Source organism: Bombyx mori, chromosome 16, assembly GCF_030269925.1.
Source record: "Bombyx mori chromosome 16, ASM3026992v2".
Lineage (NCBI taxonomy): Eukaryota > Metazoa > Arthropoda > Insecta > Lepidoptera > Bombycidae > Bombyx > Bombyx mori.
In genome coordinates this window covers 6,588,907-6,831,624 of record NC_085122.1, presented here as the reverse complement: position 1 = coordinate 6,831,624, position 242,718 = coordinate 6,588,907, and the positions used below count along the sequence as shown (strand labels likewise).

The following is a 242,718-nucleotide window of genomic DNA, read 5'->3' as shown; positions in this document are numbered from 1 at the left end:
AGAGACGTACTGGTCATTTCTTAACTGATAATTTAAAAGAGAATATGGCGGTAAAATCGAAAGAACTACTGAAGCGGTACGCAAAGGGAGGTCATAGAAAATTTTTGTTTACGGATGAGAAATTTTTTACAATTGAGCAACATTTTAACAAACAAAATGACCGTATTTATGCTCAAAGCTCTAAGGAAGCTTCCTAATTAGTCGACAGAGTGCAACGTGGGCACTATCCGACTTCAGTGATGGTTTGGTGGGTTATTAGCTATGAAGGAGTGACTGGCAATACCGGCACACGGGGCCTGTGTCCAGGGCCCCCATTCTCAGGGGGCCCCGAAGGACCGACAATTTCTCTCACACTTTTATTCTCAAAACATTTTTGTCGGGCACATTACACTTTTTTCACAAATCAGTAATCTTATCAGAAGGTATTTTCAAGGCATATACTACACCATTATATCGATAACTGCGCCTATTCCTACTGTACTATTAATAATATTTCCGAACGCATCCTACTTAATTTACTAAGTACACCATCTAGCGATCACCAAAAAACCAGCAGCATTCTTATATCATTAATAACATATTATATCATACTGTATTTGATTACCTATAATAAATGGGCATACTCAGTAAAAAAATATTTTTTTACTTTCCAAAAGGGCCTCAAATTCTTGTGTGCCCAAGGGCCCCAGCCTAATTTAAGACGTCCCTGGTGACTGGGCCATACTTTTGTGAAAAAGGTATCAAAACATCGGCACAAGTGTATCAAGATACCATTGTTGAGAAGGTAGTGAAGCCCCTTAACAACACCATGTTCAATAATCAAGAATGGTTCTTCCAGCAAGACTCGGCGCCAGGTCATAAAGCTCGATCTGCGCAGTCTTGGTTGGAAACGAACGTTTCGGACTTCATCAGAGCTGAAGACTGACCGTCGTCTAGTCCCGATCTTAATCAGCTGGATTATGATTTATGGTCAGTTTTAGAGAGTACGGCTTGTTCTAAACGTCATGATAATTTGGAGTCCCTAAAACAATCCGTACGATTAGCAGTGAAAATTTTTCCCATGAAAAGAGTGCGTGCTTCTATTGATAACTGGCCTCAACGTTTAAAGGACTGTATTACAGCCAATGGAGACCACTTCGAATAAGCTTTTTATACTTTAAATTGTTTTATATTTATGTATTAAACTAACACACTGTAAAAGTAATAAATGTTATTTGCCATAGATTTTTTTTTCTTTTCCTTTGTAACAGTATTTATCGCCAGACTAAGTACATTGATTGACCTATTATCATTTGCTTTTAGTTATACCATACCTTTAATCGATTCGGTATTTTCACATAACCGTTTTGGAAAGCGCCATATGGTTGCCAAAGTTCTTACGTAAAGATAAACTTAATCAAGGAAACAGTAATTAAATTTAAGTATGCATTCAATCACGTAGACTATTTAGCGCGAATCAATTAACCGGATGTCAATACCATTCCTCGCGTAGTACCGCCATATTAATATAAGTACGTATCTGATGTAACAACTTGGAAACATCAACTTGAAAATGTCTCTTAGTCGTTAATGTTTGAGAGTGTTAAGTATTTTATTTAATTACATATGAATTAACTACGTACGGAGAAAAAAAAGACGTGTGGCACTCGGGGACTGCCGCGGCAAAGCTATTGCAAAAGCATTTTTTATCAACTTATGCAATTACAATTAGACAATAATAATTTAATATTAAAACAATAATAAAAATAAGACCACGCCATATTTATAAACATTAACAAAAGCAAAACATTAACCTTCACACTCATAAGCTATACCGCGTGAGAGAGAGATGGGCAGACTTTTCGTGATGCTCATGCAGTGCGACGTCACGCCGCGCGCTTATTCACAAACACTACACCAGCGCAACGTGTGAACGTGTTGAACGCGAGCCACATGGTAGGTGTAGTGGGGGTGCCAGGTTATTTCCGTTACGGAATTTCTTGATTCAGTCGCCGCGCTCAAGGCCCGCGAAAGAAGCTATGCAATAGCTTATTAAAACACATAGTAAATATAGAACCTTCGTTTATTTACAAAACATATATTGCACAAGGCCGACTTATAAAAAAAAACAAAAACAAAAAATGTTATATTGCACTGAAATTGCACGAATTTCACAATGCGACGATTTTTTGGTAATTTAAAGAGAGAAATTTACCAAATTTACATTACAGATATTTAGCAAATTATTTCCGATGTTATAGTTTGAAAAAGAGATAAAAATTAGATAAAATTAAATAAATTTAGATTGCACCGAACAAATTATATTTAAATTTAAAAATATCAAACAAATAAATAAATTAAAGTAATATTGCGTTTTTATCTTGATGACTTCAATGACTTAGTTCAGTAAAGCGACATTTATACTAGAATATTCTATTGGTCATCATTTGAAATTATGTAAACATATTATTAGCTTTGAAATAGACATCTGAAAGAATCCGGATATCAGGAATAATTCGGATGACTGTATAGGTGCGATCCTTGTGAGCTGTACTGATGAAGAATCTCGAAGGTGGGTGTCTAAAAGTAGTTTACTATTTACTATAGTAGTTATATTTTTACTATTTAGTATAGTAGTTTACTATTGAACATAGTCCCGGTCTAGATTCTTTAAAAATCGAATCAAAAATATAGTTCCGTTTAAAAGTGTCTTTAGGGCGGTAGTTGTAATTCTTTAATTAATAAAGATATATTTTCCTTTTGACGTCTTCCAAATATACGTCGGACCTCCGTAAGCCGTTAAAATTTCATAATGGTGCATGGAACACTTCATTTCAAATTGCGTTCTATTTTTAAATAATAGCGCGTAAATTCAAAGAGTGAAAAGAAAAAACACGCACCAATTCGAAAAATCGCTTCTCCTTATTTACATTGTCGATCGAAATATATTTAAAATGTTTATGAATACGAATAAGTCTGAAAGACTTTATAATCGCCACGCGAAAAGCCCGTTAATAGCTATAGTCATTAGAAATCACAAAATTAAAATTATTAAATTCAAATAATTAATAATATGACTGAGTTATTGCACGCTATGTATAAAATGTTATTTCGGATAATAAATAACTAGATACATAGTTCCTTTTTGACTTAAACACGATCGATACACTGCGAACCCTTATTATTATGAATAAGGCGGTATACGTTTTTTTCTTTATAATAGATTTTTACATTAAAATCGTTATTTAGGAATCTCGTTTACTTCGTGTCCTGTGCGTTTTCATATAATAAAAGATCCCTTCGTAATTCTGAGTAGTGTTTTGATTTAGTTTATTTTCAACTAGAACTAAAAACCCTTTATCTCACATTTCGTAGAATTTTTATTACGTATTTTATGTCAAAATGCGCCGAGAGTTGTCTTAAATTTATTTATTCATTGAATTAGGATCGGTTAAAATTTTATTTAAATATAACGTAATAAAATTTTAATAATCATGGTAAATATCCCAAGGTGTCTTCGAGGCTCGCGTTTCGGCTCAAAGGTCTGTGATCGAACATCTTTGCGAGGGACGGTGCCGCTCTGGGCGGGGTCGGGGGCAGGGGCGGAGGCCTAGGCCTGCGCCCCCCGGCCAGAGACCTAACATCGGTGCGCTGAGAGAGACGGACATCTGCGAATAAGGCGGCCATTTCAGCGGATTTCTTAACGCTCAAAGCGTCGTGAGAACCAGCTCCCGTGCTTCGAACTGAAATTTAAAATATAACATTATAATTTTTTTTTTTTTATTTTTTTTTTATTGCTTACGTGAGTGAACGAGCTCACAGCCCACCTGGTGTGGCGTCTGGTAACTACCCTCCTCTCACTTAAAAAATAAAACTATGTGTTCAGCATTCATTCGCAGTCTTTCTTATTTCCTAACACGACATCTCCTATCTCTCTCACGCATTCACGCTCCATATCTGTCGTTCAGATTCCGTTCCTACATTAATAATATTAAGAAACAAATCAGGAATTAAATATGTATACCGGTAAGTCTCTGCATGTTCCTGGTCCTGGTGTCCCTGGGCTTGTTCTGGAGCAGCAGCTCATAGTCGAGCGCGAGGCTGTCAGAGCTCCGGGTCCTGCGCCCTTCGCGTCTTCTGTTACCAGCACTTGATCTAAAACGATTATTAGTTCTATGTTAAACTTTTTTTTGCTTAGGCTGGTTAAGCTCACCTGGTATTAATCGGTTACCGGAGCCCATAGATACCTACGACGTAAACGCCGCCACCTACTTCGAGACATAGGTTCTAATGTCTCAGTTTTTATAGTACAACGGCTGCCCCGCCCTTCAAGCCGTAACGCATTACTGCTTCACGGCAGAAATAGGCAGGGTGGTGGTAACTACCCGTGCGGATTCGCAAGACGTCATACCACCAGGAATTTTTTTATAAGATACTGTCTGTACCCGTCCTCTTCGCTGGGCATTTAAAATTAACATTATTATTTCTCACCCCCACAAAGATTCTCATCATTAACGTCCCCGCAACTGGCATAAGGAGTCCAACACTCATATAAATATTAGCCTATCCATTAAGTACATGTATTTTCTACATGGATAGCAAGTTTCAAGTCAATCGGATGCATGGTTCAGTAGTTATAATGGAACATCCGTAAAAACCTATAGATTTATATACCTAGTCAGGTCATAAATTCTGTCACATGTTTAATGTAAAATAATTGAAACAAGTTTATTTATTATGTAACCATTCATATACTAAAATGAACTTAACAAAACATAGATTCTTATGACACTAAAGTTTATTCAAAATGACCTCCGTGATTTTGAATACAGGCCTTCAATCTGCGCGGCCAGTCGTCTATCGCAGCACGAACGAGGTCCATGTCAATATCGACGGCTGCCTTAATCAAGGATATCTTGAGTGACTCCAAATTGGGATGAGGCTTTGAGCGCGCCTTTTCCTCCAAGTGTTGCCATATCTTGTAATCTAACGGATTCAAATCTGGACTGGAGGACGGCCAATCTTCGTGCCGGATGAAGTCGATTTCACGCGCCGCCAGCCAGTCTTGTGTGCTCTTCGCTCTATGAGCTGGCGCCGAATCTTGTTGGAATACCCAGTGCCTGTTATTGAACAAGGTATGAGAAACAGAGTCCATAAGGTTCGTCAGGACTGTATTTTGATACACAACTGCATTCGTTTTTACACCTTTCTCACAAAAATGTACCTCTGTTAAGCCCCAATAAGAAACTCCCAACCATACCATGAGCGAGGATGGAAAATGACCTCGTTGGACACGCGGAATACGGTTGTTCGCTTCATCACTACTGTGTGCGTACACCTTATCATTTTGTTTGTTGTAGCTCTCTTCTACGGTAAAAATTTTTTCATCCGAAAAAAGAATTTCCCGATATATTTTTCCCGCGTACCGCTTCAACAAAGCGCGGCATCTCTTCAGTCTCAGGTCCATTAGACGAGCATTCAAACGATGTCCTGTTTTTCTTCGATATGCCCGAAGCCCTAAGTCTTCATTTAACACCCTTTTCACCGTGGTTCTGCTTAACCCCATCTGAAGGGCCAACAGTTTCTGCTTACGTTTGGGATTTCTTTGAATTCGCGCCTTCACAGCTTTTATCACTGCTGGAGTCCTAACAGACCGAGGGCGACCACTTCTTGATCTTCTTGTCTTCTTCTTCACTAGAGTCTTCATTGTATAGTTTGATGGTACGATAAACGAATCTTTTGGTTATATTCAAATTTTTCAGTATGTTATAAATTTGAATTGGCGCGTAACCGCAACGATGCAACGCAATAACTGCAACACGGTCTTCTTTAAGCGTCCACTCCATATTTAAAAATGAGTAAAATTCTAAAAGTATACATTTTTATTTTCATGAACAATTCGAAATTCGAATTCAATAAACTTTTTTGTGGCCAGCATTCTAAAAGAAAAGTTTTTACTATGTGACAATACCTATGACCTGACTAGTTATTAGTATAGACTAGAACTTTCTACATAGAAACCGGCGGTATACGGCTATTTCGAATTCAATGACTACAAAATGGGCTTTGCTCGATTCAAAACACAGGCGCTTGTTGCGCAAAACTTTTAGATGTCAGATCTTCAAGAAACCAGACAGGTTTTAATCAAGAAAAAACTTCCCTAACATCCCACTAATATCTATGCTAAATTTTCTAATTAAAAGCTCACTGCGATAGAGAATATTAGACAAAAGCCAGTGTCTAGTTGTCGACAATTTTAAAGTGAGTTATTTTTTTTCGGACAACAATATTTGAACTGTAGGTCTAACAAAAAACATTCGCTCGATGGGTATTTTTCCCTATGCCGCTGCCCGCTACACTTATAGTCTGCAACGAAGCAACTGCAACCCTCACACCTAAACAATCAGCATGGTAACCCACCATGGCTAAGGAACAATTATTTTAGTCAGAAACCAGCTATTCAAATAAAAGGGCTGATTGCTTTTCAGATTTATCTGTACTATTTGTGAGCGATTTAGCTTAAAACCACTCTAAGAATAATCAAAAGGAGGATTATCTCACAACAACGCAAAGTAAAGAAATAACAGTGTTAATTATAAGATAATACCAATACTATTTCTAAAATACTACCAAAGATTCACGAATAAGTAAACAAATTTAGTGTCAACTATTTATCAGACATTGTGAGTCAATTGAGTCACGTAAATGTCCCAAGATGGGCAGCACGTCGCGATATCAATGGGTTAGCGGCTTAACAGTAAGTGAGCCGTTATGTCGTCAGCGCATACTATTTAATAATAATTCTAAATAGACATGCTTTAACAAAAACCGACTTCAAATAGACAAAAAAAGACATTCCAAAACAAATTAATATACACTAAAAACAATAATCATAGAAATCAGTTAGCATGATATTGAGTTACTGAGTTATTTATCTATTTGTCATCGGTTAGCGTGATACTGAGTTATTGAGTTATTCATATAGATGAATAACTCATAATAGTTGTCGCGCACGTACTTAATGCAAATTTAAGACTTATATGGTTTTCTCGTGGATACCATAATCAGAACTGGACTAAATTGAAAAGGGGCCCTTGGGAAAACATCAGCTTTCTAGTAAAAAAATAATTATTAAAATCGATTCACCCAGTCAAAAGTTGTGAGGTAACAAACATAAAAAATAAACATATAGTCATAGAATTGAGAACCTCCTCCTTTTTTGAAGTCAGTTAAAAATTACACTTACCTAGTCCTCGAGCCTCTGCCGTCATATTCATCGTATCTCTTCATCCTTTCTGAGTAAGTTCTTTGCGAAGGACTACGAAGGTACTCAAGGCTTTGGGAGCTCTGTATCGTGCCCTTTCTAGGTTCGGCACAATAGCACTTATTGCTATCGGCACAGCTCTCGGAATCGCACGAACAATAACTGTAATCGCCTTCATAACATTCCCTGGAAATTCATAAGTCATAAATGTATCAGTATTCGAACAATACCAAAAAAATACACATTAGTGAATGAAAGCACAAACTCGCGTGAAACCAAAACTTTTTTATACGAATTAAGTTATTGTTAATGTATTGGTTTTTTTTTTTTGCTCAGACCATTATTTATTATTTATTTAAACCACAATTTAAAAAAAATACAAGTAAGCTTATTCTGGAAATATCACTACATAGTATAAAACAAAGTCGCTTTCTCTGTCCCTATATCTGTCTGTCCCTATGTATGCTTAAATCTTTAAAACTACGCAACGGATTTTGATGCGGTTTTTAATAGATAGAGTGATTAAAGAGGAAGGTTTATATGTATAATAACATCGATTAAATAGGGGAGAAATTAATAATAAATTACAGTTTCCGAAGCGAAGCGAGGGCGGGTCGCTAGTATTATATAAATCCAATTACAATATGAGATGTTCAGTTAGAAAACTTACTATATTATAATGCCAACATTTATTTTCTTTCTAAAGATTAGTTTGCGATATGGATTTGTACTGTATAGGAAGAAAATTAAGCCATTATAAAAATTATAATCTAAATGTGTAAATAGTATTACAACTTTTGTAATAGCTTCGTTTTCTTTTATAAAGGGAAATAAAACATTAAGTGTTTTACTAAATGAGACTACCTAGGTGTGAGAAAATTGAGACTCAACATTTAAAAGTCATATATAAATTCTGTTACAAAATTATGTATAAATCAAAGTATTATTAACTTCAAAGTACCTACAACCAGATTAGTTCCATTAAGAAAACAATACAAATGTTTTTTTAATACATGTTAATAATAAAGATTCTGCGAATCACTGCTCTTACTAGGTCTAGTGTTAGCAACGTCCTCAGGTTAGAGCCCTGTGATTCTCACCTACTCGCCCGGCTACGCGGACAAGCATGTATAGAAAAAAATAAAATAAAAATAAAGATGGTGTTATTAATCCTAACTAACTGAAAAAATAAAATAAAATAGAAAACAAAAATGTAATTCATTAGAATCATTACAGTGACACAAATTATGCAAAGACAGCTCTGAAATTATTTTGGTAAATTACGATCGATATTGCGCACCTAAATTTAACGGTCATAAGATTGTTAGAAGAAACTGGATCTGCTAATAAGGAGCCACTCGAATACGCGTTTATCGTTCCGTTCGAATAATTAAGAATTTAACTGACGAAAATGTACACGCAAATTCGGTTACTGTGATTTTTTTTTATTTTTTTTTTATTGCTAAGATGGGTGGACGAGCTCACAGCCAACCTGGTGTTAAGTGGTTACTGGAGCCCATAGACATCCACAACGTAATGCGCCACCCGCCTGGAATGGAATCGCGGCAGTTGCTTAACCATATGGGCTCGTTCGCAGTAACATTAAGATTGCGGTATGCAGCGGTTTGGCTCTGCCCCTGGTATTGCTGAAGTCCATGGGCGTCGGTAGCCACTCACCATCAAGTGGGCCTACAAAGGCAATAAAAAACAAAAAACCTAGTTACAATTAAACGTTACATCTACCGTCGTAGTACGCTTGAAACAATTGATTTGTTGCATCAATGATTTTTGGAAAGTACCATCAACCCACACGCCAAAGCTATTTTAGTCCATCAACGATTTTGCGATTGCGTCATGTGGATCTCTCATGGAGTCTTTTCCATTCGTAATTGAAAACAATTGTTTATATTAACTTTTGTAGTCTAATGTCTAACATAAGCGAAATCTGCATCACCTTTTTGGTCAAGTACTTAGTGTTTATTTATTTATTGCTTAGCCGGGGGACGAGCTCACGGTCCACATGATGTTAATTGGTTACCGGAGCCCATAGACATCTACAACGTAAATACCCACCTCAAGGCATGAGTTCTAAGGTCTCCGTTTTTACAGTACAAAGCTGCCCCAGCCTTCAAGCCGACACACATTACGGCTTCAGGGCAGAAGTTGGCACGGTAATTGGATTGGAGTAATATATATAATAAAATTGGATTCGAACCGGATCCCCGATCGATGTATAATAATTAAATGCAAAAGCTTTTAAAATTATCTAAAAAAATTTAGTCTTTTGGATATTTTTTCTTTGTTTGTTTATTTTGATTTTATAATATTTAATATAATATGTATAATTAATATATAATATGGATTATATACAATTATCGCAAAATCAATGTAATAACAATGTACATTCGTGATGGAACGAACACCCTGTATTTTATTTAATCGTAGAATTCAATGGGTTATTCTCAGAAGTATCTTTCGCTGTCACAAATTGCAAAAAATGTGAAATATTTTCCACGGTGGATCTATTGTACTTTTTATTGTTTTTTAAGGTTTTAATATTATTCTACTTTATCATACGAGTACGTTTGCTTATGACAGGATTGCTTTACTTTCTAATTAAATCACGTTGGTCATTTTTGGTCAAAATTAGCAAAGTTCTTGTTCACTTATACTCAACAATTTGAATCACAAGAGCCACATATCTGCAGCTTGAAATCAGGGCATTATATATATTTTTTAATTGAAACATTAAACTGAATTTACTACCAAATTAAAACATAAAAAGAATCGATCGACCCGCATCGCAACCGCCCTAAAAACGCATCCAATTAAAAATTTCGATCGTCCACAACCTGATCAAAAGAAATATTAATTCGCATTGAACTGTTTTAAACTGTATTAATTTGGTTTAGTGAGTTCTCAATTCAGTTAGTGACGAGGCGTCGCGGGCCGCGGACGTGTCACGCTCTGATTGTAACCATTTCGTTTCTACTGCTAACACATCGTCCATAATGAACCATAAATAACAATAAACAAGATACGAATTCCTCTGCAGACGTCTGAAAATACAAATGTAATTAGCCGCACACTCACTTTGCGCGTTGAGCCTCTATATAAATGAAATGTTAAAGAGCAACGAAAGTTGAGAAATTGTACGTTTTTAATTAAAATTCGAGATCTTTACTATTCAATGTGAAGCGTATTTTTTACTTTTTGACCACGACAAGGAAAACAGTCTCAACGATGTTGAATTTAAAAGAAAAAACTCCTATTTTCACATCACCTATACTCCCAACACTATTATCTGTTTACTGACATATTCTGGACGATGAAGTTTTGGTAATCTGAGAAAATTTCTCTTGAATAAAAATTATCATTTCATCATTATCACATAAGTTATCAATGACAACATTTAAATATTAAAGATAAGATTTATAACACTTCTTCCTCCGCCAAAAAGATACTGATAAGGCGGAGATGCGATAAATAAATTTAGCACGATTACATTCCTATCTTTGTGGAATAGTATTGAGAAAATTGAATTTAATTTTTTTAAATCCATCTTTTTGACAAACTACCTCACTACTCAACAGATATAAACCATGTTAATTTATAAATTTGCTACTTCTCAATATGTAAATTTTTCTAAAGAGCAATTTTACCAAGAAAACAAAGTATCAATTTCACCAAGCAATGATGATGGAATGCAGTGTATGTAGTTGTTAGGGAGAATTTTGGCGTACCTGTATGTTCTAAATCACAGATTCCCAAAGCATTTTGGCCAAGAGACCCCTTTTTTAAAATTAACTAATACCCTACCTAAACCACTACCCCCTAACTAAATTACTTTAAACATCCTATCTCAATTTTATTACTAAACAAAAAATACTAACCTATTTAAAAACTTTTCACTTGATTAAGTCATGGTGTGTAAGTGATATCAAACCTCTTTACAGATCCCTGTTTTAAATAATAGCGAGACAGACCTTAATCACGGAATTTAAAATGAGATTTAACCTTTAGTTCTATATACATACATAACATACTACGTGATTTTATATAACGATCACGTAAACCACTTAAAGAACCAGTTCATGTAGATTTAACAAGTTTCCGGAAATTAAGAAGGCGCTGCACTGAACGATGTAATCATTGAAAACATTTCAAAGAATTCAAGTTCAAATAACGATTCTTTCGATTCTCTTCGATATTCGAGAATCCAAGAATTCAATACACATTATTATTACTTTTTATGATTTAAATTTCATATTTCGAGTCGTGTTCTTATCTTAAACAGCTGTATTACAAACACGACAATGCATTTTCAGCCCTCAGATGTGGTACATAAATGTAATAATGCTGTGTCTTTTGTCTTTTGATTCAGCATCCAAAACAATCAAAAGAGATAAAACGATTTAAAAACTAAAATGACGGTCGTAACCATATATGCATTTTATTGAGATTCCCTAAAAATCTTGTGTTCAATAAAATATAAATTTGTAATTTCTTTTTCTTTCTTAACCTGTGGCTTTGGCATGTCGAATCCGGAATTAGTGATACGATTGAGTTCAAAAAAACGTATAAAATATGCATACATATAAAAATATAATGTCCTGGCAAACTAAACATATATCCCGGTATAAGATCCAAATTCATCCCAAAATAAATACGCATTTATCTTATTATAGTTTAATTCACATTAGTAAGTTTAAAATAAATTTACATCGGAAGCAATTAGTGATCTAAAATTATGGACATAGAGTTTGAAAAAGCACATTTGAAAAGTACGGCCTAATGTTAATTTTCAAACCAAACTAAGCGCACATTAGAATATCAAACTTTCAAATGTTTATCTCGATCTAGACGATCAGTCTTGTAGTCTTAATGGCAGCCGATTTATTCAAACAGAAATCGCAAATGAAATCACTTCCGTATTTAGATGTCACATTACCGCATTTATTAAGAGTGAATTTAAAGAGTATTGGTGTATCCGAAATTCATATGTTAATGACTTTTATTAACCTTTACGCAATGAGGTTGTCGACTCTAGAAATCTCCAAACACTTGATTTACATAAACTCGGGTATGTGAAAACAACGTATGACGAAACGTTTATGGGTAGATTTTTAATGTGAGGTAATAATACATTTCATTTTAGATGTTTTATTTAAACTTCTCGAGAATAAATATGATTATGTTTGTCTGGTCCTGGTTCTCTAACATCAAACCAACCCAAAAATGCATATGTCAGACATTGGATAATTCGTAAGATTTGAACCCAAATAAATCCATAAAATGTTATGAAACTGTGATATCTAGCAATAAGCAGCGGCTTGGCCCTGCCATCGGTGACGGTAAAAACTCACCATCAGGTGGTTCATATGTAAGAACTCAATGATTTAGATAATGATTACTTGGAATTGCTAATATTGGCGAAAGTTTGCTAATATTGGCTCTAGCAAGAGCAGTGCTTCGCAGAATCTACCGCCGGATCGGAATTGCTGACTATCTACAATAGAATATCCATACGAGCACAGTATAAGTCTACATGTGAACTTGGCACTTTGAATGGCGAAATATCGAGAACTCATGAAGTTTGAAAATATTAGTAAGAACCCATAAAATAGTGTGTATGATCTACCGATCTAAAGATATACAAAGACCAAAACCAAAGTCAATTAATACTATAAATAACTTACTTTGTGCAATCTTTACAGCCCTTAATCTTGTTCAAGGCTCTGGATTTAGCTGCTTCCTTTTTAATTTCAACGGCAGAACAGTAGCATTTAGATTTGCAATCATCCTTCATTGAACAATAGCATCTATCAATACAGCTCTCTGATTCGCATTCAGAACAAGACACGTATCCGCTTGAGCTGTTTCGGTTTTGACAGCCAAGTCGATTACTTAAGGTAAGAAAGTCAGATTCTTCTGAAGAAGTTCTTTCTCCGGGCCTGAAAACTTTGCCGTTTCGTTTCGATACGTGAACTATTTTATCTGCACGCTTCGAATTCCTCGGTCTACTGACTTGTCGTTTTGGGGGCGGTAGCATCGGCTCTTTAGGTCGAAACTGTCTGATGTCATAGCTCGATGTTGACACTGAGCTTTCTGATATGGGCTCCTTGGGTTGGGCAGGGTTTTGGAATTCTAACGATGTAAGTGGGGCTTGCGGATCTGCTTTTTTCACATCTTTCCCGAACGGCAACCGAAACACCATCCGGAGACCGTTCGCACCTTTAAAAATTTTACGTCTCTTGTTCTGAAAAATACTGTTCCGTCTTAATACTTTCTTCTTTTGCTTCTTCATTATGGCTTTGCTGTGCTGAAATATTTCGTCTTTCGTTAGTGTTACTGCAAGCTTCAACAGAAACTCTTTATAGATCGGTTTCAGGTCGTTGAAAGACATTCCTTCCGCGTCGATAATAGCACTAAGGATCTCATCCATCGAATGTAAATTCTCTTGAACCTTGAATTCATTGAAAAGTTCGCTGAATCCCAGCGGTGAACCTCCGCCTTTCTTACCGTTGTTTCTGAAAACGAAATGAGTGTCGCTTAATACGCAAATAACAAAGGAGAAAATGGACATACGAGTATTGTTGGAGTATAGAAATGGATGAGTCGAAATTCCTAAGCATATTAGTCAATGTGTCGAAACACTTAACAGTTGCAAGATAATTGAAAAAGTATGTCGTCGTAAGCTGTCATCCTCAAATGAAACATCAGCAGCAAGTTATAAAAGGAAATGATGCTTATCAAGCGTGCAATTGAGTTTCCAAGAAATGAGCTAGATTTATTGACTTGCAATTATGAAACGGTTCGTGCACATACCGTTGTCCAATCGACTTGTACCTCGTTAGGCCGCCAGCGTTAAGAAAGCTGCCCGAACGAGGGATGGCTACTTTAGTGAGTATATCACCGGACTCGTTGAGAGACTTCCTCCCGCTCTGGCTCCTCCGCAGTGGCTCCTTAGGGGGGTCTGGTGGCGCTTCTGTAGGTTTCACAGGAATTGGTGGCGGGAGAGATGGTGGTCTTTGAAGATTTTTTCGGCGTTCCAACTCTCTAAAAAGTTCAATCTTCTCAGAAACTTTAGTTCGCGCAGATGATTCACTTCCGCTTTGGGTATTTGCAACATTTTGTAATTTACTAATAGCTGGATTAGGACAACTCTTTCCGGTCGATTTCCTAGAGTCATGCGTGTCACTACCACTAGTATCATTATTTTTTATGGAGTCTAATTTGGCTTTCACTTCTTCAACAGTAATTTTTCTGTATTCGGTGGGAGGTATTGACATTGGTGGGGCAAAGTTAGGAAGACTTTCAGTAGAGATCTTTTTTGTTCTTTCCAATGGTTGTTTTTCGTGATAGGACTCACTGGCCGAAAACCCATCAGCTCTATCACTATCACCACTCATGGATGACGTGCTTCTTTTCTTTCTTGGCGGTCTGACTGGAATAACTATTTCATGTGGTGAACGACTACTTCCGACACTCAAACAGCTAACGCCGTTTTTGTTCTTCAGCTTCTTTCGATCAGAGTGTCCTTGTCGACTCATGTGTGACATTAAAGATTTGTATAACGTAGCTGCTATAACTATAGCATCTTCGGTCGTTTGACATACAAAACCATGACACTCCAATTGTTTGGCAACTCCGATCTTCCTCATCACGACAGCGAAAAGTGGTGAATGCGAGTTTTCGTTGTGGGAGAGGAAATATTTATTGTCTGGAGGCTCTAATGTTTTAAACAATGCTTGTCTATCAATGTTATCAGGATCTGTTATCAAAGGCAGGAATGCGTAGCAGAGTTCATTGCTCTTGTTTTCAGAAGGTTGCACCACGAATTTTACTGCCGACCAAACTGCTATAGTCGGAAATGGATTTAATTGCTCCAAGTCGCCTTTTTCTCCTTTATATCTTACTTTAAGACCACTTTTGGAAATCTCTAATTTTCCTGTCAATCCAGTTTTGTGGCGCGTATTTCTTTTGTATGCAAAATACAAGTCTTTGAGTGGCGTTTGAAGACCAGAGAGACTTGTAACTTTACTTTCTAGAGGCGTTGAACCGAGGTAATGAACACTAAAGACATGAATGCCTATAGTATCTATCGATTGCCTAGATTCTCCAGCCATATCCGCGAACATCCTTTCTATACGATCTTGAACAGTATTACTGATTTTATCACTCTGACAATAGACATCTTCATCTTCGTATATCGTAGCCTTACGTTCGTGCGTTGAACTTGCCTGCAAAGAAACGTTAATTTTATTACACGTATAACATCTTCATGAAAGTAAATGCGACTACACACACACCTTACTCTCTCGTCTTTCTAAATCGAGTGCGAAGCCTGCGCCATATTGCGGTAGGCTGGTAACAGACCGGCTGTCGTCGAATAGTGCATCGATCTTCTGCTTGTAGAGCGATATGGAAGAAACGCTCGGCGCCCGTGAACGTCTGGGCTCATCTTCGCGCGCGCTCAAGTGGAACCCGCCCGGCGACGCGCTTTGATTGTCGCACGTTACCATCTGTAAATACAAAAAATTAAATGTGAACCATTAACGGTTTAATTAAATTTTTATTTTGCATCGTCATAAAATTGTTTAATTTAGTTTTTTATTTATTTATTGCTTAGATGGGTGGACGAGCTCACAGCCCACCTGGTGTTAAGTGGTTACCGGAGCCCATAGACATCTACAACGTAAATGCGCCACCCACCTTGAGTTATAAGTTCTAAGGTCTCAGTATTGTTACAACGGCTTTGGAATGAACTCCCCTCCATGGTGTTTTCCAAGCGCTATGACATGTCCTTCTTCAAACGAGGCTTGCAGAGAGTACTTTATGGTAGGTGGCGGCTTGGCTCTGCCCCTGGCATTGCTGACGTCCATGAGAGAGAGTGACCACTTACCAAAAAAAACAACGGCTGCTCCGCCTTTCAAACCGAAACGCCGAACTTCACGGCAGAAATAGGCGGGGTGGTGGTACCTACCCGTGCGGACTCACAAGAGGTTCTACCACCAGTAAGATACCAGTACACTAAAATACTTTTAAATTACATTTGTCAACTTTAACCTATTTATATTACAAAGATTTCTTTTGAAATGAAAAACCCTTTAAAACGTGTTATAGGGATTTAATATATTTTTACAAACAAACCAAAATTTATTTAAATTCATTACGTATTTTATAAGTAGTGGTAAGTGCTTATTTATTTTATTTGTCTAGTATTTAGAACGTTTTGCAAATCCCAGTTAACGATAAAAGAATGAGGAATATATCGACGAAATTCAATTTCATAAACTAAATACTTCGATGCATTATGCCGTAATCTGGAGCACCTATGTGTGCTTATTTACTTGTGCGCTCGACTGCACTTTTACGAACAAAAAATAATACTCTTTAACTCAATCGGCCGTACTTGTGGGAATATATAATACATAAAAATACATGTTAATGTGTTTGTGAATGTCTGTTTGTGGATCAACGCGCTCGTGATTCTTTTTTTCGATTGAGTTGAAACTTTATACAAGTTGTTGGCAATACAGAGAAGGAAGAAGAAATAACAAAAGTACATAATAATAACAAAAGTCGGCGCGCGAGTAATTTTAATTACTATTTTTGTTTACTATTTAAAGCTTCTCATAAATTAACGCTAGTCATATGGTGGCCGTGTTTCACTAGTAACATAAAATGTTCAGTTTTCCAAATTTCAAACGTTTTTTAAAGGTTAGCGTTTTTTATTATGGATCCATTAAAACAAAGGGAATCTCGAAACAGCCAGATTAGCTTATTTGCAGAATTAAAGAAATGGAATATAAGAAAAATACAAATATGTAGATCAAAAAATATTTAGGCTTGGAGTATCGACTATTCATTAATAGTTACAATATATTTAATTTACACTTACTTACACATTAAGTACATGACACATTCTTCCTTAAAGCAAATTTGATAAAAGATACAACTGAGTTTAATCTGTGACCCTGAAATGACCTCTCTAAATACGTTATAAACAAAACCTTTTTTAACAGTTTCCAGAAAACATAAAAACGAGTAAAATTCATGATTTAAGTAAATACAAAACATCATATAAATTACGGTACATATAATGTACTGGTTAAACAGGTTACCAATTTAGTTCACAATGTAGTGACGATAAATGATTATGAAACGTACTTATAATACAAGTAGCTGATACCTCAAACGTTCGCTGGGCTCTGTTCTGTGTGCTTAGTGCGAGTTTTTTAACGTTCTCGATAGCGTAAAAGTTAGCTAATATTTGTATGGAATGCGATCGCTTGCCTACGTTTGCCATTAGAGGTTTTTTTTTATGGTTGATAGATTACTGGTGGCCCGGAGGCCTTTCCAGTTTCACCGGGACATGTGGGCGAGCAAAGGCTCAGCCAGGAGGGGTGAGATTTGCTAACAACTGTCCGAGCGCCTCTGAAGGAGACCTAACAACTCAAGAGCAATTGCTTCGCGAGTGAATCTACTACCGTATCGGAATCGCGACCCACTGAGAAGATCCGGCGAGAAACTCAGCGGGCTGATGCATGGGTTAGTACCATTAGAGGCATTGTGCCAACTGCATACAAAATGGGGTTAACTTTTACGCTATCGAGAGCGTTAAAAACTCGCACTAAGCACACTGTACCCAAATCTTAAAAAATGAAACTCATATTTACGGATGCCGCAGATATGTTATACTCGAAGACTAATAATGATACTGGATCGATGAAATTGGAAAGTAGTTAGATGTATATTTGTACCTTTTTTTAACACGCGTTTATTAGCTTGACATGTATGTATGTTTGTTTGTACGTAACGGAATTTTTGAACATAATTTTAAATGTACGTATATCACACGAACATAGTTTTAAGAGATGTACTAACATAATGAGTCCTGGTTACTTTAATCAATAAATATTTATAATTATTTTTTATTATTATAACCAACTTCAGGTCTTCCAAAAATAATTTGAAGATTTTGCATTTTTGATTTTATAATTTGGCTCTAATATCTGATCTGATCGTGATCTGATCCTTATCAACAGGATAAAAAAGAGATGAATTTAATTGATACTTCGATTTGCTGCTTGCATTTGTTTTAGTTATTAAAATTACGTTAATATTTTTATTTTTAAAACGAAGACACCATAACCTCCACCCTCCACCCCCTTGCAAAATATTATCGGAGCAGAATAAATGGTAGTAGTACATATCCGTGCGGGCCTACAATACAGCCTACCACGACTATCGACGAATTCTCGAGGCTTGTAAAAACCATTAAAACAATTATTGCGCAGTAAAGATTTCACTACAACAATAACATAATATTTAGAAGCTCAAAACACTTTATTTTATTACAAACGAACACGCATTAATGCTTTGATGAACAATTTTATATTAATCGCAATTGCTACAGTAACATTATCAATAAAACATAAAAATAATTGATATTCGTTGGAATAGTTTGATTTTATAATCATAAGTGTGATTCATAAGTGTATTGAATGAGCCGTTTATAATGTACAATACATGTAAGTATATGATACTGCGATTCGTTAAATGAAATTTATAATTTGAACTTACTTCTCCGATTGTTGTCGGGCCCTGGGCCCAATACTTTTTACCATTTTACTACGCGTTCACTTGATGTCCGAAAAACCTGGAACAACCAACGGATAATTAAAGCAATCGATTTATATGTGGTAATTAAAAAAATAACAAAAATATAACGCTATATGTGAAAAAACAGGAAACCAGATTTAGTTGATTTATAAGATAAACGCCCTGTTTATCCCAGTCAAGCAATATGACTATGCCGTGTATTCTTTGTTAACACACCGTTGTATTTTTATGTTTATTTATACCTGGTGTAAAATGATCAGCGGAACACATACGTGGCGTGAACGCTGCCCGGCTTAGTAAATGAGGTCCAATTCTCTATCTAGTATGTACGACAGCTATCCTACCTTTCAAGATAAAAAAAAAACGGAATCGCTTCGTGGAAAATATAGCTTCAATTACAGTACGGACCTGTGCAGAGTAGTGTGAGTAATAGGTAGTCTGTCAATCTGTCAACCCAAATATAACAAAATTGATAGAATTGGACCAACGTTTCTTAGCGGGTAACATAATATGCAACAGTGATGCTTGATAATGCAAATGATGGTATAAAAACGAAAGCGACAGATTGAATTCACATAAATTAATTAATCGCGAAAAATATTTGTTAAAATTAAAATATTTAATTTTCGCTAGTATTGGTAATAGCACCGTATATATATACTTAATATAGTCCATAAAACTATAAATAATCTCGCGACAGATTATAAGCTTCTGTCAGGAAGGAGCTGTGAAGTAAGCTACCAATTTCTAGCTATATTTCGTAAATATGGAAAAACACCTATATATTTTAAGCAGTAATTGTGAAAATCTCTGTCGAATCACTGGTCAAGATATTAGTACAAATGACGCAATATCAATCTGCAAACGTCCACTGCTGTGTATCCTGCCCCTCAAAGCACATAGCCACAAAAAAAGAACGCCATTTTGGTTTAATTTTAGGTAACTATTTCTCGTGTTTTTATGTGTCCTACTCGTAAATTATAATACTTTTTTTATCGATTTAAAGTTACATTCCACTGTGTACTAATGCTGTCGCCCTTATATTCCAAACAAGGGGAAACACATACTCATTGAATAGGTAGCAGGACCGATAAGCACAAAAATATAAATGCTGATTCAACAGAGAGCATGGATAGAAAGAGAAGCAGACGAATAATTGACAAATAGTAAGATTAATTGACTGCAGCAGTTAGCGACCCTAGTTGCTGGACCGGGAGGCGTATGTTAAATTCTCGCCTCGAAAACATTCATGTAATGAGCACGAGCTTGTTTGCTCTTTGTATGGGCATTTAATTATTTTTTTCTACCTAAGCTGATGGTCTAGAGAGATCATATCAGCCTAACCGTAACTAGTAGGTGAGCTCGCGGGGCTCAAACCTGACGATGTTGCTAACACGAACCCTAGCAAGAGCCGTGCTTCACAGCATCTACCACCGGATCGGTAACGCGACCCACTGAGAAGATCCGGCGAGAAACTCTGTGGGCTGTGTCTGTCGGTTAATTTACTCGCCCAACCCTTCGTCGCAAGCGACGAGTTCGACGAGAACGATGACCGGTGCTTGAGGAACCTAAAAGCACCGTTAGCGGATCGGCAGTATCCGAAATGACGTGTATCTTTATATTAGTAGGTATATACTTAAACAAATAAAGGTAACTATAACAGTCGTTGTATAGAGTATACAGTCTGTCTCTGTACAATAGTACAGAGAATCCTAGTTTACGACCAGATGACTGTGTGTGCCTTGTTCCTGGTTATTATTATTATTGATTCTATAAAACCGAGGTCGCATGCCTGTATCTCCAAACTGGTGATAGAAGGTCAAAACGTAGAAGTTGTTCTTTAAGAAGCTATATGTACCTGACCGTAGGATTGGAACCCTGAAATAATGGTATTACTCTTTGCTAATACACTTTTGGCGGTTATATTGGTAGTGGTGACTAATGGTTCAGAGCGTTATCCGAAGTGAGATAAGTATAATAATTAAATAACACAACTGGTTAATCGGAGCGTTTATTCGCGACTGAACTTAAAAAGTAAAAAGCATTGGAGCTTGCGGGCGCAGCCGCATGTTATGACTACGCACAATTTTGTTTACATAACAACCTGTGTCCCTACACACTAGACGTCTGACTGGTATGAAAAATGTTTGTTTTAGGGTCGCCGTTTGGAAAAGAAAAAAAAACTTATGATGAAAATGCACACGCGTTTTCTATGGCCTTATGCTATTTACAATCCCACCTCATAAACATTCCAGAACATTAAAAATTCAATTCAAAAAGCTATGTCGATTTAAGATCGGTATTGCAAATACATCTCTAATGAATGGTGAATGTAATGGCATGTTTTTTTTTATTGCTTAGATGTGTGGACGAGCTCACAGCCCACCTGGTGTTAAGAGGTTACTGGAGGCCATAGACATCTACAACGTAAATGCGCCACACACCTTGAGATATGGTTCTAAGGTCTCAGAATAGTCACAACGGCTGCCCCACCCTTCAAACCGAAATTACAAAAACAAGTATTCAAGCGACATTTTAATGTCGTATTTCCAGTAGGTATAGGTTAATTATTACCAGAGTTATATATGTAGAAGATGCACTTTATTGTAAAGTAAAAGTTAAAAAGCATTTTTTTATTTTCACTATATGGGTGGAGGAGTTCACGGCCCATCTAGCGTTAAAAATTGCTTGAACCAAATAGACATCACAACGTGATTGTCGTCACCCATCAAAACAGATGAGGTCAAAATCTCAAAAGCGTTTTATTACGACTCTCGTACCCTTAAAACCGAAACAGAAACGGTTAGTAAGCTTAACGAATACTCCAAATTTTGTATTTATGAATTATTGTAGGTCTTCCAAAGATTTTGAATAATCTATTTAACAAATCCCAGCAAAATCCGGGTTCTAGCGTTGTTCTTAGACCTAGAACCAGAGCCGGAAAACGTTGTAAAGTACCCAAGGCAAAAAAATACGTAATATATATTAAACAAGCAAATAAGATTGTTTAAAAAAAAAAGATTTATTACTATTTCCATTCAGTATTCAACGGAGTAATATAAGAATTTGCGTCGCACATTAAAACCGTTGGTTTGTTAATAATATTTTAATATCAAGGTAAATCTGAGATATTTTCGACTGATAAATCAGTCTTATATGTCAAGGATGCGATGACTTCTTTCATAATACGGATAATAAATTTGCATTTTACGAATCGATAAACTAGCGTATCTCTAGATTGTTGGACAGTCAAATTTCTTAACAGTGCATGAAATCTTTTTTTTTTTTTTTTTTTTCCACAGGAGAAAATCGCCGGATCCCCACCCGCGCGGCAGGTGGGGTATGTGGGAGTTGAACCTCACTAAAAACTCCTGCCGCTCACAACCGGCGCCCTACCTCGGACCGGGCCGGAGCCCAGTCGGGGCTATTGAAACGGCGGGACAGGGTTGACGCAGAGCACATTACATCCATCCCACCGTCCCACGGACGCCGGACCGGTGGCCGCCAGCGAAACGACCACCGGTTCCCTCGTTCAGCGGGCCGAGAGCCCGCTTTGATGGCGCCGCGTTACACCTTCCCCCAGAGCGGTCGGGGGAACGCGGTCTGCCATCACCCGGCTTCCTATTGCGGGTGAGCGTGCAAGCACGCCACCCCACGTCTGGGTCTCTCCCCGCACAAAACGGGTGGGACCCCTAGCTCTTAGGGGGCCAGGTCACGGATACGACCCCGGTCCCGACCCCCTGCTCGGCGGCGGCGGGTTTCTGCGTAGTGAGGAGAGCTTTCCCTCACTCGCCCCGCCGCCTCCTTCTGCGAGATGGTGCACTCGCAGAAGTCGAGCATAGCCTTCCATGACTCATCGCTGCCAAGCATCGACGCCACGACGCCAGGCAGCGACAAGTCAGGTCCTATCTTTGCGACCAGGACACGGCGCTGCACCTCCCAAGCGGGGCAGACAGCGAGCGTATGCTCCGCCGTGTCCAGGTCGTGTCCACAATGGTGACACCTCGTCGTCGGCTCAGCCCCTATCCGGCGCAGGTACTTCCCGAAGCATCCGTGCCCGGTCAGCACCTGCACCAGACGAAAGGTGAGACGTCCTTCGCCACGATTCACCCAGTCATCAAAGACCGGGTAAACCGCCTCGACGGTCCGTAGCCCCCACGTGGGGTTGTTCAATCGCCTCGACCACGACTCGAGCACGGACCGCCGAGAATGGGCCTTCCGCGCCCTCAGCTCACTCTCGGGGACACGCGCCACGCCCCGAGCACGGAGCTCGCTGCGCCACCGATAGTCGGCAGCCTCCGCCTCCAGCTCCCATGGCGGCGTCCCCGCCAAAACACACGCCGCCTCGAAGGAGACGGTGCGATATCCGCGGATGACCCTGATGGCAACGGTGCGCTGCGGCCGGCGCAGAAACCGAGCCATAGTGGCCCGGTTGCGCGGCTCAGCCCACACAGGTGCACCGTACAGGGCCATCGATCGCACCACCCCCGCGTAGAGGCGGCGCACAACCTGATCCGGTCCCCCAATATTCGGGAGCAGCCGGCTCAAAGAACCGGCCGTCCCCATCAATCGGGGGACCAGCTCCGCAAAGTGAGCACGAAAAGCCCACCGGCTGTCCAACACGAGGCCGAGGTACTTCAACTGCACCCCGACCCCTATCCGGACGCCTCCAACCACGATGTGGGTGTCAACTGGTGGCGCCCTCCGCGGCCCGTGAAACCACAGAGCCTCGGATTTACTGAGCGCCACGTCGAGACCCAGCCTCCTTATCCTTCCGACGACGAGGGCCACTCCCGCTGTGGCGAGACGGGCAGACTCCCTAAAATCATCCCCCCGGGCCACGACCACCGTGTCGTCCGCGTAACAAATAACGCGGAGGCCCGGGAGGAGGGCGCCCCTCAGCACCCAGTCGTACCCGATATTCCACAAGAGGGGGCCGAGAACCGACCCCTGTGGAACACCACGCACGACCGGAAAACGATGAAGGGTCCCACCGTACCCGGTACATACGACCGACCTGGCCCCCAAATAGGACCCAACCAGCCGGCGGAGGTAGAAGGGCACTCCATGCCTCTCCAGTGCCCCCCCTATCACGGTCCAGGGCAGAGTGTTAAATGCGTTGCCGATGTCAAGAGACACCGCCAGCGCCACCCCACCCCGAGAAACGGCCTCGTCCGAGAGGGACCGCACGCGAAGAATTGCATCCCGGAACGGCCCTCCCGGAAGCCGTACTGCTCCGCCGACAGGTCAGGCCCCACCCCGACCAGGTGCCGAACGATGCGGGCAGCCAGAATACGTTCCAGCAATTTTCCCGCCTCGTCCAGCAGCACGATAGGACGATACCCGGCGGCTGTATCCACCGGGCGCCCCTCCTTCCTCAACAACACAAGTCTACCCGTCCGCCAGAGCGACGGAAACCGTCCCGACTCCAAGCAGCCATTATATAGCTCAAGGAGCCGGTCCCCCAGGGCACCGAGGGCCAAGGCCAATACCCGGCCGTAGACTCCGTCCGGGCCGGGGGCCGTGTCTTTCGCAGTCATCTTGACAACGGCCACCCGGAGCTCTGCCTCGGTAATACGGGGCACCTCAGCAGGAGCTTGGCCGTCGACGGTGTCAGACGGCCCGCCCATAGCGGGAGGGACAAAACCCTCCCGCTCCTGCGGGAACAACGCCGAAACGATGTCCCGCAGCTGCTGGGGCTGGAGACGCTCAGTCATAGAGGGGGCCCACGGGCGCAACTTGCCGCGTACCAATTTATATGGGCTCCCCCACGGATCCGCTTCGAGCGCCTCCAAGAGTCTCTCCATGTTCTGCTCCTTGGCCCGCCTGATGGCCAGCCGCAGGGCGTCCTTCGCAGCGCGATATTCGCGGTGCAGCCGAGCTTCCTCCTCCGCGAACGCGACGGGCTCGTCGCGCCGCAGGCGGCGGCGACGGCGGTGTCTAGTGCACCGGCGGCTCGCCCGAATGGAGACCGCACGCAGTCTTGCAATTTCGGGCGACCACCAGGGCGACTGTCGCCGTCCAGAGTGCCGAGAGCCGACCCGGGGCATCGAGGCATCACATATGCGGTGCATCGCGCCCTGGAACCATTCGGCCTCGGTTTCCACATCGACAGGTTGTGGGCGCTTGGGCGCCCACGCCGCCACCATAGAGGCCTCCACCAGGAGCTCCCTGTTCAGGAGTCAGTGCCCACCTAGGGAATGACCGGGATGCACTCTGCGGGGGGTCAACCCCGCGGGCACCTGCAGCCGGCGTCGGCGCAGGGGCAGAAAGATCGTACCGGATATACCGGTGATCGGACAACGATTCCGCCCCCACCACCACTCTCCAGCCGAGGATGCGCCGTGCGACGGGCAAGCTCGCGAACGTCAAGTCCACGATAGACTCGCCCGTCCACCGCACGCAAGTCGCGATCGAGCCCCTATTAACGATACAGAGACCGACCGCGACCGCCCACTCCTCCAGCAGCCTACCACGAGCGTCCGTGAATGGGGAACCCCAAGCGACAGACTTCGCATTGAAGTCCCCCGCCAGTATCACTGAACGGGGAGCGAGGTGACGAGCGATCACCTCTAGCCCGTCCAGGAACCGCTCGAACTCGACGGTAGGCCGATTCGGAGAAAAGTACACCCCGATCACGACGATATTTTCTAACTGTACCGCGACGATCCCGGGGCCCCTGGTCACCATCGCCAGGGGGGGACCATCGCGGTTCTTCTGATATGTATGGCCGCCAAGCCATCAACGTCCCCAAACCAACAGTCATCCGCTGGGGGAACGAAGTATGGCTCGGCGACCACAGCCACGTCAATTGACCACTCCGCCATGGTCTGGAGCAACATATCCTGAGCCCCAGCGGAGTGGTTCAAGTTTCCCTGCAGGAAGCGATAGGTGTGATCCATTAAGGCTGAACCACATCCATCGCTCCCTCCCCTACTCCATTGCCCCTGCTATCGGGCGCGAACGCCTCAGCGGGGGACAAAGTGCCGGCCGGTGCTCTCCCGGCCAACCGCTTCTTTTGACGCCGCTTAGCTTGGCGGCGCCGATTTCGTTCTGCATTCTTGCTGGCCGGAGGGTGGTCAGCCTTGCGCCCGGCCGCCGCACATAATAAGCAATGCGGCGCAGCCGAGCACACGGCCGCCTTGTGTCCCGGCTGACCACAGCGAAAGCACAATCCGCTGCGGTCAACCGCACTCGCGCATTTAGCGAGGCAGTGCCCAGTGCTGAAGCATCTGAGGCACCGCCAGGCGCGTGGTTCGAGAAGGCGCACGCGGGCCGCTATCCAGCCCACGCGCAACCTGCCCGGTTCCCCCGACGGTCTCCCGGGCGGAGGAGCAGCCAAGGAGGTGGCCGCCTCTACCGGGCAACGCACCCAAACAGAGCCAGCCCCGGTATAACCGAGGCGCAGCTCGCCTACAGTTATATTCTCCAGGGCGCAGTTGCCCCGGGCGGCAATAGCCGCCGCCACCTCATCCTTAGTGGTGCAGTCGTCCAGGCCGGTCACTCTCAATTCAGCCATTTTGACCGGCCTGTGCACTCGAACCTCCTCCTCAGGCAGAACCGTACGGAGCTTCGCCGCCAGACGCTCCGCGATGCCGGAACTATCGGCACCGGGACACTCTAGTAGCTTGGCCCCATTGGCCGTCAGCCCACAGCTACGTTTCGCTTCGAGAGCCGCCAGCCCGCCACCCAGCCTTTCCATTACAGCCTGGACGGTGCGATCGATAATCTCGTCCAGGCTGTAGCAATTCGGTTCCGACAGGCCCAAGATCCGTGGCCCCGCGGATCCCTGCTGCCGCTCGACGGCCGTCGCCTCCCTAGACCGCGGCGACGGGAGACGCGAACGCCGCTGTACCGCGCGCGATGGTGGCAGCACGGGCCACGGGTCGCCAGCCGCCGCTGAGGGACAGGGACCCCGAGGGACCCCGGAGACCAGCGGCGACACCGCCGGCACAGATGCCAGAGGAGTCCGCGACCCAGCGGCACGTGGCAACGCGGGCGACGACCTCGTCGCGGCTACCCGCTTGGTAGCAGCAACCTTGCCATCGGGCCGCTGCTGCGCCTGTAGCTGTGCTCGGAGCCTCGAATTCTCCGCCATCAGCTGCACCACCTGGTCATTGGCGGAAGCAACCGAAGGCAGAACCTTCGAGACTCGCGAGACGACTTCCCGCAGCCTGCGGCCAGCAGCCTTGGTTTTGGCACTGGTCGCCGCATACGACTTGACGGTCTTCATGGCCCTGCCTATGACCAAGGCAGGGTCCCGAAGACCGCCCTCCTCCTCTTCTGTCGTCCGCCCGTCCAGCGAGGCGACAGACATCGACGCCGATGACGGCGCCGGTGACGGTTCGCCCTTCCCCCGAGCGGGTCTCCCTTTAGAGGGCGGCATCTCCTCCGCGGCAGAGGCCGAATCGGAGACTACCACCACTTTCTCCGGTGGGGCATCCGTGTCAGAGGACGACGTTTGCCCCCCCTCCCCTTCGCGGGAAGAAACTCCCCTTGATTTTCTCTTCCGCCTAACTTTCCCTTTCGGGCCAGCCGCCTCGCAGTCGCTGACGAGCGCAGAGCGCGTCGAGCCAGCGCTGGCACACCTCGGTTCGACGGGTTTTCCGCTGCCCGTCGCACAGCCCCCTTCATCGTGGCATGCTTTGCCCCCCCCCAGAATACGTGGGGCAGCATGCTCCCACCGAAGTGGAAGCACGGAGGGATTCTCCACCTAGAGTGGTACCCTCCTGGGGTAATGTTTTTTGTAAGTTTGCCATCATTCATTTCGTTCCTTTGTTATTTAACCAGGGGTCGGTCCCCTGGGACGGCCCTCACGACTGGACACCCTCCAGCCACTCATCCCATCACCGGGCACGTCACAGGCTTAGGATTAGGGCATTTTTTATAGAGGTTTGCATCCTCGCGGCCCCTACTAGGCAGCGGCCCCCGCCCCCCACCAAGTGGGGATTACGGTATGGGACAACCCTTGGGACTAGACTCCCTCCAGCCATTCATCCCATCGTCAGGTGTCAAAAACTTGGGATTGGGGCATTTTTTATAGAGGTTCGCATCCTCACGGCTCCTGCTAGGCAGCAGCCCCCGTCCCCTACTCGGTAGGGATTGCGGTGTGCTTCTTCGAAGCCACGCCGGTAAACCGGTACCCCCCTTTGGGGGGCCTTCCCCTGTAGCCGCCAAGAGGCAGCCGGGGACATGGCAACCAGCGACCGGAAGGGAGTGCCCTCCGGTTCACTTCTCATCCACGTGGGGTCTACCATTACTGACAGACCCACACGTCTGACCACGGTGTGGCCACGCCGGCGTACCGGTACCCTCCTCTGGAGGGCCTTCCCCTTTAGCAGCCAAAAAGCTGCCGGGGACATGGCCTAGCATTCAATAGGGCTCCAGAAGGGAGCCATCTCCCGCTTCACGCACCCTTTGTCCAGCAAAGGTGGGAAAACGGGAACACGGTGTGCAGTCCTCTTTGTTCACGACACCCCTGTGCAGACAACGCTGCTCCACGGTATCGGGGTGCACGCTTAAGCCCCACCGCCGCGACAAGGCGAGACCACGTTCAGTGGGGAGTGCATGAAATCTAGTCGTATTTCAGTAGCGTTGCTAATAATTTTAATGAAATTTTAATAATAAAACTAGGTAAAAGCATATCTATGAGATTAGTTTCTGAAATAATATCGAATAACTTCATCGCTGGTTGTATTTTGTTTGTCCAATTATACATACTAGAGGTCCCGCAGTAGTCGAAATTCGACTATAATTAATTGGAATTGTAAGTTTGTACACTATTATGATTGTATTTTATACTTCTATAATCACAAATTTCGCCAAGACTACACTATAAAAAATATTAACAAAAACAAACAATATTTAATGTATTCTCAATTTGACAACAGACGTCAAGAACAAAAGTTTGACAATAAATAGTATGCATGCGTGTGTGCGTCAAATACATGGTATGTAGTGTGTGTAATGTTTTCTTAATTGATTTAATGTATCCTTTATGCATTATTTAAAAAAAAATATTAGCATTGTGCACTTCTTCTCTATATTCTCTATAAGTGTAGAAAATTTCACACTCCTCCGTCCGCGCAATTTTCGTAAAAAGGGATACAAAGCTTTTGCTTTACGTATTAATATATAGATATACATATATTCGTTTCTGTTCTTAGTCAGTGACGTTTTTAGTTTTTATTAAAATGTTCAATTGCGGGCTTATTACCGACACTTCACAGCTCTCAGGATCACGGACGACTGATGGTAAAAAAAACCAACAACTTAGGCCTTTAAATCCATAAGTATACAAGCAAAAGACATTCAACATCCGTCAAAGGAAATTACTTAGCTATTTGCTACTTTTTTGTATCTACAGGAGTTGGTGAATGAATACGCAGCCCACCTGGTGTTAAGTGGTAAAATTCACAAAACAACTCCAAATTTACAATACAACTCCATATTCTCTTGAATTATATTAGATTCTTCTCCCATAAATTTCTTGTTTCGTAACCTTGGGCTGTGAGCATAAATTTTAAATGAAACATCGCCATCTATAAAACAAGATTTGTGTCGTCAGTTAATTAGTGGAAGTTCAAAATGATCTGTATAATTTATAATCGATCTTTTATTAATTCAAATGTATAACCTTCAAATTATAATAACGTGAATGGTACCGGGTTCAGAGGTACCTGTGGAAATATTTGAAAAAAATGTTGTTTTGTTGTATATTAGTCTCATTTTTTTTAAATTACATTTAAATCTCAATTATTATTCTGATTATATTTGTATTTAATTTTTAATCAAATTAAACTTTGAATTCTGTCGGATCGTGTATTTTATATTGTTTGCTTTATTTATAATATTTTTTTTCTTTTCACAAACTCCTACTTTAACCTAGATATCACTTAAAGATTTTTGACTAACTAAATAACTAATCACAAGCCCAATCCACGAGTTTCCTTTGACTAAGGCTGTGAACTTGTAACACTAATCCTAAACAAACTAATCAGAAACCGAATCTACAAGTTTCCTTTGACTATGGCTATAAACTTGATGGTAAACTCAAGGATGCCACAGTCACGGGCTTTTAAGCTATTGAATACCTGCCACCAAGACATTTAAAAAGCTGTCGTTAAATTGTTTCAGTTAAAATACTCGGAGAAATCATAATCCCGGACACGATCTATTTCTCTTTATTTCTTCTTCAACCCATGCCCTCCATGCCTTTCGGTCCCTTGCCTATCGCATCCAGTCCCTACTAGTTACTTTGACCAGGTCGCCGGTCCTCTCATTGATCCATTTACTAATATCCTAAATACTGGTTCTAAGAGAAACCTTCTTTTTCCCACATTTATTTATTTATTGCTTAGATGACTTAGATGGATGGACGAGCCCACAGCCCACCTGGTGTTAAGTGGTTACTGGAGCCCAAAGGCATCTACAACGTAAATGCGCCACCCACCTTGAGATATAAGCTCTAAGGTCTCAAGTATAGTTACAACGGCTGCCCCATCCTTCAAACCGAAACGCATTATTGCTTCACGGCAGAAGTAGGCAGGGTGGTGGTACCGACCCGTGCGCACTCACACAAGGTCCTACCACCAGTAAAATACGCCGTGCGTAACCTCGACGCGAGCACGGAGTAGGGGTTTCGGACCCCGCCACAAAAAAACAGAATTTATTTAGTAAAATATGCACATGTATTAAGCGGTAGGCAGCGGCTTGGCTCTGCCCCTGGCATTGCTGAAGTCCATGGGCGACGGTAACCACTCACCATCAGATGGGCCGTATGCTCGTCTGCCTACAAGGGCAATAAAAAAAATGTAATGTCTGCGCATAAATTCCCGAAAATTTCTAAATTTGGCTCGCATATGTAGCTACAATCATTCCGAAACAAATGTGCATTCTGATTTAAAAAGGGAAGACGGCTGTCATAACACTCAATTGAGAATTCTTCATGCCTCAAGGACCTGAGGACGGCATTCTGTTGGCTTATATACCTATATAGGCAACGATAACCATTAAAAGCAGTTGAGACGATAGTCCACTCATCTAAAAAATATATTAACATAAATGAATGCCAATGAAAGGTACAAATAGCGTATCTACAAGCCTAAACCACAACTCAAGGACAATATCGGAGACAGAAAAGACAGATTTGAAAATTCGAATGTCAGTATGATTATGTATTGAGGTGGCAAAACGGATGTATTTGCATATAATAGATGATTTCTTAATGATGATCGTGTACTATCGAAGTGAACATGACACGAATGGAACGGTGCATGTAGTAATGCCATCTCTAATCATTTTATTGTCAACGTAATTTGGCCACAATGTCGGTGAAAGTTGCTTTTATTTTTACTTTAAAAATCTTATTCCTACACATAATTATTACATACAACACCAATACGAACTACAAGTTACAACAGTTCCAAACAATAAACTATTCCAATATTTAATCGTACGCATCTGAATGCGTACGTAATGAATAAATGGAAATGATTAAACAATACAAAAAATAATAATTTTAAAATGGGTATAGAATGTAATAAAAGATTTGCTAAATTCTAGTTTGGATCAAAGTTTTAGACTATAGTTTCTATAAAAATGTCCAATGATATTTCGCATGCAACATATTTTAGACTAAGGTCGTTATCATACTATGCCTATTAAATAGGTACATAGAGTCAGTAATAGTAAGATAGTACATTTTATACACTAACGGTACAGATTATTACAACTTTAATTTCTGATCCAATCCAAAAAGTCATTTCTAGTTACTTAGAAACAAAATATTTTGAGATTATAATAGATGGAAGGAAAACGATCATATTTCTGCCGAATGCCCAATTTGAGATCTTCTCAATGTAAAGTGCCGCAGAAGCTGTCTGTCATGCTGGTGAAAGTGAATAAACAGTGCGACGTAAAGTTGAGAAAACACGTAAATTATATTAAAGTTGCCCACATCAAACACTCGTCTAGCTCTATTTATTTTCAGTTGTTATTAAAGTAAGAATTCTGTTCAAGATTTCACTAAATTTTTAGCAAAAATTAATACTAAAATTAAACTTGTCGCAAAATGAAGGAAAACACACTAATTTAAAAAAAAAAAAAATGTGTGCGTGTACTAGTGTACACACGTAAGAAGTGAAACTTCTTTATGGCCTTATTTTTCGAAAAATGATCTACATGCAACTTTCTAGAAATTGGTTAAATAAAGTTAAATTAGATAAAGTTTAAACAAAAGGATTTTATTATCATAGACATGAATACAAAAAAGTTAAATTAGATAAAGTTTAAACAAAAGGATTTTATTATCATAGACATGAATACAAAAAAGATGGCGCGTAACGGAAAAATGTGACGCGTAACCGAAAAATGTGACGGTAAATTTTTTTCCAACGCCGATAAAGAAGTTTCACTTCAAAAAACGTTTTCTTAAAAATAAGCATCAGTCATTAAACTGAAGATAAAATTAAATCGGTAAAATAATAGACTTTTGATAAAATTAAAAACGTCTCCGACCACATTAAATGGGTACAACATCGATTTATATATGGCAACGAAAAAAATTAAAAAGTTAATATATACCTATGTAGCTATAAAAATCCTGCTTCATTTATAAATTTGCATAGTTGCAATAGTTAGCATAGTTAAATAAATAAATAGTTGCTGATGGTAGGGCGAACTAGGAGAGAGAGCGCTCAGGTAAGTACCACAATTCGAGCTGTTTCTAACTACCGAACAGACTTCTTCAGGCATACTTTCCGATTACAAAGGAGGGAAGATGCAGAGAGCTATTGAGACTTGGACCTTATGTTCGAAAATGGGGTGGCAGTAATCATAGCAGCAATGTGCTACATAAAATTCAGCAATTACTTTTTCGAACACTGGAATTTCCCAGAAGATCTCAATTAAACAGGTCTGTTTATATCAATAAATATATCAACGAATTATCCGACTAAATATTGAATCTAATAAGTTGTAAAGCTTAAGAGAAGGGTTGTTGTATCGAAAGATCGAATGCTAATTATCACTCTACTCATTACGCATATCCACCCAATTAGATACAAAATGATTGATCTTCCAATTGAACTTGCCTTGTTTCGGTACAGTTGTGATATAGTCACGCAACATTCTTGCCGGCCACCGATGAAATTTTCACACGTCATCGTCAAAGCGCGAACATTTACGAAACGATTTCTGTGCGAGAAAAGTGTTCTTTCTGAATTGTTGATTTAATCGCTTTTTTCATGTTCGACGGTCTAACGTGAGCAAAATGCCCGCTATCTATCATCTCTACACTACTCTAGCGCGATACAATGTTGACATCAAGAACAATAAGGGACCAGTCGGTAATGTATTGCGTTTCGATCCGCCGCCAGGCTGGTTCTGATCCAACGGGGTATTCAGAAACAAAACCGGCACCACTTTGGGTTGTGCTGCAATATTGGGCACGGTAATAGCCCCAACATTTGTCGGATTCGGCATCGGATGCTCGGGCATCCTCGGCGGAAAGCTAAAGGAAGCCATTCGGTAGGTGGCAGCTTCAATCTTGGCTGTCCCACTTAAATTACTTACAACCTCGGCGTGGATACGCCGTAAGAGTATCGGGTCTTAGACTATAAGAAAATGTAACAGCTTATTCCTTTTGAATTTTAGGAACACACCATAAATAACGCCACAAAAACGTTATGCTTATGGACTACGATAACCTTGAATATTAGATAGACCTTCATCGATCCTTAGAGAACAATAAGAAAGAATATTAATATAAGTTAAGTTGTATCGAAATAGGTTTTTTTTTTTTTTTTTTTTCCTACCTATGCTGATAGCCTTGAGAGGCTATTTCAGCTTCACCCTAACGTTTGTAGGTGAGCTCGCGGGGCTCAACCGGAGAGTTGCTAACACTGACCCTAGCAAGAGCAGTGCTTCGCAGAATCTACCACCGGATCGGAAACGCGACCCACTGAGAAGATCCGGCGAGAAACTCAGTGGGCTGTGTCTATGGGTTAGTTCGCTCGTCGAGCCCTTCGTCGCAAGCGACGGGTTCGACGAGGACGGTGACCGGTGCTTGTGGTGCCTAAGAGCACCGTTAATGGATCAGGAGGATCCGTAATGACGTGCTTTGGGCGACGTCGACGGTTTACCATTCGGTCTACTGGGTCGGGTATGTAATTTCCAGCGGCTACGATGAGAGGGTTCTCATGTCGTGCCGCCTTCTCAAAATGGCGCAGCGATGCCGACTGTAGATACTTACTGACAGAGTCAAGCTCCAGGCCATCGTGGAGATCCACGTTCCTCAGGAACCATGGTGCTCCGACGGCTATCCTGCAGAATCGGGATTGAATAACCTGAAGGGGCTTCAAGTTGGTGCGGGCTGCGTGAGCGAACACTACGCTTGCATACGTCATAACGGGGCGTATGCAAGTTTTGTAGAGAGTTACCTTATTACGGAGGGACAGTTTGCTTCGCTTGCAAAGCATAGAGTAGAGACGTCCTAATATGAAGGCGGCACGGTCGCGTACCGTTTTAATATGGGGACGGAATGTCATCCCTCTGTCGAGGGTGACGCCTAGGTATTTGACCTGCGAGGCCCACGGTATGGGCTGGCCAAAGAGAGTGACGGGGCTAACGGCGGAGGTGTTTGCGCGCCTATTAGGGAGTGGGATGCTCGAAGTGGTATTCGGAGGGCGACCCCTTTTGAAGAGCACCGCTGTGCTTTTCGTGGGGTTGATGTCGATGCGCCACTTCCGGAACCACTGTCCCATGGTGGCTACTGCGATCTGGAGTCGCCGATGAAGCAGCGACATCTTCCTACACGAGTAGTAGATAGCCGTGTCATCGGCGAAGAGCGCTAGATGGGTCTCCGGAGACCGGGGTATATCATTGATATACAAACTAAATAATAACGGGGAGAGCGCGGAGCCTTGCGGGACTCCGGCAGTCAGTTGACGGGGACGAGAACGAGTTCCCTCTACTCGATATCGAAACGAACGGTTCGACAAGAAGTCTCGTATGATGAGCACGAGTCTGTCTGGCACTCTCATGTTGTACAGTTTGTAAATTAAACCGTTGTGCCAGACTTTGTCGAACGCCTTCGCGATGTCGAAGAAGAGGGCGCCGGTCGGGATTTGTTTACGCCTATTTAGTCCTATCAGGATGTGCTCCGTGAGGCGGTGCACTTGTTGTACGCACGAGTGTTTAGAGCGGAATCCGAACTGTTCGTCTATGAGAATTTTGTTCGCGGTAACAAAATCCCAGAGGCGTTTCCTAAGGAGCCGTTCGTAAATTTTTCCTATCGTCGGGAGGAGACTAATCGGACGGTAACTAGAAGTTTCGTTTGTCGGTTTGCCCGGCTTATGTATACCGATAACGTCCGCTTCTTTCCACACCGCGGGAAAGATGCAGTGCGTCATAGCGGCATTTAAAATTGTAGCCAACATTTCTATCAGTTGGACTGGCAAGAGTTTTAGCGCGCGGTTGCGGATCCCGTCGGAGCCGGGTGCCTTCCTAGGTTGGAGGTTGTGGATCGCGTCTCTAACTTCGTCAGTGGTAATGGGGGGTCGAAATAGGACGGACTCCACTGCGCAGCTTCTGAAACGGCTTTTTTCACCCTCTATAGAAGAGAAATACATAATTACCCTAAAACGTGTTATTAATATTTATTTTTGTACTCAAAGGTCATTTCGGCAATTACCTAAAAGAGGAAACAGGCTTACTTAAAATGAAGTCGATATTTTTAATATCCTTGTCTTGTTTCAAAATAGATCATATAATATTTCGTTTATACAATCGTCAAGGCCACGATTGAAACTAGTATGATTAGTAATAATATTATCAAAGGTGTCTGTCTTCATTCTGTGGCTTCTTTTCCTTGGTTTTGTAAGTTTTGAATTAATTAGTCGTTTAAAAATATCTTAAGAAATTATTTCATGATGATTCCAGCACGTTTGCGGATTGAACTAAAATAGAGTTATAAGAATGGCCGAATCGAACAAATAAATGATTCTGTACTATTGAATACGCTATTGATTCTATTGGTCTATGCTATTGATTGCTATGAAATTTCAGAGAGACGAAATATGATTTGCGAATAGGTTTTTTGAAATATTCGACAATAGTACAGATGTTTCATTAGCATTGTCGTTCTAAATTGAATGTTGTTTGTGTCTGTGTTGCCAATTCAGAAATTATATCATATAGTCGTTAATTTAAGATCAGTTTTATTGCGTATATAAATTACAGGAAAGTGGAGTGACAGGAACCGTTATCGTCACGTCTGAGTTACGAGAATACAAAAAATTAAATCATTTTCCCCCACATGCATAATTTCATCATCACTCTGCATTTGAATATAACGGGTAAATTGAACGTGGAACTTACTGTTCGTTGCTATTTATGGGATTAATTTATAGGACTTTATAATTTATTAATAATAATAATTTAAAGTCTTATGAAAATTTCGCTATGCTACGAACGTCAAACTCCAGCATGACATTACCCAATGTTAAACTCTTTCCCAGGACTTATAATATTTCCTATCTGTATTTCGTCAATAGTCACTGGTTTAATTGTGAAAATGTAACCGAAAATGGATAGAGCTACTTTCGTATTGTTTGGTATATATCCACAGTGAATAAGTAAGTTATAGAAATCTTTTAAAATTAATAATTTTTGTTCAATAAAATCGTTCAGGGACAATATTTTATTTTAAATCGATGAAATTTCAATTCATGTTTTATTAAGTTGAATATAAAAATGCAGTAGCAGTATAATAACTTGTGGTTGACAGCGTAAATACTGACTTACACAGAGCCAACGTCATTTAGACAGCTTTCCAACGGCGGCATTATCAAGCGAAAACACAAAACCAAATCAAAACCAAATAGCCTTTTCTTCAAACTAGTGGTCCCGCGGTAGTCGAAATTCAACGATAATTAATTGATATTATAAGTTTGATTATTATTATCATGGTTCTATTGTTAAAGACTATTATTTTACTTCACGCTTATAATCACAGATTTCGCCAAGACTACATTAGAGACAAACAATATTAATCTACTCTCAATATGAGTACAGACTTAATAGCAATAACAAAAGTTTGACAATAAACGAAAAGTATGTATGCGAGTGTGTGTGCGTGTGTGTGTCAAATACATGGTAGTGTGTGTCATGTTTCTTTTACTGATTTAATGTATTTTTTTAGGAATAATTAAAAAAAATTATTAGCCTTCTGCACTTCCTCTCTATATTCTCTATAAGTGTGGGGAATTTCATACTCCTCGATCCGCGCAATTTTCGTAAAAAGAGGTACAAAGTTTTTGCTTCACGTATTAATATATAGATAAGGTATACTAGCGCTTTTATGTTGTCGTTACTTAACCACCAATCTGGAATGTGGTTTTACCATTGAGAATAATCGCCAAAAACTTCGACGTTATTTATTCTTTTTTTTTATTGTCGTATAAGCAGACGAGCATACGGCCCGGCCCACCTGATGGTGAGTGGTTACCGTCGCTCATGGACTTCAGCGATGCGAGGGGCAGAGGCCAAGCCGCTGCCTACCGTTTAATACTCTCCATAAGCCTCGTTTGAAGAAGGATATGTCATAGTGCTCGGGAAACACCGTGAAGGGGAGTTCATTCCATAGCCGGATGGTGCGTGATAAAAAAGATATCTGGAAAGGCACTGATAAAATAAACATATATTAACTAATTTAGTACATAACAGAGATGACTTCAGTTGAATTGTAAAGAGCCTTTGCCTTATGAACAACACATACAGTGTTTAATACAATACAACTTTCTTTTAAAAGATAGTTCAATATAAAGTAATTAATTTTACACACACAAAGCAGATAATAAATTAAACATCGCATAAAAAAGAAAACATAGAATGTATTTCGTCTAATCAAAGAAGACTTAATAGTCTTTTAACCGATTTAATATCAGAGTGGCTGATAATTAATGATTTCCCGAAACAAATAAAAAACAACAAGATCTAAACATTACTATGAATTTCATCTCAGCACCAAAGCCTTAATGTTAGGAAAAAGATTAAATTCAAAAAGTGAGCTCATCGTTTTAATTGAACGGTACACCGACTGTTATCATGATTGATGCTTGACACGCAAAGGTTTGGATGTCAATTGGAACAGTTCATGTTATAAATGATTCAAAGTAGGGTAAATGTAACTGTTGTTGACACGGCAGGGTTGTGGGCTAGCGGTGCACCGGCCGTTATGCACGACCACACAAGCTTTGATGCGATCGCATCAGATAAGCTAACGCAAACATACATGCTCGATTTAATATCGATATTTAATTAATGAAAAAGTATAGCACTAAGTCTATATCTATATTATATAGGTATATATAAATGAATTGCTGTTCGTTAGTCTCGCTAAAACTCGAGAACGGCTGGACCGATTTAGCTAATTTTGGTCTTAAATTATTTTTGGAAGTCCAGAGAAGGTTTAAAAGGTTTAAATAAATATGAAAATGCTTGGAATTAAATAAAAATAACAATTTTATTTTTCCTTTGATGTGTCCCCCGTCGGACGGATTCCTTTTGTTTGTTTTAAGTTTATTTTATACAAAAGTTTAGGTATTTTATTTCTCGACTGAGGCACTACGAAGTCTGCCGGGTCAGCAAGTTTTTAATAACACTCATGCTTTGCCACAATGTAGAAACACTAAATTAACAAAATAAAACAATTCACGTGAGTTTGCTTCTCGCGTTCCCGCCAGAAAGTCGTAAGCGTTCTTGTTACGATATCTGTGGGCTTTGTTAACCGTATAATTCTTAATAGAACGTAAACCCGTTGCCTATATACAAAAAAAAACCGTTTACTTACTCAGTGTTTATTAACAACTCATTACACAGAGAAAATTGAAGAAAAACTAAGAAAAAATAATTGAATTTAAATTATGTTCAAATTTTGAAACACGTAAGAGAAAATAACTATTTAGTGACGTTTCTCTCTCGCAATATTTTCTTTATAGCGTGAAGTGAACAGCCGCCATAACATAGCCGAATGGATCTGGGTTTATTTGCCGCTTACAATGTTTCAACGCATCTACAACTCATCATAGTTAGTACTCTGTGAACACTTTTAAATGGCATCTGTACAAAACAGTATTTATAGTGTCTTGCAATAATTGTTGTTAATTTCAAATTAGTTTGCAAAAGCATTAAAAAAAAAGGTAGAAAATGCTTGTTGCGAACATGAAATTGAGATTAAGTTCGACATTTATTTTAATTATTAAAATAATGTTAATTTTATTTATTTGAACTTATTTAACAATTTATTTAAACCAACGCAGAAGGTGACAGCAACAGGAAATAACGAAAACACAGTTCCACTAACATATATAAATGCTGTGAATGATAGCTTAGCTTAGGTTACGTTGAAATAAAATAAAAGATAGATATATCTACAAAACAGATTCTACCTATAGATATTGTAACTACGAAAGGTAAATAGTTTAATGAACTGGTGATTTATACTCTACACTGTTATTACTTTATGTTTATTCAGAACTTACATTTAAGTAAGCATTACCTTTAAAAAAGTCGTAAGTTGGATTTAAATTTTGTTGACAAATATCTTCGGTTCAATGCTTATTATTTATTATCAATTAATTAATAAAATTAAACAATAGTACAGTGTGTCTATATATTAAAGAAAAGTAATCTATATATTAATACGTGAAGCAAAAACTTTGTATCCCTTTTTAGGAAAATTGCGCGGACGGAGGAGTATGAAATTTTCCACACTGATAGAGAATATAGAGAAGAAGTGCACAATGCTAATATTTTTTTAAAATAATGCATAAAATATACATTAAATCAATAAAGAAAACATTACACACACTGCATACCATGTATTTGACGCACACACGCATGCATACTATTTATTGTCAAACTTTTGTTCTTGACGTCTGTTGTCAAATTGAGAATAAATTAAATATTGTTTGCCTTCGTTAATATTTTTATAGTGTAGTCTTGGCGAAATTTGTGATTATAGAAGTATAAAATACAATCATAATAGTGTACAAACTTACAATTCCAATTTCGACTACTGCGGGACCTCTAGTAAAAGTAGAAAGGTAACTCAGAAGAGTAAGACAACGGTTTTTAGAATTACCTATTTTCTGTCTGACTTGTTTGTTTGTTCGCGCACGTCACCGCGAATGCTCTACGGATATCTCTGGTAATTCACATGTACATAGAGATTAATTAGGAGCAGAATATATTATTTGTTTCATTAACATCAAAAATTATTAATTTTAAAAGATTTATACCAAACAATACGAAAGTAGCTCTATCCATTTTCGGTTACATTTTTACAATTAAACCAATGACTATTGACGAAATACAGATAGGAAATATTATAAGCCCTGGGAAAGAGTTTAAGTTGGACTTAATGCCATCTCCACGCACGAGAAGCCGCGGACCGAAGGCTAGCTAGTCACTAAATAAAACTGATTTAAGTATTGTTTGAAAACAGCTATTCGACGTGTGATGTAACGTAATAGTTATCCAAAATATTCCCTAATTTTAACTTTCACTAAATACAAGTTTAATATACTTACGTAGTTTGTGTTACTCCGTTAAATGGTACCCTATTGGAATGTTATATAACTCATTTTGCATAAACAAGTCGAATATTTTCCGCAGAACGGCTTTTTTGAAATCTCCAATAGAACGAATAGAGTCGGACATTGTATTGTTTAGTTATGTTTGAATATTTGAACTTCGAAGTTTTACATTTTACTTTCTCGTTTATTTCATTCTCTTTAATTAATACGTGAAGGAAAAACTTTGTATCCCTTTTTACGAAAATTGCGCAGACGGAGGAGTATGAAATTTCCCACACTTATAGAGAATATAGAGAAGGAGTGCGGAATGTTAATATTTTTTTTTAAATTATGCCTAAAAATACATTAAATCAATAAAAAAAACATTACACACACTACCATGTATGTGACGCACACACGCATGCATACTATTTATTTATTGTCAAACTTTTATTCTTGACGACTGTGGTCAAATTGAGAATAGATTAAATATTGTTTGTCTTTATTAATATTTTTCTATAGTGTAGTCTTGGCGAAATTTGTGATTATAGAAGTTTAATAGTCTTTGAAAATAGAATCATAATAGTGAACAAACTTCAATGTCAGTTAATTATAGTCGAATTTCGACTACTGCGGGACCACTAGTTATCTTTAATCTTTATGATTAGTACGAACGATATGAAAAATCCTTATTTATCTTCAAAGATACCAAAGTAAAATCTTAATCTAATTTTGTTACTTTAATTATTTCTTGAAAATCAGCTGTGTAAAATGCACTTTTTCACTATTTATCGCTCGCCGCAACCGATCACTCACATTAGCTATTTCGTTAGTAACTAACTGTTTTCGAAAATCGATTAATCGTTTCGAATAATATACCGTTATCGATATAACCGAACTATTACGCCTATTATAAAATATTATCGAAGACTAGCTACCATTTCAAATTATGTAAATTTTACATTCGATTATGCATTCGAATAATCTGTTCGGATAGGAAAAAGTGTTTTATGATTTTTACGGCCAATATCTCGACTGTGTTGTTAATTTTTGTTGAAGTGAATGCGAAAATCATATTTCTCTTCGCATACGGTCTTAGCGAGGTACGTTCATATGATTAGAAATTTTGTACAAGTTCAATGTACCGATTAGAATCAATAAGTATACTTTTTGTTAATTAGATATTCATAATTGATATTTCACTCAAATTATTATCATTATTTTACAATTGATTATTTTATTTAATATATATTATTTAAAACTTATAAAACTCCTTATGCTATAAATATTCTGTAAAAATTATTAAATTGTTATCTTTTTATAATTATCTTTTTAATATTTTTATATCTTTAATAATTCTTTAATAATTATCTTTTTCCTACATTCCCTCAACTATACTTGACAGTACGACTTTAATTTAATATGCAATTTCGAAAAGGGCACATCTGTGAAAATGTAAAATGTTCAGGAAATGAAAAAAAACTGATTAACTATTTTCTAAAGAAGTGTAAAATTTAAAATATTAACTTTTGAGATATATTTTAGTGTTAATTAGTAATTGAAAATTACTGGAATTATTATAAAATGGGTGTAGGTAAGCCTAAAAACTACATGTATTTGACAAAATATGCGACATGTGCCCTTATCGAAATTGCATATTCAATTGACTTAAAGTTACACCTCGCCGTAGATATTTCGAGAAAGAAGCGCATTTTACAACACAGCGTTGCGAAATATTCCACGTACCGATACGAATATTCAGGCATTCACATCGTATGTACATTGTATGTACATAATGTGAAGTATTCGCATGACTGAGCGTCTAGTGCGGTTAGCCGTTAGAATCGGGTAAGCTACGACTAATGTACAGGAATTCTTTTGGTATAAGCCGCCTCTGTATTGCATGTTTCTTGTTACGTTGCAAATTTTCTGCAATTCTTCATAAGACGAATAAATAAACTGTGCAAATGAATGTATGTGTATATTAACGATGTTGCATCAGGGACTGGACTTTTACTAATGGTAGGACCTCTTGTGAGTCCGCACGGGTAGGTACAACCACCCCGCCTATTTTTGAAGCAGTAATGCGTTTCGGTTTTAAGGATGGGGTAGTCGTTGTAACTAGACTATAGAACTTATATCTCAAGGTGGGTAGCGCATTTACGTTGTAGATATCTATGGGCTCCAGTAACCACTTAACATCAGGTGGGCTGTGAGCTCGTCCACCCATTTAAGCATGTTTTAAAAATAAATAGTTTCAAAAATAATCGTTTACTAGATGTGGTACGTAGTATTGATAAATTTATCAAATATATTGAAGTGAATAAATACTGTTATTATTACTGTAGACAGCAAACGAACTCACGGCACATCCAGTATTAGCAGCTACTAATATCTATAGATAACGTGAATACAGACCTCTTTCAAGCTTAGGGTCGAAGTCTCTATTGTATAACGTCTGTCCTGACCTTCAAATCGGAAAGCTATAATGCTTCATAGCTTCAGACGTCCTGCCCGTTCAATAATAAAAACATTTCTAGAGGCAATTTTATGCTAGGAATTCAAAATTGTACCTCATGTCTTAAAATGAATAGTGACTTTCACATTATTATGTCCACTTCTTTCAGTTACTGCTTAGCACTACGAGCTTGTTCAACCCCTTCTTATTAAGAAAACAAAAATTATTTGAAAAAAAAAAAAACAATCTCTAATATCAAACCGAACTAAGAAGTAAATTATACATTAATTTGATCCCGCTTGTTCTGGTTACTGGCCCAAAATAACAAAACCATTGTATTGCTGTCGATCATCGATAAAGAATTATTATATAAACCTTATATTCAAATTTTCGAGTTAATCGAACGTCTTGAAATAATTTAAAATTACGCTAATATCATTCGTTTCATCGATAAGCTAATGAAACCTTTTTTTTCTCCACCTAATCCCACCAGGTGGGGTTGGCCCAGCTAATTTTTCTCTTCCATTCTCTTCAATCAGCCGTCACCTCAACACTCACTCCTCTCTCTCTCATATCGTCATTCACACACTCCACCCATGTCTTTTTTGGTCGACCTCTTCCCCCTCTACCTTGCACTACCATTTTCATACATCTCCTAGTCACATGCATCTTCTCTCTACGCATCAAATGTCCATACCACGCTAACTTAGCTCTTTAAAAAATTATTTAAGCCTACTCACGCGATTTCACAATAATCTCTGCCACAACTAAAACATATGTAGGTAATCCCCCGTGCGCAACATGGGCTCTCGTTACGTCAAACCCAGAACTTCGTCTACAACAATTAGTTAGCAACAACAAATGAAGACAAACACTGAACTAATACCGAAACTAAGACACATAAATGAAATAAACACTTCACAACTGAATTCATTTAAATACCAAAACATTTGGATCACTCGTATTTATTAAACCCTTTTCGAGTGAGACTACCATTAATCGCATTGACCTACATAAAACAAATAACGGTTCGAACATGTATATCGTAATAAAATACTGGTACACCACACGCCAGCACTACAGTATCTGAGTAATAAAACTACACTCGGTACGTCTTAAAATTTACTGTCACTTTTTGTCGAAATTCTCTTCGATCTGTGGAACGTTTTATATCAGTTTTCCTTAATACTCCTTTATATATTTTGTAACTTAGGCCTTTTAACAGTTTATTATATCTCTTCACCAAGTTCCTTTTGTCTAGTCTGTGATAGTACTCATATAGGGAGAGGATGATGGTCCTACCTTTTTTTTTTTATTGCTTTGATGGATGGACGAGCTCACAGCCCACCTGGTGTTAAGTGGTTACTGGAGCCCATAGACATCTCACCTTAAACTGTACACCTTAATAATGCTTTATTACAGGGTACACCATAATACCTAATCAATTAACAATAAAGAGCTATCCACAAAACATTCGGATAACGGAAATGTTCAAATGTTAATTTTTATATACTTTTTTCGAAACAAATGTATTGAGCAAATAAATCATCTGAACGTATGTAAAATCTTTGCAAAACAAATTTTAACTAGTGGTCCCGCAGTAATCGAAATTCGACTATAATTAATTGAAATTATAAGTTTCAACATTATTACGGTCCTATTGTTACAAATTTCGCCAAGACTACATACACTATAGGCAAATATTCGTAATATTAAAGATAAATAATACTATCATATTTTCAATTTGACTACAGACTTTAAGCAATAACAAAAGTTTGATAATACTTCAGTGCAATAAACAAACAGTATAAGTGTGTGTGTCAAATACATGGTAGTGTGTGTAATGTTTTCTTTATTGATTTAATGTATCTTTTATGCATAATTTAAAAAAATATTAGCATTGTGCGCTTCTTCTCTATATTCTCTATAAGTGTGGAAATTTTCATACTCCTCCGTCCGCGCAAATTTTGGTAAAAAGGAATACAAAGTTTTTGCTTCACGTATTAATATATAGATGTCCTGGAATCGTTACAAACTAAAAGCTGCTTAAAAGTTTACATAGAAAGTTATTTTCATGTCAACCACAGTTTTTGACACCAATCCTTACGCAGAACTTATAATGTCGAGAAGTACTTTTGCATGTATAAAATAATAAATATAAGGACAATAAAAAAGGTGATTTAAACCGTAAAAGCTGTTTTAATTATATCTACGACTCGGAAAATCCATAAAAAATACTCAAGGATAGTAATAAATATTTTATATTTTAGATGATTGGGAAATAAACGACTATAAGGATTTTTGGGTAGACTACCTACGTCGTTCCCTTATTACACTACTAAACATCGATATTACAACAGTAGCTGTATTCACATTTGACCTTCTGTTTTATGCACGGGATAACCTGTTTGTTTCATTCCTAAATAGGATTCAAAAGCCATTAAAAGAAACAGACGCGTGGCTTTTTTTCGATATAACCTGTATCTTATTGCATTAGGTTTTATGACCTTTAACGCTATGCTATGCACTGATATGCACTTTTACTGGTGGTAGGACCCCTTGTGAGTCCGCACGGGTAGGTACCACCACCCTGCCTATTTCTGCCGTGAAGCAGTAATGCGTTTCGGTTTGAAGGGTGCGGCAGCCGTTGTAACTATATTGAGGCCTTAGAACTTATATCCCAAAGTGGGTGGCGGCATTTACGTTGTAGATATCTATGGGCTCCAGTAACCACTTAACACCAGGTACGCTGTGAGCTCGTCCACCGATCTATGCAATAAAAAAATAAAAAAAATATTCATATAAAAGATAAGATACGATTAGTTTCCGTAATCTGCACTTCGTTAAATCTTCACTTTTACTGTGACCATAAAACGAACATACCACACAACAAAATTTTCTAAACAATATTGTAGCCAAAAATAAAATGTTGATGTAAATTTCATTTCAAATTAAATCGGTTTCGTGGTAACAAGTTTTTTTTTGCGAATTTCTCTTCTAGTGGGTGTTAAAAGGTAACTGCGGATGAAGATTTATAACTAGTTGTGTATATCTACATTAATTAGTGGTTACTATTCTTACTCTTTTTTTTTCTTTTTTTTTTTATTGCCTAGATGGGTGGACGAGTTCACAGCCCACCTGATGTTAAGTGGTTACTGGAACCCATAGACATCTACAACGAAAATGCGCTACCCACCTTGAGATATAAGTTCTAAGGTCTCAGTATAGTTACAACGGCTGCCCCGCCCTTCAAACCGAAACGCATTACTGCTTCACGGCAGAAATAGGCGGGTCGGTGGTACCTACCCGCGCGAACTCACAAGAGGTCCTACCACCAGTTATTACGCAAATTATAATTTTGCGGGTTTCATTTTTATTACACGATGTTATTCCTTCACCGTGGAAGTCAATCGTGAACATTTGTTGAGTACGTAATTCATTAGAAAATTGGTACCCGCTTGAGATTCGAACACCGGTGCATCGCTCAACAAGTATGCACCGGACGTCTTATCCTTTAGGCTACGATGACTTCAGAGGGATACTCAATCGGAGAGTATTAACCCACGAACAAAAGTATGTCGTAACAATTAAATTTAAGTGTAGAATCGAATAATGTTCACTCATACTTCATATTTCATAGAATCTATAAGATCTTTAGCGATGACACTGCAAGCCATTATTACGTCAACTTTTTTACGTTGAAAAACTTATCAAACAATATTTAGGATGCAAAGAGAAATTCTATCTCATATATATTCAATGCATCTCATAATTCATAGTTCCAATACCGAATTCTGAATACATCACACGCATCAACTTTTACATCGTAACATCGACACGCATGTGTATCGTATCTATATATTAATACGTGAAGCAAAAACTTTGTATCCCTTTTTACGATAATTACGCGGACGAAATTTTCCACACTTTTAGAGAATATAGAGAAGAAGTGCACAATGCTAATATTTTTTAAAAATAATGCATTAAAGATACATTAAATGAATAAAGAAAACATTACACACACTACATACCATGTATTTGACGCACACCGCATGCATACTATTTATTGTCAAACTTTTGTTCTTGACGTCTGTTGTCAAATTGAGAATAGATTAAATATTGTTTGTCTTTGTTAATATTTTTTATAGTGTAGTCTTGGCGAAATTTGTGATGATAGAAGTATAAAATACAATCATAATAGTGTACAAATTTACAATTATTCCAATTAATTATAGTCGAATTTCGACTACTGCGGGACCTCTAGTATAATTAAATGAGTACGTTCAATCAAAACACCTTCGGTCCCTTGCGTGGCTTTTACTCTGGTTTTACATGAAGCCGTTCAAATCCCAATTCTCAAGGCAGGTGGCATTTATACAAAAGATGTTCAACTTTCGATACGGTTCTCGACCTTCGAAGTCAGTATCGAATTGATAATAACTACTGTTTGAATACAAAATAATGGATTTAAAACTAATTACATTACTTTCTGATTGCTGTAATCAAGATTACACAATCCTGTGAATAGTTAGTTGATCAAAATATGATCATCGATTCAACGAAGCAAAAACGCAAAAACTTTATCGAAAAATACGTCGGCATTATAAACATAATATACTTTAATTCGGTATTACACAATCACTAACATTCTTTTCGAAATAGAATTTAGAGATATCGCCATTCTTTTTCTTCGCATTAGTCAGCTAAGAATATTTATAGATTCATACTCACTTTTACGAAAGTATTCAACAGATCCTTGTCAAATTTTACAATGGATGAAAAAAGCTTTTGCAAGATAATACATTTCTAACTAGATATTTTTATTGGAATTTTATTTATAGTAGTTATTTGGATCGAAAAAAGGGGTAAGAATATTGTAAAATTAGTCGAAAATAAGATATCGTCAAATTCTACTGGACGCCATTTTTCCACTAGCCGCGAATGCCAAAGTTGAAATTCGCTAAGAGTACTTCCATATCTAATAAAATACTAATTTTCAAAATTCGCTGAATACTTTCCAGGTAAAATTAAAAAAAGGAACTGCCACAGCAACAAGCAAACAAAAAGCAGCAATGAAATTTAGGAAGGAGAGGTTAAAAATAAAAGAAAGCCAAGTCTACCTAAACCTAGTCAAGCTACACGATACCCTCCACGAGGCCAAGAGTCGCAGCAGATAGCAGAGAATAGAGATATAAGAGAGATTGATGCAGCGGGGGAGTCACGACCCTCAGTAAATAGGAGAACGACGTAAGGAAGGAGGAAGTCTACCTAATATATAAGCGGAAGTCATAAGCAAAAAAGTCACTAGAGAGTCGAGAGATGGAATGCAGACAATCAATAAGGCCGTTCTCAAAAATGTATACTTCAAATTAGCCAAGACAAAGAAAAGCTTGGAAAACCAGACGCCCTTAGACAGTACTGATTAACTTAATGTGTTTTCATTCTATGTTTGTGAAACTGCATCCCAGTACTATTTCAGTGAATATTTTTAGTATGAAAATCTCGTACACAATTATCCTACCAGGTACAGCTGGAAAGTATTAATTTCCCGTCATCTTAGAAAGTAACTTACATTACAGACCGCGCTATCGGACACTCGAGTTGTCTTGATTTATAATGCAATGACTAAGTCTTCTTATCTTAATCAGCAAATGATGAAACGAGCATAGAAAGTGCGACGTTGTTAAACAGAAGAACGAATGTCCGTTATTAAAACGGCGAATTCAATGAAGAGTTTCGTTACTAAGAGATATGTAACAAGCCACATTAATACTATTAAGAAAAAAAATGAACTATATTTCAAAATACAAACTTATGAGTGGAAAAATAAGTTTAGATATTAGACTAGCCTTAAAATAATAATAAAATATTCAAAACCGAACCCGACACCACAGACTGTTCTTTCTTAAATAAGAGTTTGTGAGCATTGTTTTGCAAATCTACCATGGTCGGCCATGCGAAAACACCCTTTATATAATACAACAATTGATAGCCGGAGTTCAAATGTGGCGAGAGGTATATGAGTCGTCTATTATCAAAGCCGGCAATCTGACTTTTGAACAATATTGGTAAATCAGAAAAACGAATTATTGACTTTGTATTCCATTGGCAGTCACAAAACTCTTCGGAACGACATCTTAGTTAAATAACAGGTTAACTATTAACCTTTATTTAATGCAGGTTTTGAACCGTATTCTTTGAAGGAGACGATTATATTCAAATCAATCTGTATTGACATATCAATAACATTTTTTTGTCCAAATGCACAGATTGCCACCTTTGATAATAGACGACTCATATAGCCTCCTATAGCGTACACTCTTGTAATATAGCGAGTAATGTGCAAAATTATTAAAAGTAAACCTAGAAACCGATTGTAGCATCGACGACTGGGTCTAATTGTAAATATAAACTACCCAGGCAACAGCTAAAACAAACACAAAAAAAATATTATAAGGAGAAGCTGTTTAGGAATTCAATGAAAAACACATGTATAGAATAAATATGTCTATAAATACCAGTGTCCTATATATTTATTTGATGAAACTATTGTTTGGTTGAAGGATTGGTCAGTAGTACAATATCATTGAGATCTTCCGTCCCAGCGTAGCTGGAATAACCCTCTAGGCTATCAGAGGAAGAAAAAAAGATCATTGTACTATCTCTTAGGATTAAAAACATAAGTCAGGTTGTGCTTTTCATTATTTACAATTGTCGATTGATAACGTCAAAGAGATTGTTCATTTTATTAATCAAAAACATAATATTGTAGTGGATTAGGCTTATCGGTAAATCGTAATTTTACATTTCTAAGATATTGAATCACACCGCAAACCGAAATCATTATATTTTCACTGCAATATCGAATTTTGTAGCAAAAGCCAATGAAGCTAGTTTATGACATCTCATAGGCGGCGAAAGCGAACCGTAGTCAACGCGATCTCGAATTCATCCTTGGTTCTTTCGTTTCCATTGTTTAGAAACTAAACGTGCAGGAGTTTTCAAAGCGACCCCTGACCTAACTTTCGCCATCGTTGAGAAATGACAACAATAACATTTCCGCAAAGTCATTTAAATCTGATGAACGCAACACAAATCTTGACCGAACTTCGATAAGTGCTGACTTAGGCTTTTAATGACTTCGAAGCATCGACTTTGTATAGCGTTCAATACACCTTTGTTTACATTTATTAATATTGTGCAAATAATTACCAAACTCAATGCGTCGTAACCTTCAATATGGAGGTTAAACTTTTTTTTTTACTTTTTGATTATTATTCGAGTTTTATTAATATTCATTAACCCATTAATACTTTCAAAGAGCACACAGTACGAATACGGAGCATCGGACAAGTGTCTAATTTGTAACAGAACTACAAGTCACCTTGAAAGTATGTTAAGACGAGTTCAAAAGTAACGTACCAAGTTTGTCCAAAGCACCGATGTACTTTTACTATACTAGTTAGTGTAAAAAATGAATAATAAAAGTGTGTTGAATTTCACATCACTGCCTTAAGCATAAAACGATTTGAGTAATATTTCATGAAATAATCACGATCTGTGCAGGAGTATTTCGATTACCGGTGTGAATACCGTTGGAGTAATTCCTGTGCCGATGCAGTTTCGTGTGTTATTGAGTTAAGCCTTTATTGAAGCTGTGTAATGTTCTGAATAATTCAAAACTTTATGACTGTTCATTCCGAACCTGAACTGTCATAAAATTTCATAATATTAATATGTTACTAATAAAAGAATTGATTATTCAACCCGTTAGAAATCGATTCTATGTATAGCTTTCCATCAAAAATAATTTGAATGTGTTTATGAATAAGCTGTGATTAACGCTTTTATTAATCTTTTTTCCGGCTTAATAGGTATTATTATCCCGCTGTTTTCTATTCGAAAATATGGATTTTTTTGTAGAAAACAAACGCTTGAAGATATTTTTCCTGAATTGGATTTATTTTAAATCCTTTTAATTCATAAGTTCCTTTAATTTTTACTGGTGGTAGGATCTCTTGTGAGTCCGTGCGGGTAGGTACCACCACCCTGCCTATTTCGGCCGTGAAGCAGTAATGCGTTTCGGTTTGAAGGCTGGGGCAGCCGTTGTAACTATAATTGAGACCTTAGAACTTATATCTCAAGGTGGGTGGCACATTTACGTCGTAAATATCTATGGGCTCCAGTAACCACTTAACACCAGGTGGGCTGTGAGCTCGTCCACCCATCTAAGCAATAAAAAAATAAAAAATAATAATTACACTAGCAAGATTCAATTATGAGATTGAATATCCAAAACTTTTCACTGTTACAATAATCCTCAACACTTTTAAGGCATTAGCGCAATATGCTTCTCTCTAAATATCAGTCACCATCTAAGAAGTATTTTAACGTGAGTGCGAGACCCTACTTAATCTTAATTTAACAGTGAGAGTAGTTCATTATATCCATAATAACTTTGTTAGCCGAAGCATATACGAAAGTGTGTCTAATTCTAAACTAGGGCGTTATTCACAGTAACACGTGATGCGTCTTTAAGCAATGTTTAATTTTGTCGTGTCACTTCAGGTGTATGGGAAGATTATTTTATTATTTATACGTGTCATGAACGTTTGGCAGGTGAGCTTAAGAACTGTCAGATTGATTAATTTGATCATTGTTGGTATATTTTCGTTACGATAATAGCAATTCATTAAAAGCCCGAAATTCTAAAGCGATTTTTTATGTAATTGATTGTTTTGGTACGGATTTCATTAATTACTTTAATAAGTTTTTACATTTCTAAAAAAGAATTTAGAAAAAAAATTTCAACAAAAAAAGAAATTATTTCCGGTTTATTCTGTACTGTTAGTTTAACTACGTTTATTCCTAAGTACTTTTATCCGACATTGCCGTGAAGCAGTAATGCGTTTCGGTTTGAAGGGTGGGGTAGCCGTTGTAACTATACTGAGACCTTAGAACTTATATCTCAAGGTGGGTGGCGCATTTATATTGTAGATGTCTATGGGCTCCAGTAACCACTTAACACCAGGTGGGCTGTGAGCTCGTCCACTCATCTAAGCAATAAAAAAAAATAAAAAACATTGTAGAAACGGCAACCTCAATCAGTCTTTAAAAAAAACATTTCATCAAACGGCCGAGAATAGAAGATTACGCAGAAATAGATAAGGTGTTGTTAATTAACAATATACATGAATGGGAGAACAAATCAAACCAAAATTAAATTTCACTTCACTCATAACTCGAAATTGCTTAAAGCCATCAAATATGATTATGTATTAAACAAAATGTCCAGATCTCTCCATCTAATAATCTTTTCAATGCGAACGAAAATACATTACGTCAAATCTAGTTTCAATTATACAAATCAAGTCCAGTCTTTTTTTTTTTATTAACATAAATTATTTTTGTGCTGAATTAATTAATATGAAATGAATTTAAATAAAATCAATCTATATTGCTAAACACTGAGCGTTGAGAAGCTTTAAGTTGCTCGATTACAAATCGTTTTTGGCCCGACTTCTCGCTCGACTTTCATTATGCTCGAACGCAAAAAAAAACTACCCATTTTTTTATACCAAATATATTCGTGTGTCACTCATAATATAATTCACCGTGTCACCATGCTTCAGTTGAAGATGGATAGGATAAGATCTGGCTGCGCTGTGAGCGAAACTCGTTTTTTTTCAACGGAAGTTTTATTCAACTTGTTCATAGTACAACCAGAAATTCGAACTAGTAACCTCGTAAACGGTGAATTTTCAGTACCTCGTACTCGAGGACGCAAAACGCAAGAAAAATCACAACATAAAACGGTTGTTAAGTAAAATTAACTGATATGTACGTATACGTCAGAGGGAAGATCTTCGACCGAGCGGCTGATATTGCTCGGTAGACCGACGCGGCGACGCGGCGACGGTCCGAATGTTGTTGTTCGGAACTTGTATATTATTATATGCAAGCATATCTTGAAAATTTCGTAAGCGAGGTTCCGGCATTTTGTCAAATGCTTGTGTTCTATGATGGTTACCGCCATATTCATAGTTAGTTTATTTTTTATACATAGCTTAGATGGATGGACGAGCTCACAACCCACCTGGTGTTAGGTGGTTACTGGAGCCCATAGATATCTACAACGTAAATACGCCACCCACCTCGAGATTTAAGTTCTAAGATCTCAGTATAGTTACAACGGCTACCCCACCCTTCGAACCGAAACGCATTACTGCTTCACGGCGGAAATAGGCGGAGTGGTGGTACCTACCCGTGCGGACTCCCAAGAGGTCCTACCACCAGTGAAAGAGGTTTTTTCTACCTTAACGCTAGCAGCCTAAGGGGCTATTCCAGCTACTCTCGGACTGGGAATAATAGCAATTTCGATAAGGCCTATTTACTTCAGATCCACGTGCATTGTATTACCAATACCAAGAAAGTTACTTTTACAAGAATTTCTATCATATAGATTCCACACCACCGCTCGAAATGAATACTCTTGTAAAGCTATCCTCACAATTTTCATTATGTGCTAGGAGTCAGTCTCCCTCCCCAATTGACTGTGAAGTCTTAAGCCCGGAGCCCACCGATCCTGTTCATTTTCAATAATTCAAATTTACTAATCATTAAGCGACAGGAAGCTACATACATAAGCATGGCCCCACAGAGCAAAATTCAAATTCAAATTCATTTATTTCAACTTAGATGTCAGTATAACACACTTGTTGAATGTTAAAATATAAATAACAATGTTAACTCTACCACCGGTTCCAAAAAGGAAGCCACAGTCCTGAGAAGAACCGGCGAAACAAACTCAGCGGGCTTTTTTTTTGTTTTTTCTCAAATATTCTCTTTTTTTTTTATATAAGTAGAAATATTTACAATAAAAGAAAAAACAAGTTCAAGAAAAAATAAAGGCTTTTTTTTGTTTTTTCTCAAATATTCTCTTTTTTTTTTAAAATAAGTAGAAATATTTACAATAAACGAAAAAACAAGTCAAAAAATACAATTACAACAGCAAATTGCAAATGATAATATGCATTTCTAAACAAGATACTAAAACATGACTGTAGACTAATATATTCTTCATAAAAATAATTTCTTTGAATGTTTAATTGGATTACGTAAATGTTTAATAAAATTGAAAACGTTATGTCTATCACAAAAATCGTTATTTTTAATTTATGTAAAAAAACTTATTAATTACGTGTAAACGTTCAATTTATGTGCTTCTGCGTTTTGAAGATATTTTTTTAGAAACAGTTTACCAGTCACTTAGCTCATTTAGCAGTACATCTAATGATATTTATTACTGATTCTTCTACAAGGACCCTTTATACATATATGTACGTATAATAATTTGATTTAGCACACATATAAGAACAGGCACTTGTCTGGTATAGGTGTCTCTGAGTATTGATGATGGAATGACACGTCAAGAATTAGTGGGGGTGAAGTAATAAAATGAATAAAATGCTTTAGAATAAATAAGGAAAGTTGTAGTAAATAATGATTGTCTCGTTGTCTCTAGGAATTATCAACTAATCTCTCTACTATTACAGTAAAAAACCAAAGCTAAGCCTTTAGTAATTAAGTGGAACAAGGTCATGCTCCGCTGTCACTATCACCAAATTTATAAAAAGACCATTTTGCTTTTTTGCACGTAATGTGACAAAAATCTTACCCCAATTTAGAATGGAAAATAAAAATTTATAATAAAAAAAAATTTATAATAAAAACGTTATCAACCTTCGAATGTATGTGTTAGACCACATACTATCAAATATATATAGGAAGAACATACAAAGAACTAATCATTTATATTTAAAAACGAAAAAATGAAAATTCGCATCCGCAACATGAGATGTCGCCAATACATCTGATACATTTATGTAGATGCAAAAAAAAAAGTAGTCGAGTGAGAGAGCTGCGACACTATCTTACGGCACATCTATGAATATTAATAAACAATAATCCACTATATCTTAAATTAAATATCGTACGTAAGAGTTGTTACGTCAGAATTGAAATTCGTCTAATTAAAGATAATTTCAGACGACTGAAAGTCCCAGATACCACAATGCTAATTAAAATTGCATCGTTAAAATAACATACAATTGTCGGAGCTCACGAAATTACATTCCAATCACACACTCCAAGATGTATTACTCGAAGATCTAAGAAGTTATCTTGCGTAGTCACGTACTAAGAAAATAGCTACTATACCATCGTCCCCTCAAAGCTTTGAAGGAATTCAAATTGCGGTGTGCTTGAACTAATTCGCATCTCACAGAAGACGATTTGAAAAAAAACGACTTAGTATTTCTGTTCTATCAATATTTTACGCACACGCACGCACACATACACACACAGATTTATTCATTACATACACACACATTTGTTTTTGTATCAAGGGTAAGACAGTCGTTATACAATGCAATAGAGATTTCCACCTCATGTCTCAAGGTGCTCGGCGACATTCACGCTGACATTACTATGAAAAAATAACTAATATTTTTTTTTTTAAATCATAATGTGTAGAAAAAATAATTACGAGATCATTCCTATGGGAATGTTATCGCCAATATTCCATTTGTTTTTGTCTTTTACGAAACTAACATGACCATCAGTTTACCGCAGTCTCTAAGTCTCATATTCTTAAACAGAGGTTTGAACCTATCAACTGCTCGTTGAAAACTAGTTGAAGCGAAGTATCCAAATATTGAACTATATTGGTCCTTAATATGTGTTAGTTAAATTGCTATTTTATTATATTATGTGCTTTATTACTGCTCAATCTTTAATCCAATTCGTGAATATGTGTTTGATACACATATATAATAAATAAGAAAAATTGTTTTTTATTTATTTATTAAATAATCGCTCTCGTATGTAACAAGCGGGGGCCGCGATATGTGGATTATCTTTTTTTGTCATACCTAAGCTGATAACCTTGAGAAGCTATTTCAGCGTAACCTTAACTAGTAGGTGAGCTCACGGGCTCAAACCTGACGACGTTGCTAACACGAACCCTAGCAGCAAGAGCCGTGCTTCGCAGAATCTACCACCGGATCGTAAACGCGACCCACTGAGAAGATCCGGCGAGAAATTCAGTGTGCTGTGTCTGAGGGTTAAACCGGAGTGATGCTAACACTGACCCTAGCAAGAGCAGTGCTTCGCAGAATCTACCACCGGATCGTAAACGCGACCCACTGAGAAGATCCGGCGAGAAACTCAGTGGGCTGGATTATCATGCCGTTCCAGGCGTACCATTGCTTCGAGCAGCTGGTAAATTGGCACTACTCGCTGAAAATATCGAACCCCTTTACCCATTAGACCACGGATGTTTTTTTTTATTACCCTTGTAGGTAGACGAGCATACGGCCCATCTGATGGTGAGTGGTTACCGTCGCCCATGGACTTCAGCAATGCCAGGGGCAGAGCCAAGCCGCTGTCTACCGTAAGTCGCTGCCTACTGTGGTATAAAATAAATTACGCCTTAAATATCGTTACTAATGAATAAGCGACGTTCAGAGATGTATTTTATTTATTTATTTACACACAGTATAGCTTCGTCTTTCACCGCTTTGACGCCGCGCCGTAGACCTTTCAGATCTCACAACACATTTATATAAGATAGTTTAAATAAGCATTTTATGGTAATACAAAAAATGCTATGTGGGTTACTGGATTGTAAGATGGCGCTTACTCATATCATTAACGCTGGGGGTTTTAATTAATCTTGTAAGTGTGAAGAAATTCAATTTTCCTGATTCGTAGACATAATTAAAACTACTTTTACGGTTTAGGTTCGATTTTTTTATTGGTTTTATATATTTAAAGTTTCGGAAGTTTCAAATACTTTACAGTTTTCTTGGTCAGTCTTTCGTAACCACGAAAAGTGTAAAGTATGTGAAACTTAAAAATAGTTTTAATCTCATAAAGTACAATATAATATATATGAACGTCTTCCGAAGAAGAAATGTATTGTAAATCTTATAAAGAGCATACCAGACAAAAACTTTCAATGCTGTTACTGTCAGTAATTATGTATAAGTACCATATTAAGATACATATAACATATGCATCAAGATTAATTATGTACGTGATGGAATTTTTAATTACTTACTATCCTTTAAACTATTATTGTTGTAATATTATTTAAGATTATTCTTTCTTTTAATTTTCATTCAGGAATAAATGGATAACAAGAGATTGTAACCGCATTTATTATCAACAAAATCAATTACAATAGATTGATGCTTAAGTAAGTTTAGATATTGTTAAAACATCCGTGTGGAAAAAAACTCTTTAAATTGAAGATGTCAGACAGATGTAAGACATAATAAATCTTAGTGAATTAAAAAAAAAAAGAACTCACCATAATACTATTTAAAAACAGCCGAAGTAAGTAAATCCAATTTTTCATATGTTCTTAAATGAAAATAAATTTGGAAAAAAAAAAAACATAAATAAGTCAGTTACATAAAATACACACTCATAACAAAAATCACTACACTGTCAAACTGTGTTCTTAATTCGAATTTCGCGCTCGTGTATTCACTTTTTTCGACATACAACGGCCAGTGACATCCGCGTACTGGCTTAATGGCGTGAACGCGTGCTGTGAACGCGCTGGACTTTGGTCAACTGTGCCAAAGTATTAAGTATCAATCCGCGGAATACGTTCGGTGTGCGCCGACCAGAAAAAAAAAGACAATCTCTAAGTCCAGCACATTTTTAAACAAGTGAAAATATGGATGTTCATCATTCTCATAAGACTGCTGCACATTATTTCACGGACGAATTAAAGGATGAGTATTAGTTATGATTTAGTATAGCCTGAATATTCGACTTTCGCATTTACCCGCTCAGAAAGCTGGAATCATTTGGTCTCTTCAATAAATAAATAAAAGGAATCCTTCCTACACATGCTTACAATACGCCTTACGATCGATAATAGTAGTACGCTGATATAATCCTAAGAGATCGTTGCTGTCTATTCTTAGCTGAATCGCCTTTTACGATACTGACGGGAAAATAAAAAGTGGCACTGTTCTAGGCAGAAGACACCATATACCATGGTCCAGATTTAAATCGATTTAAAAATCTAATATATAAAATTCTCGTGTCACAGTTTTCGTTGCCATACTCCTCCGAAACGGCTTGACCAATTTTGATGAAATTTTTTGTGCTTATCCGGTATCTATGAGAATCGGCCAACATCTATTTTTCATCCCCCTAAATGTTAGGGGTAGTCCACCCCTAAATTTGATTTTTTATTTTTTAGACGAAATTTTTAATTTCTATTTTTTTATGATACAACATACTAAAATACATACAATCCTCAATTTTCACCCTTCTACAATCAACCCTTATTTTTTAATAGCCATTTTAGTAATTTAATCATTTTTCCTCTCCGGTCGAAAACTGATCAATCGTCATTTAATTAGTTATCCCCGCCAGATGTCTACAGGTGTCACTTCTGACCCAGTAAACAGCACGGAGTAGGGATGAGAACGAAGCCGGTCTCCTTTCTTTCTCACTCCCTACACAGTTGTCGGCCATCATTATTGTTTATGCATCAAGTGTAGTAGTAACGTTGACAATTATTATTTTGCTATCTCAGTGTAACTCTCATATTAACTTTTAACCATTCCTATTTTATCAATAATAATTAAATTATCAATTTTGAGTGTATTTTGCACGATTAGTTAATCAAGTGATTTTATAACCTCAAAAGTACTCAAACCATCCAGTTTCTTTGTGTTAGCTAAAGATGGACTAACAAAAAATATTGTTCACGCTATAGCATTAAGAGATTGATATTGTTTAATTGTGTTACTGTCGTAATTGTTTAATTAATGATATATAATTTTAAGGAATAAATTATAATAACTTAAAAATAATGTTTGCCTTTTGTTATTTTTATATTCCCTCATCGTTCACAGCGCTCCATGCTTATTTCACGCATATACCACATTCTTACATACATACAATATACACATTCTAACATACAATACTTACAATAAGTAAGCTATTTTTTGTCTACACTAGAAATTACTAGGAAATTATTTATATGGCAAAACAACGTTTGCCGGGTCAGCTAAATATATTGATACCACGAATACCTATTATACCCACAGATGTACCAATTCAATTTAAGCGTATTCAATTTCCGATTAGATTGGCATTTGCAATGACTATTAATAAATCCCAAGGCCAAACAATGTCTGTTTGTGGCTTAGATTTGAGCACACCATGTTTTTCACACGGACAATTATACGTTGCATGCTCTGGAGTGGGTAAACCATCAAGTTTGTTTGTATTAGCTAAAGACGGGCTAACAAAAAATATTGTTCACGCTGCAGCATTAAGAGATTAATATTATGTAATGAATTAATTATATATATAATTATCACTTTTAATAAATGAAAACAATTAATGTTTGGTGTTTTGTTATTTTTAAACAACATTCCCTCATCGTTCCAGGCCTTTTTCACTCATATTCCAGATCCTTATACACTTCCAATAAGTTAGTAATTTTTTTTCTACACTAGAAATTCTCTAGAAATCTTATATATGGCAAGACAACGTTTGCCGGGTCAGCTAGTGATATATAATTTTTTCTTATCAATTTCTTTCTTCCAGTTTTCTCAGAGCTAAGGACTAAATAGACTAGAGGATAGTGCTCTCCGCTGTATCGGTAAATATAAAATGTCTGTTTATGCGACTGCTCATGCGCGACATTTGCCGCCAATGATCATGCAATGGAAACGATATCAATAATTTCAAATTAATGCCAGCATAACAGATCACTAATCTGTACTAAGATGCGATACGGTATATTTAAAAATCACTACTTACTAGCTTCGATCAGTTGTTGTTGACGATCAAGACGAAAATTTAATAATAACACGTTCAACGTAAAATAACTGATGTACAAATCATTTGTATAAATAGGAGTATAATTAATATTCTGGCATCAGACAAAAAAGGAAGGCCATGTGTGTCTTATATTAATAATTATTGAAATAAAACTCATAGATGTTTGGATATGATTTAATAAGCGCAGTATATCTGAGTGAGGTTACGATATACAGGAAAGAATTTACCACAATCTAACTAGCAGAGTCTAACAAATTCAAGTTGCATCATTCAGGAATAAAATGAATGGAAGACATTTTACCGACATGTACTTTTGAACGAATTCAAGAGGTTCTATTAACATGAATCTTTGGATTATTGTTTTGACCAAGATTGACATGATAAAAGATGTTTGTTTGTTTGTTTTGTTCGAAATTTTCGGACATTTGCCTACTTTTCTTTTAATTAACCAACAATGTCTATCTACTTATTGTTCTTCAAAATAGGCAGACGAGCTCACGGATCAAAAGAAAAAAAAGAATTTATCATCTTAAAGCATTAAAGTCTACATTGCATTGATAAAACGCTATTATCTCGCGTTCATTATGCTTTACATATCGACGCTTGAAAGGCAAACGTGACTAAGCGACAATGCGTGAACTTTACAGTGGACGAATTCAAAGTTGAAATACCTGAAAACAAAATTTATTTTAACGAATCTAGCTGTAGTAGAATATAGCTAGTAGCTGTAGGATTGAAATGATTTTAATAGACCTAGAAATATATATTTTTTGCGCATCGAATATGGTTATAGCCTATCATTTATGTATAAAGCAGTTATTGTCTCTTAGTCACGTTTGCCTTTCAAGCGTCGATATGTATGTATATGCCTCCCGTTGACAGAGGTAAGGTAACGAATGGAAATTGAAAAAAAAATTGTTTTATCAAAAAAATTGCAACAGCAAAGACAGCAATAGATTTTTGAAAGCGATATTATTTTAACCATTATAAAGCTTTTCGTAGGTATTAATAGGTAATTTATAGAACTGTGTGCTTAGTGCGTGCTATATAACGTTCTCGATAGCGTAAAAGTGAACTCAAATTTGTACAGTTGCCTACGTTTACCGCTAGGGGCGCTGTTCCAACTGCAAACAAATTTGAGCTAACTTTTACGCTATCGAAAACGTTAAAAAACTCACACTTAGCATACTGATTCGTGTAATAAATCATTACAATTTGCGTAATTATTGGTGTTAGGGCGTTTTATGAGCCCGTACGGGTGGATACCATAGCCGTGCCTATTTCTGCCGTGTAGCAGTAATGCGTTTCGGTTTCAAGGGTGGGGCAGCCGTTATACTGTAAAAACTCAGGCTTAGAACTTATGTTGTCTCAAGATGGTTGGCGGCATTGACGTGGTTGACGTCTATGGGCAATGGTGACAACTTAACATCATGTGGGCCGTGAGCTCGTCTACCTATATTAGCAATATAAAAAAAACTGATATAAATAATATTTTAACGTTATCATAACGGAGCATCAAACATTCCATTAAAATCTTTAGTTTTGATAACAGTGACATCTACAATCAGTTAGAGAAAACACAAATTAATCCAATACAACTAGCTAAATTGAAGACATAGTTCGTGTATTCACAAGATGGCGCTATTCTCGAAACAAACTAGATATAACCGCTTCGGCGGACAAACACGACATAGTTAATACACAAATTAGTTATAGATAAGCAACTCAAGCATTCAACATAAATGTTTACGTGCGTCGGCCACTAGATGGCTTCATTTCGATTAGTTTCTCATTGCTCCTGTAGATAGCAGTAACATTAACTTTACTATCCTATATTTTATTTTTAATGAAGGATTGTGTAAATTTTATTAATAAAATTTAATCAATCTGTTTATAACAAATGAGTCGACTATTATCAAAGCCGGCAATCTGACTTTTGGACAATGATTGGTAAATCATAAAAACGAATTATTGACTTTGTATTCCATTGGCAGTCACAAAACTCTTCGGAACGACATCTTAGATAAATAACAGGTTAACTATTAACCTTTATTTAATGCAGGTTTTGAACCGTATTCTTTGAAGGAGACGATTATATTCAAATCAATCTGTATTGACATATCAATAAAAAATTTTTGTCCAAATGCACAGATTGCCACCTTTGATAATAGACGACTCAAATAAAGAGTTGTATGATTTATTAGTTTTTTTATTTTATTTTCTGTGTTTAGTTATACAATAATGAAATGCCTTAACTTTAACTTAAGCTTAGGGGCATTCGCTACGAGATGTCGATAGTTTCTATACAATAAAAATATTTGTCTTAAAGTATCACAGTTTCAAGGCCCTGAAGCACCATTAGAAACATAGTTAATACATTTGATATTTATTAGAAACGCATAGCGTGTACTTCAACGTCTTCAACCCGCACAGGGAGGCACCACTATTCTGACCCGAAGCAGTCACGCCTGTTGGAAGAGTGAAGCAGTTGTTATAAAAAAAAATTAAAGTATAGGTATAGTATCTTATAGCATATAAAATCTTAAGTATTAAGTAGCTACGAATAAATTATACTTATTATTTATTCGTAGTTAAGTAGTAAGTAATATTAACTTTTGAAGTCGTCGTCGCCTAAAGGATAACACGCCCGGTGCATTCGTATCTAGCGATGCAACGGTGTTCGAATCCCGCAGGCGGTTACCAATTTTTCTAATGAAATACGTACTTGACAAATGTTCACGATTGACTTCCACGGTGAAGGAATAACATCGTGTAATAAAAATGAAACCCGCAAAATTATAATTTGCGTAATTACTGGTGGTAGGACCTCTTGTGAGTCCGCGCGGGTAGGTACCACTACCCCGCCTATTTCTGCCGTGAAGCATTAATGCGTTTCGGTTTGAAGGGTGGGGCAGCCGTTGTAACTATACTGAGACCTTAGAACTTATATCTCAAGGAAATGGCGCATTTACGTTGTAGATGTCTATGGGCTCCAGTAACCACTTAATATCAGGTGGGCTGTGAGCTCGTCCACCCATCTAAACAATAAAAAAAAAAAGAATTGCATTCGTGGCCTAATGTGTGAGTCATAGCATGGATTCGTGTACATATTGACTTCAAAATATAGGAATAACATATTGGGTATAGTAGAACGAAATCCCCAACAACAAAAAGCTTAGCGTAAGTTTTTAATTGCCAAATGTGAAAAGCTAGACTTTTCAGGGACGGGTGACATAATTCACGCATGTACTATGAGCATCGACTACCACTTAATAAGCAGCTCATGCGTAAGACAGAACATCAAATACATATATCCTACCCAGTATTTGGGAAGAGAAAAAAGTATTTTGTAGAATTAATTTGCATTTTACAGTAACTTTACTCTAATCGAACGAAGCGCCACAAGTGGTGCAGAGTGTCATCACCTTGTTATAAAGGGACAATTTACTTCCCTTAGATGGGGATGGATGGATGATGGGGTAGAATCGACCGAGTAGGAGTGCGGCTCGGTCTGACTTAATTTGGGGCCCAAACGTCATTCCCCTGTCGAGAGTGACGCCTAAATACTTAGTCCTTGAAGCCCACGGCATGGACTGGCCAAAGGTTTTAATGGCGGGAATGGAGTTACCGCGCCTAATTCGTGATACTAGCAGTATTTTCGGGAGGGCGACCCCTTTTGAAGAGCCCGGCTGTGCTTCTCATGTGTTTAATGTCAATGCGCCACTTCCAGAACCACTGTCCTAAATTGGTGGCCGCGATCTGGAGTAGGAATACTCACTCTCCAGAGAGAGTGAGGGCACGTTGCAATGAATGATTGTTGACATCAGCTACGCGGCTGAACGTAAAAAACCCAACGCAGATTGATAAGACATACTGTGCCTCCCATAAAATGTGAGACATGATCATGAAGAAATTAATTATTGCCACGATGACAGACAAGCGCTAACTTAACAGGCAGGCAATTTCGAGAGCACAAGTCCCTAATAAACAACTCTTAGTGTATGATTTGTTAATTTTTTTACTTTACATAAGCATAACTTGCTTAAGCACAATCTGTGAACGAACTGGCGATCAATTACGTTGTTGTCATCACTGGAGTTTATGGTATCACAATATAATGGCGGCTACCCACCTTTGAGACAAAGCTTGCAGCACATTGAGAACGCGGCACGATATGAAAACCCTCTTGTCGTGGACGCCGGTAATTACATACTCGAACCTGTGGACCGAATGGTAAACAGTCGGCGTCGCCCTAAGCACGTAATTACAGATCCTCCCAATCCATTAACAGTGCTTTTAGATACCTCAAGCACCGATCACCGTCGTGGCCGAACTCGTCGCTTGCGACGAAGGGCTCGACGAGTAAATTAACCTATAGACACAGCCCACTGAGTTTCTCACCGGATCTTCTCAGTGGGACGCATTTCCGATCCGGTGATAGATTCTTCGAAGCACTGCTCTTGCTAGGGTCAGTGTTAGCAGCACTCCGGTTTGAGCCCCGTAAGCTCATCTACACGTCAAGGAGTAACTGAAATAGCCTCTTATTTAAGGCTATCAGCATAGGTAGGAAAAAAAAGCGTTAAAGCTGTAATTTTATTGTATAGCAGAGTTGGGAATGGTGATAAATCTCACTCTTATGGATATCCAACTATTTATTTATCGAAACTTAATAAAAAAGGTTCTATTGCATCTAAAACGCAAAAGTCGATATAAAACATTTTATTTTGATTATTAAAGAATTGAATACATCGTTGTCTTCGCTTAGAAACCATTAATTTCATTACAATACTTTAAACTTGCTTTAATGATTGACTAAAAATTATTTTTATACATAAACACCTTAAAAAACTACACGTACCTACATACGCGTGGAAGTATACACATTGAGTTGTGAACTCTAACATTTTAATGGCACTCATAGCCTAGAATATTTGATGGAAATATTACTCTAAAACTTAGACCTATTATTTACATAAGTCTTAAAAGAACCCCGTTTTGATATTACACTATAAGACTTACCATTTTTTAATACACTTAAGAACTAATAAAATATTGGAATTTAATTAATTTTAATTTTATATTTATTAAAAAAAACATTGATATAAGTAAGTTAAAGTAGTGTTATAAATAACGAATGCATTTTTTTTAATTGCGTTTATTTATTAAAAATAGTTCGTTTATGTGTTAGCTACTTAATCAAATTTGTTTATAAGCTGACTAAGTTTTTAATTTTGTACGCTCTTTTACGATTGAGGTACACGCTTCGAATATACATTTTGCACTGGAATTTTAGTGCAAGAACAAAAAGAAATTAATTTTAAAACATGCGTATTAATTATTAATTCTAACGCATTACGAGTTTCGATAACAATGTGTCAGAAATTTTGTAAATTTTCTTATTAAATTCTATTAATATTTCTAAAATGATTTGACAGATTTATTGTTGCCATAATATTATTGTACGTTGGTGAATTAATACTGTTTATTGCGTGGGTTTGAATCCATTAAGGTATCGTCTGCAGGAAGTCAGAAAGTAAAGCGTGATGCAAAAATGGTGATCCGAATCCGATAAATCCGTATTTCCCGCGAAGAATTCATCATAAATATTAAATTTTGACAGTGCCGTTTGACATTAAATATAGAATTCAGAACTGGCTGATATTGGTAGGTCTATGATATTGGTCGAATTCGGTGACATGGCGCGCATTTGGCATCATGCGGGAACGAGTGCATAATTCCATGATTTATTTCAATTTAATAAACATAACATAACTTCTAATAAAAAACATAAGTTTTGGATCATTAGTACTGGAAATGTTTAACATCGTTTATTTGACGTGTTTGATGTTCAATAATAAGATCTGAGTTGATATTTGGCATGAAAAACGTCAAAGGAATAATTTTAAGAAAAACGATCAGAAAATATATTTTCCTGAAAAATATTGCAAAATCTTAAATTTTGTGTCCGACAATTAAATCGAACGAGGCCGAAACTCCTCATGCGATATAGCTGTAGATAATTGCTTTGTACGAGATAACCGATTATATAGTGAAGTGGAAAATTTACCAATCGACTTTTAATATTTTAAGCGTAAAACTATTAGCCTGTAACTGTGTCAATTAATTGTGGTGACGAATTTAGATCGATACATAATTAGTTGCATAGATTGTGAGATAAAAATTAAAGATTAGCTCAAGGTCCATCTTGTGGTAAGAGGCTATTTATGGCCATAAACATTATGAAATGACCTTACAACCTTGAGACGATAATTGCTGTTCTACCCTTCAAATCAGAATCAATATTTCACGCCAAATATAATGGAGTTATAGTAGCAGCACTATCTCAAAATCAAAATACTATTCATAATACAAACACAAAAGTTTATGCCCCGTAAACTTTTTCTGAATGAACTGAATTGCACAGATGTGATAAAGTTTTTTTTTTATCAGAAATTAATTTATACTGTAATATATGGTAAGTGTATATTTTCAGATATGTCCTCACTAACATGTAATCGAAGTGCTTGTGTATATTATTACGTACGATAGAACTACAACTAGGGAATTCGTGACAAATCTCTATCACCCAAAAACTTTTCAGGTATCGATTCTCAAACCAGATCTCATAAAATGAACTTTGACTGCCTTGTAACAAGGTAGCTAGTTGTGTGCTCGTGTTCGCGTTGTGGAATTATAAATTTGAGAGTTGTTTCCGGTCGGACGCACGCTCACGCCGCGCCGTGACGCGCCCGACTAATAGATGACGCTCACGTGAACAGGCTTCGTGTTATCTGGAATTAAGGGAAAAAACTTTTATTACATTAAATTATTAGGTATAAATTAGGTATCCCAATTCGGCAGCAGCAACATTTTACTGTTCATTATGATCTGATGATTCACTAACAATGCACTCAACTCGTCGGCAGCTCACTGAGTTTCTCGCCGGATCTTCTCAGTGAGTCGCTTTTCCGATCCGGTGGTAGATACTACGAAGCACTGCTCTTGTTAGGGCCAGTGTTAGCACTACTCCGGTTTGATTTGAGTCCCGTGAGCTCACCTACATGTTAGGGCGAAGCTGATATAGTCTCTCAACAAGCAGCCGTTGTAACTATACTGAGTCCTTTTTTATTTTTATTGCTTAGATGACCTTAGAACTTATATCTCAAAGTGGGTGGCGCATTTACATTGTAGATGTCTATGGGCTCCGGTAACCATTTAACACCAGGTGGGCTGTGAGCTCGTCCACCCATTAAACCAATGAGAAATTTAAAAAAAAGCGCAAGTTAAAATTTTTCATTATTTCCGCCATTACCATAATATAATTTTCATGTACCCCCAGAGGTACGTGTACCACAGATTGAGAATCGCTGATCTAGAATGAGGCGGCGAAATGAAGTTGAGGCTATTCGTTCAAAATCGAGGACTCACTTGCCAGCAGAAGACGCAAATGCCTTGCAGTGCAGCAACATAATATTATATGAGTGTGTAAAGGTTAAATAATGAATGATTTGACTGACCTGGGTGCGTGTTTAGCTCGCAGTAAATGTGGCGGCACCTCGCGTCTCTCAACCTCGTCGGAGCCAAGCTGCAGACCCGCCACTAGCTGCATGATCTCTCTTTCCTTCTTCAGTTCTTCACGGCCTGACTCCACCTGGAATTCCAAATAGTTATATATTGTTAGTTATCTTTAAAAACTGTGCAGAAGACATGATAATGGGACAGCTGTTTGTCGGAAGCTATTATTTTTTTCCTACTTGAACTGATAGCCTTGAGAGGGTATTTCAGCGGAACCTTAACTAGTAGGTGAGCTCACGGGGCTCAAACCTGACGAAGTTGCTAACACGAACCATAGCAAGAGCCGTGCTTCGCAGAATCTACCACCGGATCGGAAACGCGACCCACTAAGAAGATCCGGCGAGAAACTCAGTGGGCTGTGTCTGAGGGTTAATTTACTCGTCGAGCCCTTCGTCGCAAGCGACGGGTTCGACGAGAACGGTGACCGGTGCTTGAAGTACCTAAAAGCACCGTTAGTGGATCGGGAGGATCCGAAATGACATGTTTGGGGCGACGTCGACTGCTTTCCATTCTATCCGCAGGATCGGGGATGTAGTTTCCGGTGGCCACGATGAGAGGGTTCTCGTGTCGTGCCGCTTTATCGAAGTGGGCGGAAGCTAAAGGTGTGCGAGCCACTATATACTTTTATTTTATTTTATTTTTATTGCCCTTGTAGGCAGACGAGCATACGGCCCACCTGATGGTGAGTAGTTACCGTCGCCCATGGACCTCAGCAATGCCAGGGGCAGAGCCAGGCCGCTGCCTACCGACTACCTACTTCTCAATAATCCTGTCTAAAGTAGTGTATAAAAACATAAACTTGTCAGGTTTTCTTTAAAAAAAAAACGATACGATAGTTGAAACTAAATATTATATAGATTGTGTATAAATGACAACGTACCCTAACTCCGAGTTTTCGTCATGAAACGTATACGATTACGTCTACGTTTTCGAGTTAACTACGTAATGGATTACGCAATACCGGCAAGTCGCTGCTGCCAATGTACTTGCAATAGCTGAACGCAATTATTACTTCCTTATATTTTGTAGGCAATGACTCGTGTTTTTGGGCCTGGCTTTATGAAATATGAAAATTAGCGAAATCTTACGGCCGTCTAAATCGATAACCATTGGCGGTAGGGCGCGGTGTAAGCCCGCACGCACGGATTGGTCTGCCTATTTCTGTCTCGAAGCAATTATGCGTTCCGATTTGAATTGTGCAATATTATACAATATAATTGAAACCTCTAGCTCTTAACTCAAAGTGGTTAGTGGCATTAATATTGGGGTGTCGTACGTGTAGGTACTCCGGGAAACACTTAAGCCCTAATGAGCCGTGAGGTCGATCAACCATTTACTCAACCAAAAAAAATATTTTAAGAAAAGCCTCAAAAGCGACCGTGTAGTTGTTATCGTATGAAATAGCACTCTAAAATTACTTTTAGAAACTATTAAATAAAGCTTTAGATAAGGTTGTGAAGTATTTCTTCAGATCAATCAAGGTCCTTTTTTATGTACCCCGTAACCTGTTAATAAAGGCTTCCCAGTTTCCTCACGAAACCGGTTTATTCGCAAACAAACAAACAAAGCAAGGTATTCAAGACAGCTGCCTTTAGAATGGTTTTATACACAAAAGACCCTTATCTCCTTTGCAGGTGTTGGATTCAAAGAAAACGCAATTTTGGATTACTCAAACCAATTCAAAATTGTATAGACGAGGAGGAAGACAGCTAGATTTGACTAGCTTTTTCATGTTATTGATTTTTGACCAGTTAGTTTATTTTTGGAGTGTGAATTTACATGGTAGCTTAGAACAAAGTCTAAAATCTTCCTTAGTGGGTACATGAGTTATTTATGTAATGCTAAATTGTAGTTACTGAGTACTGATCCTGGTACACAAAACCTTTTTAGTTTTACTAAGCTTTGCAATTTCGGCAATTACCTAATAAAATATTTTCAAAATGAAAAATAACTATGTTTTTTTTTCTTTTAAAAGTGGATGCGCAGACGAACTAACAACCATTCAGTCTCATTTTTGGTTTCTAAATCAATTAATTTTTAGTTTGAATTAGTCACATTCCAAATTGCAAGTAGCTTAAATTGTACAGAGCAATTTGTTCTCATATTCACGAAAGCTGCATTTTATGCGTTGGATTTCATTTCTACTTTAACGAAAGTATACATTTAATTTTAGTGATATCTTGGTAATAATAGAAGTTACAACATATATATTTTAGGCAAAATTTTGTTCCTGTTTTTTTTTTTTTGCAATATTTTTTAAGTTGAGGTTTCATTCGAATTTAGTCTGCATTTCACCATGGTAATAATGGACGCATAATATTATTGGCATTGACGGCGTAAAATAAACAATATCTAAATGAAAGTTTTAAAGGCACATTTAAGCTTACTTCACAGCAGGTTGCTAACTATGATTACATGCAAACATTATGTGTAAATGAATTTCTCTTCAAGTTTCTTGTGTCATTCATTGCTATGACTGTGTGATTGTGTACAGATGAATGGAGAATCGCATTGCGTTATGTTTAGTATTTATGGTCGAATGCATTTATGATCTCGCACGAGTAGTTGTACCACTATTGTGTATTTTTGCTATGAAGCAGTCATGCGCTTCGTTTTGAAGCTTGAGCTATTAAACAATAGGATTCAGATTTCACGTCTCAAGTGTTTGACGTCATACAGGATCTGTTACATATAGATGGACACCGCAAAAGAATAATAATTAATTTAATGGTCATTTGGTTCTGATTTGTATTGGACAAAAGTTAAAACCTTTGCTAACAATATGAATACCTAGCGAACTTTGATAAGCTCGAAATCTGTGTTATTTATAGTAGCAAAATAATAAAGATTCTACTCTTCAAACAATTAAATGATTCTTTACGGGCATAAGTAGACGGGAGAATGGTACGCAACCTTGCGAGTTCACAAATGACCATTAAGCACAACAAACGACAACATCTCAAAGAATTTTTTTATTGCTTAGATGGGTACACGAGCTCACAGCCCACCTGGTGTTAAGTGGTTACTGGAGCCCATAGACATCTACAACGTAAGTGCGTCACCCACTTTGAGATATAAGTTCTAAGGTCTCAGTATAGTTACAACGGCTACCCCACCCTTCAAACCGAAACGCATTACTGCTTCACGGCAGAAATAGGCGGGGTGGTGGTACCTACCCGTGCGGACTCACAAGAGATCCTACCACCAGTAATTACGCAAATTATAATTTTGCGGGTTTGATTTTTATTACATGATGTTATTCCGTCACCGTGGAAGTCAATCGTGAACACTTGTTAAGTACGTATTTTATTAGAAAAATTGGTACCCGCCTGCGAAATTCGAACACCGTTGCATCGCTCGATACGAATGCACCGGACGTCTTATCCTTTAGGCCACGACGACTTCAATTCTCATTTTGTCAACTTCGACGACTTCAATTTTGTTTTGAGATTCTTATTATGTCTCTAATATAAAATAAATACCAACTCTCATAGACAGTAGAACTGTCTTCACCCAATAATTTCATATTCCAGCTATGATAAACGAAGTTCCGATGACATTTCATAATCAGTTGTATAATGCGCCCTCCGTGGGTGTTATTGTTGATAACGCACATGGAGTAGAGCCTCCCACGAAGATTATCATTTAGTATAGATACCTACAGGGTGTTTTTTTATTCGGCTCGCTTCGATGCGTTGCTAAATGAATGGATTCGAATGTAGGAAGAATAGCAAAAAGGTATTTTGTTTTATATATAATTATTAAGATTTTTGAACAATCAATGGCTGTGGAACAATCTCATGAGTCTTGAAAAAATATAAATTTCACAACCCGTAATATAGTACTGAGGAGACGCTGCATACAGATAGTAGATAGACGGGTCTTGACGTTTAGCTCCTCGAGAATTGACACATTTGTTCGGCGCTCCGTCCATGATACGCCCAACATTTTGCGCCAACACCACATTTCAAATGAGTCAATTCTCGATCGGGTACGGGGCTTGAGGGTCCCACGTCTCAGAAACGTACAAGAATATGGAGAAGATAAGGGTTCTCATGAGCTTCATCTTAGTTTTTTTGTTTATCCTGCGATTTCTCCAAATCTTCTCCAATCGCTTCACGGCTGATTTTGACATCTGCGCAAGTACTTCGGACCCGTGGCTCAACAAAATCCTGAGAACTTGGAAAAATTAATAGTTGTGGGCACGTGGAAGGAAAGAGAAGTCGAGGAAGATTGCCAACCAGGTGGACGGACATTGTCAAGGAGGCCACAAACACCAGGATCCCAGGCGCCATTAAGCAGGCCGAATGCAGGTAGCATTGGAGGAAGCTGGTGCAAAAACTGGACCAAGGGGGTCACGACCCTCAGTAATGAGGAAACGACGAGAAGAAGAAGAAGAATATAGTACTGAGCAGATACAATCGTTATTGGGAAGCGAATCGTGCTATAGTAATGTGTGACTGACAGAAATCGAACGATTATTAAATAAATCTGGCCTATCTTGACTAAAATTTATTCTAGTAGCCCTAGTTTGCCATCCCAGCTTAAATCCGTTAACTTGTGGGTTAGCTTAGTCTGACTCACGTATCGAATTCCCTTGGACCGGAGTTGCAGATCAGTGAGTCACCACAAAACGTTTTAACAACTTTACCTCCCTGCAAGCATTATAAAATGATCCTGCAATAATAACATCAAAATACTTTAAGTTATTAAATATAGTGTGTTTAATGGAAAAAAATTTTGAAACACCTTAATTTTAAAAATAGATAAGCAAGCGCAAAACTAAAATAGACGCACAGTTTTTTTAAATGATCTCTTAAAATTAACCTTGTATGAAATAGAACTTACAATTTTCTTCCTCTAAGAATTAAAATAAAAAAAATAAAAAATTAGAGTTTAATTTTTGGTATTCCATGCCTAGCGTCTAATTTATCAGATTGTGTTAAAACTTAAATAAATACATATTAACGTACGTATGTACTTATTTAATACACTTTGTTATAAACGCCATATATGCAATAGAGTTACGCATATTATTTTTAAAACTGCCTATAAGCGATACTTAAAACGATCACAATGAAAAATAAAATATTTTGGACACTTCTAAATACATATTAACATTCAAAGCCTTTACTATTACTAGAGGCCAGAGAAATCCAAATACCCGAATATATGAGTCGTCTATTATCAAAGGTGGCAATCTGTGCATTTGGACAAAAAAATGTTATTGATATGTCAATACAGATTGATTTGAATATAATCGTCTCCTTCAAAGAATACGGTTCAAAACCTGCATTAAATAAAGGTTAATACTTAACCTGTTATTTATCTAAGATGTCGTTCAGAAGAGTTTTGTGACTGCCAATGGAATACAAAGTCAATAATTCGTTTTTCGGATTTACCAATAATTGTCCAAAAGTCACATTGCCGGCTTTGATAATAGTCGACTCATATTTGTCATCTTAGAGTAAATTTACAAACGGAGAGCAAAATTTGTAAAGCGAAGTAGGTTATAGAATGTTTCCCAATAGCATTTTATAACTTGACTTACTTTCTACGAGCAACTATGCAAACAATGTATATTTGCGTTGCCTCGCATACGTTCATTTGCATTGCACACGTAAACGTATTTGGTGTGAGCCGCTAATTATTATTCTATCCGTACAGCCTACGTATACAGTTTGATCGCCTTATTAATAATGATTAAAAATTTTCTATGAATTTTTAAAGTATAAGTGTTTGAAACGAAACATATGTTTGAGTCAGGCTAGTAAAAAAAAGCTGACTTAAGTCAGCCAGTTTTTTTTTTTTTTTTGTTGCTTATATGAGTGGATGCGCCATGCACCTTGAGATATAAGTTCTAAGGTCTCAGTATAGTTACAACGGCTGCTCCACCCTTCAAACCGAAACACATTACTGCTTCACGGCTGAAATAGGCAGGGAGGTGGTACCTACCCGTGCGGACTCACAAGAGGTCCTACCACCAGTCACAAGAGGTCCTACCACCAGTTTAAGACGATCATATTATACTTGAACAATGTGAATTTGATCGCAAATCAAACGCTGCTTTGTAAAACTGATCAAGGCTAATTTAACAATGGTGTCTCAAGTGATCAAGTCTCCTGAAAAATTCAACATGACGTGTGATATTTTTGTTGAAAAATTGTTCAACTCTTTTAAGGAGGCATGAATAACTTTTAATGAATTAGATTATAACAATTCCGTCAGCAATTGGTAAAAATAGCATATAAATGACGAATCCTTTTGTTAGCTCTGATGGACACGTAAACTTACAGCAAAAACCTTCCTGTCCCTCTTGAGACATAAAATAGACATATCAATTACATTTATACGACAGCTTTTTTACCAGGAAGCAAAGTTACGTCACGGCCTAAATATTCTGGATGAATGTAGCTATGTGCAGTCTTGTAATATGCCCTACCATATGTAATGGTTGTATTGTAAGATCCTCCAAACTACAACCAACAACTGAAACCCAAGCCATTTCGAACTACCAATACGTCCCCATCAGTTATCCTTCGTCGCAATATCCTTAAGCCATTTATTTACTTATTTAATCTCCTTCCTTCCGTAGTTCATTAGATAGTAGATTAGATAGTAGTTCATTAGTTCATTAGATTATAGAAATCAATTTGTTTTCATGCTGCGCCACTTGAAGAAAATAAAGATCTTTTACAAGTAGTACTAATGATATCAGTTTGTTTACAGATATTTTTACCACTCTCAAAAATCTGTACACATTAAACACTGGAACTTTATTGACTAATAATTACGCATGTCTAATTGAAATGACACTTAAAAATATTTAACAGCCTTAGAGATTAAACACAAGGTGACCAGCTACCTATAAAACAGAACCTGAACGGATTTCGAATAGAAATGGTTATGAGTATTCTAACGAGTCAGGTTATTGAATTAAAATAAACAGGTCAATGTCAAGACATCAGAATTATACCTAAAATTCTTCACAAAATGTTCAATCTGTGAATGAAGATACGAGATCATCTTAAAGACTGCGATAGGATTCCGGATACACTAAAAGCGATAATTATTTTTAGCAGATGAACATTAGATTTTATTTTAGAATCTTAAGCAGCTTTTTTGTTTAAAGAACGGATTTCCTAAACAAAACCAAACAAATTCACTATTTGTTAAGCCGGCTCCACCATCGTAGTAATTTCATAAATTACTTGTCCATGTACTTGTTACGAATCTTTCAAGAAACCATGATTTCTATTAAAAGTCGGTTGAGTAGCTCAATAAGTCATACCCCGAGTAACTACTAAATTACCAAATTAGTCAGGCCCTTACATAGCACTTACTCGTGTGAACTCAAAATAAGCTCTTCTTTAAGATATGTACGTTATGGTCTAAACTTCTAAAGGATAAAACGCCCGGTATAATCGTGTCGTCGCAAAGCAATAATGCATTCGAAGGGTGGGGCAGCCGTTATACTATACGATTCACGGAGCAGCCTTAGGACCCAATAACCATAATACCAGGTAGGTCCCGGGGAAATTCGCGTACCAAAGCAAAAAAAAGTTGAATATTTATTTTAATCTTCATAACAATTGTATAAGTGAATTCCATGCATACAAGCTGCCTTCTTCTCTTCTGCCATAGAAATGGAAGTCGTTTGAAGAACGAAGAACGCTTGGTAAATTTCAAATCATGTCCAATCGATGCGTCTATTACGAATACTGATGTGCAACCGATAAATGTTCATTTAGTTTCCTCACTTCGTTCTCATGATGTTGCTGTCATTTATATTATTTATACATTATGTTGTTTATGTACCGTAGATTGTTATTCCTATTTTTTTAAGAAATTACGCAAATATGTAGTAGAGTATCAGAATGAGAGGCAGTAATTTTGTAGTTCCGTACCTTTTTTTTATGATTGAAGGATCACTGATGGCCCGGAGGCCATTCCAGTTTCACCAGGACAGGTGGGCGAGCAAAGGCTCAGTCAGGAGGGGTGGGACTTGCTAACAGCTGCCCGAGTGCCTCCAAAGGAGACCTAATAACAACTCAAGAGCAGCTGCTTCGCGAATGAATCTACTACCGGATCGGAATCGCGACCCGCTGAGAAGATCCGGCGAGAAACTCAGCGGGCTGACGCATGGGTTACGTGAAGTTCCGTACCTATTTAGTTACAGCCACTGGTAGCTGAAATAGTCGCTTAGGCTATCAACGTATAGATAGGGAAAAAAAATATCATTAGCCTTTGGTAGTATTGTGTCGAATATCTCAATTAAACAAAGTACATTAAATTGTCTAGCTTGAAATAAAAAGGCTTGTAATTTAAATGTGTGTATTACGATTATATACATGTCTCAAAACTTACAGTACCTGCATGGATAGTCATTCGGAGAGGGAAACAATATTACTATTTAGAATGAAATGATACTTGAGTAAAAAACACAATACAATTATGTTAGAGAGTTACCATTACGCACGTATTGAATAAAGCATCGACGTCAACTAGTTCATTTAGAAAAAAAAAACAATTTCATAGGATTAAATAAATAAAAAGAATAAAAGGGTTTTTCCCCCTACCTATTCGCTGGTAGGCTAAGGGCTATTCCAGCTTCTCACGGAGGGGTATCATGCAATTCTGCAGATAACATATATTTATTTTCATTTCACTGAATTTTATTTATCTAGAAATCTGCTGAAAACCTAATCGAATCTGTTTAGTTAAGTGATCCAGAAGAATAAGTTTATAAATGAATTTCAAAGTAGCTCTTGTCTGGCGGATGCACTCGTAAGTAATAACGAAAAACATTAAATCAGCTAGTTCGAATTACAACCGCGTGCTATTCTTTCATTATGGAAGTTTTTCGTTACTAAGCAAACATGGTACCTGCCCCAGGAATTGATCCCCTCCACAATTCCATCGCTTATATGAACATCGAGAGTTTAACACGGGACCAAAAACTAATGACCGTGGTTGTTTCAGAAAAGTACGAGCAAGACATTTAAAATAATTTATTTTGTATATATGTTGTTACTGGTGGTAGGACCTCTTGCGAGTCCGCAGGTAACACCACCCCGCCTATTTCTGCAGTGAAGCAGTAATGCGTTTCGGTTTGAAAGGTGGGTTAGCCGTTTTAACTATACTAAGACCTTAGAACTTATATCTCAAGGTGTGTGGCGCATTTACGTTGTAGATATCTATGGGCTCCAGTAACCACTTGACACCAGGTGGGCTGTGAGCTCGGCCACCCATCTAAGCAATAAAAAAAATAAAATAAAAATATGTAGTTTCCCTGCAACATAAATTGTAAAACCACAACGATAGAGTCCGACCCTGAATCGTTAATGATTTGAGCACGATTTTCTGTACGTGACTAATTAACTAACAGATTTACAAAACAAAAATACGAAATGTACTATGCATTTGAAATTTAACCAGTGGTTCGAGTTGGTTGTTTCATATTTAAATCTTAACTTATACACACACGGACAAACTTGAAACGTTTTCTTTAATTGTTTTGTTCTTTTAAAATTAATTTCGTAAAATGAATGACCTCACGATTGGAAGGTGAAGACGTGCTTTCGGTTTTTGTAAATTATTATCGAATTTTGTTAGAAAAAAGAAAGTTTAGGACAGTATAATATATAATATCTTCAAATTGAAATCTCAACAATGAGACATAAGGGATAAAATACAATTTAGTTTGAAATATTAAATTTATACCAATTTCTTTGAACACACTGAAAAATTTTAAACAATGCAGTTAATTAATATTTACTTACTTAGAATCCCTTAACATAATGCACTAAATCAATTTGAATAATCTTTATTCACAATATTAAAAAACTATCTTAAGCATACTGTACGGGCAGTGGAATTCAAGAACCCCACGATATAAAAAACGTAAAAAAATGAAGTAAAAACATATGAATTAGAAACATCCTTCTAGATATTTCGTATTTAAAAAACAAAACGCGTTCTAAATTGCATAGTGTATACTATAATAATATATTACTAAGAACTTGATGAACTTACCCAGTTAATTTCTTTTTTTTTTAAAAGCGATCAAACCTTTATCTTGTTACGGATGCCAAGCCTGATAAACTAGAAACAATAAATAGATGCGTATCTATTCTGCAATTTGTCTAAGTGTTAAGCTACAGGTACTTCGATGAAGGTAAGTGTAATTGAGACTTTTAAGTTAGACGGATGGATTGAGAAAACAGATATATGGAAAACAATGCTGAGATTTATATGCTGAAAGAGAAGTAAACGCATACTGTTACTCCAAAAAGCAGTTTTGGAGATGCTGTGTTATTTATAACTAGCGACCCGCCCTCGCTTCGCTTCGGAAACATTAAAACACAGATGAAACCAAAAAAAGAAAATAAAAATAAAATTAAAAAGCGTAGCCTATGTTCATCAGGGACAATGTCGGCTTCTAGTGGAAAAAGAATTTTTCAAATCGGTCCAGTAGTTTCGGAGTCTATTCGAAACAAACAAACAAACAAATCTTTCCTCTTTATAATATTATTATAGTATAGACATATGAGATGCATAATAAATTAGTTCCGTCACTCGCATTTGACGAGCTGGCAAACATAAACTGTTTAGGCACAAACAATTAATGAAGTATCTTTGAATTAGTTTGAATAGTTTTTAAAAACTCATAAACAAATACTCATAATGCCCGGAACAAAGACTTAAAACAGGAAGAAAATATAAAAGAAGGACCAACAAAATAAAAGAACTTAACATGAAATATATTCAGACAAAGAATAACTCAGAATTACAAAAAAATACTTAAACCAAAACCATTAGTATGCATTACTTCTTAAAATACTCATCTATTAACAAATTATATTGCATGGATTCTAAGAACAAAATACAATAATGTAATTTTAAATGTACATGTGCTTTCGGGTCTTAGCTGATGCAAAATGACATCATCCAAAGGTTACTGTAATTTCCATCAATATATTCATGTATCTGTATCTGATATGTTGATGATCTCACGCATAAATACTGGTGATAAATATCAAACATCTCTATTTAGAATAATACATATGTTTTCTATATTCGACTGTCTACATATAGGCCAATGACATTTTCGTGTTCTTCTTAAACATCTAGAAAAAATTAACAAACTTTTTTTAATCGGGTAAATACTGGTTAATAAAATTTCTTCACGCGAATACAGGTAATTCGGGGTAAGTAACATTAGAACCGGTAATCGAATACGCTCAGTTGGACAATGACGTCTGCTGTAGGTCACTGTATCTATCCATTCACGGCGACACTGTGCTTGTTCAAGGTTTCAGCTTTCACGCTATCAGCTGGCGTGCATTGATTTTCGGCATTACTTATAAAGATTAATGCTATAAAATTCCAGCACTTGATCAGCAAATATGTATTATGACGAATATAGTACTTTATAAAATCTGTAATTGTTCTTTTTGTGTTGTATTGAACTTGTACTTTAATTAGATTTTATAAATTATTTATAAGAAAGCATAATAATTAAAAATCAAAATATTATTTATAGTGCGGTTTAACATGGAACACAGCTGCGTTTTATGCCAACTTCCAAAATTCTGGGACCGAGAAAGTAAAACACACAAAAAGTCGTCTATCGAGTTTCTCCGGCAAAGATCACTGACCGAATGACATTACGCGGGCCCGTCCGCTCATCAATACTGAGAAATATTCAATGAACAATGACAAGCCATTGTGTGCTTCAACAAAATACAGTATACCTCAGAAATATGCTACATGTTTAATTGATTAAACCATTACTATAATGTCCAACAACCACAAAAATATTATTACTTATAATAATTGCCCTAAATGAGTAGACGACATGACTCCTGATTAATAGTTAAATAATTTCATAACAAAACGTTAATACTAAGTACCACATAGCTTGAGACATGGATACAAAGTCTGAATTACATTGTATGACATTGTTCAAATCCGAATATTTAATGGCAGAAGTTAGACAAGATAATAAATAGTACGTATCTCTACGAGCTCACAATGTGACCTACCACTAGGAAAACTGTGATATGTCTAGTTTTATCTCACTGAATTAATTATATGTCTAGGTATCCCAGTCGATAAGTCGAGAGAGATACTTGTATCATTTTGAACAATATTTTAGTCAAACCGCTTCTACTGGTTTTCTTGTGTGAATTTTACAATCTGATTAAATTTTATTAAAATTTGTATTTTTGTTTAAGATCACTGGCCGTATGACATCTTTTGGCTGTTGAATATTTAAGTAAATTAATAATAGTTAGTTGATACGCAAAAAGTATTGGTTGTTCATAATTTCTGCTAAGTATTTGACAGCAAATTTCTTTGTATGAATTCAAGAAAGCAAGACCACAGATTTAGTGCTTGGCAAAAAAAAAAACATAGACCTGACCCGATTGGGCTTACTATTACAAACTAGCTGACCCGGCAGAATTCGTAGTGCCTCAATCCACAAATAAATGACCTAAACATTTGTATAAAATAAACTTAAAACAAACAAAAGGAATCCGTCCGACGGGGGCCACAACAAAGGGAAAACAAAATTGTTATTTTTATTTAATTCCGAGCATTTTCATTATTATCTACCTTTTAAACCTTCTCTGGACTTCCACAAATAATTCAAGACCAAAATTAGCCAAACCGGTCCAGCTGTTCTCGAGTTTTAGCGAGACTAACGAACAGCAATTCATTTTTATATATATATATAGATAGAAGATAAAAATAATTAGCGAAAACATAATTCTGCTCTCTATTGTTTTTGTTTTATTTTTGTAAAAATATCAAATGGATCAGCAGACGATGTACCCTTTTTTTATTTTTTATTTTTTATTGCTTAGATGGGTGGACGAGCTCACAGCCCACTTGGTGGTGTTAAGTGGTTACTGGAGCCCATAGACATCTACAACGTAAATGCGCCACCCACCTTGAGATATAAGTTCTAAGGTCTCAGTATAGTGACAACGGCTACCCCACCCTTCGAACCGAAACGCATTACTGCTTCACGGCGGAAATAGGCGGGGTGGTGGTACCTACCCGTGCGGACTCCCAAGAGGTCCTACCACCAGTGATTACGCAAATTATAATTTTGCGGGTTTCATTTTTATTACACGATGTTATTCCTTCACCGTGGAAGTCAATCGTGAACATTTGTTGAGTACGTATTTCATTAGAAAAATTGGTACCCGCCTGCGGGATTCGAACACCGGTGCATCGCTACACACGAATGCACCGGACGTCTTATCCTTTAGGCCACGACGACTTCAACTACCCATGCACCAAAGAACAACGAAGACTAAGAATATCCCCATTAACAGAAATCAAATAGAAAAAACCTATAAATTACTTTCATCAGCTGTTCATATTAATCACACATTTGTCCCGTTATTCGCTGAATTATGAATTGTGGAACTCGAAACTGCATTAGAGAATATAATTAATGTATCGTAGCTTAAGTCCCTATTATATTAAACGCCGATGCGTTGACTCTACTTTGTTCAGTTTTGCGTTGAAACAAAGATGTTTTGTTTATTATTGAGTTTATATATTTAAATAGTATAAAACGTACAACAACAGCAAAATACGGTTTGTCAATATATAAATCTTGTATTAAATTTTGTGTGCTTTATCTTAACGAACAAAGACCTCGAAACATAACAATTGTTTTGTTTGCAATGTTTTTGTTGTTATAGCGCTTTTCGGTCATTGTGTTCCGTGAACATTGTTGTATTTGTGTATGAGTGGTGCTCATTGAATTAACTAAACACGTAATTACGGATCCTCCCGATCCATTAACGGTACTTTTAGGTACCACAAGCACTGGTTACCGTCCTCGTCGAACCCGTCGCTTGCGACGAAGGGCTCGACGAGTGAATTAACCCATAGACACACTGAGTTTCTCGCCGGATCTACTCAGTGGGTCGCGTTTCCGATCCGGTTGTAGATTCTGGAAAGCACTGCTCTTGCTAGAGCCAGTGTTAGCAAAACACCCGGTTTGAGCCCAGTGAGCTCACCTATACGTCAAGGAGAAGCTGATATAGCCTCTCAAGGCTATCAGAATAGGTAGGAAAAAAAATTTGTAAATAGACATGCTTTAACAAAAACCGACTTCAAATAGAAAAAAAAAGATATTCCAAAACAAATTATAATAATATACACTAAAGACAATAATCATCGAAATCGGTTAGCGGTCGTCGGTTCATCAGTTCGTCCCAAACCAAGATTCTTGCACTATATGAAGCACGCTCTGATGCACAACTTAAATAACTTAAATAGATTAACTAACTTAAATAGATTTAAATTTTAATGTATAGATTTAATTTTATTTTCTCTTCGATCAGCTACTGAAGTTCACGGAATACCCTCAATCTACTATTTGAAGCCAATCGAATCTACGAGTAAAATTATAGTTATTATATTAACGTAATTCGCACATACAGTGCTCTAACGTCACTTATGCAAATTATGTAATTTTTCAGGTGAAGAATTTGAAAATTCAACACATTAATACAATTAGATGATGACCGAGGTTTGCTCGACTTTTTTTTTTATAACGCCATCCTATTGTGTCTTTAAAGCAGTAAAAATAGTATTATTATTCGCCAATAGATGTCGGGAAGAGTCATAAAGTTGATTATCGATAAAGTTGATTATTGAAAACACGAATAAAACAACATTTTCTGAAAATAAATCGTAGCTAGATCGATTTATCGCCCCCGAAATCCCCTGTATACTAAATTTTATGAAAATCGTTGGAGCCGTTTCCGAGATTCAGATTATATATATATATATATATACAAGAATTGCTCGTTTAAAGGTATAAGATTATATAGTTCTTCTCGACTAAAGAATTTATACTTTTATTTTTATTGCATAAGTTGGGGGAAGAGCTTCAGGGGCAAGAGAATCAGTAAAAGCAAACATCTCACTAATAACTACTATTAAAAAATGGATTTTCTCAAACTCAGTTCAGTTTTAACAAGAATCGCATAAGTGAGATTATAACTCTGTATGTGCGGTATATTTTATCAACTGTCAGTAAAAGATCCGTTTCTCATTTGATTGCGGAATCCTAAACCCATCTTTAAAACTCAGATCGTATCTACAATATTTGAATATTTTATCATAATACATATATGCATATCAGCGTTCAGAACACACTTGTGGGCTTCGACGGAATTCAAGTGTCTGAGATGAGGCATCCGATACCGGTTTCATTAATTATACATAATTCTACACTTGCCTCTTTGATGTCGATAGTGAAAGATCAGAGAGGGTATTAATCAAAAAGTTTTTCTGTAAAATTACAGAACCGACAAAAGCTTCGTGAACCTGATTTAAATACATATGTATTATTTACTTTTTTATGTTTGAAAGATGACTGGTGACCCGGAGGCCTTTCCAGTTTTACCAGGGCAGGTGGGCCAGCAAGGGCTCAGCCAGGAGGGGTAGGATTTGCTAACAGCTACCCGAGCGCCTTCAAGGGAGACCTAACAACTCAACAGTAGCTGCTTCGCGAATGAATCTACTACCGGATCGGAATCGCGACCCGCTGAGAAGATCCGGCGAGAAACTCAACGGGCTGATGCTTAGGTTAGGTTGCACGTCGAACTCTTTGCCGAGTTCGACGAGTGCGGTTACCGGGGTCCCTACTCCTAGTATTAGAGCTAAAGGTGTCGGCTAATGTACTATAAATGATGTACAGTTTGATACACATGTATGTATTTCACTACGTTATTGCCTATCCGCCGTTGTCTCTATCTTTGAAACTATATATGTATATATATATATATATTCTTATATATACATATATAGTTTCAAGTTTCAGTCTTTATTGCATTGGATCGGTAAACTAGATCATGGTCTACGTGATTACCATTCCTCAAATTTTACAATTTGGCAGCAGCCCTGAGGGGCACAAGCGAACTCCCCAAGGATCATTTGATTGAATGCCGACACAGACTTACGATGGCCGAAGCAAATTATGCTTTTTATATTTAGTAGCTTTAGAATTTTTTTCGCACTAACTTACTTAAAAATTACTACTGTTACTAAAAACAACTCTTAACTAAATAAAAGAAAAAATATTGTAATAAAACATTCAAAGGTGTATTATATATCTTTCCCACGGTTCTATACGTATTTCGCACAAGCGCTATTTATTGCCATTAGTAAAATACACAAATAGAAAATAACCTAATCTAGTATATTCACTGATGAGTTTTCCCTAATTTATCGTTGTATCGTATTTTGTATAGTTTAAAATCTATTTAGCTTTATGCAAATTAGAAATATAACAATTGTTACTCAATCAATCTAGAATTGACTTTTAAGGTTATTTAGTAACATACTTTTTAATGATTTCATTATTATCACCGCATAGAATAAAATTTCATGAACGAATAAAAATGCAAAATTTCATTGAAGAAAATTAAACATTTCTGATACTCTTTATAAATGTCTAAAGGCAGCAAACTTTTAACTCTAGTGTGAACTAACACAACCGGTTGTTAAATACCATTAACATAGAAAAAATACAAGTAAGCTTGTAGTTTTTAAATCAAATTCTTTAGATACGCGTTTTACGCAATGTATTAGAAAGTATATCTAACCAGTCATTTAATAATGTTATGGTTCTCGTATTAATATTATGGGTTCGAATCAGATATAATAAATAGTGGTTGAAAAATATTTTCATTTATTATTCTGCCTTCTAGTTGAAAACTGAATCTGAATCGGTTGATATTTTTTGACAAAAAAAAGAAATGTATATTTCAAAGACTGCAAAACACAACATAAATTAAGACTTGAAATAAATTTGTTATCAGTGAAATTTTCAAAGGAATAAGAAATAATCTTTGCTAGCAGCAATTGAATAAGCATTGTCTTCAATCTATTAATTAAAACTCGGTTTCTGGAAGCCTAGGATATCACGGTCACATGATGAAAAACATTATAGCAAATGGTTCGAATTAACTCTCAAAAAAATCGTCTAATACTCGGGAAAAATTATTGCTTTATTTTATTCAATGTGTCTAACAATTTTATTGCTATTTGTAGAATACATTTCTATGATAATTATTGTTGTACACAAAGTCAGTTCAGGTATATACGCATGTAAATGCGGTACGATCAATTGGAATGCGGGTTTCGAACGAGCCCGCCGCGTTCCGAATACATACCTCGAAACCTAAATATACTTACGCAAATATCTGCTTTACGGTCGTTTAATTTAGGACTAAATTTACAAAACACGCAAAATGGGGTCTTGATAAGGAGTTGCAAAAGAAATCACTGACCTTTCATACTTCGCGTGAGGCTTTTCGCTGCTTTTTTAATTAGCGTAGAAGGACAACCATCGCCGTCTTAATAAATTATCGTAGTCTTACCGTTGATAATACGTTTATTGTTATTTTTATTGCATTCCTTACGTTACGCCTGGGGTCATCGTTGCTTATAGAAATCACCTATACCAAAGACACACCCAAACCGGTGCCCATCATTATACAGATAAGCAGATTTTCTATCTTGTACCATCTTGAGTGTTATCTGGGATTTCCCAACAAGTTTTTCCTCGCATCGAAAGTTTTCGATTCATACATTGGTTTTCACGTGTTTTCGAAACTTAAATTAACTTTAACATAGGACCCGTAGAATAACGAGAAAGTTTATCATATTTATAACAACTAGATGATGACCGAGCTTTGATCGGTTTTTTTTTATAACGCCATCTTGTTGTTTCTTTAAAGCAGTTAGTTGCCCTCAATTAAGAAAAATAGTATTATTATTCGCCAATAGATGTCGGGAAGAGTTGATTATTGAAAACACGAATAAAACAACATTTTCTGAAAATAAATCGTAGCTAGATCGATTTATCGTCCCCGAAATCCCATGTATACTAAATTTTATGAAAATCGTTGGAGCCATTTCCGAGATTCACATTATATAGGTCTATATTAATATACAAGAATTGCTCGTTTAAAGGTATAAGATATCCTGACTTTTATGATCTTGGGGTAATCAAATTTGTACGATGATACAATATTTGACGAAAGAATTAAAAAAATTAAGTTTAAAAAAAAATATACTGTAATATCTACACAAAGTAATTAGGCGGTATATTTATTCTACGCTATATCGCATTTAAAATTCTGAAATCTTTGTCATAACATTAGACTCGTTACGTACCTCATTTTAAATGGTAAATACTAAATAGTGATTACCGAGTTACGAAATATTCGTTGCTCAAAATAGATGAAGTAACTTCGAATTGTAATTTTTAGATTTAAGTGGTTAGTCCGGTTCATAATGGCTGAAAATCTACTGGTTTTGGACATAAACTTTTGTATTCGCTTCCTTATCAACACACCCAGTGCATTGGCTCTCTAAATAAGTTTTTGGTTCTAATAAGAAAAAAGTCGCTAGTCAATTATATGTTTCCACGGGCAAATCCACGAAGTACAAAACGCTGAATTTTTCTAAGACACATACAAAGACATTTTCAAAACTAAATACCTAAAAAGTCTTGGATAAGTATCTCTAAGCTTAAAGTTATAGAGTTATGTACTAGCGGTTAGATATTAAATGCCCTACCCGCTCGTACCACTATCATATTTTGGTCACGAAGCAATCATACTTTCCGGCTTATAGTGTAGAACAATATCCCCGGATATTTTCAGTGCGTCGCGATTCCAATCCGGTGATAGATTCAGCGAAGCACTACTCTTGCTAAGACCAGTATTAGCCATTCTCTCAGGTTGAGCCCCTGAGCCCAAGAGTAGTGCTTCGTAGAATCTACCACCGGATCGGAATCACGACCCACTGAGAAGATCCAGCGAGAAACTTGGTGGGCAAATGATGTCTTTCTGGATATAGACGCTCATCAGAACAAAAAAAAAAAATTAAGAAATTACAATAATAAACTCTGAATGTGAATTCAATTATGTGAAAACAAAAGAATAGCACTGCTTTATTATCGTACTAATTAGTTATATAAAATCAGCATTAATATTCAAATTAACAAAAATTAGAAATAACATAACAGTTGTCGTAATTTAATTGGCGAAAACGTCATTAACCATACGAAACTAATTATGTAAATAAATTTATTACTGAAATAAATTAAGGTGATTCTCTTCTTTAGTTTAAAATCAAACAATGAGCTTTGAACCTAATTAGCAAACCAACCATTATCCAAACGAAAACAACTTTAAGCTTTTGTAAATAGTAAAATTTATAGTGAACCGTTCTTTACTTAAATAAACGGATATGGCAATATTTGGACGAATACTACGGAAAATTCTTAAAACGAGGCTTGTGGAGAGTATTGAGCAGTAGGCAGCGGCTTGGCTCTGCTCCTGGCATTGCTGAAGTCCATGGGCGACGGTAACCACTTACCATCAGGTGGGCCGTACGCTCGTCTGCCTACAAAGGCATTAAAAAAAAAAAAATCGACGTGTAGTAATGCAGCAGGAAATCTTCAATTAATTTCCATACATCCTTTAAAATTGAATATGTATGTAATTAATCGAAATTTATTCAATTTACATATTTCGAAACAAAAAAAATTGTAGCCTGCTTACATAATTCGTAACGGCTTACAAATTAGGCCTTTGCAAATAAAGTACGTTCAACACAACAAGTTTATTTCAATATTAAAACCAACGCACTTAAATCACCTCAGTATTTTTCTGCAAAGTATTTAACCTCATATTTCTATAATTATGTGAAATACAAGCAGTATACGTACCTAGTTCGTTGTGTAATTCCTCGCAAACAACAAATCTTACATGCTTTATGAGATCTTTGCATTGCTATTTAATAAAAGCACCTTCAAAACTATCCGTCTGATAGCAATTTTAGCGTAGATACTAGAGATTTATATTTTTCATCTACCATCGCGCACATAACAACAATACTTACGCATAACCAAAGTTGCAAAGGGTAATATTTGGACTAGTTATTCATGAATAAGAGAGTGACAAAAACAACTATTTTTGCCCGGAAAATACAATATTATTTATTATATAACCACATTGAACACATTATATAAACATCTGGATAGCTAATGTAAAAGGTGCTCTATACATTAATATCGAGTAATACGACTATCCCAATGCTGTTCGCCTAGTTAAAGTCATTAAGCAGAAACATTTAATTCCAGTTTTTTCCTTTTAAAACTGTGCCAAGCGAACAACACATTTGTAATACATATATCGGTGTTTGTTTTGTAAATACATAAATACATAATTATAATATGTATAATAGTTTAGAGAAGGTCAATAAAATAAAATATAAAAACCGAACAGACACATAATCTTATTTAAAAAACATGAATTTGCAATTTAAATTGCAACGTTATTTAAAATATTCATTTAATATTTGAAGTGCAAGGACAGCTTTCAATGCTATCTTCTTGAATTCCTTAAATAACTTCATACTATAGCCGATAGCCGTTGGAGCACCGTGGTATGTGAGAAATGTAGATCTTCATGACGACCTAAAACTAGTACCGATACGTAAGTATCTTAAGGAAGCGTCAGAACGCTACTTCGACAAAGCGGCGCGACACGGAAACCCTCTTATCGTGGCCGCCGCTTATTACTTATCCGACCGCCACGGAGCAACGCAAAGGCGCTGTCGCCCGAAACATGTCTTGTCGGATCCCCCAGACTCAATATATCTAAATACTCACATATTAACTACACAACTACTTGATATAACTATAATTATGTACGATTAGTTATTTTTACTTTGTTAGCTATTTCTTTTCTAGTAGCTAAGATAGGTACATCTCACGGTCTTTCTGATAAAGCGGTTACCAGAACCCATGCAATACAAAATCTAAACCTCAATTGCTTTACCCTAAAAACTATCCTGTGATTTAAACAGGTAAACATTGCTTCGCGGCAGAAATAGGGCTTATGTGACGCCCTACATTGATTTTGTATTTTAAAAGCGTTCCAAAATCAACTTTAGTTTTTAAAGTAACATTTTACAACCTGGCTAAAAACCCAAGCGCTGCAAATATCAACTAGCTATGCCAATTAAAAATATCAAACGCGTTTTGTTTTCAATTAACTATGACTGAACATTTAACATTGCCGTTAGTCGTGCGAAAGTGATAGCGAATCAATTTGTACGTTTCGCTTCATAAATTGTAAACTTAAACATAGCGAGATGTGGTAATTGTTATGTTGAAATTTCCTCTCATTTGTGTTGTTCTGACATATTTGTTCAATTGTCTTCTGAAATCGAAATATCGATTTATTAAAAAAGTTTATTTGTAGCAGTCGATTGGCTATTTTATTGTTCAAATACTTGAACAATAAGAATTTTTAGAAATTCGTTGAGATGGTTTGAAGCGTAGGTACTTTAATTGTAAAACTACGAAGGTAATGAAAAGGTATACTAAATCATTATTGTTGCGAAATTTTAATGGACTTTGTATCCAAGACCTAAAATCACATAAACACATGCATAGTAACCTTCAAACGGGGCTTGGTGTAGTTAATCGTCAAACAACAAGAGAAAGAAAGATTCGTGTAACGATTCATGATGTTACCGCAATTAAACTGCATCCATCAACCACCATCAATCTAAATCGTGCTGATGACATTTTCACGATGTTGTATATACACAAGCTTAAAATAACCATAATAGAACAAACAGTCTATCAAGCAATTCCAGCCACACATTGAAAAATCTCTACTCCCATATTATAGTGGCGAGCTGCGATGGGACATTACAGTCTGCACGCTTACAGCATTAGCGCATCATCAGCATTGACTACGGCAGCTCTCGCACTACTGCGGTTCAAGATAAACCATTAACAGCAGTCATCCCGCAGCACACCAGAATCGCAGCCTTAACGCACTCACAGTTTCACTTTTTTCTGACAAAAACATTTTGAAAAAAAAAATAGCTAACACGAAAGGTTCGTAAATGGCTACTAAAAAAACAAAATCGGTTAACACACGGTGACGCAAAACGTAGTCAACAGATACAGACAAGAAATAAATAAAAATTGAAGATCGGTTGAAAAATCGGGGTAATGGTACTTAACTGTTTTGACTTTGACTATTCATATATGGATCAGCACAGGTCAGTGAAGCCGCTGTTTTAATGTCCAGTTACTACGCGTTCCGTTATAGCCTATTAAATTACGAAAAGTATACGATACGCACTATTGTTTTGTAGTACGTAAGGCCTAATCAAATGTCCATTTATAACTGTAATTAAATGACATCCACAATTAACAATAAATGATAAACCATAATAAAATACGGTTTATGACCATAATGTTCCTCGGATTATTTTGATGGTCATAATAAAATTGTGTCCGCTCGCTTTCCAAGAATATCGTTCCTTAGGATATCTGTTTTTTTAAATCTGTAGATCATATGCATACCACGCGTGAGTCAGGCTAGTAATCCCTACAAAAAGAAACGTATATTTTACAATACATTTTGAATATGCCATATGGATTTTATGTAAAGTAATTGATTGAATTAATCGTTATTAACTTATATACACTTCTAAAAATACTAAATTAACAAGACTTGATAAACCATAAACAGCTCATGATGTAGATCGGATACTGTGTTCAGACATTTCTGAATACAGAATACGATTCATTAATAGTTGCGCAGGGTATTCGTTTTTTTTAAATTATCTTTCACTCAATAATACTTTAGTTAATAATTATATTATAATTAACTATTAGTATCTATTTAATTATTATCAAGCTACATATTTTTAAGTAATTTAAAAGAAACAAAAACTTCAATCCCTCCTATTGCTTACTATTTTAAACTGTTACTCTCTATGTAACTTTATTCATCCAATTTAATTACTAGAACTAATTCTCGAGCTCAATCTTATTAATTTGTAATGAAAAACACATAAAGTGCGTGAATTCGAATAAATCGAAAAGAAAAACTTTACACAATAACAATTACCTCTATATTAGTCAAATTTCACACATATAAATGAGTAATGCTATCGCTCTCTGTAAAATAAATAAATTCTCGGTTATTCTTATTATATTATTTTAATATTTTGGTATTAATTATTCAATACACTGCAAATTTTTCACTCTAAGGAACTACGAATAATTTGAAACCAATGTCAACAAAATACAATAAAAACTTAGAATAAATCAATTAGTTACAAACATTAATATCACAACACTATCCAAGAATGGTCTAAACGAAAAGAAAACTAGAAATAAACACAACTGGTTTTTTGTGACGTCATAATTTACAATATACACTAGAAACAGATCACATTGTTTGCTTATTAAATTGCATAGTAAGAGCGTTGCAAGTTATTTATATAGAAATGACAATTCAACAACTGGCGCGTAACGAGAATGTATAAACAACAGCTTGTTGATGATCTAAAAGCAGAAACAGTGTAACGTTGAAAAACACTTCTTTTTGCTTTTTGAAGTTATTGAAGTTATACTTCTTTAGGCGCGTTATGAAAAATTGATGAGAGTGAAATTTTACGATTCGCGCGCACCGTGACACAAAATTAACAGAATGAAGTTGCCCACTAAATCGCTCATTACAATACGACCGACGTAACTTGGCGAGTCTGAATATAGTCGCAGGTGAACTTTCCGAACCGTACCGAGAATTACCGAATTTATACGATGTCAAGAAAAGGGATGTCCCATATGCGTGTTTGAGGATGTTGTTTAATCGATTTTTTTTCAAATTGATTAATATTTAAATTAAAAAAGAAGAAATAAATTTAATAAAAATAAAGTATAACTTCTTACGCGCGTACATAAGTACACGCACCCTTTTTTTAAAAAGTTTATTTTATTTAAAAAAAAAAACAAAAATATAAATACACCTGTTAATTTAATATTCCAAAATGATTCGTAACATCGCGTGACGGCCGTTGAATGCACATTGTAAACCGATTTAATGCTGAGAATGAACAATGACCTATTTCACTTATATAGTTATTCGAACGGAACGTAACGTAATTATCACGTTGGATACGGCAATCTTCAAGAAACCTTCGGTTTAAAAGTGCACGCACTTTTGTAAGTTGAACGACGCTTTTGGCATTACGGGTTCGAATTCGCAAATATTGTGTCTAATCGCAAAAAGCTGTATTTTCCAAATATTGTTTTTGAGTGATCTAACGGGTGGTAGGACCTCTTGTGAGTCCGCGCAGATGGGTATCATCACCCTGCCTATTTCTACCGTGAAGCAGTAATGCGTTTCGGTTTGAAGGGTGGGGCAGCCGCTGTAACTATACTTGAGATTTTAGAACTTATATCTCAAGGTGGGTGGCGCATTTACGTTGTGGATGTCTATGGGCTCCAGTAACCACTTAACACCAAATGGGCTGTGAGCTCGTCCACAAAAGTAAACAAAAAAAAAATTTTTTTGAATCCTTATCATGAAAACCAGCGCAATCTTTGGCTGGGAAAATTGGCAGTTTATTAGTTTAAGCATTAGGTCTGAACTATCGAATTCAACCCTAACCGGATATGAATACGGGGCTTACTTGCACGTCATCTAAGGCCTATTTCTCTGATTACAAACAATACGTTTTTGGTAACTCGTTTTGACTGTATCTATTTGGGTTAGAATTTCTTATTGATTTCAAACTATTTTATATCATTGATGATTCTGAGACCGAAAATTACTAACATATATCGCTCAGAATCGGTTCACAATGTAAATAAAATGAATAATTGAAGAGAAAACCATTTTAGTTCGATTGAAAAACGTGGCTTCCAAATATAAATGAGAATCAATTATATACGGTGCATCTACAGATGTCGTAGCCTAAAGGCTAAGACAGTACTTACAACAAATGATACAAGTATGCCGGCATTTATATCCCGCATACAGTTACCAATTCCAAGGAAATACGAACTTAACACGTGTTCACGAAGGAATTCCACGCCGAAAGAGTAAATATAATGTCATCAAAATCAAACCCACAAAACATATGAATTTGTTTAACAATTGATGGAGAGAATTTTGTACGTCTGCCACCACTATCCTGCTGATTCTGCTGCAAATCAGTCATACGTTGCAGTTTGAAGGATGGGACAGCCGTATTGCAATACAATTGAAGCTCTGACAGGTTTAGTAGCAACCACGCAAGAGCTTCTTCCACATACTGGATCACACATAGTACACGCTCAAAAACACGCAATATATTCATAGCCCAACAAATCTCAAACATAAAATCTTGGATTTTCGTTGGATACAAAATATTTATAAATATTATTCTTTACGGTCCCGTTATAAACGTAATTTTTATATCAATTTAGGACAATACGCATAAATATTCACATAAAATATAATCCTAGTACTAATACTAGTACATTACAGAATGTGACCCAAATATCTGTAAAAATAATCTGTTTAAACATTACGTCTATGCTAACGAAAAGAGAAGACATACGGTATATTTGTTTAACACAAATTTCACCATTGACGACAGCGTCTGCTGTGTCGTGGTCATATTTCACTAACCTCCTAATTTTACAACATCAATTGAATTGGTCTTAGAACGTTTTTTTTTATTGCTTAGATGGATGAACGAGCTGACGGCCCACCTGGTGTTAAGTCGTTACCGGAGCCCATAGACATCTACAACGTAGCTGCCGCCACCCACTTTGAGACATGAGTTGTAAGGTCTCACTTTTTTACAGTTCAAGTTCACGTCAGTATTTTCTGTGACATCGGATTTTCCATTTACGTATCTTATATCATTAGATATTTTTTTTGGTGCAATAGTGCCTACCCCACCATGAATTCCCCAATTATCCATATGACCACACAAATCTAAGCTTAGTAAACGGTGGTTTTTAAAAACTTAAGGTGATTTCATCATTATCTTAGGCGAATTTATCATGAAAGAGAGAAAACCAAACATTAGAACGTGTAGTAAGTAGGTGAGGCGCGTTAATGGATAAAGCGTCGAGAAATTAAAAATACAAATAACGTCTCATCAGTCACGTTTCGTTAGCGTATCTGAACAAACACCCAGTACAGAATACTTATGCCCTTGACCCATTCAATGATTTAAAAGCACGTATAGTGACACTCAAAAAACACAAAAGAATTAAACTTATCGAATGTTCACTTGTAAAGCTATTAAATTACATGTCCCTAATACGAAAACATTTAGCCAAAACGACAAATCTGGATATTAAATCGAAAATGTTAATCTACAAGATAAAGATAGGTGCATGTCACCATTCTGAATCTAAGTGCCACTTCGATAAAGCGGCACGACACGAGAACCCTCTCATCGTGGCCGCCGGTAACTACATTCCCGATCCTGCGGACAGAATGGAAAACAGTCGACGTCGCCCAAAACACGTCATCTCGGATCCTCCCGATCCACTAAAGGTGCTTTTAGGTACTTCAAGCACCGGTCACCGTTCTCGTCGAACCCGTCGCTTGCGACGAAGGGCTTGACGAGTAAATTAACTCTCAGACACAGCCCACTGAGTTTCTCGCCGGATCTTCTCAGTGGGTTGCGTTTCCGATCCGGTGGTAGATTCTGCGAAGCACGGCTCTTGCTAGGGTTCGTGTTAGCATCGTCATCAGGTTTGAGCCCCGTGAGCTCACCTACTAGCCACGGTTACGCTGAAATAGCCCCTAAGGCTATCTATCAGCTTAGGTAGGAAAAAAAAAGGATCTAAAATATAATAGTATAGTTGGGAAGTCGATAATGTCAAATGTCGACAACTATACAGTACAAAAGAATTCGTGTATAAATGATTTCAGTAATAAAAACTACAAGAAGATCTAGAAGTAAAAAGCTGTGTGCACTGCATCTACCTATGAACTAAAAAAGCAGGTTTTAAATTTTAAAAGAAAAAAAAGCACCCTATATAATATCTTAATTAATAATAGCGAAGTAATTAAGATAATAATTAATTAATTAATTAATTAACACAATACTGCTTAAATATTAAACGAACTTTAGTGTTGTCGTGATAGGGAACAAAGAACTAAACAAAGCTGTCAATATAATGAAGATCTTGATTATATTTATATCTCTATTTGAACACATCAGTACACTTTTTTTTTATTGCTCTGATGGGTGGACAAGCTCACAGCCCACCTAATATTAAGTGGTTACTGGTGCCCATAGACATCTACAACATAAATGCGCCACCCACCTTGAGATGCAAGCCCTAAGATCTCAGTATAGCTACAACGGCTGCCCCACCCTTCAAACCGAAACGCTTTACTGCTTCACGGCAGAAATAGGAAGGGTGGTGGTACCTACCCGTGCGGGCTCACAAGAGGTCCTACCACCAGTAATTACGCAAATTATAATGAGTGAGTAACCTTCTTGAAATTCCATATTAACCGTGGATAAGTCTTCTTGACCTTTTATCGGCCGCTCTATTTATATATTTCTTTAAAATAATTTCATAATTGAAGATATAAGCCTCCATCTTGAATTACATTGAAACATTGACCGGCGGCAAACGACCGCATCGCGTGGGATCGCACCGCGCCAACTAATTCAAACCACACACATCGACTTTAAAACCAATGGCGTAAAGTTCAAATTTAATTGCATTCCGCAATTTTGCTGGCGGAACAATAGTAAACTCTCACGAGTGTTAAATAATGGCGTTCAAGTAAACTGGTGCAGTGTAACTGTGGTATAAAAACCGTGGGATGATTAAGGAGCTCACTCTAACTGTGACATTTAATTTCAAGATGTCGACTTATATAGTTATTTGCTTGCGTGACTCCGTGACCACGGTGTTCGATTATGAGTGAATTTTACGGGCCTTTTTTTCCTACCTATGCTGATAACCTTAAGAGGCTATTTCAGCTTCACCCTAATATGTAGGTGAGCTCACGGGGCTCAAACGGGAAGTGTTGCCAACACTGGCCCTAGAAAGAGCAGTGCTTCGCAGGATCTACCACCGCATCGGAAACGCGACCCACTGAGAAGATCCGGCGAGAAACTCAGTGGGTTGTGTCTATGGGTTAATTCACTCGTCGAGCCCTTCGTCGCAGGCGACGAGTTCGACGAGGACGGTGACCTGAGTCGACTATTATCAAAGCCGGCAATGTGACTTTTGGACAATTATAATTGGTAAATCAGAAAAACGAATTATTGACTTTGTACTCCATTGGCAGTCACAAAACTCTTCTGAACGACATCTTAGATAAATAACAGGTTAAGTATTAACCTTTATTTAGTGCAGGTTTTGAACCGTATTCTTTGAAGGAGACGATTATATTCAAATAAATCTGTATTGATATATCAATAACATTTTTTTGTCCAAATGCACAGATTGCCACCTTTGATAATAGATGACTCACCTGTGCTTGTGGTACCTAAAAGCACCATTAATGGATCGGGAGGATCCGTAATGACGTGCTTAGGGCGACGTCGACCGATTTACGCGATATTTATTCATTGAAATTAATAATTTTGAAATGTGGGATAGAAAGACACAGTGTAGTAACTTACTCAGCAGATTCTCTTCATAGAATGTGACCTTCAGTTTCTGTGCCCTTCTCACCAGTTGACAACTGTCGAAGCCGACAAAAGTGACGAGCAGCACAATGCAGTTCGCAATTGTGTAGCTCAATTCGAAAATGCGACAATACTTATTTATGAATTAATTTTACAAAGGAATATTTTTCACCTACTTTTGGGCGTTTTTTTTAAGGGATTTTATAACCTAATAACTGAGACCTTTACGTCATGCCTTATTTTAATTTATATTCATATTAAAAAAATATATTATTATGGAGTGAAATGAAATGAAGATTATTAATTTGAGACATTAATCAACTGGGATGAAATTAAATGAGCTGAGATGATATGGGATGAAATATAATCTCAGTAAAATGGTGGTCATTTACTGATACTTTTTCAGTGGACTTTTTGGAGGATCCCGAGAAGATACGTCCAGCGGCTTTGTTTCATTTTCCCAAATTTGTGCACTTTCACAGATATTAAACAATTAATAAACCACCATTATTACACATTTAAGCCCGAAGAAACACTAAATAGACAAAATAAAACAAATCACATATCTTCACTCCTCGCGTTCCCACCAAAAAGAGACTTTTTACTATTATCACAGATTATACATTAGTTACTATGCAGCGATTTCAAAAAAAGAATTTATAGGTTTTTAACCTTTTTGCTAAATAATGTTGTAACTACACGGCGTGAAAATTATCGCTATTATTACATTTTACCAATTCGATTTGTAGTCTAAATTCGACCATAAATAAAGCATGACTTTTAGAAATATCATGTATGACATTCACGCGCGGTTTTGTTATGTATATATGTTATTTCGACTTGCGTTTTAATTATTTTAAATCGTAGAAATGTTTGACAATATCGATTGTCTCTTGTTTGATAACGTCTACATCAAATATTTAGTGGTAAAGATTGCAGGCTTTTTCTGTCCGGTAAAAAAATGAGTAATTGGGTTTTTTTTTATAATAATTCAATATTAATCAGTAATAATTTTATCGATAAATTTTTGTATGAATGCGTTGGTGTTCTACTTTTAGCTTACTTAGTAAAATACAACTTGTGTAATATCAAATACTCGTTGGGCTTAAATAGTTGGTAAATCAGTTTATTTCAAAAACTTACTTAAATGGTTAAAAACTTACATAACTTATACCTCAAACTTTGAAGCTCGACATTAACTTTACATTGTAAGAAAACCAGTTGATAAGTTTAAGTTCTCGATTTTCAAGAAACGACACCCGTTTTCAATTTCGAAATTGACAATTGATTGATGATAATTTCTCTTTTTTTTTTATTGATCAAGATTACTTTCATTCATATTAGATACAGGAAACGGTTACTTCATATACACACATATATTAAAGTGTGTTTCTTTATGTAAAGTAATAAAAGATTATTATAACTCATATGGTGAGTTACGATGTTTTAGCTTGCAGGTGTCGGTATTTATGTAACTAAAAATACTGGAACTGGTCTCTCGTGGACGTCAGCAATGCCAGGGATACAAGCTAGCCGCAACTTGCTTACCGCAAATTATGTATCTAATCTCATACCTATAAACGAGCAATTCTTGTATATTAATATATACTTAAATAATCTGAATCTTGGAAACGGCTCCAACGATTTTCATAAAATTTAGTAAACAGGGGATTTCGGGGGCGATAAATCAATCTAGATACGATTTATTTTCAGAAAATGTTGTTTTATTCGTGTTTTCAATAATCAACTCTTCCCGATATCTATTGGCGAATAATAATACTATTTTTCTTAATTGAGGGCAACTAACCGCTTTAAAGACACAACAAGATGGCGTTAACAAAAAAAAACCTCGGTCATCGTCTAGTAACATATTTAAATTTACTATTACGCATTTTACAATAAACTGTACTAGGACTAATAAATCACAATAATAATAATTCACATTTTATTTTAATAAAGTATTTAGCCTAACGTATATGACGTTGTATATTTTACTTCTCGTGTATCAAAGCTAAGCATTTTAATAAAGTATACTCTACAATGTTTTTTATCCAGTTTCCATATAAACTACACAATATAATTCCAAATTTTATAGACATAAACCTATGAATGCTAATACGACAGATCAATTTATTTACAAAACGCGTCATGTAGCCAAAATATATTTTAATACAAAAGACATCAACGCGTTTGGCATTGTGATTGTCCTCGACGACCTAGACGCGAGAGTTTTTTTTGGTCACGATTTAATTATTAACTAAAAAATATACTTTTTTTGCTCACCTTACGTAACCGAGATGAGCTCATGTATAGTTAATGCGTATAACGTGATAACTCTGCACACCGTACTGTTTCTGTACGTTGTCAACATTTTATTTAATATTTAATAGTGTAACACGGAAATTCGTGTGTAAGTAAGACATTACGCTTTCTTAATTCTGCAGCGGTCGTAAAACGTTACAATTTAATTAACAATAATTTGTCGTGTTATGTGATTAACGTTTGAAACAGCTCTGACAGAAAATAAGGAAGAAATGTTCCTTGTAATTTTTTAATTAAATTTACTTTCAATACAAAAAACTTGAATACACATTTCCGTGTTCAGTGAGTACTACGCGTTATTGATGTAACTTATAAAAATATATGTAAACATATTAAACAAAATTGAGTGACTTTTTAGTGACAGAAACACTAATTCATGACAGAATTATTTTATCTTTTATTTTTTATTTATTGCTTAGATGGGTGGACGAGCTCACAGCCCACCTGGTGTTAAGTGGTTACTGAAGCCCATAAACCTCAGTATAGTTACAACGGCTGCCCCACCCTTCAAAACGAAACGCATTACTGCTTCACGGCAGAAATAGGCAGGGCGGTGGTACCTACCCGCGCGGACTCACAGCAGGTCCTACCACCAGTAAAAATTAGAAAAGAATTATTATATTACTATACATTAATGTAATATAATCGATGCCTCCAATGAACACTACTCTAACTCAAAATTTTGAAATTTTCGTTTTTCACGCAAATCACTTCACTATTTTAAAAGTATGTATTACAAATCATTATTGATGGGGTTTGAAGCAAGAGTAAATCAGCTAGTTACACAAAAAAAAACTATAAATATATCCTCAATAATAAAGATTTTATCAACTTTTTTCGTTTAAACGCTCCTCCTGTAAATCTACGAATTTGGAGTTAGCGTAGTGTTCATTGGATGCATCGAATTATTATAATGTGCCATATGCGTCCCGAATTCCAGACCGCGTCAAAATCACATCGGTGAAGTTGTTTGTATTGAATGTTGAAGTTAATTCTCCGTCTCAAAGTTCCGTTGTTACATAGAAATATGTGCAATTCTTTTAAAATAAGCAGTATTTACTTTGGTTTTCTCCAGTCATAGACAATTTAAACAGTTTTTACGGTATAATCTTGCATTTTTGCTGTCATTATATTATTTACGACGTTTCGAATGATTACAGTTATCGTGGTCACGGACAGACTAAAGTTATCGGTCATCATTTGAGTATTATGATAACTACCGTCTATTTTTCTGTAAAAAATATTTCCAGATACATATGAAAAATAAAAGTCTATAAATAATTTAATTACATAAAACAGAAAAAACAAGACGAAGATGCATAAACACCATATCTTATTAAATTATAATAATAGAGCCTACAGACATAACAAAGTGAGTTCTGGATAATGACCAGTGGCCTTAGCTTAGCTAAGCTTCCCTTCGTTTGCCACTAGGGGCGCTGTTCCAACTCCATACAAATGTGAGTTAACTTTTACGCGATCGAGAAGTTAAAAAAACTCCCGCTGAGCACATCGCTTTATACTGTATGCGTAAAAACGTTGAGATGTTTTGGGAGGTATTGCCGTTAGCTCGGACGCACGTACAGATGAACGGGACGAACTTATAAGGTTTTTTTTTCCCTACCTATGCTGATAGCCTTGAGAGGCTATTTCAGCTTCACCCTAACGTGCGTAGGTGAGCTCACGGAGCTCAAACCGGAGTGTTGCTAACACTGACCCTAGCAAGAGCAGTACTTCGCAGATTCTACCACCGGATCGGAAACGCGACCCACTGAGAAGATCCGGCGAGAAACTCAGTGGGCTGTGTCTATGGGTTAATTCGCTCGTCGAGCCCTTCGTCGCAAGCGACGGGCTAGACGAGGACGGTGACCGGTACTTGTGATGCCTAAAAACACCTTTTTTCACACTGAAACACTTATTCCGGTTAAGCCTTGTAGAAACTTTACACGTTGTTTCGCTAAAAGAATGTGTTACAACACGTCCGTTTGCATTCAAGACGCAACATAACCTTCAATTTACGATCAGCGTAAGCCTAATGCTTCACAATTGCACAATTTAAACAATTATTTACAATATGTTAGTAACGGCAGGACAAGAGGAATTTGACAGAACTGACTAAAAACTGCAACGATTGTATTCTGTGCCGTCAGATTAATTAGGTTCTCAAACTGTCACCGATGGCATTAATATTGTCAGTAAATAGGCTACTAGCAGTGTCCTTTTGGACATGCCGATATTTCGTTTGCAATATTTTGTACGGTTATCGCTAGTAATGGACATAATTAAAATTACTTTTACAGTTTTGTTTCTTGTTTCATGTTTTCATTGTGTGATTTTTAACGTATCTAAGCTGCAGTTTGCGTGGCCACGGACGCTCAAACGGACATAATACAATTATAATAAAATAACGCGAGATTAAACGATAAATCTAGTTTTAATTATGTAATACTTTTTTTATACGTTTTATAAATATATGGGTGTTTTTATAGTTTTGAATTACCAGTTGCCCTCAATATGTAATGTTTGCACCTAAGAGTTAGTTATTCATAAAAGACGTTATGAATAAAATATCACAAGAATTTACTGTATGGAATTTAAGCGAGATAACTATCTCTTCTAACGAGTTACGCAAAACGATTACCGCAGACGCTGCAACGGGTATCTTGGGCTTGTTACTCGTATATTTAAGAGCATCTCTCCGTATTTAATTTTGTTTGAATTATATAAAGTATATTTCCTCGCTTTTGTGCGAGTAAACTATATTACAATAGATATTTGAAATGTTGTATGAAAGTCGTAATCATAATTCGAAATTAACTGTCATACACTACGAATAAATAGACTTATTATTTATTCGTAGGTCATACATGTTAATAATTGCATATGTTTGAAGATATAATTTTCCCTGTCACAGACTAATATGAATTGGGTCTAATATAATAGTCACGGACTAATATGAATTGGGTCATATTAATGTGTTTTCTCTATGAAAAGCCAATTTTTTTATTTATACTTATTTATAATTATTGTAGACAAAAAAGAAAATACAATAAAACAGATTTAAAAGAATGTCTAAATACTATGTACAAAGGCGAGCTTAATTCATTCATGAGTTTTCTTCCAGCAAAGAGAGAAATACGACGTTTAAGAAGCGAAAAGTGTACAATATAAAGGATATTAAAGCCTGACTATTATACTAAGGTTTAAAAAAAAATACACCACCATTATAACACAAATAAATGCGTAATATTGCTAATATAAAATGAAAAATACATATAAAAATAAACATACATAATTTTCAATAAGATTCAATTGACCTAATAATAATATGTGTACGCTTATGTTTTGTGTATGCTTATGTATTGTTTGTGTACGTATAAATTCCGAGTAGGCATGTGCTGTTACTAGTCAAATTTCTCGTTCCAATTTGTCTTTGATAATGGAACTTCCACCGCGTTTCCAGAACGCTTTGACATGTCTTTCTTCAGACGAAGTTTGAAGGAAGTGGTGGCCATATTAGTAGTGTCCTAGCATTGGCTGACGAACATAAATAATAAAATTTATTTAGAAACATGTTTCCGTCTACATACTTAAATATATCTATATTATTCTATTATAGCATTGGTGATATAAATGAAGTTAAATACTGATGGCGTCAATCAGGTCAGGTGTGCAGCCGAGGCATTTCAATTATTATTCAAGGAGTTTCTTCATAAAAACTGATAATGGGTTGTTATTTTCGAAAATAAAAATCACAGAATAATAAATGTCACAGTAGGGACAATAAGTTGACAATTCTATTCTATTTAATAGTTTAGATGTTAAACGAAAGTAATATATTATCATTATCATTGGAACTTTACGTTTTATTTTTTCTCACATAGCTTACCTTTTAGGATTTAGATATACTCGTATATGTATTTTTATTTTTTTTATTGCTTAGATGGGGCGACGAGCCCATAGACATTTACAACGCAAATGCGCCACCCACCTTGAGATATAAGTTCTAAGGTCTCAGTATAGTTACAACGGCTGCCCCATCCTTCAAGCCGAAACGCATTACTGCTTCACGGCAGAAATAGGCGGGGTGGTGGTACCTACCCGTGCGGACTCACATGAGGTCCTACCACCAGTATGTATATTATTTGGGCTATTACTGGACGTATTATGAACCCGCACGGGTAGATACCACCTTCCTGCTTATTTCTGCTGCGAAGCAGTTTTGCGTTCGGCTTCGAAGGGCGGAACAGCCGTTACAAGACAATACTTTACGAAACTCCGACCTTCATTACTCAGAATGTGTGGCGACATTCACGCTGTGATTGACATATTTAAAACTCAAACGGAACGCGAACGTGAATGAACGAATCATCGATTTACGTAATGAAAAAAAATAAACTTTTGCAAAAACTTTACTGTACGCAGTTGCATCAGTTTCTAACTGGTTTATGTGACGAGTTCCTTAATCGATGTAACCGCAAACCAAGCCTAACCACCATCCACGGTACTAATGCTCTATACCTATGTCGTACTTCGACGAAAGAAAAAATGTGTTTATTTAAATTTCAAACTATTCGATTTCTTACCACAGATACGGATATACTTACTTACTATGCAGTAAATATAAATAACAGTACGTTGATTTAAAAAAAAAATGACAGTGGAAATCTCATTTTACATTATTTACATTTATATACAAACACCATTATACAAAAACCTGATCAATTCAAATGTTTTAACTCATATTCGATATAGCGTCCATTAATTTATGCGCTCAGTAAGACGTTTAAATAAAATTCCACATTGAATGACGGATAATTGTTGTTGCTTCATCACGTAAAACTTGCAAGCCAGTCGCCTCGCTCCTTTATCGTAAGGAAGCCAATATTTAATTATGTGGAGAAAGCCTTAGCCGCAAATGGACACGGCAGGCCGTGTCGCAATGTAACTGATTATGCTACCTTGACAGTGTTAATAGCCTAGCTTTGGGCAGAACTGTTTGTTTAAATCATTGAGAACCTACTTTGAAATACGACTACATTTTATTAATAACACCATTATGTTTAGCTGGTTCAAGTTAAATTCAGTGATTATTTTAATAATAATTAGCTTTAATACTGTAAATGAACTAAGGTTTAGCGGTTCGCACGTGTGAAACTCTCGACTATTATAATTTTTATGGTCGATTTCCTGTACGTCTACATAACAAGTACCTGTTTTAAAGTAAAATCTCACCTCAGGTGGAGCTGCGAATTTCAAGTTGGCGAGTGATCCATGCGAACGGCTTCTGTGCTCTTGTCGAATACTATACGAAAAAGCGCGTTCATTCAGGTGACCTTTCTTCCTGTAAATACCTCCGGCGTCCTCGACAGCCTCCAAGCCGGTCATGCTCTGAGCGGCTTTCAGAGCAGGAGGCGGAGGTGGTTTCGATCGGCGAGGATCAACGGTAGCGTATTGTATACGACCTCTCCCGGGAGGCATGCTCGGAGGATACGGCCCTGCGGCTAATGCAGCTGGTAAACGACCTCTGTGACCCAGCGTCGCCGGACGAGCGTGTGGCAGTGTCGCTGCTGGGTGAGCCACTAGCACCATCGGATGTGCAGCCGCCCATGATGGAGGAGCTCGCCCCAGGGACCTACCGTTCATCATAGGCGGTGGACCTGCGTAAAGTTCGTCAGCGGAGGCCGATGATTTTTTCTTATTCTTTTTTGTTGTAGATTTCTTTTTGGGCTCCTCGGGTGGAGGCGGGGGCGGCGGCACCGACGCTGGCCGCGTGATCTGTCGAGGTCTCGGTGCCCGCGTCGCGTGCGGAATGTCGTCGCTGACGTCGTCACGTTCGGTCTCACCGACCCACACTTTATGATTTTCATCTCCGTCGTACACCTCCAATTCCTCTTCGGGGTCCGGAGGTAGCTGAGAAGGCGAACGCTCTGCCTCCAATCTTTTCGCATAAGAACTATCGGCGTAAGCGTGGAAACAACATCGGACTAGTGCGTTTGCAGCGGCTTCTCGTCGGCAGATAAAAGCGTGACACTCTAGAACTTTGATGCCCTGGGTCCGACGCAAAACCGCCGCGAATAAGGGCGGGCGTCGCGGCGCTGGTGCCTGAGCGAAGGGCGAATCGAGAGGTAAAAATCGCGGCCCACCTTCGACAATCACACGGCGCACCGCAGCGCAATAATGCAAACTCGAAATCGGGAAAAACCTGGCCACCCGCGATCCACTTTCATCCACGTTCTCCAACAAGATACCGTTCGACCAGACCGATAGCCACGAATCTATGCCACCACTGGTCGCACCCTTTTCCGGATACAGTTCGCGCAAAGGTTCCTGGATGCCCTGTAGGCCGTCCTTGCTCTGTTGCGGCACCGCGGAGCCGAGGTAGAGCACGCGGCACCGACATATCGGCGTCGATTCCATTTCGGCACCACACTATCACACCATGACACCGAATCACATTCAACACTATTAGTTTAGCGACGGTTCGCTGGACAGGTACGTGCGGCGGCCGCGAGACGAGCGCGGGTCTGAGCCGAGTGAGCGGAATTCAAGATGGCCGATAGCGTGCGGGGCGGGGGAGGGGGGCGCGATACCTGCGCCTGCGCTACGCACCTGTGTAGGGTCCACGGGGCACGGCTCGTGGGGCTCGTTATACTCTGTAGATGGGTAGTGCCGATGAACCGGCATTGTGTCAAACGAATCATCGCGAAATCGGTCACTTTTCTCTCAGCCACGCGTCACCACCCGACCGACGTGACGGAATGTCCCACTGTTGTCTTACTCGAGTGAAATCTGAAGGTCGATCTGTCGTCGGGAGATAATATACCAAGTGTTTCTATGCATGTCCAATTGTTTGAACGTTGAACGCCGATGTGCTAATACCCATACAAGTCGACCTCGGCTCGGCATTCCATAATTTTTGTTCTAATATTTACTGTCGATAAGTGACCGTGTTATATCAGTAGGCATATTTAAATTAAAAATTACATCACATAAAAAGGGAGTAGCTTTAAATAATTAAACCTTTAACATAATTTGTATATTTCGTAACATTATTTACATTCCAACACACACATTCACACGTAGATATTTATGTTATAGCTTTTATTAAAGTCCTCATTATTTATTCATTATACTATTATAGTCCTACATTCTTGTAGACGCCGTATTGTGATAATGAACCACATAAAATTCCTTCTTAAAGTGTTAATATTTTGAGGCTTTAACTCCTGGTTCGTCAGAATGCAGAGGCGCTTTTCGTTTCTGTATGATGTTTTGAATCTAAAACAAAACAAAAAATTGTTTATAAACCTTTTTTACTAAAACAAAAAAACCTGATATTTTAGATGATCAATTTGATGAAAAATGACAGTTTTTTTTACACGCCTTTATTAGCTAGGTATACATAGGTATATGTATGTACATAATAATATGTATGTTTGTTTTTTTTATTTTTATTGCTTAGATGGGTGGACGAGCTCACACCCCGCCTGATGTTAAGTGGTTACTGGAGCCCATAGACATCTACAACGTAAATGCGCCACCCACCTTGCCGCCAAAAAAACAGATATAAAGTTACCTGTTGCCATTCTCTGTCCAGCTCTGCCTTTTCGCTTTTGTCCTTCGTTTTCCTTGTTTTCCGTCCGTCTTGCGTTTTGACGCCATATTGGAAGGCCGCCTTAGGTAACGCCTCTTTGCTGCTCATGTAGGCGGAGTATTCCTCTTGCGTGTCGAAATCCCAGCGACCTTTTTTTTAAATTAAAATTATAGGATCGCGTTATACTATTTTTTTATTATTATTGCCTTTTTTGATGGGTGAATGAGCTCACAGCCCACCTGGCTTCAAGTTGTCACTGGAGCCCATAGACGTCTACAACGTAAATGCGCCGCCACCCACCTTGAGATTTTTTAAGGTCTCAGTATAGTTACAACGGCTACCCCACCCTTTAAACCGAAATGCATTACTGCTTCATGGCAGAAATAGGCAGGGTAGTGGTACCTACCCGTGTGGACTCACAAGAGGTCCTTCCACCAGTAAAAAATTATAGGGTCGCGTTACACTAGCTGTTACCAACGCCCTGAGAGAAGCCGAAAACCGAAGCAAATGGAAGCTGAGGGTACAAAGAGCCACGAAGAGCTTTCAAGGACACGACCTTCAGCAATGAAGTATTCGACTAAGAAGTAAGAAGTTACACTAACAGTAAAATCCTGATCGGAATGTACGTAGACCGCTCATCTATTAAAACTAATCTACACAGACCCATTGTATGTTGATGGTATTTAGGCTAAAACGTTTTTTGACTCAGCGCCTTAACAAATTGGATGAGAGACGCGCGAATATATAGATCGAAAGCAAATGTATACGTAAACATTAGTTTTTCTACATATGCCATGTTGTGAACAGAGATCCAGGAAGCAGATAGTTGTTATTGTTAAAAATACGGAGATTCAGTAAGTAAAAAGATAATCCTATAATGATAACGATTACAACACAACGATTAGCCACGTATGACGTCATACGTTGTGATTGAGTGTTAAAATTCTTTGGGCGTTGTTCGATTATATTTCTTTTATTCTATCAACAAAAACAATTACTAAACATCGTTCAGATTTAAATGAGCGTGCTTTTGTATGTCCTTTTTTTACTTCTATATAACTACTTATCTATCTATCTATATATATAAAAATTAATTGCTGTTCGTTAGTCTCGCTAAAACTCGAGAACGGCTGGACCTATTTGGCTAATTTTGATCTTGAATTATTCGTGGAAGTCCAGAGAAGGTTGAAAATGTGAATATATATGAAAATGCTCGATATTATATAAAAACAAACAACTTTGTTTTTCCTTTGATATGTCCCCTGTCGGATGGATTCCTTTTGTTTTGTTTTTATACAAATTAAGTTTATTTTATACAAAAGTTTAGGTTTTTTATTTATCGACTGAGGCACTACGAAGTCTGCCGGGTCAGCTAGTTACTTATATAGTTCTAGGGAAGCTATAGCAAGATTTATAAGGTTCATACCGATCGGTCCCTTCTTGTTCCCGGCGTCCATTTTGGTGTAGTCGACTTCATCGTCGGAGTCGTCTATGGCGTCGTCCATCTCCCTGAGGCCGGGGTAGCACTCGGCGTAGCCCTCGGGCTCAGCCGCCAGCTTGGACAGCAGCGCCGCGGAACGTTTGTCGCGCTCTTCGTTATTGCCTGTTGCTTGACGACGAGGGATCGGGCCTGCGGAATATAAACGAGGCTGTCAGAGCAGAAGTGGCCTAGGCTTACCATAGTTCACATGGAGATGATGCGGAAGAGAAGTGCCTCGTTATTGCGTCGAGTCCGTGACAGTGGCAACAGTCTTTTGAAAATCATATCGAGCAAGATCGAGGGGGACTGCTGATTAATAGCCTTTGCAGCAGGCAAATGAAAGGAAAAAATATATAAAAACGTATGTAATTATACTTATGTGTTAGATTTTTTAAGTTACTAACATAGATTATAAGTAATTCGTACTAACAAAATGTTATGGTTTAAAAAAAAAGGAAAGAAACTGCAATAAAGTAAGAGGTTGGAATTAACTTTTACACTGCTTTGTAGGCAAAAACAATACGCGCAAAAATAATATTTACAAATCCATCTGTTATCTATGTGTGAAACTATGGGTAGGCCGGTTTTGCATCAAAATGTATTTATGTTTTAAATAAATTGCAGTAGAGTATAAACACGAATATGAAAATTGCGGGTTAGGCGACTTCTGCGCTGACGGCCTTAAATATACATTATACTATTATTATCGTGTCCAGGCTCTCCCGCGACCTGGAAACAACGCTACACTATAAAAACGCGCCTTCGCTACGCCTTCGTCCCACCGACTGGACCAATTTGGTTAATTTTAGTTTTGAATTATTTGTGGAAGTCCAGAGAAGGTTTAAAAGGTAGATAAATATGAAAATGCTCGGAATTAAATAAAAATAACAATTTTGTTTTTTCTTTGATGTGTCCCCCGTCGGACGGATTCATTTTGTTTGTTTTAAGTTTATTTTATACAAAAGTTTAGGTCTTTTATTTATCGATTGAGGCACTACGAAGTCTGCCGGGTCAGCTAGTAATGACAATAAATAATTTTAATTTTAAATGTCAAGCGAAGCGGGCGAGTACGTCTAGTTGTTTATAAAAATCAAAATGGTTACCCTCTTCCTTCTCGGTTTCAACAGGCTTATCAAAGTATCCGGTTCGCGGCCTCTCCTCCCTCCTGTCGGAGCGGCGTTCTCCCGGCATGTAGTCACCAATCTCGCCGTATATAGAGTCGTCGTTACGACCCTTCTCCGTCGTCTTGTCCTGTTACAAAAGATTTCCTGATAAACAGTGTGAAGAAGTAATAGGGATTTCAGCCCTAAACACGTCATTACGTATCCTCCCGATCCATTAACGGTGCTTTTAGGTATTTCAAGCACTGGTCATCGTCTTCGTAGAGCCCCTCGCTTTCGACGAAGGGCTCGACGAGTAAATTAACCCATAGACACAGCCCACTGAGTTTCTTGCAGGATTTTCTTAGTGCGAAGATTCTGCGAAGTATTGCTCTTGGTAGGGCCAGTGTTAACAACACTCCCGATTTGAGCCCCGTGAGCTCACCCACACGTCAAGGAGAAGCTAAAATAGCCTCTCAAGGCTATCAGCATAGGTAGGAGAAAAAAGAAGGGATTTCGATTTATTTTCTTGTTTTAGTAAGCGCATCCAACGTAATACAATACCACTTATACGATGCAAGTATTTAAACTTATTTCAGTAAATAAGCATCGATTTATATCTACCTTGTTTTGTCCTAACTATACGCCGGTAGCCTAAGAGTCTATTCTAGCTACGTCCGGACGGGACGGGTAGGTGAGCTCACGGGCTCAACCTGAGAGAATTGCTAACCAGAGCAGTGGAGAATCTACTAGAAGATCAGAATTGCGACCCACTGAAATGATCAGGCGAGAAACTCAGTGGGTAATTGTGTTGTGGACGAGCTCACAGTCGACGTGGTGTTAAGTGGTTACTGGAGCCCATAGACATCTACAATGTAAATGCGCCACCCACCTTGAGAGTTCTAAGGTCTCAGTATAGTTATAACGACTGCCCCGCCTTTGAAACCGAAACGCATTACTGCTTCACGGCAGAAATAGGCAGGGTGGTGGTACCTACCCGTGCGGACTTACAAGAGGTCCTACCACCAGTAACTATTAATTGATGACTAATTTGGGTCGAAAAAACTGATATTAGTGAAAAAAAACGGAACCTTAGTCTTCTTCAGCTTCTTATGTCTTCCGTGCCTCAAATATGAGAAGATCTGAGTCAGTTTCTCGACGACAAGATCATTTGCACTCGAAGCCGAACTCCTTTCGTCCATTTCGGGAACGTCCGCTTTACTCCGAGTCAACGTTGTGGGTATATCGGAATCGATTGTGCCTTCTTCGTCGAGCTCGACCACGTACGCCATACGACCGGGAGCAAACATTTCGCTGCGGACAACTTTCTTGTTCCTGAAAAAGGCAGTCATCATTTTTTATAACACCAAACCCAATAACTCTTTAGTTTATATCACTACATAGTATAAAACAAAGTCGCTTTCTCTGTCCCTATATCTGTCTGTCCCTATGTATGCTTAAATCTTTAAAACTACGCAACGAATTTTGATGCGGTTTTTTTAAATAGATAGATTGATTGAAGAGGAAGGTTTATATGTAATAACATCCATTAAATAGTGGAGAAATCAATAATGAATTACAGCTTCCGAAGCGAAGCGAGGGCGGGCCGCTAGTACTAAATAAGAACTTCAATGAATCTAACGTTATTAAGGAATTAAGTAATCTGTTCTTTATCTAAACAAAAAATTATTGCTTCAATGGGTTGACAATCTCCTTGGAGTTAAATGGTCATTGGTTAAGTGGTCAAGTAAATGCCACCCATCTTGAGACATGAATTCTAAATCTTTCTTTTATAACGGTGTTGCATTTTAAGTAGTTGCTCTAATTATCGTCACAATAGAGTTTATAATGTTACGAAAAAAATTAACTTACTTTTGTTCTAGAATCATGTCAAAAATATTTTTTCCCATTTGAGTCTTGAACTGCATCTCTTCTTCCTGTAATAATAAAACTAACAGTAAATAAAATAAAAATTATATTGTTTTTTTGAAGCTGTAAGTATTTTAATTTGAAAAGAGAATCAAACTGTTCGAGATAATTTCATTACATCATCAGTGAAGAATAGTTCATTTTGACAAATTTGACCTCTAACGATAGACAGAAGATGGTTATGGTGTTAAGTAAAAAATATTATATTCTTAAACTTCAATGTTATTGATAGAACTATGACTAGACTATCATCATGATAAACATTTGCTTTGAATCGAGTATTCTCACTAATGAATGAGCCAGTACTCTGACTCTGGCTTAGTACATTTAATACCTATACTGGTGCTACTGCCTATTATCATTGTAGAATGATGCCATTCTCTAAAGTTTAGACTTGGAATATTTTCTAAATGGTGATTGATTTTATTTTATAATGTCAACATTAGAGGTGGCTTTTTTATCTATTGTAGAACATATTGTGACACGCTTAGACTCGGGATAAATAAATGTTCCACTAAAGTACAACTACAAAAAAAAACAAACAAGGCAATTATTGCAAGTTCTGTAACACAGATTTTGTTGTGTATTGTAGTAAACGCTGCTAGTTAGTAAATACACTTGCAATCTTCAACATATACAATACGGAGTTACATCTCCAAATAAGTGGCAACATTCACATTGTGAGGTGCTGGATGGGTTGAGTTTTAGTAACCACTTAAAACCAAATGAGCCATAACTTCATTCGTATGACTAGGCATCATCATCATTCTTTCCTATTACCCTCTGCTGGGGTGTAGGGCTCGAATCAATTTTTTCCATTTACATCGGTCTTGGGCAGTTTGTTCTAGCTCCTCCCACTTCATATGACTAGGCAAATAAAAAAATTAAGACATGAACTCATTTGCAAACTTACGAGTAAAAAACAACATGTATTGACTTACAACTTCCTTCTTTTCTTCTTTCTTTTCTTTTACAGGTTCCACGGGAATAGTGACCAGTCTCTCCATTTCGGCTTCTTCTTCTTGCTCCCGAGTTTGTATTTCTGAACGAACCTTTAACACAGAGTAAAAATATAATATTATAACAAATTTATGATTCGTGAAAAAAATACATAAATATACATGATTTTTAATATATCCTATGATCCTATATTATATTCTTGTAATATGGATCTATGGAACAAAGTCAAAATTATAATATCAATTATGAGACTTATCTTGTTAGAAACTATAGAACTATACATACATTTGTGTGTACAAATATAAATATATATGTATATACATAGTAAATAAAAAATATTATCCTTTAGAACATATTGCAGATTATACTGACATATTATAAGATTTTGGTCTAATATCTGAAGATGGGTCTTCATTTTGCAATATGTATGCTCTGTTAACAACTTAACACCGAAGAAACATAATAGCATTAAATAATTAGCATTAAATAAAACCATTATTTATAATATTGATTGATCAATAGAAATTGAATAAATATCTTACCTTCTGCAACAAAGCATAATCGAGACCTTTTACCAAGTGAGTGTGCTCCATGTCACCACCAAGATATTTGGATTCCTGTAAAATGAAGTAAATTGTAAAATAATTGTTTATTAAAAATATTGAACAGTAATATTCTATGTTGTTATAATATTTAAGATAAAAAAGTTAACTATAGGTAAATACCTGGATAAGTTGTCTCCTCCTTTCTTTGGCATCTAGACCTGATTTCAAATCTGGAGCAACAGCTCTGTAAAAAAATTACAGATTTTACTTTCATTTTTAACTGTGAACAAATCGCACATGGACCTCAGGCCCCAAATTAGGTGTCTATATGTTATGGATACCAGATACTGACAAACATCCTTATATAAGTTTAAATATATACATATAGTAGGTAATAAACACCTAGAAAAGCCTGTTCATCACATGAATGTTTGCTCGATGTGGGAATCGAACCCAGTGCCCTCAGCATAATAGTTAGAAGGACACTACCGATTCATTTAGAGTATGAATGATTCAAAACTTTAAAAAAAACTACATAGGACTTCACTCAATTTTATACTTTGTTTTGAATGGCAGAGGATCAGAGATGGTTGAAAAGTATGTCATAGCATTCAGAAAAGGCATTAAGAAATCATTCCAATCATATAATGTGGCAAAGGTGATCTCAGGAACTCACTTCAAGACAAGCACAGAGGTCCAAGCTAATAAGAATTAATTTGGTTCTGATGGCAAATGGTGACAAAAAAGAAACAATAGAATTTTCCCAAATAGTTTCTTAGCTATATATATAAAAAAGAGAGTATTAAGTTTACCTATAGGCACTACTTGTGTTGCTTGTTGGATCAATAACACTTAAATCATTCACACCATCTCTCCTCTCTCTAGCTCTGTCTCTGTATTTCTCCGCAAGCTCTGCTAGCTTGTTGTCTTCTTGTTTCTTAAGAGCAGCATAGTATGACTTTTTCTTACGACGTAACTCTCCTTTATTCTCTGATGGTGGTGGCATGGATCTGTTATGTTGTGAAAATTATTGGTAAGAAGATATAATAAACTTTTGATACATTTTAAGAAACAAAATTTTTATTGCCATTGTTCACATATAAAAACATGGCCATTAATAGTAGTACCCTGAGGTAAGCTGTACATTAGTATCCTCTACATGGTCATGGTGTAACATGGACATGAGGAATGTCAGGGACACGTCAAGGCTGTGTCACTAATTCCTGTCTGCCTAATCTTCCTAACTGAAGGCCTTTAGACACTTCTTATCCGAGACAAGTACAAACCATTTTGTGTATTTCCTTGGTGGAATAGATCTGCCACAGATACTCTTTGATATATATTAATAAAGTTTACCCTGCATTCGCCATAGCCTCTCGAATGGAGCCAGGAGCGTGTGTCCCTCCTGAAGGAGTAGATCTTGGAGTCATCAGTAATTTCCTAAAGTCATCATTTGTAAGCCTCTGTGAAGCCGGTGTGTCCTCCACACCCCTGTGATCTTCCATGTTGATGTTTTCTAAGTGAATTTCGATTGGATTACAGTTCTGCTTCTGAATTGATTTTTATGAAATCAATTTGTTTTAGTTGTGTTGCTCTTAATCTAGAATATGATTACAAATTACGAATTCAAGTAATAGTAGTATTCAAACAGTAGAAAAACTGCAGAAAATACAACTACAGCTTCCTGAGCAGTTGTTTTTGTTGAGTTTATATCAAAATTATCACTATAAATGCATTTATAAAATCTATGACAGCCGCACATATGTAATTAAGTACGAACTAGCTTTTTTTTAAATATTTTATGACCTGGTAACTAAGACCTTTAAGTTCTGTCTTATTTTATTTATATTTTTATGAAAAATGATAATATGGAGTGAAATGAAATGAAATGAAGATGATTAATTTGAGACATTAATCAACTGGGATGAAATTAAATGAAATGAGACAGTATGATATGGGATGAAATATAATCTTAGTAAAATGGTGCTTATTTACTGAGACTTTTCAGTGGACTTTTTGGAGGATCCCGAGAAGCTATGTCCAGCAGTTTTGTCTAATTTTCCCACATTTGTACACTTGCACAGATACTAAACAGTTAATATCGTTTTTACACATCGTTATTACACATTTAAGCCTGAAGAAACACTAAATAGACAAATTAAAACAATTCACACAACTTCACTCTGTACGTATGTACATGTTGCATGAGGCCTCATAAAATTTATGCCAATAATGATATGCCCTAATAAGATTTACTTGAGCTTGAGTTCCTTGGGCTCCTCTTTTTTAATTCTTAGTTCATATATAATACGGTTATCCACGAGATTCCATCCACATATAAAAGCAGTCCACGACCGTGCCGCGTTTATTCTCGGCAGACTCTACCCCATGATCTGTAAGCGGAGTAAAATGTCCTTTCGGAACCAGGTGACTCTGTGTAGTCCTTGTAAGGATCCATTAGATACCTCGCAATAACCCTCGCATAAGACGCCTTTCGCTCTAACACTAGGAGTAGAGACCCCGGTAACCGTGCAATCTAACATAAGCATCAGCCCGTTGAGTATCTCGCCGGATCTTCTCAGCGGGTCGCGATTCCGATCCGGTAGTAGATTCATTCGCGAAGCAGCTACTGTTGAGTTGCTAGGTCTCCCTTGAAGGCGCTCGGGTAGCTGTTAGCAAATCCCGCCTCTTCTGGCTCGCCCACCTGTCCTTGTGAAACTGGAAAGGCCTCCGGGCCACTAGTAAACCCTCAATCATAAAAAAAGAAGATAATACGGTTTAGTTGGTGAACTATCTCAGGGCCCACCTAGAATAAAGTTGCCAGCTTAAACAAAAACCAATGTAAGTGCCACTATTCAGCTTGAAACATGAGGTCAGTTTGAATGGTGTAGTGCCCGTCTCGAAGCAGTATTCTACGACTGCTTTGCAACCGAATTAAGCATGATGGTTAGTATCTATCGATTTGGACTTAATAAGATACCCTACTACACTTAATAAATGTGAGTTGGCGGTCACAATTGTTCATATTCCACTGTTTTGTTCCAAAAATACAGGTTTCCGATTATTTTTATTTATGATCCATCTTATCACTAAAGTTAAAAAGAATACAGTGGAAGTTGAACTCTGTGGCTATGAGTGTCCGTGAAATATAATATAGCGTTACCGTAGCAAACTTTTAAAGAAAATGCAAAAAAGACTGCTTTGCTTTACATTGAGAAATACATTTACAAAATTAAATTAAGATTTAATATAGAATTTTGACGCATCACTACTTTCTTCCATCTACATAGGAATAATATTTTTATTCGTCAGCTCTATTAAAGTTGACTTAAAATTTTACTCTAGTTTTTTGGAATAACTAATTACCCGTAGTCTTGGCTTTTTTAGTTTTTAGTTTTTTAGTTTAGGGCTTTTTTAGTTTCGCCGGGTGTGTAGGCTTCAGAGACTTTTATAACATCTGTGTGCTCAATGCGAGTTTTTTTAAGTTCTGGAGTTAGAACAGTTTCCCTTGGTTTGCCGCTAGGGGCGCTGTTCCAATTCGTACAAATTTGAGTTAACTTTTACGTGATAGAGAAGTTAAAAAACTCGCACTAAACACACTGCGCTAAAAAGAACAGTGCCTTTCTGAAGCTAACATCTGATCGGAATCGCGACCGTCTAAGATCCAGTGCGAAAATCAGTCGGTTGTGGACATACGTTAGTTATGTTGCACGTCGAACGGTGAATGGTCCTTGGAATGCCTAAAAGCACCGATAATGGATCGGGAGGATCCGTAATGACGTGTTTAGGGCGACGCGGCGACGTCGACCGTTTACCATTCGGTCCACAGGGCCGGGTATGTAATTTCCGGCGGCCACAACAAGAGGGTTTTCTTGTCGTACCGCCTTCTCAAAGGGATGATACGATATGATGCATACATAGTATACGTAATTATGGTAAACGCGTAACTATAATACACACCCATTCATAACATGTGTATCTTAGGGTGTAATAATAGTTTACACAATTAAAATCATAATAGGTAATCTACTTTTTATGGTGGTAGGACCTATTGTGAGTCCGCGCGGGTGGGTACCACCACCTTGCCTATTTCTCCCGTGAAGCAGTAATGCGTTTCGGTTTGAAGGGTGGTGCAGCCGTTGTAACTATACTTGAGACCTTAGAACTTTTATCTCAAGGTGGGTGGCGCATTTACGTTGTAGATGTCTATGGGCTCCAGTAACCACTTAACATCAGGTGGGCTGTGAGCTCGTCCACCGATCTAAGCAATAAAAATAAAATAAAAAATAGAGTCGTTTAGTGCGGTAGGGCCCTAAAATTCCTTGGGCCCGCGGTCTGCTCCCAACACCTTGCAGGTCGTCAAGTCTCACATACCCCGCGCGCCTCCTAGGCGCGGGCACCTCGTAGGAGGTTCGGCCAGGCCCGAAAAAAAAACGGCTTCGGTTAGTCACAGACTAATCTAAGGCCAAGGATACATACAATAACTATTTCAAACATCAATAAGAATACTCTAAAGACAATTTTAATATGATTTTAAGCATTTTATAGATTATTATGGAAGCACATCATTTCTCGCTATTTATCCTATGGTTTGGATATTGTTTTTTATAATGTTTATCCAAAGATCGCGTGGAAAGTCGTTCCTTTAAATCCAACGTTGCCGGTAGGTTCGTCTTGGAAGGTTATGTACATGCTGTAAAAAATATAATTTTTGATTAATTCAAAAAAGATAATGAAAGGAATAATCGTACAATACAAATGCGTTTAATTAGATTCTGTTATGCGGATTCAGGTCCAAGAACTCCGACATGACAAACATGACAAACATGACATACATAAGTACATGTATGTATACATATATGTTTTCGCCACTAAGGAGCCAAAAAGGATGAGCTAACTACAGATCTTATTATTACCACGCATAAAAATAATAGATTAAAAACTGTATAGTAGCAAATCATTTTTTTAAAAAGTGACTAGGAAAAAGCATTTTAACGAAAAAATGCGTGGGATAGTAGACGTCAATTATTGTAAATATGTTATTTTAATGAAATATTGGTAGTACTGATAGTGGTCACTATAAAATCTTAAATCTAAAAACCACCTCACGATTTTTTTTTGTCTTTAACTATGGTCATTTCATAGCAAGGAACAATCGCCGTTTTAGTGCACCATATGTGAAAACAGGTTATTAGGTCGATCTATGATTATTTCATAATCCGATCGGTTCCAGAGAAGGAACCTGAGAAACGGCTATCATAAATCCAAGAGAAGCAGCAGCCGCGTACGCGCCTCTGTACTTGGCACAAGACACTACCGTGTTTTAACCGTCCGTACAGTCTTTAAGCCTAAAAATCTCAATCAAGTTACTAATCGGACAATTTTATTAAATTATTTCATTGTTATCGGTTGTTGAGACTATATAGGTCTATGGTCGTTGATAGGTGTGCGAAGTTTCAAGTCAATCCGACATTTATAAAGTGGGATTTCATTCAAAGAATCTGTTACATACAATGCCAAGCTAATAAAAGATTGTTAAAAATAATTGTAAATAGACATACTTTAACAAAAACCGACTACAAATAGAAAAAAATAATATTCCAAAACAAATTAGGTATGTATTATACACACTAAAAACAATAATCATCGAAATGGGTTGGCGTGATATTGAGTTATTCATCTATTTGTCGCGCACGTACATAAGGCAAATTTAAGACTTATATGGTTTTCTTATGGATACCATTATCAGAACTGGACTAAATTTGGTAGGACTTGTGGTAGGACCTATTGTGAGCCCGGGATCTGGACGGGACCTGCAGCACGCAATGATTGCGTGCTGCGGGTCTCGCCTGCGAGGGAGATGCTGGACTTCCACCGGGCGCGTCCGTAGGTGGCGGATCACGGGATCCTCTGGGCGACATTCCCAGAGGTATCGTCCGATCTTTTTCGTTGCAAGGATTCTTAGGTTAGGTCCTAGGTTTAGGATTAGGTTTAGATATAGGTTAAGGTCCTAGGTTTAGGATTAGGTTAAGGTTTAGGTTTAGGATTAGGATATTTTAGCTAGGCTTTGCAACGAAAGAGATCGGATGACGCGGACCAAATCAGCACTAGGAGGAGCGGAAGGTCGGCGCCCTCCACACTCTTCACTAAGTGAAGAGTGCTCCTTCTGGAGAGTGCAGCTTCCGATGGCACCGGTTTGCCGGCATGCCGTGAGCGGTGGCACCCTGTGCCCCGTTGTCGTGGAAGTGAGCCGGCGTTGCATTTCTGTGACTGCTGGCCGCTGGTTGCCATGTCCCCGGCTTCGGCTACAGGGGAGCGCCCCTCAGATATGGGGGGTACCGGTTCGCCGGCGTGGCTCCGTGGTTGCTCGTTTCGAGCGTCGGGCGGTGGTCTACCGAGTTGCCCTGGGCATTCGGTGGGCGACCGGCCAACCCGTAATCCCCACTGAGTGGGGGGCGGTGACCGCTGCCGCAAGGCACGGGGTCGCGAGGACGTAAACCTCTATAAAAAATACCCCAATCCCAAGCTCCGATGCCTGGCAAAGGGATGAATGGCTGGAGGGAGTTCAGTCCCAAGGGCATCACTCGATCCCAGGGGACCAAACCCCTGGTTAAATAACAAAGGAAAAAAAATGAAAATGGACAATTGCAAAAAGATATTACCCCAGGAGGGTACCTCTCGCTCAGCGGGAGGAGAATCCCTCCGTGCCTCTGAGCAATCGGAGGCACGCTGCCCCTCGTATTCTGGGGGGGGCAACAATTGCCAAGAGGAAGGCGGCGGCAGCACGAGCCGCGAAAGGGAGAGGATCCCACTCGTGCACCCCGAGCGCTGTGACAGTGCGCTCTCACTGCGCTCGACCCAAAGCTCCGCAAGGGGCTGCGTGTCGAGCGGTCGGGAGTCGCCACTTTTCGTCCACGACAGCGCCGGACTTTTCGTCAGTCGGAACCAGGCTGACCCGAGAGCTCGAAGGAAGCGGAAGTCGGTCAAACGACCGGCGGCTCCCGCTCCCTCCGAGTCCTCGGAGGTGGAACCCGCACCTGCCAAGTTCCTGGCAGTCGAGGAAGGGCTGGTGAATGCTACGGCGTTACCCCCCATAGGATGCGGACCTGCACGAAATTTGACGGTGACCTACGGCGAACCGGTTGTCACCACCCCGGTGCGGACCAGTGCCTCCCGCCGTAGAGATGCAGCTCATGTGAGGGAAGGGGAGGTTGAGCGATTATCCCGCTCCCTCGTCAAAGAAATGGAGGCTACGGATCCACGGGGGACATTCGTAGTCTCGAAGGAGGTTGTCTCCGCGGTGGCGACCAAATCGGGCTCGTTGAAGGGCACATATGTGCAAGCCCTGAACCGTGTGGCCACCGCCGTGGAGACACGACTGGACGATCTCCTAAAACGGACAAGCACGGACGAAGTGATTAGCCTGCGGTTGCAAATGGAGCAACTGCAGGCACTATACACTTCCGTCCAAGTAGAAAACGCGGAGCTTCGTGCGGAGAGTGCTCGGGTGCGGGAGGAGATGGCCAGGATGCGTGTGGTCCTTGACGATGTCGTGGGATGCCAAGGCAGCTCGGCCTCTCCGCCACCCGTGCCCTCACCGCAGGAAGCAACGGATAAAGACCGCGAGATAGAGGAACTAAAGAGGTGTCTCGCGATAATGGAGGCCCGCACGTCTACGGTGGAACGCGCAAGGCCTCCACTGGCGCACGAGCGGCCTGTGCCCACAAATGCGACAGCGACCGCAGTTGTACCAGCGCCCACGGGGGCTGCAGCCAAGGTGCGTATGGCACCCGCCACACGAACGGTGCGCAGCTCTCGTGCACCGGCCAAGCCCGCTGGACGACGAACGCCCGCCCAGCCCACGAGGCCCCAAGCCGCTGCTTCTGCCCCGCCCCAGGCCGCTGCTTCTGCCCCGCCCCAGGCCGCTGCTTCTGCCCCGCCCCAGCCTGCCAAGGTGGGGCCTGGCAGAAGCCGCAAAAAGCGAGAGAGGGGCGTGAATGCCGCTGAGACGGCGCCAATCCCCCAGCCCCGCCCATTACCTCCTGCTCCGTCCAACATGGATGAAGCCTGGAACACGGTGGTGAGGCGGAGACGAAGGAAGGCTGCAGCGCCAAGCACCCGAACCACCCCTGCGGTCGCCTCCCCTCAAGCAATGGGTCGAGCGACGACTGGGGGAGGGAGAAAAGGGCGCAAGGTGAAGAAACCGCGCGCCCCACGGTCGGCAGCGGTCGTATTAGAACTGCTGCCGGCTGGCAAGGAAAAGGGCCTCACCTATGGGGAGGTGATGGCTCGGGCGCGCGGTAGCGTCGACGTTGACGCCATAGGTGTGGAAGGGGGACTCCGAGTCCGGCAGACGGCCAGCGGGGCTCGGCTGTTGGTATGTCCTAGTGCTGACTCCGGCGCGGCCGCAGACAGACTGGCAGCCCGGCTTCGCGAAATTCTGCCGGACCCGGAAGTGGTGCGCATAGATAGGCCTGTCAAGATGGCGGAAGTCAAAGTGACGGGCCTGGATGAATGTGCCACTAAGGAGGAAGTGGCCGCCGCTATTGCGTCGCAGGGCAACTGCGCCCTCGCACAAGTGAAGGTGGGGGAGCCTCGGAGTTGTTACTCTGGATCTTTCACTGTGTGGGCGCGTTGCCCTGTGCAGGTGGCCACTCTTTTGGCCACGCCTCCACAAGGTCGGCCCGCCGACTCGCCGGGGAGGCTGCGCGTGGGCTGGGTGATAGCCCACGTGCAGTTGCAGGAGGCACGTCCATGGCGATGCCTCCGGTGTTTTGGCACCGGTCACGGCCTCGCCAAGTGCCCATCGGCTGTGGATCGCAGCGGAATTTTTCTTCCGTTGCGGTCAGGCTGGGCACAAGGCAGCCTCTTGCAGCGCCGCCACGCCACACTGCGTGTTGTGCGACGCGGCGAAGCGGCGGGCCGATCATCGAGCTGGAGGCCCGGCCTGCTGTTCCGCCCCCTCTTCCACAAAGAGGCGGCGTGGCGGGAAAAAAGAGAAGAAAAAAGCAGAGAGAGAGCCGGCTGCACGTGAAGCAGCCGGCCCGTCAGTTCCCGCCGCGGCCGTCGAGCCGCAAGGCGGGACGGAAGACGAGGGAGCGATGGATGTGACACCTCAATAATGGGTCACGTCCATCGCTTCCTCCAAGCGAATGTGAACCACTCCGCCAGGGCGCAGGATCTCCTCGTCCACACCATGGCGGAGTGGTTCATCGACATCGCGATCGTCGCGGAGCCATACTTTGTACCTCCCGACCGGGAGGATTCCTGGGCCGGAGATGTCGATGGCTCTGTGGCGATCGTGATGCGACAGTCGGCGGCGTTACCCCCCCTTGGAATGGTGGCCAAGGGACCCGGGTACGTCGTAGTTAGGGTCGACGAAACCGTCGTGATCGGGGTGTACTTCTCTCCGAACACGAGTCTCGCCGAGTTCGAGCAGTTTCTGGGTGGGCTCGAGGCGTTGATCCATCGCTTCGAGTCTCGCCCGTTGATACTGACGGGGGACCTCAACGCCAAATGTACGGCGTGGGGTTCCCCTCGCACGGACTCACGCGGCGAGTTCCTGTCGGAGTGGGCCTTCGCGACCGGCCTCTGTCTTTTGAACAGAGGTTCGGTCGCGACCTGCGTGCGGTGGAATGGGGAATCACACGTGGACGTTTCGTTTGCGTCCTCATCCGCCGCGCGCCGTGTCCTTGGCTGGCGTGTCCTCGAGGGGGCGGAGACGCTCTCGGACCATCGGTTTGTCCGATTCGAGCTCTCTGCTTCCAGCTCGTTGAACGCGCCGGCTGAAGACGCCCGCGGCGAGGAGGAGCTCCCGCGTAGCGCTCCCCGATCATTCCCACGATGGGCACTGAAGCGCCTGAACAAGGTGCTCGCGGTGGAGGCGGCCACAGTGGCCGCGTGGGCGCCGATGCCCGCGCGTCTAGTGGACGTGGAGTCGGAGGCCGACTGGTTCCGGGGTACAATGCGTCGCGTCTGCGATGCTTCGATGCCCCGGATCAGCGGTCGCGCTCCACGTGGTGGTGCGTATTGGTGGACGCCCGAGATCGCGCTCCTCCGAGAGGAGTGCGTGCGGGCGCGCCGCCGAAGCGCCCGCCACCGCCGTCGCCGCCTTCGCGATGCGGACTTCGCGGAGGTAGCGGCCCGCCTGCATGCCGACTGCCGTCAGAAGCAGGAGGCACTGCGGCGGGTCATCGGCGAGGCCAAGTCTCAGAGCATGAAGACGCTCCTAGAGACGCTCGACCAGGATCCCTGGGGGCGCCCGTACCAAACGGTCCGCAAGAAATTGCGGCCGTGGGCGCTCCCGGTGACAGAGCGTCTCCAGCCTCAGCAGCTGCGGGAGATTGTCTCCGGGCTGTTCCCGCGGATGGAGAGGGACTTCGAGCCCCCCTCCATGGGCGCGCCGCCACGGGGTGATGTGAGCGGTGATGCCCCTGCTGAGGTGGTCCCTCCGAGCATCTCGGAGGAGGAGATTCGGGCGGCCGTGTCGAGGATGCGGAGGAAGGACGCGGCCCCCGGCCCTGACGGTGTTCATGGTCGGGTCTGGGATTTGGCCTTCGGTGCCCTTGGGGACCGGCTCGTGCGGCTCTTTGAAGCCTGCCTCGAGTCGGGACGGTTTCCGAAACAGTGGAAGACGGGCAGACTTGTTTTGCTGAGGAAGGAGGGACGCCCTGCAGACTCACCTGCGGGGTACCGTCCAATCGTGTTGCTGGACGAGGCGGGAAAACTGCTCGAGCGAGTGGTGGCCGCCCGCATCGTCCAGCACTTGGCGGGGGTGGGTCCCGATCTGTCAACGGAGCAGTTCGGATTCAGGGAGGGCCGCTCGACCATCGACGCGGTGATGCGCGTGCGCGCCCTCTCTGATGAGGCTGTCGGCAGGGGCGGGGTTGCACTGGCGGTGTCCCTGGACATCGCCAATGCGTTCAACACCCTGCCCTGGTCGGTGATCGCAGGGGCGCTGGAGTATCACGGCGTCCCTGCGTATCTCCGTCGGCTGATCGGGTCCTACCTCGAGGACAGGTCGGTCATGTGCACCGAGCACGGTGGGGCGGTGCTCCGCTTCCCCGTCGAGCGCGGTGTCCCACAGGGGTCGGTCCTTGGCCCTCTCTTGTGGAACATCGGCTACGACTGGGTCCTGCGGGGTGCCCTTAGCGCTCCTCTCCCGGGTCTAAGCGTAGTTTGTTACGCGGACGACACCTTGGTCGTGGCCCGGGGTAGGGACTTGCGCGAGTCTGCCCGTCTTTCCTGCGCGGGGGTGGCCTTCGTCGTCGGCAGGATCCGAAGGCTGGGTCTGGAGGTGGCGTTCGATAAATCCCAGGCCCTGTTGTTCCACGGGGCCCGGAGAGCGCCGCCTCAGGGGGCCCACCTCGTGATCGGAGGCGTTCGCGTCGAGATCGAGGCGACCGGGTTGCGGTACCTCGGCCTCGTACTGGACGGTCGTTGGAGCTTCCGTGCTCACTTCGAAAGATTGGGTCCCCGACTGATGGCAGCCGCCGGCTCGCTGAGTCGGCTGTTGCCGAACGTCGGGGGTCCCGACATGGTGGTGCGCCGCCTCTACACGGGGGTGGTGCGGTCAATGGCACTGTACGGGGCGCCCGTATGGTGCCACGCCCTGACCCGTGACAACGTCGCAGCGTTGCGACGTCCGCAGCGCGCGATTGCGGTCAGGGCGGTTCGTGGGTACCGCACCGTCTCGTTCGAGGCGGCGTGCGTGCTCGCCGGGACGCCTCCCTGGGACCTGGAAGCGGAGGCGCTTGCTGCGGATTACGCGTGGCGATGTGATCTCCGCTCCAGGGGGGAGCCGCGTCCCGGCGCGGCGGAAGTTCGAGCGCGGAAGCTTCAATCTCGGCGTGCCGTGCTCGAGGCGTGGTCTCGCCGCCTGGCGGACCCCGCCAACGGGCGACGGACCGTCGAGGCGATCCGCCCGGTCCTCTCGGACTGGGTGAATCGCGACCGAGGACGTCTCACCTTCCGAGCGACGCAGGTGCTCACGGGACACGGCTGTTTCGGTCGCTACCTGCACCTCGTCGCCCGGAGGGAGCCGACGCCGAAGTGCCACCATTGCAGTGGCTGCAACGAGGACACGGCGGAGCACACGCTCGCGTGCTGCCCCGCTTTCGCGGAGCAGCGCCGCGTCCTCGTTGCAAAAATAGGACCGGACTTGTCGCTTCCGACCGTCGTGGCTGCGATGCTCGGCAGCGATGAGTCCTGGCAGGCGATGCTCGACTTCTGCGAGTCCACCATCTCGCAGAAGGAGGCGGCGGAACGGGAGAGGGAGAACTCTTCCTCCCTCTCGGCGCCGTGCCGCCGCCGTCGAGCCGGGGGTCGGAGGAGGGCGTTTGTCCAGCTCCGGCCCCTATGAGGAGGCAGTCTCCTCCCGGTGATGGTCACGGGGCGACCTAAGGGGGCTGAGACTGCGCCGCACGCTACCGTCACTCTAGCGCGCTGGCACCAGGAGGACGGGACGACGCGTCGGCGGCTGCGGACTGCGATGCGGTCCGCATTTTCGTCGTCGCTGTCGTCGCCGAACATACTGTGGAAGAGCAACCCGGTCGGCGGTGTATCGCGTTCCGACCCGGCAGGCTGGTTCTGGCCCAGCGGGGTATCCCGGAACACCAGCGGCATCGCCCGGGCGGCCTGAAGGGCCGCCGTACCGCGGAGACTGACGTCGTTGGTCGTCGACTATCGCCTCGACGACCCGTCGGTCGGGCGTCCTCGGGGTGGCGCCGAGTGTCTGGTTGTAGTGTTGACCGCGGGAACCCCCCTACTCTGACCGGGTTTTGACCCCGGACGGAGATCGGACGCCGGGTGTAAGAGTGCAGGGGAGTCGTTTAGTGGGTGGGCCTTAAATTCCTTGGGCCCGCGGTCTGCTCTCAACACCTGCAGATCGTTGAGTCTCACATACCCCGCGCGCCCCCTAGGCGCGGGGACCTCGTAGGAGGTTCGGCCCTCGGCCCGGAAAAAAAAAAAAAAAAAAAAAAGGACCTATTGTGAGTCCGCGCGGGTAGGTACCACCACCCTGTCTATTTCTGCCTTGAAGCAGTAATGCGTTTCGGTTTGAAGGGTGGGGCACCCGTTGTAACTATAATGAGACCTTAGAACTTATATCTCATGGTGGGTGGCGCATTTATGGTTGTAGAAGTCTATGGGCTGCAGTAACCACTTAACACCAGGTGGGCTGTGAACTCGTCCACCCATCTAAGCAATAAAAAAAAAATGTTGTAAAGATGTAAATGCCGCCGCTATCCACCTTAAGGCAAAACTCAGTTTTATACTACAACGGCTGTCCTAACCTTCAGACCAAATTGCATTACTGCTTCCAGGAATAGCGTACCAGGCTGGCGGTACCTGCTCGTGCAGGCTCAAAAGACACCCTACCACCATTAAAGAGTATTTGTAGTAGTATAAGGTTGGAATCACCGTTTTTTTTTCTTCTAAATCATGCACGGGTTCCAGTGACACAATTAATACCAATAAAATACGTATTTCATACCGGTTCATAAGTCAAATGTGGATGACTGCTTTCACCTTGAAATGTTTACGACTCAATCACCACTTACTACAAGTTCTTTTGTTCATCTATTCACAAAATCTCGAAAATGCTACCTTCGCAGCTTACGATTGTTACACGCTTGAGATATCTTGAGAGCTTTACTAAAATATGGTAGTTTTTGTCTGGTGGTAGGACGTCTTGTATGTTCGCACGGGTAGGTACCAACACTGTGCCTATTTGCCTGCCGTGAAGCAGTAATGCGTTTCGGTTTGAAGGGCGGGGCAGCCGTTACTCACTAAGAGTTCAGAATACCACCGCTGAAGATTATAGAGATGATTATGATGAGGAAACATTATCAGACTTCATAAACTACTACTGTAGTAAAGCTTAGTAATGCTAATTGCAAATAGTGTTACTAGTAATGGGTGTTAAGAAAAGTTCAGGAAAAAAGCGATCAATTTTTTTACAGAAGATTACAAAATAATAAATGCAAGCTGGACTTAAGAAGATGTACTGATAAGACAATTTAAGGAAGAAAATATGTTACGGTTACGGTACTGTAAAAATAAGTTAAGTAAAAGCAGAGATTTGTTTCAACAAAATATTTGGGTGTTACCATAATATTTGTCTGAATGTACTTAATAGTACTAAAAACTAAGTACTAATTTGTAATATTGAACCTTGTTGTTATTTTAAATTTAATAAATTACGGGATTGGTTTAGACAAAAACATATTTGAGTACAAACCGGTCTGTTGGTACACCCAGCTCTTTTTCAACTAATTCAAAAAGAACCTTAGCATGCTTCTTGTTTTGCTCCACACCCAGAGAACCAATGGACATCAGGTTGGCTATGGCACAGGGTTCAGTGGATCCACCGAAACTCATCAACATTTCAGGAATTACTGTGACAACACAGTACTGAAAATTTTACTTTTACTTACATAAACTATTATGATAAAAATAAAATTGAACTCCCTGTCCCTGACCAGATTTTTATCCTAATAAAACCTGACCAGACCAGATTGTGACGCTTGTATCTGGTCATACATGATCAGATTTTCAGTAGGATATCTATAGACAAGAATAGTTATCTCATGTTGTCTGACAGTGGACATTATACTTAATGGGTATTATTTAAAAGACATATCATTGTGCTAAGAATTGAAAATACAATTTGTCAATTTTTGCTGAGATTGATAGTTTGGATTCCAGACTGTAGGATCAGAATTACAGTTTCATTTAAAATTTAGTATCAGCTGATATTTTAGTGACAGCCCTAGGTAAAACTATAATTGGTTGTGCCACTAATGTTCATTATATTTTATGGAATGATTCAAATGCCAAAAGTATTTTTCACATCTACTAATGATATATTTTGTATTTCATTGCAAGTACTAAAGAGAAGTAATAAATATAGTACTGGCAATAACAAGGTCAAACAATAGGTTATTTAGATGATACACATGATATAATGGAAAGCCAAGAAACATAGTTTTTAACAATGACCTTAGTGTCCTGTTGTAAGTGAGAATTATTAAAGTTATTAATGGCGCTTAGGCCAATGGGAAAATATGGTCTGTAATAAAATCTAGTTGATACTGATTCCCAACTGTGTACATTTCCAATAGAAATACAGAAAAGATTTTCAGAACTTAAGGAAAATAATTAATGACTAAAATAATATGTAAATATTGCAGTGATGTAATTACTGTACCTGTTCAGGTTTACCAAGAGCTTTAGCTAACACCGGTATAGCTTTTACCACAAAATCAGCTGGGATTTTTGATCTTGAAATGTTGGTTTCTATTCTAAAGTGAGGCATTATATAATTTTAGATTATTGTTGTGTTTTAAACGAGAAGACGTCGATTTATTTAGGAGAAATGCAAAATTTACGATCTTTTCTATGTCGTAGAGACTAGAGACTAGAGATACAATACAAACAAACAAATACCATGACATGGGGTAAATTGGGATCCTGGGGTAAATTGGGACAAACCTGCGGAAGATTCTCAAAGTACCTGTAGCACGGAATCTACCTAATTTTGTTTATGTTAATATCTATCAATGTATAGAAGAAAAACCAAGTTAACTATGGAAGTACTAAATATGAGTTAAGTTGGTCCCAAAAATTCGTCAAATTAAATTGAAAATAGTGGTTGAAAAGTGCGTTTTAAAACAGCTTACAGAACTTTTAAAAAAAGTAATATTATCGTTGTTTTTTCAATAAGATCACAGTTTATATAAGTTTTTAATACACCTGGAAATACCACAACAAACGGTAAGTTGCAATATTCTTATTTTAAATACAATATTTCGACAAAATAAAAAATGTATAATTTTTCCTTTCTTTTTGGGGAAAATTGGGACGTATGTAGGGTAATTTGGAACGAGACTGGAAAAATGAGGGACGAGAAAACACAAAATTGGAACGCCAAAAGACAAAATAGGGATGGCTTGTTAGGGTTGTCTCTGATATCTTATAATAGATTTTTTAGCCGATACTATCACTTAATTGCGTGATGTAAAGAAGATTAATGTGTTTATCAGTTAGTTTATGTAAGTATTATAGGTAAAAGAAAAGTATATATAAAATTACTTTTTTTCGCGACATTTACCTTGTAATATCTGCCCGGTCGTATATCCTTTATAGCAATAAAAAAAATTAAAAGTTAAAAGAACTCAAACGAATCAAAACTTTTGTTATTTCAGAATCTATTCACGCGTCGAATCATGATTTTGTTAACATTCACAACGAACACACACAAATAAAAACAGGCCTCAGATTTTAAATGTAACATTAATTAAAAATCCGAGATATCCAATTATGAGTGAGTGAATTAATTGAGTTTAGTTATTTAGCTTAGAAAGAATTTCTTTTATTTTTGTTATTATTGGCAGTAATCAGATAAAGCTGTTTTTTTATCTTATTCACCTGATATCTTACTCTTGCTCAAAGATCATTTTGAAAATGTTGATTAAATAAAATGGTATTAATGCATTTCCAGTCCTTTTGTTTTCTATTTTTTATTCTATTTTATGATTTTGTTTCAGAGTTGTGATTTTTAAGGAAATTAAATAATAATTTTCTAAAATATAACATGCACATACTTTTTTTGATCATTGTATTGTTGATTATCATTCACGTCACATCGCTTCGGAATAGAAACCAGCTTAATTTACACTATGTTGTGTATTGTGCTTAAATTATGGATTGTATTCATCATTTCGGTCCATATAAATAATTATATGGCACCTACCTATATATCGTAGTACTGCGAGTTGACAACCCTTACAAATATCCCAATTTAACCCTTAACCGTGTCAATTTACCCCGGACGCCGGGTAAATTGGGACGGCCATTATTTTACCGATTATTTCTTTAAATTGAATAATTAAAATAATGTTAGATAATTTGTCACTACCCGGCCCCTCTACTCAGTGACGTCAGGTGGTGGGGCGAGAGTCACGTCATCGCGCCAGGTGCCTATAAATAGCAACGCCTTTGCTCGAAACTAGACTTGCGCAAAACATCACTTCCCAATGTAATGTGATATGACATCACTTTTACAGATAGGTGATATTACTCGAAAACATTACACATCACTCTTAACATTACTCGGTGCGTTCAAAGTGATGTGTATAAACACATCACTTAGGTAATGATTCGGGTGTATAGATACAATGTATTCGTCGTCACAGTATCTATTGAACGCACCGAGTAATGTTAAGAGTGATGTGTAATGTTTTCATCAATCATTACCTAAGTGATGTGTATAAACACATCACTTAGGTAATGATTCGGGTGTGTCATTACAGTAGTGTATTACAATACAAAGTATGAACTTTGTATTGTAATACACTGTTATATTACTTGACAGATTGACTTACTTAATAATATAATAATTTTATTTTTTACTTAATATAATTTATTGTGGGATGAACGGATTTCATAGGGCGACTTAGACTGCAAATTGAGCTCGACAATAATGTTAATATACGAGAGCAGTAGATGCATTGTTTCGGCGCGATATCTTCAAAGTGCATCCAAGGAGGAATGTACTTTCATTTAGACGCCGTTATTTCTTTCACTTATTAAACACGCATTAAAACAAATAATAAAACTATCTTCAAACAAGTGCTTAAGTAATTCAAATCAAACACAAAAATTAATATGAAATATTACTAAACAATTACGAGCGACTAGCGATTTTACAAAAGTTGCGAATAAAAAATTAAGTAAGTACTTGCGGGGAGCTACCGGCTGGCCGCATGAAAAATATAAACACAAATACCTATATTAAAATTCAGACGTACCATAGGTATAAAAATGTACCTAGCGGCCAGGACATACGGTTCAAAATCACTAGGAATAATTCCGTGTCGCTTGCTCATTTATTTTGCGTCGATCGGTCTGTCTCGGTCGCTCGGTTCCGTTCGTGTATTAAGCAACATTACACGACAAAGAAAGAAACATGTTGGGTGATACTGTGATGTTTGTTTCCTTCGCGTAATGTGTGATGTTGCATTACATCGTAGAGTAATATTACCCGAGTAATATCACTCGCATTACTTACACATGTCTACTCGAAACATTCATTCGATCGGCGGCGTTCGTGAGAGAAGGTAGTCGTGGACATGATGTGCGTGAGTCATTGTTTTAAGTCTCTGTAAACGTGTCCCAATTGTTATTTTTTTTAAATGGTTCTTCTTCTGATTTTTAATATCAGAAGTGGGATAAAGGACTCAAATAGCCCACAGTAGAGTAAAACTCTGAACTTTGTTTTGTTTTACAATTACTGCTTACTTTGATGCTTCCATACTTTATTTGTTATTTTTCTCAATCCGTGGACCTTACCCAATGGTGAGGATGGTGCCTCACGGGCATTGTCGCCAGCTCGGGCCCCTCGATGGTTCCTGCGGCAGCGACGTGCCGCTGCCTGCGCGCGTTCATCTACTTTTGGCGTGCATACTGCACGTGTTGCTCGCGTGCCGCTGCCTGCGCGCGCTCGCCTGTTTCTGGCGTGCATACCGGACGTACTGCTCGTATGCACACTGTACGTGATGCTCGCGAGCCGCCAACTTCACGGTGCCGTACGGCTGGCAGTGATGCAGAGGGCGATGTCGCTCGATCTGCGGCCTGCTGCTTCACTCGTTGGGGCTATGATGCCTTTGGATTATCTATCAGGACGGTCGAGCGGGACGCCCGCCACACATGGTGCCCTGGCGTGGTGAGTGGTCTCCAGAGGCAGTGGTGGTGCGTGCCGGCCGAGGCGCGCAGAGGCGTCTTGGTGGATGGGCCTGCTGGTGGCGCCCCTACTGCTCAGCAATGCGCGCACTGCTCGCGTGCCGCTGGCTGTTGTTTTGCCCCGACATTGTGGCAATGCCCCGACATTGTGGCTGTTGTTTTGCCCCGACATTGTGGCAATGCCCCGACATTGTGGCTGTTGTTTTGCCCCGACATTGTGGCTGTTGTTTTGCCCCGACATTGTGGCTGTTGTTTTGCCCCGACATTGTGGCTGTTGTTTTGCCCCGACATTGTGGCAGTGCCCCGACATTGTGGCTGTTGTTTTGCCCCGACATTGTGGCAGTGCCCCGACATTGTGGCTGTTGTTTTGCCCCGACATTGTGGCAGTGCCCCGACATTGTGGCTGTTGTTTTGCCCCGACATTGTGGCAGTGCCCCGACATTGTGGCTGTTGTTTTGCCCCGACATTGTGGCTGTTGTTTTGCCCCGACATTGTGGCTGTTGTTTTGCCCCGACATTGTGGCTGTTGTTTTGCCCCGACATTGTGGCTGTGCCCCGACATTGTGGCTGTTGTTTTGCCCCGACATTGTGGCTGTTGTTTTGCCCCGACATTGTGGCAGTGCCCCGACATTGTGGCTGTTGTTTTGCCCCGACATTGTGGCTGTGCCCCGACATTGTGGCAACGCTTCGTAGTTGATATTGCCCTCTAAAAACCCCGATAGTGGTTATTGGATGGTAATGCTAACGGTTATGTCTCAAAGTTTGTTGGCATTTGGCAATTGACAATGACGCAAGTGATTGTTTACTCAGTGTCTGAATATCCGGACTCATTCATTGGCGAAACAATTAACCTTAAGCGTTTTTCTATACCGTATGTGTCTAACGTATACGGATATTGGTAGCCGCCTATTCTGATATGATCACTGGAAGTGCACACTTGTGGTCTGGTTGGAGTGGGTGACTACTAATAATAGCAAGAACAGACATTGAGCAGCTTACTAAGAGTTTTCTGTTTTAAATGACGATGAACACGATGGGCACTTATCCAATGAGAATGAGTCCCAATGAGAATGAGTCCCATGGTGATCGTGTTGAAGAGGAGCAGGAAGACCAGGTTTGGGTGGTCGAGGGAGACCAGCCTGAAGGGAACCAAGCTGACGAGGCCGTTCAGCTGTCAGGAGAGGCCGTGTTAGATAATTTGTCACTACCCGGCCCCTCTACTCAGTGACGTCAGGTGGTGGGGCGAGAGTCACGTCATCGCGCCAGGTGCCTATAAATAGCAACGCCTTTGCTCGAAACATTCATTCGATCGGCGGCGTTCGTGAGAGAAGGTAGTCGTGGACATGATGTGCGTGAGTCATTGTTTTAAGTCTCTGTAAACGTGTCCCAATTGTTATTTTTTTTAAATGGTTCTTCTTCTGATTTTTAATAATAATGTAACAGTTTTTATCACCTAGGTACGTTCAAGACTCAACTTATTTCTTTGGTTGAGCAGTGACTATTTAATTGGAACTATGTTAAAATTAATCTGAAGTTCGATTTTGTCCCTATTTACCCCATTTTACGGTATGTAGTTTGTTAGTTTGATTTTTCGAACAGGAAAGGCGAAGGTATCACACTATACAGCGTAATTTTTAACTTTTTTGAATTTTTAACATCGAGGGGTGAAAGGCTATTTGGTTTCCTCATCATCATCAGCCTACGTCGTCCACTGTGGTATTTGTGTTAGATAATAAAACATAATCTTCGTACGTAATATACTTACGATAGTTACATAGTAAGAAAGGCCAGTTCTTACATCCACTATTGTACACAGGCCTCTCCCATCTCAGTTTCAAAGATATTTTTGCAAATTTACAGGAGAGCCATTTAAAGTTAAAAAATTGAAAGAAATATCACAACAAAAAACCTTCTTCAACTATTTGAATGGGGTAAACTTAATTGATTCAAATTTTTGATACTAATACCATATAAAACGAACCTTTAATTACAAAGATAAATGTTGCTGATGTCGCTTAAACCAAATAGCCTTTTAACCCTCGATGTGAAAAATTATCTACTATCTTCTTCTTCTATAAATATAAAAATGAATTGCTTTTGTTCGTTAGTCTCGCTAAAACTCGAGAACGGCTGGACCGATTTGGCTAATTTTAGTCTTGAATTATTTGTGGAAGTCCAGAGAAGGTTTAAAAGGTAACAAAGGTAAAAATAACAATTTGGTTTTTCCTTTAATCTGTCCCTCGTCGGACGGGTTCCTTTTGTTTGTTTTATGTTTATTTTATACAAAAGTTTAGGTCTTTTGTTTATCGATTGAGCCACTACGAAGTCTGCCGGGTCAGCTAGTATGAAATATAAATAGGTAATAAAACGAGATGAGATGTGTTGAAATAAAGTCTGCTCGTTATTTATTGAGGCTTCAGTAGACTTTTTAAAAGAGCCCGAGAAAACGACAACGACTTGGTTCCATTTTCCCACATTTACTACACGTTCACAGATGCTAAACAGTCCAAACACCTTGCATGTAGGGGACACGTTTATCTCTAAATAACATGTAAAGTCAATCACTTTTATAAAACTATTTACCTACATGTTTTTTTTCTCCACATCTTTTGTTACTGCCATCTTATAATCTTACTTTTCTTTTCGACTTCCTATATACAGGTTGAGTCTTTCTACTTAATGAGCCGCCACACTACATTTAAAACGTTAAATATTATTTTTAGGAAAGTACGAAGGAATTTAAGGATTGAACGACAGATTTGGAAACGCTAAACATCGGTTGCCAATTGGAAATGAATGTGTCGTCCTGATCACGGGACATACTCTCGAGGAATTGACGGCGCAATAGGTGTTCTTCCTGATTGTATAACATTCTCTTGAAGTATTAGTGATTAACTTGAAATCGTAATTGTTTTGTTTGAGGAATTGCTGAGTTACCTACTCTTTAATGAATCCAGGCTTCACACGGTCCAGACTCACTGTAATATCTTTTTCTCCTATGCTGATTATGATTGTCTGGTCACTCTTGTTTTTGACTACATGTGTTTAGTGTGTTTAGGTTTAGGATGGTTTTAAAGAGTCATCTCGAAAAAAAACGTAACGAGAGGTGTTACATAAATCGTTGAACACAAAGATCGTCGTTCTGTGTAGTGTGATGGTGGCATTGTTATTTGATTTTGATATTGATTGACTTTGCAAAAAGTCATACAATATTGTTTAAAATGGGACCCATAATCCAATTAAAACTTAGATCTCGAATCTCAAGGGTAGATAGGCGGGAGACATTTGTTTAAAGATGTTTGTGGCCGCTAAAACCAACTGTGCTGTCTGATTGTCTTTTTAATTCAACCACCGGGAGGGTTCTATGAAAGGAAATTTTGGAATCTGCGAAAGAATGAATTTTAACACCCAACTGACAAAATTGGGAGGTAAACGTAGGTAAAATAAAACTTCCGAAATCATTTTATTCATTCTTTTTATTTCTGAGAAAACTAGTTAAACAGTGAGTAAATTAACGATTTAGAGTTATGAACTAATCTGCAACATCACATAAGTTTCTTCTTCTATTTTATCCATCCCAAATTACTATGCTACCTACTAATTTTATTGCTGGTTTAACTGATGATTACTGGTGCCACTAGTTGGCTCTTTCTTCCAAGTTTTTTTCTTTCCCTATCTAACTTTTTGTCGGTTTACGTATTACCTACGTGTGTGGGCTACAATATTTAAAACTGATTTTACCAATTCTACCAATAGCTGTCGCTAGAAGTTTCAAAGGATATTAAAATTTGGTAGGTTGGAATTTGGCTTTTATGATTTATATTTTTAACTGCCAATCGATTTTTATTCAGTTTTCGTAAATTTGATAGTCAAATATGTGAATGCAGTAGCATCGCATTGATGGCTACCGCCACAAGTTCATTAAAATTAAATTGCAAAATTACGCCTTGAATACCTACCTTCAAATGGTGGACTTGTGGACAACCTATGAGGATCTTTTTTTTTAAATGTGCAACATTCGATTATCGACTTTCAGTTGCTTTTTTTAATCAGCTTAGACAAGAAAGATGAATATTTCGAAAATTCGAATGATTTTTGAATACGAGTTCCGACGCGGAACTAACGCTGCAGAAACAGCTCGCAATATCAATGTTGCGTTTGGAGAGGGGACTGCTAATGTACGCACCGTGCGACTTTGGTTTAAACACTTTCGTGATGGAGATTTTGATTTGAAGAACAAACCACGTGGAAGACCGCCCATACATGTGAATAACAATTAATTGAAAGAGATGATGGAAGCCGATCCGAGCCAAATTACCCAGGAATTAGTGGCATGGTTTAACGTTACCTTACCAACAATATTAGCTCATTTATCAAATCAATAAAATAAAATAAATATGAAAAATGTGTGCCTCATGATTTGACTGATCTGCAGAAAGAAACGCGTGTTGAAAATTGTGTTGCCTTGTTGAATCGAGAAAGAAATGAAGGAATATTAGAAAAATGCAATGGCTGACCCCAAGTTAAACGCCGCAAACGCGTGTCCTAAAGCAAAGCTTACCAATAAAAAGGTAATGGTAACAGTTTGGTGGTCTTAGCATGGTGTTATTCACTATAGCTTTTTCCGATCTGGTCAAGCAATAACGGCAGATGTCTACTGTGCCGAACTCCGAACAATGATAGCAAAACTTGCAGTGAAACAGCCTCGATTCATGAACCGACCTTCACCATTATTGCTCCTTGATAACTCGAAACGTTCCTAACGGTTTTAACTCTATAGGAACTCCAATTAAAAAACCATTCGTCACCCTCCGTATTCGCCAGACCTTGCTCCAATGGACTACCATTATTTTCGTGATTTGGACAATTTTCTACGTGACAAAAACTTTTCTTAACAGGAGGCAATACAAAATGCTTTCACACAGTTTGTAGAATCTCGATCACCAGAGTTCTATCGCAAAGCCATAAATGACTTTCTTATTAGATGGCAGCAATGTATAGATAATAATCTATACTAGTACTATAACGCTGAAGAGTTTGTTTGTTTGAACGCGCCAATCTCAGGAACTACTGGTCTGCAGTGTTAGATAGCCCATTTATCGAGGAAGGATATATGATATAACATCACGCTAAGACCAATGCAAGTGGAGCACCAATAAAGAATGGTTCAAAATCGGGGTTTTAGTCTCTTTTGAAAGCTTTCACTGCGGGCGCTGCGGAAACGGTTAAAGTTTCGCTAAAGTAATGTATGAGAGAATTGTTCCCCTTTAAAAGATCTAAAAAAAATCTGCGACAGCATATGTCTATATATTAAGTTTGGTCACTATAAGGTTTTTTTATGTTAAACAAATTTGATCTAAAAAAAAGCATTTTTTGTGAAGGTGTTTTTATAAAGATGATATTAATCCCTATTCAAATAAATACGTTATTCATTACAACATTGAAACACCCAAATCACTTCAAGATAGGCTTTGACAATTATAGATTTTTCTGGATTTCTCCAAGATCCCATCATCAGATCTTGATGTAAACAGGACCATTCAGAAAGTCTACCTTTTCGAACAAAAAAAAAGAATTATCAGAATCGGTTCAAGCATTCCCGAAAAATCGGTGAACATACATAGATGGTCGAATTGATAACTTCCTCTTTTGAAGTCGGTTAAAAAGCGTGATTTTGGTACCTTAAATAACTCCTTAACATTTTATTATTCAAAAATATTTTCACCTTCTACGTAAATGAAGTGGCGGGTAAAATTTAGCGTTATGCCAAAGTAACTATTCCACGCGGACGATGTCGCGGGCAAAAGCTAATGTAAATATTTTGATTAAATAAATATGTTAAATGAAAAAAAAAACAAATTTCGATTTTTCAGTACAAATCGGCAATTTTATACTTGAACCCCTAATATTATGGTTTTAGGTTTTACACATTTCGACAACAACTTGCTCGTTTTATGCACTGATTTTATAAGGTAGTTTATTTCGGTGGAAATGATAAAGAAATAGCGTTATTGTTGTATTTTTTTTTTTTAAAACAGCATTCTAAAATAATACAGCTAAACAGGTACGTTAGTTTTTTTTTAAAGCCAATTAATTCAGCTTTGGCTTTCGGTCTACGAGAGAGTAGTTGCTGATAACTACCACAACGCCTCCGAGAAAGTCAAGACTGATAGGAATCGCAACGCATTGAAAAAGAGCAAAAAACTCAGCAGGCCGATGCTATGTACCAAGGTCACCCTGAACCCTTCGACGAGTACGGTGACATTTGTACGCTTAATGCGAGTTTTTAACTTTAGGATTTTTTAACTCAAATTTGTATGGAGTTGGAACAGCGCCCCCACAAACTCGCATTAAGCGCACAGTGCTTTGGTTACTAATAGCATTACAACTGAAAGGTTACTGTCATTGACAATCATCCTCCTGCTTCCGCTCATTGCGAGTCTCACTAGTAACGTTTTCTTAACATATCCTAGTGAATTTAGCCGCCCCCAAAATTTTGCCTAATACTACAGCTCCCATATTATTTGACATAAAATATTACATACAATTTTGTTTGTTGAAAAATAATATGAGTTATTCAAACACGATACGATTATATAACATATTTTACGACCTGTGCAATACCCAACCCAAGTAAACAGATTAAAAGTAGATTCACTCATTGAACACATGGTGTTAGGTGATTTTATAGACATAAAATTTAAAAGAAGGTCACTTGATGAAATAAAGGGTTTTTGGACGGCATGACATTCCTACCAGCATATTTAAAAGGATTCTGCTTCATGTCACTATCAACCAACACGCAAATCTTACAAAGTTTACGCATGATTCAAAATAGGTATATGTTTGATCTTGATCACTGGTTTTAGTAAAGTAACAGAATGAAAACTTGTTTTACCTAAAAAAATGGCAGTTGATTTCATATACTTTTTTCACACTTATCTACAATTTGTCTGCATCAGGAAACATTGAATTCTACGATTTGTGGAGAGATTATTATATATGATTTTCAGACTTTTTGAAATCCAAGCTTGATGCTATATGTATGGGGAAAAATATTTTCTTTTTGAAGAGTTCTCCATTACCAATATAAGTTTCATTCAACTGTGCACCCCGCTTATGAGAGGGCACAGTCACTCATAGACATTAACAATGCGAGTTGCACTTTCTTCAAACTTCATTTCAAGGACATATCATAGCACTCAAGGAACAACTTGGTCCCTCCAACATGTTTTCTGAGTGCAATGCACTCAAGATCTAGATGGCAAAAATGATCTGTGCTATGAGAACTCAACTCCTGCTGTGTTGAGAAACGTAAGAGAACAAATTTTTGAACCAGGTTTAAATGCCACAAATTATAATTTGTTCATAAAAAAATACTAATCAGTCCATTGAAGATTGCGTTAAAAAATTTGAAAGCAATTTCAGTCATAGATTGAGATCAGAGGTTTTTATTATTAGCATATATTTTGTTAAAATTATCATTGTGTTTAAGATGGTTGTTTATTTAAGCTTTACTTATAACTTAATAAGATTTGCATTGATTGTAAATTTCAATTTATACATTATTTATTTACAATTTTAAACTTGAATTTTTCATTTGTATACCATTAGAATGTGTGAGAATAATAAGTATATTTAAATGGGGAAGGACATTATTATTATCAATTTTTCATAATCCCTGTACATCTCCAAATGCACATTATTGTTATCACTCAAATGTCACTGAGAACTTGCACAAATGACTAGCATCAGATAGTAGTGAAACAACTACTTCCTATTATTATCTAAAATTGTGATTCACACAAATTAAAGTTTTGGTGTAGATCCAAACTCTGTGCTCATTGGTGTCAATTTCCTTTATAAAATATCTAATATTTAAATCATTACATAATTTAATAAAAATATAACAAATATTTAAGACTACCGAAAAAGCTATAAGTATATTATATTTTCCCATTGACTTTTCAAAGCCTTTTCAATCTTCTATTAAAACAAGCTATATTTTGTCAATGATTAAACATTTGAGATTCAATTATTTAAAGTATATTTACGTGAATTATTAATTGTCCTGTATTATCATCTTTTCTAACATGAAAGAGCATAATTATTTTCAGTCAACTTGATAAATATAATATATGGAATGTCTTTAATAAAAACTTATTATCTAAATATCATCATGAGATTACCTATTTCTTTTTGTGTGACTTATAGGGCAACACTACCCACATGTAAAAATACTAAATATAATTAAACATGTAAATAAAATTAAATTTTCAATATTATCACAATTTTAGTAAAAGTAAAAAATTAAACATAATTACCTAACTAATGTAAATATTCAATAACTGAACTTTTTTTTGTTTTGTGAAAGTGTGCAATCTCTCCAAAATATTGTGAATAGTAGACTTTAATTGTTGATACCTCCATTATAAGCATAATCTGCTTTGTTATGCATCACCAATTGGTTGTCCACGAAGTAAAAACTGTCAGAACATGTCTCGAAAGGAGCAGCAATCATTTCCTCAACTAAAACATTAAATTTATTACTTGAGTCGTCTATGATCAAAGGTGGCAATCTGTGCATTTGGACAAAAAAATGTTATTGATATGTCAATACAGATTGATTTGAATATAATCGTCTCCTTCAAAGAATACGGTTCAAAACCTGCATTAAATAAAGGTTAATACTTAACCTGTTATTTATCTAAGATGTCGTTCAGAAGAGTTTTGTGACTGCCAATGGAATACAAAGTCAATAATTCGTTTTTCTGATTTACCAATAATTGTCCAAAAGTCACATTGCCGGCTTTGATAATAGTCGACTCACTTGTCACCAAATATTACATCTTAGCATATTTTCTTGCAAATAACTGACAAAATAATTACTATTTTCAAGTAATCTGGCCATAATATTATGCTTAGTAATAAAATGTATATTTATCAACTTACCTAAGTCAGGGGGCAACGTTGGAAACTCATAAATGTGCTCGCAAGTGTTTCTTGAGAATGGAATACAGAAACCAAACTCAAAATCAAAAGTTTTCAGTAGTGTATCCCTGAAGAAGTGCTTCTCAATCATTCTGAAATGGTTAACTGGACGAGCCCCAACTGTGAATTCCACTCTACACAAACCAAAAAATACCATCAGAAATCTTATATTATTGTTATTAAGATAAGGCACCAAACAATGTTTCAAGTCACTTTTTTTTGTTTGTTAGTATGTACTTAGGGCAAAAATAAGGAAATTTATATATTGTCGAAACTCACGTAGCGCCAACAGTTTTCAACTTCAGAAATTGTGGTGTGAATTGATAACGAACAAATCTCCCCGCATTTGGATCCAAGGGCTCCTCTGTGGAATCTTCCAAAGAATCATTATCGACGCCGAAATCAGTCGGAGGTTTAGCTATTTCAAATAACACCGTTCCAGTTTCTAAATCTCGAATTTTAAATCTCGTAAAATCGATGTCGTATACATTAGCTTCAGGGCTGCAGAGGTATGTATCTGTAATTCTCTCCAATCTCAATACATCTTCAGGAGTTACTTGATTGGAAATCACATCGTCTTTAATTGATTCGTGTAAAGATATCGATTCACATTTTTTTCCGACAAGGCTCATTTTGCGGACAAAGTAACCTGTTTGGTTTTCAGGACTTAAGTTTAAAAAGGGAGGCACTAGTGAAATTATAAGATTTGTACAACGTAGATTATATCAAAACATTTTATCTTTTACTTTTTAAACCATCAAAACCAGTCTCCAAATTTTTGAAAAGAAGAAAAAAATGGTCTTTTTACAACACCATTTTCTTGTTTTCAAGGGTTTTCCGGGCTTCTTGACTCGATCTGTCAAATATTTAATGACATAAACTGTCATAAGTCTTAATGAGCATCAATGTCATTCGTTCAACAAAAGAAATGATCTATTGCAATCTGCAGTGTATCGTTTCATTGTCCTTTGCTGTAATTTTAAAATTAAACAGACCAAAAATAGATGATCTATGAAATATTAAGGAAGCCCATATGCTTTATTTTATATGTCAGCTTGAAACTCATGTTACCTTCTTCTTCTTCTTTATTTTTGGCTCTGGCACGTTTTGTGCATTAGCCAGCGTCAAGTAATAACGTTTTTATAATTCGCCGTTTTATTTATTTACAGTTTATAAATAATAAAAAACGAAGGAAACTTATCGCAACAAAACATAAATGATTTAGAACGAATTGAATTTACAAAAAAAATCAGAATAATTATATAACAGGGAAAATAAATCAAAATTATAGTTTAATGTTATTATTTAAAATAAACCTACTTAAAATACTATATACAAGTGGATTAAAATCTCGAAGAAGTAAAGAAATATTAGTAGGAAGGGGAACAGAGAGAGATACTAAAGAAGTATATAAGGAAGAATGATCATATAAAGAACAAGAAAAGAAAATATGATTCAAGTCACAATAACTCTCGCCACACTCACAGGCGGTACTAGTTACGATACCAAGTTTGTGCAAATGAACTGGAAGGCTGTTATGTCCCAGACGCATACGAATTATAGTAGAAGTGGCGGTTTTACCAAACGACAATTTGGCAAACCATGGCTTCCTGGGAACGGAAGACTGTATAGCATACAAGAAACGGCCCTTAATCCGGCCGCTCTCTTCCCAACACATATTCCACGATTTGTGGAGGCATATGCCGGGCAAAGCAGCAAGATCATGGCCAAAATTCCTGTACGGGTATACGTCACCGGTCACAGTAGCACTGTTGGCCAAACTGTCAGCTTTCACATTTCCAGATATGCCACAGTGACTAGGTACCCAACAAAATGATACTAAATAGTTGTGTGATTGGCAGTGCAACAGCTTTCTCTTACATTCAAATATTACATGAAAAAAAGGGTTAAGTTTTAGTGAAAATTTTGCTAAGCTCTGTAATGCACTTAAGGAATCAGTAAATACAACGGTTTTTTTTAGTTTGAAAGACAGCACATATTCAAGAGCTTTTAATAGTCCAAAACATTCACCGGTAAAGACCGATGATTCCGGAGGTAATTTAATTTTCTGAACTATGTTGTACTGTTTGTGATACACTCCAACACCAACACACCCACTGGAGTGTTTAGATGCATCTGTATAAATTTGATGCCAGTTAGGCCATTTACTATTGACATTGCAATTAAAATTTTCATTGGCATTAAAATCAGATTTTTCAATGCCAAGAGAAAAGCAAATCACTGGAGAAAGTAAGAGAGAATCATAAGAAGCGCCAAATAAAGGAAGCACCTGAAAAGAATGAGTTGGGGCTTGTAATTGTTTGAATTTCAGGAAACTTTTTAACAGACAAGGTAAAGGTTTATGTGAAGAGAGTACTTTTTTAGAAAGAAACTCTAGTTTCGAAATGAGGGGATGATTATGGAACTGAACAATTCTAAAAATGAATCTATCGGACAGATATTGACGTCTTAAGTTTAAAGGAGGGTCACAACATTCTATTTGCAGAGCATTAACCGGACTCGATTTCATGGCACCAGAAACAATCCTCAAAGCCCTAGACTGTATGAGATCTAGTTTTCTAAAGCCAGCCACATTACCTGGGTCTAAGAAAAAGGTCCCAAAATCCAGTACACTTCTAATGACAGCATTATACACCAACCTCAGTGTAGCCGGGTGAGCACCCCACCAAACCCCACCGAGACATCTCAGCATGTTCAAGTTTCGCTCACATTTACTAACCACAAATTCGCAGTGTGGTTGACCCGTTAGTTTAGAATCAAGAATAGCTCCTAAGAACTTAACTTGATTCCTAATGGGTAATATATCCCCATCATATGTTATATTAAGTGAGCAAGGAGTACGGGATTTTGTGAAAAGTACAACAGTACTTTTTGAGGGAGACAGATCAAGGCCATTTGCATCCATCCAGATTTTTAGCAAAGATAAAGAGGAGGAAACATATCGTTCAGCAGTACTTACAGACATATCAGAGGCATAAATAACCAAGTCATCGGCATACTGTAATAAACTTGCTGAATCTCCGACTGAACCTTCTAGATCATATGTATAAATATTGTACAATAAAGGACTCAGAACAGACCCCTGTGGCAAACCTCTCCATACCAGCCTACTAGGCTTATAAGGGCCGCCAACATCTAAAATAATTTTCCTCTCCGAAAGAAGATTTACAATGGAATTAGTTAAAAAATAGGGAACCTTTAATTTATCTAATTTACTTTTTAGAATATGTAATAGAACGTTATCATAAGCCGAATTAATATCTAAAAAAGCAGCAACTACTGACTTTTTATCTGAGAAAGCATTACGAATATCCGTAACTAATATGCCTAAATTGTCCCCCACACTTTTACCTTTTCGAAATCCAAACTGAGTTTGGGACAGATATTCGTTATTTTCTATATACCATTCAAGCCGATTTTTAATTAAATGTTCAACAACTTTTGTGATCACCGATGACAAAACTATCGGACGATATGATTTGATATCAGATTGTACCTTAGACGGCTTTAAAAATGGCAATACTATTTGACTTCGCCATGACGGTGGAATGTCACCTGTCAGTAAAATTTTATTTATTAAATTTAAAAAGTAATTTAATCCTTTTTCGCCAAGGTGAGACAAAAAGGAATATGGAATCCCGTCTTCCCCTGGAGCACTGTCTTTGACGTGATTTAATACACCTTTTAACTCCACTAACGTAAAAGTTAGATTTAGAGAAGAAGAGGCATCAGAGTTATATTGCTTATAAGACAGGATAGGATCGTTGAGTGGAGCAGAAGGAGGAGCCAAACGATCAAGGAATTGATCTGCTAATTCTATAGGCAGCAACAATGCGTTAGAAGGATTGACAGCTGATCTAAATCTTTTGATATTTCGCCATATGACAGTAGCATGTGTTTCAGGTGATATAGTGCTACAAAATTTCCTCCACCCGTCAAATTTCTTTTTTTTAATTAGTTTTCTAACCTCTTTCATTATAGTCATTAATGCCTCGTAGTTTTTCATAGACATATTATTGCGATAATTACGCTCTGCTGCCTTGCGTTTCTTTATAGCATTGGTACATTCTTCATCCCACCACGGTGGAGATGACAACTTATTACTACGCGGCTTTTTCTTTGGAAAAACATTATCAGCCGATTCTAACAAAATAGCTTTGAAATAATTATTATCTATGACATTAACTTCTGAGCAATTATTAATTTTCTCTTCTATTAATAACGTGTATTGACTCCATTTAGAGTCTATGATTTTGTGTTTGAGGCGAGAGTTTTGAATACACATTGTATCCTTTTTTTTACAGGGAAATGAAATGATTATGGGATAGTGATCACTATTATAAGTGGAACACAAAGTAGACCAAGATAGAGAAGATGCTAACTGGGGAGTACAAATGGACAGGTCAATGGCACTAATTACTTCACCAGGCTTTGTGAGGCGAGTAGGAGAACCCGAGTTTAAAATGCACAGGCTATACATGTCTAAGATATCTAATAATTCATAACCATAACTATTAGATACTGAACTACCCCAAGATGTGTGATGAGAGTTGAAATCACCCAGAATCATGAAAGGCCGAGGAAGAACTGAAATTAAGTTTTTAATTTCATTGAAGATTTGCAAGGAGGGATGAGGGACATAGATAGAGACAAAACAGATACCATCAACAATAGCTGCAATGACAGAAAAGCAGTTACTATGTGAAGGGAGAGGGAAGGAAGAAAAGGTGCTAGAGTTTCTGATGAGTAGGCATACACCACCATATCCATCAGCCCTGTCTTCTCTTAAGCACGAATAACCAGGGATTTTGAATACAAAATCTGGCTTTAGCCAGGTTTCAGATAGAGAAAATATAAAAGGATTAAAAGTATTTATAATATGTATAATTTCATGCTTTTTGTTTATAATACTGCGGCAATTCCATTGAACTAACTTGTCCATGTTGGCCATTATTAATATTAGTATAAGTACGAATTAAATTAGCAGCGTGGGACGGTATAGATAAATTGGGTTCAGAAAGTAATTTGATCAATATAGTAATTAACTCTGCTATTGTCTGTTGTGAATTTGCATTAGACGAGGATGGTAATGCACATCCATTAGAAGGCTCTGGCATATTGTAGTCCCTTACAAGAGACTCATGTGCTACATGATCAAAACCTTTACTGTGTTGAGGAGGAGTTCTGGGTTTAGTGAAGACTGTTTTTTTATAAGATATTGTACGTGAGGATGGTGAACCAGGCAATACTGTATTTCCACCAGGAACAGATTTAGTTGGGAGAGAGGATACAATATCAGCAAATGATTTAGAAATGGGGGGATGTAATTTTGACGCTTCAATATAGGATAAGCTATTCTCTGCCATTGTTACTTTAATATCTGTTTGTCTCACGTACTCTGGACACTTTTTGCTCGAAGCAAAGTGCAGCCCAGAACATAAGCAGCAAGATACACAGTCTTCCTCCACATTACAAGTATCTCCAGTGTGGCCCTGACCACACTTGAAGCACCTGGGCTTTGACCTACATTGGACCTTGGTGTGCCCAAAGCGGCAACAATTAAAGCACTGGATGGTTGGGTATATATACAATTTAACAGGCATAGAATTATAACACATAAATACACGTTTGGGCAAAACTTGTCCATCAAATGTAAACACGACTGTTTGCGAAGGTTTCCATGTGGGTGTGTTGTTTATCATGACTTTATAATTTAGTCTTCTAATTTTCAGAATTTCCCCACACCCAATGGGTACATTAGTGTTCTGCATAATATCTTCAGGGGACCACTCAGTTGGGACTCCCCTAACTAAACCCATCCTCGTAATGTTAAAAGTTGGAATAAAAGCCTTCATGTTGTTTGTAGCTAAGCAGTTTGAAGTGACAAAGCTGTTAGCGTCTGTATAATTATTAAAAGAAAGTGTCATTTTATTTCGGCCAATACGTTTCAAACTTCCATTAACAATATTTTTGAATAAATTTTTTTTTAAAAATCTGCCAAACACAACTGGGTGTAATGTTGTACCATCATCATCAGCAGACTGTATTTTCTGCACGTGTACCACAAACGGGCCGTGGTCATTGGCATCATAACTAGCCCTACCAATTTGTGTGGAGGCTTTATGAGACATATCAGTGGGAGGAACGGGCTTTGAAGATGTATCAGTGCAAGGACCAGGTGCAGGCAAATCAATAGTGCTCTCAGTAAATTCGTCTTTGCATTGACAGTCCGATTGTTTAAATGTTTCTGTATTATTTTTTCTTTTCCTTTTGTTACAATTTTTACAAATTTTGTGGAGCTGGTTACGCTTCAGCTTCCTTTTAGACACCAAAGAGCAGTCAGAATCCATTCCGGATTCGTTGGAGATTGTGACAAATGCAACCGCGGGGGGCGCTGTGCCCCCCGGGTCCGGAGGCTCGTTCATATAAATATAAAAAACTTACCCCAACTCGAAGAAAAAAAGAATAAAATACAAAAAAATTCAAATAATAATAAAAATTACAAATATATACAAGTTTTAACTATTCTGATCACTTAATAGATTAAAAAATATATTTTTCAACAAATTCAAACAAAAACCGCGCCCGCCAAATTCAAAGGTTTCCCGCGTTTTTCCTCATGTTACCTATTCCTACAATATTTTTGCGTAAACTGGAATATCGCGTTTCCGGTTTGCGTTTCGAGCATAGATTGCCACCAATGATAGACCTGTCGGATGTGCTCTCGATGCGTTAGTAAGGAAAAGCGAGTGCTCTTTATTTCTAGAAATGAAATTAAGCACATAAATATTTCTGAATAAATAATACAATGTTGTACTGCAGAAGTATTATAAATATTATAGTTTGGATGTGTAGAAGTTAAAACTTCCATGACACAAAAAATGAACAGATTTGCATTGTGCACAAACATAGATTGAAATCCGGTTTAGCGCATCAAATACTTCGATCATTGTAAAAGGCTTAATGCAGTAACGCTGCGCATCGTAGCTACAATATTACGTAAATAATCGCTATTTTACGTACCAACGGATCTAGAAATCAAGCTGTAGTAGTTTTTGGACCAAAGAGTGATATTAAAAAATCTTGCTATCGCTAAAATGCAACAAATTTAACCCCATCTGGGTTAAATTTAAACTCAGACACAGATGTAATCATGGGAAAGACCTTTCGTATAGTCTCATTAATGAAACATGCTTAACTATCGTGTCTCTTTTTTTTTTATTGCTTAGATGTGTGGACGAGCTCACAGCCCACCTGGTGTTAAGTGGTTACTGGAGCCCATAGACATCTATAACGTAAATGCACCACCCACCATGAGATATAAGTTCTAAGGTCTTAGTATAGTTACAACGGCTACCCCACCCTTCGAACCGAAGCGCATTACTGCTTCACGGCGGAAATAGGCGGGGTGGTGGTACCTACCCGTGCGGACTCCCAAGAGGTCCTACCACCAGTAAAATTATATATTTTATATCTACATCAGTTTTTTACACCCTTTTATATATAAATTGTTTTCATCCTTTTTGGGCAATAGTCTGTCATTCTTTTTTTTCAGTTTCGACTTCCTCAAAATAGGTTGAAGTATTTTACCAAGATTTAATCAATCTATTTCAAAATAAAATATCATGATAAAATAATTATTTTTATTTTTTTCTTAACGCAAAATTTCCTGACATATTAATAAATATATTATGATAACCCTGCTATTTTCAGTCATATTAAAATTTAAAACAACTCTAAAACTGAGGAATAATTAGATTACAATTTACAATTCACTCTATAAAACTTGTTTCGTATAAAGGAAAATCCAAATCTTGACGTAATATCCGTTGCGTCTGCTGAAGCATGCGCCTTGTCATTTTCATTGGTCGGCCAGTCATAGATTAAAATTAAAATAATCTGCCAATAATCTGGTTGCCGCTCAATTCTAGTCTGTGATAAGCCTATTTTAATGTGTTAGTGGATAGTTTCATGTGCATTTAAGTGAAAAAATTATTGAACATGATTATCAAAGAATAGTAAGTATTCACAGTATATTAACATTATACTAAGCTTTGCTGAAACAATACTTATTACAAATGTGAATCGATATTTGCTTCCAAACCGATGTGGACAGTAGGTAACAATTTTGCTTTATCAGCATCTTTGAAAGCAACTCGCTGCTTAACGCAGAACTCCTGGATTTATGATGAACCGGAGGTTCTGACATTGACAGCTGGCCAGGTCAAGGTTTTGAATGGGATCTGGCCACAGATTTCAATATAAAACGATTAAGCAAACAAATTCACTAAAATATATGATGATTTAGAAATAGTTTTTAAAATAAATTATTTTCCATTTCAGCCGAGTCACACTTCCTCTAACAGTTGAAGAGGTAAGTGCAACACAAAAGAAATAAGAATTAGGTTAATGTATCAAGGTCGTATACTTATTTCATTTCGAAGATTTCCCAGGTTTCATCTGAATTTTATTACCAAGCTAACAATATTTGGCATACTTTACATTCAAACTAAAATTAAGTATTTTTTATGAAATACTGTCAAGGCGGGTGGGTATACTCTGTTACATATAGAAAAAAGCTGCGAGTGCATTTGATTGTAATGTCTATGGTATATTAATCATTTAGCACCCCTAAGCCATCTAAGCAATAAAAAATAAATAAATAAAAAACTCAAGGCCATGAGCTCGTTCACCCACCCGAGCAATACAAAAAAATACACAGCTTCAGAATCACACAAAAGCTACTCTAATATTATCAGCTTCATTAGAAGCGGAACATAAAATAATATGCGAATGTACTGAGTTTTAAGGAGATAGTTACTTGTTTCATAAATTTTGCAAGTTATTGTACACACCAAATAAAATTTTCTGATATCTAATCAAAAGTGTCGTCAATAATCAATGTTATCAGTAGATAATTATCTTTATTAACTCTTGGATTATCAATAAAAATAAACAATTTACCCATACATAAGTTTACCACTAATTTACTGCATTAAAAGGTTAGTTAGGAATTGTCAAATAAATAAGTTTGAATAACTTACTATTCATACGAGGTTGTTTTTTAAAAAAAAAAGCTGTTCATCGATGGAAAATTAAATTGAAAAATATAAAATTTGAATAATCAGATTAAATTGATGTCTAAAATATCCTAGATTTTATTTTAAACTCTTTTTCTTATAATTCAAATTAAATTACTCTTGTTTGTTGATATCCACCAAGCACTGTTCAATTTTTGCTATTAATTGTTACATCTTTTTGAAACAAATAAACCCATCGTCTGTTACTAAATATCTATAAAGGTATTTTAAAAATGGGGGAGAATTGGTTTTTCTATCAAAAACATGTCTGTTGTTTTCCAACCTATAGATATGTAAGTAGCATAACACTTATAATTCTAATAAGTTAATAAATTTTCAATAATGTTTCAATATACATTAAGATTAGTTATATATAATGAACACTGTTCATCCAAATACACTTGAAATTCAACATAATCACATACATTTTGACACAAGATTGAGATTCATGTTACATTTTAATTTTTTCTTATACATATATATTTGATAAGTGAAATTAAAAAGTCCCTTAGAATCGATATTTGGATAGTCTTCACATCTCCCAGGCATCGTTTATTTAAAACAGTACAAAAAAAAAAAAACTTTAAAATTTTGTTGAAAGGCAGTAATAAAAAATTCACATCTGGGACCTCCACAAAAAACTTGTTATTTGCGTTTAATTACCAAACACGACTTGACCAACACATTAATCAGCTGGCTGCAGAGCTGCAGGGGGAGGGCAGCCTAAGATACTCTCGCCTGAAAAGGAGTAGTATACCAGACCTAGCAAAAAGATTTGCAGATTTAAGATGAGAATGGTACCACTGGGGACACAACTCAGCTGACTCAACTTTTCCTGATGAAAATCTGACAACAGATTAGATTATTGTTTTTCAAGAAACAGATTGCTAAGTTGCAGGATAGAAAAAAAAAAAAAAAAAAAAAATTTGCGTTACATTTTAAAAAACATATTTCATTACAATAACAACTCAAAAAAGATAGGTTGCATTGACCTACTGGTGTTTATGAGCTATTGTAACGACTCAACATCAGGTGGGTCGTGAACTCGTTTACTGATCTAGCATTATCAAAAATAATTATTAAATTATTGGAGTTAAAATTTTGATTCTGTCACGAGAACATCATACTATATTCGAATCACAAGCATACAAAAACTCAGCTAAGTATCTTGTGAATAAAATAGTTGTCTATCCTGTTTAGACGTATTCAAACGTACGTTGACGTAATTATTGAGTTTTTGTAGTGTTTAAGTGACCTTTAATCATTTAAATACCGTTCATCATCATTTTTCGTTAAAATCTGCTGTCGATACAATAAATCATGCTCATTCTGAAACAAGAACAGTAGGTATAAGATTTTTTTGTTTTACATTTCTTCTTCTTCTTCTTCTGTTGGATTTTGGCTCGCGCGGCTTGCGCATTTGCCACCGAGCAAAATAAAGGGTTGGGAAACTACGTAGTCAAAAAAAACTTGATCGGATTCGCAAGGGAAAGATTAGGAAAGTTAGAGATTAAATTAAATATGTACATCATTAGATAATATAAATAAGGACAATAAACTATTGATTCATTTCAAACGACGTATTAGGAAGGGTAGAACCTCACCGCCCATCTAATATCAAGTTATTAGTGGAGCCCATAGTCAACAACGTTAATACCGCGCTGACAATAAGTCAGAATTAAACCTAAACTATTATTTGAAAGTTATCGTTATGGCTTTGTGATTCACTAGATACCATTGTCGTTCATATGACAACAGTTGAACAAACGACTCGAACAATACGTTGGCAACATACAACTTACTGAGTTCAAACGGAATTACGTCTAAATGTATTTTTTTATGTATACATAATAATTATTTTATTGTTCGATACCAGACACTCGCTAGTTGTCACTGTTTTCAAAAGCGTCGTATTCGTTCTTTAGGCGTTCTTATTACATCAATATAGAAGATCAAAACAGGAAATAACGTTTGAAGTCGTCGTGGCCTAAAGGATAAGACGTCCGGTGCGTTCGTGCTGAGCGATGCACCGGTGTTCGAATCTCGCAGGCGGGTACCAATTTTTCTAATGAAATATGTAGTTAACAAATGTTCACGATTGACTTCCACGGTGAAGGAATAACATCGTGTAATAAAAATCAAACCCGCAAAATTATAATTTGCGTAATTACTGGTGATAGGACCTCTTGTGAGTCCGCGCGGGTAGATACCACCGCCCTGCTTATTTCTGCCGTGAAGTAGTAATGCGTTTCGGTTTGAAGGGTGGGGCAGCCGTTGTAACTATACTGGAGTGAGACCTTAGAACTTATATCACAAGGTGGGTGGCGCATTTACGCTGTAGATGTCTATGAGCTCCAGTAACCACTTGACACCAGGTGGGCTGTGAGCTCGTCCAGCCATCTAAGCACAAAAAAAAAAAGGTTTAATTTTATTGATTTTTCTAGTAGCGTATTGTAAGCCCACCTGCACAGATAGTTATCATAGCATTGTTTCCTACGAAATGCTCAGGTTTGTAGAATAGAACAGCTGTTCTGTGAGTAGAGTTGAGATATTGATCTCATGACTCCAGATGAGCGTTTGGTATTGACGCCGTAAAATCTTGGAGCTTCAGTAACCACTAAATACCGAGTCAGTCTACAGTTCGTCTGCTCAGCAGTGCTATTAAAAAAGAAAACAAAAGTGAAACAAATAATTTTCATGAGGCTATTTGTTAACTCCATAGTTTAATAGTTTCTAGTTTCCTCTTGAACTTTGGTCTAGGTCATTTTGCAACTAATCAAATATTTTTAAAGTGTATAAGAAGATTTCCTCTACACGTTTAACGTGTTATCTACACGTATATTTTTTATTTATTTTTTGTTATAGCATAGATTGGTGGACAAGCTCACGGTTAAGTGGTTACCGGAGCCCATAGACATCGACAACGTAAATGCCGTCACCCACCTTGAGGCACGAGTTGTAGGGACTCACTTTTAACAGTACAAGGGCTGTCCCGCCCTTCAAATCGAAACGCATTACTGCTTTACGGCTGAAATAGGCGGGTGGTGGTACCTACCCGTGTGGGCTCACAAAAAGTCCTACAACCAATAATTACACAAGTTATAATTATGCGGGTTTAATTTTTATTACACGAGTAATTCCTTCACTGTGAAAGTCAATCGTAAACATTTGTTAAGTACGTATTTCTTTGGTAAAATTGGTACCTGCCAGCGGGATTCGAATACCGATAATCGCTAATAATAATAATACTATAATCGCTACATACGAATACACCGGAAGTCTTATCCTTTAGGCCACGACGACTACGAAGAAATAAAAACAAAACAAAAAAATATGACCTCTGATCTTTAAAGCTTAATAATGTTTCCTAATCATATTGTCTAAATACTTTTTACAGAGAAATAAGAACTTTCTGCTTCCCTTTATCATCTTTCTGCTTAATTTTCTATTCATATGGTAATTAATTTAAAAAAAGCGTAACTTAAAATTATGGATTGCTTGCGATAAATTCGATAATCTATAGTCACTTATGTTACAAGTAGTTATATCTAGTAGGTGACTGCTAATTTTAAACATTACTTGACACGATTAAAACGTTCGTTTATCAGATAATTTTTAGCTAGTAAATGGGTTAGTCCAGGTCCAATAATCACGTATCTCTAATCGAAAAAATGTAAAAAAAAAAAAACAACAAAAATGTTTGGCTGTGTGCTATTCATCCGCGATCCAAGTGATGTCTTCAGAAGCTTTGTATCTCATTCTCTTGCATGCTAAATCTTATTATACCATTGTTGCGTGCTGGTACTCGGATTAAATAAAAACTTTTATAATTATTTGTCTCTTTCAAAATGCTGAAGAAGTGTTCGCTTCAAGATTGTTTGTTTTAAATGTATGCAAACGTTGTATCTTTTTTTGTGTGTTTCATACTAAACCACGGACGCTTGATATGGTATTTAGAGAGAGGAGAGAGGGAGAGGGAGAGGGGAGAGGGAGAGGGGAGAGGGAGAGGGGAGAGGGAGAGGGGAGAGGGAGAGGGAGAGGGGAGAGGGAGAGGGGAGAGGGAGAGGGAGAGGGGAGAGGGAGAGGGGAGAGGGAGAGGGAGAGGGGAGAGGGAGAGGGGAGAGGGAGAGGGAGAGGGGAGAGGGAGAGGGGAGAGGGAGAGGGGAGAGGGAGAGGGGAGAGGGAGAGGGAGAGGGGAGAGGGAGAGGGAGAGGGGAGAGGGAGAGGGGAGAGGGAGAGGGAGAGAGAGAGAGAGAGGGAGAGGAGAGAGAGAGAGAGAGAGAGAGAGAGAGAGAGAGAGAGAGAGAGAGAGAGAGAGAGAGAGAGAGTATTCTTTATTGTACACCAAAAAAGAAATAAACAGTGCAGTACTTAGGTTACTAGCCATTCATTATTTTATTGCCCTTGATGGCAGACGAACATACGATCCACCGATTAGTAATTACAGATGCTCAAGGACATCAGCTAGTCAGGGACATACCGCTTATGACTCTTTTAAATTCTCGTATACTACATGAATTACATGGCATATTATGTAGTTTGATAATTCATCATTTTTTAATACATCTCATTTTAATATTTGCATTAGGTGGTAACATTCAGAATCGATTTAATTGCTTTAGATATAACTCTAATCTCTATATATATTTTAGGAACAAAACAAACCATTTTGTTTGTTTGAATTAGATTTTATGAGCGACGTGAACAAGGAAATCGGGCAAAGTTCCCAAACCTCTATAATAACCACTATTACACTCGAGTTATAGTTACGAATATTTAATAATCCTTCTATAACACGTTCGCGACATCTGGCATTTTGTTTTAATCCTACATATAGTCATCTCTTTCCTACACTAAATTAAATTGAAGTTACTTTTTTCGTACGACAGAGAGGTCTAGGTTATTCTTAACCAACCTTGTTTCACCACACACACCTCACACCTTAGGGTGTTCACGCTGTGGTTGGGCAGAAGGTCTAATGGATGTCCATATTTCAATTCGTAATACAGGTCTGTTTAGTAACAGTAAAATGCAGGATGGTCGTTCCTTTCTGGACGTCTCAGGATGTGTGTACCCTACTACAATCAACGCATCTTTTATGATAGCGTTAATGACAACCTTAATAGAAACACCAAATAACGAAATATGATTTTTTTTAAAACTATAACACGTGTTATTTGACACGGCAGCACTACTTGATAAGATACGAAAGTAATTTCTAATTGTAACGAATTATTATATTTACAGACAATCATACTGTCTTACTTTAAAAAATTAACAAAATATATATAATTTATTTATTTATTGCTTAGATGGATGGACGAGCTCACAGCCCACCTGGTGTTAAGTGGTTACTGGAGCCCATAGACATCCACAACGTAAATGCGCCACCCACCTTGAGATATAAGTTCTAAGATCTCAAGTATAGTTACAACGGCTGCCCCACCCTTCAAACCGAAACCCATTACTGCTTGACAGTAGAAATAGGCAGGGTTGTGGTACCCACCCGCACGCACTCACAAGAGGTCCTACCACCAGTAATTTATACTGTAAAATAAATTAATACTTTGTACTTTACACCAGCTAGTTTGACATCGTGACGTGGGGGAACATCCAAGTTTCGACTAATCCTTCTCCCGTCTTCAAGGACACGATAAGCAATTCCAATGCAAGTAAGACTTCAACCTCACGCCTCAAGGTGAACCTCACGACCATCCAGGACAGCTTTACAATACTACTCAAATAATTCTCAAAAGAAAAAAATGCTTCCCGCTTTTGAAAGCATGACGGAAAACAAGTCGTCGTGGCCTAAAGGATAAGACGTCCGTCCGATGCATTCGTATCTAGCGATGCAACGGTGTTCGAATCCCGCAGGCGGGTACCAATTTTTCTAATGAAATACGTACTTAACAAATATTCACGATTGACTTCCACGGTGAAGGAATAACATCGTGTAATAAAAATCAAACCCGCAAAATTATAATTTGCGTAATTACTGGTGATAGGACCTCTTGGGAGTCCGCACGGGTAGGTACCACCGCCCGCCTATTTCGGCCGTGAAGCAGTAATGCGTTTCGGTTTGAAGGGGGGGCAGCCGTTGTAACTATACTGAGACCTTAGAACTTATATCTCAAGGTGTGTGGCGCCTTTACGCTGTAGATGTCTATGGGCTCCAGTAACCCTTAACACCAGGTGGGCTGTGAGCTCGTCCACACATCTAAGCAATAAAAAAAAAACCATAGACATCAGCTGTTCTGTATGCTTCGTATTTATAATTTTGAAAAATAATGTTCTTTTCTACACAGTATCAAGTGGCCCAGTTATACTGCGTGGCGGAGGTCTCCAAAAATGAAACCGGCGGAGGTGAAGGCATAGAGGTCATAAAGAATGAACCGTTCAAAGATTATCCACTGCTCGGTGAGTTTTACTTATAATATTCAAATTGAGAATATATATAATTTACTTAGAATAATAATAATAATAACCGGGAACAAGTCACGCACGGTCATCTGGCCCCAAATTAGGAGTCCCTGTACCGTGGGAACCAGAGATTGATATAAATAGTTACATACTTTTAAATATATAGATAATTAACGTCCAGGCAAAGAGCAAACAAACCTGTTCGTCACACGAGTGTTTGCCCGATGTGGTAATCGAACCCACGACCCTCCGAGTCACACCACAACCACCACCAAGTCGGCACGACTTAGGAGAACAATAATACGAGCGACCTAAATTAGTTTTGATTCTCCATTTAAGTTTGGATCCGAGATTCAATTGACCTCCGTTACTTGTAATTCAATCATAACCCTAAAGATAATTATTATCGCTCATGTCTTGGAGTCCAATATTGTAGTTTTTACAAGTTATTCATCTGGACTCTTGAGGGGAAATCTGTGGTATCACGGAACTATTCTAATGAAGCTAATGGCATTATGTTTAGATTTATTCTAACGTAAATACATTTATAGGTCCAAGTAAGAACCGTGGTGGCTCCTCGAAAAGTTCTGATTCTGATTCGTGTGACGTATGTCAGGATTGCGACGAATCTGGTATATCACGTGCTGTATTTTGAAACTTATAGAATTTGAATTCACGAGTAATGAGAACACATCTTATCATTTAATTTAATTTTAGTTCAAATCTGCTTTAAGAATTCACGTTAAAGGTGTTATAACAATCCGCGATCATAGTAGATTTATTGTTATATTCATACTTTTAAATTTAATTATGTTTTTAGATGTTAATTCTCAACTAATCTTCAATAAACCTTGAAGTTGATAATAAAAGGCAAAAACTTTAAGTAATTCATAGTTTCAGGTTTTTTTTTTGTCTGTTATTTTTAATAATTTAAGTAAGTTTACAAGGCAAGTTACCAGTGTACGTCATAATAATTTGTCTGGTTTTGTTGGGTGCTCTGTGCATGTTGAAAGACCTATTCAAAAAATGACTTAAAAAATTCAATTCTCAATTCAAAAAATCAAATTATTAATTCAAAAGGTAAACAGATGAGATGTTCTCTAGTATATTTATGTTGATGTGTCACTACTATGTGTTAATTACTAGTTTCCGACCAATATATAAAAAGGAACAGACTATGCAAAAAAAAAAAACCGATGACGCAAATAGAGAAATTGCATAGTATGCAACAGCTAGGTCTAGGCTATGCAATAACTCGTGACGTCTGTGGAAATATATTGTATTATTAGCACATTACGTTATCCGTATACGGTCTGATCTGTAATAAGCTTGGTGTATCCATTGCGTTATGTGATGGCCATGAGTGGAATTCCGGGGCATAGATACCATTTTAAAGCGCTTCAATTAGCTTGGTTACGTTTGTATGTTTGTTTGTAACGGTATTTTTGAACGATATTTCACAAGATTTCCGATTCAAAAATTTGTACACGCATTAAGGTTCAATGACCATACAATACCTTTTTCTAATGTCCTAACGTCTAATGTTTTAATGTCTTAACCAGTATCAATAGGAGAATAAAAGGTGAAATTACTTATTAGTACTATTTGCTATTTAAGTGTGTTCCTTTAATTTTCTTAATTAATTGTTAATATGTATTTAAGAAGTGTTCACAAATAAATTTACTGGCCGTAGGGCGACTTATGTGCTCTTGCGGGTAGTTAGCACAACCCCATCTATTTCTGCCGTGAAGTTAATGTAAAGTAATGCGGTAGATAGAGTTTGAAAGGTGGAGCAGGCATTGTATTATACAAATTGAGACTCAGAACTCGTGTCTCAAGGTGGGTGACGACATATACGTTGTTGATGTCCATGGATACCGGTGATCGTTTAACACCAACCGGCCGTGAGCTCGTCCATCTATTTTAGAAAAACAAAAATAAAAAACTTTCACGATAGATGTATAAAAATGTATTATTATATAACACCCTCCAGAGGACATTGCATACCTAGTGGTGGTACGGTATATTGCGAGCCCAATGGTAGAACCGTCATGTTGAACATTTCTGCCACGAAGTATTCATGCGGTCTCATTCGGGACAATCGCATGCACAGTAAGAAAAATTTGAACTCACATCTCAAAAAGGACACGTGACTGTCCACTAGCAACTTAACACCAGTAGTCGCCCGTGAGGTCATTTGGTCGAGTATCTCTTGATTTATGATCGATTGTCTTGAAATCATCAAAAATCTACTCTTGACCCCACACAGTGTGCGTGTTATCCAACCAAATGAGTCATAACGCCTTGTACATAAAAACAAACGTTGAAAATATTTTTGTTTGTCAATTGGTAATGAAATTTATTTTGAAGATGTGCACTCATGCTCGTGTTATGCGTAGAGGTAAATAATAATTAGAATTATGCTCGAAATAGATTTTGTTTATCTACGTACCATTCTATCCGAACAGTAGAAGTAAATATAATGTTGTTGATTGCTTACACTACGTATGATATTAATGTGTTGGTAAAGCCAACAAATGTTATATCGGTTATTATATACTACAATTATATTCCTTTCACTGTACAAAATTCATGATTTGATTTGTTTCGGACTTACATGTGTTCAAAAGTTAGACGCGACGAAAATTATTATCTGATTGTTGCTATTGAGCATGTTTCATTATTATCACAATCTGCCCAACAGAAATGACAAAGTTAGCGCTGTGTTGGCCTGTAAAAAAACTTTAGAACTCTTAACTCGGTCATACAATGAATCGGAAGGAGTGATCTAGCGCATTTTGAAAGTGATATTGAAACTTACTCTCAGGCGTACTGCTTCAGCAATAGCCGCATTAAATTGATCAACTTGATCTAAAAATTAGTATTTTGCAATCGTAGAGCTGATGATGTCAATGTATTGCACACACTTTCATCCTAGCGTAGTCGAAATAAACAAGGTGATCGGATCATTTTGTACCCGACTCCTCGAACTCCACCAGCATTTGTGACCATTTTACGTAAAATAATAATACACAAATGACATCTTTCTTTGTCGATTACGTCAGATTCAATGATTGACACAGTTGTTTCGCTTATTTGTAAAGGTGCGTGCTGGAACTCAGACAGAATTTTTTTTTTTTTAATTATTTCTCGAGTCTACGTAAGTACGACTGCGAAAAACGTATGGAATAATTAACATTTGGACTTTCTTAATTTTGACAAATATATTTATTTTTCGCCATGTAAAGATAAAACAAATTTCGTCATTGAAGTTGATGATTTTCGTCATTCAACTTGTTTTTGGAGACACGCATCATTTTTGTATTGCCAAAAAACTAACAGTATTCCAATAGTGTTGTCTGTTTGTCGCCTAATTCGAAAGCTTCATTATTGTGTTAACTCATATCGTTTATGTGTGTTCTCATTTCGTCTAAATAACCGGTCTTGTGCCTTACCAATGCAGACTCATGACATAACATGACTTCATCGACACGGAGCCGCCTAGCTCCAACTGTTGACCCTTGCGCGTTTTTTTTTTCACGGCAATGTCTGAAAACGGATCTCGATGTGTCATTATTGTACGTATTCTAAATATAAAAAAATGTTAGGTATATTCCCCGTTCCTCATTTAGTTTTACGTCAATAATGTTGTGTTTGATTTGATTTTGCTTAATCTAGGTTCTAGGTAATCTAGGTCTATTATTAATCCATTGATGCCCAGAGTCGACACTCGATACGTATTGAACATCTGTTTTTTTACTCGCAGGGCCACTGTCCACACGTGTGTAACTTTACTAAATAAGCTAGGACCTGGTACAATTTGTTATAAAGTCTTAGGACCGCAATTGGTTAAAGTACGTACATAATTGATATTATTTTTTAATAAAATTCGTGGATGCTATGACAGTTTTGGTAACTTAAAACAAAAAGTTTCAGTTTAACAAAATATCGAATCCAAATTTATTATTATATTAAACGAAATCTTCAACAAAGAATTGTTAATGAACCACAATGCGACAGTTATGAGTTCATCGACCCTTTTTAAAAGCATAGATATCTAATGTTCGGTATATCGGCGGGACGCTAGCCGACGTTAAAAGCATACTTTCATTTTGTCTCCAAAGTCTGGTCGCCGGCTGCATAGTTACAAACGTTTTAGACCACCTTTTCATTGTTGACCAATCAGGATTTCGTGTTCCGTTACTTAATCTCATCCACGAGTCAGTTTCAGACGAAATGTTAAATGCTATATCTATAGACGCTATTTAACTTATAATTATTTTCGTGTCTTAAAAGATATGATCTGAAATTCCACAAAATCAGTGCTTATGTAGGTCATAGTCTATAAAAGAAGACGAAATAAGTAATAAATATTATCGCCGAATACGCATTAGTAAATCGTCTTATGTTGTTTGTTTTCAAATCTGCTTAAATTCACCTAGTACCCACTCGCGTTTCCGCCAAAACGTCATTAGTCTAATTAGCTTCAAGGACTTCGGCCGTATAACAACAGGTTTTATTACTGTGTCTCTCTCGCAAAGAATACAGTAATTGTAATCGTTGTCGTTTGATGAAACATTATATAATATGCGGATCGAAATGACAAAGCGACACCGTTCTACCTATGCCTTTAAAGGTACGGAAATGCTAAAACTGCAAATAGCTACAGCGTTTTGGGTCAAGTTTCCGAGTTATAAATGTAGAACAGCTTCGTGACCTATTCCCGAGTGCAAGCGTGCCGCGGTACTATGAACTACGACGAATGATGAAACTATTATAAATCTGTTAAGTCAAATAGTACTTACTGCTTTTTTTCTTCTTCAAACCACCGTAAAACTTGTTATATTTGAATTAATAATTTAATTTATAAAAAAATAATTTATTCAAAAAGACAGGTTTTAATAGTTTTATCGTTAACATTTTTTTTATAAGACTGTCTAAAAAAGCAGAATCCTTTCACAGTTCATGTATAGGAGTTTGTTAATTCCAAAATAATTTTTAAATTTTTTAATCCACTTCGTAAGAGGTTGTGTTTCGTCAGAAATATTATAGCATCTAGAGTGACACTAGCTATATAGCAGTGTAATTTTTTTTGTTAATTAATGATAATGCTTCACTGGTTACCGGAGCTCCTCATCATTACGTAAAACAACCTTCCATTCATTCAGATATTGAGCTAGTCTAAAAAAACATGTATTCGAATAATATCATACATCAAATCGATATTGGCGTTTGGCGGCAAAAATACTGACAACGGTGGCATTAACACGTCCTCTGCTTCAGCTTTGGAATCAGGTCAAAATGTACTCAAAACATGGGAAAGTTGAAGCAAACGAGGGTCTTACCTTGAATTATGTAAAAACTGGGCCAGTACCAATATTACTCTATAAAAAACATGGTTTAAAACTTTGTAGTAATACGTATATGCTAACTAACACAAACATACAAAAAATAACAAAAAACGTGTTTTTTTTTTCGTAAGAAACTGGCAATCAATGTTCACGAACTTCACACCGTAATGAGTAACGGGACACGCAAGCGGATGCCGAAACACGCAAGGGGGTTGAATTTAACCCGATAGCGGAAAATGAGAGACTTTTTTTTTCGAAACTTTATATAAGAAATGTGGTCATTATCGTCCAACCATTTCTTTCCATTCCATAAGTTTTTATTTATTTTATTTACCGGAAAGGATGCTTTGCTAATTTAAAGAATTAATGTTATTTGGATTATTTTAATTTGATCATAATAGTATGATGCAAAACGTTGACGTTGTTACTAAACTGGTTTTGTTCACACTAGTACTATATACAGAACTATTGCTAGTTTTTTTTTTATAATTTTTGTATTGCTTACATGGGTGGACGAGCTGACAGCCCACCTGGTGTTACTGGAGCCCATAGACATCCACAACGTAAGAGCGCCACCCACCTTGAGATATAAGTTCTAAGGTCTCAAGTATAGTTACAACGGCTGCCCCACCCTTCAAACCGAAACGCATTACTGCTTCACGGCAGAAATAGGCAAGGTGGTGGTACCCACCCGCGCGGACTCACAATAGGTCCTGCCACCAGTAATTACGTAAATTATAATTTTGCGGGTTTCATTTTTTTTACACGATTCCTTCACCGTGGAAGTCAATCGTGAACATTTTTTGAGTACGTATTTTATTAGAAAAATTGGTACCCGCCTGAGATTCGAACACCGGTGCATCGCTCAGCACGAATGCATCGATCGGAATTGAAATTGAATATAAGAAGACGGAGACACACTAAGTTAATCTTTCATTTATTAAAACCATTCCAAGGTCCCGTGGCGGCTGATTCTACACAACGGTCACTTGGTATTGCATTGTCTGAGATTTAATTTGTCTTAAGAATTAATGTAAGGCCAGTGTATTTTAAATCCAAAGTACATAAATTCAAGCGTTTATCAAAATTGTATACAAACTTTTGGTCTGTTTGCTGTTGTGTTGTAAAGTTGAATAGATATATAATAATCAAACTAGTGTGATGCTATTTAATGTTTTGTTTCAAATGCGTCGGTTGGCATAAAAATAGGAGATACGCAACGGGCTCGCTATATTTCTCCGTAGTCGTGATCCTCTACACGAGCACAAACAATTCTTGGTTCCTAACATAATTTACACGTCATATCAAATCCTCCCGATCCACTAATGGTGATTTAAGGCTCTTCAAGCATCGGTCACCGGAACCCGTCGGTTCGGCGAGTAAATTAACCCACATACACAGCCTACTGAGTTTCTCGTCGGATTTTCTCAATGGGTCGCGTTTCCGATCCGGTGGTAGATTCTGCGAAGCACTGCTCTTGCTAGGGCTAGTGTTAGCAACATCTTCAAGTTAGAGCCCTGTGAGCTAATCGACTCGCTCGGTTATGCGGATATAGACTCTAAAGGCTACCAGCTTAGTTAGGGAAAATAATAATAACGTTATAGTCAGATGATTTACCAAATTGTCATTATTCACTTGATCGTTTTCTTCGTGTTTTTATGAAATATGCAGTTATTCATCGTCCTACTGACTGTTACACAGTAAAATTGAACCTTTAACAATTGTCAAACTGCAGGCTATTGTTTCTTTTAGCCCGCTTATAGCTGGACTATAAAGGACACATCGAAACGAAAATGTCTATCTAAAATCAGAAATCATGTATTTTATTTAGTAGTGTATGTGGTAAAAAGCTAGAACTTCGCATTCATCGTATTTTTGTAAAACATTTGGTGTCCGTATGTAGGGTAGCTAACGTAAACAATATTATTATTGTACATAGTAAGATTGGTTCTAAAGTTATAAATGAGAAAAATAAACGACTTTGATTTGAAATAAGCGTTTTACTACAAAAAAAAGTACTAGATTGGCCTCGTTGAGATGCTGTTTGCATAGAATCATTGTGACTTGTAAATTTTACAAATTGCAATTGTAGGTAATTGACGGAAAAAAACAAAGGAGCAATATTTGAAGTAGGTCTAAACTTTAATATACATTTCAAGGCGCGGTTTAATCTCGTTTTTAATTTTCTAAAATGTGGTTTTTATTTAGCAACTTTATTTTTACTGGTAGTAGGACCTCTTGTGAGTCCCCGCGGGTAGGTACCACCACCTTGCCTATTTCTGCCGTGAAGCAGTAATGCGTTTCTGTTTGATGGGGGGGCAGCCGTTGTAACTATACTCGAGACTTTAGAACTTATTTTTCAAGGTGGGTGGCGCATTTACGTTGTAGATGTCTATGGGCTCCAGTAACCAGTTAACTCTAGGTGGGCTGTGAGATCGTCCATCCATCTAAGCAATAAATAAAAAAACTGTTATTGCGAAAATCAATTAGGATGCACTTTTTCACAATATCTATTTAATTACTATGTTTTTAAGTACATATTTTTAAATAAATGTTCTTTCTAATAGGTGGAAAATACTCGTCTGGACAGTACACGTACAAGATCTACCATTTGGCGTCCAAAGTTCCGGCCTTCATCAGGCTACTTGCTCCGAAAGGATCTCTCGAAGTACACGAAGAAGCGTGGAACGCCTACCCGTACTGTAGAACAGTGCTGACGGTAAGAACATAAACTTGAGTTTATATACAGGGTGTTAGCAGATCGTTTCCGAAGCCGTAACCGGAATAAACTAAAGTAAACAAAACAATACTTACTAATCGCATATTATGTTGTCTTTTTTTTTATTGCTTAGATGTGTGGACGAGCTCACAGCCCACCTGGTGTTAAGTGGTTGCTGGAGCCCATAGACATCTACAACGTAAATGCGCCACGCACCTTGAGATATAAGTTCTAAGGTCTCATTATAGTTACAACAGCTGCCCCACCCTTCAAACCGAAACGCATTACTGCTTCACGGCTGAAATAGCCAGGGAGGTGGTACCTACCCGTTCGGACTCACAAGAGGTCCTACCACCAGTAAAATTAGTCGTATTAGTAAGATTCTTTTTTTTTATAATTCAAACAAAATATTTTGCACGATACTACGTTCTTTTTTGCGACAGTTTTGTTGAGTTTTCGATTGTGATTTTTTTGTGTGTCTTATTTAGTTTTTCGGCAACGATTCCAATATGTATATCCTCTACGCACAAAAAATCCATTCGTGATTTTAAAAATACACTAATGCTGAAGCTCTTAAGTATACACGAGCCTGTTGAAAAGACTTCCTTATTTTGTGTTTAACGGTCTCGAGACAGTTTGAAATAATGTAACACGTGAAGCTTTCGTTATTTTAATATGGTTAAGTTACTGTAATGTCATGCGTTCTTAGAACAGGAAGGTGGTATCTTGTTGCCGTGTATATAGACTTCTTATATACATCAGAGCAGATAAGTTTCAGTCAACGCAGGCGAAAAGATCTAAAGCTTGTGACACACAGGCTTTTAAGTTAGTCTATAGCTTCCAGTCACCACATAATGTCAGTTATGAAGTGAGCTAATGCGATTATGCCAGTTTTCAGCATTACGTGTCCTTCTTCTTTAATTGAATGAAACATGTAGATGCATTGAAGGTCAAAAGCATAGTAGTGACTTGACTGTGTCGGATACAATTTTGAATATGCAATTTCGAAAAGGGCACATGTCGCATATTTTGTCAAATATGTTTTTTCATATACGTATTTTTCATTTCATATCAGTTTTGAGGCTTACCTACACCCATTTTATAATAATTCCAGTGATTTTCAATTGCTAATTAACACTAAAATATATCTCAAAAGTTAATATTTGAAATTTTACACTGCTTTAGGAAATAATAATCAGTTTTTTTTCATTTCCTGAACATTTTACATTTTCAGAGATGTGCCCTTTTCGAAATTGCATATTCAATTATATAAATGGATTATTAAGCCCAAAACTCGTGCGTTGTCTTGATCGATTGTGCCAATGATATAGAATTTGGCACGTGGATCTTTGGAACTTGGTAACGTGTTGGTGATATATTTAATTTATTTTTCAGAATCCCGGTTACATGAAAGAAAACTTCGTTATATGTATAGAATCGCTGCATTTACCGGACGCCGGCGACCAATACAATGTGAGTTCTGACTTCCTTTCGACAAAAATTTCATGTTTACTTTCTTCGATAACTTTTTTAATCACTACTGTGTATTTCTATTTTTTATCGACGTTAACACAAAGTCGAATACTTTGTGTTCATATTTTTTATTGCTTTCGTATTTATTGTGTAGGGATAAATGGTTCTAAGGCAACGGTCGTTAATATCAGTGTACTCATAATAGATACGTATTATACTAGCCTTTGATATCGTAATTATAAAGCACTCGACATTAGTGTACTTAGAGTAGGTATCTGAAGGATCGCAAGTTGAAAGTACCAAGAAACGAAAAGGACTGTTGTGTGTGATAGCACACATTCAAGGCTTTTATGGTTGTGTGTATGATCAACGGTAATAACATAAGTCAGCTTGTTTGTGTTTTGTTTGATGCATTGTTGTGAATTTGTCGCCCAAATTTACATTCTAATTGTGGTGTTAACTGGTTACCGAAATCTACAGGTATAAATAACATTGTGAACATCACAGCTGACCTACAGATATGAGGTCAAAATGTCAATTGTTACGAGACGGAAATAGGAAGTTTGTGGAATCTATAGGAACTGATTTAAATTTGAAACTGGAATAGAACAGTTGTTGCTGTAATACAAACATAAATTTGGTCTTTACATAGCGGTAAATTTCATTCAAGAATTAGGTTATTATTTAAAAAAGCGATCCCCACTCTTGGGTCGTATCAGGGATAGTGAACATTAGCCTTCTATCGTGTTAGACTTCCAAAGCTTTATCGCGTCTAGAAAATGTAAATGTATTTTAAAATGTAAAGCCCCATAATATTCGTTGAAATATTTCTTAATGTGTAATCAAGTATTTGATGAAGAATTTAAAATGTTGGAATAAGATTTTGCAGTAAAATATCTGCAGAATATTTAAATAAAGGTACATACACACAGTAAATTTGTTTTATCGGGGCTAAAGAAAATATACAGTTTCGTTCGACCTTCCTATGTCTTTGATATGTTTTAGATAAAGACGTTTCACCATTAAACTACGTAATTTTCATATAACTTTGATAATGTTACGCGGAAGTATTATTTAATTTCGTGTCGCTTCTTTTTAGTTTTTTTTGTTTTTGTTTTGACGAATTCGGCTATAAATATGTAACATTAGTGTGTTTATTTAGTTTGATGACTAGTTACATTATTCGTTTATCTCCGACGAAGAATAATTTTTGTGAGCGCAATGTACGTGTGGGTAATAGAAAATCAATTTCAAATTGAAGACGTCTTAATGTCTACTTGACGACCTGGGCCTCGAATCAATGCGGAAATACATGAAGTCAGCGTCAGAACGTTACTTCGATAAGGCTATGCGTCATGATAATCGCCTTATCGTTGCCGCCGCTGACTACTCCCCGAATCCTGATCACACAGGAGACAGTCACCGTCGACGCCCTAGATACGTCCTTACAGATCCATCAGATCCAATAACCTTTGCATTAGACGCCTTCATCTCTAACATTAACAGCAGGCTTAGGGACCCCGGTAACTGTTATCGTCGAACTCTACCAAGAGTTCGCCGTGCAACCTAACCCATGCATCAGTCCGCTGAGTTTCTCGCCGGATCTTCTAAGCGGGTCGGAATTCCCATCCGGTAGTAGATTCATTCGCGAAGCAGTTGCTCGTAGATCGCTAAGAGACTCGTTAGAGACGGAACTGGGAATGGGCAATAAGCGCTCAGCGTACTTTGAGCTGGTCGTTCTTGCAGGTTGGTAGATAGCTTGCCCATCTAGAACGATAAAAAAATCGAGACTGCGATTTGGTTGTGATTTGAAACACTTTTTAGAAACTGCAGAGACTTCTGTTTGTTTTCTATATACCTACCTGATGCTCTATCTTGTTAAGATGAATACTTATATTTTTCTAAAGAAACACTAAATTATAGTAATATACTTACATATGTGTGCGAAATTGATTTAAAGGATTTAAATTATTATTCCATTCATAATTAAGATATAGATTGACTCGGATGATTAGAAGCGTGAGTGCGATAATTATCGTTTTAGTCTTGAATTACCAACACTAGCAAGTCTGCTTCGGGAACAGCCCTCCTACATCCAGTGGGAACATTTTTTTGGAGAAATATAAAGTAAACGATTCTTGCATTCACAATTCAAATCGGAACTGAATTACGATACATTTACGTCATTAGTTCGTTACGTAATTTTTCCAATAGAAGTTATTAGTGCATATAATTGCTAATAGCATACTTATAGACACTGTCCATCGGTAAATGGTTGTCAGTTGGAACGCAGAATAGATAAGGCTTTTGGTTAATCTATATCTATACTAATATATAAATCTACAGTGGTTTTTACGGATGTTCCGTTATAACTACTGAACCATGCATCCGATTGACTTGAAACTTGGTATCCATGTAGAAAATACATGTACTTAATGGATAGCCTAATATTTATATGAGTGTTGGACTCCGTACACCAGTTGCGGGGGGGGGCGTTAATGATGAGAATCTTTGTGGGGGTGAGAAATAATAATGTTAATTTTAAATGCCCAGCGAAGCGGACGGGTACAGCTAGTAGATATATAGATCTAGTGATTTACATGCGGTAGTTTCGTGAATAAAAAAAAACGAAATATGTATGTGCATATATGTATATTCGAAGGCTAAGTTGCGTATATTTTTTGCATAAATTGCTCTGATACGGATTGGTGTTTATAATTTTTTTTGAAGTGAAACTTCCTTATCGGCGTTGGAAAAAAATTTACCGTCACATTTTTCGGTTACGCGTCACATTTTTCCGTTACGCGCCATCTGTTTTGTATTCATGTCTATGATAATAAAATCCTTTTGTTTAAACTTTATCTAATTTAACTTTTTTGTATTCATGTCTATGATAATAAAATCCTTTTGTTTAAACTTTATCTAATTTAACTTTATTTAACCAATTTCTAGAAAGTTGCATGTAGATCATTTTTCGAAAAATAAGGCCATAAACAAGTTTCACTTCTTACGTGTGTACACTAGTACACGCACACATTTTTTTTTCTTTTGGGATCTCGACCTCAAGACTATTATGTAACTTTGAAACTAAAAATGTTAATGTATGTTTTGATGTACACGTATTCTTCGCCACGGCTCAAAGCACAAACAAATTTGGTTTGATACATTTCAGATTCGCATTGTTACGCGAATATTTATATAGTAATCGGTAAAGAGCCATCAAAATATGTGAAATATAAACAATATCTATTTTAATGATATTTAATAAATATAATACAGATAGTTTTTGCCTTATATTAATACTTTTTGTACTTCATTTTATATAATTCTTAAATATTTTGTTAAATAATTTTCATATTTTTTTATAAAACCTTTTGTTTCACTGGTGCTACTACGTAACAAATTGTTTTCATGACTTATTCGCCATGTTAGCTGATTGCAGTGTAAGCATGATTATATGTTGATTGGCGTTCTTGAAGTAAAGGCTTACTGACGGCCTCCGTTTCTTGTCGTGGCATTGATTAAATTTAATTGTAAAGAAAAACCTTCATAGTCTAAAACTCTTTAGTTTTATAAAAAGGATTTTTCTTAAATGTCATTCAGTGAAGTTTGACATTAAGTAAAAAGAAAGTTCAGTTTGTTAATATAATAATTTTATTAAATTAAGGGCTTTAAATGTTGTTTTCTCATTATACACATAACAGAAAACGCAATTAAGTCTTTTATTGTTTATTTATTCTGGAGTACCCAATATCATTATAAAACAACATTTTTTGCAACACCATGAATAAAATGGAAAAATTAAGGTTTGATTTTGCTGTGAAATCAACGGAAGATGGAAAATCAAATGTTGTATGCATAACTTCAATTGCTACACCTGATGGACAGATTTTTGGGATACCAACCGAATATCAAAATGCCAACTTTCATGAAGAAATTACAAAAACTTCAAATTATGCAAAGGTAAAAAATTCTTTAAACAAAAGACACCAAACCAGAAAAGTATGGATTACTTTGACAAATGATATGTCAAGAATTTATTTAGACGAGGATCAAAATTTACAATTTGATGATTTTTATTTGGAAGAAATTTCGGAGAGCAATGCTAAGTCTATAATTGACGATTCGAATCAGAACGTTGAAAAATTATTAGAAAAAATGCTTGAAGAAAAAATAAATAAAACGGAAACTCAAAATTTAAACAAAATTTCTAAGGAATTCATCATTGAAAAATTTTCTGGGAGAAATCCAAACGCTTCACAATGGATTAAAGATTTCAATAAGGAATGTGAGCGTTTTAAAATAAAAGAAGACAAAAACAAAATAGAAAATTTTAAAATTTTTTTTGGAGTACAGTAGTGTAGATTGGTATAATTGTATGTTAATGAAATTGAATATAGACTCAGAATGGAAAAAATGGGAAGAAAATTTTTGCAGGACATTTGCAAGCAAAGGCTGGTCACCCGTTAAATATGCTCTAGCTTTCAAATATCAAGTTGGACCTTTACTTGACTATGCTTTAAAAAAAGAAAAATTGTTGCTAGAAGTCAGGAAGTCGATTGATACTGGGACACTCATAGACCTGATAGCATTCGGATTACCTAATTATGTTGCTGACAAAATAGATAGGGAAAACATACAGGGAACAGAAGATCTTTATAACGAAATAGGAAGACTAGAACATCTTGTTGGGAAAAATAAATTTGATAATAAATTTGATATTAAATATTCCGATACTACATATTATTATAGAAAAAATAAAGAAACAAAACCTTGCTTAATATGTTTAAAGGAAAAAAAAGGTAAACGTTACCATCCCGAAGAAAGCTGTTGGTTTAAGGAAAATAATAAAAAAACAATTGTACGAAACATAAATAATTCTGAATTGGAAATCGAATTAAATGAGAAGAATCCAAAAAACTAGAGGTGCCACCATTAATAAAAGTCAAGTTAACATTAAATGATACTTTTAAAGTATCTGGAATTTATGATTCTGGGTCAAATGTGTCTTTGATCAATGCAAAATTATTGAAAATACAACCCAAAGAAAATTCAGGTGATATAGAAAAAGTTAATTTGAAAACTATTAATGGTGAGAAGAAAACAAAAGGTATTGTAACATTAAAAATAAAAATCTATAATATTGAAGGTTTTATGGATGTATTTATAATAGATAACGTCAACTTTAATTATGATTTTTTAATTGGTTTGGATTGTATAAAAAAATTCAAACTAATACAAACGGAAGAACTAAAAATTGAACAATGCTACAAGTCAGAAGAAAATCTGAAAGATAATAAAAGCTATAATTATTCTCCTACAACTGTCGAAATTCCTAATGTACTAGGTAACAGAAATGAAGGAGGTTTTTCAGAACCTGAAATATTAAAAAAAGAAATTAATTCTACACACAATGGTGAGATTAACTTTAATGAACACATAAACTCGGAAGGATTTGAAATAGTTGTAAGCCATCTTGATGCCTACCAGCAGTCGGAAATTAATAAATTAGTAGAAAAATACAAAGCAATCTTCGCCAAAGATAAGTATGACGTGGGGACAGTAAAAGATTATGAAGCTCATATTGACTTAATGGTGGATAAGTATTGTTTCAAACGTCCCTACAGATGCACGGTTGAAGATAGAAAAGAAATAGAAACCCAAATATCAACACTATTAAAAAGGAATTTGATCGAGGAGTCTTACAGCCCATTTGCTGCTCCAGTAACTCTGGCATATAAAAAAGAAGATGGAAGAAAATCAAGGCTATGTATAGATTTCAGAGAATTGAACAAAATAATTGTACCCCAATTACAACCATTTCCATTGATAGAGGATTTGATGGTAAAAACTGTAAATTGTAAATATTTTTCAACCCTTGACATAAATTCAGCTTTTTGGTCAATTCCAATGAAAATTCAAGACAGATACAAAACTGCATTTGTTACACAAGAAGGCCATTTTCAATGGACGTGTCTTCCATTTGGAATAAAGACAGCGCCTGCCATTTTCCAAAGAATATTGAGTAACGTAATTAGGAAACATAAACTTTCGAGTTTTGTAGTGAATTTTATAGATGACATTTTAATTTTTTCGAAAACTTTTAAAGAGCATTTAATGCACCTATCAAAACTACTGGAAGCAATACTAACAGAAGGATTTAGACTGAAATTTTCGAAATGCAGTTTTGCAAATAATTCCGCCAAATATTTAGGTCATATAATAGAAAATAATTCAGTTAAACCTCTAAAAGATTACTTAACCGCTGTAAAAAAGTTCCCAGTTCCAGAAACAAGAAAAAATATACGTCAATTCTTAGGAAAAGTAAACTTTTACCACAAATTTGTACCTCATAGTGCAATTATACTAGACCCGTTACACAATCTGTTGCGAAAGGATGTGAAGTTTATCTGGTCTACAGAATGTCAGAAATCATTTGATAAAATAAAAGAACTGCTATGTTCAGAACCAGTTTTAAAGATTTTCGATACCGATAAATATTTACACGGATGCAAGTATCAAAGGAGTGGGAGCGGTGCTAAAACAAGAAGAAAAAAATGGTATAAGTAAACCTGTTTCTTATTTTTCAAAAAAACTAACAGAGGCCCAGAAGAAAAAGAAGGCAATATATCTAGAATGTCTGGCAATAAAAGAAGCTGTGAAATATTGGCAGCACTTGCTTATGGGAAGAGAATTTATAGTATATTCAGATCATAAACCATTAGAGAATATGAATGTTAGAGCCAGAACTGATGAAGAACTAGGGGATTTGATGTACTATTTATCTCAATATAATTTTGAAATAAAATATTATCCAGGAAAATCGAATCAGGAAGCTGATTGTTTGAGCAGAAATCCTGTTCTAGAGTCTTATGAAAACACTGATGATTTTTTAAGAGTGGTAAATTGAATAAGCATAAATGACATAAAAAATGATCAGAACACAAATACAGATCTACGAAATGGAAAACATATCTTCGAAAATGGAATATATTACAAGTTAAACAGAAGAAGAAAAAAAATCGTACTTACAGAAGAATTTAGTAAGAATTTCATAAAAGCTGTTCACAACAGCTACTGCCATATAGGGAGATCGCAATTAATAAAAAAAATTACGCCTTTTTACGAGGCCAAAAATATGATCGCAAACATTAAAAATATTTGTGAAAATTGTGAAATTTGTATAAGGAATAAGTCAAGAAGAAAGTCAAGATTTGGATTAATGTCACATTTGGGTCCAGCAACACGTCCATTCGAGATAGTATCTATTGACACAGTTGGAGGTTTTGGAGGGTCACGTTCTACAAAAAAATATATGCATCTTATAGTAGATCATTTTACAAGATATGCATTTATTTTAACATCTAAGAACCAAAGCTCTGGAGATTTTATAAAACTTATACAAAGTGTGACACAAAACTATAATATTGACATAGTATTAACAGACCAATATCCTGGCATAAATTCGAAAGAATTTAAAGATTTTCTGAAAAAGGAAAATATTACAATGGTTTTCACTGCTGTAGATGCACCATTTTCAAATGGGCTTAATGAAAGATTGAATCAAACTTTAGTTAATAAGATTCGATGTAAAATTAATGAAAATAATAAAAAAATAGCATGGACATCGATTGCACAGAAATGTGTGGAAATATACAATGAAACTGAACACACGGTCACGCGGTTTGCCCCTAAATACCTTTTGGAAGGTAAAAATGTGGATGTTTTACCACTGGAACTAAAAGCAAATGGTACAATTGAAGATCTTGAGAGAAACAGAAAATTAGCTTTTGAGAATACAGTTAAATCTCACAATTATAACAAAAAAGCATTTGATATTAATAGAAAAGAATGTGAACTGAAAGTTGGAGACCAAGTTTATGTAGAAAATGGAAATCGATTAAATAGGAAAAAAATGGATGAATTGAGAATTGGACCCTTCAAAATTCTAAAAAAGATTTCAAATTCAATATATTTAGTTGATATCGGACACAAAAAAATGGAATCGAACCTCTATCACATTACAAAATTATCTCCAGTATCAGTTCCTACATGAACAATTACATGTAATTGTTTCCCTAAGGGGGGGGAGATGTAAAGAAAAACCTTCATAGTCTAAAACTCTTTAGTTTTATAAAAAGGATTTTTCTTAAATGTCATTCAGTGAAGTTTGACATTAAGTAAAAAGAAAGTTCAGTTTGTTAATATAATAATTTTATTAAATTAAGGGCTTTAAATGTTGTTTTCTCATTATACACATAACAGAAAACGCAATTAAGTCTTTTATTGTTTATTTATTCTGGAGTACCCAATATCATTATATATAGTTAATCGCAAACAAGATGACAAAAGTAAATTTATAATAAAACAGAACGTAAAATAAACTTTAGATATAATGGGGAAAATGTAATGAGATATCGCGAACTTAGGTAGGTCATGTTGTAAGCCTGGGTGATTAGATATCATAATCCTGGTAATTTCTGCCACGAAGCTTTTTTCCCTGCCTAACCGTTGGTAGCATTTAACTGCATCTACCACCGGATAGGAATCGCGACCCATTAAGAAAAAATATGTCATAGCAGTTTGGGTTTTAATATCTTTTAGTTTTTTTATTTATAACTTAGACGTGTCAACAAACCCTATAGAAATCATAACGAGAAAGTTGCTACTCACCACGAGACATGAGATCGAAGTCTTAATAGTATTGTAAAGCGGTTGACCTATTCTTCAAATCGGAACACATGACCTGCTCCGTTGCTCCCAATAGAGACAGCCCATTGAGTTTCTCGCCGGATCTTCTCAGTGGGTCGCGAGTCCGATCCGGTGGTAAATTCTGCACTGCTCTTGCAAAGTGTTAGCAAATTCTCTCAGATCGAGCCCGTGAGATCACCTATCCGCGCATACTCGGAATAGCTTCTTAGACTACTGGCGAAATAGGCCTCATAGACTACCAGCGAAATAGGTAGGGAACAGAGAAATAAATTTATCGTTTGATTTGATCAAATTTTATCATACTCGATAAATAAATTAAAGACATACAATCATATTATTTATATAGATAGTAACTATACATAATAGAGTATAGAGCCTTGGGAAATCATCACTTAATTGGTCTTTTTTCTTTAAGCCTAATCGTTCTACTTTTGTTGTTAAAAAGTAAATTCGAATTTAATGCAAACTAATAAACGATTGCATCAAATTTAATATTCAATCAATATATCGAACGTATATTTTGAGGTTGTCTCGAAAGTACTGTCAGTATCCATTAATATTCCCTGAAACTAGGTCAAGAAAGGTTTCGGTTCTAAAACCAAACTAGGTATTTCTATCTTGTTCGGTTTTTATGAATATCGGTCAAGTAGACCGCTATAGTATGCCTGATTCAACTTCCGCATGTGGATCTTGTTTGATTTTCCTTTAATTTTTTATAGTCAATGAACGCAATTATCTCACAGCCTATCTGGCGGTAAAGCGTTTGTCGAAACTAATCAAACATTATAACGTGGATTCCGCCACACATCTTGAAACACGAAGTCGATGTTTTAGCTTCATAATAGTTATCCCACTCTTCAAATTGGAACGCATGGTTTACATCCGCCAGAAATAGGCAGGCTAGTGGAACCCGTCCATGAGAATTTATAAAACAATGTGAACTACTACCACTTAAAAATAAAAGTCGTTTTTAAACGATTTAAGGTGACAGATATGAAATGTTCAAACTGAAAATATTTAATTACTTACTATACTCTATTTCAATTACGAAGTCCCATGAGACAGATGTTATTATTATTATGTTGTTGTGTGTGTGAATTAATTGTATAATGATTTAGATTGATTGTGTATTTTTTATATGATGTTTACGACATTGATGATGATTACTGGTGGTAGGACCTCGTGTGAGTCCGCACGGGTAGGTACCACCGCCCCGCCTATTTCTGCCGTGAAGCAGTAATGCGTTTCGGTTTGAAGGGTGGGGTAGCCGTTGTAACTATACTGAGAACTTATATCTCAAGGTGGGTGGCGCATTTACGTTGTAGATGTCTATGGGCTCCAGTAACCACTTAATATCAGGTGGGCTGTGAGCTCATTCACGCGCATCTAAGCAATAAAAAATAAAAATAAAAAATGAACAAAAAGTAATTATTATTTCAAATGATGCGAAACGTGAAGAGTTACGTTCTAAGAAGTGTCAAAATGGACTTCGTAATTGGAATAGAGTATAAGATGTAGGCTAATTTTAAGTTTTGTGAAAATTTTATTATACCTAATTATTTTCGTAGAAATGATAATCTTCTTACCCTTATCAAATTTGGGTTAAGCACATTGTAAATGCATGCCCTAAATATCGTTCGTTTTGGATTACAGTTTTACAGCTGACGTGCCTTACGTCAACTCTCTTATTATGACAACTTCGATATAAGTTCGATAAATAATCGTACGATCACCCACTTTTTACTCAGGAACCGATTTTTATCAGTTAATGCGTGAAACTTAAAGTGTAATTCGCGATAAATATCGCACGACGTCTGATAAAATAATGTTATGTGTAATCTTTTAAAAATTGTTTTTTTTTTATTTAGGCATTATCAAATTTTTATCGTAAATACCTCTTTTATTTGGGTAATTAAATGTCGTTTTCAATGAAATAACTCTAATAAAATATTTGTTATTTATACAAGGTTGATTCGAATACGTACTTTAAATTCCTAACTATAAAGGTAAACAAAAAGCCTACAGTAAGATCGTAACATCTGTAAAGTTTAGAACATTAAATTGCCTGTTATTGTTTTTCATTTATAGTTGAACTAGCTTACGACATCAATTTTAAAGTCACTACATTTGAAACATGAAGTCGATGTCGCAATTGTATATATTTATACAACTGTTATTTTATCCTTCAAACCGAATTGCATGACTTCTTTGCGGGAGAAGTAAGCATGATACACCTTGTAACCAACTAACAAAATAAATCATAACACAACCAACTAAGTTTTCTATTTTCAATGAAAACTTGAGCTATTCCTAATTTAAATGTCCTCCTCCTCCTCCTTCAGTCGATCGCTCATTGCTGAGCATCGTGATGCGCCCGCCTGTGACCTTTTTTTGTAATTTTTAGCCACTTATGTCGGTCAGTGGCACAGTGAAGTGCGTGGCTCAGTCTCATGTCCAGACATTCAGACACTTGGTAACTCCATCTTTTTCGGCTACGACCTCTGGATCGTCTTCCATCCACTTTACCCGTCACTAAATTAAATGTAATTTAAATGTAATAATTTAAATGTAAACAAAAAAAAAACAATTTTTTAAATGAAATACTACATTTTTCTCTTTCTTTACTTTCTTTATTTTCTACCATTAAAAATGATTACATATGTTGGTAAAACGAAATAAACAAAGCGCTTGGTAGTATGCCTTGCGTGCTCACAACACGTCCCGAAACTAGTACTTAAGATAGAAATCTAAGGAATTTATGGTAGGAGTGAACCATTACATACGAATTATGCTTGTTTCAATTTGGTATTCCACTACGGAGGGTGCCGTTACGCATAGGTTGGTAACGATAAAAAAATTGGGAAATTTCACTGAATTTCAACGTATGTTTAATGGTATGACTTAAAATGTACTGTGAAGAGGATACGCGTGAACAGATTTATAATAAAAAACAATATAATATGATTAATAATAAAAGGGAGGTTTTTTTTATTAAATTTCAAAGAATTAGCTTATATTTGGTATACCTAGCAGAAGCTTCACAAAAAAAGATCTTTAAATTAATACGTGAAGCAACAATTTTGTACCCCTTTTCACGAAAATTGCGCTAACGGAGAGCTAGATTTCCCACACTTATAGAGAATATAGAGAAGGAGTGCAGAATGTTAATTTTTTTTTATTATAGATAAAAATAATATTAAATCAGTAAAAAAATCATTACAATACACTACTAGGTATGTATTTGACACAACATATATGTATACTCTTTGTTTATTGTCAAACTTTTGTTATTGTTTAAAGTCTATGGTCAAATTGAGAATAGATTAATATTATTTGTCTATACTGTAGTCTTGGTGAAATTTGTGATTATAGAAGTATGTAATAGTCTTTGACAATAGAACCATAATAATAATGTTCAAACTTATATTTTCAATTAATTATAATCGAATTTCGACTACTCTGGGGACCACTAGTCTTAATAATTAGCACTCAAAAATTGTATATTCGTAATCCATCATTTGTGAACTTGAAAAGGTAGAACGAGACTGGTTCTAGTAAAGCGGGAGCGCGGCTCGTGAGGAAATTTTGCTGATTTCGCACATTTGATTTTGTTCATAAGTGGCAAAAGTGGTTAATAACAAATAGACTTAACCCTCAGTTCTCGCCGGATCTTCTCAGTGGGTCGCGTTTCCGATCCGGTGGTAGATTCTGCGAAGCACGGCTCTTGCTAGGTGGTTCGTGTTAGCAACGTCATCAGGTTTGAGCCCCGTGAGCTCACCTACTAGTTGAGGCTACGCTGATATAGCCTCTCAAGGCTCTCAGCTTAGGTAGGAATTAAAAAAAACAGATAGGGATTATCTGATTAGTTAATTGTTTCAGGTCCACGAGCTGCCGCCTGAGAAACTAAAGACCCGCGAGGTGGTCCCCATAGACATTGCGAACGACCCCCTCCCGTCGGCCGACTACAAATCGGAGACCGACCCGACCAAGTTCAAGTCTACGAAGACCGGCCGCGGACCGCTCGTCGGGCCAAACTGGAAGAACGACGTGAAACCGGTCATGACGTGCTACAAGCTCGTCACGGCCGAGTTCAAATGGTTTGGTCTCCAGGTAATCTATACATCTATACATATAAATAAAATTGGAGTGTCTGTTTGTAATATTGAAATAGCCTCTTTTTACTACATGCATATGAATATATATACGGGTACATACACCAAAATAACATTTTTTACAATTTTTGTCTGTCTGTTTCTTCCGGCTAATCTCTGGAACGGCTGGACCGATTTTGACGAGACTGATAGGTAGCTGATGATATAAGGAGTAACTTAGGCTACTTTTTTTAAGAGTAGCTTCGCCCCGCGGCGTCTCCCGCGGTACGACAATAACCGCGGGTAACATCGCGGGACTCAGCTATCAATAATAAAATTTAATGTTTCCGAAGCGAAGCAAGGGCGGGTCGCTATCAATAATAAAATTTAATGTTTCCGAAGCGAAGCGAGGGCGGGTCGCTAGTCTTCTTCTATCTTCTTCACACTCACATTTATAAAATTAATATGGAAATATTGATTTACAAATAAAGGAAACACCTTTTATCTATTTTCTATCTATATATATAAAAATGAATTGCTGTTCGTTAGTCTCGCTAAAACTCGAGAACGGCTGGACCGATTTGGCTAATTTTGGTCTTGAATTATTGGTAGAAGTCCAGAGAAGGTTTAAAAGGTAGATAAATGAATGAAAATGTTCGGAATTAAATAAAAATAACAATTTTGTTTTCCCTTTGATGTGTCCTCTGTCGGACGGGGATTCGTTTTGTTTGTTTTAAGTTTATTTTATACAAAAGTTTAGGTCTTTTATTTATCGATTAAGGCACTACGAAGTCTGCCGGGTCACCTAGTATGCCATGAAAATAATTCTAGACGTTCATATGCGGTTTCAGGATTAGTAGTTTTGGTAATGATATTAACACATTTCTATTTTCAGAATAAGGTAGAGAATGTCATCCAGAAATCGGAGCGACGATTGTTCACAATCTTTCACAGGTACTGATTGATGGCTTTATTAGTAAATATTTATTTTATAATTTATCTTAAGGTTTACAAACGAGGACTTTTTTGAATCTCGTTTGACGTGCATCTTGAGATAATATTACTATTGTCATTATAAGCTGGTTGAAATGCAGTAAAAATTGTACTTGGTGGAAAATCGCAATTATTCTAGGCTAAATGATGAATGTAATCAACTGAAATTATATTTAGTACAAATTAAGTTGGGTTCAAAAATATTTCTATAGACTGTGTTCGAATTGTAGGTAGGTAGTAATTTTATTAGTGAAAACAGATAACAATGTTACTATATACCAATAAAATAGTATTGTAATCGACCGACAGACAATAGCCGAGTCGCAATTTGTGATTTTTAAAAATTTGAAATGCAGTTTTTTTTATTGCTTAGATGAGTGGACGAGCTCACAGCCCACCTGGTCTGAAGTGGTTACTGGAGCGCATAGACATCCACAACGTAAATGCGCCACCCACCTTGAGATATAAGTTCTAAGGTCTCAAGTATAGTTACAACGGCTGCCCTACCCTTCAAACCGAAACTGCTTCACGGCAGAAATAGGCAGAGGCAGGCATACCTACTCACGCGGACTCATAAGAGATCTTACCACCAGTAATTACGCAAATTATAATTTTGCGGGTTTTAATTTTTATAATACGATGTTATTCCTTAACCGTGGAAGTCAATCGTGAACATTTGTTGAGTACGTATTTCATAAGAAAAATTAGTACCCGCCTGCGAGATTCGAACACCGGTGCATTGCTACATAGGAATGCACCGGACGTCTTATCCTTTAGGCCACGACGACTTCAAAATTTATCGATTTACCCATTATTTTTTATTTACAGACAAGTGTTCTGTTCGATGGACGACTGGTACGGAATGACGATGGCCGACATCCGAGCTATCGAGGATCGCACCAAGGAGGAGTTGGAGAAGCTGCGGCGCGAGGGAGAGGTGCGCGGCATGCGGGCCGACAACGAGTAGATAGACGCACGGCGCCCGCACCGCACCGCACACACACGAGAGCTGATTGAATTATGAATTCAACTTGGTTACTTAGGTACGTTGACTAAATATTCCTGTGAGTATAGTACATTATATTAATGAGGTCTATAAAACCAAAACGCAGCTAAATCCAATTCTGTCAAATATTCAGGTAAACTACAAAAAACGTCCTAAACACGTCATTACGGATCCTCCAGAGCCACCGAAGTACTGCTCTTGCTAGGGCCAGTGTTAGGTTTGAGCCCCGTGAGCTCACTTACACGTCAAGGAGTAGCTGAAATAACTTTGTTCGGATAGCTACGATATTCTATATTTTAAAACAGATTTATGACAATATTACTAATAATCTGAATTTTAAATGATAAAACTTCGTTTATATTTGAGTGCAGAGTAAAAATAAAATTTTTGAACTGAATTCGCTAGAGATTTAACTGCATTTGTTATAACATAAAAACACTAAAGCGCGTCCAACTAACTAAACTAGATGGCGCCATAATTAATTCATTTTGCGACTTTAAAGGCGTTTAGCGGCTTTTGATTTTATAGGCCTCATTTTATTAGGTTTTCGCGAGTCCCACACGAGATTAAAAACACTTTTACGGTTTAACTCGAGCTCGTACTGTACGTGCGTGTCGGTCGGGCAAATCTCGCTATCTCTCTCTGTAAAGCGAACGTTAGAAAAGGATGAACGATTAGGTAAAGTTTCACACCGCCCTGCGATGTTTTAGTACAAATTTATTTATGCTTATTGGTGGTAGGACCTATTGTAAGTCCGCACGGGTAGGTACCACCACCCCGTCTATTTCTGCCGTGAAGCAGTAATGCGTTTCGGTTCGTAGGGTGGGGCAGCCGTTGTAACTATACTGAGACCTTAGAACTTATATCTCAAGGCGTGTGGCGCATTTACGTTGTAGATGTCTATGGGCTCGAGTAACCACTTAACACCAGGTGGGCTGTGAGTTCGCCCACAAATCTAAGCAATAAAAAAAGAAATGCACCCGAATTTAAGAGTGCAAAACTGTATGATTACTATTTTCGACTAAGGCAGAAGGTGAGACAAGAATCAACTTGAATCGATTTAGTTACGCCGGTGAAATAGAGAAAGAGAGAGAGAGATAGAGATAGAAAAATGTCCGATCAGAATTGAAAACATTAACTTTAAATTTTTAAGGGCGAGATTACACCGTGTAAGTGTTTTTAATGACTGTAAACATAGTTTTTGAAACTATTATTAGTTGGATGTTAAAACGTTTAGTGGGATATTTTCCCTTTGAAAAGCAATAAAAATTTATCGAGTTCCGCACTCGGTACGCATATTTTCACGTTCATATTTATGCCCGAGCTTCGAATTCTCGAGATTGTTTTCTGACAAATGAAAATAATTCACGTCTCAATTGGAATTATGTTGAAAAATATTCAAAATTTATTTTGGCTTACAAAACAATAAGATGCCACTGTGTGTACTATATATATAGTTATTGTTTAAACGTTTTTACTCGACCGATTCAATTCGTAATACAATAAGTCGAGAAAAAGGCGATACAAAAGGAATTCGTCGATATGTGATGCTTGGGCATAGATTACCATTAGGTAAATAATAATTATTATTAAAGTGCGGCGTAGTTAATATAATAAATAACCATTAAGTGAATGTAGTCAGTGGTTGTTTTCAGGTAGTGTTGTCGTTACCTTATTACTGATTAACACAATTCGATATAAATCTTTGACAATTACTTATTAGAAAATCGATTGGTGAATAAATATAGTATAAAAGCATTTTATGTCAACGGAAACTATAAATTTTCAGTTTAACTATTAACATAATATATTTTGTTAAGTTGAAAGGTTCGAAAGAACCATTTGGGCTGTTGTGTATTTATATTAATTGATAGTAGGTAAATTAATTGAAAAGAAAGTAAATATTGTAAGTATCTTTGCGCAATAGTATATCCTAGTTTGGTCGAGAGTGGTTCTATGTGAAATAAAATATTATTGGTGCAGAAATATGTTTTAATAATAGCAAATTATGTGAAGTGGAATTTTGGTTTATTGATAACTTTGGTGTTGCAAGACGAATATTTAACTTAACTGTGGTTTAAAAGGTCATTGGGACGTTCTTTGGTAAATTAATTGTAATTCGTAAATTGGGATGTGGTTCAATTTGCAACACCGTACCATAATGGCATGTATATTTTTTTTTTATGAAATAAGTTTCTTTTAACGAATCAGTATTTTAAAATATTGTGTGACATTCCAAACTGTGCCGGTTGTCGTTCGAGCATTTCCTAGTTTGATTTGCCGATTGTTTTTCTCCTCATACAAAATGGCTCTCTGAAATAAGTGCAGTACCTAATATAAATAACCACTTTGTATCATTGTGTATTGTTCAAGAAAATAAACAAAGCAAAATTTACAATTTTTAAAACATATGTAATGTTTATTTATTAATGTTATTTCAGTCTTCATAGCCATGTATTTACAGTCTTAAATAAGGCTATTCAAAGCTCTTGAAAATTTTACGAAAGTATTTCTTTGAAAATTATAGTAAAAAACATTAAGTTCCTTTCGTAATTTTCAGGAGCTTTAAATAACGTTTTGTATTTGCTTAATAATGCACTATGTTTCAAGTATTTTTTACTTATGTTGTTATAAGTTTTACGTCAAATATAAGATATGTATTTGATTACTTTTTTTTTATTCTGTTGGCCATTCGCTTCTAGCTTGTTTAGTGCTTTTGATGTTTGTTTTAAATTAACTTGCAAACGATTTCAAGTAAACTATGTATTTTAGACCAAGGTATAAGAAAAATTCCGATAGCAATATTATCTAGACGGAAATAATGTGCCCTACCTACCATACAGTCAGTACATGAATAGTAAAATGTACATATTATTTCAAGTTTATTTGCTTTTGTTGCTATTGCAGTTACCAAATGAATGTACACGTAATTATTATTTTTTTGCTTCCATTAAGTTTAAATAAATTTCGCATGTTTACTAATCCCAAGAGATACATTTTACTAAGTAAGAATTGCTGTTTCACTGTTCTAAGATAGACATCCGTAGGAAATTTGCGTCAAATAGTGTTTTAATAGCTAAAATTGTCAATTTTTAAATGTTTAGCTAATTTAAAGATTTGCATTTAAAATTAATAAAAAATATATATTGTACCTATTAATAATATTTGTTGTAAAATGTAACTATCGATTTGATGCCAATATGAATAAAAGTAACTTAATCTGTTGCTTTGTTTTTATTTCCCAGAAAGTTTATACTATTTGAATTCAAACTTCAGAATTCAATTGATGAATAATTTAATCTGTTTTGAATATAAATGACACAAAATATATACAAAACAAAATCAATACTTATATCTAGTAAAAAAGGAACTGATTTTATATTTATTGTATTTCGAAAAAAAATATGGCACTAATGATAATTTAAAACTTACTTAGAATAAACATAAAATCAATATCTTTAGTTGTTTTTTGTGCTCAGACTACATGGAATATAAATTTATCACAGGAAAAAAGGGTATCGCTCTTAAACATGACTTTCAGTCCTAACTTAAAACAAAATTAATATGTAATACATGTAAATAGTGTACAGACAATATTATAAAACAATATAAATAACACTAAAGTACAAGACATTAGTAACGTTTATATGATTCTTACAAGCTTAAGAAAGCGTTCATAATAAAATCCTTCGTATTAAAAAAAAAAACTTCATAACATACACTATACAAGGATGTAGATGAATTTAGTACCCACCTACTTATCACTTAATGGCTTAGGTCTAATAATATATGAAATTAACCACTAAATTTGGGTTTGTTCGCGACCCAAGCCTACTCCATAAGTTAGGGTTGCCATAAGCTAATAATTGTTTTTTTCTGTACCCTACGATTTAGGCAAATCAGCTCACAACACATTTAAAAGGAGCTTACATAAAAGCTTTTTGATCGCGTTATCGTAATTTATTAAATGTTTTGAAAAGAAAGCTTATAAATTTTTTTTCTAACCAGTTTAAAAACTAACAAAAACCTCAATTATCGAATGCATTCAATCTATGATAAAATTAAGAACTCGTTCCGGTTAGTTTGTGTTTATTAAAATATTGTTAATACTTATTGTACAACAAATCTGTCACAATGCTGAAAAGTTTCCTATCTAAAATACGTTTTTATTTTACTGCTCATAGTTGGATCAGCTCAGAACTACACGTCGATAGGCTATAGACATCAAAGGCAAGATGGTGGTTATACCTCCATTAAAATACCTTATTTTAATTCACATATTTATTCAATAATTTCAATGGTTAATTATATGATTTTTAGAATTAAGTTGTTATTTGAACAAAAGCATATAAATACCTGTTTGGAAAAACTATCTCTGTGTTAGGGAACGTACCCATACTACGTGACCCGTTTAGGGGGGGGGGGGGGGGGGGGCTTGAGCGGAGTCTTTAAAATACTACGGTCAGTCACAGGAGCGGGGGGTGGCTCAGGTTTTTGTCACGTAGTCGATTTTAATGAGAGAAATCTCGTATTTTTTTGACCTATATTCGAATATAGCGCGCAGTGTTTAGCGCTTTGTAAACTCACACTACATAATTCACTAGTAATTTAAGTGTGCATGCAGTCTTATGCAATAAAGACGAGTATAAACCAAATATATATATATATTTTTTTCTATTTTTTCCTGTGAAATGATTAAAAACCATAACTACGAATTACTATGTGAAAAGTGAAGGGGGAGAGGGGGGTCTTGGCATATAATACGAGTGATCACCGAGGGGAGGGAGAGGTCGAAAAAACTAAAAAAATAGGTCACGTAGTATGGGTATGTTCCCTTATAGGAGGTTAAAATAACAAAATTATTCTGAGTATAATTTTCAAATGTATAACCAATTAACATGACTTAGTTAAAAATGATCAAGAACTACTGACTTACATAAATTCAATTACACAGGCATGATGGTTGAGTAAGTTTAAAAGTTTTAAAATCTTATTTTGAAGGCGTAACTCAATATTAGAATGAGTACATTTAGGTCTTGAAGACGATTGGTTCCATTAGTTTGAAAAAACAATTAATTTACTGTACTAAATAATTATACTATAAATTCAACTTGAACCATTTGTTATTATAATGGGATGCAATTATCATCAGTCTACAGACATCATTGCTGGATATAGCCTTCCTGCAGGTCCATCACAATGACCAGATTCTTCAGGTTCCCTTGAGCTTCAATAGGTAAGTATGTCAGTCCATATTGTCGGAGGCTTGCCCAAAATGACCATACAAGGGTCATATTTTATTTCTACTTATTTAACATCCTGTCTTCATTTTATGATCGCAGAAAATAATCAAATGGTTACATTAAACATTATTAAAAACTAGAGAGCTTTATTGAAAAAAAAATAGTTATTATAACTTGTGTGAATTCGTAAATTAATTTGTGATCTTATCTATAAATATTCTCTAATGCTTGTGTTGTGTATCCTATCTTCTCATGTCGTGACTTCCTGAACAAATCTGTGTATATATATTTTTTTTATTTGACTACCATATGGGAGAATATATTTCAATATTCCTATTTATTCAGTTCTGAACAGATGACAGTTTTATTGCCATATTAGATACAGAAAACAGTAACCAGCAAGGATACGCTTTTGTTTTTAATAAAAAAATTAAGTTCCTTAAATTATTAATAATAGTTAAAATATGTGCAGCCCACAAAAAAAATTAAACTTAAATTGGCCCATTGATTAAAAAGGTTGTTAACCCCTGAGTTATTGAATTAAAAAATATCTTAAATTACACATAAAATTTTCCTAATTAACTACACTGTCACAAAAAAAAAAACTTTAATTGGAATAAGAGATCAATTCATTGTATATGATTTTGTGTATTTTGATAGCTTCTTTGATGCAGCAATGTCCAATGCAATTTAAACAGATACAATTATATTATTCAATCATCAACTTCTAGTTCAAGTTCAATATCAACCAAATTAACTTTCCTTAGTGTATTTATTACCATGTACCTGGAGAACATCACATACAGATACCTAAACCACACCATTTGTGAGGAATGGAGTTTCATGGCTCTGACTATTCTTCTGCTTTCTGTCCATCGCAGAAAATATCTGAAACATAAATTTTGTCAATATTTATTTAGTGTTACTAATTATGTAATTAAGAATGTAAATTCATTTCTAAAATATACATTAGCAATGAAAAAAAATTGTTACATTTTGAACATTCATAAAAGATAAATACCTTTTGGAAGACAAAATGAAACTGAGTGGTAGATCTAAGAAGCCCATGTATTTCCTCAATATATTTACTGAATCTAATGTGTAAACTGTACATTCTGGAAAATTTATGCACTTATTAATTGTTACACATTTCTTACTTAATTATTTGATTTTCCCTAAATATTTTAACTCACTTTGAGGCATTATCTTTTCGACGAACATGAAAGCAACAGCATAAAATACTGCTGAATGATTAGGATGAGAAGATACACCTCCTCTGTCAAACGTAACAAGTGTGTCTACTGCTAAAGATTCTAATTGATGATGTATCAACTTAGCAATAACGGGCACAGGCCATTGTACTTTAGGGCTATCTTGCAGTCTTGTGTCATTAATCAGGCAGATATTTTCAACTGGTACTCCTAGTTCTTGGCAAGCTGACCAAAGTTCTTTACGCCTAACTTGACCTTTACCTTCAAAATTACCTAAAAAATATATTTTTTTGTTTTATTATTGAAATGTGATTTTTGTTACAAAATCCACAATTAAAATAGTGATTTAAAGTTACCATTTGACAAACATAGTATATGCACGTCGGTACCCTGTTCACACAATCTAAAGATCGTTGGTCCGAAAAACATGCATTCATCATCTGGGTGTGCGATAACTATGAGCACTCTCTTCGCTCCGAGTGCTCCGCGAATTCTTGTCGGAAGCTTTCGAGCGTACCGTCGATATACAGCACCACATACTAGTAAATAACTTAACACCCATGCACAAATGTACAATGCAAAATTTTTCACATAAACTAAAACTTCTGACAAAATTTGCAAGTAAATATTATACAAATATTCCCAATCGTATCCCAATATTGACAATAACATTTCTAAGTAGAAAGTTTGAAATAGATATTACTTTAATTTGCCCATTACTATAAATTGAAATTAAAAATGAATAAAAATTAATCAACCTTGTTTATTTATTAACGGATTTTAGTCGGATTGGAAATTTGGAACTTAACCTATTTGGAAGGGCATTTACTAAATTTTACTATAAATATCATTAGTTTTTTTTTTAATGGATTTTATGACCTGGTAACTGAGACCTTTAAGTCATGTCTTATTTTAATTTATATTCATATTTTTATGAACAATGATATTATGTAGTGAAATGATATGAAGATGATTAATTTGAGACATTAATCAACTGAGGTGAAATTAAATGAAATGAAATGGGATGAAATATAATCTCAGTAAAATGATGGTCATTTACTAAGATTTTTTCAGTGGACTTTTTGGAGGATCCCGAAAAGTTACGTCCAGCGGCTTTGTTTCATTTTCCCACATTTGTGCACTTTCACAGATATTAAACAATTAATAAACCACCATTATTACACATTTAAACCTGAAGAAACATTAAATAGACAAAATAAAACAAATCACACAACTTCACTCCTCGCGTTCCCGCCAAAAAGTCCTAAATATCATTAGTGTTTAATCTATGGCATAGATTATACACTTAACATATTCGAATCTATGGTATTATTCATAGATACTGTAATAGTGTTTCGTTTTTTCAATTAAAAAGGTGAAAGTAATATACTACACATCTTAAGCTGTATAATATTTATATTTTTGTTTAAAAAAATTTATAATATATTTTTTATTGGCATTGTAGGCAGACTGATGGTGAGTCGCCGTCACTCCTGGACGTCAGCAATGCTAGGGTCAGAACCAAGCTACTGCCTACCGTTAAATTTACTGAATTTTTAAGCTATTGCATAGCTTTTATCGCGGGCTGTGAGCGCGGCGACCGAATCATGAAATTCCGTAACGGAAAAAACCTTGCACCCCTCACTCCATCTACCATGTAGCTCGTGTTCAACATATTCACACGTTGCGCTTGTGTAGTGTTTGTGAATAAGCGCATGGCGTGACGTCACACTGTATGCGCATCATAAAAATCTGCCCATCTCTCTCTCGCGCGGTCTAGCTTATGAGTGTGAAGGGGACAGTTAATGTTTTGCTTTTATTAATGTTAATTAAAGCGTGGTCTTGTTTAATTATCGTTTTTTTTATTTTTTTTTTATTGCTTAGCTGTGTGGACGAGCTCACAGCCCACCTGATGTTAAGTGGTTACTGAAGCCCATAGACATCTACAACGTAAATGCGCCACACACCTTGAGATATAGTTCTAAGGTCTCAGTATAGTCACAACGGCTGCCCCACCCTTCAAACCGAAACGCATTACTGCTTCACGGCAGAAATAGGCGGGGCGGTGGTACCTACCCGTGCGGACTCACAAGAGGTCCTACCACCAGTAATTACGCAAATTATAATTTTGCGGGTTTCATTTTTATTACACGATGTTATTCCTTCACCGTGGAAGTCAATCGTGAACATTTGTTGAGTACGTATTTCATTAGAAAAATTGGTACCCCCCTGCGGGATTCGAACACCGGTGCATCGTTTCAACACGAATCCACCGGACGTCTTATCCGTTAGGCCACGACGACTTCAAAAATTATCATTATCTAATTATAATTGCATAAGTTGATAAAAAATGCTATGCAATAGCTTTACCGCGGCAGTTCCCGAGTGCCACACGTTTTTTTTTTTATATCTTTATTTGTTGATAGGTGAGAAGAGACTATTTCGGAAAATAGCTGTAACCCCTTAGTCCTATTTTTTTCATGGTGTCTCTGATCCACAAAATGAAACGATAAAACTATATAATGGAAGTATGTATACATATAGATAAAGGAGTAATAGAATAAATAAAAATACGTCACTAGCTAGATGCGTTTACACAGTTTACAGGTTTCCTTGGTTATGTTTGGATGGTTTCAGACCTAAGCCGCACTACGGATATTTTCCGCGACTGATTCTAAAACCACGAAATGTTACAAAATTAACGCGAATAAAAACCGCACCAAAATTAGTAATCCATAAAAGAAATAGGTGGGCGTACACACACTTTATGTAACCGCGGGCGGTATTTTGAAAAGTGCTATAATATAAATACATTTGCGAATTTTCGTATCCACGAAGCGAAGGTTTGGATTTGGGCGCACATTGAGCAAAATTTTATCAAAGGTGGCATAAGAATGACTCTCAAAAACTGTATTGGGAGAGAGATGGCTAAAGGCCTGGATATCGACCGTATAAAAGACTAAAATAATATGGAGACTAGATCGGGTGGATCCATCAGGACGTGGTTAGGGATTAGCGTTGACGCCATAAATTATGGTGACGCCTCCTTAATGTGAATAGGAGGACTTTTATGCAAACGGTTTGAGTTTGTTATGTTCTCTTAGAATGTGTTTCCTGAGCTACGTTTGAGTACCCCTGTGGTAAGCATGAGTGCTTAGAACGGAAACCAAACTAACCGTCAGTAAGAATGCCTTCGGAAGACACGAGGTCCTTGCAAAGCAGACGTCGCTCGTCGCAGTTTGCCTAGAGATATAAGGCTAATCTTGCGGTACGAAGTAGTGATTGAATTAGTATCGAGTATCAAGAGCATCGAGTATAGATTAACTTGGTGTAACTCTAAAGTATCAATTCTAGTATAAAATTAATCAACACTTTTTATGGATCTCTAAAATCTGACAAAAGTGGTTGACCTAAAGGTCGTAAATACCAGGTCATAAAATCCCAAAAAAAAAGACAAAAGTGAAAAATTTTGAAGTATTTGGAAATGAAAATGAATGTATAAAAAAATGACAAAAGCTCCAATTTAAATTACTATATCGCCATTCGACAATAGCATAACTTAATACCTCAATACAAAAACATCAAACGCGACAGGTATTGATGTATAAAAAGTAAATTTGGTTTCCGTGAAGAAATTTCTGAAACATACAACTATTTATTTGTAGATGCTCCGTCAAAGAAACAATATTTTAGTGACAACTTTTTATAGACAATTTACTACCTCACCTCAATTTTGTGCCAGCCACTATGATGTGCTTGGAGTCACACCAAAAGCGACCCAGAACGATATAAAAACGGCTTACTATAAACTTTCCAAAGTACACCACCCGGACAAATCTAAGGTAAATGTAAAATCTACAAAGACAAAGATTCCATTTAATAAAATTAATCATTGCAAAAGCTATATTTTCAGTTCAGTATACCAATGCTTTAGTACTGAAACCTTCACAGAAAATAGAAAAAGTTATATCTATTATGTAATATTATCATAGCTTCTATTTTGCAGGTAATGTAAGCTGAATCGGCAATTGTTCAAAAATAGATATTATTTTTAATTACGTGAAGTACTTACTTATCATAACCTTGTATGTAACTGTTCTAGGATGAAGCATCTATCAAAAAGTTTCGAGCAATAACAGAAGCATATGAGGTACTTGGGAATATTCAACTTAAAAAAATGTATGATAGAGGTTTGTAATGCTGTCCATGTAAAATAATCGTTATAAAGTCTGCAACTATTTTAGTGATTTTGCTGAAATATCATCTTTATTTTGAAAAAATGCTTATAAGTAAACACATAAAGCCAGTTTTTTTCCATGAATGGTAAAAGTGTTTCTTTTTTGAGGATATCCAAAAATTACGCTATTCTTTCATGTGGGTAAATAAGAGGAACTATTGATCAGTCAGATTGGTGGTAGATTCATTGAAGCACTGCTCTTGCTAGTGTCAGTAATTTTTTTTTTGGGTTGAACCCCGTGAGGATACCTATCAAACTGCATGTTGCTAAAACTACTTTAAAAAGCTGAAATAGAACATCCTATTCCATATTTCCAGTTTGAAGATGCAGTAAATTAAATGGCCCTTAGGGTATCAATTGGCGACTTTTTCAAGTAGTTTTGAGTTGGTTTGGTTCTGAGGTTGATCATTACATGCAGGTATCACTTTAACATGCCTTCCTTTATGCTGTGCCTGCTGTTTGTGTAGTGCACAGCTTAATCAGATTTGTTGAGTTTCATATGGTTACAGATGGTTTTATTTGGTGTCAAGGGCTCATTAAAAAAATAAGGCCAAGGTAGTTTTACCAAAGACACAGCATAACCTTTGCAGTGTGAATATTCGCCTGAATAACAACATAGAACCATGTCTGGGCAGCCCCCAATATTTTTTTACGTTGCTGTATTGAATCCATTTTTCACCACCCATCATGATGCCACAAAGAAAACCATTCTTTTTTTACTGTTGAAGCAGTTGTTTATAGCCGAAAAATCATTGCTCAATGCCCCATGGCTTCAACACATCCAATCCCTGGAATCGCTTGAAACATGATTTGGCAAGTCATTCCTAATCTGATAATTGGATCTTGCCTTTAGTACAAATCATCATCTAGAAAAGCGTCTTAATATTTCATTTAGAAATGTTTTCGAAGGTTTTTTGGCTTTCCTTTAAACCAATAAATTGTGGTTTAAAGTACACATAGGTATTTATTTTATTACATATGCAATTTTCTCATTACTATAAAATAAATTTTGATTAGGCAATTTATTTTGTTACTTAGGTCTCTTAGTTGGTAGAGAGAATACTTCTCGTATGGAATACAAACCAGAACCAGAACCTACAGATCCTACCCTAAAGTTTTACAAGTCCCATGCAACTCGCAATATCACACCCACCATGGACGGGAAAGTTCCAATTTATGACTTTGATAGTTGGTAAGTCCAAGATGATTTTGGATTTTGTAAAAAGTAGTGGCTAATTTTTTTTTTTTCTCAGGAATGTTTTACTATTTTAATCTTTAAATTAAATTAAAAGTCAAGTAGTATTCCTTTCTTTTTCAGGTCCAAACACCATTATTCAGATGTATTTGCAAAGCAGAAATATGATAAGGAAATGGTACGAAACTCACAAGAAAAACAACAGAAAATATTAGAATCTACTAAGCAAGAAGGAATTATTTGGCTTGTTATAATCATAGGTGGATTGTTTATTGCGGTGTTACTTAATGGACTCGATGATTATGATCAAAATCAGTTACAAAAGAATAATATAGAAAAAAAATGAACTTCTACAAATATCTGATATAGATAAAAACGAATATGCTATTCAATTATAGCAGATTTGCATTATATTAGGATAATAAATCACAATTTACTATATTTATTTTTAAATAATGTGTATATATTGTAAATATAGTTCTTTATTTTAATTGTGATATTAATTGCATAAAATGCAAACATATTTTTAAACTTGTTTAATAACAGCAGTCCAGAAATTAAAGAAATAATAATTAACATGAGGATATAGTAAATAAAAACTTGTTTAGAACATTTATTTTCATTAAGTTTCTTTGATATACATAAATTGGTGTATTTTTTATTATATTTTCCTTACATGATGAATTTTAAAATGGTATTTTTTTTAAGTTTATTATGTACAATCACATTTTAAATAATGGTAAGCACCAATGGTAAGCAGATGGACATCTATATCAAACAAATTTTGTTTAGATATTGATAACATATAATTGACTTTGCAAACTGGAAACTTCATTAAAATCCTAAAATAATATAATCAACACATAGGTGCTTTAATGGCCACTAAATTAAGATAACATTATCATTATGAATAAACATCTTGAACACACAACAGAAATATTAGAATATTTCAGAAATGATTTCCGTACATTCCAGGCATAGGCATGTTAAGGGGTCCTACAGGGTAGGGCAGACTTTGTGGATTCTGTGATGGTAAATAATTGGAATATGGTAAGTATGGTTTTGTAGCACCATTACCATATGCATTCTGATTGCTGTTTCTCAACAATTCTGACATTTTCTCGGCTTTGTACTTCCTTATATGCATTTGTTTACGGATGGGTTCAAAATCTTCTAGAAATTTATCAACACCCATTTTTCCAGATAAAAAGTCTCTTGCAATGTTATCTGACTGTTCTTCTGATTCTGCTGCTGCTGTTTGCAGAAGTGCATGAGTTGTATCTGGTGATATTCCAGCAGATTTTGTTTCTGAAATGGCAATAATGTTATGAATGATTTTTTTTAAGCATAGATGGTGGACGAGCTCACAGCCAACCTGGTGTTCATCCATTCATCCCAGACATCTACAACATAAATGCCGACACCCACCTTGAGATATGAGTTCTAAGGTCTCAGAATAGTTAGAACGGCTACCCCACCCTTCAAACTGAAATACATTACTCCTTCACGGCAGAAATAGCAGGGTGGTGGTACCTACCCCTGTGGACTCACAAGACGTCCTTCCACTAGTAAATGATTTATGCTGATGTTAGTAAAATATGTTTAACCTGTATATATCTATGGACTTAGTATTTTGTATTGCATTCCACATTAAAAGCAGTGGCATATTGGGCAAGTATCCACTTGCTGGTAAAACAACCTCATCAACCATCAATACTACTACATTATTTGGAAATATTTTTTGGGCACTTCCCGATTCACCTAGGACAAGGTACATCCTTCCAACCGGGTGTCTATAAGTTCATGGCTCATCTGATGTTAAGCGATTACTGAAATCAGCATCGAATCCCACAGGCAAGTACCAATTTTTCTAATGAAATACGCATTTGTCAATTGTTTATGATTGACTACCACAGTGAAGGAACAACATCGTGTAGTAAAAATCAAACTCGCAAAATTATAATTTGCGTATTTACTTGTGGTAGGACGTCTTGTGAGTCTGCACGAGTAGGTACCAATTTCTGTCGTAATGCGTTTCGGTTCGGAGGATGGGGCAGCTAAAAACTTGAGACATTAGAACTCACATCTCAAGGTGTGTGGCGACATTTACGTTGTAGATGTCTATGGGCTACAGTAATCACTTAACACCAGGTGGGCCGTGAGCTCGTCCAACCATCTAAGTGATAAATAACTTACTATAATCATCTAGTAATTCTTGAATACGGGTACAGAGCTGTTCCCCTAATTCTGATTTCTCTTGTAGCTCAGCTTTCATTCTCTCTAACTCTGGTTCTTTTCCCAAATTAAACTCTGCTAGTGATCTATTACTTGCTATGAACATTTCTTTCTCAGTGTCCCAATCTTTGACCTGTAAACAAAATTATTAACAACATTGTAAATCCGTTCGTTTCGGTATTGAATTGAGGGCAAGCACTCTTTTTCCCGTCAAATCTCGGCTGGAGTCCCGTAATACATTAACGACATACTTTTACCCGGCCTAGAAGAATAAGTACTTTCCGGGACCTTGACGAGACCCACAGCACGCAATGATTGCGTGCTGGGGATCTCGTCTGTGGGGTAGATGCTGGACTTTCACCGGGCGCGTCCGTAGGTGGCGGATCACGGGATCCTCTGGGCGACTTTCCCATAGGTATCGTCCGATTTTTTCGTTGCAAGGATTCTTAGGTTTAGGTCCTAAGTTTAGGATTGAGTTAAGATTGAGGTTAAGGATTATGATAGGTTAGCTAGGCTTTGCAACGAAAGAGATCGCATGACGCGGACCATACCAGCATTAGGAGGAGCAGAAGGTCTGCGTCCTCCACACTCTTCACTAAGTGAAAAGTTCTCCTGGAGAGCGCAGCTTCTGACGGCACCAGTTTGCCGGTGTGTCGTGAGTGGTCAGCCTGTGCCCCGTTGTCGTGGGAGTGGACCAGTGTTGCATTTTCTGCAGCTGTTGGCCGCTGGTTGCCATGTCCCCGGCTTCAGCTACAGGAGAACGTCCACCAAATATAGGGATAGGGGCGTGCTTCCGTGGTTGCTCGTTTCGAGCGTGGGGCGGTGGTCTGCCGAGTTACCCTCTGCACTTGGTGGGCTGTCGGCCAACTCGTAATCTCCACTAAGTGGGGGCGGCGCTGTATGGGTCTTCCGTGTGTTGCCACGCGACAAAGTCACGGCGTTGCGACGTCCGCAGTGCGCGATTGCGGTCAGGGCGGTTCACGGGTACCGCAGTCTCGTTCGAGGCGGCGTGCGTGCTCGCCGGGACGCTTTCCTGGGAACTGAGACACTCGCTGCGGGTTACGCGTGGCGATGAGATCTCCGCTCCAGGGGGAGCCGCGTCCCGGCGCGGTGGAAGTTCGAGCGCGGAAGCTTCAATCTCGGCGTGCCGCGTTTGAAGCGTAGTCTCGCTGCCTGGCGAAGCTCGTCTATGGACGACGGGCCGTCGGGGCCATCCGCCCTATCCTCTCGGACTGGGTGAATCGCGACCGCGGACGTCTCACCTTCCGGGCGACGCGGATGCTCACGAGACACGGCTGTTTCGGTCGCTAGCTGCTCCTCGTCGCCCGAACGGAGCTGACGCCGAAGTGCCTCCACTGCAGTGGCTGCAACGAGGACACGGCGGAGCACACGCTTGCGTTCTGCCCCGCTTGTGAGAAGGCAGTTTCCTCCAGGTGATGGTCACAGGGCCACCTGTGGGGGTTGAGGCTGCGCCGCGCGCTGGCACCAGGAAGATGGGATGACACGTCGACGGCTGCGGTTTGCGATGCGGTCCGCATTTTCGTCGTCGCTGTCGTCGCCGAACATACTGTGGAAGAGCAAGCCGGTCGGCGGTGCATCGCGTTCCGACCCGGCAGGCTGGTTCTGGCCCAGCGGGGTATCCCGGAACACCAGCGGCATCGCCCGGGCGGCCTGGTAAGGCCGCCGTACCGCGGAGACCGACGTCGTTAGTCGTCGACTATCGCCTCGACTACCCGGTCGGGCGTCCTTGGTGTGGCGCCACGTGTCCGGTTGTAGTTGACCGCGGGAACCCCCCTACTCTGACCGGGTTTTGACCCCGGACGGAGATCGGACGTCAAGTGTAAAAGTGCAGGGGAGTCGTTTAGTGGGTGGGCCCTAAAATTCCTTGGGCCCGCGGTCTGCTCTCAACACCTGCAGAGCTTTGAGTCTCACATATCCCGCGCGCCCCCTAGGCGCGGGGACCTCGTAGGGGATTTCTACTGGTGGTAGGACCTCTTGTGAGTCCGCGCAGGTAGGTGCCGTGAAGCAGTAATGCGTTTCGGTTTGAAGGGCTGGGCAGCCGTTGTAACTATACTGAGATTTTAGAACTGATATCTCAAGGTGGGTGGCGCATTTACGTTGTAGATTTATATGGGCTCCAGTAACCACTTAACACCAGGTGGGCTGTGAGATCGTTCACCCATCTAAGCAATAAAAAAAAAAAAGGTTCGGCCCTCGGCCCGAAAAAAAAAGGGGCTAGTGTTAGCAAATCTTTCAGTTCGAGCCTGTGCGCTCACCTACTACGAGGGCGGCACTGAAAATTTCGGGAATTAACGAAGTGACACAACATTACTATTTAAAAATGTATTTATTGCTTTTCGAAGTATTCTCCGCGAAATTTGACACATTTTTCCATACGATGGAACCAATCATTGAAGCAACCATTCCATTCGGAAGTTGGGGTCTCCAATTGCGAACAAGAAGTCCAAAATGGCCGTTTTGTAGGCGTCCACAGCTTCTTCAGGTGATGAAAATCTCTGTCCACGCAATTTATTCTTTATTTTAGGGAAAGTACAGAAATCATTAGGGCTTAGGTCAGGGCTGTACGGCGGATGGTCTAATAATTCTATGTTTTCTTGCTCTAAAAACTCTTTTGTTCTGTGCGCGGTGTGAGAACTCGCAATGTCGTGATGGAGGATGATGCGGCGGTTGCAGTTCTCTTTACGGAGTTCAGAAACGACCTGTGGCAAACAAATGCTAGCATACCATTCTGCATTAACCGTTCTTTGTCCCTCAAGAGGAATAGTCGTAACAAGGCCGGTTTTGGAGACAAACGTGGCCACCATTTTTTTTGCAACACTCCGTGAACGAACAATTTTTGTTGGCTTTAACTCATTTTCGAACACCCAAACTCGTGACTGGTTTTTTGTTTCGAGTTCGTACGCGTATATCCAGGATTCGTCACCTGATACAATGTTGTATAGAGCATTTGAGGATCCTGCGTGGAATCTTTCGAGAGTTCTGACGCACCAAGTAACGCGAGCCGCTTTTTGCTCTTCACAGAGCGAATGCGGTATCCATCGGGAAAACAACTTTTATACACCTAATTGTTCATGCAAGATTATTTGTATTTGACTCATGCCAATGTCTAAAGTTGCCTGAATTTCGCGGTATATCACATGTCGATCTTCCTCAATCAGCTTACGCACAGCATCAACGTTTTCTTGGGTGACTGCAGTTTTTGAACGACCTTGACACGTCCACGTTGAAACTCAGCAAACCAGCGATAAATTGTGGTTTTGGATGGGGCTTCATCACCAAATGCAGAAATCATCCGGTCAACACACTGTTTTTATGTTAAACCACTTCGAAAGTCATAATAAATCATCACTCTTGAATTTTCTCAAGTCAATTCCATTTTCTCAACGACTAAACAAGTTTGACAAAACCTCGTGACAAGACCGAGAATCTTTTTTTAAATAAATAAATGGTATATGATTTTTAAAACCAAGGAGTTTTCAATTAAAAAGATTTTAATATGACAGGAACAGTGGAAATATTCCATTCCCGATACTTGATACTTTTAGTGCAGCCTAGTAGTCCCCAAGTAGCTGGAATAACCCCTTAGGCTACCAGCAATTACGTAGGGAAAAAAGTACTATCATTAACAATATTCATAAACTATATTTAGTAACAATTTTTTATTACATTTAAACTTTAAGGACACCTGTCAATCATACCATTAACAAGTAAAATACAATTCCTACAGCTGTGAACACAGTACATATTGTTATGAAGTTTGTAACTTATAACTATCAGGACCACAGCTTCATAATAGATCCATATCTGATCACTGTGATCAGTGATCCATGACTTTAGAATCTAACTAACCCTTGCGAACAAGAAGTCCATCTAACACTAGTAATTTTAGCTAACTTGTAGATTACAACATACCTAAATTCACAATTACGGTGCCACTATCTCGCTTTGAGTTTACATGAAACATTGTATTTCTTGAACAAAAGGGTAGATTTTTAGATAATCTCATTTTTATTTGTTTAAAGTATTTCCTATAGTATTCAGATCAACTAAATAAAACTTTCATAAGTCACTAAACATTTTTCAAAATATAAATTCATCTAAACTATGTCTGTATTAGTTTTAATGTTCTTTTTGTGATGTTTTATAGTCATTATTTTTTAGTTATATGTTTTTAGTGTAAAGGTATATTGAGTTGTTAGATTTATAAAATGAAACTGTCTTACCTGTTTAACATCCTTTAGCACAGACTCAAATTTAGCATCATCATTGAGCATTTCTTTGAGTTCATTAGAATTTAGATGAGCCAACAGGCCCATAACTGATGGATAATCCGATTGAATCATTTTTTTGTTTCCTTACTTCGGGTAATAATTCGATTTGTTTTTAAAAACGCAGAACAAAGCCACTTTATTAATTAGTCAACAAATACAAAATATTTCTTGACTCATTTCAATACAGATTAATCTCAGTACCTACATACATATTTCTTCAAAATAATTGGTTTTATCAGGGATCTGACGGATCATATTTTTTAAGGGATTTAAGACTTAGTAGCTAAGACCTTTAGGTCAAGTCTTATTTTAATTTTAATGAAAACTGTTTTCAATGAAAAATGATATTATGAAATGAAATGAAGTTGATTAATATGAAACATGGTATGAAACGAAACGGGATGAAATATAATCTCAGTAAAATGGTGGTCATTTACTGAGACTTTTTGGTGGATCCCGAGAAGTTACGTTCAACGGCTTTGTTTCACTTTTCCACCATTGTGCATTTTCACGGATACTAAACAATTAATAAACCACCGTTATTACACATTTAATGCATACCTACAGGGTCTGTCGTAGTTCGTTAACCGGGGGTGGCCCGGATGTCTTATTCTAAGAAAATCTACTTTGTTTGTTAGGGCTGCCAACACTGCGAAAGCTATAATTTTTCTTGTCCTTTTTTCTAAAATTTTCTATCGTGACTAGTAATTTGGCCATAATTTTTACAAATTAAGATATTTTAGTGTACTTTTTTTTGTATTTTACTCGAAAATAATTGTACTATTTAATCAAATTACTATTTTAGGCATCATACATTCTAAACTTATGAATATTAGAGTTAGAAGTTATTTTTATTTTTCTTTTTTACTTTTAGTCAAGTTATAAGCATTGATTATGGAAAAATAATGTACTGCACTGTGAGTACCTATTGTTTTAAAAATTGCTTTGCTTGTGTAGATTCTAAAAAGGTATAACAATCGGTACTTGACAAGCAATATTACTTTGTAGAAGCGAAAGAGCTTATCACTTTCATTTCAATAAAATAAAAATAAAAAATGACCTAAAAGTCTTAGTTACCAGGTCATAAAATCCCATATAAGAGTTGCCCAATATTTCTCTCCACAAGTCCAGTGGGTGGAATCTCCCATACATATTTTTTTTATATGGGATGAGATCCGAAGTTGTGACACAACACAGTGTTACCGAGCTAATTGGTTTAACAGAGTCATAGTAATTTTTATCAATACGTGAACATTGAATTTGAAAACAAACCGTACGTTCTCTTTACTTATTTTTATTAATAATATAGTTTTCTTTGCATTTCTGTAATGCTACTACTACTCCTGCGTCTTAACGCGTTAATTAGTGCGCTAAATTGGCATTACGCACCTAGCTATAGAAAAATGTAAATTTCCTTATGGCAACACTAAACAAAATGCCGGTTAAGCTTTGTTGTTTTTGTTTGTTTTGTCGTTTATTCATTTGGTTTTGATGAATAACACATTGAGTTATTTAAAAAACTAAATGGCATTTTAATTTTTTAATATCGCTTATAAGTTCACGTTGATATTTTTCGAGAAAAGACTTTGTTCACAAAATGATTTTGTAACGTGTTTTTTTTTTCGTGTTAATTTTAATATTTGCTGTTAAGAAATTTACTCCTCCTGTTTGGTCTTGTTTTTGTTTGTAAATTGTAAGTTATTGTTGTTGAGAAACTGACTCCTGTGTTGTTTAAATTTTTTGCGCCTTTTGCAAACTTTTTAACATGCCTGATACTCATCGTACTTGTGAAGTTTGTGGTATCAAAGAAAGACATCTTACTGAAAAACGGTTTTTCGCAAGGTTTCCTCTGGATGTCAATAGGTGAGTAAGTGAACTCCTTATTTGAATTTCTTTAGTAGATGGGTTGAAAGGGGTATGGAAGTATCGTCATTTTTAGAATCTTGAAACTTATTATTTAGGCTGTTGATTAGATATAAATAAATATGACAAAGTTTGTATGGAAATTCGTAATTTTTTAATCTAGAACCTTGAAACTTTTTGATGATGATTGATTTTTTTGCTTCTAGTCAGATATATGTAAATAATAATGTAATTTTAAGTTTTTAAATCTTCACCCTCGAGGGGGTAAAATAACAATAAGAAATAGGGGATAAAAGTATGCAAGGTATTGTGGGCACAGCTATTAAAAAATACTTCAGTAAATAATAGATACTTAAATTTGAAAAATGTATATATTTTAGTTTATAACAAGACCTATTTTAATTTAGTAGTAAAACTAACGCTCATTTTGAATTTTAGATGTAAACAATGGGTAAAGATGGTTGGCAAAGAAGATCTGGCTTATCTTCAAGTACATATGCTACATGATTTAAAACATGTTTGTGAAGCACATTTCTCAAGACGAGACTTTACAAAATCAAAGAAGCGCTTAAAAAAACGAGCTGTACCCAAACTGAACTTGACACTGCCACCATTGAGAGATGAAATTCTTCTTCAATTTTTGCAACTCAACTCGCAAGGTAATTGGGTACATATTTTCCATTTTGTACATTTTTTACAGGATTGAAATTTTTTTTGTGTATAAAAATTTATACTATGTAAAAATTTGTGTTAGCTCAGTTGGTACCTAAAATGCTCACTTCTCGCACATATGTCTACTGCATGGACCAAAGATAGTTTCTAAGTCCATTTATATCTAGACCACACTTTGAAATTCAACATGCTCTTGAGTGTAGAATAATTCAAAGTAAATTAAAAAATGTATGTTTTTATATCAGCGGATGTCACCCCACAAGGCCAGTTCGAGGTTCAGGCCGTTCCTAGTGCTTTGATGCCAGCATCCTCAAGTCAGCCTAGCGGTCTAGAGAAAAGTGAGAATCAGGATTGTTTAAATTTATATCAGCAAGAAAAGAAATACTAAATTTTAATCTTAATAGACATGTGTAATAATTTAAAATAATTAATTTAATTTTCAGCTGATGTCACCCCACAAGGCCAGTTTGAGGTTCAGGCTGTTCCTTGTACTTCAATGCCAACATCCTCAAGTCAGTCTAGCAGTCTAGAGAAAAGTAAGAATCGATTTCATGAAAGCAATTCTAAATTTTAGTTGTAACGAAGATCTGTAAAAATAGTTCAAAATTCCTACTAATATTATAAATGCGAAAGTAACTTGTCTGTCTATTACACTTTCACGTCTAAGCCACTGAACCCATTTTGATGAAATTTGGCACAGACAATTTGTAGACAGAGAAAGGACACAAAATACTATTATCAAGTGATAGTACAGGGACATGCGATATAACCGAATCCCATGCGGGAGAAGCCACAGCCGAAAGTCTAGTTTAAATAAATGAATATAATTTTTTCAGCGTATGGTTCTGGTTGTGTTTATTTAACAACTAGCGACCCGCCCTCGCTTCGCTTAGGAAACTGTCATTAATTATTGATTTCTCCACTATTTAATGGATGTTATTATACATATAAACTTTCCTCTTCAATCACTCTATCTATTAAAAAAAACCGCATCAAAATCCGTTGCGTAGTTTTAAAGATTTAAGCATACATAAGGACAGACAGATAGATATAGGGACAGAGAAAGCGACTTTGTTTTAACTATGTAGTGATACAACATGTTTAGTTATTGTTTTAGCTATTTTTTTTAATATTGTTTATTTGTATTGTACTGTTGGTTTCCCTTATAAATAAATAAAATATAATAAGATTATAATACATACTAATTCTATTGTACTTCATATATTTTTACAGACGTCACCAAAGGAAGCCAGCGGAAAGAAAGTGAAAGTCAAATAAGAAAAAGAAAATTAGAAGATGTTGGTGAGTTTTGTATTATTAACTCCATCTACTTATAGCACCACTTTTAACGATTGGTCAATAAGTATTAATGTAATTTTTTTGTTTTAGATGTTACACCACGGAAAAGGAAGCTCTTAAGTGAATTGAGAAAAACAAAGTGCACATTGGCATCATTAAAAAAGAGCGCGAAACTAATAGACAATTTATCGTCAGAGTTTCTAAAAGAAATTGTCACGTCTGCGTTGATAAATCAAAAGCGTAAGTCACAAGGCAAACGCTGGACTATTAAAAATAAAATATCAGCATTAGCCATCTTCAAGCGTTCACCAAAAGCTTACCGATATCTGCGATATCTCGCACCATTTCCGAGTATCAAAACATTGCAAAAATTAATGAAAAAAATACCTGTTGAGCCAGGTTTAAATACAGCTGTACTTGACCACCTGAAAAAACTAGCTCCCATTAAAAAAATAAGAGCAAAATTATGTTCGCTAGTCTTTGATGAAATAGCGTTAAAAGAAAGGTTAACTTATAGCGAAGCCACAGATAAAGTGGAAGGGTTTATCGATTATGGATATGAGAGGAAAGATGAGCTAGCAAATCATGCCTTAGTCTTCATGTTACAAGGTATTGGGAGAAAAATTAAACAACCGCTGGCATTCTATTTCATAAGAGGCACAGTATCTTCAGAAAAATTAGCAGTTTTAATAAAAGATATAATTAAAGAAATTACTAACTCGGGATTTCAAGTTTTATCAACAATATGTGATCAAGCGCCCACCAATATGGGAGCATTAAGTCTGTTAAAGGAGTGGAACAATGGTGGACATAATTATTTTGAATTTGAAAATAAAAAAATTTATATAATTTATGATATTCCACATTTATTAAAATCACTGAGAAATAACTTTTTAAAACAAGGATTTCTGAAAATGGGAGAATTGAAAGGTCAATGGAGCCATTTAGTTGAGGTAGAGGAACGAAATAGAAATTTTTTATATCTTAGCAAACTCAAATCAACTCATGTACAACCAAAGTACAGAGCTAAAATGAAAGTTAAGTATGCCGCACAAATATTTAGCCAAACAGTGGCTGCTGTTCTTAAATTATTAGCTACGAATGTGGAAAATGTACACCGATCAGATGAAATATTACAGACTGCTTTGTTAATTGAAAAATTCAATAAACTTTTTGATTATACAAATGGGCCATCAGGACATGCTGACGTAAAAAAAGGTATACGGGAAAACGTATCTGCTAAAACTGACCATTTAGCTGTTTGGACAGAATATAGAAAGCAACTGTCTACTTTAACATTTTTCAACCATAATGGCGTGGAAGCAAAAAATGTAAAGTGTGTTCAAGGCTACATTATATCATTAAAATCGCTGCGTGATATTTGGCTGGAAGTTCAGGATTTAGGATATAAGTATTTGAATCTACGGCAGTTAAACCAGGATGCATTAGAAAATTTATTTGGGTTAATAAGACAGCATGGTCAAACAAACAAGCATCCGACGTGTTCTACATTTATAGCAGCTATGAAAACCTCTATAATATCAGGACTTACCGCCCCTCACAGCAAAAACTCCAATTGTGAAGAAGACAAAAAGGAACTCATGACGGATTTTCATGATTTAGTTTTTGGGTTTAAAGACGAAGATGATCAAGGTCAAGATATTAATGAGTCTCCTAGTCATGTTTCCACAGAAAATGAAAATGAGGAAGACAACCCGGTTCTCAGTATACCTGAAGAAGAAGAATATAAAGAAATAGTATGTGACCTAGCAAAAATTTCAAATCAACCAGTGGTCTATATAAGTGGATATCTAGCTTCTGTTATTCTAAAAAAAAATGATTGCCAGGTCTGTAGAGAAACTTTGACAGTTGCAGATCCAGAGGAAAATAAGATTTATGATTTAATTAAATTAAGGGAGTGGTGGCAAGATAAGAAATGTTTGACATATCCATCATTGCAGTTGTGTCAAACTGTACACACTGCGGTTACAAATTTTGAACAGTTTTGTATCCCTAACCTACATAATAACAATATTTGCCAGTGGACAATTACTATATTTTATTCAAATTGTAATACAGAGTGGCTATGCATTAATCATCGTCAACAAATGTCAGACTTATTGTTTACAAAATTGGCTCTAATGCTGATTCGGCGACAGTGCCAGATAATTAATTTAAAGCAAGTTTCAAAGGAAGAGGATTTGGCGGACGCGAACAAAAGGGGTCAACAATATGGTGTTTCAAGATAATTACATAATTAGTTTTTATTTGTTTTTTGTAGAAAGAAGTTAACTTCGGGTTTGAGTTCAAAAAAAGTATACATTTAGAGATTTAGAACTTTATTTTTTTACTATTATAAAATAGAAGTTTTTAAAAATTTACTCTTCAAATGGAAATAGAAACGAATTGTTTTTTATTTAGCACAAAAATTTTCAAAACCTAGTTCGTTATAACATTATAAAACAAGGTTGAAAACCTCTACATGTATACTTATTGTACCTTGCATAAAATTAAGTAAATATTGGTTTATATTGTAAAATAAAAATTAAACATTTCCGATACAAACTTAAAATTTTTTGTAAGCGTTAAAATTCTACTTACAAATTTCATTAAAATTATACTAAGTAATAAAACATTGTTTTATTTCTTTTAAAATAATAAAGTTTTTATTTCAATATGCAATCCTTGCCTGCATTCGATATCGACAAAAATATCGATAATATTCGCATCATTATTTATTGGACATCGATATTAATGCCCATCACTATTTTTGACAGTGGTAGGATTTTTGTAGTCTGTGGTTGTTTTAATGTTGTCACCAGATCGGATCTGATCCCATACATTTTCATTTTGTAACGTTTACTATGAAGTGCGGACTCTTATAACGTAGTGATTATATACTCTTTGCACAAGTCCACAATACTAATCTGTAGACACACCCGTTTAAATAAATTCGCTTTATCATTTTTATTTCGTATAATATCGACTTACGTTCCTACGTTTACTTTAGAAGTTTATAAAAGTAAGTAACGTGTAGACTGTATTAGCTTGTAGTTGCACCATTTTTAACCAGATGTTTATATAAATTCGTTACCTTATTTGGAAGTTTGACATCGTACTCGTTTGTCCTAAATAAATTTATATTGAAAGGCGGAGTCGACAGTGACTCACGTCCTCGTTAAGAAAGCGACGATATCTTGAGTGATAGACAGTTTTGGCTAATTATAATTTAAATTTAGCACGCAGCAAGTGTAGTTTTTTTAGTACTTCCCGCCAGGCAGCAAGCAGTTGGTGTTCGTTAGCCCTTTTCCTAAATATTGATGAGTAATAGTTAGTGATAAACATATACATAGACCCTGTTGGTAATACATAAATAAATAAGGAAAGTTTATAATTTACTCTTATTAATATACATATGATTCTGAATTTAAATATTTGTCATTAAACATATATGTCAGAGGTTTAAAATTTAATTTGAAATATAAATATAATCAATAATTTGTTACCAATTTACATGCCTTTATTTCCTGCCATGAATTTGCATTAAAGCACATGAAACGCTAATTTACTAAAGGTAGGTTTATAACTTTCAGTTCACCATGTCATCTCGCAAGACAGCCGGTCGTCGCATTAACAAGAAGCGCGCACAACGTGCAACCTCCAATGTGTTTGCTATGTTTGATCAAGCTCAAATAGCAGAGTTCAAGGAGGCTTTCAATATGATTGATCAGAACAGGGATGGATTCATTGACAAGGACGATCTGCATGATATGCTTGCATCTTTAGGTTAGTACAGCAGTTTGAATATTTATGTACCAAATGAGAATTTAAAACTTAGATTTCTCAAAGTAGGTACTGGCGTTCTTATCTTTATGGGCTCTCAAAACTATCGAAAATTGGATACATTGGTGGTTTCAGTGTCAAAGTAGCAAAAGAAAAGTCAGTATTGTTTTACCAATACATGACTGTATGAGTCCACAGACAATAAGAAGATTTGAGTAGGTGACAGTCTGGTATAGAAATAATGTTAGGATACGATGACTTTGGACACATCGTATTCACTGAGACCAAACTTACTTAGTTGGACTTAGTACTGTGTACTGTCTGCTGTTCCAAAGATGTGAACCTAATGATCATAGTAGCTTATGTTATAACAAAACTATAAATAGATTACTACTATTCAAGTTCTAAAATGAATAATCATCTCAAATAATCAAAAGGATAACATTTGGACAAACAAATGGTTACAATTTCACAGAATGGTATAATTTCATATAATGTATAGAAAGATTGCTGAAAATATGGAAAATACACTGTAGCTAAGATATTATGTTTTTTTAAAAATTGACAGGAAAACTGAATGTCATTGAAAAGCTTGGGCAAGGTCAGATATCAATGTCGTGTGAAAATTAATCAAAACTAACATTGTTTTTAATGTATTGGCTTTTAAGTTTGAGTTCTACCTTTTTTCCTTTTCACATAAAAGTGAGTAAAGGATAAGAAAAAACATTGAAATGTTAATTTAAAACAACTGATAGTATGTAACCAAAATACTTTATAAATTCTTTATTCTTGTGTGTGTAATGTTATAAGCAAGTTTGTTATTGGTAATAAGATGTATGCAGGAATGTTGCTAATTTGAAATTCTAATTAACACTCTTGACATAAATTACGATAACATGTTGTAAAATTATAGGCAAAAACCCAACTGAAGATTATTTAGAGGGAATGATGAATGAAGCACCGGGACCAATTAACTTTACGATGTTTCTCACTCTGTTTGGTGAGAGACTGCAGGGCACTGACCCTGAGGATGTCATCAAAAATGCATTTGGGTAAATATTGATTTAGACATATGCTATTTAAAATCTCTCAGGTGTTCCTAATAATACCGATGAATGGCAGTGACGGTGAGCCCTAATACAATAATATAAAAATTGCAATGCAGAAATTGCACCTTATTACACAAAACTTAAAGAAGCATAATTAAAAATCAGAAAATAATTAGTGTATTTCAAAGAACAAAACTGTGTATCTATGAAATATGAATATACCAAAATAAGATTAATTTTTAGTTTATTGAAAATGTAAATCTTGCATGGGACTCTTTATTTGAATTTTAATGAATTATTTCATGAATGTGAATAACTAGTCTTAAGTAAAAATAATCCATATATTAAAGAAAAGTACCAACTCCATTGAAACACTAATTTACATCCAAAAAGCAAGGCTTATGAGTCATGCAGTATGACCTCTCTAATATAACCATAACTTTAAAGTTAGTAAAGATATTACAGGCAGGGATAATCAAAGAAATAAAACTTTTTTAAATTCATTATTGGCAGTATATGTATATCATTTTGATATATGTATAGATTTTTTGTTGTTGTTTCTCTTACTGTAGTTGAATAATTTCAGCAAGAACATGTTGATGAATACAATATAGCCTTTAACTATATTATGCTCCCACCTATCAGACAATAAGATAGTTGTTATCCATACAGATTCAATACACCGCAAGTGATTACGTACATATCGCGGCTTTGAATGTTTATTAGTCATGTTGATATTCCTTCACGATGTTCAAGTCATTTGTGATATATGTATTTATACATAGTCGCATCGCTTGATACGAATGTACCGGGCTACTCATTATTTAGGCCACAAAAACTTATAATAGACATTGCGGCCTATGGCGTAACTGCTATAAAGTACAGACGTGTGAGAAAAATTGGCAAAATTATAGTGTACTAACGACACTGCTTTTTTTCTCAAAGTGCTTTACATTCAATAGAATAACTAGTTGTTTACAGGCTTTCCGTCCGCGTAATCAAAGAAATGTGAACGAGATTTTTTTTCGTGATAAAACCTAGCCTATGTCACTCTGATAACCTAAAACTAGTATAGCTTGTTACGACGCGAATGAAAAACAAACAAACAAACACACTCACATTTATGAAATTAATATGGAAATATTGATTTACAAATAAAGGAAACACCTTTTATGGGTTATAAAAACTAATTATTAGAATAACTAGCCGTACTCGCCCGCTTCGCTGGGCATTTAAAATTAACATTATTATTTATTGTCATTATTATGAGGGAGTCCAACACTTATATAAATATTAGCCTATCCATTAAGTACATATATTTTCTACATGGTTAACAAGTTTCAAGTCAATCGGATGCATGGTTCAGTAGTTATAATGGAACATCCGTAATCCCTAAAAACCACTGTAGACTTAGGCCGTTTTCCAATTACAGCACAAGAGCGCATTATGCGGCATAATGCTCAACTAAGCTTCAGCATAATTCGGCATTGTGCGTCACTGAGTCGCATTATGCTCTGTAATTGGAAAACTACCATTAAGTAATGGTTAATTACAGAGCATAATGCGACTCAGTGAAAAATTGGAAAACTACCATTAAGTAATGGTTAATTACAGAGCATAATGCGACTCAGTGAAAAATTGGAAAATTACCATTAAGTAATGGTTAATTACAGAGCATAATGCGACTCAGTGACGCACAATGCCAAATTATGCTGAAGCTTAGTTGAGCATTATGCCGCATAATGCGCTCTTGTGCTGTAATTGGAAAACCGCCTTATATATTAGTATAAATTATAATTTATATGTTAGTATAGATTAGTTAACTGTCTATTAAAATAGTTTTAATTTTCATTAATCATTTCATCAATCAGGTGCTTCGATGAAGAGAACAATGGTGTGATTGGTGAGGAGCGACTCCGCGAGCTGCTTACCACAATGGGCGATCGCTTTACAGACGATGATGTGGATGAAATGCTCAGGGAAGCACCAATCCGCGATGGACTCTTCGATTATGTGGAATTCACGCGTATTCTTAAACACGGCGCTAAAGACAAGGACGAGCAATAAATTTAGCTTACCATGGCGGGCTGCTGATTTTAATTGATGTAATAAATATGCACTATGAAACAACCAAGAAAAGTTCCGGAGAAATTTGATTGAATTCTCATCAATAAAGTTGAAATGTATGCAGTCCGTCTTAAGAGCTTATGATATTATATTTTGCCAAACTAACATAACTGGTATAATTTTTTTAGAATAAGTTAATTTGATATGGATTTAGAAAATCTCAATGAGGGATGAAGTTGTTGATTCCACTACGCATTTCTGTTTGTAATTCTACATGGACCATAATATAAATACATTGTGTGTATGTCATGTTTCTTGAAAGCTATTGGACAAACACGGGTGCAATAATAAAAAATCATTCCTTCATACTAAAATTGCAAAAAAATGTATTAAAGTAATTCATAAAAATGTTTTAAATTTATGAATTTATTTAGTTAAGATGGAAATTATAACTTATAGCGTGTGTATTTGATCATGTATCTATATGTATTTTTCATGTAAATTTTTTATCTAATAAATTTTGTTTTAATTTTTAATCCCACAATAAATAGTTATTCTAGCACAGACTGTGAGTGGAACCGTCTGAAAGCGAAAATGGCAAAAGGCAAAATTTACAGAATTAACTACTATAAATATGTATTTTTACATTTAGTAGTTATTATTTTTTGTTTCTGTTATGTAATTTCTGTTGATGAAAGGCGATTGCATGCAGCAGAGATGCGCATGTTGCGATGGATGTGTGGAGTAACGAGAATGGATAGAATACGGAATGAATATGTTAGAGGAAGTCTGAAAGTGGCACCTGTGACAGAGAAGCTGAGAAATGCGCGTTTGGGATGGTATGGACATGTGATGAGACGAAATGAAAATGAGGTTGGTAAGAGAGTGTTAACTATGAACGTGGAAGGATATAGAGGAAGAGGTAGACCTAAGAAGAAATGAATGGATTGCGTGAAAGACGATATGTGTAAGAGGGGAGTGAGCGAAGAAATTGTATATGATAGGGGAGTATGGAAGGAGAAAACATGTTGCGCCGACCCCAGGTGACTGGGTGAAGGACAGGATAATGATGATGTTTTTTGTTTTTGTAGTATTAAGCCAATCTGGTGCTTGCTGGTATTTATAGAATAGGAATTATAGGTGGATATGCTGTATTCTTATATCGATAATAGGTTTTTATTAAAACAGAGTTAATCACAAATGTTTAGCAAGTCTTTATTTCCATTTTCAAATATATTTTTTTCGTAAACACGAACAGCCGTCGTTTTAGGAATGAGTGTCTTTGATGAAAGCCGCGCCTCGCTCGGCGACCATCATGATCGCTGCTTGAGGATTGCCCGTCGGCTGTGACGGCATGACCGATGCATCGATAACTCTCAAACCTAAAGAGAACATGGTGGTAAATATCTCGAAAATATGTACCTAGACTTACGAGGCTTGCGGAGAGTACTTAATGGTAGGCAGCGGCTTGGCTCTGCCACTGGCATTGCTGACGTCCATGAGCGACGGTGACCACTTACCATCAGGTGGGCCGTATGCTCGTCTGCCTAAAAACTGGTGGTAGGACCTCTTGTGAGTCCGCGCGGGTAGGTACCACCACCCTGCCTATTTCTGGCGTGAAGCAGTAATGCGTTTCGGTTTGAAAGGTAGGGCAGCCGTTGTAACTACTTGAGACCTTAGAACTTATATCTCAAGATGGGTGGCGCATTTACGTTGTAGATGTCTATGGGCTCCAGTAACCACCTAAAACCAGGTGGGCTGTGAGCTCGTCCACCCATCCAAGCAATAAAAAAAAACCTAACGTATTTTTTGGCATATCATTTCAAACCTTCAATTCCGTAGACTTTTAGTTGAGGATCGACGACCAAGCCGATAGCGGTTGTGCCGAGTTGATGATTCTGGGCATCAGTGTGCAATCGGATCATGCACTCCATCCAGTCATCTGACCAGTCTTCTGAGGTCTCACTACACTCATCAGTCGCTTCGGGATCTAGTTCTATGCCATATTCTGATTCTAGGATCTGTAAGACAAATAATACTGTTCATATACAAATTATATGTTTACCTTTAGTGAGACGTGAACACGTGAACAAGAAATATCACTACTGTGTTGTTCTTTGTGTGTAGGTATGTAGGTACTTTTTACTACTGCTTAACTTTTTTTTTCCCTACCTTAGCTGATAGCCTTGTGAGGCTATTTCAGCTTCAATCTAACGTTGTAGGTGAACTCATGGGGCTCAAACCGGAGAGTTGCCAACACTGACCCTAGCAAGAGCAGTGCTTCGCAGAATCTACCACCGGATCGGAAACGCTGAGAAAATCCGGCGAGAAACTCGGTGGGCTGTGTCTACGGGGGTGCTTAACGAATTATTATTTGATTTCATTGGTAGCTGGGCTTATTTAATTTTGTTGCGATAAATTTATGATTTTCGTTCAATTCGTGGAGGTAAAGTTCTTAAAGGCTTTACTATGAAATTATTGGCTAAAATTTTAAAAATTATTACATAGTATATTGAAATCTAAATTTATAATAATATATTGCATCTGCTTATCTAGGGTTGGTTCAGGTTGAAACTAGGCAAAATAAAATAGTAGTGTAATGTTTATCATGAATTCTCCGCAGCGTCTAATGACGAGAACTAGATATAAAGTCAATGACAAATAAATATAATTTTACAAGTTTTTTATTCATTGGTGGAGTGGTGTAAAAAAACCCAGGATTTAAGTACTCGATTAGGCTTAATAACACGAATGCGTATTCGAGTTCTATGTAAGGGATTCATAGGAGATTGGGTAGCATCGATCTCTAAATATTTACCAGCGTACTGCGATTAGCAACCGGAATTTACTCGTGGTGGGGTGTATTGTAAGCCCACACGGGTAAATACCACCGTTCTACCTATTTTTGCCTTCCACCTGTTCCGAAGGGTTGGAACCAGCCATTATTCAATACAATTGAGATTTCGATTTCAGTGTGCTTAGTGCGAGTTTTTTAACATTCTCGATAGGGTGAAAGTAAACTCAAATTAGTATGGTAGTTGGAACAGCGCCCCTAGCGGCACACGTAGTTTGAAGTCGTCGTGGCCTAACAGATAAGACGTCCGGTGAATTTGTGTTGAGCGATGCACCGGTGCTAGAATCTCAGGCGTATACCAATTTTTCTAATGAAATACGTACTCAACAAATGTTCACGATTGATTTCCACGGTGAAGGAATAACATCGTGTAATAAAAATGAAACCCGCAAAATTATAATTTGCGTAATTACTGGTGGTAGGACCTCTTGTGAGTCCGCGCGGGTAGGTACCACCGCCCCGCCTATTTCTGCCGTGAAGCAATAATGCGTTTCGGTTTGAAGGGTGGGGCAGCCGTTGTAACTTACTTGAGACCTTAGAACTTATATCTCAAGGTGGGTGGCGCATTTACGTTGTATGTCCATGGGCTCCAGTAACCACTTTACTTCAGGTGGGCTGTGAGCGCGTCCACCCATCTAAGCAATAAAAAAAAATAAAAACACGTAGTTTGAAGTCGTCGTGGCCTAACAGATAAGACGTCCGGTGCATTTGTGTTGAGCGATGCACCGGTGTTCGAATCTACGTACCAAATACGTAGGTACTCAACAAATGTTCACGATTGATTTCCACGGTGAAGGAATAACATCGTGTAATAAAAATGAAACCCGCAAAATTATTATTTGCGTAATTACTGGTGGTAGGACCTCTTGTGAGTCCGCGCGGGTAGGTACCACCGCCCCGCCTATTTCTGCCGTGAAGCAATAATGCGTTTCGGTTTGAAGGGTGGGGCAGCCGTTGTAACTTACTTGAGACCTTAGAACTTATATCTCAAGGTGGGTTTTTACGTTGGGTTTACCACATTTACGTTGTGGATGTCTATGCGCCCCAGTAACCACTTAAGACCAGGTGGGCTGTGAGCTCGTCCACTCATCTAAGCAATAAAAAAAAAAAGTAGGCAAACTCCAGCTCCATACAAATTTGAGTAAACTTTTACGCTATCGAGAACGTTAAAAAACATGCACTAAGCACACTGGCCTGAATGTGGGTAACGATTTTCACGTTACGATGTCTATGACCTCTGGTAACCATCTTACACCAGGTGTTACCGTGAATACTCCGTTTGCTCGTACACCCAGATAATCAATACGCAAGTCAGGGGTGATCTATGTTAAGGGTGCTTGATCTCTAGTACCCTTCGATAAGATCTCATATCGCAGCTTAGCGAATGTGGTTAATGAGTGCCTAAATTTGATCAACACTGTGCTTGTAGTGTCGTAAATAATCATATTCCTTCTATTCCTTCCTTTAGGGTCCTTCTATTTTAATTGCTTAGGCGACTTTAATAAAATTTTAATATTGTTCTTTAGTATATTTGGTACGACTATATCTCGTTGTATAACTGGTGGATCAGGTACTTCACCTTGCTTTCAGATATTTTTTTCAAATATCTGAGTCCGTCTTTGGCCACGATCATATCATCAGGATGTGAGAAGAAATTCGGATAAAATAATGGAGAAACTAGTGGGTCTGAAGACTGCAACGTTAAGTATCCCTTGCTTTTTGGCAGGAGCGCCACTGCATTGGCTCTGAAATTATTTGATAATTGTAATCATGTGCTATCAATTATTTATAGACAGACCTTGCCCCAAGGGTAAGGTTGTCGGTTGAAAGGTCAAACGAAATTGTGAATATCCTTCTATATTACTGATGGTAGGGCCCCTTGTGAGCCAGCTCTACCATCATCCTGCATATTTCTGCTGTGAAACAGCGTTGCGTTAATGCGTTTCGGTTTGAAGGTGGGGCAGCCGCTGTACTGTAAAACTGAGACTTAGAACTCATGTGTCAAGGTGGGCGGTGGCATTTACGTTATTGATGTTTATGGGCTCCGGTAGTCAGCTAACACCAGGTGGACCCTGAGCTCGTACCCCCATCAATGCAATAAAGAAAAATATAAGGTCCACGTTAGATATGCCTCCAAAATCGCCACTTAATACAATACTTTTGTAGTTACTTACGTAATATTTGTTCCTCTTTCTTGGCAGTCACTGTCAATAGTCTCTCCCACGAAGCCCGTCTTGGAGCATTCTGCATACATGCCATTAAAGAAGAATTGAAGGTCAGGTTGCTTTTTTCTTTTGTCCGCCAAACTTGAATACAACAATCCTGTTACCTAAAATTAATCGTCGGCTAATTATATTAATACAAATAGTTATTGTCAAACCATAATATTTTGTTCTTTTCTATATTTATTATGAATCTATGATAGTTAATTCATAAAAGCAATTGCATATTCCAAATCGGTGGGGCAATTCAACTTTTTTGTCTTTGTTATATTCAACGAATAGTGATAGATATTAAATAAATTAGAATTAACTGATGCGCGAACTCTTGACGCTACAGTTCCTACTTACAGACGACAAGGACAGATGCGAATCCCGCTGATCCGCAACCCACCTAATTTTAACAGATGTATATACGCAGTCACCAGTATCTCAAAAAGAAATCCGTGAGGGTGATTATGGTTAAGTTCGAGGAAATATAAGGCAGTTTTTCGTCCAATAAAAGATTGTTTTGAGGGTCAATACTGAAAAGTAGCTTTCATGGAGCAGCTAATGTGGATTTTTAGGTATGTCACACCTTTATATTCCTGTTCGTAGGAGGGAACATTCTTAATTGAATTCCAGCGTTAATAAATAAAAAGGCTTTTTGAAAGGGTGTGTTGTATAGCACTCTCTGGTTGCTACTACTGTTCTAGCTGTTACTGTTGCGTAGAAAATCCATCACCAGCTTTGGTTATTTAGTTTAGTTAATAAAAAACCATGTCTATTTTCTGAACCCACCTGAGTAATTGAGGTGGACGTCATAGGCCCCTCCTGATTCAACAAGTATGTGGCAAGCGTGCTCCAATCCAAGACTCGTGTGTCGTTGAGTTTAGGCAGTATAAACGATACAGTGACACCAACGTGATTCTGAAGATTCAAACCCACTGGGAGATCTGCTTTGACTGGAATGTTGTACTTCTCTAGCGTCTCTCGGGGTCCAATGCCGGAATGCAAAAGAATGTGAGGAGTGTTTAACGCTCCAGCACTTAAAATCACCTACAGAAACATTAGGTATTATTGTCAATATGCTTTAATTAAATACATTTTTACATACATTAATAAATGGGAAAGGTTCATATTTTTTTTGTTCAACAATTTTATCTCGAAAATAGGCATTGGAGCTTTTAAATGATCAATATAAAGTATAGTAATCGGCAAACTTCTTGAGCAAATGACCTTGACTGCGCAGAACCGAATTTTAGATCACTTTGGTGGTGAGGGTGAGGCGCGACGGCAGGGGAAATCGTATCGAGCGCGTTATTGGTAGATCAGTCGAACCTTGCGTCCCGCACCGCGCCCTCATTCCGCTTGCTCCCAAAAGTACGCTTGCATACAGTGGAAAGTCTATCGTTATTAATCGTTAAGTTATTAAATTTGTTATAATTGCTTGTGGACTTTGTTGCCATTGCTATTTGTTGAGTGTTTGTTGATTTTTTATAAAACATACACTATGCCGTGATAAACTGGTGTAGTACTTAAAAGAAAGGGTAGAAAATTTGTGTACGACGTATATTGCTTCATTATAAAACAGGGGAAGAATGATATGGAAAAATTAAAACAGACTTCGGAAGCAACAAAAACATCAGTGAGTACTGTTAGGTGCATTATTAACGAAGCTAAAGGCTCTGGCTTGCTCGCCGTGTTTCGGACTCCGGGTAAGAAAAGATCAGGGAAGAAGAAAGTTACCGGAATGGATAGTTTCGTTCAATCTGTAATAAAAAGATGTAATCATAATAACTACATAACAAGCAGCGAAACTCCGTACCGTAGAAAGGCTTCGAAAAATTTTAAGTAGATATAAATTTTAATGGCTCGGAATGAAGCTTACGACGAATTATGAAAGAGCTAGGCTTCAGATGGAAAAAAATAACAGAAAATAATCGGAAGCTGGTAAATGAAAAAAGTAACATTCGATTACTACGAATCGAATATCTTCAAAAAATAATTAATTATAGACAAAAAAGAAGACCGAATCGACCGAGTTGTAAACTACGCCGATGAGCCCTATGTCGACTCATCACGATGATAGCGACTCGGGTGATGAAAACAGTGATGATGATGATGGTCAAGATTATGATAACGAAAAAAAAATTACAAATACCAGCTTCGCTTCAACTGAACCAAGACCTGGCAACAGCTCTAGTTTTGACTTAATAGAAGGAATATCTATTTTACCCCAAGATTAAATTATTACAATTATTAACCTATATGTTTTGTTGATGTTCTAATAAATATATAAATAAATACATATGTTGATTTTAATAATTTAATAGCATTATGACGCAGAGTAAGTAATGTTTTTGCACGTGAGTGTACCATGCGCAAACTTACCCCCACTACGTCAACAAATGCTCAAGAAGTTTGCCGGTTATTATACTAGCCGTACTCGCCCGCTTCGCTGGGCATTTAAAATTAACATTATTATTTATGGTCATTATTATTAGGGAGTCCAACACTCATATAAATATTAGCCTATCCATTAAGTACATGTATTTTCTACATGGATACCAAGTTTCAAGTCAATCGGATGCATGGTTCAGTAGTTATAACGGAACATCCGTAAAAGCCACTGTAGATTTATATATTAGAATAGATTTAGGCTTATTAGATTTGTCTGATAAGTAAATTTGATGAGTGATGATTTAAATACCTCTCGAGAAGCATAAACGATATTTGAATTTCCGTCGGAGTCGATGAACTCAACGCCGGTGGCTGTGTCGTCAGTCACTATGACTCTTGTAACGTGCGCTCCCAGTTTCACTGTCAGGTTCGGTCGTTCTGACTTCGGTTTCAGGTACGCGCGCGCTGTTGTGTACCTCTGGCCGTTACTGCGGTTTAATAAAAGCCTTAACTGTAGTCTTTCTTTTGAAAAGAGGTTGTTTCAACGTCTATACTTCTATACTAATCTATACTTCTTTTGAAAGATTTGTTTGTTTGTTTGTATTGAATAGGCTCCGAAACTACTGAACCTATTTGAAAAATTCTTTCACTGTTTGGAAGCTACACTATTCCCGAGTGACATACAGCTATAATATTTTAAAAAAAAAATTAGGTATCCTTATTAAAACTCCAATAATTTAACCCAAGGTGTAAAAATATTACCTAAAATATTCTTTACATCGCGTGCCATGCGAAAGCAATTGATGATAGAATAATATAATAGAATAAATAAATTTTTTCGACTTTGTAGAACACATTATTATCTACAAAAAGTGTCGCGACCGCATATGTCTAACTATTATAGTTATGCCGCAATAAGTGTTCTTTTATTTATAAAAAATAAAACGACGTCGTTGAAATTTTTGTTAAAGACCCGAGCGAACTCGGCGCAGGCCGCTAGTACACCAATATTTTGGTAATGCTTTCCAGTTTTAAGGGCTGGGTGAACCTATTACGGTACAATCGATTTCATGTTTCAAGGTGGGTCCATGGGCTTCGTTAAACTTATTTAACATCTCTTGGATCGTGCGCTGCTCCGTATAAATAGAGGAAAACATGATGACATTGAGTTGACAAAGTTATTAACTTTATTACAGAAAATATGTTGGAAAGTTTGAATGAAGTGTGATTAGGATGTACAGGACGGACATTACTCTTTTGATCGATAGTTTTAGTGGCTTTTTATTGGAGACATTTTCGACATCATTCACGTTGTGACATCTATGGCTTCTGGTAGACGATTTGCACCAAGTGGGTCAATATTATTTATCAATCAAATACAACAATACCTAATTTTTTTAACAAGTATTGTCATAACTATGTCGGTCTTAGTAGATTCCTTTTGTACTTACTTTATTTGCTTAACTATCTGCCAGTAGCCTTGAGGGATTATTCTAGCTTCAACTTGATTAGGTGACAAGCTTACGAAGCACAGCGTGAGAGAATTTGCTAATATCTGCTCTACCTTGCAACCTTCTACCTATGATGCAACCTTCACTGAATCTACCACCGGATCGGAATCGCGACCCACTGAGAAGATCCGGCGAGGAAATCAGTGGACTTATACTTACTCGTTAAACGCTTGTGCTATGGTGAATCCATCGGGAGTTTCAGGATCGTTCATGTCAGCTATGATAGAGAACCCAGTTTCGTTGAGGGCATCCAATAGTTTATAAACGGCTGGACCTTGGTAACGGAACTAAAGAGAAATTATTTGTATTCATAAAAGACGTAATGGCAAGCGTTCTGGAGGCCGAAATGATTAATACTTAAATAAATTATACAAAAGATATAAATAGGGGGTGGGGTGGGGTCAGTCCTCATGCTGTGGTGCACTAAGGAGTTTATAAGTCCTATGCTGACTTGCCAATTTAAGGCTCAAGAATGATGGAAGACAAGTAGGTAGCTACCCGCTCGCAAAACTGTAATTCCGATGAAACCAAAACACGTGTGTAATAAAATATGTTACACGTACCTACCGAATTTAGTATACATTTTCTAATTTAGATTCCATAAATTATAATAAGACGTTATCATCATACATTAACAATGTATATTTACTATTTTTATCATAAACAAATAGTAATAATACAAGTCACACTAAGGCATCTGGGCCTGTACCACGATTCCATGTAATGTGGGAATCCGAGACGGACATACGTACGTCATCATCATCATCATCATCATTATCATTAGTGTGCTTAGTGCGCGTTTAACTTTTCGATCGCGTAAAAGTTAACTACAATTTTTATGGAGTTGCCCCAATAGTGCCCCTACGTGTGGTGCTAAGTTGAAAAACTAGCACTAAGTACACAAGCCTATAGTAGTCCATTGCTACACATAGGCCATCATACCATATGCACACCACTGAGCACGAAACTTAGCTTTATACATACGCACGTATAATAACATTGTTCGTCACAGGTTTGTTTGCATGACAGCCATATTAATATAAAGCAGTTTGAAGCAGTTTGTAGTATATGTACTTATAAAACCATATTATACTTACTCTTTGAACAGGCAAAGGCCCTGAACTAGAGTGGTGTTTCTCGCTCACTATAGTTCCAATTTCCTTGTTCCCCTCGGTCATGTCAAAGTATGGAAGATTTTCCTCCCATGACCAACCTTCAGCACCGAGCTTCACCCAGTCATCGTAATCAGCGGCATGGCCTCGATGGTACATCATACCATTAAGGAGACTTGATCCACCTGAGAATATAATATATGTAGTTTAAAAACATAAAAAATAAATAAAGAGAGAGAGAGAGAATACACTTTATTGCACACCAACACAATTTACATTCAAAAACAAAAACAGTCAAAAAGCACATATGTACAATAGGCGGTCTTATCGCTAAAAGCGATCTCTTCAAGACAACCGTTTAATTTACAGAAATTCTGTAAAATATAAAAAATATAGCAGGTATGATGCGGTGTACCATATACAATACATTATTATAGAAAATATATACATATAATAAACAGATATATACCGTTTACATAATATAATATATACTAATATACATACTTACATACAATACATACTAATATACTTACACACACATAATAAATCAACAGTATGGAAATTATAAATGATAATGATGCAACAAACAGCACTAAGCAGATAAGTAGTGTCCCTTCACCATTCTTTTAAAACAGTTTAAAGTTGGAGCACTTCTCACTGCATCCGGCAGAGCATTCCATAATCGAATAAATACCTAAGTTTGGGGGTAAAGGTAAAGCGAAAGACTGCCACTGAGCGGGTGAAATTGAAATTGGGTAGATCGACGATCTGAATGTTTTTTTCTGGGAAGGAAGTAGGTTTTTTAGCAGATGTGCGAGCAAAAGTTCAGTCCAGAGGGTTGGATTTTGCTAACGGCTGCTTGAGCGCCTTCAGAGCAGCTGCTTCGTGAATGAGTCTACGACCGGATCGAAATCGCGACCCGCTGAAAAGATCCGGCGAGAAACTCAGCGATCTGATGAATGGGTTGGCCGCCACCCCCTTGAGACATGAATTCGAAGTCTCCGTTTTACAGTACTAGTTCACGGCATAAATAAGCAGAGCAGTGGTACCTGCCCGTGCGGGTTCACAAGCCCTACCACCAGTAAAATGAATACGTAGAACATACCAAGAACCTTTCCTCGTGGCCAAAGACATCCTTTATCGCCTTGGTCGAGACAATAGTTGTCGGGCTCAGTTCTATAATCCCAATCCACCTCTTTGTTCGACCAGAATGCTCTGTAGAAAGAGGGAATGCGTGCTCCCGTAGGCTCTTGACCTCCGGCTTCCAGTAATAGTACCTAAAGCGTATCATATTGAGTAAAACGAGTAATGTAGGAACCAGAAATAGTAAATTGGGTTAATATTTAGTAGTATTGCTCGAACGATTGAAACATTTAGAAAAATATAAAATGATTCACAATTTAGTCAACAGGTAAAACTAAAAATGTGGCCTCTAAATACAATTTTCTTATGTTTGTGATATGAAAAATCGATTCACTGTGATTGTCGTTGTGCGCAAAAACACACAGTTGGTAGAACAACTCGCATGTCACCTGCTACACACTGATAATATCATAACAAAAACCCTCGCTGAAATACCAATAGCAGCTGTAAATAGTATCAAACGCGAGACATCTAGCCAACAAATAACACAATTAAACACGAGATTCGTTTAATATATTCGATTAAACTTACATTAAAATTCTTATCTTCGCTGAGTCTTCCAGCAACAATGGCTCCGGCCGGACCTGAGCCCACCACAATAAAATCGTAACGGGCATCCAGTTGTTCAGCGGATCTCACATTAGCGCATGGAGTTGCGATTTTGCAACGACCTCGGATGTACCCTTCGAGTAATACCATAAATAGCAGAGTTCCACTGCAAATCGGCGAGTTTTCTATAGAGACTCCTTCTTCAATAAGCGGACAGCCGCACTCCTAAATGAAAAAAGACTTTATAATTAGTAATCGTAATTGATATTATTTCTAAAGATTTAATAGGGGCTATCTACTCGTAGGGCATATTTTGAACCCGCTCCTTGGAGTAAGTACTTCTTAGAAGTAGTCTATATGTTCCAGTTTAAAGACCAGGACAATCTTTATACAGTTTAGATATCTGTCTTAAGGTGTGACATGTACGTTGTAATATCTATATCTATATCTATATCTATCTATCTATCTATCTATACATATAAAAATGAATTGCTGTTCGTTAGTCTCGCTAAAACTCGAGAACGGCTGGACCGATTTGGCTGATTTTGGTCTTAAATTATTTGTGGAATTCCAGAGAAGGTTTAAAAGGTAGATAAATGAATGAAATGCTCGGAATTAAATAAAAATAACAATTTTCTTTTTCCTTTGATGTGTCCTCCGTCGAACGGGGATTCGTTTTGTTTGTTTTAAGTTTATTTTATACAAAAGTTTAGGTTTTTTATTTATCGATTGAGGCACTACGAAGTCTGCCGGGTCAGCTAGTGTTATATAAAAATTAATTGCTGTTCATTAGTCTCGCTAAAACTCGAGGACGGCTGAACCGATTTGGCTAATTTTGGTCTTGAATTATTTGTGGAAGTCCAGAAAAGGTTTAAAAGGTAGGTAAATACGGAAATGCTCAGAATTAGATAAAAATAACAATTTTGTTTTTCCTTTGATGTGTCCGCCGTCGCGGCGTCGGACGTATTTCTTTTGTTTGTTTTAAGTTTATTTTATACAAAAGTTTAGGTCTTTTATTTATCGATTGAGGCTCTACGAAGTCTGCCGGGTCAGCTAGTCTTTAATATATAATATCATTCCGGAACGGGTCTTCTAAGTGATAATCGATATCAATCAATGATTGAAATTCATTTAGACTCCCGTATTGCTATTGAGATTACGAAAAAAAAAAAAAAAACTAATAGAAGAACAAAATAGTCGTCTGTGACATCGCAAACTAAAGTATTCAAAACGTTGGAATCAATATGATGTTAATAAAAACGCGAAATTAAACCGTAAAAGTAACTTTTAATTATTTATATCTACGATTTCGGAAAACTGATAAAAATTCTAACACATAACTTTAACAATAATGGGGTGAAAACAAACAGAAGAAAATCGTGCTTACCAGTTTCGTCTATTACCTATTTTTGTTAGAGTATTATTAAAAAAATACGGATATACATGTACTATACATGTACTTGTATCCTATTTTTTTACTTAATTCCCTAGTTGTTAATCTGTTACAACATAAAATACTGATGGCATTTTAACCACCCCTGTTATGTTGCAGGCCTGTTGTATGAAAGCAGTTAGGGAGACAGAGACATTCCGGATTACGTTAGTGGGCAAACGTTGGGCACCTAATTTAGGTAAACTTATAAAAAGATAAAAGAAATACTTAGACGGCCAAGTTTCAGTTACTGTAAGTACCCAATACTTGCAATAAATGGAGAGCCGGTCCATGGCCATCTGCTTTCATTAATATTATTTAGACAAATATATGCCTGGATGCTTTTTTTATTTTTATTGTTTAGATGAGTGGGCGAGCTCACAGCCCACCTGGTGTTAAGTGGTTACTAGAGCCCATAGACATCTCCAACGTAAATGCCGCCACCCATCTTGAGATGTGAGTTCAAAGGTCTCAGTATAATTACAAAGGCTGCCCCGCCCTTTAAGCCGAAACGCAATACTGCTTCACGACAGAAATAGGCAGGGTGGTGGTACCTACACGTGTGGACTCATAAGAGATCGTACCACCAGTAAAAGCCATTCCGCAAGCTATCCGTATAACCCCTCAAGAAAGTTATATGAGATCTGCTTTAAATAATTATTGAAGGATGCGTATAAAAGCTTACACATTTGGGTAACAAGAGAAATAAATAATTTATTTCCATCTAAATTAATTGAATACTTTAGGTATAAAACTTACCTCTGGAGCTAATATCATCTTTGAAGCTTAAAGTAGAAAATAACGAAGCGATTAATCCTAAAAGAAATTTAATTGTTACTGTAATATTTTACGTCTCGGCGAACGCCTAAAGTATCGAATAAAAACTTAATTGCTGAATTAAGAAATTGTTTCTTATATATGTTGGGAATTATGAATATTAAATGACTTGTCATCATTTAAATAATCGTGTGACGGTAGCGTTAACATATAGACGTTTCTCTAAATGACTAGGTACATAAATTTTAAAAAGCTATTGTAATTAGAAGAAATGGCGACGTCTGGTGAAGCGCACCACCCAAAATAATGACCACACTCTACCAAGAGTGCATACGACTGAGAAGAACAATTGGTATTAGATCTAATTGAACGGACGGAATGTTACATATTATAAAATATTACTACTATGTTACTGTTAATATGTTAATGTTACATGTAATGACGGAATGGATTGTTATGCTAATTATAATATATAAAATTCCGTCGTGCCATCGGATATGGACGACGCTGTCGTCCCGACTGATTTGCCCCACGTAACAAAAGCGTTATGGCAAATCATGGGACAGGGGAAAGCTACATTACCAGTAGTGGACGTCTACATGCCAATCATTAAACTAACTTTTGAAATATTAATGCACCTTAAAAAAAAATTTATTCAAATCCGAATATTAAATTGTAATTTATTTTAAATCAGACGTTTCGTGATTTAATTACAGATAGTAATCAAACTGCATCATGTTTTATAAGAAAGAGACATCATGTTCGCGATTGTATATGTGCTTTGTAATTCACATATCTATTTTAACTATCAACTGAAATGTTACCGTAGACAAACAGTAACAGGATAATTAGAACAAACAATTACTTATGAATTTAATAACGCATGTTCGTAAATCCTACTGCGTACAAAAAAAAACTTAAATTTTATTAAAGTAGAGCAAAGATGAGACTGCGCTTTTATTGTACAAAAATACAAAATAGAAACAAATTCAAAACATTATATAAAAAACAGTACAGTATTCTGTTTAATCGCTAAGAGGAATCCATTTACCCTCAGGTGGACCTGAACCATCCAAGTGAATATTTTAAGCGCGACGTACTTACCGATTGATAAAAAAGAACATAGCTCTCAAGAGTCTGGTTATCTCTGTTACTTTTGTCAATTTCTTTTGTGTATTTCGTGACTGTTTCCGTTAATTACAGTCTTGTTTTAATTTGAGGTGATTTATTTTATTTATTCAGAGTGTGCCCTTACTTTTCTCCACATTGCTATTAGAAGTCGTCGTGGCCTAATGGATAATACGTCCGGTGCATTCGCAATAATTCGTATCTAGCGATGCAGCGGTGATCGATTCCCGCAGGCGGGTATCGATCACCTGCAATTAACGGAAACAGTCACGAAATACACAAAAGAAATTGACAAAAGAAACAGAGATAACCAGACTCTTGAGAGCTATGTTCTTTTTTATCAATCGGTAAGTACGTCGCGCTTAAAATATTCACTTGGATGGTTCAGGTCCACCTGAGGGTAAATGGATTCCTCTTAGCGATTAAACAGAATACTGTACTGTTTTTTATATAATGTTTTGAATTTGTTTCTATTTTGTATTTATGTACAATAAAAGCGCAGTCTCATCTTTGCTCTACTTTAATAAAATTTAAGTTTTATTTTGTACGCACTAGGATTTACGATTAATTTTATGCAAATTTATAATTGAAGTTATTTAAGAAAAGCTTAAAAAAATTACATTTCAAACCTAAGCTTTCAAATTATATGACTCAAATTTAGTATTATAAATCACAATCACAGCTTATTATTTAATTTTTAAAGCAGCTTCCGCTTTTAGTAAAACGTGACGCTAAATTCATACAGAATAAGAAAGAAAGTAATAATGATGCAAACAAAACTTCGGCTGGTGAACGAATAAAAAAAAGAATTTGAAATTTATTATTTTTTTGCGAGACTGTAAAATAATAATCAAAAAAAGTACTCACATTTGTTCTAATTATGAATGTATGTTGTAGTATGGTGCAGGGAGCTTTGTGTCGTATAAAGTTTCGAAAGGATGAGCTCGGCACTGACGACAAAACCCTGATTCAGGTTTTAGGATATCGACCCCGATGATGTTCTAACACTAAATGCATTCAAAATATTCGTGTAAGCACGCACAAACAAGGCTCGTAAGCCGACAATTTTTGTGTTACATCGCATAATTAGCTTCCGTTAAGCATGCCTGTTGTAATTATACACAAGGACAACGCATGTTTTATGGAAATTTCATAATTTCCAGCCATAGTGCGTGAAAAAAAAATTCTATATTTCGCAAAGTAAATAAGGCACAAGTGTAGAATTTGTCATTAACTCACTTTAACAAGGCTTGTGGAGAGAGTACTCAACGGTAGGCAGCGGCTTGGCTCTGTCCCTGACATTGCTAAAGTCCATGGGGGACGGTAACCACTCACCAGCAGGTGGGCCGTATGGTCGTCTGCCTTCTTCTTCTTTGCCGTTTCCTCATTACTGAGGGTCGTGACCACCTTGGTCCAGTTTTTGCACCAGCTTCCTCGTCTGCCTACAAGGGCAATAAAAAAAAAGATGACCTGTACGCAAGTATCCTGACGAGAACGAGGTCTTGGTGACAGAGTATTATTTTTCTCAGTCGTTTCTTTCTTTTCAGAGCGGTCGTAGTCGCTATGACGTAATTTTTAAGGATTTGACATGGTTTGTCTTAGTGCATCAACAAATTTCAGTTTCCTGATCAAACGAGATTTAAATTGCACTCGTGATTACGCACAGACCACATTCAAATAGTGCGACATAATGCTCACAAGTCGAAAGAATATTAATCGATACCTGTGCCTGATATATCTAAATCGTGATAATGCATTTGATTTCGTTGCGACTTTTGCTGTTCTGGGACTCAATTTAATGATGATGAATGGGTTCTCGCTCTTTCAAAGTATTGTATGCCTGTATACTTCTGCTGTTGTGTAATTTCCGAGTACAGAACCATCAGTCCAACCTTTTCCAATTACGTATGGAAATGAGAGGTTATATTCCCGAAAAGGTACACTGACGCGCTGGACAGATGATACAATTCATTGAATATTACATTAGCGGGGTAGTAAGATAGTGCACCGACAAACATAGTATGGGGCGCTCTCCAGCCAGACAGAATGACTAATTACGAAAGGCAATAAGCATAAACAGATAATAAAAAGATATTTGCCGAGGATAAACGATGATGGTAAAAGGCAAAAATTATCGTAATGAAAAATGAATGAATGAATAAGCAGAAAATAATGACAAATGCAAAGAAAGCGTTAGAAAATTTTAGTTAATAGAAAATTAATAGTTTATAGATTAATTTTATAGATTTAAATAGATTTTATTTTTCTTTATTACGTAGGTAGCACAGCGTAAGCGATCACTTTCTGTTTTTATTGTTTAATGTTTTTAATATTTTTGTTGACATTCAACTTTGTTTATTAGTTTACTGAGATAATGTTTTATTTATGAGGAAAAGTTTGACCTTCAACGAGTAGGTGTGTTATTAGGTGCGCGACGACCCAGTCGCGTTCGCGGAGGAGACCCGGCTGCACGGCGAATATCGCGCTACGAAGGACGCCCTGCGGCTGGCCATCAGGCGGGCCAAAAAGCAGAACATACAGAGACTCTTGGAGGCGCTCCAAGCGCATCAATGGAGGAGCCCGTACAGGCTAGTGTGCGGTAAGCTGCGCCCGTGCCCCTCCTATGACTGAGCGTCTTCAGCCTCAACAGCTGAGAGACATCCTTTCGGTGTTGTTTCCGCAGGAGCGCAAGGTTTTGTCCCCCCACTATGGGTGAGCCGTCGGACGTCACCGATGGCCGAGCCCCTGCTGAGGTGCTCTGTATTACCAGGGCAGAGCTCAGTGTGGCCGTTGACAGAATGCAAAGGACACGGCTCCCGGCCCGGAAGGAAACCACGGCCGGGTACTGGCTTTGGCCCTCGGTGCCCTGGGGGATCGGCTCCTGGATGTATATAATGGCTACCTAGAGTCGAGACGGTTTCCGGGACGGGCTCTGGCGGACGGGCAGACTCGTGTTGTTGAGAAAGGAAGATACAGCCGCTGGTTATCGTCCTATCGTATAGCTGGAGAGGCGGGAAAATTGCTGGAACGTATCCTGGCTGCCCACCATAGTTCAGCATCTGGTTGGGGTTGGACCTGACCTGTCGGCGGAGCAGTATGGCTTCCGGGAGGACTGTTCGACCGTGGATACGATTCTCCGCGTGCGGGCTCTCTCGGACGAGGCCGTCTCACAGGGCGGGGTGGCGCTGGCGTTGTCTCTTGTACCAACGTATTTAGCACCCTGCCCTGGACTTTGATAGGAGGGGAACTGGAAAGGCATGAAATGCCCCTCTACTTCCGCCGGCTGGTTGGTTCCTACTTGGAGGCCAGGTCGGTCGAATGTACCGGGCACGGTGGAACCCTTCACCGGTTTCCGGTCGTGCGTGGTGTACCGCAGGGGTCGGTTCTCGGCCCCCTATATTGGAATATCGGGTACGACTGCGTGCTGTGGGACGCCCTCCTCCCGAGCCTCTGCGTTATATGTTACGCAGACCACACGTTGCTCGTGGCTCGGAGAGATGATTATAGGGAATCTGCCCGTCTCGCCACAGCGGGAGTGGCCCTCGTCGTCGGGAGTATAAAGGGCTGGGTCTCGACGTGGTGCTCAGTAAATCCGAGGCCCTGTGGTTTCACGGGCCGTGGAGAGCGCCACTTGTCGACGCCCACATCGTGATTGGAGGTGTCCGTGCATTTGAGGTACCTCGGCCTCGTGTGGGCTTTTCGCCCTCACTTTACGGGGCTGGCCCCCCAATTGATGACGACGGCCGGCTCCCGAATATTGGGGGGCCAGATCAGGTTGATGGCCTTGTACGGTGCGCTTGTATGGGCTGAGCCGCGCGATCGGGCTGCTATGGCCCGGTTCCTGCGCCGGCCGCAGCGCACCGTTGCCGTCAGGGTCATTAGCGGATATCGCTCCATCTCCTTCGAGGCGGCGTGTGTGTTGGCGGGGACGCTGCCATGGGAGCCGGAGGCGTAGTCGCTCGCTGCCGATTATATTGGCGTAATGAGCTTCGTGCTCTGGGCGTGGCGCGTCTCCCCAAAAGTGAGCTGCGGTCGCGGAAGGCCCATTATCGGTGGCGCCCCATGCTCGAGTCGGCAGGTGGGGGTCCGGGGATTTTCAACAGAACAAAAAAAAGCTATGTTATCAAGACTAACACTTCTAATAAATTAATATTTATGTTTTTTTGTTTGTTCGTATTTTATGTTTTGTCATACCGCTTAACTGATTGCAGTCAAACTTTATCAAGCTATTACTTGCACTCGCACAATTGTTGTAGGTACATAGTATTGATATAGTACATAGTGCTGATTAAGTAGTTAGCGCACGTATGTATGGTTTCAACAAATGCGTGTAATTTGAAATAACTTTAGTTACTTTGGTAGGACAGAAAAAAAACTCAAAGATATACACATAATAAATGCAAATAACGTTTTTAAGGGTGCAAATTTTTATTATAGATTCTTCTCTTTTCTCTTTTGTTCACTGGTCGCAAACGCTCGGCTTACCGTCGCTCAGCAGTACGGTCCACTCCAACACGTTGTGGATTCGCATGTGCGGATTCTCATTTTTAACTGAAAGAACGCAAATACTCAGATATGTCTTATAAAGTGTTTAAAATTATTAATTGTTTTATCTTATTGTATAAAACTGATCACACAAACGAATATGAAAAAAAAGAAGAAAAAAAAACATTTTGCCTCGGTGGCGCAATAGTTTATGCTTCGGACTTTTTGGCCAAGAGTCGTGGTTTCTACTCCCACATCGGGCAAACCTGAGTGTGACGAACTGGTTTATTTGCCCTTTTTCTGGGTAATTTAATATCTATAATATAATAGGTTGGGGAAAAAGTATTTTCGCCTTATAGTATGTATGAACTTGTAATAAAATCTCTTTGTACTTAGTAGGTATAGCTATTTGTATCTGGCTAGTTTTGGTATCATTAAAAGCTTGAAGAAGATAATTCCAAATTCAAATCCAAATTCAAATCCATTGGTACTGTCAAGATGAGTGAATCTAATGAAGAAATTCGATACATTTTAAAATTTTATAAATACTAAAAAAAGATAAAAATCGAACGCAAGCCGCGACAAAAATTTGCAATGTTTATGGACCTAGTGCAGTGTCTGTGAGAGTAGCACAAATTTGCTTTAAGCGTTTTCGATCCGGAAATTTTGATGTCAGAGATGCACGTCGCTCTGGTCACCCTATTACGGATAAAATGGATGCAATTTTTAAAAAAGTGGAGCATGATTGGCATATCAGTAGTTACGACGTAGCTGAAGAACTGGGAATCACAAAACAGTTTTGGCGCATTTGAAAAAAATCTGGATACATAAAAAAGCTCGATATTTGGGAACCTCACGAGCTCACTGACAGAAACCTAATGAACCGTGTACTCCTTTGCGATTCTTTATTACGACGTAATGAAACAAAACCATTTTTGAATAAGCTGATAACTGTTCTAAAAAGTGGATCACGTACGAAAAGAACGTGCGAAAAAGGTCGTGGTCAAAGGCCGTTCAGGCTTCACAGACTGTGACGAAGCCCGGGTTAACTCGCAACAAGGCGATGCTGTGTGTCTGGTGGGATTGGAAGGGCATTATTTATTATGAGCTGATACCACCAAGCAGGACCATCAATTCTGAACTCTACTGCGAACAACTGATGAGATTAAAATGAGATTAATCAACAGAAGGGGTGTGGTTTTTCATCATGGTAACGCTAACGCTTCATAACGCTAGACCTCACACATCTTTAGCCACTCAGCAAAAATTAAAAGAGCTTGGCTGGAAGGTGTTAATGCATCCGCCGTATAGTCCTGACCTTGCACCTTCAGATTTCCACCTGTTTCGGTCTCTTCAGAGTTCTTTAGGCAGTGTCAGGTTAACATCACGAGAGGACTGCCAAAACCAATTGTCGTGGTATTTTGATCAGAAGCCCCAAAATTTCTATAGTAATGGGATCATGTCACTACCTACAAGATGGCCAAAACTTATCGAACAAAACGGCACCTACATACTTTAGTTAAATGTAAATAAACTATATTAAAAAATGTTGATAATTTTCTTAAAAAATGCGAAGAAACTTTTTCCCCAACCTATTATATATTTATAAATCGTAGATAGAAGCATATTATATCAATCTATTTTAAGTCTTTCGCCCGAGTCACTATTGCGTGTTATTTAAAGGTTTATTAATCATAGTAACAAATACAAAATCAATAAATCTTACAAATAATCTTGCGATTAGATTAATGTTTCGTAGCTAGTGCCGCTAATCGTATTTTATATGGAAATTTTACGAATTTATCATGACCTAGCAAAAAAACATGCTTATCCAGGGATTATGATAGCTGGTAATTGGTGATCCTCAAGATGCTCCGGAAGACAGGTGTTTGTTTATCTTCCGTCTTATAAGTTCGGAGAATATTTAAACAAAATACCTAGGTATGTTTTGAAGGGTTATTGTTAAAGTCACCGTAAGACTTTTAAACATAGTCGCCTTAGGGAAGGATTGGTAAGATATTGAATTTAAACGCCCGATGGCGAGTTTTAGTCGAGGGCTCATATTATTCTCATTATAATTTAGTTCTATGATCTTTGGGCTCCGCGAGTCGTGGACATAACTAAAGCTACTTTTACGGTTTAATCTCGCGTTTTTTTCGTTTCTCGCCAAAGAACTGTAAGGTATACGAAACATAGGATAATATTACAATGACAATAAGCGAGATAAAACCGTAAAAGTAATTGTAATTTAATATACTTCGTTTTAGATCAAACCTTGTACTCGAACATATTGCTTAGTGGGTATATCAGCTGGTCTCCATTTGGGTCGTCCGAGGCCGAAGTGTGTTGTCGATGCTATCCCTTTCTCATACTCCTGGGAAAATAACACCCTTTAACGTAGTTCTGTCTCGCTTGAGATGCGCTTTGATGAGCGAGAGCGAAGAGTGTAATTGATTGAACTCTGACCCGTTCCACTACAATGCGTTTCAAAAACAGTTTTCTGCCACGCACAGTAAATCTCTGGAATTCGTTGCCATTCCGTTGCCGTATTCAAGAAAAGAGCATATTCTTACCTGAAGGGTAGGCAACGCACTGGCGTAAACGCTGGTGACCGTGGGCGGCGGTGAATCACTTACCATCAGGTGACCCGTCTTGCTCGTTTGCCTCTTAGTTGTTATAAAAAAAAAAAAATAAAAAAAAAAACCCAAACGACTAAACGGAATTTTAGAATTCACCAATTTTCTCTTATCCAAAACTGTAACGTATGATTGCTTCGTGACAGAAATAGGTAGGAGAACTGTACTAATACAATATGCCGGGCCAGTAATTTCAAACTTTACAATTTTGCGCATTTCATTTTGCTCCACTCTACTATACTTTATGTAGACGGACGTTGTCAAGGTTGGCTATGTGATTGTCTGTGAGCGACACCATCGCGTGCACACATGTATACAGCGGCAATAAGAAAAACACATGTTAGATATGTATTTATTTAGAAAAACTGGTGCCCGCCCGTAGGATTTTAATCCAGACGTAGTCGCTTTTTTTCGATACAAGTATACCGAGCGTCTTACACGCTAGGCCTGCATTGGTAGACTTGATAGGATTTTTCCTAAGCTAATTTTAACGGCCAGAAGCATATATTTCAGAACATTTTTTTATTGCTTAAGTACATGACCGGAACCCATAGATATCGACAACGTAAATTATGTCACCCACATTGAGACATGAGTCTCAGTGTTACAGTATAACGGGCTCCAAAAATATATTTATACAAAAACTTCCATCATTTATGTATACTGATACATTAGAGCAAGCATTCTTTTGTAGAGTCTTGTTAAGTTTTTTGTGCAACAACCTATAATAATAATTATTGTAGGTATGTTGTTTTATTACTAATATATTCTTTTTAAATTGTCAATTGAAATTAATACTGTTATTACTTGATTCCAAATATTCCTTCTGATGATCTTCGGTTCTTGTCGATCAGATCTTGCCGAGTTTGGATTATAATCTGGTGGGTGGTAGAGCATATCGTAAGCGCACAGCGGAGCTACGACTGTTTTCCATTTCGTGTTGAAAAAAGTATCTTTGGAGACGGGTATAATAATTTCAGTTCTCATATAATCAGGCAGAACTGTTGCCATTTTAAAGTTTAACACTTATTAAGAGTACATAATTATCGTGTTCTATACGTGAATATTATTGACATTTTGAAATTCATTCCGGAACTGAAAATAATTTTACACGCCTTATTGAATGTGTTTGGTTTTATTTTATGATGTAAATGATAACGTGTCATGGTTTGCATGTTGACTTTTCCTGCTTCAAAAATTCGGTTTGTTTCTATATAAAACCTTTTTATTATGTGATTAAATTTAGTTCACAGATAATGAAACATCCTTTTAAATTGGTAAAAGCAAAACAGTATTGTAACTGTTAGTAAACGATTTTCTTTTATTTATTTTTTTGCTAATATTTGGCGATTTAGTAATGGTTTAATATAATAATGAAAATATTTGAAAATAGTCCTGAATCCTGCTTTCTCTTATTTGTCAATCGATTTTAAGCTTATTTATACCTATTGATGAGATCTTAGTTTATTAGATTTTTTATTTTTTATTGCCTAGATGTGTGGACGAGCTCACAGCCCACCTGGTGTTAAGTGGTTACTGGAACCCATAACATCTACAAAGTAAATGCGCCACACACCTTGAGATATAAGTTCTAAGGTCTCAGTTTAGTTACAACGGCTGCCCCACCCTTCTAACCGAAACGCATTACTGCTTCACGGCATAAATAGGCGGGGCGGTGGGTACCTACCCGTGCGGACTCACAAGAGGTCCTACCACCAGTGATTACACAAATTATAATTTTGTGGGTTTGATTTTTATTACACAATGTTATTCCTTCACCGTGGAAGTCAATCGTGAACAATTGTTAAGTACGTATTTCATTAGAAAAATTGGTACCCGCCTGCGGGATTCGAACACCGTAGCATCGCTATATACGAATGCACCGGACGTGTTATCCTTTAGGCCACGACGACTTATTTAAAACTAGATTTATTAAAGTATCGAAATTTTAATAGCAATAACAAAATAAAATGGATCACATATTTGGTTCTTTGTTGTAGTACCTAGTCGTGCTACGTACACACGTGTCGACGTTTAAACAACTCGAGCAAACATTTCCCAACTTGTATTTAATGTAAATTAACAATATTAAAAAATTAACAATGTATAAAAATGATAATTAAAATTTAGTCGTTTACATCTTTTAATTTTTGGCGGGCTTCTTTTATTTTTTAAGGTTTTTTATGACCTATTAACTAAGACCTTAGGTCATGTCTAATTTTAATATATCTTCTTATTTTTATGAAAAATGATATTATGGAGTGAAATGAAATGAAGTGAAGATGATTAATTTGAGACATTATTCAACTGGGATGCAATTAAATGAGATGATATGGGATGACATATAATCTCAGTAAAATGGTGGTCATTTACTGAGATTTTTCAGGTTTTTTTCGGTTTGTGGTCGAGTGCTTGAAGCAAGTGTTTTGGTTATTTATATAATTTTCGGGTGTTTTATTGGGTTCTATTCCCTGTTGATTAGCTAATTATTAGTTTTGTGTGTTTATATAAGTGTGTTGTCTTATTTGCAAGTATTATAATGTAGTAGTTTAGTGTAAATAGTGTAATTATGAAAGGCGTTGACCTCCCCCCGGTCGGGGGGGAGATAATATCCTTGACCCATCTAACTCTCCAATCCCAATGGACACGGAGGTAATCCATCCTTCTAGAAAAAGATAAACTCCTCCGAATTCTGATCATTCCTCTTTACCACCTAACAAAAATACAGTCGCGCAAGTAATCGGATCTGTTCAGTCTGTGTATACCTTACCAGAATATGAGGGTAACAGAAAACGATATTTGGATCAGGATGTTGCTCCTTTTTTGATCCATGTAAGCAAAGATTGCGAGTCTTCGGCTAGTGCTACACTACGCCCAATTAAATTTGGTCACTTTTTACACCACAACAATATCAAGGACGTTGCTAAAGACGGCGTTAAACGTATCGGCCGAAACCGAGTCTCAGTACAATTTAAAACTGCTGTTGCCGCAAATTCTTTCCTAGATCACCCAGGTCTTGCCGCAGCTAAATACAATGCCATACCTTCTTATAATGTGACTCGCATGGGTATTTTAAGAGGCGTCCCTGTAGAGTGGACCTAGAAGAATTAGTTTCTTCCATTGAAATTCCTGATGGTTTTGGACGTGTCATCAGAGCCCGATGGCTCAATAAAAAATCAACTGAAAACAACACTCCTATTTGGACTCCAACTCCGACAGTTATTCTTACATTTATTGGCCAAAAGCTTCCTGATAGGGTTTACTGCTTTTTTAATTCCCTCCCAGTTCAGACATATATTTTACCAACTATTCAATGTAATAATTGCTGCAGGTTTGGACATGTTCCTACGCAATGCCGGTCAAATGCGCGTTGTTTTATCATATATATAGTGGGATTCACTGTAATAGTTTATCTCCTATACCTACCTGTTTGTTTTGCTCTGGTAACCATAAAGCCATTGATACATCTTGCCCTGAATATTCTAGACAGAAATCTATCAAACTGGTGATGTCACAAGAAAATATTTCATACAATGAAGCATCAGTCAGGTTTCCACAAGTTAGAAGATCTTGTGCAGATATTTCTCGTACGCCTCCCCTCTGTTTCCCACTCAATCTTCCCAAACCCTAACCCAATCCTTTCCCCACGCCCAAGCCATATCCAATTTAGTCTCGTACCGTCGCATTTACTGTACCCAAAAATCCCCTCCAGCTCCGGCATCCAGGCCAAGTTATAATAGGCAAGCTCATCAAGCTATCGTTAGTACTCCCCCTTCTACTCTCCCTTATGGGAGTGCCTATCCTTCAGATGATGTATCTCTCCCAATGACAATCTCCTGGAACTCTTACTTTCTACAATTTTAAATATATTTTCCCGTTTTGGGGACTTTGAACTACCGAACAATGTCATATCTAAACGTACTGAGCTTAATAAAATTATTAAAAATGCCCAAATTCCTACAATGGAATTGTCAAAGACTTCGTCACAAGAAGAATGATATCATCACTCTTATTAATAAATACAAACCTTCTATCTTTGCTGTCCAGGAAACATGGCTTAAGCCCGGATCCAACTTTACGATCCCGGGTTTCTCATGTCTCCGGAACGATAGGTCAGATGGTTATGCTGGTTCTGCTATTTTAGTATCTAAAAATGTGATATTTAAACAAATCTCCCTTCCTTCCCACAGTAATAGCATTTATGCTGTTGCTGTTAGAGTTAATAATATTTCTTTCCTCTCCATCTACATCCTTGAACCTAACTTAGCTATTCTCTTTGAATTAAAAACTATTATTACAAGTCTTCCTCCACCTATCCTTATCCTTGGTGATTTTAATATTCACCATACATCTTGGGGTTCTAATTACTGTGATTTTATTTCTTTTCCTTTTCTTGATCTCTGTGATGAACTAGATTTGTGTTTACTGAATGACGGGTTCCCTACTCGCAGAGTTCCTCCATCTCAGAATCCAAAGACTGCTGTGGACTTTTCCATAACTTCTCCTTCCTTGGCTTCTAGCCTCTCCTGGTCTGTTCTTTCTTCCACTCACGGTAGTGATCACTTTACTATCATTCTGTCAATTCCTGATTCCCTTAATTGTATTCCTACTGCTTCCCTTCCACCTCTCTTAAAATTTAATATTCACAGAGCTGATTGGTCTCAAATCAGATCTCATTTAGATCAAGAAATAATTAATATTCCTTTGATTAGCCCTGTCAATGTCCTTTCTTCTTACGTATGTTTCAGAAACGCTCTTCTTTCTTCTGCTGCTAATTCTATACCTCTCAAAAACACTGATAGATGTAAAATCCCTTCTCCCCCGTGGTGGGATTCGGAGTGCATTCAAGCTTGCCAGAACAGATCAGAGGCAGAGGATGCTTATTCGGTTGCTATGAGTTCGGAAAATTTCATCTCTTACCAGAGAATTGCTGCCAAGACTGTAAGACTTTTATCAGAAAAGAAAAGATCTAGTTGATTGCGTTTTTGCGAGGAGCTTTCTCCTATTACTCCCCCTTCTAAAGTCTGGAAGAATATGAGACAATATCGCTGCTCTGTTCCTGCTCTTGTCATCTCATCTATCAATCCTTCTAACTGGATTGAACATTTTTCTTGTAGGTTAGCCCCTCCTTCTGTACCTTGCTTGGAAGAAACTTTTCCCTCCGCTTTATCCTCTAACTCTACTGATGATTTTGAGTTTTCTTTTTCTTGGGAGGAACTTTCAGCTGTCTTGGAGGGTTTAAGTGATTCATCCCCATGAATTGACGGGATACTCTTTTATTTCCAAAAGCAGTAACTCTGTAAAACAGGTCTTCCTTTCCATTCTTAATAATATATTTTTATCTGGAACTCCACCTGACGAATGGAGGACTCAGATTATCATCCCTATTTTAAAACCTGGAAAGCCCAGCTCTGACCCTTCTAGCTATCGGCCAATCGCTTTGTCCTGTACAATGGCTAAGATATTGGAACATTTAATCAAGAACCGTTTGGAATGGATTGTGGAAAATAGGAACATATTAGCTAAATCTCATTTTGGATTCCGAAAAGGTATTAGCACTATGGATAGTTTAAGCATATTTGTAACAGACGTTTGTATTTCCTTCTCTAAAAATGAGTCTTTAGTAGGTGATTTTCTGGACGTGTCATCTGCGTATGACAATGTTCTTCTTTCAGTGCTCAGGCAGAAAATGCTCCAGCTGAGTATTCCTGTGAAGATTGTAAAAATAATTTTTAATCTCCTGTCTCCTAGATTCGTATATATTCGTGCTCCAAATGATTCTTCCTCTCCCAGACAGCTGTGGAAGGGACTTCCCCAAGGGTCAGTCCTCAGTCCGTTACTTGACAGTATTTATACGTACGATTTAGAGCTTTCGGTTAATTCCTTTTGTCAAGTTCTACAATATGCTGATGATCTCGCACTCTACGCTTCTTCCCGCCTAAATTCAGGCATAGGCTATCTCCAAGACTGGCTCTCAGACCACGGTCTGTCCCTATCTATCCCTAAAAGCAAAGTGGTTGTTTTCTCTCGGTCCAGATCTTGTCCCAACGTTTGAATATCTTACGATCAACAAAATTTTTCGGTTGTAGACAATGCGAAACTTCTTGGTGTTGTATTAGATTCTAGATTAACTGGTATCCATTATATTAATCATATTGTTAAAAAATGTGAGAAAAATATTAACATTCCGCGTTCCTTATCTGGTGTCTGGTGGGGCTGTCACCCCTTTACTCAAAAACTTATGTATAACGCCTTAGTACGTAGTCACTTAGACTATGGCACTTTCCTTCTTGACCCTTGTAATAAATCTGCTATGTGTTTCCTTGACAAACTTCAATCTAAATGTCTGAGATTAATCTGTGGGACTATGAAATCATCACCTATTAATGCTCTTCAGGTAGAATGCGGCGATCCTCCCTTATTCCTCAGAAGACAATACTTATCTAACCGGTCCCTTTTTAAAGTCGTTCAATCTCCTTATCATCCTCTTATCTCTAAACTCCATATCCTTTCTGATTTTATCTCTTCTAATAAATATTGGTACCACAAGGATTATCCCTGCCTTTTCAATAGTTTTGTCAGCTATCTCCTTGTCCTGTATTTAAGTATAAAAAATTTCCTCTTGTCGACATCTCTTTTAAGGCTCTTATCTTTCAGCCTCAAGTTCTTTTAGATCTCGGCATAGAAAAAAAAATGTTATTCTGCAAATTCCCAGTTAAATAGATACATCGCCAAGCATTGGTCCGATTGGCTCATCATTTACACTGATGCTTCTAAGTTGTCAGACCAGGGTTGTGTTGGCTCCGCTGTCTGGATTCCCAAATACAATGTGATTCTCAATTTTAAATGCCCCCCTCAAGCTTCAGTCTTCTCTGGTGAGTTCAAAGCTATTCTGCAAGCATTATCATTCATTGAGTCCCATAAACTAAATAAATATGTAATTCTTACTGATTCTAAGAGTTGTTTACAGGCTATCGTTGCTAACCAATTTAAATCAAAATCTAAATTTCCTTATATACTAAAAATTAAAAATTTACTTTTCAGCTGCCATTCTAAAAACATCGAAGTTGTCCTTGCTTGGTTGCCTGGCCACAGTGGCATTTTAGGTAATGAAACTGCTAATCTTTGTGCCAAAGACGCCACAACAACTGGCTGTATGGATCATTACAGAGTTTATTCTAATGATTTACTCCCAATAGCTAAACAACGATTGCTTTCTTCTAGGAATTCTTGTTGGCAAAAGACAAGTTTTTCTAAAGGTAAGCACTACGCTGATATTCAAGGCTTTATTCCTCCCCGACCTTGGTTCTGCAACTTCAAAGATATACATAAACGCGTTACAAGTAAGGCTAGGCCATACGTGTACCCCCGTCCATCTGGCTAAACTTCATATCAGGTATAGTTCTATTTGCGAATGTGGTCTTGACGAAGGCTCTCCAAATCACATCTTTTTTAGTTGTCCTCGTCTATCTTCCTCCCTCTTTGATCTTCTTCCTCCTGATATTCCTCGCTCCATTGATCTCAAATCTCTTCTTTCCCTTGTTAACTCCCCTTTCGTTTATATTCTTAGTTCATTCATTAACCATAACAGTATTAAGCTGTAGCTTGTCTGTCTTTTAACCAACTAACCCCTGTATATATAAGCTTGAGGGTAGATATTATCTTGCTGAACACCAAGTAAAACGAAGTCACTTTTTGATTCCTGATTTAATCAACAATATGTTATCTTAACAATTCACTTTAACACTTGTCCAACTTTAACCAGTACGTACAACAGTCACTGAATCACACAACGTAACAAGGATATAGTAAGTGCACCAGGCAAACGCAGTCCAACGAATGTTCATTGCGAGGCACGTACCGCCTTTTTATACTGGCCGGCGCAGCTGGCTTATTTATGAATCACTTCTGTTGCACCTGTTGTTTACGAGTCGAACGACACGGCCGGCGCACCTGGCTTCTGTTAGTCACTCCTATTGCACGTGCTAAACAGAAATATCGTTAACGCCGTCATATATTTATTGTGTGCGTCTTATTCGAAGTCGTCTTATGCGAAGTCGTTGTGGCCTAAAGGATAAGACGTCCGGTGCATTCGTATGTAGCGATGCACCGGTGTTCGAATCCCGCAGGCGGGTACCAATTTTTCTAATGAAATACGTACTCAACAAATGTTCATGATTGACTTCCACGGTGAAGGAATAACATCGTGTAATAAAAATCAAACCCGCAAAATTATAATTTGCGTAATCACTGGTGGTAGGACCTCTTGGGAGTCCGCACGGGTAGGTACCACCACCCCGCCTATTTCCGCCGTGAAGCAGTAATGCGTTTCGGTTCGAAGGGTGGGGTAGCCGTTGTAACTATACTGAGATCTTAGAACTTATATCTCGAGGTGGGTGGCGCATTTACGTTGTAGATGTCTATGGGCTCCAGTAACCACTTAACACCAGGTGGGCTGTGAGCTCGTCCATCTATCTAAGCAATAAAAAAAAAAAAAATGTTTTAGGTAAATCAACAGAGATCCTGTCATCAAACATTCTTAGCTACTCACTTAATTCTTAGTGACTATCTGTGACCTTGCTCGTTCACGAAGCCCGCTATAGAAAGCAGAGTATTATATACACTTGATATTGGCGAAATTTAAAAGGAAACGCCATAAACCTGAGAGATAGATAGAGATTTTTCAGTGGACTTTTTGGAGGATCCCGTGAAGTTACGTCCAGCGGCTTTGTTTCATTTTCCCACATTTGTACATTTTCACAGATATTATATAGTTAATAAACCACCGTTATTACACACTTAAACCTGAAGAAAAAATAAATAGACAAAATAAAACAAATCACACAAATTCACTCCTCGCGTTCCCGCCAAAAGGTCTTGGCGGGCTTCCTATCTCTACCACAGACTATAACACTATGTATAGGTAACGATCTACAAAATGTTTCAGAACCAAATTTTCTGGGCTTAGTGATTCTGGTCAAACTTTGATCCTTGAGTAAATATTAGTACATATTATGTTAAAAAATTGAATATGATTATAGAAATATGTAACACAAACGTACGTATTGGTTTCGCTACAATTTATGTGAGACCAAGCCATACTTTTAGTCGTTGAGCAAGGCTAGTAATAGTAGTCGTCAATTATACATATACATACATGGACTTGGCTCACATGGTGGTAAGTGGTTACCGCCCATGAACACTGACAATTCTGATGGCATAGTAAATCCGCTGATTACATCAGAACATACGATTTAGAGCCTTGAATAAATTATAGCCTCTCCGTAGACCCAGAGCTTCCAAACGATCTCTGAGATCGGAGTTATCTACAATGCGATCAGCTCTCGTTCGTTCGAGAGCCTTGATCCAAAGAAGGCATCAATTTTTCACATGAGGGTCTGTGGTCAATTTAGCACAAGTCTTTTACCAGGCGTTAATTACCGCATCACGGTGTTTGGAAGCATATTTAACTTTACCTTCCAACTGATACTAAATACCGCTTGAGATACTCATAACAACCCCAACGATCCCAAAGACTGTACTTATAGAAGACTGTACTTATAACTCCTTAGAATTATAGCGCTGTGAAAAACCGGTCATACCTCTTTAACTACTTTTTTTAATTTTTTTTATGTGTGCTTAGATGTGTGGACGAGTTCACAGCCCACCTGGTGTTAAGTGGTTACTGAAACCCATAGACATCTACAACGTAAATGCGCCACCCACCTTGAGATATAAGTTCTAAGGTCTCAGTATAGTTACAACGGCTACCTCACCCTTCCGAACGAAACGCATTACTGCTTCACGGCAGAAATAGGTAAGGCGGTGGTACCTACCCGCGCGGACTCACAAGAGGCCCTACCACCAGTAATTACGCAAATTATAATTTTGCAGGTTTGATTTTTATTACACGCAAATTATAATTTTGCGGGTTTGATTTTTATTACACGATGTTATTCCTTCACCGTGGAAGTCAACCGTGAACATTTGTTGAGTACGTATTTCATTAGAAAAATTGGTACCCGTCTGAGATTCGAACATCGTTCGATACGACTGCACCGGACGTCTTATCCTTTAGGCCACGACAACTTCGAACTATTTTGTGAACGCGCACTAACATAATTACAGAATAATATATTATGAGTCCGCAGTGATTAATCCCACCATTCTACTTACTTCTTTTTGGTGTAAAACAATCACTCGTTTAGCGACACAACGGGTACTCTAGTAAAAGTGAAATTTTGATTTTTTGAGTCAAAGCGGCGGTTGTATTTTCGTTTTCTGGAAATGATTTAGATAGACTCTGAATTCAACGCTTAAATGGTAAAAGGTCTTCCACCCTGCACTGTTCGGCTATAGCTGATCAAAACAGCATGGAGCTTAGAAAAGGTATAATGTAGGTTAATATATTTTCTGTATTAAATCAGCAAACTTCAATATATCAAATGTCCCCATTTGAATTTCATTGTTGACACAATGTCAAATATTGACCGAATTTGTCGTAATCAAAGTCATCTTGGAAATTCGTTATTGTTCTCATTTTTTTCTAAATTATATAATATAAAAAAATAACTTGTGTTTCACGAAGTCGTTATGCATCACAATAATACTGATTTAGAGATTATGGGTCAGCACCAAATTTGAATGATATTATTTGTTTGTTGCAGAAAACTGGATGTAACATTTTTTTTTGTTTTTTCTTTCTTTTTTTTTAGAGTGCCTAAATTGTTTACTGCCTCCAATTAAGAGGATACCCAAGGAACAAAATAATTTCCCCCAAGACTTCATAAGTCCCTCAAAGCTTGAAGTGTTCCATCAAGTCTTCACTTCGAAGTCGTCTGTTATAGAAACTAGTAGTACTCAGAGCTCTTTGTTTCTTTGCAACTCTTCGGAAGTCCAAGTACGTTTTAGAATGTTACCGTAGTTTTATAGCAGAAAAAGAATCGTCGAACCATTTTTTTTATTTTCTGACCACTGGACTAACTTATTGCATGCTGTCTATAACCGAAGCTTTCGATAATATGACAGTAGTTCTAGAAGCATATTTCAGGGTAACGGACTATGCATCTGGCATTGTCGGTGTCAGTGCTATAGGTTGTCAAGTGGTCTGTCTTGAAAATGAATTTAAAAGCAAGCAAGACTACGTTATAAATTTGAATAATCACGACATTTGTATAATAGCTGTCCACTTTATACCTAAAATTTAATGTACACCGCAACTATGTTAAGCAAAATTGGCGGTAGGACATTTTGTCAGACCGCACGGGTAAGTATCACCACCACGGAATAGACTTATTTATCTATTCCGTGATCACCACCCTGTCTATATCTGCCGTGAAGCAGTAACGTGTTTCATTTAGAAGTCGTCGTGGCCTAAAGGATAAGACGTCCGGTGCATTCGTATCTAGCGATGCAACGGTGTTCGAATCCCGCATGTAGGTAGGTACCAATTTTTCTAATGAAATACGTACTTTAACAAATTTTCATGATTGACTTCCACGGTGAAGGAATAACATCGTGTAATAAAAATCAAACCCGCAAAATTATAATTTGCGTAATTACTGGTGGTAGGACCTCTTGTGAGTCTGCACGGGTAGATACCACCACCCTGTCTATTTCTGCCGTGAAGCAGTAATGCGTTCCGGTTTGAAGGGTGGGGCAGCCGTTGTAACTATACTTGAGACCTTAGAACTTATATCTCAAGGTGGGTGGCGCATTTATCTTATAGATGTCTATGGACTCCAGTAACCACTTAACACCAGGTGGGCTGTGAGCTCGTCCAGCCAGCTAAGCAAAAAAATATTATTATACTGTTTCGATGTATAAATAAATAAATCGGATACATAATAAATTGGAAAAAAATTGCGGGAAGCCCAAAGTTCTAACCGCAATATAAACACAGGATTATTTAATCTTAGTAT

At 37.5% G+C, this 242,718-nt stretch overlaps 13 protein-coding genes and 3 long non-coding RNA genes across 30 annotated transcripts in view; 6 read left to right on the top strand and 10 right to left on the bottom strand.

Moving 5' to 3' along the window:
- Window positions 1-2,044: 2,044 nt before the first annotated feature.
- LOC101738218 (uncharacterized) lies at window positions 2,045-57,855 on the bottom strand. The gene is made up of 8 exons (XM_012692830.4): window positions 57,282-57,855; window positions 18,833-18,908; window positions 15,556-15,768; window positions 14,072-15,486; window positions 12,943-13,773; window positions 7,226-7,429; window positions 4,004-4,134; window positions 2,045-3,722 (listed from the first exon to the last, which is right to left on the bottom strand). Exons 3-8 carry the CDS (start codon window positions 15,766-15,768, stop codon window positions 3,472-3,474), a joined length of 3,045 nt encoding a protein of 1,014 aa, XP_012548284.1. The 5' UTR covers window positions 18,833-18,908; window positions 57,282-57,855; the 3' UTR covers window positions 2,045-3,471.
- A 6,637-nt stretch (window positions 57,856-64,492) lies between these two features.
- On the bottom strand, window positions 64,493-105,208 carry LOC105842072 (uncharacterized). Its single transcript, XR_005245605.2, has 3 exons — window positions 103,451-105,208; window positions 67,306-67,439; window positions 64,493-66,579 (listed from the first exon to the last, which is right to left on the bottom strand). It is a non-coding gene; the product is annotated as an uncharacterized LOC105842072 (long non-coding RNA).
- A 31-nt stretch (window positions 105,209-105,239) lies between these two features.
- On the bottom strand, window positions 105,240-116,177 carry LOC119629669 (protein Red). Its single transcript, XM_038016271.2, has 11 exons — window positions 113,183-116,177; window positions 112,639-112,836; window positions 112,007-112,070; window positions 111,824-111,898; window positions 111,263-111,373; window positions 110,265-110,329; window positions 109,484-109,727; window positions 108,396-108,543; window positions 107,239-107,442; window positions 105,795-105,961; window positions 105,240-105,496 (listed from the first exon to the last, which is right to left on the bottom strand). The coding sequence occupies exons 1-11, from the start codon at window positions 113,329-113,331 to the stop codon at window positions 105,422-105,424; spliced, it is 1,500 nt and encodes a 499-aa protein (XP_037872199.1). The 5' UTR covers window positions 113,332-116,177; the 3' UTR covers window positions 105,240-105,421.
- Window positions 116,178-116,328: 151 nt separating this feature from the next.
- Window positions 116,329-132,160, bottom strand: Mif (macrophage migration inhibitory factor). 2 transcript variants are annotated; one of them, NM_001046734.2, is given in 4 exon segments: window positions 116,329-116,519; window positions 126,066-126,238; window positions 127,035-127,272; window positions 132,136-132,160. In NM_001046734.2, coding segments are annotated over 3 exon segments (360 nt in total). In that variant the 5' UTR covers window positions 127,143-127,272; window positions 132,136-132,160; the 3' UTR covers window positions 116,329-116,440.
- On the top strand, window positions 117,309-126,048 carry LOC134200334 (uncharacterized). The gene is made up of 2 exons (XR_009975193.1): window positions 117,309-117,440; window positions 125,788-126,048. It is a non-coding gene; the product is annotated as an uncharacterized LOC134200334 (long non-coding RNA).
- Window positions 132,161-134,024: 1,864 nt separating the features above from the next.
- On the bottom strand, window positions 134,025-146,344 carry LOC101746485 (protein unc-119 homolog). Its single transcript, XM_004928813.5, has 4 exons — window positions 146,205-146,344; window positions 139,837-140,628; window positions 139,519-139,691; window positions 134,025-139,095 (listed from the first exon to the last, which is right to left on the bottom strand). Exons 2-4 carry the CDS (start codon window positions 140,187-140,189, stop codon window positions 138,977-138,979), a joined length of 645 nt encoding a protein of 214 aa, XP_004928870.1. The 5' UTR covers window positions 140,190-140,628; window positions 146,205-146,344; the 3' UTR covers window positions 134,025-138,976.
- Window positions 146,345-146,933: 589 nt separating this feature from the next.
- On the top strand, window positions 146,934-182,647 carry LOC101746630 (phosphatidylinositol transfer protein alpha isoform). The gene is made up of 8 exons (XM_004928814.5): window positions 146,934-147,596; window positions 147,922-147,952; window positions 154,964-155,075; window positions 162,997-163,148; window positions 164,544-164,621; window positions 177,213-177,443; window positions 178,320-178,378; window positions 179,246-182,647. Exons 1-8 carry the CDS (start codon window positions 147,580-147,582, stop codon window positions 179,382-179,384), a joined length of 819 nt encoding a protein of 272 aa, XP_004928871.1. The 5' UTR covers window positions 146,934-147,579; the 3' UTR covers window positions 179,385-182,647.
- Window positions 148,483-158,147, bottom strand: LOC110385672 (uncharacterized). 3 transcript variants are annotated; one of them, XR_009975192.1, is made up of 4 exons: window positions 157,900-158,113; window positions 157,696-157,809; window positions 149,932-149,987; window positions 148,483-149,396 (listed from the first exon to the last, which is right to left on the bottom strand). It is a non-coding gene; the product is annotated as an uncharacterized LOC110385672 (long non-coding RNA). The 3 variants fall into 3 exon arrangements; XR_002430933.3 differs by having other exon boundaries at window positions 148,483-149,987; XR_005245618.2 differs by lacking the exons at window positions 148,483-149,396; window positions 149,932-149,987 and adding an exon at window positions 155,980-156,996 and having other exon boundaries at window positions 157,900-158,147.
- LOC101746769 (N-acetylglucosaminyl-phosphatidylinositol de-N-acetylase) lies at window positions 179,674-187,143 on the bottom strand. The gene is made up of 4 exons (XM_004928815.5): window positions 186,234-187,143; window positions 185,860-186,150; window positions 185,688-185,781; window positions 179,674-185,554 (listed from the first exon to the last, which is right to left on the bottom strand). The coding sequence occupies exons 1-4, from the start codon at window positions 186,547-186,549 to the stop codon at window positions 185,380-185,382; spliced, it is 876 nt and encodes a 291-aa protein (XP_004928872.1). The 5' UTR covers window positions 186,550-187,143; the 3' UTR covers window positions 179,674-185,379.
- Window positions 185,494-209,087, top strand: LOC692955 (myosin light polypeptide 9). 8 transcript variants are annotated; one of them, NM_001110298.1, is given in 6 exon segments: window positions 185,494-185,504; window positions 188,464-188,467; window positions 204,454-204,692; window positions 205,264-205,456; window positions 206,367-206,505; window positions 208,374-209,083. In NM_001110298.1, coding segments are annotated over 3 exon segments (522 nt in total). In that variant the 5' UTR covers window positions 185,494-185,504; window positions 188,464-188,467; window positions 204,454-204,692; window positions 205,264-205,269; the 3' UTR covers window positions 208,570-209,083.
- DnaJ-11 (DnaJ (Hsp40) homolog 11) lies at window positions 189,217-192,001 on the top strand. 2 transcript variants are annotated; one of them, NM_001163915.1, is given in 6 exon segments: window positions 189,274-189,719; window positions 189,980-190,067; window positions 191,153-191,306; window positions 191,433-191,612; window positions 191,615-191,620; window positions 191,622-191,916. In NM_001163915.1, coding segments are annotated over 6 exon segments (639 nt in total). In that variant the 5' UTR covers window positions 189,274-189,542; the 3' UTR covers window positions 191,656-191,916.
- Vps37A (vacuolar protein sorting 37 homolog A (S. cerevisiae)) lies at window positions 191,912-198,070 on the bottom strand. The gene is given in 3 exon segments (NM_001046929.1): window positions 191,912-192,617; window positions 193,506-193,677; window positions 197,789-198,070. Coding segments are annotated over 3 exon segments (651 nt in total). The 5' UTR covers window positions 197,909-198,070; the 3' UTR covers window positions 191,912-192,258.
- On the top strand, window positions 198,964-204,303 carry LOC119628546 (uncharacterized). Of its 4 annotated transcripts, none has more exons than XM_038011154.2 (6): window positions 198,964-199,699; window positions 200,138-200,358; window positions 200,617-200,709; window positions 200,815-200,907; window positions 201,605-201,673; window positions 201,761-204,303. In XM_038011154.2, exons 1-6 carry the CDS (start codon window positions 199,602-199,604, stop codon window positions 203,917-203,919), a joined length of 2,733 nt encoding a protein of 910 aa, XP_037867082.1. In that variant the 5' UTR covers window positions 198,964-199,601; the 3' UTR covers window positions 203,920-204,303. The 4 variants fall into 4 exon arrangements, with proteins under 4 accessions (XP_037867082.1, XP_062528986.1, XP_037867083.1 ...); XM_062673002.1 differs by having other exon boundaries at window positions 198,964-199,703; XM_038011155.2 differs by lacking the exon at window positions 200,617-200,709.
- A 676-nt stretch (window positions 209,088-209,763) lies between the features above and the next one.
- LOC101746910 (glucose dehydrogenase [FAD, quinone]) lies at window positions 209,764-222,689 on the bottom strand. Its single transcript, XM_012692642.4, has 11 exons — window positions 222,531-222,689; window positions 220,322-220,564; window positions 219,753-219,924; window positions 218,633-218,832; window positions 217,695-217,822; window positions 216,335-216,512; window positions 214,423-214,680; window positions 213,598-213,752; window positions 213,003-213,168; window positions 210,398-210,590; window positions 209,764-209,951 (listed from the first exon to the last, which is right to left on the bottom strand). The coding sequence occupies exons 1-11, from the start codon at window positions 222,546-222,548 to the stop codon at window positions 209,836-209,838; spliced, it is 1,827 nt and encodes a 608-aa protein (XP_012548096.1). The 5' UTR covers window positions 222,549-222,689; the 3' UTR covers window positions 209,764-209,835.
- A 5,396-nt stretch (window positions 222,690-228,085) lies between these two features.
- LOC101747042 (uncharacterized) lies at window positions 228,086-231,989 on the bottom strand. Its single transcript, XM_004928817.4, has 3 exons — window positions 231,605-231,989; window positions 230,436-230,535; window positions 228,086-228,227 (listed from the first exon to the last, which is right to left on the bottom strand). Exons 1-3 carry the CDS (start codon window positions 231,806-231,808, stop codon window positions 228,136-228,138), a joined length of 396 nt encoding a protein of 131 aa, XP_004928874.1. The 5' UTR covers window positions 231,809-231,989; the 3' UTR covers window positions 228,086-228,135.
- Window positions 231,990-241,281: 9,292 nt separating this feature from the next.
- The window catches only part of LOC101738488 (uncharacterized), a 9,275-nt gene continuing 7,838 nt past the window's right edge, over window positions 241,282-242,718 (top strand). Inside the window, exons 1-2 of the mRNA XM_062673001.1 lie at window positions 241,282-241,424; window positions 241,513-241,697. Of these exons, the coding sequence (XP_062528985.1) occupies window positions 241,391-241,424; window positions 241,513-241,697 (219 nt within the window). The 5' untranslated portion in view covers window positions 241,282-241,390. The remainder of the gene's footprint in view (window positions 241,425-241,512; window positions 241,698-242,718) is intronic.

Coding starts and splice junctions, on each gene's coding strand:
- LOC101738218 (XM_012692830.4), bottom strand. CDS start 15,768: ATGGTAACGTGCGACAATCAAAGCGCGTCGCCGGGCGGGTTCCACTTG. Junction 7,430..12,942: donor GGCTGTAAAGATTGCACAAA/GTAAGTTATTTA, acceptor ATGAATTTCCAG/GGAATGTTATGAAGGCGATT. Junction 4,135..7,225: donor GGCAGAGGCTCGAGGACTAG/GTAAGTGTAATT, acceptor TAATCGTTTTAG/ATCAAGTGCTGGTAACAGAA.
- LOC119629669 (XM_038016271.2), bottom strand. CDS start 113,331: ATGGAAGATCACAGGGGTGTGGAGGACACACCGGCTTCACAGAGGCTT. Junction 110,330..111,262: donor AAGAAGAAAAGAAGGAAGTT/GTAAGTCAATAC, acceptor TTATTATTACAG/GAAGAAGAGATGCAGTTCAA. Junction 108,544..109,483: donor AGAAGCTGAAGAAGACTAAG/GTTCCGTTTTTT, acceptor CTTTTGTAACAG/GACAAGACGACGGAGAAGGG.
- Mif (XM_062672846.1), bottom strand. CDS start 127,142: ATGCCTCACTTTAGAATAGAAACCAACATTTCAAGATCAAAAATCCCA. Junction 126,239..127,034: donor CTCTTGGTAAACCTGAACAG/GTACAGTAATTA, acceptor TAAAATTTTCAG/TACTGTGTTGTCACAGTAAT. Junction 116,520..126,065: donor CTGGGTGTACCAACAGACCG/GTTTGTACTCAA, acceptor TATTTTTTACAG/CATGTACATAACCTTCCAAG.
- LOC101746485 (XM_004928813.5), bottom strand. CDS start 140,189: ATGAGCCTTGTCGGAAAAAAATGTGAATCGATATCTTTACACGAATCA. Junction 139,692..139,836: donor TTGAAAACTGTTGGCGCTAC/GTGAGTTTCGAC, acceptor TGGTTTGTGTAG/AGTGGAATTCACAGTTGGGG. Junction 139,096..139,518: donor AACGTTGCCCCCTGACTTAG/GTAAGTTGATAA, acceptor TTAATGTTTTAG/TTGAGGAAATGATTGCTGCT.
- LOC101746630 (XM_004928814.5), top strand. Junction 163,149..164,543: donor ACTGTAGAACAGTGCTGACG/GTAAGAACATAA, acceptor TTTATTTTTCAG/AATCCCGGTTACATGAAAGA. Junction 178,379..179,245: donor TTGTTCACAATCTTTCACAG/GTACTGATTGAT, acceptor TTTTATTTACAG/ACAAGTGTTCTGTTCGATGG.
- LOC101746769 (XM_004928815.5), bottom strand. CDS start 186,549: ATGTTATTGTCAATATTGGGATACGATTGGGAATATTTGTATAATATT. Junction 185,782..185,859: donor CGAAAAGATAATGCCTCAAA/GTGAGTTAAAAT, acceptor TAAATTTTCCAG/AATGTACAGTTTACACATTA. Junction 185,555..185,687: donor TTCATTTTGTCTTCCAAAAG/GTATTTATCTTT, acceptor TTTATGTTTCAG/ATATTTTCTGCGATGGACAG.
- DnaJ-11 (XM_012692598.4), top strand. CDS start 189,543: ATGCTCCGTCAAAGAAACAATATTTTAGTGACAACTTTTTATAGACAA. Junction 189,720..189,979: donor ACCACCCGGACAAATCTAAG/GTAAATGTAAAA, acceptor TAACTGTTCTAG/GATGAAGCATCTATCAAAAA. Junction 190,068..191,152: donor TAAAAAAATGTATGATAGAG/GTTTGTAATGCT, acceptor TTTGTTACTTAG/GTCTCTTAGTTGGTAGAGAG.
- LOC119628546 (XM_038011154.2), top strand. CDS start 199,602: ATGCCTGATACTCATCGTACTTGTGAAGTTTGTGGTATCAAAGAAAGA. Junction 199,700..200,137: donor TTTCCTCTGGATGTCAATAG/GTGAGTAAGTGA, acceptor TTTGAATTTTAG/ATGTAAACAATGGGTAAAGA. Junction 201,674..201,760: donor AAGAAAATTAGAAGATGTTG/GTGAGTTTTGTA, acceptor TTTTTGTTTTAG/ATGTTACACCACGGAAAAGG.
- LOC692955 (XM_062672847.1), top strand. CDS start 205,270: ATGTCATCTCGCAAGACAGCCGGTCGTCGCATTAACAAGAAGCGCGCA. Junction 205,457..206,366: donor TGATATGCTTGCATCTTTAG/GTTAGTACAGCA, acceptor GTAAAATTATAG/GCAAAAACCCAACTGAAGAT. Junction 206,506..208,373: donor GTCATCAAAAATGCATTTGG/GTAAATATTGAT, acceptor TTCATCAATCAG/GTGCTTCGATGAAGAGAACA.
- LOC101746910 (XM_012692642.4), bottom strand. Junction 214,681..216,334: donor TCGTTTATGCTTCTCGAGAG/GTATTTAAATCA, acceptor ATGTTTCTGTAG/GTGATTTTAAGTGCTGGAGC. Junction 213,753..214,422: donor CGTCCACCTCAATTACTCAG/GTGGGTTCAGAA, acceptor GATTAATTTTAG/GTAACAGGATTGTTGTATTC.
- LOC101747042 (XM_004928817.4), bottom strand. CDS start 231,808: ATGGCAACAGTTCTGCCTGATTATATGAGAACTGAAATTATTATACCC. Junction 230,536..231,604: donor GAAGGAATATTTGGAATCAA/GTAATAACAGTA, acceptor TTATTTTCCCAG/GAGTATGAGAAAGGGATAGC. Junction 228,228..230,435: donor GCAATATGTTCGAGTACAAG/GTTTGATCTAAA, acceptor GCGTTCTTTCAG/TTAAAAATGAGAATCCGCAC.